This window comes from Oryzias latipes, chromosome 5, assembly GCF_002234675.1.
Source record: "Oryzias latipes chromosome 5, ASM223467v1".
Lineage (NCBI taxonomy): Eukaryota > Metazoa > Chordata > Actinopteri > Beloniformes > Adrianichthyidae > Oryzias > Oryzias latipes.
This window is the reverse complement of record NC_019863.2, coordinates 21,817,324-22,105,681: the sequence shown is the minus strand read 5'-3', so window position 1 is coordinate 22,105,681 and position 288,358 is coordinate 21,817,324. Positions and strand designations below refer to the sequence as shown.

General features: G+C 42.0%; 5 protein-coding genes and 1 long non-coding RNA gene across 10 annotated transcripts in view; all 6 read left to right on the top strand.

Moving 5' to 3' along the window:
• The first annotated feature begins 46,824 nt into the window (after positions 1–46,824).
• pdzrn3 (PDZ domain containing ring finger 3) lies at positions 46,825–168,341 on the top strand. Of its 3 annotated transcripts, none has more exons than XM_023955095.1 (11): positions 46,825–46,957; positions 54,057–54,977; positions 67,027–67,113; positions 71,976–72,083; positions 159,329–159,585; positions 161,398–161,485; positions 162,580–162,678; positions 162,748–162,810; positions 162,893–162,994; positions 164,449–164,565; positions 166,217–168,341. In XM_023955095.1, exons 2-11 carry the CDS (start codon positions 54,264–54,266, stop codon positions 167,708–167,710), a joined length of 3,129 nt encoding a protein of 1,042 aa, XP_023810863.1. In that variant the 5' UTR covers positions 46,825–46,957; positions 54,057–54,263; the 3' UTR covers positions 167,711–168,341. The 3 variants fall into 3 exon arrangements, with proteins under 3 accessions (XP_023810863.1, XP_023810864.1, XP_023810862.1); XM_023955094.1 differs by having other exon boundaries at positions 46,827–46,957; positions 166,214–168,341; XM_023955096.1 differs by lacking the exon at positions 67,027–67,113 and having other exon boundaries at positions 166,214–168,341.
• Positions 168,342–179,800: 11,459 nt separating this feature from the next.
• On the top strand, positions 179,801–198,354 carry gxylt2 (glucoside xylosyltransferase 2). 2 transcript variants are annotated; one of them, XM_011475243.3, is made up of 7 exons: positions 179,801–180,219; positions 188,431–188,629; positions 189,536–189,667; positions 190,115–190,366; positions 192,681–192,804; positions 194,254–194,426; positions 197,589–198,354. In XM_011475243.3, the coding sequence occupies exons 1-7, from the start codon at positions 180,011–180,013 to the stop codon at positions 197,763–197,765; spliced, it is 1,266 nt and encodes a 421-aa protein (XP_011473545.1). In that variant the 5' UTR covers positions 179,801–180,010; the 3' UTR covers positions 197,766–198,354. The 2 variants fall into 2 exon arrangements, with proteins under 2 accessions (XP_011473545.1, XP_004068977.1); XM_004068929.4 differs by having other exon boundaries at positions 179,801–180,243.
• Positions 198,355–199,384: 1,030 nt separating this feature from the next.
• Positions 199,385–205,961, top strand: ppp4r2 (protein phosphatase 4 regulatory subunit 2). The gene is made up of 9 exons (XM_004068928.4): positions 199,385–199,515; positions 200,088–200,169; positions 202,456–202,626; positions 203,203–203,296; positions 203,392–203,429; positions 203,502–203,576; positions 203,664–203,804; positions 203,881–204,185; positions 204,959–205,961. Exons 1-9 carry the CDS (start codon positions 199,482–199,484, stop codon positions 205,285–205,287), a joined length of 1,269 nt encoding a protein of 422 aa, XP_004068976.1. The 5' UTR covers positions 199,385–199,481; the 3' UTR covers positions 205,288–205,961.
• Positions 205,962–210,635: 4,674 nt separating this feature from the next.
• On the top strand, positions 210,636–248,362 carry shq1 (SHQ1, H/ACA ribonucleoprotein assembly factor). 2 transcript variants are annotated; one of them, XM_023955093.1, is made up of 12 exons: positions 210,636–210,741; positions 211,360–211,527; positions 211,603–211,667; positions 216,385–216,513; positions 216,590–216,747; positions 216,826–216,938; positions 217,034–217,131; positions 224,950–225,107; positions 226,508–226,561; positions 231,578–231,701; positions 237,625–237,745; positions 247,773–248,362. In XM_023955093.1, exons 2-12 carry the CDS (start codon positions 211,385–211,387, stop codon positions 248,254–248,256), a joined length of 1,647 nt encoding a protein of 548 aa, XP_023810861.1. In that variant the 5' UTR covers positions 210,636–210,741; positions 211,360–211,384; the 3' UTR covers positions 248,257–248,362. The 2 variants fall into 2 exon arrangements, with proteins under 2 accessions (XP_023810861.1, XP_023810860.1); XM_023955092.1 differs by lacking the exon at positions 210,636–210,741 and adding an exon at positions 210,778–210,941.
• Positions 248,363–259,268: 10,906 nt separating this feature from the next.
• On the top strand, positions 259,269–261,581 carry LOC110015146. The gene is made up of 3 exons (XR_002873262.1): positions 259,269–259,526; positions 259,654–259,713; positions 260,304–261,581. It is a non-coding gene; the product is annotated as an uncharacterized LOC110015146 (long non-coding RNA).
• A 23,135-nt stretch (positions 261,582–284,716) lies between these two features.
• The window catches only part of rybp (RING1 and YY1 binding protein), a 17,561-nt gene continuing 13,919 nt past the window's right edge, over positions 284,717–288,358 (top strand). The window contains exons 1-2 of the mRNA XM_023955091.1: positions 284,717–284,892; positions 285,502–285,627. Of these exons, the coding sequence (XP_023810859.1) occupies positions 284,867–284,892; positions 285,502–285,627 (152 nt within the window). The 5' untranslated portion in view covers positions 284,717–284,866. The remainder of the gene's footprint in view (positions 284,893–285,501; positions 285,628–288,358) is intronic.

Here is a 288,358-nt window from a genome sequence, read left to right as displayed (position 1 = left end):
TATGAATTAACAGGTGAATGACAGCGGAGAGCAAAAAAAAAAAAAAATGGGTGTCAACCCGATCAACCGTCTGTCCCGTCAGAGCAGTGAAAGGAGAGGTCAATCCAAACGCCTGAGTGTGGTCACACCGGAGCGCTCAGCAGCTGAGCTGTGATTTGCACTAAAAAGACTGGGTTTCCTTTTGAAAAGCGACTGCAGGTTTTACCGCCGCCTAGTTTCAGCTGAGAATCCGCTCCAGCCAGTGGCCTCTCACGCATTCCAAACGCCATTTCTGCTCCCCAACCATCAATCTTTCACCTAAGCATCTTTGTCCTCAATGATAACACCCTGTTTGTGTGTGCAAGGTCTTTTTGATAATAGGAACACCTGATTTAGAAAAACTGAGAGTTTGTGGGCATAAATTTAGGCTAAGGCTGTACTGTAGAAAGGAGCAAGCAGACTACTGTCTGCTTGAAGTTTATTAGCGATCCAAAAACACTTTTCATTGAATGCAGATGATAAACTGCCTTTAAGAGAATTTGAAAGTGTCTTTACTATATTATTTTGCTGATGCTAATTCCTGCTATCACATGACAATCCTACAGTTCTTGAACTTATTAAGCAATATTTGGCAAAATGTACGTTTTTTATTGAAATAATTAACAGATTTTTTACTTAATAAATGACAAAAATGCTCACTTTTTCTGCTTTAACACTCTGTCTTTAGCAAATGAACCTTCATAAAGTTAGCTTGATATTTTCTGATTTAGCTAGTATTAGTAAGCCTGTGCCATTCTTCCAATGAGTCAGCAAATTGAGCATTTATAAAATGAAATATTAATTTTAGATTTCTTTTGAGTAAAGCTCAAAATTGCAAAATATATTATCTGTTTTACAATACTTTTATAAACCTATAAATATTTAGCAACATGCAACTCTTATACCATTATTGGCATTGCACATTGAGATTTGTTCATGATAGTTCAGCTTCTTAGCTAATTTCTTAGCTTATATTAAGCATTTAGCATTTCAAATTGTTTGGCCAAATTGATCTATTTTTATTTGAATTTAAATTCTTTATACATTTTTCATTCAAGAAATTCAGAAACATTTACCTTCTGTCCAGTTCTGAAAGACTGTCCTCAGCAAATATGTATCTTAGTGATGTTAGCTTGATATTTTCTGCATTCGTTAGAATTAGTTAGCTTCTGCCATTTTTTTTCAAGTAAAAGGAGCATTTAATCACTGAAATATAAGTACTGGCCTCTGAAAAGACACGTGATGTTTAGTTCTGTCGGTTTAATTAGTAAAATGCACGACTCTAACTGTCTTCAGAATTTAATTTAGCGCCTTTAGTATTATCCGTGATTATTCAGCTTCTTTATAACCTTCACTTTCTTTTGCTGATTAAGCACAATTCGCCTTTTTTAATATGTATATATATATATATATATATATATATATATATATATATATATATATATATATATATATATATATATATATATATATATATATATATATATATTTATTTATTTTTTTTTGGGGGGGGGGGATTACAACTTTTTACAATAAAATGTTAGACGATGAATCCTCCATTTCTTTTGTGTATTGAGCATTTAGCATTTGAAATGTTTGGCCAAATGTATCTTTTTTCCACAATTTTTACTCAACAAATCCAGAAAAGTTTACCTTCTTTCCAGCTCTAACAACAAATACTTTGTAATTATGATATTTTCTGCGTTTATTATTGCATTAGTTAGCTTTTGTCATTTATCTATTGATTCAACAAATTGAACGATTAGAATCTAAAAAAGTTGGTTGGTAAAGTTGGTTTTAAGATAATTTTTTTTCACAATTTAGCAACTTGAAGAACTTTTCTTATGTGTTTCAGAGTAAGCTATTCATATATTACCTTTGGCACACTAAAGAATACCTTTTTGTAATGATATATAAGTTATTTTTGCAGCAAATTTGCTTACCCGGTAGGTAGTAAGGAGGCTTGATGACGTCATCAACCTAGAGATCGGCCTCTGTAGCGTGTCTGCATTTCCCCCGCAAAAAAATACAACAACCAAATTTTTGTAAAGGTGGATGTGCATATTGTGCATATTAAATAAATGTGTTTTGCCAATCACCGCTAGCTTCACGGAGAAAAGGGGTGTGTGTGAGCCTGGGGGCGGTGCAGCCAGCGCAGACTCTTCTTGGAAGGGGCTGTTCTTCACTTTGTGACATCACAAAGTGAGAAGCGGCTCGTTTTCGTGGATTGGGAGGGGCTGGTGCTCAGTGCGCAGGTTTTAGAGGGAGACTCAAAATTCCACTTTGGGGTTGTTTTTTATAAGGAGTTAACATTATAATTCACTTAAAAGCTCAAAATTTGATTTTGTGTGATATAAGCCCTTTAAGAAACCTTTTAGCATTGAACTTAATATTTTAGCACTGTTTATGACTATTCAACTGATTTAAATGTTCATTTTCTTCTGCCTGTATACCATAATTCACCTTTTTTGTAGTATTAAATCATTTTGAAGTATTCCACTTCAAAGTTTTAATTTTACTTTAGGTTTAGAGAACAGTCATCGTTTTTTGGCTCCACCGAAAGGTAAAAATAAAATCTCACATAACATTTTCCAGCTATTTTTGTTGTGGTAAATGTCATTTTTCTACATTTAATGTATCTTTAATTCTAATTCTTTATTTTGGTTTTCCTGGCCTTGTTAAAGTTTTATTTAGAGAATATTTCAGTGCAGAAACAGTTTTTCCAAGAATGTCGTGCTAAAATTAAATCAATGGGAAGTCTAGTCACCTCTTAAAAGTTTAAAAGTTAAGAAGTTTCTGATGCTCTAAATTTGTTCAGCTTGTTTTTTTGTGTTTTTTTTTCTTACAGTATGAGTGGATTATTTAGAAAACGTTGAAGCTTGTAGCGTGGAGCTGCAGTGAAAGCTCAGTCCTCAGGACTTTGGAAGCGCGCTGCTCTTTCCTTCTGCACAGCACATGCTGTACAAGCCTTCACCTGCTGCAACTCAGAGTAAACAACAAAAAGCTCAAAGCCAATTTCAAATGTGTCTATCACAATATTTCCAGCCTCCCAAATTTACACAGCAGCAGAGCAAAGGAGAGCGCTGGAGAAGGAGAGCTCAAGGAGAGATGGAGAGCCAGAGGTCCGTGTTTGTGTTTCTGGGCCGATGATGCGTGACCTCTCTTTCACACTCTGCTGATTGTTTACCGGGCTTACATGCATCTACTTGTGATGATACCTCCACTGTCACATTCAGTTCTTTCACTGCCCTCCAGTGGCTCTCTGATAACAGTACGCATGGCGCTGCTGAAGCCGGCTCCATCAGAATCCTCTGAGAAAACCCAATAAATGCTCTCTTTACTCTGTCATCATTTCAGTTTATCTCCTTTGGCGTCCCCCGACCACGACGTGTGTTACTTTCAGAGCAATTATGGAAGTAACCAATTACAGCTCCAGTAATTTCTGAGCACAGCGTACAAATAAGCAGCACAGCCCAGGATTTATTACTTAAAGATGTATTTTTTAAGAGCCAGTTGAAAGTGGGTGTGTAGGGGGAGGGGGGTTGCAAAGCAAAAGCAGATGTGGTTCAGAGCAAACTGAAAGGAATGCTTTTTTTTTTTTTGCTTTTTTCAAGAGGAGTAGAAGTTTGTGCCTGCAGATCTGAGGTCACACACCCGAACTTTTTTTGCAGCAAGGCAAGCGCGTACATGTGCGGGGTGAGAAGAGGCATGCAGCAGGGGGCGGTGTTGCATCGCCAGGGCTTGGAAGTCCTTCATGCAGCCGGACTGGGAAGAAGGGGCCTAAATCTCAGCGAACAGGAGCACAGAGATGACGCCGGCTGCTTCCTCTCAAGGATCCTGCAGATCCACCACCAACGGACGAAAAGCAGACTTCTCTTCTGTTGTCTGTAAGAAGCAGGAACCGTCAGAAACGCGCTTCTTTTTCATCTACCGGCTGTGGTTTCTCAGTCCGCCAAAAGTCAACTGCAGCTGAGGCGGAGTGTTTCACCGCGATTTGCCAACTAGCGTTCAAATCTGCAACGCGGTCGTTAGAAGAATTCTCTGAAATTCCCACGGATGAGAGCAGGTGGCTTCATTTCACAACCCGCTGCTTTGCTTTCAGAAGCCTTTTTCTGTTTCCTAAACCTGCACGTGTTCAGCATGTGAGCCTTCTTTGTTTCCAGCCATGCAGAATTCAGCTGACCTTCTTATTTCAGGCATGAAGTGTAGCGCTTGCTGGAAAATGTCAAACACCCCCCTCCCCTCCTATCCCTGATGTAAAGATTGCCAGGTGTTGACCCAGAATCCATTATGTCCCATTAGAGCCCGTCTCCTATGTTTGTTGCGCCACGCTGTCTTTATGTCGGCCCTGACAGTTCATTTCTGGTTGTAAAGTTAAAACCATCATTTTAGGGGGGTGGGGGCAGCAGCATCCAGCAATTGGTGCTCATCAATGATGGAACACAACTGAGTCAGGTGATCATCTTGATGTAACAAACACGTCTGGAGATTTCTACTGAAACAGTGAACATTTTTTGGAACAGTTACGCTCCCCTTTAAAGCTGCGTACAAACGGACACTCGTTGAATCCATCGTGTTCACAATGAACAAGCAGGGAGGGGCTTTTGAGGTATTTTACAGTTTTTCTCAGTCGCTTTAGTACAATTCTCAGATCAGAATGAAATTCCCAAAACTATTTGTTCAATCTTCACATCATGATGTCACTTGTGCACATCATATAAGCAGTTTCTCACTTCTTTGAACAAGTTGCAATTGCTTTGGTACATCCATGCAAATGATTATGTACAATTCTCTGCTCTTCGCTACATTATCAGTTGTTTATGTCATGTTGATCAAAATGTATTATATAGTTCCCTGTGCAATAGTCTTACTCCTCAAAACACCTAGTCATTAGTTCATCCCATAAGTCATTAACTGCAAAATGGTTGACCAAGTTGTCATAATGTCACAAACATATTTCGCTGCATTGCAAGAGAGGATATTTGCTGTGATGTGGATGAGAATTTGTGGCCTAACATACAGGAACGACAAGAGGTGTAGGAAGACCACACCAATTCCTACTGCACTGCCTGTACTGTTGTACAGAATATTGTCCTATCTTTTTTTTCCCTTTGTGTTACTGTTTGCAGTGGTTTTTTTCTATGTTGGTATGACATGGTCTGTCAACAAATTACAATATGAACAATAAAAGCGTAAATGTGAATCTTGTCCAGTCACTTGCAATCAAACAAAAAAGGTGTAACTAACATTTTACAATAATTGTCATCAAAACTTTAGCCATAGTTTACATCAGAACCTCCCTCTAAAGTACACAGTTATATTGACAACATGAAAAGGTAACTTGACTGTCTTGTTCGTAGACAATGACACAAGGACTTGACATTCTGATGACACTGACATGTTCAATGACATAAAGACTTAGCTTTGAGAGATGAACTAAAGATTTTGAGCAAGTTACATGCTTTTGCAAGAAATCCAAAGTGTTTTGCTGTTTGTACAAATTGTTTTGAGAAATGCAAACACGTATTTGCAAACTTCAATTCTGATCTGAGAATTGCACTAAAGTGACTGAGAAAAACTGTAATACTCGGAAATGCAGTTTTGAGCTTAATTTAATTCATATATGTCTAACCACTGCATGGTGGCACGGTGATTAGTTAGCCCTCTTGCCTCACAGCTAAAAGGCCCCCAGTTCAAGTTCTAGCTGGGGGACCTGAAAGGGACCCTGCCTTCCCCCACAAGTGGCCAGGATAGGCTCTGGCAGCCCTGTGACCCCGAAAGGGACCAAACGGATTAGAAGATGGATAAATGAATGAATGAATGTATGTTACAAGAACATGTTAAAAACACACAAAAAACTGTAGTTGAAGTTTGCAAAGCTTTAAAAAAACAAATAGAATATTGACCTCATGTCATCATTTAATTGACCTTTTAAGATGTGTGTGTCAAATGGATGGATCTGTTTAAAAAGGGATTTTAAATTATATTTTTTAATTATTTGCAGCCTTTTTCGAAGATCTCGAGTTGTCTGTCATACCAGTTCCACCACGGCGCCCCCTCCCAAAGAGAATACCTCTTTTTACACCTGGTGTCTGTCAAGCGAAGCCAATACAAAAGGCCAGTTCAGGCGTGTCCTTTAAGAGGGTCATGTGTTAGATTCCCTTTCACTTTTTCTTTCCCTTGAACTTCTGAAGGATGAGTGTCAGCTTAAACGCTTCAGCCGGACCAGGGGGGGAATTAAATGTTCCAAATTTGTCTATTTGATAGCTTGAGGAAAATTAACTGATTTGGCTCAGCTGAAAACGTTATTTATGTATTAATTTTAAATTTCAGACATCTACCAACATCTCCTTGATCCTTGCATGTGCTTGAATAGCAGCTCTCAGGTGGTAAACTGAGATTAAAAAAAACAATCTTAGTTAAAGTAAAACTTTAAATAAATTTTCTCTAAAGTAAAACTTTAGAGAAAAGGGAGAAGTTGGGGTCAGGAGAGTTTCTTTAACCAAAGAATCACAAAAGTTTAACATCAGAGCACCAAAAGTAGCATATTTTTAAAGTTAGGTTCTATTTATGCTGATGATATTATCTTCTATCTCTACACCACCATTAAATTCATGTTAACTTGTTCTGGACCTATGGGCTTATCTTTTGGTCAATTTGTTGACAGAATCACAACAATAAAAAAAGTTCCTGTGGTGAACTCACTAAAACGAGCGTTGGAGAAGACATGTTCGCACAATCAGAAACTTCAATTAAAACATGATGCAGAATAAAAAAGCTGAACAGCTGCTGTCATGCAGTAAATGATGGGGTGGGATGATTGTTATTCCCCCAGATGATGCTATAGAAACTGTAGTTTTTGAAATGAAATAAAATATCTCAGCCATAGCCGTATACCAACCACAGAACAGAGTCATCCATCAATGCTGTAGACTTTTATTGGTTTTGTTTATTGCTTTGTGCTTCAAAATAAATAAAAAAACAACAAATCTAGTTTAGTTCCTCTAAAAGAGTAGTCTCCCAATTTTTATGCTTTGTAACCCGATAAATTGAATTTGGTAAATTAGTTGAAGTTTTGGACAACTGTGATGTGTTTCAGTTGACGTCGAGATTATTTACCCTAAGAATTGTCATGTTCAAAATATGCATCCTATGCTACGTACATGCCGGGCATGTGATGCATGTTCAAAAATGCGCTAAACCCAGGTTCTTGAACATGCTTTTAGCATGTTTACATTGGACTGTTGTTACCCGATACTAGTGCATGTACCTACACTTGGAAGAGACTTGTTGCGAAATGTCATTTTGATGCAAATCTTGCTCCAGGCTTTTTCTTTCAAAGCTCTATTCCAATATATGACTGACTTAGTGTCGTACAATTCTAGCTGGGCACAAACTTCTACTTCCTGACCCCTAACATCAAGGTGCTGCTTCCTCCTGTATTACATCTCCCTCCTCGTCTTCTCAAAGTCATATGGGCTCACCAGCGCCTCACGCACTGAAACCAACACTAGTTAGTCCTACAGATGAGTACCACATCTACTGTATTAACCCTTTAACACCGGAGCTTTTACATTCTTGGAATTACCGTAACTCTTCAGCGGTTTATGCAAATAGGCTCATTCCAGCGGATTCCAAAGAGGAGAAAAGCAGCTTTACTGTTACGGCTGTGGCTGAATTTTGTTTGGATTTCTTTTTGTTCTGTGTGTTCTGTACTTCTATCAGAGTGGGACTTTGTTGTTTTTTGTGTATCTTGTTTCTGTAACAGAGTGGGACCTCTGTGTTCTTGTGCATCTTTGTGTGTCTGTTTGTTTGTGATTATTTTCAGGTGTGGTGCATGAAGGCATGGCCCCCATTGGACCCAAGCTGTTGGAGACAACCTTCAATAACACCATTTGAACCTCCAGTCCTCGAGAAGGGAGCTTGGCTGCAGCCGGTCTTCACTGTAGCTTGGCCCTTTTTCTCCATTTTGTTTAGTAGTTCTCCAATTGTTTGTTTTAGTTTGTGTTGCACTTTGTAATACTTTGTAGTTCTTTGTGTTTAGGTTAGGGATGGGAATAGAAGCCCCATGAAGCTTTCACGGGGTTTGCTTCAACTTGGCTCCTTGTAACACTTCAATGCGGAAATGATAATGAAAACACGTAAAACACAACAATGTTGTTAATGATGATTAAAAAAATAAATAAAACACAATGTGTGACGTTTTCTGTGAGAAGTGCTTGACACAGCAAAACACACAAACATGAAGAAAAGAAATGCAAGGCAAAAAAGAAAACTATTAAAAGTGGAGGCTTTAAACCCAGAATCTCAGGATGCAGACTCCAATAACTTTACCAGTGAGCTATTTCTATTGTAGCAAATGCTACTCGCCATTATAAATTCATAGAAGTATTCTGTTTATAAATAACGTTTGTGTGTATTCTCTTATTAGTAGAAACCGAGTTGAAACGATCCCAAGGCACAGTACATTTTGGCAATGAACTGACGCTGATTCAAAAACAGGGGAAACGATAAAACTGGTCAGGAAAAGATCGGGATTCATTTCGTATTTATAGAGAATAGTGCGCCCAACTGTTCAAACACAAGTGACATTTGAACCGTGGTTCGACCAAACGATGCATTTGGCGCTTCAGATGTCATCAACCACGTGATCTGTGTTAGTTGACACACGCCCCGAAACATTGTGCCGAACCACTCTGTTTCATGAAGGCAAAACGAGCGCCGAAGCGTCCGTGTCAAACGGGCCATCCCTAGTTTAGGCCCACTCTGTAGTTTTGTTTGGTGTAATTTTGTTTGAGTGAATCTGTGGGTTGAACTGCCATTTTCTTTAGAACTCCTTATGTTAGTTCAGGGAGGTTAGTGTTTTCCCTGTTTCTTTTGGTTCAGGTAAGATTTTGAAATTCAGTTAGGTGGAGTTTTGTTTGTCATTTTGGCTTTGGTTCACCCTGACATCTTTTTGCTTCACTTTTAGTTATTGGTGTTTGTTAGTCATTAATTTGTAGATACATTTTTTATATTTTTAAGGAGACAATTCTTTGGTGTTCTGTTATGTTTAAACAGGCAAGAACATGAACTTTTTACTTTATGCTCCTCTAAGTACCCCTAGACCTACAAAGGGGCGTAACATTTACGTTGATATCCAACACTTCACAGTAGTGACATGTTTATGTAATCAATCAGCTGATAGTGACACGGAGAAAAGTGGCATGAGTGTTTCACATTCTTAGTGTTGCTAGCATTCATGTTTGTTAAGTGTTGCATGTCGGCGCAAAGCTTTTCTCCACGTCCCAATCCATTGGAACTGCGTTAAGCGTCAACAATTGAAAGGTTACGGTGGTTCAAAGAGCGCGAGTGTTATTTAGGTATCAAAGGACACTCACTCTGATCAGTTTTTGATCTATTGTAAAAGTATTTCCAGTGGGGGTTTTTTGGGCGGGGGGGTTTGTGATTAGGCGATTGGTAAGGACACATTTAGGGAAAAAACAAACACGTAATGTTTTGTTTCTTTACTCATGGATGGCGTCTGTCTTTTCTTTTAATTTCAGGTAATTGTTGAGATCGTTACCTTCTTCATTACTTCACTCAGCCATCCCCGTCCCCTCTGTCATTGGTTTCACAACGTTGTTACAGTCCTCTCCCTGAACAAAGCCAAGAATTACTGGTGGGTTTTTGAATGCACCAGCAGAGTTTTCTTCAAACAAAGGTAATGGAGCAGCACGGAGAGACGGGCGGACCGTCGCTGATGATGTCTCATAATAAGGACTCATGGTTGCAGAGTTAATTAGAGGATGATTATCTGTCCCTGCTTAGGACTGGTTCCTGTAGTTAAACAGCGCAGGCCTGCTTTTAATTTCAAGGAACAAGTCAAGCTGGCTGCGTGCCAGCGAGGCTTTTATTTTTCACCCCCCCATCATCTGCTTGACAGGTATCCTACTCCAGATAAGATAAAGAGCGTGTTTGTCTCCTCTATGTGGACTCACAAGGCGGATGTTCCCCGTTTAAAAAAGCATTATCTTCGTCTCACTTGACATTTGGCTTACGTTGGGTTTAACATCAAGCCTCCAGCGACTCCGTTTGCTGTTCAGACAAGTTGCTCTTTTTTTAAGGAGGGGGGGGGGGGGCACATTAGGAAATTCCAGCATTCCTCACAATCTTTTCTCCTCTTTTATGGATGTTGCTCTGCTTTTGTTTGTGTGTGATTTTTTTTTTTTTTCCGGCTCGAAATCGGCTTCCAGAGATGGATGTTGTGCAACAAGTGTAATTGCACTAATCCTTCCGTTTTCACAGCACCTTCATTTGTTCATGCTGTTACCTAATCTTTATGGGGCCATAACTTGTATTCCGCACATGATTGCTTTTCCTCTTCCAGCGGTTTGGGGAGACATTACTGGGCTGGCACCCTCGTGCCGCTCAGACGCAGACTTGTAAATAACAACAGGCCGGCGAGGCGTGCGTGAAGGCTCCACATTAACGAGGACAAGCTCGCTCAACCAGATGTTCTTTTTTGTAACGTTCAGCACGTTAACCTGCGCTGACGTGACTCAGACTCTTGATCGAGTCGTGACGTTCAATTATTTGGTGCCTGGTTGTCTACGGCCCCTCGACGTCTCAGCGGCTTTTTCACTCCAGTCCAGCAGAGGGAATATTAGCCGTGTAATTTTGCGGTTTTGTGGACTTCTGCTGGGCTTTGCCCCAAAATGAGTGAGATGGCAGCATGCGGACTTCCAGGTCAGCTGCTGTTTACTCTGAGAAGCTTCCAGGAGGGAATGCGCTCCGTCACATTCCCGTTTGCTGATAAGCCTCCACTTTACCCTCTGTCTTTTTTCCCTTTTCGCACACACACACACATCTGATAGGAGACTCATGGGTGTGTGAACAGCAGCTGGATGGAGCTGCGTGCAAAGACATTATTTGCAAAATGTGCAATTTTATGACAGCAAACATTACAAATATATATGATATTTCACACCCACACTTTCCACTTTCATCTCTTAATGCAAATTCAGTTTATTCAAATTTTTAAAGGGTCAACCAATAGTCTTACATGGGTAGAAATAAAAAAAAATGGTACAAAAAACACAAATTTGACCTCAGAAATGCATGAGAAAAATGCACAAATTGTAGTTGGTGACTCAGCCCCTCGCACAAACAGCAAAAAAAGCTAATTGGTTAATAATACAATAAATCTATGCTAATGAAGTTGTAGCTATACACATAGCACAATTTTTAATTGGAAATTTACTTTACATAAATAAAAACCTTTATGCCCTTTTAATGTCTAAGGACATTAAAAGTTGTTAACATTCCCAATGCTTCACTGATTTTTCAAGTTTTACTTTCAGAAAAAAGAATCAGACGAAAAAACATGTTCAGAATAAAAAAAATGTATCTTTTTCATTTTTTGTTTCAACAAAAAAAAGCATAGAAGAAGTCGGCAACAAATAAAGGTGCCTGTTGATGTTTTCTGTCACTTTGTTTTGAATTTTGGGTTCTTTACCACCAGTTCTGGACATTATGACCTGATCATCTTTGACCCAGCAGGACCATTTGCTGCAGGGGCTCTGTCACCACTGCAGTTCATGCCATACCATATCATGCCACACCAGAAGGTTCCTTGCGGCCGTTTTCAAGTAATACCGTTCTGCGTCCAGCCAATCCATTCCTGAGGGGGATTTCCAGGGCCATACTAAAAGTGTCCTGTTCCTGGGGATGATCACTGGGGCCACTCCTCTTCATGTGTCTGTTTCTGAGGAGGGTCACCAGGGACGCTCCTCTTTCTGTTCTTGGTTCTGTTCCTGAGGAGGGTCCCTGGGGTTGTTACTTTATGTTCCTGGTCCTGTTCCCGAGGAGGGTCGCCGGGGCCGCTCCTCTTCATGTGTCTGTTCCTGAGGTAGGTTGCTGAGACCGCTCCTCTTCATCTTCATTGTCCCTCAGGATGGTCGCAGTTCACCGCCCTTGACCATGTTTCAAATCCCAGCAGAAGGGGCAGTGGGGCAACTCCTCTACATGTGTCTGTTCCTTAGGAGGGTTGCTGCGACCATTCCTCTTCATCTTCCTTGTCCCTCAGGATGGTCGCAGTTCACCGCCCTTGACCATGTTTCATGTCCCAGTGGAGGGGCACCGGGGCAACTGGGCCTTTTCCTGAGGAAGGGTTCTCCTTATAACCCCTCACTACTGCAGGGCTGCAGAAACCTGAATTGTTTTCTGGTTTAGCTTTTGTTTAGTCGGTCCTTTATGTCCCCTCCTCCAAGTTTTTTTTCTTTTTTTGAGGGGGGGCATTTGGGATCTGCTCTTCTGTGGAGGGGTACCGTGGCGATTCAGCATGTAGATTACTGGATGTTTCTTATTTTTTGTCAGTGCCCCCAGGTTAAGGTTGATTATCCACAGCTGTACCCTGTCAATATATTAATGTCATCTGCTTTTAAGGTCACCTTTTTGTTTCTTCGTGCTTTTTGTCATGTCTAAGTTTATTTATTAAATGTTTTGCTGTCTCCTGCATACACCCGTTCCTGACACTATAGTTTTGTCTAGATCTGTGTTTGTCGATAAACTGCAACCAAACACATGCTCTGCTTGGTTTTGTGGTTAAAATGCCTCCTGGCATGTGTCTCTGATTAACACAAGCTGAGCTAAAACAACTAACTCACATTTTTTAAGGCAGCACAGTAAAGTCAGGCTAATGTGTTCCAAACTTTAGGATTGAGCAGCGTTCCTGTTGGATGGAGATTTGTGGAGGATCCAAACAGAAAATCTGCGTCAGAAACTGAATTTGACAGTAAATTTGTGGATCTGATCATGAGAAACTAAAGAAAACGGTTGGTCAGTCGTATATCCATCAAACAGAAACAGCTGAGTAACTGGAAATTTCAACCTGCTGTGATGTGAGTTTATTTTATACATTCTGAATGAAATTATTTTATCCTCCAATCAAAAAGCAATTCCAGTCAACGATTTCGATCTTCTTTCTTGCCAAATAACCATGCTGTTTTTTTTATTAAACATTTTTCTGACTCTAGCAACTCATAAAAAGTGGTAATTATCAACAAAATAAATAAACTTTTTCTGGACTTCATTGAGACCTGACTGAGATTATGTCGATGGTCATGCTGTACCTGGTGACTCAGCCCCTCCCACAACAGCAGAAGTTGGCGTATTCATGAGTGTCAGATGTGCAGATGAAGCTAAAGTCAGAAATCACAAAAGAGGAATTCAAGCTAAGAAATAAAATTAAAAATTACAATAAAATAAACACAAAATCCTATTAACAAAGTATATATGCAATGATATGTATAAGGAGATGTGTCCAGTATAAAAGAATCTCCATCCATCCATCTTCTTCCACTGATTCAGGACCGGGTCATGGGGGCAGCAGTCTAAGCAAAGATGCCCAGACTTCCATCTCTCCAGCTACTTCCTCCAACTCCTTTAAGGGGACCCCAAGGTGTTCGGCTCTCCCAGCCAAGAGACGTAATCTCTCCAGCGTGTTCTGGGTCTTCCCCGGGGCTTCCGCCCACGGGGACATGCCCGGAACACCTCCCAAGAGAGGAGGCATCTGGACTAGATGCCCGAGCCACCTCAACTAGTTCCTCTCCATGTGAAGGAACATATGTATTTATATATATCACAGTTTAGATATCTAGTCATAGATTGATTGGGAAGAAAAAGAAGTATATATGTAAATGTATGAATATGGAGATGTTGCCAATATAAATTAATCTTTTTTTTTTTTCTTTTTTTTTCTAACTTGTCCTGTCCAACAGCTGGGCAGACAGATGAGAACTGAGGGCCTCTTGTGTTGGACATATTTTACTTTAACAACAGGGGTTGTTAATCTTCAGAGAAACCAAAGGTATGTTTGAATAAACTCCTTTTGTAATTGAGGCCAAACTTTATTAATTTCAATCATGTTTGAAAATCTTTGGTGTTGGACCGGACGGAAAAGGAGAGAAGGGAAGAAGAGAGAGGGACGTTAGAGAGAGGGGGTGAGGGGGTAAGAGGGTGATAATAGGAGGGGGGGGTAAGACCATGAAGCAGCATAAAGCAACAAGTTTACTGGTTGTTTATCATCAGGTAAGGTTCAAATGTAGTACAAAAAGGGGGCGGGGCGGGGCCTGTCCACACACACACTCAAATGTTATCAACACACCTGCTGGCTGAAAAAAATGTCCACATGTCAACATGTACACAAAACCGATAGAATTCACACACGTATACTTATGCCTTTAAACCAACTAGTGTGAAATATTTCAGTCATTCAATCATGCAAACTGTTAGTGCAAAGGTGAGCTAACACCTGTGAATATAAATTAATCTTAAACATAAATAGTCAGATGTAACGATTAATTGATCAATCAAATTCCATGCCTTTATATGTGTGTTGTCCACAATGAGCAACAGTGAGCTCCATCCAGCGTGGGTCCTTGGGCAAGAAGACCCTTTGTGCCACTGCCTAACTATGCAGCCACAAGGGGGCCCAAGTCTTGGTCTCCCTGTGCCGGTCCCCAGCCTGGAGAAAAAAAAGGCTTGGGTCAGGGAGGGCATGCGGCGTAAAACTCACTGCTTAGCCACCTGTGCCAATCTGGAAAATCAGCTTACACTGATTCGCTGTGGCGACCCCTCATGGAATAAGCCGAAAACAACAACAAGAAGTTTCAATTTTGTTTGGATTGCTTAAAATGAACAAGTTAACTGGATTCTGAAAATAGCCCCTTCCTTTTTTAAATATATGCATATGCATCTGTACAGATGCATGGATGCATCTGTGCTGGTTATGAATTGGTGCAGCTCTCAGTCTGTGTTACGAGCATCACACAAAGCCGTTTCCAGTGAGTTCTGCCTCCAGCCAGTTCCTCAGAAAGCATGTTTTTTATTTACTGTCTTTGGCTTGTTCTGGATTCGGAGTCTCCCTTCCATTATAAGAAAAGTGTTTCCTCTGTGCAGTTTCGGTACCAAGCACTGTGACGTCATGTAGCCTCAACCTGGACGCCCGTGCACCAACCCCTGTGAAGTAAAAGCTGCAAATCTTCTTTTACTAAGCTTCTTTTGTAGGTTTAAAACCTCTACAAAGGGTTTGTCGTACAAGCCCGCGAGAAATGTTGCTTAAATTGGCATTTAGATGTGAGAGGAAAATGTCGGCAGAGATTAAGGTCAACCTCCCGTTACGAAACTTCGAAAACACCGGTAGACTGGGCTCGAGGTCGGTAAGGACGCGGTCCAGGTGGAGCCGCAGGAATAACAGGTGCCAGCTATTACTTTTTTCCTTTGGAGATTTGGGCCGTCAGGGCGAGGTGACACAATGCTGAGGCAGCCGCCGAAGTCAAGGGCACGGGGACGAAAAGCCCCATCTCTCATGCTCTTTGCTGCTCCTGCTGTCTCAGACTCATCAGCAAGATGTCCTGCAGTGAAACAGATTGTGTCCCACTAACACAGGGGTCGGGAACCTTTTTGGCCAAGAGAGCCATAAATGCCACATATTTTGAAATGTAATTTCGAAAGAGCCATACAATAATGTAGTGTCCCTTTCCCACACTGAGGCACGGAGACTTAACCTCTTTTAAAGTTCTTTATTCCGATTACTGCAGACCGCAACAAACGCCGTTCAATTAATTCAGCAACTCCTGAATCTCTCCCGCCGACACGAGAGCGCTTCTCCCAACTTTATATTCCCCTGCTCCCGCTGCAGCCCTCCCATTTCCCTTATTCGGCCCATAGCTGAACCCCATTGGTCCAAACTACCTAACAACAGGCTGAGCGACAGAACTGAGGGCCAATCAGATCTCTGCTTGATCGATGCGTTCAATGAACTCCAGAACTTTTAACGCGGCCCAACAGCCATCCAACTCAGTCCGCGACAATTTGTTTAAAACTAAATATACAAATGAATGTGTGCATTTGATTTAATTTCAACATTTTTAAAGTACAATAAGTCTGTGGATTCTTTTTTAATAACATTGTTATTCTGTTGCTAATAAATGATGAGTATTTCTCGTGGTAGTTTTGCTGATGGTCTAGTCCGGTTGATACGTGGTGAGTTTCTGCTTCACGCAGGCGTTGAGACTTTAACGTGATCTTAGGTCTGAATGTTCTGTAGATGTGACAAAGACTGCTCACATGCAGACGGGGAGCCAAACACACACTCACACGCTGCAGTGAGTGACGGGAAGCGGGTTTTACGTTTTTACAATCCCTGCGCGATTCACCTGCTGCCTGTCCCCACAACACCTCAGCCCCACCCTCTGCTTTCTCCCTCACACATCCCGTCCCCGCATCTGCGCGCTCTTTCTCAGAGACGGGAGCGCGTAGTTTTAGGCACGGCAATTCACAGGTTTCCGGGTGGTACAAACTCTGTGAATTAATAGACAATTTTAAACTTATACTAGTGCTGGCGCAGATTTGTCTCTCTAAGCACCGCTACTACTACGCGCCTCTGACATCGCATCGCGCCCGAGAAGGACTGGTCTAATGAAAAAAAAAACTATAAAGATTTGTCTGCGAGCCACATGTGACCATCAAAAGAGCCATATATGGCTCGCGAGCCATAGGTTCCCGACCCCTGCACTAACAGATCTAGACATTTTTGGGCCACCAACAGCATCTTTCCAGCCCCCTTCGGTCTATTCAGCACACTCCCGAAAGGTAACTGACCCGCAATTGGAGGAAATACGAGGCAACAGCCTTTGTGGCATTGTGCTAATATAATGTATTTAATAAGTCGATTCAATGTGATCACCAAAAACCCAAAGATGACTTGCCAGAGTTGGGGGTAAACATGAGCAGATGCTGCTCCTGCCGGTCTGAGGCGCTGACACAGGAAGCAGAGTCACGCTGGCGTTAAAGCTCAGGGGATTACATCATTTTGCATGGGTAGGGTTTCGTGAGATACATCAACGCTCTCGCCATCTGGCCTCAGATGTTCCCTGCTTGAAGGAAAAGTTTCGAAAAGGGGCGTCAGCTCTGCACACTTCAAAACAAAGTATTGGGATGGCGCGAAGCTTTATAGACAATAACAATTCAGCCAGGTGAACAAAGCAAATGTGCAAAAAACTCTGCAGGTGCGCAAGTTTGGGTTAAAATAACACCAAACTGTTGGTTGTCGGCTTTAAAAAACAGTCAAAGATTTAAGAAGAGCCAATCAGTGCTTCCGCTCAATCGACATTTAAACTTTATTGATATCGCAACAAGTACTTAAAAAATGGTTATGGCAAAGACGGGTAGGAAAAAGAGGAGGGTATATATGGGAGGTTATGGTCTTGTCGATTGACGCAATTTATACGTATTTTACGTAGTTTATACCCAATTCTTGTGTAAATCTTACACAAACATGCCTGACTTTTGCGAAATGCTTTCGCAAATTTGAGACTTTCCATGACTGGTCCACATTATGGACTTTTCAAGGATGTTGCACTGATGTATAACTTTTATTTCGCGTATATGCCGCACACATCACATTCCATTTATGCAATTGATGCACAAATCAGTAACGAAATGCATGTAAACAGCGCACTAATCACCTTCCACGTTGATTTACGTGTTCTTTGCGTGCTTTATTCGTACGTCTTCTGTGGTTTTAAAGTGGTGCATGCGTGATACACCTGTGAAAGTTTCACTTAACTACCACTACTTACCTCACTTTTTCCATGTATATACGAGTCATCAGTTATCGTCTGTGCAAAACGCCCACGTGGTGACTGTGTGACACAAATCTTTAGAAACACTCATTTATTCCAATGACAAAAATTCAAACAGGAATATTGACAGACTCTCTCCTGCAAATGCAATTTACCCCTCCGTGGTGGAATTTATCCAAAACTAACTGGGGACAACAACGTCAGACTAGCGACTACTCCGGGGTGTGCCTCGCCTAAGCTCATCAGTCACTGAGATAGGCTCCAGCAACTCTGTGACCCTGTGAAAGGAATTAATTAAACTGAGGTAAAAGTATTTAAATTTTTCACTAGACCGGCTTTTCGTTGGTATGCAACACTTGATAGTAGCGAAGTGTTAAGTATAGTTATTGTAAATCAGCCTATTCTGTTGCCGCTTTTGTGATGTTACACAAATCTGATTCCTGTTAAACGTTTGTAGAATTACAGTACATCAATATTATTTAGGCTTTTTTTTTCTAGGGTAGAGTATTGCATTACAATAGTCATTTCTGCTAGCTTTAAAAACAATCATTAGTGCCCCCATCCTGGTAAGAGAGGGAAATGGTGGGCAATGAACCCACTCTGGGATAATTGATTTTTTTTTGTGTTAAAATTGTTCAACTTCCTGCTTTATTTTGTAGAACTCTCATGGTTTTTTGCTTTGTACGAGTCTTGCTTCCTTTCTTATCCAACACCTGGTTTGTGTTAGGAGTCCCAGCTGCTCCACATAAGTCATCCATCCCCTAAAGCTTTGCTCCCAAGACTCTGGTCTTCCAGAGCTCCTGCCCTGCTTGTTTTCCAGCCGCCCCTGCTCTTGTTGCTGCTAATCCCACGATTCCCGGTTCTCATCAGCTGAGCACACCTGATTGGGTGAAGCATCTGTGACGTTATTATTTTGTGGGATTCCTTGTGAAAACTGGCCATAAACTGACATTTTTACCTCATTTTACGTCTCTAACAAGCTGCAATCTGTTGCTGTCAAGCTAAACATCCGGTTCCCATCAACATCCAAACTGAAGAAAACAAAGACCACAACTAGGACTTTTCCTCTGCAGTTGGATTGAACTCAGAATCATTTCTGAACCCAAATTCATTTGAATGTTAGATCAAACAAACAAACACATTAAAAAAATAAATATAAGAAGCTGGACTGTAAAAGGAGACAGCGTCAGCTTCGTGTTTTGTCAGTAGATCTTCTATTTCGGTTCTCTTCAAGTGCAAATGCTGTTAGAGCACATTTGAGTGAGCGTCTGCCAAAAAAATGCATCCCTGGAGGTGTTGATCACTAGAGGCCTTCCTCTGATCAAGTGAGTGATCAAACACCTTCATATTAACCATTTTTCTAAATATAACTGCCTCAGAGCTTTTTACTAATGCTTTATGCCCCAGTTTTCCCTTATTTGACTTGTATTTGAACTGAGTTCTTTAGCTCGTGTTTGAAGACCCACTCCGATGAAAATCCTGTTTTATGTGTTTTCAACATTTTATTGTAGCATTTTGCTGATGAGGGAAGACATATATGTAGAAAGTTATGCTCAAAATTGTATTTTCATGTATTTTGTGGTTCAAATCATTGTGAAAAAAATTGCATTGAAAAAAACACTGCATTTGTGGCAGAAAAAGATACAATGGGCGGGCAAAACGCTTCCCGGCTCCGTCCCATTCTCGTGCATCCTCTTGCAAACAAATACATCCATGTCCGCCTTTGTTTCTGACTCATAACTGAATGGCTGGATAGCTCCAACATTGCTCACCATTTTTGTTGCACCTGGCGGGAGAGTGTATGAACATACGGGTGATGGGAAGGGGAGGCGGGGATTGCTCCACACCAACAGTCTGAAGTTAAGTTTATCCCACCATCAGCAATGCACGTTCAAGCAGCCAATTCCACCGAAAGAGTCTATGGGAAGACACGTGTTGGGCTTCCACATTCCAAACAGTAGCGTTCACACACAGCTAGGCAAGGTTCTTCAGATTCTACAACCATTTTCGGGCACAACTTACAAAAAGGCGTGTCCAATAAACACGCATTGCAAGTTAAACCTGGTCCAACTTTGACCAATCCGAGATTCAGATTTGGTAGTGACGTATGGATGGCATCCCTTCAAATTCACAGAAGTATCAAACGTCGGAAAATTGATCATGGAGGAGAAATGATTAGTGTCCGGCCAAAATAATACGACACCAAGTCTTTTAAAAATCAGAATAGAGCTGTGGAAGAAAGCCTGGACAGAACCAGGACAAACAGACTGAGGAACAGCTTTTTTCCACAGGCAATCACTATACGGAATACACAGATTTCCGAAACTATACTCCACTCTGACTTTTCACAAACGCTAAATTACTGACTACTGCCCATGTGTGCAATAACCGAGTCTCTGTGCAATAACACACAATATACTATGCTGCGCTCACGGCAACTCAACTCGTTCCATTCAATTTTGTTCATAAGTATTTAATATTTAATTGTTTCCGACATATTTCACATTTTTAAATAGATAGAGATGTTAGTTACATTATTTTTATTTTGTTTAATTTTTATCTTCACCGCTCCAAGGCTGCTACAATTTCATTGTATCATCATCTACAATGACACTAAAAGAATTCTGATTCTGATGTTCAAGACGTGCGTAAAATTCCCTGTGAAAATTTCTGTTTAACCACTGCCGCTCTGCAGACACTTTGTCTTTCAAACAACACGGATTTTTGGATTTTGCCTAAAAACAGCATCATTGTCATTAAAGTGTTTTGAAAATAGATTAAAAGATGATCAAAGCGGGTCTTTAACAAGCATGGCGTTGTGCTGTTAATCGCTTTTAAAAAAATTAGGAATGTAAACTGAAAAACAGTGCTGAACGTTCATTACTTTGTTTCGGAAAGAAAGAAGAAACTATGAAGGGGTCTGTTTGAACGCAGACGGGCTGTCACCACTTGAAACTGCGACTGCATCTGTTTCCCATCTTCCCTGCTTCCTCTCCTCTGACAGAGACATTGTTTGCATTTATGGAGTCAGCTGCACGCTGTGCACATGATGGATTTTGGAGGACCAGGTGGGGAAAGGCTTTACAAGAAGCTTTAAGCTGATGACAAGAACGTTCTAATGTAAATAATGCATATACTAGTTCTTTCTTCTTAACTGAATCCCTGGAATCCAAAATATAGGTGGCGTGGTATGGATTTAGCAAGAAAACAGGACTGACAACGCAATGTCGGACTAACAATGAGGGAACAAAAAAGATGGACTTTTACATACAAAGGCTTGGCGGCGCTTTTGTCCCCTTGAGGTCCACTGTGTGCTCACATTGAATGCGTCAAATTTCCATCCGCAATTGCCTGTGGGAGGAGCTACTGATAACTTTTATTTTACAGGCTGTGCAGTGTTATGGAAGACATAGACGATGTTAAGAGAGTAGCTTAAGTTTATTTATTTATTGGCCACGTACATGAGATCATTCAGAGGCTTTCCCAGTACGGTGGGGAGCTGTATCTGAATGACAGCCTTCTGTCTCTGAGACAGTACTTCTGTCTCTCTGGGAACCAGTTTGATGACTTTTTTTTAAAAACTACAATAAAGGGAGAGGACAATTTTATGAGTGTCTTGACACAAGTATGAAAAACATCTTAAAATTCAACGATGAGGTTGTCCTCCATGTTGGTCATCTACAGTGGCCAAAACCCACCATTGCAGCAAAAAAGGTAACTAAAATAAAACTACGGAGCCCCTGAAGGGCCATTGAAGAAGAAAAATTGAAGTTAAAAAAAAATTTAACAGGTGAGCACCAGTTACCAGGTAGTTTGCGCACAGAGAAATGTTCCCAAGTTACCTGGAAATGGCAGTACGTGAGCTAATTGAGTTTTCCTTTGCTTTTTGACTCGTCTACAAAGAGATTGCAGCTTTGCTTGCTTACTGTCACAATTACTTCATCTCTAAAAGTCATCTTAAACAGGTTTTAAAGTCATGTGGTTTGTTTCGACCCAGGGGTCACACCAGTTAAGAACAGGTTCAGGAAAAATGAAGATCATCGAGTAAACTCTTTTAATATTGGTGGATGCATGCAAAGTGCATTCAAAATTGGCTGCAAATGGACCCCTTTTGGCTTCCAAAGGGTCCAAATTATATTTGGCACTTGGATTCTTATGACAAACTAAAGCCACTTGGTATTTGTATTAATGGCTGTTGGCAACTGGTGAAAAACAAACAAACAATTGAAGTAAAAAAAAAAAAAACCTTACCAACTGGTGCACAAGGTCTTTTTTTTCTTTAACGGCCCTTTAGGGGTTCCGTATAAAACAACTGCAAATAAAAACAAACTATGCTGAAAAAAAAAGAAAAGAAAGAAAAGCAAATATAAAAACAAACTATACATTCTTGTTACCCATGCCTTAGAATTTTGTTAGCATGATTATAAATGATAAAAAAAAAACAACAACAACCACAGTAACACGCTGCCGGTGGTATTTAGCCACCAGTTGTTTTCACTCTGATGTATTTTTGTTCCTGGGGATGTCAGTACCTGTGATGAGAGTGAGACCGTGCGGTGGCACATGGAACTGTGTTGTTGGGGTAAAGCTACAGAACTCCATTCTCCTCTCATTAGGCGTCTTTCTGCACACTGGGTAAACCAGCATCCTCCAGTTTACCTTCAAACCATGTGGCTACATGGCCTAACCACAAAACACATTACAGAGTACACATAGTGACATTGAACAGTAACATCTTCGTGTTTTTAGTTTTTTTTCTTCCAATCTCCTGTTCTTTCTAACTTCTTCTCTCCACGATGCATGGGAAAAAAGTTCCAGATAATCCATTCCATTAGCAGCATTGTTTTTTGTTTTGTTTTTTGGTTGATGTTACGTCCCTCTTCAGGGAGGAGGGAGAAAATAGGTAACATAAAGAAAATATAATAACTGGGCGGGGTTATTTTAAATCAAAGGAAACAGACCAACAAAACACCAACGGCTGAATAAACCATGGTATAAAACTCTCAGGCTTTATAGCAAGAAAACTACAGAAATGCAAAACAAAAAATTGCTCAGAATGCAAACAGAGATCACAAGAGTAAATTTAACAAAAGGACAAAATCAGAATAAACTAAGGGAGAAAACAGAAGCTTTCACAAGATAAGGCCAAGCAGACAGCAGGGGCAGGCTGAAGAAACAAATTCCTCTCTGCAATTCAGCTGCCGCTGGAGCAGAGGATCCTGGGAGCTTTTAACCCTTGTGCTATCCTAGTCACTTTAACAATTGGAGTTGGGTCATCTAGACCCCCCAAGACAGTGCGCTGAGCCTTTTTTTTTCAATGATTTGTGATCTTCACTGGTGTCCATGGATTACATGAAATCTTTCCACCTTTGTCCACCTTTGTCATGGTAGGGAGAACACGTCAATGTAAGGATGGGGTCATCTAAGATAGCACAAGGGTTAAAGCTTCCCTCCCAGTCAGGCAATTGGATCTGCAGGGGGGGTGGGGGGTTGGAGTCAGCAGCCGTACAGGAGCTGGACTTCTGCAGGAACTAGAACTCAAACACATGCCGGGTCTTGGCCACCGTGGTGATCACATCATCCGCTGATCCCTACTGCTGCAGAGTTTTACCAAATTTCAGATGTTTCAGCTTTCAAAAACTCTTGCTGCGCACCAGAATTTGCTGTGGTCCATGCGGTCACAATTCCCACAATGCCCTGCAACTACAGAATCTTGCTGACCTGCTCGCTCAAATCTTGCAGCAGGACAGATAGTCGGATCTGTCCATTGAAACTGGATGGCAGTGCTCTCTCCACGCAGGGAGAGGGATCCCTGAGCTCTCTGGCAAGGCCAAGAGCCGGGGATCACATCACACCTGAGCCGGGGGTGTCCGTGTCCCTGTGGTGTGGGTTCTGGTCCTTGCCCCTGAGTGCTGGGCCTCGCCAAATTTCCAACGGTGGCCGAGTCTGGTCAGGCCAAGTTTACAACACCCCTTGTGGACTCCCTTTTCTCCTTAGTGCCCCCCTCCTGGGCGGGGGCGACTGGCCCCTGCCTTACTCCTTCCTGGACCCACTGTGGGCCGGATGGGTGGCTGCCTGGAGCGCGGAGCGGGTCTCCCTTGGGGGGCCCTGGCCCGTACCTGGGGTGGTGTGGGGGGATGCCCAGAACTCCTGGGTGGTGATGAGGTGCTCGTCTGGGGCTGCGGGAACTCTTCTCGGGCGGGGCCCGGCGTTGGGCCCTCCCGGCGCAGTGGGGGGGGGCTGCTTTCCTGGTAGGGCCGGGGCTGCGCTTACTCTGTCCCTCCGTGCCTCACTGCTCTCTGGCTCTGGGGGCCTCGGGGCGGTCCTGCTGGCCCTGGCCTGGGTGGCCGATGTGATTGCCCGGGGGGCAGTTGTTCTCTGCCTGCTGCCGTGTGGCGTTGGGGGGTTCTGGCTGCCGCAGCTGCTGCGGCTTGGGTCTTGGTGTGGGGATGACTGGGCAGTCTCTCTCCTTCTTTTTACAATCCATCATCCATTTTAGAAGAACATAAACACTCACCTGAGCACAGGTGTTAGCTCACCTTTACACAAATACTTTGCGTGATCAAATGAAATATTTCACACTAGTTGGTTTGAAGGCATAAGTATGCGTGTGTGAACACTATCGGTATTGTGTCCATGTTGACATGTGGACATTTTTGCAGCCAACAGGTGTGTTTATAACATTTGAGTGCGTGTGGACAGGCCCCGCCCCTTCCAGATTTGTATTACATCTGAACCTGACCGTAACCTCGATTGCAAAAGGGGTTATTCAGACATACCTCCGGTTTGTCAGAAGATTCATAACCCCTGTTGTTAAAGTAAAATATGTCCAACACAAGAGGCCTTCAGCTCTCATCTGTTTGCCCAGCTGCTGGACAGGACAAGTTAAAAAAAAAACAAAAAAAAAAATGAAACTGGATGCCCCCGACATGTGAATCGCTGGTGTGAACACAGCTTAAGTTGCAGATTTTGGGTTTGTGATTCTCCTGACTGGGATGCCATCCAGTGGATTCATTGGGTGAATAAACACCTTCTGGGTGTGGTTGTTTGATTGTCACAATGCATATGATTAATATGAATAACTACCAGTAACAAAACTATAATTCATGAGCATGATTCCTAGAATTATGCATAAATGTCTGCATTTCTGCAGCAATCATCACCTATCCAAACATCAAAGGAATGTCGATGTCCTCTGTGAATCATCAACCCAATATTTTTCCCTCAAAAATATCTGCATATGTGAATATAAATATGGTCAAGGCTTAAAAAGGAAGATGGTGGAGGTTTGTACACACAACCCAAAATATGCTACATTCATTTTTTGATTACCTTCACAAACACGACTTCAGGTAACAAGATGAAAGAAAGACAGCCTTGATGTTTCAAGTGCAAATTCTTTACTTAAGTTGCTTTGATGTGATCCTCTGGTGTCTGTGTTATAATTAAAACCATGAACACTAAGATGTGTTGGTTTGTGTAAAACAGAAAAAAAAAAGATAATTGTTGAGAAGCATGAGCTTTGTGTGTGTCTGTCTGTGTGTGTGTGTCTGTGTGTGTTTGTGTGCAGGTGTGTGTGTGTGTGTGTGTGCTGCTCTTAGAGGGAAACATAAAAAAAGAAAAAGTCCTGTTCCATATTTGTTATCGCCACGGAAACAGCCCTGATTTTTGTCCATACAACTCCAGAACTTTGTTATTTTCCTAATTATCTTTGTCTTTTTTTTTTTTTACTGACGGAAACAATCAGAAATTCCAGGAAGGATTGTGTGAGACAAAGTACAAATGCCTGGATTATATATGCAAATGCTTCATTTCTAATGCACCACAAACATGTGTAATCAGAGGGAAACACATGTCCACTCTAATTCCCACGACTTGAGCGTGTTGTCGGTGGTTCCATTGTAAATCTATTTCTCCTTTGGCACAACTTTTCCTGACAGGACCGACCAAATAGGGCAGAACATTTTTCATCGTTCATATCAGTGACACCTATCTGCAGCAGAAATGTCTCATCAGGCACGCCAGGATCTGAGTGATGATGGCTACTTTTTTAAAGTTTTTTTTTTACCCACATCTCTTTGATACCTGGCAAAAGCACCATTGCGGTTGCAGGAGAAGACGTGCCTCCACCGTCCTGCTGCACCGTCAAGCCAGAATACACGAACCGTTTCATTGCTTGAGCCTGCTATCAAAGACTTGTAGGTGTCTATCAAAAAGCGTATTGAGCATGTGCAATCTATGGAAGCCGTGTAACCCTTGTGCTATCGTAGGCACTTTAAAGGCCTGTTCACACCGGGACGAATTTCGCCCGTGATTTTCGCCGACGTTTAACGCCTCGTGACTGAACAAAAGGGCACCAATGTGAGTGTGCACACCGACGCGAAAAAACGCCACGCGTCAAAGCGTCACTTTTTAAAAAACGCCTCGGGCTCATTTTTTTGGTTCGACGCGCCGCATCAAAAACTACACGACCAATGAGAACAGCGCTTTTGCACACGTGTCTGGAGCTTCTGAATTTACAGTAAAACACAACTTGAGGGCGCTCAAGCATCAAACTGCCTTTCTGAGCACACATACAGGCGAAGAAGATAGATACCAAGTAGCGTCTACACTGCCACGACGAAATAATGACGGACATTTTAAAATATCCCCGAACCAAGCACCAGTTGGAGCAACTGGTGCTTGAAGTATTCATGTTTTCTTTGTATGATTCTGACAAGCGCGTAAATACTTGCTCTCTTCTTCTGAGCGAAAAGCGACTTTAAGAAGCGTAAAGTTGCGCAGCGCCACCTTGTGTACAGGAGTATTTCTGTTTTATATTAAGCGCCATCTAATGTCAGGGAATGAAATTGCATGTTCACTCGGCTCATCGTCAGCGAAAATCGCCTTGGTGTGAACACAAAAAACGTGGCGAAAAACGCTGGCGAATAACGCTTGGCGAATATTCGTCCCGGTGTATACGGGCCTTAACATTGGGAGTTGGGTCATCTAGACCCCAATAGATCTAACATCTAAGATAGCACAAGGGTTAATTAAAAAAACACAATTTCCCTACAAACTTGATGTTAGGAACGAGTGTGAGATTTCAAATAACTCTGGGAAATGATTTAGATTTGGACGGGAATCGGCTTGTCTTCTGGGTATGTGGAGAAGCTCGGACAGGTACGCTATTTTCTATCCGACATCCTCCTTTGGGCGAAACTGAAAACTATTTAATGGCAAAACCAAAAAATGGCAGAAAATGTCTGAAACTTTTGCGTGTTTGTCTTTTTTCATGAATATTGGGTCGTGTTAAGTCACATGGACCCGTGGGGGGGGGGTTGACACATAAGGGTGCTGCAGATTTTTCGGTTTTTCGGACCCGTTGTGGGTCAGATACATGAGCGACCGCATCTTAAAGAAACACAGGTGTGTCTCGCAACTCCCTTGCCGCCTTGGCCACCTTAAGGGACATCCTTAAAATGGAACATACCATTCCCCTGCGTGTTGTAGATGTATCGTTAAATTGTAAGGATAATGTAAGTTGCATGAACTTATGATTTAGAGGTGATTCTGTTGTACGGCGGCCTGATGCTACATTGTAGTCGTTACGGCCGTGTCACACAGCCACTACATACATTTTGCGCATATTCCACAAAGGAAAATTTGTCATGCGCAAATATACCTTGAAAAAGTAATAAAAGTTGTGGTCTTTCACGTGAAATTTTCACAGATGTATCATGGATGAACCACGTCAAAACCACAGAGGAAGTACGAATAAACCACGAGAACAACACTTTAATCAACGTAGAACATGAATAAGAATTTTAACGTGATATAGACGTAGACATCGATAGTACATGCGTGAAAAGTCCTTTAGACATACTTGGAACGGTCGAGGAAAGCCACAAATTTGCGTATGCATTTTGCAAAAATCAGGCAAAGTTGCCTAAGATTTATGTAATAATTGCGTATAAACTACGCAAAATTCACGTAAATTCAAATAAAGACTAATTGGCCGAAACCCTCGACGGACATCTGCGCACATCGACGAATGACGAACGCAAGAAACACTTATGAATTACATATATGAACCATGTATCACGAAAGACCGAAAAGTCATACGTGCAAAAGGTATTGCAGTGTCTGTGTGCCATGGCCTATAGTAAGTGAGTGCGTGCTAACCCCTTACTGCATACCACGTGCACAGGGTGTGCAGGTGATGCACACGCCTTAAAGCATTTTTTCTTTAAGGTGAAATGCCCACGCGATAATGCACGTTAGACCTTCACAAAACCCTGCACATCACACTATTGTCCATTTTCCCTATGAACAATGAAAGTTTAACTTTTGAAGTACAAATACAGTATTCAGTATTCCCACCTTTATCGCGGGGGCTAGGGACCGGAAACACCTGCGAATATGGAAAACCACCCCCCACCCCAACGGCCGAAAATATTTTATATATGAATAAATATAGAATATTTTCCAGCCGTTTATGACTCAGCTCATTTCTACATGCAGGAGCACAAACGTTGGTTATAGCGATTCAGTAACCAGTGGAAATAGCTGTAAAATATTCCTTGGCAGCCGGCAAGGAAGCCGGGTTTCCTCAGTGAGGAAAGCCACAAGCGAAGAGAGCGGGACGTCACCACTAGGCTTCTTGTTCCGTGCGCAGGGTTCGGTGGGGGTTAAAAAAACTGAAAAATCCAGAACGACGTGTCTGTGTCATCCTTACTTACACATATATGTTGTTCATTGCTCACTACGACCTGTCACCCACAGCATGCCCATAGAAAAAATGTGCACGAACATTTTTGCGCCATGGGTTCACAGAGCAATTTACGATCTTAAAATTTTGGGCCTGTGTGACCCTTTCAGGTTTGCCCAGTTTTTTTCCGCTGACAGCCTGTATCCGCCAGTAGGGGGAAGTGGTGACGAAGGCAAGTATATATTGTTGGGCTTGAAGACTCACACAAAACTCTAAATGTAAACACTGCTTCTTTCCAAAGTGAGGTGAGCTTTGCAGGCCCCCCAACAACTCCCCTGGAGCTCCCCTTGTTCATCATGTCCAAAGCCTGCAGCCTGAAATCCGTCAGATCAGAGTAGTGGGGAGAAAACACCAGCGGGGTCAGGGGTCAGATGTGACTTTGATACACTGTAAGAGCACAGAAATGCTCTCCCCAGGGTGGAGATCCATTTCCGCCAAACCAAGCCTTTTAGTAGAGGTCCTGGGGCTCATGACCGGGCTTCCTCATGACAACAGAGCTCCACTGATCCATCCATCAGCCCTGTTTGTGTTCCCTCTTGTAATCTTCTATTTAGCTCTGCTTCCAGACGCCTGGAATTCTTCTTGAAGATGGCACGAAACCCCAGCCCCCACACTTTGTTGATGTCTCTCAGATTAGGAACAGATGGGTACTGTTTGAATTTTATCCGGTTAACGGGTATTTTATCGCTCATTGTCTCTTTTTTTTTCTTTAGCATTGTTCTCATCAATCTAATTCATCAGGTCACTAAATTTGAAACTTTCGCTGAGAAGAACAGCCAAACCTTCGCTCGCTTCGCCTTTGATTGGCAGCCGTCTCGCTGCATGTCTGCATTTAAGCACGGAGAGATCATTTCTCATTAAAATGCTGGAAAAAACTGACTTTTTTCTTTAGAAATGCATTTGTAGTTCACTCTCCATGTTAATGCAAAATGATTGAGATACTCTTTCGCATTTGATCGGATTTATCGGAAGAGTTATTGAAGCAGGAAGTTCGAATCTGTGAAGATCTTTCCAACTTTACCAAGCTCTCAGAGTCCTGCACTCTGATTGGTTGCCTCCTCTAACCCTCCCTCCCCCCTTGTTCCATTATCGGACACAGATCAGTTTAGACACAAGTTTCTTGCAAGGAATGTGTCAGAATTCAGAGCGCACCTGTGATTTGCGCCAGCAGATTCGAGCACACGCAGAAGCACATTTGAGCAGTTGTAATCACAGATTTGAAGTTGTAACTCTAAATGAACACATGCAAATGGAAATTTGTCAGTTCACAGCAGAAGATTTTTACACACAGATGCAGATTTTTGATGCACAAGTTTTCACATTCTGTATTACAAGTTCTCTCATCAAATCTACAAGTGGGTTTTTTCAGACACATTTTTACCTTCATACGTGTCACACAGCCACTACATACATTTTATACATTTTCCACACATGAAATTTGGGTCTTTCGCGATACAGAGATGTAATTCACAATGGTTTCTTCCATTCGCCATCCGTCGATGTGCACAGATGTCTGCTGAGGGTTACGGCTGATGGGTCTTTGTGTGAATTCGGTTTTCAGTTTTCAGTGGATTGAAAACTAAACAGTTTACGTGTATTTAACATAGTTTATACTAAAGTATGATGTAAATCTTGTGCGATCGTGCCTTCTTTTTGCGAGATGCAAACACAGATTTTTGGCTTTCAACAACCGTTTTATGTACTGTGTGTCTAACGGACTTTTCACGAATGTACCACTGATGTAAAACTTTTGTATCGTGTATACAGCACACATATCAACTACATAATTGATGTATAAATCACAATAATTACGCACGGTTCATGTTCTACGTTGATTTAGTTGTTCTTCATGTGGTTTATTCGTACTTCTTCCGTGGTTTTAACGTGGTTCATTCGTGATACATCTGTGAAAATGTCAAGCAAAGAAGCCCAACTTTTTTCACTTTTTCCTCTTATAGTCACGTATGACCAATTTACATCTTTGCAATCTCCACAAAATGTACATACTGGATGCGTAACACAGCCTTACCATATCCATGGTGATGGTTGATGTCGTCAAGTCAATGGAAAAAGGGACTTCATTTCTAGAAAGGCCACCAGCTGATCACATCAGATGACCGTGATGGTCAAAGGAAAACATCAATTTCTTCTCCTGTCAGTTTTGGAGAAGCCAGAAAAAAGGTTCAGTTGATGTTTACGACATGAAAAGTACTGGAAAGTTCTTTAACTTTTTCTTCAAGATATCCATTTTCTTTCGCCAAATAAAAAGGGTTTCAGAGTAACTGTATTACCCAATCTTAAACGGAGCAGCACCTCCCTTTTTTTTCTTATTCCTTTTACAGTTTGGACGGAAAAGCATCTTCGCTCAGACTTTCTTCCTCGACTTACAGAAATCAATACTTTAAAAGGAAACCACGGCTAACGGCCGGCAACACAACATCAAAACCACAACCTTCCCATTCATCTTTTTCACTGAAGCTATTTGTTCCTAATGGGACCTTTGGAGGTGGATAACGGTCACCACAATTTTTACTTTAAAAGCCAAAAAAAAAAAAAAAAAAAAAAAAAAAAAACAGATTTAAGGGATATTACCTGTAAAAAATACAGTTAAAGTAACACCACCTTCAATCCTGAGGTTTGAGAAAATAAAAACAAGAAATCAAAGCCGGAGTAGATAGGAGTTATTTTTCTAGATGTAAGGATTTAGGCTAACAGAGTGTTTCTGTTCATTATATTTAAAAAGTAAATGTATAAAAACAGACAGTCTAAAAAAATGTGTGTTTTTTTTTAGTTGTGTACTGAGTCCTCTGCTCTACTCCCTGTACACGTACGACTGCACACTTGCCCACGACAGCAACACCATCGTAAAGTTCGCTGATGACACCACACTGGTAGGGCTCATCTTTGACGGGGACGAATCTGCCTACAGAGATGAGGTGAAATAGCTGTCAATATGGTGTTCAACCAACAACCTTCTCCTCAACACATCAAAGGCCAAAGAAAGGGCAATACACTAAAGGGAGAAGAAAATGAAGACACTATTCATCAGCGGGGACTGCGTGGAGAGGGTGGCAGACTTCCGCTTCCTGGGAGTCCACATGGTGGAGAGCCTGACCTGGAGTACGAACACCAGTGAGCTGCTGAAAAAAAGCCCAAGAGACTGTTTTTCCTGAGGTTCCTCAGAAAGAATAACATCAACCAAAGACTGCTGGTGTCCTTTTACCATGCTACCATAGAAAGTGTACTAACGTACTGCATGTGCACTTGGTTCAGCAGCTGTACAGGGGCTCAAGCGGGTCATCAAGACCGCCCAAAAGTTGGTTGGCTGCCATCTCCCCAGCCTAGAAACCATCCACAGCCCCCGCTGCCTCAACAGAGCAGACAGAATCATCAGAGACGCTTTACACCCCGGACACTTCCTGTTTGATCTGTTGCCTTCAGGCAAACGCTACAGGTCAAGCAGAGTAGGGACAAAAAGATTCCAGAACAGTTTTTATCCAACTGTCATAAACATGTTAAACGTGATTTGAAAACATTAAACCTGGACTTAAATTTAGATCCAGTGGAAGTTTTCTTCATATTAATTATTATCACCATCATTATTGTTATTATTATTTATTTGGTTTTGACCATTTTAACACATATTAAAGCTCTTTTTATGTATTTTAATGCATCAATTATTATTTTTAGTAGTACTTTGTTTTTTTTTGTTTTTTGTTTTTTAGCAGGGCTGACCAGGAAGCACTTTTAATTTCATTTTATACTTGTGACGATTATAAAAAAAAAATTATCTATCGTTATGGTGAGAATAACTCATCAATTGTCATTAATTTTAGAAATAACTTTCTGTATTGAAAGAACAAAGAATTTGCTGATAATTAATTATGTTAAAATGCATGTTTTTGATTTGAGAAAGTGGGAAAAAAATGTGTTTTTCCACATGTTTTTGCATCTTAAACTAACATTGTTGTGAGAAAAACCTGACCAGATCACCCCACATATCATAATTAAAACTATCAATACCACATAAAAAAATGATATAGAAAACTTATATAGGGTTTAGTAATATCTGAATTCCAAAATAATTACATTTTCTGTCAATCCTTTGTTGTAGTGGGCTTTACAGGGTTAAAAGGAAGAGACATTTTTCTGAGTCTCCTTATCACAAAGAGGTTTGTCTCCCCCCTGACAAACAGAGTACCCCCCTGATAAAGACGCCAGTCTATCACCGCATTATTAGCCATGATAGATGGACATTCATGGCTGGCCCCTGAAATGTACAGTAGAAAGTGAGATTGCATGGGAATGACGGGGCGGGAGCAGAGAAGTAAACAGTTTTATGCTTGCGTCTGTGGCGTCTGTGAGTGTTGTTTTTTTTAAAAAGCCACCACATGGATCTCTGTTGGAGACACTGATAACAGCAATTGGACCACCGTGTCCCAGAGTCAGCACTTCTACGGAAAATCACCACCCAACTTTGATCGCAGTTTCAGCTTTTTACGAATGTAATGAAGGTGGATTTATTTAAAGAAATATATTTATTAGAAGCTTTAAGTCCACTTCCAATCCCATTTGTCACAAACAGACTCTAATTAATGCTGCTGCCACTGAGTGCGGTTGGTATTAGTGGTTGAAACATGACCGTTTTTTCTGCCTAAAGTCAATTATATTTAATAAACAGTTAGGCCGGAGGAATAAATCAACTTTTGATCGCACTAATCCTCCTTTTTGAGCTGACAGCTGAGCCACAAGTCCTGCAGGAACGTTTAAGGGCAAGTTTTAATGGAACACACATGTTGTGCAGCAAAGGCCCATGGGAAAGCCGCCGGCTGCTCGCTGACTGATCCTTCAAAAAGGCAGCTATGTATGACATGCCCAAGAACGGGGCTCTTCAGTCGCTCACTGTGTTTTTTCAGCAGATTTGCACAGGACAGTTTGAACCCTTTTAATTAAGTTGTCATCCCCGGAACGCCGCGCACACCACCAGCTGCAATTCGGCGGCAGATGTCCGACACGGTGCGGTGGTTTCTCGGAGTTTACAAACTGTCGGGCTGGAGGTTTGGTGCCTTCACCAGCCTGGTTAACCTCGACAGATGACTGAGATGAACCGACACTCGGCCCTGATGTTTGTTTGTTTTTCATGCATATTTTTTTCACCTTCTCATCTCCACAGAACCGTGAATGGCCAAACCGTAGCCTGTCCTGCAGCGTCATCTGACATATTTTGGCTCCATGGCTTTAGGTGGCGGTGCCTCCTAAACAAAAATCTCTTCTCTGTTTACTGCTTCCTGTAAGATGTCATTCACGAAATTAAGCGAGTGTGTAAATAATTTGATGCCGTTTTTGTTGACACCTCAATAATAGATGCCGACATTTTGAATCGACTGGGTTAATTACAATTGGATTGAATTGATTTCATCAGTCCTAAAGTGACGTGTTGATTGGCCCCATCAAATATGACCTTTTCTCCAAAGTTTACCTCTTATTTCCTCAGATGTAGAGTCAGCGTGCACCGGCGTTTTGTAAATCCTCTAATTAGGTAATGCCGACTTAAAACACTCATTTGCATCCTGCAGATATGCCTGCTGCTCTCCACTGGGAGGGGAAAAATGTGTTTTTCAAGCTTATGTAAACTAATTGTATGCAGTAAAATGATCTTGTCTAATGGAAATCAAGACTTTAATCTTCTTTTTATCAGTCTATATGATGTGCTTGAATGCAGAACATGAACAAAACAAGACGGTGTTGTTCTTCCTGCTCGTCTCAAGGAGAAAGGTAGCTGCTTTAATTAAACTCTGTAGAGAAAATTTGACCTCCTGTGGTGAATTTATATGCTAAACTGTTAGAGATACAGTTGTGCTTCAGGTAAACACTGTGAAAGATCGACTGTAAAGTCACACAATAACTCCAAAACACGCTAAACAAAACATTTTTCAATGATGGTTCTTTTCTTATTGATTGTTCTGTTTTCTGTTGTCACCCATTGTTTCTGCGTATGTACTATAAGGCACACTGAACAACAAAAGAGACAAAGCTAAATCTGTCAATCAGTCAAACTTTATTAACAACGTTCACAGTTGGTGTTACGCTACACTTTAGCCATGTTTAAGGCATTAAAATATTTAGAAATCCTGTAACTCCCAACCTTTTTTGCAACATGTGAAAAGACAGACTGATACCGTTAAAACAAAGGGTCACTTTGACTATGGCAACACCCAACATTGTAAGTAACACATTAAAATAAACAGTTCATCACCACTACCTGCTAGCCACAATAGCCAATTCATGATAACGCCCAACCTTGTTTGCAACATGCAAGACACAAACAGACAATGCTAAAACAGTTACTTTGGCTACACTAACTCCCAACATTGTTAGTAACATGTAAAAAAAACTGTGCGACAACACTACACGCTAGCCATATTAGCAAATTCACGGTAACTCCCAACCTTATTTGCAACATGCAAAACTGTGTTTGTATTCCCACCCTAATCCCTAACTACTAAAAACTATATAGTGCAGGAGTATTAAGTGCCCTGGATTTTATTTGGACACAATGCTCACTCCTTTTTTGTTTTTGTTTCAAACGGCGAATATGACATCACAAATTTTCACAAAGTCGAAATCTAATTGACATGAGCGATGATCATTCATGAATTCACTGTCTTGTGAAGATAAAATAATGATTATAAAAATACATTTAAATACTTTTTTTTGGGCAAATGCAATGCATTGTGGTCTATATTCGCCAATCTAGTGAGCATCGATCCACGCCGGTTTTTCGCAGAGACTTCTGGGAAATTTCTAGCGCACTCAATTTTGGAAATGTAGATTCGGACAGCACTACAATATGGCGCAACTATGTAGTGAGTTGTGAAGGAGTTCCAACACAGCCACAGACTTAAAGTGCTAGAACAGTAACTTTGAGTACGCTAACTCCCAACACTTTCCAATGCTGCTACATGCTAGCCGGGTTAGCATATTCATAGCTACCAAACATTGTTTACAACATGTAAAAAAACAGACTGATACTGGATTTCCTTGGTCACCAATGTATGCCGACCTACATCTCTAGCATGAAAAATTACACAATTTATTATGTAAAACTGTCCAACATAAGGCAAAGTCAGAAGATTTGAACTCAAGGAAAATATAGTGCTTTTATTTTTTTACAATTCGTCCTCTCAAGTCTTTTAATTTGGCCAAGATTGTGGATGAACCTAAGGATAGTTTGATGAAATAGATAAATGTGAGTCATTTGAGTCTCATCTGGTGAGACAACTCAAACTTTTAGCGCGTGGAACACAACGTGGAGCAGCATAACCCTTTATCATTCATACATCACTGAAAATCAGGGAATTGGACCCACAGCTGCCTCAATATTTGACCTGAGGAAATTCACATCGAGTCAGTTTCATGGAAACGTGTGTGTGTGTGTGTTTGAATGTGTGTCTGTCTGCACATCAAACATTTCAAACACAGTTTTATTATAGATCACAGACATTGCTTTTTAATAAAATATCAATACGATTTGATTAAAACAAAAAAGAACAGAGTTAGAACTTTACATTTTTTAACAAAAGGATAAAAAAATCTTCTGAATTTGAGTTATTACGCTGCATTTCTTTTCTATTTTTCTATTAAACAGAGTGTGTCCAAAAGGTGTGGCGTGCATATGAAAGTGTTTTGACAAATGTGTTCCTGATTTAGTTTAAAAGTCTGCTTCTATTAAGCCTCACAGTTACTCGGGCTGCCTTTGTCAGAGTTACTAATGACGTCCCGATGGACCGCCGATTCTGTGAGCAGAGTTCTGCTTAAGCTGAGATCAGCATTCAGCCTGTCTCTTCCCATAACCCTGATAGATCAGGAAAAACTTCCCACCTCTGCCCTTTATTCACAGCCATCAAACTTTTATCAAAAGTTAAGCTTTGCTGCAGTTTTTATTTATTTTGAGTGAGTTACTGTTTCTGCACTGAGACATTTTTCTACTTGAATCATTGTTCTCAACACAAGTTTCAATTTGAACTCAACATAAACTTTTGAAATCTGTCATTTCTCTCCAAAAAATATCTCTCACACATGCACGGAATTTAAAAAATGGAAAAGGATTTCTTGATTTTTTATAATTTACTGGATTCAAAATGTGCAGGTTATCAAGTGGCCACTGGGAGCAGGCAAGTACCATGGAAAGATAAGCATGCATTGTTTTCCATAGCTAGCTTTGGACTGACTGTTTAGGGCCTTCTAAGGAGGTAGTTGTTCATCTTTCGGGGTCACCACAGCGAATCAGCTTTCACTAAATCACACAGGTGGTTTGGCAGAGATTTTTACGCCAGATGCTCTTAATGACACAATCCTGTATTTTATCCTGGCTGGGGACAGAGAGACCCAGACTTGGACCCTGACTACATAGTTAGGCAGAAGAGCAAAGGGGGATCACACCCCCTGCCAGTCCTGCACTTAACCAACTGAGCTATCCCTTCAATTTACCCTTCTAAGAAGGTAGTAAAGAGATAGGTATACATTAATTACGCCATTTATCAAGAGCAGTTGCACATGCCACCTTCAGATGCCGCAGTAGTCAAGTCTAAAGAGAAAAGAAGAATTCAATAAAACACAACAAGATCAGTGTCAAATAAACAACAAAAGGAGCTTTTTTTCGCACTGCAAGGCACAATAATTGCCTCAATTTAAAATAAAACATCAGTGCACTTTATAATCAGGAGCGCCTAATGAATTAATTCTGGTTGTGTTTACTGATGTTGAAGCGATTTAGAGAAGTACATGGTGCTCTGGTAAAGCATTTTTTTTGGTGGTATTATAAATTTTCCAATGCGGCCAACATTTAGCGGTGTCCCACTGCGTTTTTTGTTGTTGTTTTTTTTAGCATTTCACTAACAAGGTGGGAGTTAGCATAGTCGCAGTAACATTTGTTTTAACGTCTAGTTTTTTACATGTTGCAGACAAGGTTGGAAGTTTTGGGTATTGGAAATGGCTGCTTGCCAAAGGCGGTGTTAACATAGTTTAATAGTTCGAAAACAGGACATTCATTGACAATTTGCCCCATAATCAGGTGCACTCCACAGTGTATGAAATACAATAAGTCTAACTCCCTTTGGTAGTGCACAGCCAACGGGATACATTTGTTTTATTTTGGAATGGTTTTTCATAAGTGTCACACATTTGTCTTTAATTTGACAAGAGTTAATTGTTTTACTGTGTGTGTCTAATTTCATTAAATTCACTACTGTGAGGAAACCGCTTGTGCCTCATGGGAATTGTTATGTCTCTGCTGGACAATGTAATCTCTCATCACTAGAGAGAGCTAGCGATTGACTTTACAGCAGCACTCTGCTCTTCTTCTCTTGTTATCAATACTTTCGCTGGGGTTGATCTCCAAAATTCATTGTGTTATCCACTCGGTCTGGTTGTCATATACAGTCAATGGCTGGATAGTAGATTTGTGTTCAAACTGTACTGAACCGCACCAGTATTCACGTGCAATAGGACAGATATCCCCCTCATGTTCTCCCCGGAGTTTAGATTAGCTTTCCACACCTGTCCAAATGAAGAATTTCCAAGGAATGAAAATCATCATATTTGCTCCAGTTGGAGGGACACCTGTGACGTATTTTGGTCGCCCTGTACTGTTGTGTCACTGGAGTTGATTCCAGATTCTCCGTTATTTCCTGCCCCCATGTTCCCTCTTGCTCCAGTGTTTTTTGAGGACATCTGGAATCTGTCCTCACCAGTGGGGGTACTGGGAAGATCTTCTTCTTATGTCTTTATTTTCTTAGGTTTTGATTAGTTGTTTGGTTTTCTGTTCTTCCCACAGTCTTGAACACACCAGTTTTGGGGGGTTCCAGCTGCTCTTCATTTGTTTTTTGACCCTTTGTCTATAGTTTTAGCTGCACACCGCCACGTTGTGTACGTGGCTCATTTGTTTCTCTTGGTTTAGTTTAGTGTTTTGGTTTTGTAAAGCATGTTACATTTCATTTGGAGTCCTACCTCCTCAGTCACATTTAGTAACACCTGCTTTTTTATGAGTCATCGCTCCCAGAAAAGCTACCAAAGATCCAACATGTCAAATACTTTAGAAGAGTCAACAAAGTGAGGAAGGGTGAAGTAACGAAAGCATGAAGCGCGTTCCAAAACCCGGAGAAATCCTGTTTTTGTTGTTTCTATTGTGCAATGACATGACAGCAAAACAGGCTGATTCACTGCAGGCTACTCCGGTTTTGTTGTACCGTTTGACTTCTTTGACAGTGTGTGCTTTACTGTGGTGAGACAAATGCAAAAGATTAGCTCCTTGCTTTAGAAAAAAGACTTATTATTATTTTACTTGGTTTTGTAAACTGTATCCCAAAAGGTACATTTAGTTATACTGTTTTTGCAATTCTTCTGTCTTCCTGCGCCTTGGATTAAACATTTTGCCCCTGCCCCATGTTTAAAAGCGAGCCAAAATTTGCACGCACCTACAGCCTGGTGAAATGAGATTTGGGCATAATAAATGATGACATCACAACGGAAGAAACCATGAAAGAAAATGAAGGGGGCCAAAACCTCCTTATTAAAAAAAAAAAAAGTTTCAAAATCCACTAAGGAAACACAAACACACACATCAAAGATATCTGAATGATGTTTCAAAATCATTATGGGATGTCCACAGAACCTTTGGGCCATTTTGTGGCAAAGTGGGAAATTTGGCATTTTTCACTTAATATGGGAAAATAAATATTTTGTTGAAATGATCTTCACAAAATTTCACTAACATGGTGCCAGCTTAGGTCTACAAGCATGATTAAAGTTCTGTTGACCTCACAAAGAGGCCGCCATCTTGAATTTTATCTAAAATAAAATCCCCTTCAGGCCCACCTACAAATTTAAAGTCCTCCTAGGGATTTCAATCTATTCCCTCCTCAACTCCTCAAGCTCCCTGGGAAAATACTTGGAAAAAAATGTTTGAAATAAAGTTTGTAGATTTTGAACTACGAACTCGCAAAAGTGGCGTTCCCATGGTACTCTCACAATTTTTACCGTAATATTGTGAACTCTTAATACCCACTTGCTCAAGCTGAACAAAATGATATATCATATGAAAATATGAAGAAAGTGGGCGTGGTTAAAAAAAAAATGTATACAAAAATGTACTTTTGCAGAGTCTTCTACAACTTACATAGACCTGTCCATCACCCTCAGGTGACCAAATAACAACATGGTTGCTATGGAGAAAAATCCAATAGAAAATTCACCATTTAAATTTAGATTTAAATTTTTCCTGATGAATTTGTCAGCTCTGACCAATCTGCCATGAGGGCAGGGAGGGGTAGTGTCTTCTGCAGGCAATACAATGCCACTCATGGTTACGATATGCAGACAAACAAGAAGAATCAAATGTTGCAGTTCTTCAAGGGACCACTGGAGGCTGGTTTCAAAGAGGATTGCTCACTGATTCTTTGCTGGTTTTGTGTTCAAATCCCACCAATTACTCTTAATTAGACCTCTGGACTTTTAGAAGAAGTCCAGATGACTTTAAAATATGATTTCTCTGCTATGGAACCATCCTAGTCATTGCTCACCTTTTCACTTAATTGAAAACAGTTTTATTGAAATAAACTTTAAAATCTAGGACTTTTGAGTTTTTAGTTGGGATGAAATACTTGAAGAAATCTCCGGTTAAAATTTGCAAATGAACAGAGGAGGATCTGAATTTTTTACGTCCCAATTGAACATTTTGATAAAAGAACTGGCTGTTGCAGTAAAAGCTGGATTCTTGCAATGATTTGCATCAATTCCTAAAAATGTTTTAGTCATTTTCTTGAGTATGCTTTTGTTCAAAAACATCAGATTAAAAAGAAAAGCGAAAACTCTTGAAACAGTGAGAAAGCAGCACTTTGCTTGAACATGTCATTCCACAACGCTTCAATAATGTAGTGTAAGTTTGTCGCATTTTTTTCTCTCTAAACATGTCATTTTGAGGCACTTATGAAAACAGCTGGAGCTGGCCTCCTTCTTGGGAGGTCCATCCACTGTTTGGTTGAGCAGGAGAAACAGGATTTCAAAATTCTTCCTAAACTAAAGGGAGATGTTGTGACATCCCTGACATTTATCGTAAAAAACAATCTAAAACTTTCACTGCTGAAATGTTCACAGAGCATCAATCACCACCCAAAAGACGGGCAAACTTTATTTTCCGGGACTTGTCACTTAGCAACTGTTTCCGTGACAACTAAGACTGCGGGAAAATATGTGTGTGTGTGTGTGTATATATATATATATATATATATATATAGAACAACATTGAGATTTTGAATTTGACCGACTCGGACCAATCACTGCTAACTGACGATTTCTAGTTCCAACACGGCAGCATCTGTATCATGAGACAATTTTGTCTGAATTGACTTTGTTTGCTTGGGCTTGGAAGTAAGTCATTTTCTATGGGTGATGTCACATTCCTACAGTCTATTTCTCATTTATAGTCGGTGGCTGGAGAGTAAAACTGTGTTCAGTCTGTACTGAACCACACCAGGATTCACTTGCAAGTGGAAAGAGACCCTCATATTCTACAGAGTTTAGATAAGCTTTCACACCTGTCCAAATGAACAATGTTCAAAGAAACCAAAGACCCAAAAAACAAACCCTATTGTAGTGAACCCGGATGCAGTGCATCAAAGTGTTGAGCTCAACCAACAGTAAGAAATGTGTGTAGCCTGCACAATGAGAGACAAAACCCCCCCAAAAAAAAAACAAAGCAAGAATTTGCAAAAGAGTGAATCCCCCCAATAAAGTGCTAAAGTGAGAGAAAGAGCAGGATTAACTGTTTTTTTTGCCATGCTTTTTTGTGTCCTAGTCAGAGTTTTCTTCAGGCAAAGCCTTTACCAAGTTTAGTCTTGGTCCACCATCTGAACAAATGAGGTCAAACACGTAAATGCCAAACATTCTTAACCGTCTTTTCAGGGGTTGTATTTTCAAAACCAAACTTTTATTTTGAAATAGCACACACACAGCTTTCTCTGTTTCTTATCGCGCAGCAGATCAGCATCCAAAACAGCCGAACTTGGCTTGTTTGTCGAATGGCATTTACATGAAATGCTTCAACTGCGCAATCCATTGGTGTTTGTTTTCACACCGCTTCAAAGAACGTAAGCAAAAGACGCTATCTCCAATCCTCATCTGACGAGGCCAGGTAAGACAGCAGCAGTTAGTAGGCAAATGCTCCTTAGGACCAAACAGTGTTGAGGTATTTGCCTCCCGGGCATGTGAAGAGGACAGCTGATGAAGAGCTTCTGCAAGCAAGCCTTTTATTTGGCTGGGTTAGCTAATTTCCTGTCAGAAAATTGTCAGTAAAATTAAATAATTTCTTTATTTTTTTGATGTCATCATTTTGTCAAGTTTAAGGTTCTGCCACCAAACCTGGTCTCCTGCATTTTGGGTCCTAAACCAGCGGTTTCCAACAATCTCTTTGGATAGTCAGTGTTGCCCAACCTTTTTATGGACACAGACCAGTTCAATATCAGACAATATTTTCACAGCCAACCAGGTACACATCCAATTTTTCAATCAACTTCCTGTTTCCAGAAAATCTATTTTTATGTGAGTTTGAAAATTTAAAAAGAAATTAGATGTTTTCTAAGATATTAAGGTTCAATAAAACAAAGTTGCTGATTTGCAAAAGTTATTTCTGATTTTTATGAAAAAGGTCATTAAAAGGTGAAATTATTAGTGCTGCCATATGATTACGTTTTTTAAACAAAACATTCATTATTATTATTTTAATCTAACCTAATCATTGCCTTAAAAAGCCTAATTTTGAGGTATTTTCATTTAAATAAGTGACATTTAGAGCAGGGTGGTCATCATGAAAGGTAATATAAAGCATTAGTTCAGAGAGAAGGTTCCCCTTTTACTGCTTGTTTATATCCAAATGATGAAGCAAAAGTTTGTTTTTAAGAAGCCAGCGCAGTGATATAGAACATTTAAGCTATGTGACCGGAACTTCTTTTTTAGGCATGCAGTTATCACTGGGGATATTCACTATTTAATTCACAGCCAGCAGCCAATCAGAATTGAGTATTCACCTGGACAATCATGATTAACGCAATTACTTGACACCCCTAAAATACATAACAATTATATTTGATAGAACAACCATGGGTATTGCTATTTTTTTAATCTTGATCTATTGTGTTTTATCCATTACAGTTTTAATTGTGTCCAACTTTTTCCAAATGACAATAAGCATAAATCAATCGAGAATGCATCTTTCTGACTCGCGACTAAGGAGAACAGCTTCACCTGCGTCTAGACATAGAGTAAATAGAATCAGGTAGTTATACAAAATAAAACGTCCTTGAGGTCAAGATAAGTGAAACGAAAGAAATAAAACACAATTTGCGAGTTCCGATAGCTTTTTTCTCCGCGGCCCGGTAACAAGTCACCAACGGACAGGCGCCGGTTCGCAGCCTGGGGTTGGGGATCACTCTCACAGGATGCTTTATCAAACGTTTGGTTAGAAATTCACATTAATGGTTACATTTTAAATGTAATGCAAGAAGAAACCATTCACACAAGTGAATAGAATTAAAAGGTTTTTCTTGTTTTGTTTTGTTTTGACATGACAAACAGGAGCACTGAAGTTCATGACTTTAGATTTTCTCCGCTTTATTGAATTCATATTTGGACGTATTCTGACCTTTTTTTGTAAATGAATTTTTCATATGTTCTGCATGGTGAGAATAGTTAATTAACTTCAATAAACTTTTAAGAGCTGAAGGAAAAAATACCATCACAGCTATAGTGAGGCCTCTTGCTCTCATATTAGGAGTAGGTTGTTATTAAACACCTTACCGGCTTTATCAGCAGAAAACAATTTAAGCTGAGTTAAAGGGGACTTGAAAAGATTGATGCCAAATCTATGAGTCAGAGATGGACCAAAATAAGCCCAAATCAGCTCTTTATTTTGTATTTATGAAATCCACATGACAGTAAGTCAAACTTTGGACAAATGACAACAATCACTTAATTATTGAGTTCAGGCTAAACATCTAAAAATACCTCATTTAGGCAGCCATTCAAATGGAGCCAGACCCAAAGCAGCGCTCCCCATCAGGGAAAGCAATAACTATGACCTCAGTCTGTTATTTTGGTAATGGCTAATTAGAGGGGGCTTGTTTCCGATTAGCTCCTAATGTGACTTACACAGACCATTGCCTTGTTTCCATGTAGATTGAGTTATCCCTCCGTGAACCTCGTTCTCTGCAAAAACTGCTGCTGCCGCCGTTCCAATCAGCTCGTTTGTTTTCATCCTCTGCAGCCTCCCTGTTTTTGAACGCTCTCGTTGGGTTCTTCGTCGACGATCAATCGATTTATGTTTTAGGATGATAAGGCAAGTCATTAATCCAAATGACCTAAATTGACGTAATTTGATAATCAACATTGGAAAGTACTATTTAGATTGAGGCACCGTGGGTTTATGTTACTATCACGTAAAAATGAACAAGTCCAATCACAGCAGACAACACACATGTGATTTTAGCAAAAAAACATCAGTCCATCATTTTGGCTAAAATTATCCTATAAATATCAGTTATAGGTCAGTGAATTGAATCCCTCTAAAATAAACCAATATCGACTATGAATTGTATAGTCCACTACAAATTATGATATAAATCAAATCATTATAAAAATGAATCATAACACCTATGGGGGTGTATCAGCAAGAGTCTTGGGACACAATATGTATCCCGATACGTGCCGTGCGACACGATAAAATTGTACCGGAACACTTTTTTTAAGAGTATTTAACAGTACTTAGAAAAAAATCAACCTAAATATTAATATCCCTATCACTGTAATAAAATGTTTAAATTAATATTCATAGTGCTTTTATTTTGGCCACTTAAAAATAATAGAAAGGGAACAGTCAACATTGTCTGATATCCTCAACAAAATATTTTTCTGTATAAGAAAAGAAATAGAATGAATTTGCCTTAACCAATAAGGTTCTAAAAGTATGATTGAGGTTTAGTTTCGACATTGCTCTATTTAGTTTTTCCAGGACTATTGAACCATTCAGGAGCTTGAATGATGCTAAAAACAAAGGAAAGAAAGAAAAACTAATTCTTCCCAGGAACAATAAAGTGTGATGATGAGGCAGCATGACAGGGTGAAGGAGACGCTTTCATGTGGATAAGATGCTTTTCTCACACACAGAAGTAAACACTGATTTCACTGTTCATCGCCACGGCGTTGGCCTTTTTTCACAGCGTTGTACACATCACGATGATCCATCAGATCACTAAACTAGAATTTTTTGCTGTGGGTTCTGCAGAACTTTGGCCCGCTTAGCCGACAGCATTTGGCTGATGCTCCGTGCATTAGCCTCTGTGCAGCTGCAGTGCTTCACTTGTTCTTGTCTGAGCCGCTAAAAAGCACCGCAATCTACGGTTTTATATGTTGCTGGCAGCAACACGGCACAGAATTTCGGTTCGGTACCATCCTAAGTAAAAACTATGTTGAGCGTGTCTCACAACAACAAAACAAGCTGCCTCCAGCTGAGATCTGCTGCTCAAAGAGCGGTCGGAGGTTTAAGTGGAAAACAAGAGTCAGACGCTGAAGGATGCTCAGAAATAATTAAATGAATATCGTTTGGACAGCATTTTGAATCGATACAAATATCGCCAAATGATCCATTGTGATAGATCCCCAAATCCATTTTTCCCCACACCCCTAGTCATGTCTACCAGACGTGAGGAAGAGATCGTGGAGGGTCATAGAGATGCAGGTGCAGGTGTACTTCTCGGCCACCTGAAGGGACGTCACGCAAATGGAATGTACTATTCTTGTGTGTGTTGTGTACCGTGAAGTATTCTTAAGACTACTATAAGTAGCAAACACTTAGCTGTAAGGCTGTCGTACGGTGCCTTCACGCCACACTCTAGTTGTTCGTAATCTGTAGAGGTGTCAAAATATTGCATTAATCGCGATTAATTAACTATAGACAAAATAGCTTGATATTTTTATTCAATCGCTTTAATCTCAATCTTAATCTATAACTATTTTTATGTTCTCAAAAAACAAAAAAAACAAAGTTCCAACAGTTTTATTGGAACTCGCTCCCAGTGACCGTCTTTGGTGTCCGTGTGCAGCTGTATACGGGGCGTTTGTTGCTGCTGTGACATCGGCAATGTAGGACTTTGTAGTTTTTACAGAACTAACACAAACAAGCCACAGCTGTTTTCTCGCTATGTACGGGATCAAGGCCCAACAAGGCGTTCATCATCGTAAGTCAATGGCTTACATGGACGGCCGATCTCATTGGATGGTAAACTGTGGAATAATGTAGGTCAACAGACATAATATGGATTTCATTTTGTAGTTTGTGATCAATATCTTTTTGGATTTCTCAGAAAAGTCTTCTTACTGTTTTTATGTGTTCAATTTAAGCCGTCTGGACTTGATGTTTTGTTCAAAATTAAAAGAAATACCTGTTTTTAGTGTAAAGGTTCAAAGTCTGTTATATCAGGAAAACTTTTTTAGTTGTAACTTGATCTTTATTGCAACACAATGTCAGAAATTTAAATGAAAATATCCCAAAAAGGGCGTCTTATACCAATTATTAGGTTAGGAATAACTGTGATTAAAAATAGATCAATTAATTACAGGTCATGATTAATTAATCGCACAAAGAAATGTAACACATGACAGTACTAGTGATCTGCAAGTAATAACTACCCTCTGATTAATGTTCTAATGTCTATCAGTGAGGCTGCATGTAAGGAGTGCACACTTATCCTAACATGTTCCTTGTGCCGTGCACAGGGGTTGAAAACATGAAAAATCTTCACGACATGCCTCCCTCATACCTGTGTGTTTTTTAAGTGTTCACAATGACCTGTCACATGCAGCGTACCTGTAGTAAAATGAGCATGAATGTTTTTGCTCTACGGGTTCGCAGTGCAGTCTACGACCTTCATATTTCATGTGAATCACCTGCCAACCTCATACAGGTTTGCCCGTCTTTACACCCGTATCTACCCTTAAGGGCAGTTGTGACTTTAAGACTTTAACAAGTGTTTCCCTGCTGATATCATCATAGGAACTGAACATTAGGGACATAAGATGTAAAAAAAAAAAAAAAATTTCTTCAAGAATGTCAAGATAAAAGAAAGCTCCTCTGCAGGCGCAGGGCTCGAATGCAAAAACTGTGTTCTACCCCAGCTGTACCTGCACACCGAGCTCTGCCACTGGCTTCATACAAAGCCCTCAGCATTGTTGCCAGATCGACTGGCGTAATGCATTTGTTCCAGCGGCTTCCAAAGCACAAGTGTGCAGTATTAGGAACAGATGAGTGGCTCTGCGGGGGGATGAGAAGTGGAGGAGACGCTCCAATCAAAAGTTCCCCTTCTGAAGCATGTGAAGCACTGCTGCTCTTCTGGAGGCTCCGTTCCCACTGAGGCCATAAATCAAGCTCAAAGTACACTCGGCACATCTCCTCTCTGCGGATGATTAGGAAGAAAAAACGCTTGAAGACAGGAGATCAGATGAACACAAGCGTCTCGTAAGGCTGGATTTCACGCTCACATTAAGCTCTTTTAATGATTGTTACCTTTTATTGTCTTTGGGACGATCCGTCTGCACTTGATCACACTTAAAGTCTCAAAATCTGAATGACTGAATCTCATTTTTGGTTCATCCCAAATGGCAGAATGTCTGCTCTTTTGGTTGAATTAGCCGGGAAAAGTTGCAGAGAAGGATTTTGTAAATGAGTTTTTAGCATTTACCGAATCCGCTTTCACCCTCATTAGTCACAACTGTCCTTACGAGTAGATACTACAGGCGACAGGTTGAACCGAACACTTTAAGAACAGGCAAAGTCATTCCGTTTGAATGTACCCTTATAAGATTGAAAGCATTTTTATTTTTCCAAGGAAAGCAGCATTTAGTATGGCTGCTCTTTACATTTCCAAGTCATTCTTTTAATATTTTTGCTTTAATTTTTTTTCTTTTTATCTTTTTCCTTACAGCTGTTAGAGACATTCAACAGAGGCAAATGCCTTTGAAAACACAAAAACGCGTGAGAATCGATGTGTATTTCTGGATTCTGTTCTCTGCTCGGGGTGACGGCAGGACTGAAGCTGCAGATAAACGCCAGCGCGCTGAAAGCTTGTTGATAAAGAGTGCAGTGACCATGAAGCAGCACGTCGGTACCGCGGTGATGACAGGCCGACAGACACGGTTCCCACACATTCACTCCTTCAGCCGCCAACCGTGACAGTCCTCTGTGCGCGCGTTTGTGTTTCTCAACTGTTTTGACTCCTAGGCTTTTCGTGAACATCTCACCCTTATGTTACAACCCATCAGGTGTCCAAACATCATACTCAAGCCAAAGTAACTTTACTTTAACATGACATTCATCGAGCTGAAGCAAAAACACAATCGTTCCGCTTAAAACTTTTAAAAAAAGGAACACTGAGAGTTTTAGAACATGACTTGGTATGGAAGCCTTTTTCAATTACTTTTCTCTGAAACTATATATACTATATATATATATATACTATATATATATATATATATATATATATATATATATATATATATATATATATATATATATATATATATATATATATATATATATGTATATATATATAAACTCTTCTTGTCACAAAACGCTACACGTTTAAAAGAAGTTGCAAAGACCCAAATTATCTGCCCTAAAAAATACAATTATTCAAGTTTGTAACCACATCAGTTTCTAAAAATGGATTTATGTTAATTGCATTAACAGTTGAAGAGTTACGTTAGTTGAAAAAGTGTCAACACTGGATCTAAAGCTCCAGAAATAAAGGGTTAAAGATCCAGTCATGACTTTAGCAAGAGCATCGAAGGAAAGTTGATGTTATTTCTAACGTCTTTGTGGAAGATTAACTAGTTTTTGCCTGAATAATAACCCCCCCACAACTCTTCGCATGGATTGTGGACTCATCATCATTGAGAAACTTTAGATTTAGGTTTGGATCATGCATCCTTTTAGAAGACCGGTGACATGTTTTGTCACATTTTTTCACAAGCTCACTATACATACAATATACTATTATATACACATAAAATACAATGTGATCAGTTCAGCACACACGACTGCAGCCGCCTCTCAAGAGGAACCAAACCCATTCACCAGTTTGCTCTGTTGGAGGGTTTTCTGGAGCATTTCTGCACAAATGATCTGTAAATGCTATCTCAATATCATCCACGTCTTCCAGGACCGGTGTGAACGCAGCGTCACAGCTAACAGCTATTTTCTTACTGCACTTCACTTGTGGTGACATAATGAACCTCTACGAGCCGTTCTCCTATTTTTCTCACTGCCATCTTTCTTTGTTCACTAATCTGGAAATGATAGTGTTTCTCTTTATAATGCAATAAATTCAAAAGTATTGAGTCGTCTGCAAACATGTGAATCTTTTCAGGGTGAACCATAAACAGCATCTGCAGATGAAAGAATTAACCTGCACAGCTTGTTCATTCATGCAGACAGACTTTCTCACACTGATGATCTTTGCACCATAAGCACGGTTGTCACAAAATTCATCTCATAATTGTGAAAATTATCCTCCTGCCTGGTTCTGAACAACAAACAAGGAGAGCACGAACTCTTTTGTTCAGAAAGCGTACTCTTCTTTTCATGTTTTTTTGTTTTTTGTAGTCAAAAAGCTTCGAAAGAAGACATAAAAAACCTCTGATTATGAGTTCAGGGGTAAATGTCGTGTTTGTTTGACACCTGGGAGGAGCTAACGCTTCCCAGCATGCATGTGACGGTTGAGCTGCTGTTCTCCGTCATAACACATCAACAAGCCCTTGAGGCTGTTGTTGTGGAGGGGTTGGATCTCGGGTGGGGGCAGGCTGCGTGTCCAGAAGGTGGCCCTGACATCCCTCCAGACTCCACTCAACATTACTCATTCACTCTTGTTGCCATGGCAGCCAAGTATAAACAAACTGCTCTGATGTAGAAATCTTTTTCTTTTTTTGTTGTCATTTGGAAGTTGGAGACTGGAGTTCTGTTGAAATTTCGGACCCTCCGGGAAGCTGGAGACACGTGAGAAAGCAGAGTAGAGCGGATGATGGAGATACTCAGTGGGGGAATGTTGAGATTTTTAAAAAGCACAGTCCCGCATGGCCACCGTGTGGGATCCCAAAGACTTCACCAGCAACTCCCACACGTGCACACCCTGTCAGGTGTTTTTTCCACGCATTTGTATAAAAAAAACCTAGAAGACAATGGTGACATGTTGCGTTATTAAATAGATATTGCGAGGCTTCCCAAACGCATGTTAGGGGCTGTGTAACAAAGGGGCAATACCTATAAAATGTGTGGGATACAAAATCCCCTCTTTTGATTAAGGTTGTGTGCCACTACGTACATTTTTCGCATTTCCCACGTATAACATTCCAGTCTTTCGTGATACATGTATTATATACGTAATTCATAAGTGTTTCTTTGGTTTGTCAGTCTTCAAAGTGCACAGATGTCTATAGAGGGTTTCCGCTGACGGGTCTTTACGTGAATTCTTGAAGTTTTGAAATTTTTGAGCTGTTCAAAATTGTTGGTTGGTTGAGAATTACGCAGTTTTTGCTAGACGCATGAGCAAATTTGTGGCTTTCGATGATCGTTCCACGTATGTCTGACGGACTTGATTTTATGATTTTATATTTCATAAACGCCGCACGTATCACGTCTAAATTACGTAATTGATGCACGAATCGCAAATGAATTTGGTTCCTTTGAATGACGCGTTCTTTGCGTTGTGTCTTACTTTGTTTGTGGTTTTAATGTGATTCATTCATGATATATCTTTGAAAATGTTGCATAAAAAAAACAACCTTTCTTACTTTTCCCACGTATAATCACGTATGACTTATTTTCATCCGTATAATAATAATATACACAAAATATACCTAGTGGCTGCCTTCATATCCACACAAATATTCAAAAAACTAGCTTGTGTCTTGGAATTTCTCCTCCCCGCTGGGTATTTGGATCAGGCGATTTCCAGATTCGGATGGACGAAACACACCTGCCCTCGTATTTTACAAACCCAGCATAGGAGTGCGTCTCCACGGGGACTCGTGTCCATCCAACACCCCAAACTTTGGGTGTCCGGTCAAAGCTGGAGTCTCCCCTGTAGGCTTATCTTTCTGCCTCTATTTTGAACTGCAGGTCTGCTGAAAGCATTTGAGTTTCCGTGTGTCCAGGTCTTCCTCTGACGGCTCCATCTGGAGAAGTGGGATTAACTGTTATCTGAGGGGGTCTGTCTCTGCTTTAGCTGCCTCTTTGACAAGATTGATCCCCTCAGGTTCTCCCCAAACCTTCCTCTGGTCCGCCTGTTACACTCTGACTCAAGAAAATCTCATTTCTTCTTTCTTATCCCTGAGACCAAACATTACTTTCCCTCATTGTAAGTAAACATCCAGGCACATCGTGGTCGTCCTTGAGCTGTAATAATAAATCACAGGCGGCAGGTCTGTTCAGGAGTGTGCGGCCGGATTGATTCTGCAGCACCGACCCCGCTGTTTCTGCACAAAGCAAAAGAAGCGCAACCACAAACTCTAGGCTGTGTAGTAATCATATGTTTAAACCTCTTGAGTTGATTCTTTGTTTTTCTTTTTTTTTCCTTCGCTCTTTTAAGATCATGACCTGGGGATTACCTGCAAGCAAAAGTGTGTATCCTCAGCTCATAACATCAGTGCAGGATTACCCAGAGCTCAGACTCTGTCACACTCTGGAGTCTTTGATAAGCCCTTGTTTTCAGTTCTGGGTAATGCGCGTCTGAAAGGTTTGCATCGAGCATGGGCTTTTGCTTAAAACAGGATTCCTGGAAGAAAGTGGTGGTGGGGGCAGTAGGAGGAGACATCACATTATGGGGGGCAACAAGGGCAATCTGTGCTGTAGTTGCACTTCACCCCACGCCCACCCGCCTTTAATAACAAACTGTGTTTGGGGGTTCAAACATGAGTTCTGCAGTCCTGCATCCATCGTGCATCCACTGTGCATCCACTGTCCATCCATCGTGTATCCATTGTGTATCCAGAACGCAACCATCATGCATCCATCTAGTGTCCATCATGCATCCATCATGCTTCCATCATGCATCCATCTAGTGTCCATCATGCATCCAACATGTGTTCATCATGGATCTATTTTGCATCTTTCTCGCATCAACTGTGTGCCCATCGTGCATCCATTGTGCATCCACCATACATCCATCATGCATCCACCATGTATCCATCTACTGTCCGTCATGCATCTGTCATGTGTCAATCAAGTCTCAATCACCGTTCAATATGTCTCCATCATGTTTGTGTCAAACATCTATCATGCGTCAATCATGCATCCATCACGTGTCCATCATGCAGCTATCGTGTTTTCATCAGGCAACCATCATACTTCCATCATGCATCAGCCATGCTTCCAGTCCAACAGAACCACCTAACCTGAACTTTCTCTTCCAGGTCTTCAACCTTTTCAAAGGCATCATGAAGTTTTCTTTTGAGATAAGCAATGGTTATGGGCTTTTATTTCAGTTAGGAGTTAGAAAAAAAACTTTTTATTATTTATCATAAAAATGACAAAAACAGTAAATCACGGAAGTGATTAATTGGCTTTATAGTCAGAAAATTTTAAAGGTACACATATTTCAATACTACAAATGATTGCTGTTTCTTTTTCTGGTTTTCATCAAGTTTTTGTCAAATGTGAATTTCAGGAGTTAACTTTTAAACATTAAGCCACGCGAATATTTAAATATTCATACAATTTCCCATCATGTTTTATTTGTTTTGCAGTGTGAGGTAATTTCTATGAGATCAGCAGCAGTCCTGAAGGTTATTCAAACACACTTTATTTTCTAGTAAAACAAAATAAAAAAACAACCCCGCTCCATTCCTGCAGATCCTGCAGGACAGAGTCACAATCTTGTTCTTCCTACAGTCAGACATGTGTTTGGCTCTTCACTCAAACCGTCCTCTTACTGCTGAGTCAGAAAAGTTTCAATCCCTGCTCTCAGTCACATCATTGAGTCTTAATGGAAAAGCTCAGTTCAGGTTACGAAAAGATTGTTTCTCCTAAAAAACTGAAAAGAAAAAAAACAGTTAAAGACTAACTGATGAATACTGTGTTTTTGGTGTTTTCAACTTGTTCTTGTGGTGGTTTTTTTTCTAATGATAGTGGACATATGTATGAAGAAAATTAATCCTAAAATCATATTTCTGAGTATTTCTTTTTTCAAATCACTGCGAATTGGGATCAAATGAAAAAATGACGTTTGAAAAAGCTTGTAGCGGTGTAGCTACCAGCTTCCCGCTCCGCTCCATTCTGATGCATCCACTTGTAGATGACTAGATCCATGTACGTCTTTGTTTTCCTCGTCAAGCTGGCATCTAGCTCACAGCTCTCAGTCATGGATGATGGGAAGAGTGGGTAGGCTTACTCCACACCAACATTCCCACCCACAACTCACAGGTGAATTTCTAATGAACTACTGCAGCCTTTAGGGGAAACTATAGAAGAACTTCATGGCTGAAAAAAATCCGGTTTTCCTCATCAACAGGAATGTAGGAACCAGAAATTTAAATGTTTTAATGGTTTGAACTAATCTGTTTCTAAAAATGAAGTTTTCTGACTTTGTAAAAGCTGGAAATTAGTTTTAATATTGTTTATTGTCAATTATATCATGTAATTTTTTAGCATAATAATAGTTATTGATTTTCTTCACAACTTTACATTGCAGTTGTTATAATATGAACTGCTGTTCCTTGTTTTTTCAAAAATTATTGAAGGATTCCATGACAAATAAAAAAACATATTTAAAGTACATTTTTAATGGGATATTTATAATTGAAGTTATTTGTAATACACACTAAAATAAAAACAAATATCACTCTTCTAGTAAGCTGGTTTTATTGTGATTTTCCTTATATTGTAAGGATTTTACTGGCTTTTGCTTTTATGCGCAGTGTCCAAACGTTTTGTTAAGTCATATTATTATTATTAATACTATATGGCTAACAATAAATTTCTTTCATAAATTCTATGTAAATTCTATGTAAATTATTATTATTGTTGTTTCTAATAGTTTCTGCTTCTTCTTCTTGTAACAATCACTGATTAACTTCCAGTATAGGAAGTCATCCTCCTAAAAAGTGTTTTTTATTATTTTTTTATGATTAATAATTATTTGCCTTGTCTCTTTTCTCGGAGATTCATTTAATGGTTTCACTTTTTTCCTGTTAAAAATAAAAGCGTGTGCGTGATTCGTAGAAGAGTTACGGTAAAAAGTGGTTTCCAGTGATGTTGCGTTCACTGTCTGTCAGACAATTAAATGTTAGCCATTTGACTATGAAATTAGACCTTTTAAATTTGATGTATTCGGTTTAAAATGATTGGGGGGGGGGGTATAAAACGCATAGATCAGTTTTCTGGGACACTGAACGAAACTCTGTTGATACATATGCGTATATTTCGTGAGAAATATACACTTTCAGATGTTGTCAATCGCTTTTAGCAATCATAAATGTATGTCTGTGTTACTGTTTTAGTTGACGTGTGTTTATAAGTTTCTTTTTGTGGTTTATAAATCGTAAATGTGTGTTTTTTTTACAAGCGCAAACTTTTCTCCAACTTGGACCGGAGGCGCTCCTGAAGGCACCAAAAAGTCGGAGTTTAATTAGTGGAGTTGCGGCTGTGAGTTCAGCTCCCAGTCCGTCTGTGGGAGCGTCTCGCCGATGACCAGCTGAAACCGCCCCACGGCGTTGCGGGGGTGGGGAGTCCACGATTCTCGACTCGGGATCCAGGGGGGGGGGAGATCATCATGGGATTTGAGCTGGACCGCTTCAAGGGGACCGTGGACCCGGACTTCAAGTGCAACTTGTGCAACAAAGTGCTGGAGGAGCCGCTGACGACGCCGTGCGGCCACGTCTTCTGCTCCGGCTGCGTGCTGCCCTGGGTCGTCCAGCAGAGCAGCTGCCCCGTCAAGTGTCAGCGGGTCTCCGCCCGGGAGCTGAACCACGTCCTGCCGCTGAAGAACCTGATCCTGAAGCTGGAGATCAAATGCGACAACCACGCCAGAGGCTGCGATGCGGTGGTGAAGCTGCAGCATCTGGCCGAGCACGCGGAGACGTGCGACTTCTCCCCGGCCAAGTGCCGCAATAAGGGATGCACGGAGGAGCTCCGCCTGCGGGACTTGGACGCCCACATGCGGGAGACGTGCGACTACCGGCCGGTGGGGGTCTGCGACAGCGGCTGCGGCTTGGTGCTGACCCTGAGGGAGCAGAAGCTGAAGAGCCACTGCTGCGTGCGCGCCTTGAAGGCGCACAACAGCGCGCTGCACTGCAGGCTGATCATCCTGGACCGGGAGTGCAAGAAGCAGGCCATCCGGGCCAACCAGCGGGAGAAGGCGCTGCTGGGACAGCTGTCCGCCGTGCACGGGGAGCTGCAGACGACGGCGCTCAAGTACCAGAAGAAGTTCACCGAGTACAGCGAGAGGATCGACTCCCTGACCAGAACCGTGGCTTCCTCCTGCCAGGTGAGTCAGACAACTTTCTGAAAAGACCCACTCCAATGAAAATTCAGCTTTTGATCACGTTCTCGTGGCGTTCTCCCAATGTATTATGAAGACAGTAAAGATTCAAATGGCATTCCTCCTGGGTATCTTTTTTATTCAAATCGTTGTGAATCAGGAGCAGACGAAAAAAAAATGCAGTGTGTCAAACACAACCACTGTGTACATTTTGCGCAAATTGCACGGATGGAAAATCGGTCATATATGAAAAAAACTGGAAATAATGAGAAAAGAGATTTTTTTTACAGATGTACCACGAAGGAACCACATAAAACCAAGGAAGAAGTAGGAATAAACCAATCATACAACACGTAAATCAGTGTAGAACTGTGCGTGATTATTGCGCTGTTTATATATGATTCATTAGTGATTCTTATATAATTTTAATGTCATAAATTATGTGCAATATAAACAGGGGTCTTTTGGGGGCAATAAGCGAAATTAATTTGTGGGCCCTCCAACTGATCAGCAGCACCAACTAAACGCAACTGTTGTTGTAACATAAATGAGATCTCTCTATGAATACTTTTTGTGAATGTATTATTGTTGCTGATGAAGAATTGAATGCAGTTTATTGCCTGCATGCTGGATGCACATTTAGTGGTGCCAAACCAATTTTAAAAGGGCAAAGAAAAAAATATGAATGACAAATGTATAGATATATTTTTTAATGTAACATTAGGCACTCAACAAGCGACATTCACAAAAATCCAACTTATTAAAAACAGAAACTTAATAGCTAATCAAATAACGATAAAACAATCCAAATAAAGAACAACAGCTCAATGAGGGGGATTTTGGAAGGTCAAAGTCTTTATCAGTCGGAAAAGGACCTCTTTGCACTAAATCCATTCTTATTGGATTAGAGAGTGTGGTTGGCCATTCAGCTGGACCAATTGGATTTGATGTAGGTGGAATTTTGGATCCAGTAGCTCCTCTTCTCTTGGAGCCTCTGGAACATAAGATACATAATTTCAACAAAAGCAAACAGTGAAAAGTCAAACCGTCCAATCAAATCTACAGAACAGTTTCTGTGACGCTGGAAGCAGAATGTTGGAAAGAAGTGCCTACACTTTTTTGTGTGTGTGTGCAAATGTATGACTGTTTTTTAAATATTAATGAAACAATAAGTTTGATATTGGTTCTACATTGGCCTGATTTGAACTGACCAGCAGCAGCATCAACGTTTTCCCTTTCAACAGAAGATGTGGTGACAGGAGTTTCTTCTGCAGCTAAAAAAACCCAACAATTATTAGTATACAATAATCAATGATAAAGCTAATAAAATAACTATAGTAGAATACTACTAATATTTTAGTGGCTCATTTAAAATCTGTGTGCAGGTTTTTCACCATTTTATGATCTTTTTATATATTTATGAGAGATATATTGGTCGATTGTGTATTTGCACATGGTCATATTTATTTATGCAATTATGAACAATTTGGGGCTCCATACTCTTCAGCTGCTGTTTATGAAAAAAAGGGGTTATGCAGAAACTGTTCTTTTAAATTACCGTAATTTCCGGACTATAAGTCGCACCGCAGTATAAGTCACACCAGCCCAAAAATGCATTATAAAGTAGAAAAAAACACAGATAAGTCGCACTGGACTATAAGTCGCATTTTAACTTTCACAACCTTATATGACACAATCATAGCAGACTGTTTATCTAATAATTTCACAGTAATTTTTTCTCAAACTTATTTATTTATGCCTTTCATGAAGCATCATTGGCTAACTAATACTCTGTTTTCATCCTGTATTTGTAGAAACAGTTTTCACTTTTATTGCATTTCTGAATCTATGAAATCATTGGAAAATAGAATATTATGTTGTTAGCCTTCAAGATCTTACTGTAAAAAAAGGTTTGCTGATTCTCTGAGTCACTTAACATCCTCTTAACACTTAACATACTTCATATATCAAATTGACCCAGGAACATCATCTCTGTTCCTCACAAATGAACATAACAGGAGGGTTAACAATGTATTTATTTCAATTTATTTCTAATATAAGTCGCTGCGGAGTATAAGTCGCACCCCTTGCCAAACTATGAAAAAAAGGGCGACTTATAGTCCGGAAAATACGGTACTTTACAAGCTATTAAAATGACCTGAGATTCCATCTTCAGTGATGTCAGGAACATCTTGGGGTGTGGATGCTACACCACCTCCAATACTTTTTGAGAGCAGAAGTAACTGTCTGCTGAGAATGATTTGTGCAAAACATCTTCATTATGTAGAACCAAAACTGCAAAATACAAATGAGAAATAAATGTAGCCATTTATAAATAATAAATGTGAACAATAATTTGAGTATAAGTGGAAATATAAGCATTTATACACTTCTTTATCTATTATTTTGTATGTTCATAATTTTAAAATTAGTACATTTATTTTGTTTGTCATTCATAAATGAGAACCTTTATTTCCTTTTTGTATTTGGCAGCTTTGATTCTCCATATTTCATGCCAATGCAAGATTTTAAGACACACATTATTGAAAAAGTCAGACTACCTGACTTGCCATAACAGAGTAACAGCAGTTTTTATACTGACATAACCGGAAAATGCAGAACGCATTAATGTGTTAGCAAAACAATAAAACAATACGATAACATGAGTTCAAACATTTATCAGCCACCATACCGTTATCATTATTTACTTTTCTCTGCTCTCCACCGCTTTGGAAGGTCATGTCCCACGTCTACTTGGAAACTTGGGTATAAGAATTATTTTCGAGTTTTCCATTGGAAATTACGACAAACGGGGTCGTTTATGTGCAAACTTGACCTCGAATCGACAAGTATTTTACGTAAATCGCGCAGCTGCATAGAAAGGCAGGATAGTATAAAAATACGGCCCCCAACATCCTCCAAACTTACCTTGTGATTGATGTTGAAGTTCTTCATCTTTTTTCAGCGCCTGAGTGATAAAGACTCTTTGGCATGATGTCTTGTGGTCGCTTTGATCAATGTGACGAATGTGCTCGTAAATGCACACTGTGCCAGGCTCAGACGCAATGATGTTGACCAATCGTTGCTAAGAGTGGCGTAACGTCAATATTTGGGTTGCCAGATTGGTTGAGGTGTGTTGACGGAGGGGGATCATTAAATTGCAGGCAACATTCTTTTGCACAATATTTAGAGCTCACGTTGGTACGGAAGTGCTATGAAATGGGTTGCCAGATTTGGGCCTTTTTTTTTTCCCACCACTTCAGGGCCCTGGTGGTGACGGCGGGGCCCTACGGCTGCGTAATTTGCATATAGGGAGGGCCGGCCATGAATATAAAAGTCATGCATAGGTGTGGGAAAAGTTTGTTACGTGGAACAGCCGTGGAAAGCCAGGAATTTACCTACGCATTTGCAAAAATCACGCACATTTGCGCAAGATTTAATTAATTGTGTATAAACTATGTAAAATAGGTGTAATTGCCGCTTTGCAGAAGCTATGTTCTACCTATATAAACAACATTTCTTTTAGATTAAATAGACATAATCATAACTGAAAATCTAGTGGGAACGTTCTTAAAACTGATCAAAAGATAATCAGAGTGGGACTTAAAGTAAAAGTTAAAACACATTTAGTTTCAGCATAAAAGATTGTGTTTTGGTGAAAGTCCCCTTAAACTGTTTGACGAGGACCTTTACAGGCTGTAAAATATCCCTCCCAGCGTGCTTTGGGCCTCTGTCCGCTTGTTTGTCTCAGATGGAGTCTAACCTTCCTGGGCTCTGCTTGTTCGGAGGGCAAAGACGCGGTCTGATTTGTGACATGGGTGTCAGCTGTGCCTCTGGCCAGCTGGCGGTGGATGGGGGGAGGGCCAAATATTTACTGCAGTTCTGCACACAGCGGGCCCCAGGTCCCAGTTTGAGAACCTTCCCACAAGTGGCATGTTCCAGGTACTCACTTACCTTCCATCATCACAACTGCGACTAGAAAACCTTTTCCTTTGGAGTGTTTGCTGAAGGCTTTAAACAGCTGAGAAAGTGCTTTCAGCCTGAAACGAAAAAACAAAATAAATGTAAAGTAGGTAGGTAAAAAAGACATTTCAACACTGAGGACAGCTACAGAAAAATAAAAGCTTTAACGTTCAAAATGTTAAGTTAGCCCAAGCGTATATAGAAAAAGTCAAAAGATGCTAATAATCGTCTCAAAGATATATATTTACTTAAAATGTTGTATAGCTCAGTAATGTCAAGAACAGGGGGGCACACGCTTTTGTGGTGTGCGAGCTAATTTTATATACCGTATATATAGAATTCAGGTAAATTTTCTGATTGTGATTGAAATAAATAAGGACAAACCCCATCAACAACAACTATTCTGATTCTGTGAAACCAATTTGTTTTGCTGAATTTTCTTTATATATGTCCTCCATCATCAGAAAAACGCCACAAAAACTTGATAAAAACACCAAAAACACCATTTTTTTGTGTTTCTTCCGTCAGGTTCAACCCTTCTAACCTTAGCTGTAGAGCCACGTGGTTAAATGTGTAACGTCACTCCGCTCTTTTCAACATATCCTGTGCGTATTTTAGAAACATAAAAGCACAGCAATTCAGTTCATGTAAATCTGTGTGACAAGGCTGATGTGCTGCTATCAAATGAACTGTAACTGGATATGCTGGAGCCCAGCAGGCTTCATTATATCAGAGTGAGCGGTTCCACCATCAGCCCGCATCAGTGCATTTGATGCACAATTTACCAGTCTACTGGAACACATTTAGCTAAAAAACGGAGACCATAATGAAACCACGGAGCAAAAAAAAAGACAAAAAAAAATCTGAAAGAGAGCGAGGGGCTTACATAAAAGTGGGGTTGGAGATGTAAAAAGTAAAGAAAGAGCTCTTGTTCAACTCTCTTTACGTAACGATGTGCGTTCTTCTGTAAATATGTCTTGGACAGTCTTAAGCCTGGTTTCAGTCTGGCCACTGCAGCCGTTCTACAACAGCACTGACTCAGTTCATGAACTGCTTCCAAACATGCAGTCTGATTATCCTCAGCATAGTCTCTTCTGACGTAACCCAGAAAAGGCTGCTCAGACCATATCATCTTCAAGGCTCATAGTACCTCATACAATTATAACGTTCAGTTTGGAAATTTATGAATTATTTAAACATTTTCAGCTTTTGTCAGCTATCCTACATCTGACATTTGAATTTTTTATACATTTGACTAGTATCTGAACTTCTTTTCAGCTAAGAAACGGAATATATTTAGCATTTCATTTAGCGTTTAACCTTAGTGTGTTTTTACCATTTTGTTCCTTAAACAGCTCAAAGAAAAATGGAAAAGCTAATGTCTTTAGAGATGGGGAAGCGATGCAAATCTGTTGAATCATGCTCCAGGCTTTGTCTGTCACAGCTCTATTCCAATATATGAAAGACTTGGTTCCGGCCAAGTACAAACGGCAATTAACAATTTCTCAGTTGACACTTTTGTGTTTTGAAAACAACGCTACCCATAAATCACTACCAAATTCGAGTCACCGATCGATCAAAGTTCAACTGTTTGAGGTTTACCGCCAGTTTATTGGACACGTGATTGTTTGTAGAGCAAGAGAACGAATTTAAAGATATGCATAGCGACACATAGACGCGAGGTTTTTGACCGTGGAAGCCTCAAACGTGGGTTTACAGGAGTTTATATAGACTTTTCATTGAAAGTGGGTGCTTGTGTGTGAATGAATGTAGTTTAAAAGCCGCATTCTGGATGAGCTGGAAGTGTTTCCACTTGGCCAATACTATCCCAGTTTTTCACTACAAACACATTTCTTCATGGAAAAGTTTTGGACCTGATGATTCCAACCTGCTTTGACGTGTATTAGCAGGAGGAGTCCAGGTATTGATGCAAGTTGTAGTTATGTTCCTTTGAATGGCGGCTAGTTACCCTGCACCGACAGAACCTCTTCTGCTAGACAAGCCGGCAAATGTCAGCTTTCACTGGGTGTGTCTCTGAAATTTTGATGCAAACGGAAAAAAAGCCTCGACTGCGGGTTTTTGACGGATTTTCAGCATCTGCATGTGGCAGCCTTTTAAAATCTACTTGGAGGCAGATCGAGTGGACCAAATTCTGTGGAACAACTGACTGGACTTTCCAATTATAGAGCTGGAGCGTCTTCAGGGAGCTTGGAAAGGCAATAAAAACAAAGAAAAAACAAGTAAAAAGTCCGTATCCCTTCGCTCCCGGTTTGAGGCGCCGTCACTCTTTCCGTCTGCAGGAACATTGTTTTGATCACAAGGAAAACAAAACGGCTGTTGAACTTCAATATGAACAATTTGGTCCAATTTGAACAGGACATAAATATGTACAAATCTGACATCATCATAATTAAAAAAAAAAACACTTTTGTTTTAGTTATATTTAGCATTTGTGTTTCCTTAAACACAACAAGACAAACTCTTAATGTGAAAAACCTGCTTTTATTTTGTTGATTTTACTAAACATTCTATGTCTGAGCAGCAAACTGCTCCTTTTCCAATTAACTTTCCAATCAAAACTCTCTCATGTTTATTCTCAGGTCATTTCTACAGGGTCTAAAACATTATTTTGTGTTTTAATAGTAGTTTAAAAACAACAAAACCTGGATAAAAAGTGTCCATTTAGAAAGTTTCTTTGGGAATTAGGGATGACCTGATGACCTTTCAAATGCCTCTGATTAATAAGTGTCTGATCCAAGAAGCGTTTCTGTTTATCGGTTCCTTATTTAATTTGGTGTTCCTCAGAGTTCTAGACGTCTACATGCTTCTCTTTGCCCCATTAAACAATTAAACAAACGAAAAATAGATTTTTCTTCCCTAGAAGAATCATCTCTACTTTTGACTAATAACTTGTCTTATAGACTTCATTGGATGTCCTTTATATTTGTGCTTTGAAGTTGTGGGAAAGTAATGCTTCTCAGAGACGATGGGGTCGTGTTTCTGCTGCAGAGGTGTTGTGTAAATAGAAATGACATCACCTTATGTTTGGTGAAGGCAGCTCAGGAGTAGATCAGCTTCTTTTCCAGGTGATTGAAGCTCTACCAGATTGCTCACAGTTGTGGGGGACGCTGCCTCTGCGCTTCCTAAAGTCCAACTCTGATCATCTTTTGATTATAATTATGCCGTTTTTAGCCAAAATCAAAAAACCTGCATTGCTATCCTAGGCACTTTAACATTGGGAGTTGGGTCATCTAGACCCACTAGACAGTGCGCTGAACCTTTTTTCTGCAATGATTTGTGATCATTCACAGTAACTCAAAGTTTAGATTTCCTTTTTGTTTGCACAAATGGTTTTCACCGTACAATCAGATCGTACTTGATCAGATCGTACTTGGCCCTTTTTAACTTTCAGCAAAGGATCTCATAGATACAATTATCACTTTAAATCTTGACTATTTAATGACTATTAGACATAACTATAAACCAAAGGCTTCCCATTGCCATGGATCTATAAGGAACTATATGCATCCCTATCAAAATAAAATAGACCTGAAAACAGTCAGAACAATTGCTGACCATGACTGTTTTTTTCTAATTACCAATAAAATCATTCTGCTATTATCGTCTGAAACTGATACTGGTGCTAAAATATCGCCCCAACCTTACTCATAACCTCAACCTAACATTACCGGTGAAACAAAAAAAGTGAGCAATATTAGATCTATCCAGCAGTAAAGTTTCGAGCCAGATTCCAGCTCAGACGAGGAAAACAAAGACGTACATGGATCTTTTTGTCTGCAAGTGGATGCATCAGAATGGTGGTTCTAGGCGTGCCGATTGCAGAAACTGCGTCTCAAGTACAAGCTTTGTCAAACTGCTTTTTTCTTGTCTCCTGATTCACAATGGCTCGAATAAAGAAATACTCAGAAGTGTCTTCTTTTTTTTTTACAGAATCTTCTTTATATGTGTCCTCCATCATCAGAAAAATGCCACAAAAACTTGATAAAAACACCAAAAACACAATTTTCATCGGATTGGGTCTTGATGAGGCCTGTGTTTTATCCGTCAAGTTCAACCCCTCCATCAAGTTCAACCCGTCCAACCCTTGCCGCGGTGACAGTCACTGCTGCGGCCGCTATAAGTCTAAAGCATGTGTTGCTAATGGTGCCGTGACATTACGCAGGAGCGGGCCATTCCACCGTGACCTGACACGCTCACGGCGGTCTTTTCAGCCTTCATGGCTAAAATACATGCCAATAGGGTCTGCTTTATATTTAGACCGTCTATTTCGCAGCATGCTGGAGAGGCAGCTGACATCATGACATCATGTCACCTCATAATTCCCCTCTAAGCACCGCTTAAAAACCCAGATTAGGAGGCTGACTGTGAGTTTCCCCCCCAGAGGTTTTCATGTCGACTTGCTCTCTGTATGAGGTCGGCTGATGTATTCATTTCCATACAACAACAATTCTGGAGAGGAAAGAGCTGCCGGCTCTCCTCTGCGTTCCATCATTTCTGGATTTTTTTTGGCCGACTAAGCCGCAGAGTTGGGATCCATTATCGGGAAACTTAAGTAAGCGAATATTTGCCATAAAATTGATAGTTGTTATTAACTGTCGGTGCACTTTATGACTGGATTTCAGCTCAAAATACAGCTATCAGTTTGTCCTCATGCTATTCAAATTCAAACTTGGGCAAACCAATCATTATTTGTTTCTTTTTGACTTAATTTTTTTTTTGCTTAAAGTTTACAAACGGATCAAATAAAGGCTATTAAAACCAAACATTTCTTTTTTTCTGCAGTGTAAATCAAAAAACCTCGAACCTGGGCCTCAGCTGCTAATATTGATAAGTATGGTGGTTATGGAGCCACTGTTTCCATCTCTTCAGTAAGAAAAGTAGTGATTGACTGACCTTCAAATGACATCATCACTTAATTAGCATGTTATTTGCAAAGAGACTTGAAGGGCAAATAAGAGGAAAAACAAAATTTGAACATGATTAACAGTATTCTCTTTTGTCCAGGCTTGGGACGGGCAAAAAACATTTTTGGTGGAGTTGCTTTTTGGTGGAGCTGGATAGCGAGCCATTTTCGTTGCACTTGCAATGTTAGGTTTTGGGTGTGAGGGGCTGTAAACTAGAGGGAGAAAGCTTACGCAAATGGGTTACGAGAAGTTGAGGCGGGGTTGCTCCCCACCAACAGTCCCTTATTACCCGGAGGTGAATTTCACATTAACTCCTGCCGCTTTGCAGAAAATGTCCTTAAAAATGACAAGTTTTTAAAATTGTAACTAAATACAGCATAATCATACCGGAACTCTTTGACGGTGTACGCCGGGCATGTCCAAAGTCCGGCCTGTGGGCCAAAATGCGGCCCACAAATTTCTACCGGCTCGCAGGTTCCTGAAATAAATAAAATGGAGCCCCAGCACTTCCTTAATACTTTGTGTACAATTTCTTGATTGTCATTGGATAAATTCCGTCAAAAATTGTTATAAACCTGTAGCAACACTGTCACAGGGCTTTTCTATGACACTTTCTAGCTCATTTACAGATTTGTTTCTCCAATCTCAACCACAGTGGTTAGTACTTCTGAATGAGCATTTAATAATAAATATGTAATATTTTATGTGAACCCAGTTTTAATTTTGACCAAAAGGTTTTCTTTTTTTCCATTGTTGTCATTTTATTTTTCATCTTGAAATACGAAATTCACAGTAAGTTTGGCACAAATGTTTTTAGATGTATTTCTGTTCTATGGGAAGAAATGAAAAGTATTCCACTGCAAAAAAAACTGTTCATTGATTAGTTTATTTGCATTTAATGATATCTAAATGATTCAAAGAATGCATACCAATTGGCTGTCCCTTACACATTTACACCTAACAAAATCTGGGCCTCTATGCAAAAGGTTCTGGCAACCCAATCAACATGAATCCACTGATTCCCATGCGGACAAAAGCGACTTTGCACAGATCTGCAAAGTATGTTGCACTTTTCTCTGTGACAGAATGCGCTGGAATTATTTTAGCTTGACGGTTGAGAAGTTACGCTAGTTTGAAAAAAAGACGACATTGGCCCAAAACGCCTTAACACCCTTTAATGCTCGGTGGTTAATGCAATCATTTATCTGCGTGTCAAAACCAAAAATCCTTCATCCCTCAGTGAGGACATTTTGCGGTTTAAAAAGGGAAGTAGCTTCTAGTTGAAAGCAAACATGTACAGAATCTTTGATTTTGGAACTTTTTAGATCAACAGTTGCAGGTTTTCAGTGTTTTTCTCGTCGTAAATACCGTTATTTATACATTTTTATTTACTCCAGAGTAGGGATGGGTATCGTTAAGGTTTTGACGGTACTACTACTCTTATTGATACTGCTTATTAGGGGTGTATTGGCAAGAGTCTGGCGATGCGATACGAATCCCGATACGTGCCCCGCAATACGATACATATCCCGATATTTTACCAAAACATATTTTCTTTTTTTTAAATATGACTTTGAAAAAACTACCTTAATTTCAATATGTCTTCCATTGTAAAAAATGGTCAAATTCAGTTTATTTAATGATCACAATGTTAAGCACTGCAACTGTAAGTTGCTTTTACCACAGCAAATTCATAGTGCTTTTATTTTGGTAACTAAAAATATAGGTAAGGAAAAGTCAACATTGTTTGATTTCCACAATAAAATATGTTTAGTATAAGAAAAAACAAAGAATGAATGACCCCTAACCAATAAGTTTCTATTGGGGAAATAAAATGCTGTTTATTTTCAACATTGCTTAATGCAGCTTCTCCAATGCTTAGAAACGGTTCAGGAGCCTGAATAGTGCTTCAAAAATAGAGGGGGGGGGGGGGGCACTGATTCTTCCCAGAAACAATAAAGTGTTTATGATGAGGCAGCATGACAGCACAAAGGACAGTTGCTTTAATGTGACAAAGGTGCTTTGTTTGCATATCAATTTGCTCTGCTGCTGCAACATTGCAGCCACGCTTCTCACTTGGTAAGTAAACTCACGTTGATCGCCATGTCGGCCTTATTTCAGAGCGTTGTACACATCCCTCTGATCGATCAGGTCACTAAACTAGAATCTATTGCTGGGAGGTTCTGCAGAACTTTAGCCCGCTTTGCTGAAAGCATTTAGCCGATGCTAAGTGTATTAGTCGCTGTGCAGCTGCACTGCTTCTATGGTATTTATCTGAGCCGCTAAAAAGCACAGTATTCTGCGTTATAATATGTTACTGGCAGCAACATGGCACAGAGTTTCTGTTTGTAAAAACGAGTAAAAACTAAGTAGTTCATGTCTCATAACAACAAAACAAGCTGCCACTGGCTGCAGTCTTACTGTTGTCTTGTGTGGTGTGGAGCTGCTCTAAGATGCTCCTTGTGCTCTGCTGCCAACTAGCGGTCGGAGGGTGAAGTGGAAAACAAGAGTCAGACACTAAGGGACGCTCAGAAATTATTAGAGAAATATTGACCTGACAGAATTTTGAATCGATACGAATATATATCGCGATATTCAGCTAAATCGATTTTTTCTTACACCCCTACTGCTTATTGATCCGCTATTTTAACGATACTCTTATCGATACTTTTTGAGGACGAAAAATAAATAAATAACAAATGAAGAACATAAAGTGTTTTATTTCCTCATTATGCAACAAAACATTTTACTTTATAAATTTTTACAACTTGAAAAGTGAAATACATGAAAAAATAAGTTATTCAAAGAAAAATAAACAGCAATGTTTTGACATATTGCAAACAAAAATAAACAGCAATGTTTTGACATATTGCTGTCATGATGTAAATATAAAACAAATTGAATAAATGTTTGAGTTCATAAAATCATCCTAGAGAAAGTCTGCTTCAACTCCCTCTGACTTGGTGAGTTTAAAAATTGTAGATAACGTTTATATCTTGTGGGACACACAAAAAAAGTGACTTCTCCACTCCAGTACGGATAGCAGAACTGTTGAGGTCAGATCCTTGACAATACTGCAGTCGTACCCAATACTGGGGCTCGGTACCCATCCCTACTTCAAAGAATCGTATTCTAAAAACGTTATTTTTGTGTCTGTGTGTCTACAGGAGGACGAGCCTCAGACCCTCACGGTCGTCCTCTTGCGTGAGGCCGGATCTCTTGGATTTAACATCGTGGGAGGACGGCCGTGCGCGGTAGGTTGAAAGGCCTTATCCCGGCTGGCTCACCTTTCCCCATCAATAGTCGGATGGCAACCCGAGAACGACCAGCACATTCTGACAGACTCACAACACGCACCGACCACCCCACCGGAATGTGTTTTGCAGTTGGCTGAACTGTTCCAGAGTTTGTCTAATAGTCTGCTTGAACATGTTTGGCTTTACAGATAGAATAAAACAAACCCTATAATTAGTTTTACAAGAGTTAAATCTGGGGTTATGGCTCCAACCGCACTTGTTTGGTCTCTAATAAGGGGATTTTGGTGGTGATATAAACACTAGAGAACGACTCTTTATCCCCGCCTGAACTTTCACAGCCGCTCTGTTTCCGAGCCCGAGGCCACGAGGTAAAAGTCATTAATGATGCCACATGCTCTGCTGACTGAAAGGCTGAAAGTCTCTCAGCAGCAGTAACATCGTTTCCCTTCCGCCCCACACACTTTTCCTCTGTAGCGGGGCTTCGGCTTTAAGGCGGTGGATGAGCCACTCTCTGATGGCCATGTTTTTTGATTTGTTATCCTCCTAGTTGTTACTCATCATACAGGAGATCTCCTTTCATGTGGTGTTTGTGTGGATTAAAGATGAGCTGTTGACATTTTTTGGTTCCCACTTCCTCGATATTAACTAACTGTTCAGATGTTGAGCCCCTTTCCACCTTGGTTCCACACAATGGTGATAAGAGAACTGGATCAAGCTGTGCAAGTCACATGCACTCGGTCGACGGGTTGATCCATACGGGTTCTGTAGGTTTTTGGTTGTCCGGGCCCATTTAGGGCTGTAGACAGGAGCGCTGGTGTGTTTTAAGGTTGAGGCTTGTACAGCTACTTCAAGGACGACGATTGTCGTACGTGTGATAAATGTATCGTGAAGTATTTGTAAGGAAAATGTAAGCTACACACACTTATAGCGTACGGGTGACGCTGTCGTACAGTTCGTCACACTCTAGTCATTAGTAAGGTGCGATCACTTAAGTGCTTGAGTGCCCGTAAGTTGCCCACACAAGCTACGCTCTGAATGTCTACTTTCATAGATTCTAACAGTCAGACTGTGTACAAGGACATCTTAAACCACACGAACGGGCTCCTTCAGGGGGAGGTTGAAAAATTAAAAATCAATACCACAGCCCTGCATCTTACCTGAACGTGTTGTTTGTTTAAGTCTTCGCTATGACCAGTCGTCCGCAGCATGCCTGTTGAATGAAATGTGCATGAACATTTTTGTTCTATGGGCTCTCCAAGCGGTCTACAACTTTGGTATTTCCGGCGCGCTGGCTGCATGGCCCGTACAGGGTTGCCCATTTTTTACCCTTATCAACCTGTGAGAGGAGTTGTGACCTAAAGTCTTATTTCAGGCGCCAAGAAATGAAGTCAGTTCACTCTGGATTGGCCCAAGTTGGTCTGAGTCATCGTTTCTATAGCAAGTACTTGTTGGAAGTCCCTACCACTTAAAAGCAGGCAGCACGAAATCCCTCAATCGAATGTTTCGAATGTTCAATGTGGGGACCAGTAGACACTACACTCAAAGTATAATGAAAACAAATTAGGATTTGCAAGAACATGTTAAAAAAAAAGGTAGCAGAGCATGAATGATTATTCTGAGAAACATAATGACTGAGTAATAGCTGTTTATTTCTCAATAAAATATATGGGAGTTTGGTTTCCTGTAACCAGTGGGTACTTCCTGTTTGGAAAGCAAGGGGAGGAGGGGGCCACTCAGTCCAGTTCTCATATACAGTCAATGGTTCCACAGGTTTCTCCGGTTAACCTTTGATCGGGCAGAGCTCAGCAGGAGTGTGGGACACGTCTCTTGTTGTTTTAGACAGCCGTTAACCCTCACTTAGCTGTGGCGGGGGGGTTAGGCCATGGTGTAGGATCCGAACTACTCTATGTCTCTTCTACGTGTCAACATCTTCATGTTTCAGCCCTGTTGTGGGCCAGGGTCAAGCCTGAAGGTCTGGAAATGATCTGACGGGAAGGCTAATCCTACAATCCACACTCAGCAGGGGTTAAGGGGTCAATTCACCCAAATTACCCCCAAAAGACATATTTTTTCACTTAACCATTGTAGGGTCTGACTGATTCTGCAGATATTTTGGCTTTTTTACATCCACCAGTGCTGATGGTGCAAATATTAGAGCAGCCCAAAGTCAATGCAGTTTTTCAATAGCTGATTTGGGATCTTAATAAATCCAATGAGGTGTGGTAAAAAACAAACCAAAAATAGCACTTCAGGCTTTGTAATTATCTCCCCAAATTGCAGAATAGTGATATATTTTATGTACATGAACTAAACAAAACCACATGTGCTACTAACTAGAAGAAAACCTTCAAAGTAAAGCTTCTCATTTTCAAAATAAACAATTCAAATGTAAGATATGAAATTGTAAAAATTGTGGTTTGGTCTGTGAATCGTTGGTCTTGATTTGTGGGTTGAATCGGTCCGTAGCCCTAAACAGTTGAGAACCATCCAACACTTTACCAGGAGCTCAAGTTCTAGTGGGGGAAGAGGTTAACAGTCAAAGTGAGAGTATTTTGATAAAAGTAATATTAGCAACTGAGCATAATTAACAGTGTAGCCTTATTAAGAAAATTGGTCATTGGTCAATCAAGTTTGGAGAGGGAGATTAGATTCTGAAAGAAGATAACAAGAAATGAACCATCAGCTATTGAATTCTATGACTTTTTGTTCTTTATGATTCATGTTTATTACACAATTATCGGTATGAAGCCTATTGAGATGACTATTGTTGTAAATATTGGGCTATATAAATAAAATTGAATTGAATTGAATGACATTTTATGAGTCCAGATGTTATGAATGGGGCTTGTTGGAGTTGATCTGGTTGGCCAGGTGTAGAGTTACACCAGAGTTCAGTGTCCTGAAGTTGTAAAGTTCTAGTTCTGGGAGTCCAGAACTGGTTCCATTAAAAAAACGCTTTAATAGTTTGAGTTGGTGCTGTAGTCGAGCTCTTATCTCCAATGAAGGATGATTCTTTTTTCTTTTCTTTTTTTTTACCTTTTCAATCCCAGATTGACAAAGCATGCATTTATGCAAGTGGGGCCCCTATCAGGTCCATCAGAATGATAGTGTATGGCTTTTATTTTGAAGGGTGGTGTATAAGCAGAAACTTGATATATTCAAGGCTTTAAAGATACAATGTTAATTACTAAATTGAATTTGGGATAATCCATTAAGACCTTAATGATCTTTTTCTAAAATTTCTCTGAAACATGGGTGATCCTCGTTTGTTGCAACCACACTGATTCACAAGTTAAAAAAAGCTAATTAAATAGGAAAATTTCCAAACAAAAAGAGAGGATATAATCTGTTTAAAGATGAGGAAATAAAAAAAAGAGTTACCATCTGTCTAATAGATTAAGAAAAAAACCACTGAATAGGGGCCCAGAATAGAACCCTGAGGTGCATCCCATAATATTTTTGCAGTCAAAAACTTAAATAATTCACAAAAAACATTGAAGCCTTAATTTATATATATATATATATATATATATATATATATATAAAACGACTATTAGCTAAAAATAGTCGGATCTATTAGCTAAAAACGAACTTTTCAAATCTTCTGTTTTTCCCCAACAACTTTTACATAAAGGGGCAAAAGTTGAGTGGACGGCCAAACTCGCAGTATGTAATGGAGACAAAATGCATGAAGTTGTGCAAATCAGAGACAAACTTCTCATTGAACTAAGTTGCACAACTAATGCTTCACATGGTTGTGACTCGTGATTCAAATATGTCACCTCACAGTGTCATGAGTTCATGTTTCCAGTTGACGTCTCAGAGAGCCGTTTATTTTGGACAATTTTTGACGTAATTATCAACATTAGTGGGCAAAATCCACTGAAACGGCTTTAAAAAAGGTTCAGTTGTTAGAATTTGAAGACCTTCACTGATGAAAAGTGTAATTTTTGCGTTTTTAACGAGTATTCGTGGCATTTTGTTTAAGAATGCACTCCTGAGTAGTTCAGGAGAAGACGAAAAACAGCTGTTTGAAAAAGAATGTATTTGTGATGTAGAAACTACACTGGGTGGGGCCACAAGCGCCACGCTCAGCTTCATTCTGATGCATCAACTTATAAACGACTAAATCGATGCTAAAAATTGTACAACGGAATAGCCCCAATATTGCTCGTCCTTTTTTGTTTCACCGCTACTGTTAGGTTGGTGGTTGGAGGGGCTGTAAGTTAGTGGGAGAGTGTGTGTAAACTTACAGTTCAGTTATGGATAACAGGAAGTGGGGGCAGAGTTGCACCACGCCATCCGTTCCGCCTACAACTCAGAGGTGACTTGTTAATGAATTCATGCCGCTCTGCAGAAACTATGATCTAGAAATTGACAGTAGAATCATAGTTAAATGACCACTGGGAACGCTTTGACAATAGATTAAGAGATGATCAGAGATGGATTTCAACATCTTTAATATTCTGTAGAACTTGGTGCAAGATCTGGAAAGCAATTAAGTTTTGATGCCCTTTGGAGAGTCCCATCACAGATTCAGCTGCTGATACGGGACCGGATTTCCTGAGCTACAAACTTTTCTTCAGTTTATAAGCACAGCATTCAAATGTTGGGTTTGAAAAACTTTTCGACCCATCTCCCAATGAAAAATGAATCATTCCTATAAAGAAAACCCTGAGCAGAAGATTAAAGCTGGAGGAGAAACATTAGATTGTTGAGAGATAAGATCAAATAACTTGCTTTTTCTTTCTGAAATGAAATGTTTTCAATCTATCTATGCTGATTTCTTTCCATCTCAGTTGTTTTGGTTTCTTTTTTTTCAAATGTTTCAGAGGAAATAACTTGTGTTTGTTCCGCAGGATGACAAAGACGGCGCGTTGAACGAGGGCATTTTTGTGTCCAAAATAGTGGAGAACGGTCCAGCAGACAAGGAGGGCGGCCTTCAAGTTCACGACAGAATAATCGAGGTAGGTGACCCACTGTTTCAGGGACCGGGACTCTTGACGGCTCGAGGATAGCTGTGAGTGAGGTGGTCTTAGGTTCGGGTCGGGCCAAGCGAATCCCAGACGATCTGGAAGCGTGTGAAACAGCAGCGTCACAAATGCTCGCCTTCACGGACCATCTAGAGTTCTGCACAATGGCTGCATTGAAAGGAGAGATTTATGGGCTTATGAGTGCGCAGTACTGCAGGCAACGAGATGACAAATTCAAGTTCGTCTCGGGTTTTATGGTCAAAGCGCGGTAAAACTGCACCGCAGCAGTAAGCAGAGCACATTGTTCACAGCCATGCCGTTCTCAAGCATAGAACCCAACACCAGGACTGTGTAATCAGTCGGCTCCATCCTTCATCCCGACCCACTTTGCTTTAGTAATGTCAGAAGTGTTTGCCCCTTACCCGTTTTTATTTTCTAATGCTCATGATCCTGAATCATCCCCATACCATTACACTTCCACCACCATGCTCGGAAGTCTTTTCAAAAATGCTGTTAGGTTGACTCCAGTTATAATGGGAACTGAAAGATTTTTAGTTTTCAGGGAGGCATTGGGTTCCTTTTTTGGGTTACTCGGCTGTTGATTTGAACCCACAACCTTCCAGTCTCAGGCTGGACACTCTTCCACAAGGCCACAAAGTTGAATCTATGAACAAAATTATTATATTCAAATTTATTGCCTCATGTTTTCTAAAAAATAAAAAAAACACACATTTAAATGTAATGTCTTAAATTTAATTGCATTTTAAATGCATGTTTTTGTTTATTTACTTAACTACAAAAAGAACCAATCAGATCACAAATGTGTCACGTCTGCCTGTGTGAATCATGTTTGTTGTGTCTTGTCTTTTTTCTTATTTCAAACTTCTCCAAGCCTGCTGGACAAAACTAAAGTTTTGCATTGGCTTGAAAGGATGAGGTGATGATTGCATCTTTTTCGCAGATTTTACTGGTTTCATAGTTTATCCGGTCAACTCACTTCCTAAATGCATAAAACTGTAGAACTTTGAAAAACGTTAAATTTACTCCGATGTTAATTGTGATGTTCGGTCGATGTTAGCATTTGTTTGATTTTTGACTCTACGACTTTCCCAAAACGACAACCATCTATAGTATTTTTAAAAATATTAAAAAATAGTATTTTTTTAAAATTACTTTCCAGTGCACTCTCGAATTCTTGTCAGGAAACTCAACTCTAATTTAGGGCGGGGCCTAATGAGGTAGCAAGGTCGGGGATTGTTAGAGCAAACCCAATAAATCACATCTGTCATCCATTGAAACGGATGGAAAGACAGCTGGGAGTTCACGTTCCAGGCGAGTCCTTTTCACTCGCCCAGAAACCTGAGGGCGGTAAGGGTCATGTGTCGAAAACGACGTCTTTGTTTAAAATGAAATCTTCCAGGTCATGGTTTTGTAGTTTGCAGTAAGAATCGCCCTGTCATGGATTGGATCTTTAACCTCGAGTCATGGTGATGTTTTGTTTTGTTTTTTGACTCTGTTGCTACGAATCAAAGGAACTTGATCCCCAACAGCTTCAGGCCCTTTCCGCGGAAACAAACAATTTAGTATGTGAGACACCATGTATATAAAGGCAGAAACCCTGAAAATCTCAGCAAATCCAGCAATAATCTTTAGAGAATAGATGGGATTAGGTGGATTACAAACTGAAATCTGTTGGAAAAAACAAACTATATTTCTGAATTTCCAAGGGACATCTCGCTGGGCTAAAGTTTCGTGTTCCCACTGTTGTGCCATCTATCGTCCAGTCTGCATAAAATGGCTCCAGCTAACTACTTAAGCCCGCATTCTCCAAATGTTGCCAAATTTATTTAATTTAATCCACAAAGCAAAAAATAAAATGTTTTGATGCTTTTGAATATAAGAATTTCTTTTTAATAAAAGCTCAACCTAGGGTTAGTTTAACCCATGACATTCTTTCAACCACAACTCCACCCATTTACACAATTATCATAATTCCAGAGGATTCTGAAGTTGAGAAAAGCAGCCTTGCGCTAACGTGTACTTAAATAGGTGCCAGCTATTCCTCCCGTGCGCAGTGTAACCCTTCACCACCTCAACTTTAGCTCCACCGTTGACGTGCTTTTGACTGCGTAACTCTTTAACCGTTAACACAACTAATGTACTTCTAAGGCAGGGGTGCTCATTACGTAAATCGCGATCAACCAGTTGATCTTCAAGGACATCAGTGTAGATCGCAGGCCAGCAAAGAAGTTTTTTTGTGGCCCCACACACCCTCCGTGCCCGTGCAGTAATTAATTGCTTGATCACCCTACTACTGTAAAATGCTGCACAATAAGCAACTTTTTCCCAACTTCGGTCTCCAATGGAATTACGTTAATTGCGTAAACGGTTGATGAGTTTCGTTAATTCAAAGACGGTTAACACTGGAGCTAAAGCTTCGATGTTAAACGGTTAAATTGCAGAATGTATTTTTTTTTAACCAAACAAAATATGTTTAGATGGAAATTTTAGAAAAAATAAAAGGACGCATGATCCATTTAATTGTTAATTTAACAAAATGGTTAACTTGTGACTCGTAATCGAATCGATCCAGTGTTTTGGTCGTGACACCCGACCAACTGCAGACTTTAGACTCATGCTCTGCATTTTTCCATTCATTTCCAATGGAAATTCTCAAACCTTATTAGCATGGGTAAACCTAGCAGCATCTCTTTCCAAAAGTAGCTTTAAATCCATAAATATCCTAGTAGTGGCCCATGTCTTTCAAGAAATTTCCAAGCCCTCCCCCCCCGCACCCCCAATCTACCAAATATGAATCCGTATACCTCTTATAGATCCATTGTAAGCATTTTCTGCAGATGAGACACAAATATTTACCTTTTTCACCCTTCACCCCCATGAAGTGGACGTTACAAGCTCTATTTCTGACATGCATTGAAAAGTTTCAGCATGAATTTAAGGGAGGTATGTGTTTGGGGGGGGGGGGGGGGGGCATAAGCCAAGCAATGACTCAGTTTAGGGAGGGGAGCAGAGGAGCTGAGCGCTTGGAGGTGTTAGTTCCAGGAAGTCTATATGGATGCAACAGGTACTCGAGGATCTGCTGCCGCCTCTTCGTGGGGGGGGGTTGCCTGGTGATAGCAGATGGCTGTCGTCTCCCTGGACCACGTTCTGCTATGAATCAGCGCATGAATACCTCCTTGTTGGAATCTCTTTTTTTCATACAGTTCTGAAGCTCTGAGCTGTGTTTGCTTTCACCCCCACCATGTGAGCTGAAAAAAATTGCACCTCCGACCCCCCCACCCCCCTCCATGTTTGGAGTGGGGTTTATATTCCTCGACAACCAGGATCTTGTTTGTCTTTTCCTGAGGATTTGGTTATTTCCATGCAGATGTTTTCCATACAGATGAAATACAGAGATACAGAGAAGCATGCCTTTACTTTTTGCTGTAGAGTCCGATTGGGGCGGGAGGGTGTTGGTGGGGGGGGGGGGGGGGGTGTTTACTTTGTGTCCTTATAAGTGGAGAAAGAAAAAAAAAAAAGAAGGAGAACAGAGTCGCCAGGCTGCTGCTGTAAACATAGGCTTGTAAATCCTGAGCAAACATTCTCGGGTCACAGAGGTTGAGCGGCAACAACCGCTTTCAAATAAACTCCTTTTTCCAGCAGCAGGAATGCGTCCCCCGACTCCGGCAGAGTCGGAATGCGAAAGCAACGCTTACAGCAATGATGATGATGATTTTGACCAGAAAGGACGACCCTAGTGACTTTGGCAAGAGCATCTTCGCTTCTCTGAGTATTCGGGAGTTTTCTAACTATAGATTATTATTCCGAAGTTTACAGCTGTGTGAGGAGAAACTCATAAAAACGGGACCGCAACTGGGATCTGCTTTCCTCCTGTAGACACTTTAGCCCTTTCAAACTTCAACTTTAGCTCCAGTGTCGACGACCTTTCGGCTCTTCAGCCTTTGACGGAGACGACGTAATTCCAGTGGACTCTGAAGCGGAGAAAAGCGGCCTTACTGTAGCGAAAGGCTGATTCTGTCACGGAGAAAACGGGCTTTTGTCGGTTGTGTAAAAACTTTATGAACACGTTACATTGGTAACGTTAGTAACGTTCTTTTGATTTAAGTTGCTGATATCAAAAAAAGCAGTAGAAGGAAGTGATCTACGTTGGAGGTCATCACCTTGTTTGGGTTTCACAGTTACAACCAGAAGGTAGAAACACAATCCATCACTTGCAGATTCCTATTAAAAAAAAAAAAAAAAGAAAAAAGTTGGAGTAAAACGGAAAAACACTGCAAAAAGTAAACATTTTATTCAATTTTTTTTAATTTTCATGTCAAGTGATGTTTTAATGTGCAGCTCTCATCATTACACACCTGAAGAAATCACAACTCTAAGATTTCCGGCCAAAAGAAAACTTCTGCTCCTCTAATGTGGCATTTTTTCCAGCTCTAAGCCCCCCCCCCCCCAAAAGTATTTTTTGTAATGGCACCAGCTGATGTTAGATGGAAACTGTCCTTGCAAGCATAAAGTTGAGCTTTTTTTTCTCCATTTGTTTGGTACGCATTTCTTCTGGCTTGTAGACGTTATTTTTCTTTTGACCGGCGCTCGTGAGAAGAAGAGACTGGAAAACCCTGAATAGGATCAACTCTGAAGAAAATAGTGTTTATAACATGTTCTTGAGGCATTTATCTGACGTAGGAGGACATATAAAAATTGCCTTTCTGAGTATTTTATTTATTCCACTTGTTATGTAAAAAGACGAAAAAGTGTTTGTAATATCGTGACATAGAAAATATAATGGGTGGGAGGGGGGCACAATCTTCTTGCTCCGCCCCCTTTCTGATGTGTCCACTTGTCGACGACTAGATCTGCATAGGTCTTCTATTTTCTCATCATTTGTTACGGTTTGGGATTTGGGAGGTTTTCTTTTTGAGTTGAGGTTCATTTTTGCGCAAAGCCAGATAGATCAGTGTGACAATGTGGTCGATCAGCTTAGAATAACATCTGCGCTGCTCGCCGTTGCTGTTGGTGTTATGTTGACAACATTCGTGGCTTGTTTGAGCGTCGCTCCTGTCGTGCATCGGTCAAGCGGCTGTCATGGATTGAGGTGTGGGGGTGTGCGAGGCATCAGAGCTGCACATCCGCGGCAGGAAATGCGCCAAACGTTCCCCAGGCGTTATTTTTCTGTCTGTGGGGACAGACGCGGCGGTTGTTCCCCTCAGGGGGAATCACATGTTGTTTGGCATTCGGAGGCAAGAAGCGAGTCTTTGTGCGGCCCTTTTTATTGGATTTGCCCTCCCCCCAGCCCGCCCGCGCATGCAGGACGGAGGCCGACTGTGGCCCCGCTCTGTCGCTCCCGTCCGGCCCCAGACGTCGTGAACCCACCTCAGGCTAAAGCGGGCTGTGAGCTGCATTCCTATGCCCCGTGGTCCACCTGAGGGGGTGGCGGTGGGAGCGGGACATTAAATCAAATCTAACTTTAAAGGCTCCATAATCAGCTTCTGGTGGCAGCCGCTGCCCTATGTGGAGCTGATTTGGAGAGGCGAGGACAAACACATCTTTGTTTTCCCAGCGGCTCCATATGTGGGGTTGGAGATGGGGCGGCGGCGGCTTTCGCCTGTTCTTGTGTTTCCCCCCTCGGTTTAAACGTCCTAAAGGCGAGACGCGTCTCGATAATATTTCTTCTTCTGCGGAGACGTTCAGTCTGGGCCGGCTGTAAATCTGTTTGCTTTTCTGCGCAGCGCTCGGCTCCTCCACCTTCGGCCACACGCCATCAACCCACACCTCACAGGTTTCATTAGGAGCTTTTTATTTCCTGCTAATTGATTGTTGACCAATAGTTCGCCAATAGTCGTCTCCGGTTACTGCAGACCCTAAAGAAGAGGGCTGCTCTTTTACGGCCCTCAGTTAAACACTAACAGGCTGATTAACAGACTTGAGTTGTGCGGTAACGACCTGTTGTTTCTTTCCTGAGACTCAGACAAGATATTTTTCACCAACAGAAAGTTGAAACCCTCAAGTAGGCAAAAAAAAAAAGATTTTGGGATTGGTTCACATCAAAGCAAATCGAAGAAAGTTCTGTTTGGACATGTCACAGGTTAGGCCTTAAAAACAACTGCCCTTATGGGTGGATACGGGATGTATGTGGACACGCCCCACGCGAAATTTAAAGATTGGAAACCACTTAGTAAGCCCGTAGAGTGAAAAAATACAATCTACAGGCAAGCTGTGGGTGAAAGGTCGTAGTGAACTTAAAACAAGTATGTGAAGGAAGTAAAACACATGCACATCGTACAGAGTTTTTTATTTTTCCACTTCCTCAAATTCTGCGAACAACCCAAGGTAATGCTTTTCGAGGGTTAAGTATGTTTTCCGCCTCACTGTTAGAATTCAGAAAGTTAGACAATCCGGAGTAGTTTGTGTGGGGATCCTACGGGCATCCAAGTATCCACTGCATGTTACATGCTAGCACTCACGCACGTGCACCTTACTAATGACTAGCGTACGGCCTAAAGACACCGTATGACAGCATCACTCATACATCATAAGCATTACGATATGCTTTGTCAATATGTTGTATATTAATCATCCCTACATTTGCCTGAGCGGAATGCGTTTACACACTTACTTAAATCTTAAAGCCGCTTGAAATATAAATAATTAAATCGAGCACTTGACCAATTGGATGGACCCCTTTTATGTGCGATAGCTGCCTCCTATGTGGTCGTGGGTTCCGTTTTAGTTGCGGTGACTTTTATTTAAAAATAAAACTGTTAAAAGTAATATGGAAATAGTGTCTTAGTTGTTTTTTGTTTTGCCCTTTGTTAATGTATCAAGAGTCATATCGTCATCGTAATATTGATCACTGATATCACGCATTGCGAATTTTACATGCTACCAAACGCACGACAATTGTACGTTCTATTTTGCTGACGCCCCTTAAGGTGGTCATAAGAGCCTTGAGGGAACCCAAAGACACACATGCGTTCCCTTAATGTGTAGCCACTCCCGTCTACGACCCTCTACGGTCACGGACAAGCCAAAAACTCGCCGCACCCGTGCTGGTCAACCCCCTCGCACGGGTGCATGTGACTAAGGCATTAGAAATGCTTCCCTTACCGAGGTGGAAGAGTGGGAAGGATTTGTTTTTTTGTGGCGTGTTTGCACCTTTATTAGCAACATGTGTGTAACATGTGCCGCAAAGTGAGCTCAGTTTGCTTGAATAAATGTCTCAATAAATCCATATTTCAAAAAAGACTCGTCTTCCATTTCCTCAATGGCTCTTTTCTCCCACAAACTTTCCAAAAGTGTTTTTTTTTTCCATTAAATTTGTTAGGTTGGGGCTTTTAATGTAGTGGTCGGCTTTAAAAAAGTTGTAAATGTATTTAGGACGAGTGACAGAGGCGACCGGATATAAATATATATACAGTATATACATATGTAAAGCACAAAAATTGACAGAAAGGCTCATTGTTGCATGACCCACACCTATTTTAAGTCCGTCCAATGCTAAATGTTGTTGGTCACACATGTTACCCTGACCCTGACCCTAACTTTTCCTCTTCCTCCGAGTCCATGCAGCCAAGAAAAAAGCTCCGCACTGGCCAAATGTATTTAGAAAATTACTTTTGAAAAGCCACTTTCCACCTCTTTTGTCTGCGGTTTAGTACTGCGTGAGCACGTGGGTGAGGGACCACTGCTTTGACCCACCTATCAGTATCTGCGTTTGGCTAAGTAAGGATCAAACTCTTGTGAAAGTGTAAACTCGAGTTATAAGAACGTTTAATGTTAATCTGATTACAGATTAGCAGGAATTTCACACGTCCAAGACCTCGTCATCGCTGCAGATTTAAAAAAAAAAAAGCTTTACGAGAGGCAGTTTTTGGAGACGTAAAGGGAACAGACATAAAACCATCATCCTAATGAAAGCGATGACAGCCTGCTCGCGTATCTATTGTGTAACCGCCGACTCACAAAGCTGTAAATCTCTCCGCTCGGCTCATTCTTCAGAGGGTTTATCCCATTTTTTCTGCCCGAACAGATAGGAGAAACGTCTGACGACGGTGTAAATATGTCACTGCGGCGAAGCTGTCAAAAAAAACGCTGGAGGATCTGTGTTTTACCTGAGGCGGACGGACCGAGGCGTCGAGGCATGACAGGAAAAACTCAATTGGAAGTGATGAGTCAGGGAAGGCTCTGGGCGGCGATTCTCCGTTACTGTGAATCACGAGTTGTTGGCGAGAAGTTTGACGTCTGACTTATGAACATTGTCAGGTAAAAGTAGAGTTAAGACGGACTTCCTGAAGTCTTCCTGAAGTCTTCCTGAAGTCTTCTCTAGTTGTCTCAATCACTCACTCACTCACTCACTCACTCACTCACTCACTCACTCACTCACTCACTCACTCACTCACTCACTCACTCACTCACCACATAACAACTCTAAACTCTGCCAAATACAATCTTTTTCCAGTGTCCTTTTTTCTTCCGCTCCTGATTTGCAGCGATTTGAATAAAGAAATACTCAGAAATTCAGTTTTAAGCTTGATTTTCTTTCCATGTGTCCTGCATCTCGAGAAAAATGCCACAAGAGCACGATAAAAACCCTGTTTCTATTGGTCTGAGTTTTAATGAATAAAGCCATTGGTACGCTGCCCCCCACACACACACACACACACACACACAAGAAAAGATTACAACAAATAGTAAACACCGACAAATGTGGATTCCTTAGTTAAAAAATATATTATTATTGAAATTTTGACAACATGACCAACAATGTTCATTTTTTTTAAGTCGTAAAACTTTTTTTTTTTTTTTTTCAACTTGTCCTGTCCAACAGCTAGGCAGACAGATGAGAGCTGAGGGCCTCTTGGGTTGGACATATTTTACTTTAACAAGAGGGGTTATTAATCTTCAGACAAACCAAAGGTATGTCTGAATAAACCCCTTTTGTAATTGAGGCCAAACTTTATTAATTTCAAACATGTCTGAAAATCTTTGGTGTTGGACCGGACGGAAAAGGAAAGAGGGGAAGAAGAGAGAGGGACGTTAGAGAGAGGGGGGGTAGGGGGTGATAATAGGAGGGGAAGGGGGATAAGACCATGAAGCAGCATAAAGCAACAAGTTTACTGGTTGTTAATCATTATGGTAAGGTTCAAATGTAAAAAAAAACAAAAAAAAAGGGCGGAGCCTGTCCACACACACACTCAAATGTTATAAACACACCTGTTAGTTGCAAAAATGTCCACCTGTCGACATGTACACAAAACAGATAGTGTTCACACGCATACTTATGCCTTAAAACCAACTAGTGTGAAATATTTCAGTCATTCAGTCTGTTGAGCTAACACCTGTGCTCAGGTAAGTGTTTATGTTCTTCTAAAATGGATGGTGGAACGTGAAAAGAAGGAGGGAGAGTGCCCAGCCATCCCCACCCCAAGACCCCCACCGATAAAGGAGCGGCAGCCGGAATCCCCCCAACGCCACACGGGAACCGGCAGGGAACAACCGCCGCCCGGGCGACCAAGCCTGCCACCCAGGCCAGGGCCAGCAGGGCCGCCGCAAGGCCCCCAGAGCCAGAGAGCAGGGAGGCACGGAGCGAAAGAGGGCGCCGCCCCAGCCCAACCAGGAGAGCAGCCCCCCCGCCGCGCCGGGAGAACCCAACGCAGGGCCCCACCGGAGAAGGACGCCCACAGCCCCAGACGAGCACCCCACCACCACCCAGGAGTTCCGGGCATCCCCCCGCCCCAACCCCAGGTACGAGCCAGGACCCCCCAAGGGAGACCCACTCCGCACTCCAGGCAGTCATCCGCCCGGCCCACGGTTGGTCCAGGGAGGAGCGAGGCAGGGGCCCGCCGCCCCCGCCCAGAAGGGGGGAACCCCGGGGAAAAAAGAGGGCCCACAAGGGGTGTTGTAAATATGGCCCGACCAGGCTCGGCCACAGTTGGAAATTTGGCGGGGCCCAGCACTCAGGAGCAAGGACCAGAACCCAACCCCCCAGGGACACGAACACCCCCGGCTCAGATGTAATGTGAACCCCCCCACCGCGCGGAGAGAGCACCGCCGGGCCCAGGAAGCCGGCACCCCGGGGACACAGCCGCCGTTGCAAAGGGGCCCGTACCCCCCACCAGGGAAGATGCTGGGGACAGATGGTCCTAGGTCCCACCTTCCTTGCAAAATGTGTGTGCGTGTATGTGTGTTTGAGAGAGTGTGTGTGTGCATGTGTGTGTGTTTATGTTGGGATGTATATATTGAGGGGGGAGGGGGGTGTGTACTAAGGGGGGTGCGGTTAAAATTGGCGGGTAGGGCACTAAGGGGACGTCATAAAACTTTAACATAATGTAACTTTTAATGTATTATGTAATACTGTTTTTTACTGTGATTACTCTCTTTTCTCACATTTATTCTAAACAGAGTAGAGTAGAGTAGAGTAGAGTAGAGTAGAGTAGAGTAGAGTAGAGTAGAGTAGAGTAGAGTAGAGTAGAGTAGAGTAGAGTAGAGTAGAGTAGAGTAGAGTAGAGTAGAGTAGAGTAGAGTACCGAAGGCAATTAAAAAGTGGTCAGCTGCTTGCATTCATAACAACACTGGCACATCTGGAAAAACAATAAAATAAATAATAAAACCATAAAATAATTCTAAAGATTAAAATCTATTTATTAAGAACACTAGAAAATTATAAAATATTCAAAAAATTCAATTGAATTAGGTTTTATTTTGATCTTCAGTCAATATTATAAGGCAAACATTTATGAAACACTTTATACATTATTTTAAAAATACTATAATTAGTAGATGGTTCCTCATAGTTGCTTCCTGTGATAATTTTGTCTGCTTTTTTTTTGTAAAATAAAAAATGAAAATTTTCCTTTGCAAAGTTTGATCTGTTTGGAGTGTCTAGCAGATGATTTCTTCCACGTTTTGCTCAGAAGTGCTTCTTGATGGGGAGAAACGATGAAGTGTACTCTCCCACCAGCAGCTTTGAGGTGGGTCTCTTTGACCCAGAGAGCAACATGCTCTGACTCGGTTTCATAACGTTGACTGTTAGATCTTGATGGCATTGTGGGAATCAAAGCGGCAAAATCCAAACCAGACAGCTCGTTTGTGAATTTATTGTTTGAGTCGACGGCTCGGTGGGCGAAGGTGATACAAATGTTGCAGATGGATGTCGTTTTTTGGTAAATTCAACTTTTTTTTGTTGGTGGTAGGGGTGCGTGTGCTCTGATAGAATGAGGGGTACAGCGGGGGAGGGGCAGTCTCCCTGGGGCCTGATGGGCCATTGCAGAATGCAGTTGGGTCTCCCGTGACCCTGCATCGCTTATGATGGACAGATGCTCAGAAGAATCGGCGGTAATTGGGCTTAAAAGGCAACAGATCTCCTGCACGTCGACCTCGACTTCACACATCGAAGACAAGATGCCTCAGCCGCCCTGATGAGCCACCGACACCAGAGCATTTGTCCTTGTGAAGTTCTCTGCCTCCTCCTCCTCCTACAAATGCCTCTCTGTTTGGGATCTTTGTTTTTTTTTTCTCTTTCTCTCAGGAGATGGATGCTCCCTCTTTCTTGTGTTCTGTCTCGCTCCTTCAAGACTTCCTCCGCTGACAAACAGCCGGCGGCAATGTCTGGAGCTGGCTCGTTAAACAAGCATTTTTTTTTTGGGGGGGGGGGGGACAGCGTTGCTCAAACCCCCCTCAGAAATCCTCGCTTATGTCTTATTTACGCTTCTCATCTCTCAAAGATGTTGAGTTTTTAGATGTTTTTGAGTAGAGAAAGCACAAGTTCTTCTTTTTTTCCCCACAAGGCCAGTTGTGTGCAGAGATCTTACATTGAGTAGAGGCCTTCAGTGCCATTCACAGTTCACTTCTTTAGGGTCACTTTACCTCATTTTAAGGCAGGGGAGTCAGAATCCATGCCTTGAGAGCCAGTGTCCTGTGTGTTTTCCAACCAACCGGCCGGCCATAGACGCACTGGGTGTATATTTGAATATTTCAATTAACCCCGTAACCCCCTAATTTACACCAAACTTTATTCATCTTGCTAATATTTTTTTTTTTGTTGCATTGCTGGATGGTTATAATCATTACGGTGAGGTTCATATGTTATAAACATACCTGTTGGCTCCAAAAATGTTTACATACAGACAAGTCTACATGGTAAATGGTAAATGGCGTATACTTATATAGTGCTTTTCTACCTACAGTCTACAGTCACAGACCCATTCATCCATGCACACACACATTCACACACTGGTGGCGGCTCCGCTGCCAAACACTGGCGCCAACCTCCCACCAGAGGCAAGGTGGGGTTCAGTGTGGGGTTCTAGCCCAAGGACACTTTGACACATGGTGCGTGCAAGGCGGGAATCGAACCTGCAATCTTGTGATCATGGGTCGACCGCCCCACCGCTGCACCACGGCAACACATGTACACAATACAACTCATGTTCACACACGCATACTTATGCCTTCATGCCAACACGTGAGATCCCATTGACGCTCTTTATTGGCTAAACACACCTGATCCAGGTAATCGAGAGCAGATAAGGCAGGATTTCTGGAAAACCAGCAGGACGCCACCTGACTCACCTGATCTGAGTGGTTTTTGTTGTAGCCTTCAGAAAGTCTCATCATGGTAACAAGGACCTGATGAGACGATGGGCTCTTGGTAACCACCTCTGTCCGACGATGAAGAAGATGAGTTGCCCGCCGCTGGTTCCAAGGTTTCTCCCGCTGACTGTGAGTCCGACCAAATGAAGGCAATTTAGTCCCCTTTTTTTTTTTGCAATATGGACGCCATGTTGAAGTGAGTAAGCAGTGATTGGTCTGAGCCAAAGTTTCCATGGCAACTTCCACCAAACAGGAGTGAGCTTGTTTAAATCCCCTACCACTTGAAAGTAGATTACACAAAATCTGTCAAACGTTTTGAAAATTGGACGTGAGACCACATACTTCTTTTGAGGCATATGATTGGTCAGTTTATATAAGTTGAATAATTTGAACTACAGAAAATAAATATCATGAAAAAATAGGATTAGCAAGAACCTGTTACAAAAAAGGTATCAGAGCAAGAATAGTTATTCTGAATAATAGAATGACTGAGTAAAAGCTGTTTATTTCTCCATAGAAATCTTTGGGATTTTGGCTTCTTTGAACCAGCAGGTACTTCCTGTTTGGAAAGCGAGGAGGAGGAGTCACTCTTTCCAGTTGTCCAGGACAGCCAATGGTCTCACCGTGGTTTGTAGTGGTTTTGGGCTTTCCATCTTCCAGTTTCTCCTGGAAAGGAAGTTCACTTCTTTGCTTTGCAGGGCCTTTACCCACTTATCCAACCTCTGAAACCATATGTGACAGGATTCTGCTTAACACTGAAAAACAGGCACTCAAAAATTAAATGGCACATCTAGAGATTTACAGACAAAAAAATTTAAATATGAGATTTCATTGGTTCCCAAGCAAAAGAAATAATACATCAAAAATTTCTGGAAGAAGTTGTTACCACCACTGTAACTACCACTAGCCTCTCTAGAACTGAAAATAGTTCCCCCCTTTCATAAGACCTAGCTCCTCCCACAAGCCATTTAGCCAAATGTTTCGTTTTTCCAAACAAATTTCTAGCCATAATCACATAGACTTCTTTTGAGAAATAAACAGCCGTTACTCATTCTATTTGTCAGAATAACAATTCTTGCTCTGCTACCTTTTTTTTTTTAACATGTTCTTGATAATCCAAATTTTTCCTGGTATTCATTCTGTAGTGCAACTTGTTGAAGTTACAAACTGACCAATAAATGTATGTGGTGCCCCCTGGCCCCCACATCGAACTTTCAAAACGTCTGACAGATTTTGGGCCAATCACTACCCACTGACCACGTCTGGCTCCAACATGGAGACGTAGAAAATGGCGACTGAATTGACTTCATTTTAAGCCGGAATTTTGAAAAAAAATTCTAGGGGTGACTTCACACTCACTCAGCCCAGTTTTCATATACAGTCAATAGGCTAAACATATATAATCGCCATGGAAACAGACACTGAATGGAGGAGTTGAACCCACTGGAAAGGTCTGCTTTCAGAGTTTTGATAGATTTCTGCATCTCCTCGATCAATGCGGCATTGACAAAGAAACGGGGAAAAAACTCATGAGGGGGATCGGCTTTAAAAAGCTCTCGTCTACGTTTTGGCCTTAACAGCCCCTCTGTGAATAGCCTGCTCAGTTAAGGAGTCCAAGTCAAGCCTCTTCTTGCTGATGGTTGTGAATCAAGTTGTGTCCACAAACGAGCCCGGACCACCGTCAGAGAGGTCAGTGGCGATACCTTTCACCCCTCGTCTAACAGAGGCCTGCTTTGATTCCAACCTCAGCAACAACACGCAGCATTTAATCCCCCTCCAGAGGTGCAAAGAGACATTCTTTTTTGCATCTTGGATTGGGATCCAAGCACCCCCCTCTTCTCTTAGTGAATGATATGTGCAGGTGGGAACGAATATCCCCCTGAGTAAGAGTTCCTAGCTAACTTTAAGGAAAACACAGTCCAGTCAGCTTCACTTTAAACCAAACTTCCACTGTCAGTAAAGTTTTGCATTACTAGCTTCTGCCACCGTTTACCCCCCCCAACATGGAAATCATTAACTTTCTCAGAAGTCTCTGAGGGTCTTGTTTTGTTTTGGTTCTCCCAGATGGTTCATCTGCTTGAAGCTTTCCATCAGATATGTCCGTTTTCCTTCTTCGCATCACTCGTTTCTTCTGCCAGAACACGCACTTTTGCCGATAAAGGAGCTGCAAAACAACGCAGACAGGATGAGTGTCGGGAATGCAGCGCTGATGCAGATAAATCTGAGCTGGGAAATCTTTTTTTTAATTTTTGTCTGTGAATTTATTATATTTTTAAAAGTTTCCTGAGCAATTATTGACAACACTCTGCTAGGGTTTTTTTTTCTTTGTCGCCCCACCACCCCTGAGGAGTGCTATATTGGGTCAACAGCTGCTGCGTTTCAGCATAGCATGCATACTGCCCGCCCTCGGCTTCCACATGTGCCGCATCTTACCCAAGGACCTTTTTATACTAAAAAAAAACCAAACATCTCCAGGTCTTTTAAGTTGTTTTTTGTGGCTCATAGCTGCTGGGCTAAACTCTGAACTCCTCAGCAGGTATCTCAGGTGAAAGCTGCGCATTCCTCCGAACCTTGAGCCAAATAAAACTCCACCTGGCATATCCAGACTGGGCCTTCGTCCAGTTCTTCCAAGCTTGTGTCGGTTGAGCTATAAAACTGCGGCCTGTCCACAGACAAGAAGCTTCTATGCTGCAAACGGCAACGAAGGTCATCGAGCTCTTCGCACTTTTCTGCCCGATCTCCCGTGAAGGCCTAAAACTTGGCTCCTTCTTGAATTCAAATCCTCTTTTAGTTTTTTGTTTTTAAATTTGCTTCAACATTTCAGTCTGAATCCTGTTTTGTACATGTCAGTCCTAAAAACAGGCTGAAGTTGCATTCAGCCATTCTGACAATGATATTCTTTTTCCAGCTTCTTTAAAGCAAGCTTTATTTGGCCAGTGAATCATTATGTAATTTAGTAGTCAAAATTCAAATTAGCGTTTGTAGCTATTTTGTTTCCTATTGATTTTCTTTACTTATTTCAATATATCTTACAATTTTTACATGGTTAAAGATCATTTCCCTTTTTTCTTTGCAAACTTTTGCATTTCAGCATATATTGTTGCCTTTCTTTTTCATTGTAGAACACAATTTCTTGTAGCATTTAGTTGTTTTTTTAGGATTTATACAATATGATTTAGCATTTTTCAAAAAGGATAGCTATTAGCATTTTTTGGATGATTACAATTACGCAGCTTTTGGTTTTCTATTCAACACATGGGGATTAAACTAGTTAAAGGATTGTTTGCTTTGCTTTGCTTTTTATCTATTTCTCACTTTTTCAAAAAATCTTCTAGCACTAATACATTTATTTTGTAATTTATCTTAGTTTAGTTTAAAACTTAGCATTTGATAAGTTAGCATTTAGCAGTTTAATTAGCATTGTTTGTAGCTTGTTTTTTAAAAGATTTTGTTTTCTTCTGGATCATTTTGGTGATTATTTTTTTCTTTTTTCTTCGTTGCAAATTTGTATTTAGTATTTAAGGACTTTTTGCTTTTATATTTTATTGTTATTTCAGCATTTTTTTGCTTATTTTAGTTAAAATATTTCCACAGCTTTTTACAATGTTTAATCTTTTAGCATTTACACATTGTTTTCATTAAGCAGACATTTAAATCAACCTAATTATTTAAATTTTTGGAAATGTCAGTATTATGTGGCAAACGTGGTGTGAAAATAAGACATCACTCTGAGTTTAGCACTTGAGGATAGAAGAGAAAGCTCCAGCTTTTCATCTGGATCTCCTCCCAGGCCTTTCCCTCCAAGCAGGCGACTCTGTCCAGCAGGCAAACCACGAAATCAAGCTCTCCTTCTGCTGCCTCCCAGAAAAGCATTTCACCTTTCTGTCAGGAATAAACCCAGATCCCTCATAGCTCAAACCATAATTAGGAAATGTTTGCCACAGTCCTCCTCGGAGGTTCTCGTAGCAGGTACGGGGTTGCAGAGAGAAGTGGTTCCAGACTGTTAATGTCTGTCGCAGCAGAAGTCAGAGCTCTGTGATTATTTTAGTGCAAAGGTCTAAATAAACCCGCTGTGGGTCGTGACCTTCCTGATCTGAACCAAATGTGCTTCACTTTGTGACCTTATTTGAAAAAAAGTAACCTGCAGTGGCTGAGCGTGAGCGACAATAGATACTTTTTCTCAGCGATGCTCGCACGTCGGCCTTTCAGCCGGGCTTACAATTATTTACACAGCGCTATTTGTCAGGGAGTCATCAGACCCGCTTTTAGGCAAATACACAAATCCTTACATTGAGCCAGGCTTTTGAAGTGCTGGTTCCAAATGTGTCCAGACAAATGGCTTTCCCATAGATCACTTTCCATTTCCACGAGTTAAATACGGAGGGGGATTTTTTTTTTGGCCTTTTAACTCCTGCGTTCAGGAGGAGGGAGGGCATGCGCGGGTCATAATGATGGGGATTGCTTTAAGGGACTGATCATCCATCAAGCGTTGAGGCTTTTTAAACACGTTCAAAGGCTGCAGGAGTCTTTAAAATGAGCCTCTGCTATCTCTCCACAGAACAATTCAAATGGACCTCAAAAATCCAGTCAATATTTATGTAAGCGTCGGGGGCAGGCTGACAGAATGCTGATCAAACGCCTGTTTTATCTAAGACCTCGACTTACAGAAGCGTCTGGCAGGCTTGGGGGCAATCGTGCTCTTTACTTGACAGCCGTCTTTGCTGCCCTGACTTTAGTCATTGATGTTTTGTTTTTTTTACACTTTTTAGACGTCATTATTGTGGATTAAGCCCCTCAGAATAAGAGAAAAAGGCTAATTACGTTAGTATTTTGCTTTGAACAAAATTATATTTCTCAAAGTTCATTGACACCAGCACATGTAGAGAGAAATGTTTTAAATGTAATCGTTGACTTTTTGCATAACGTTTCCTTAGTAAAAGTTGGGTACTAAGGCTTTGTGCCAAGTTGGTACTTGTACCAATGTATACGGTACTGCCAAAACCGCATACGTTGGTACTGGTATCGATGTCATCAGTAATGTGGTACAGTATACCTTGCTACTGGTACCGACGTATACGGTACTGCAAGTACTGTATTCGTTGATACTCGTACCAACGTAATCTGTAATGCGGGTAGCATGTACCTTGATACTGGTACTGACGTATACAGAACTGCCAGTACCATATAAAAACATAGATTTTGGTGCTTCATTTAGGACATGTCAGTCATTTGTATTCTGTTCAGTTTTCCTGTACAATTCTTGCCGTTATTTTACTCTTTTAGCTCTGCAAGACTCTTTTTTTTTCCTGTAACAAATTTTTTTCCCTACCATTTGTAGTGCCACCTACTGTATAGGGAAACATAACGTGATTTAAAAGGGCCAATATAGAACATTTTTTTCTGCATCAGGATCAGCTGGTTTACATTGATTGTGTGAATACTCTATTACTGTTAAGTATTGCATATCAGTGTAGAGCTGTTTTTCTCGGCTTCAGAATTCTTTGGAATTGCATTAGTTGCGTGAACGGTTAAAGAGTTACAGTAATTCAAAGAACGTCAACAATGGAGCTAAAGCTCAAGGTTTAAAGGGCTGGATACCATTAAGTCCCAGGATCATGAAAGAAAGTGTTACCTTTTGTTTGTGGAAGAGAATGCCTTCATCATGAAGTCAAAGGCCTATAAACTGGCTGCCGCTGATAGAAGTATAGCCAATTCTAAATTTAAGTCTCCCTGCTTCTTGTCCTTCCCTGACCTGCTTGTTTACAGAACAGACGAAGGATTGCCTTCATCGTAAGCTTCTTTTGCTTGTTTGTGTAGCAGTCAAGTCCTCAAATCACCAGCTCTTTGTTTCATTTGAGCCACTCTGCTGTGTTTGTGACCTGCGAATGAAATGGCATAATCCAGAAACTCCTAGGGGGCCAGACCGAAGACTCCACCATCTCGGCGGTGAGAGCCAGTGAAATGCCTCTCCTGGTTGGACTCTTCCAAGAAGACTCGCCATCGTGCAGACATGACGCCTCCCCTCCCAGACCTCTGAGCCTCTCCCACTGTTTTCTCAGATGGTTCTCTCCTCATCTTGACTGCACATTTATTCCTTCTTCCCCCTCATCCTCTGATTAATCAAGCATGACTCTTTGAGGAAAAAATGTGACTGTGGTTTTTAGCCATGATAAAAACAAGAGTTCAAGGGTGGGGGGGGGGGGGGTGGTATCATCCCTCTAAAGCAGTTGTTCTTTGCGTTGTTGCATCATCTCTTCCAGCTGTGTCATGTAATCCAATTCAGAACTTGATGGTAAAACTGGACTCACAGAAGTTGTCTTGTGATGATCTGACGGTCTAGAAAAAGTTTGCTGAGCACGCACGAGGTGAGCGTTGACTCAAAAAACAAACCTGCAAAACCAGTAAGCGTGCCGTTTGGCACTAATAGTGCAGGTCAGGGAGAGTATCAAGACCGTGGCTGAATCCGAATTGCTTCCCTACTCCTACAGCGTCTCCCTAGCCCTACATTTATCCATGAGATAAATCCAGATGTTACTGCTGCTCGATGACGTCATCAACGCCTGTGATCGACGTTTGCACAAAAAGGCCAGCGCTTTTGATTTCATGACTTTAAAAAGTCATGCAAAAACAAAATAATTACATTTAAGTTTAAACTTCTGTGCCTCACGTAAAGAAATGCGTTTCTCCTCCACGACACAGAACAACGCGGATTAAGTGTGGCCAACATGAATTTTCATCAGTTTGTTTGCTTGGTCGTACATCCGTAATATCCACCCCAAAAAATCTATCCATCCATCCTTTTTCTTAGCTCCCTTACTAAATCGCAAAATACTACTTTCTTTGACATCACCTTGAATGAAAAAAATCTAAAGAATATATATTTTAAAAATAATCGGAAATAAATTCAGAAATAACAGGGATAAACCCATTGAATTGCAGAATCTTTTTCCAGTTACCATTGGGCAATGACAGGGCACACCCTGGACGGGTCGCCAATCCATCCATCACAGAGAATACCAAATTCAAACAAGCTTTTTAAATTTTCATGGAGTTCGGACTCAAAATTTGCATCTCTTTCAGATTCTCAGCTTGTAGATAGAAATTGAATTGAACATTACCAAAAGTTGCATTATATTCTTTGCATATATTTGGCTTACGTTTGGAACTGTAATTGTGTTCCACAGGGTAACAAGAGGACATTGTTAGAGACTTTCTCTAGATGTTGAAGATGCCAACTTTTCGACTAACTTTCGGTATAGTCCCTGTACCTGGCGTTTTCTAAATTGTGTTGACAATGCATCATTTGATACGTTAAGTTAGCTACCTTCTTCTCCTTCTTTGACTTTCGGCTGCTCCCTTTAGGCGTTGCAATGGAGAATCCACCCTATCCAACCTCTACATCCTTCTCGATCACACTACCCAACCTCATGTCTTCTTTTACTTTCATTGACCTCCTCTTTGGTCTTCCTTGAGACCTCACCTTGCCTATTTTGAAGATTTTATACACACATCGGTGTTAGAAAGTAGAAAAAGCAAATAGCAAGGGGAGTTTCTTTGGAAACTGTAAAGGCTCTTGAAGATTTTTGAAAATCCTGAACACATTTCACTCAACGTAAATCTCCACAGCACTGTAGACTTGCAGATGATGATAAACTGCACCCCTCCTGCCCTCCCCTACAACAAGCAGATTTATCCATCTGGAACCAAAAGAGGAAATCTCACCCACAAACACATGATTCGCTTTAGTCAATTAGCCTGTTCGCCCAACAAAGCTTGTTCTTCCCTCCGAAGTTCAAGTCTCCAAACTGTAAACAAGCATGCTGGAAAGGAGGGACTGAGGGGTGTCAGGAGAAAGTCATCAAGCACCTGAGACAGATTACGGTCCCGTCATATGAGCGTTCCTCTCCGCGCATTTGGGATCCAATCCCGACTTTGAGTGGAAAATTACGTTTGGTCCCAATTTGGTGCATTAGTCTCAATTCCCTGCGCTTCCACGAACGTGCGTCACAGCTCTAAACTGTCCTTGAAGGAATGCCAGAACTTCCTGATCTGTTTTTTTTAGATGGCAGGGAGAACACAGGAGTGATAATAAAGTAACTGTTGTTAGTTGGGCCATTGGAATCTTTGGGTTTTAGGAAGTACTTTAAAAAGGCTGTTTGTTAAGAGTTGTGATGTGTTTTTTCCTTTTTTAGGTGCAACAATTTGACGTTAAAAACTGGTGTTAAAGGTCAACCATCTTTTAAACTAGCTTTAAAAGCTTTTTTAGTTCCTGTTTAATCATGACGACGCTGAAAAAAACTGTTCGGCAGTTTAGCAGCAGTAGTTAATAAGAAATGCTGCCTCTGAGGGGCGGACAGGACCATCGTGGCGGGGCAACCCCAGCCCCCTTCCCATCACCCATAACTGACAGCTCTCTGTTAACATTATTGGTGCAGCAAAAATGGTGACCAGTATTGAGCTACCCACTCGTACAGTTTTGAGCCAGATTCCAGCTCAGACGAGGAAATCAAAGACGTAAATGGAACTATTTGTTTACAAGTGGATGCATCAGAAATGGGCTGAGCAGGGAGTTTGTGGCCCACCCAGCAAATACGATCTTTGTCAAACTTTTTTCGTCTGTTTCTGTCCTCCATCATGAGAAAAAAGCCACAAGAACACGTTAAAAACACCAAAAACCTCACAAATTGGAAAACTGCGACATATCATGCCCCCACAATGATTATGTTTTTATGCTTAAAGCAGTTTCCTTTACTTGCAAACTTAATTCCTGCCCGAGTTCCCATTTGGAGAAAAGGCTGCCGAGCAAAGATAAAAGATTTTTTATTTAAAAACGACAAAGGAGGATGTGGAACAAAAACTCTTGCCATCCCTGCGAGCTTGTTCTTAAGGCTGTAGGGCCTGGAGGTGGAGGAGATGGTGATATCAACTTCCTGTCTGGTTCAGCTTTACCCTCCAAAGCTCACTTATGCCCCCGATGCTTCCTCCTTGGAAACGGATGTGTGGTCCATGTTGAGAGTGGTAAAAGACCGCCAGCACACGGACCACCAAAGTGACTGGAAGTAGGCGGGTGTAAAACGGAGCAGCATCTTCTTCCTTGATAAGTGTCACACAGAAGGTTTCCGGTCTCCACAAACCATGCTCACTATATTTATGCCTCGTGACGTGAGGCAAATCGTTCGCTGCCGATGTTTGAACGCAAAGGTCAGCGTTTCTCACATTTCTCCATGAACCCAAAACGACAGTCGGTTAGGTGGAACGGGGCTGCAGAAACAGCAGTGTTCACAAACTCCTGAAGCCAGCGTTTTTGATTCTGTGGGGAGTTCTGCTCTCGTGTTGTTCTGGGAGTTCTGTTTATGTTCAAACTGCAGCCGGTCAAAAAGAAAACTAACAAAAGCCACATGAAGCTTCCTCTTTTAGCTGTCAGGCAGTCATGGAAGTAATTATCCTGACTTTTTTTTCCACTCTTTTTTTGGAGGAGTTTGATCATTCTTTTAGTATTTATGACAACTAAACATGTTGATCATTGAGTTGGAGGGTAAATCCGGAGTATAAGGGCAGTACTTTTTACCCTGCAGCATGTGATCCACTTATCTCAATATCTTGTCATTGCCTACAGTTTTTTAATCAACTTTTTGGTGATCTTTATGGTTGTGTTGACATTGTTCAAATCAAATTAGGGGGTTCATAGCGCTCCACAGCGTTCCTTCGTTTATTGCAGGGGCTAATGTCTTAGAAATAACCCTCCATTAGTGAAATCCACAATGTATTGATGTTTTAAGGGTGTAAAACTCCTCACTACACATTTTCCCACTACACTCTCTTGTTTAAACTCCCTAAGTTCCAAACTTGGTAGAAAGAAAAAGTCCAGTATTACAGACTGAAAAAAAGATCTGATGGCGATCAAAGATTTACGCAAGTATGGCTATCTGAATGAATTCTGGGCAGTGAATGAGATTGATTGACAAGGTCATCAGCCAATCAGGACGCAGCACACGGTGTGTCGTGTAACAGAAATGCTAAATTGCATTGAGAAAAACTTGCTAGACTGCGAAAAACTGAACTGCAATATATCGAGGGAACACTAGAAAAAAGCAACCAACAACCAAAAACTTAATTCATGTACTCATATTTCATGACCCTCCACCCTCCCCACCCATCCCTTCATCCACTCAGTTCAATCAACACGCCCCTCGTGTTCAAACAGAAACATGACGCAAAAAAACGTTGCTATTGGAAGAACATCTGGCTTGGCTAAAAGTTACAAATTTTAGTTCATTTTAGCCTTTCTGGATCGCTGGATGTTTCGCAAATATGCAATCAGAGCCAGATTTGGCAAAAGAGACTTCAGTTCTTGTTGGACCCTTCATCTTTCAAATTTGAGGAAACAAGCAAAAGATAAAGTCGTGGTAATCTATCTACCACCAGGTTGTAAAGTACGTAACATTTTTGTCACGTTAGCTCTGATTTCATGTCAGGAACAATTAGAAAAAAGGGGGTTGTTGTGAAGAGGATTGTCCCTTGCTTTTGTTCTTTTCGGAAAAACAAAAGTAGACTGCAAGCCCTCACCCCTCCCAAATGAAGTCGTCAGTCGTTGGCTGCGTGGTCGTGACATTAGCCCATATGTCACCAGGCCAGCCCGAGACGTGAGGTCCGCAGAGCAAGAAAGTGTCATTCCACGCATTCCTGAGCAGAGCCTCTGCCCTCCCAGCGTGACCTTCAACTTATCTCTCCCTCAGAGCATGTCCAGCAGGGAGGGAGGGGTAAGCCATAGGAGTGGGGTGGGGGTCTCCACCACACAAATCCACATAAACACTCAAAGAACCAGGCGAGCTTGTTTGGGTGCCGAAAGATCTCACAGGTCTGTGTTTTTGGTCTGGAGCTTTCTTGTGAGATTTTCTTACAGTCAAATGTCACAAAAACAAAGTCGTTGAGATCAGAGGTTCATTGATGATACCACGTGTAATGCTACGTTCACACCGGCCTCAGGAACACGCGTTAAACTGACCACTTCCAATGAAAACTTTGCGTGACAGGGGTGTCCAGTTTCAATGTTAAGTAACAGAGAGATGGAAGTACCGCTGAAAGTGTCCGTCATTCAGACACCGGCTCCTCGCCGTACTGGGAGAGTCTCTAAATTATCTCATGGACCTGATTTCTCTACATCCTTCCTGTCATCCTGCCTGTACCCTCCTGAGAACCAGTCCATTCATTAACGACCTCTATCAAATCAGTTTTATTTCCCAAGAAAACCCAACCTTCCCATTATGCCACCTGAACACATGAGATATTATTGGAAAGGTCAGGATGTCCATCTTTAAGCACATCAGGTCTTAGAAAACTTCAAATGAGTTAAAGGTCACAATCCAAAAACACGTATCCCCTACAGAAGACATAAATGAATAGTCTGGTTCTCAGTTTTCAAGCGGATACAGTCAATGCTTCCATGTAGAAATTAGGCTAACAATCTTTGAGCAGCGAGTTTGACTCGTAAACTGCATTTGGGTGTAATAACTGTAAACTGGACTTTGCATTACTGCACATCAACATCAAGCTGCTATTAACTCTCGACCCGGGTTCACTGAATGATTGATTTATTTTTTAGTCCTTGCTGTGTTCTTTTTGTACTGATGTTGCACTTTGGTTATTTATTTATTTATTGGGCATTTATTTGGTGAATTTGAGGTGGGGTTTTTTTTTTCAGCTTTGAAATAATTAGGGTGATTGTCGATTCTCCAAACGCAATTTTGCTGTTTTAATGATGACAAATAAATGAATCTTGAATGGTACAACCGGGATAATGCACTTTGAAGTGTCTATTATCAAACATTAATAGACGGTTCCAGCCCCCATGTCATCTGTTAATCTCTGTAATGGACGCCTTGTTGGGCTTTATCACTTACTGAACTGTAGCGAGGTCTGCCTTCAGAGACTGGTTGGTTCCGGCACAATTATCTTCATTATTTCTCCTAATATATCCCAATACTTCAGGTTTGGGTCTTCAACAAGCTCTGTTCTGACATCAAACTTTCAGAACCGTTAAGGTCTCTCATCCGTCAGCGGCTTCTCTTTGGTCGCCCCACACAGGAAGTCTCCCTCAGACCACAGGCTCCATAATAAGCTTGTTGTGAGTCCCCTTCCATTAGATAAGGGGCCCCCGCAGTTACTGCATTTACTGTTGTACATCATTTTGTGGTGATCCAACTCCAACCCTCTTGACTTCAGGTTTCCATTCTTGTTCTCAAAATGTCAGCTTCACTTTATTAAGTCGATTCAGCCCCATAAGAGCAGCACTAAATCTGTCGCTCGCCTGCAAGACGCGCCAAGAAAGCAACGCTGTCTTTGTGGAATATTGCCTTCCTGTCACAGTAACTGAATTGCTTTGAGGATGTGGGAGAAGAGTTTGAGAAAGCGCAGCCGGCCTTCATCCTGTGGTTCTGATGCTCCAGTCTGATGTTCTGTATCAAATATCGAAAGGTCTGGTGGTGTTGGAGGATTTTTATTATAAGAATAAAAAAAATACACTTGAAGATTACGGATGGGTGCCAAAACTTGGTGCCAAGTTGGTACAGGTACAACTTACACAGTACTACATATACTGTTTAACCCTTGTGCTATCCTAGACATTTTAACATTGGGAGTTGGGTCATCTAGACCCACTAAACCTTTTTTCTTCAATGATTTGTGGTTTTCACTGGTTTCCATGGATTACATGAAATCTTTCAACCTTTATCCACCTTTGTCATGGCAGGAATAACACGTCAAAGTAAGGGTGGGGTCATCTAAGATAGCACAAGGGTTAAAAAAATAATTGAATAGCAAAACTGATTGATTGTACAGCATTCAGTTTTGCTGTGCAATTCTACCTAATCACGTCACCTTTTCAGCAATTGTGGGTGGGCTCATATAAGAACTGGTAAGGCCATAAGGGTGGGCGGAGTTTCAAGCAAAAAGTTTGACTGAACTTTACAGCAAAAGATGTAAAGTCCACAACCAGTTCTCCAAAGTATTCCTGTGCAGGGAGGGCGCTCCCCTTCACGCTCTGACCACGTATCGTCACACTTAAATTATTTGAGGAAAAAAATGGTTTATTGGTTTTTTGAAGCACCAGTTTGAGCACCGCTAAAAACTGTTTCAAAGGACCGGCTCAGCACTGGATAAAATCTAAACGGTACTCATTCCTGATAAAGATTCTTGCAGCTTTTATTCTGAAAAACTATACAAATTAGTATGAAAAGCAGTACGCGTTGATGAATAACAAAAAACTGCACTGGAAACTTACAAAAAAAACTTCCAAATAAGTAGGAATTTTACAAAATTTCGGAACCTGGAGCGCTGTCTATGTATTAAAGCAAGACAAATATTTTATTTTGTGGTCTTTCCACCAACGTGACTGGTAGAAATTTGAGGAACGATTAAAAATATGACTGAAATATTAAAACAATGTGGGTCAACTTCAACTTCAACCATTTGTGACATTTTTCCTATGATGGAGGACATATGTTAAGAAAATTAGGCTCAAAAATGTATTTCTGAGTATTTGATCAAATCAGGAGCAGAAGAACGCTGTTTAAAAAAGATCGTATTTGTGATTTAGAAAATACACTGGGCGGGGCACAAACTCCCTGCTCCGCCCCATTCTGATGCATCCTAGTGTAGACGACCAAAGCCATGCACGCCTTTGTTTTCCTCGTCTGAGCTGGCATCTGGCTTAAAACTGTACGACTAGATAGTTCCGAAATTGCTCGCAAATTTTGTTAAGGTTAGCCTGAGGGACTGTGAGCTCTAGGCAACGGGGAGGGGAAAGGGGAGGGGCTTGCTCTGTGTCAACAGTCCTACCCACAACTTAGAGGTGAATTTCTAATGAAGTCCTGCCGCTCTGCAGAATATATGTCCCAGAAAACGACACAGGTTTTGTGATTTTGGCTAAAACCTGCATAGTCATAAATAAAAGGCCACTGGGAATATTTTTTTTACATTAAATCAAAAGATCATCTGAGTGGGACTTTAACTGTTAAAAATGACGTCTGCATCTTTCTGAAGGCGCACAAATCGGAGGCCCATTAGAGAGTTCTGGGAGGAGTCTGTTCACTCACCGACCACGTCTGCACAGAGACTCCAGGGACCCGGAGTAAACACAACGGCTCTCCGGTAAATCAGAGAAACAGCCTAAAAACACGCAAAACAAAAATGTGCCAGAATTTATAGCCTGGCTTTAAAAAACTCCATATTGCACCCAAACAGCTCTGCTTCCCATTCAGCAACTGGAGGAGGTTCTGGTCCAGGTCCAACTCAAAGATGATTCATTTGTCACATTTCATGTTCTTTGGTGCGCCTGGCCACTAAAACCCCACTGACGTCAATAATCTTGACTGACCTAATCACTGAAATCGCAACAGTTGAGCTCAAATTATTTTGTGGAAATGTTAAGAACTCATGAACAATTGTCCGTGTTCGTTATTTTGATTGACGTCCAGCGTGTTGAAACCCACGTTTTCCTAAATTTGAGGCCTTTAAATGTAAGATGCACCAATTGGGGAGGAAAATGAAGCTGTGGTGTCAGGTTTTGCTGAGCTAAGTGAATTTATGGTTTCACCTGGCTGCTCTGACGGGCAGATTGGGTTTCTGCTCCCACCCAGCAACCGAAACAAACAATGCTCCCAAAGAAGTGGTTTTGCTGCTCTGAGTTTGCGTTCACTGCACAGGAGTCAATCAATTGGGGGGCTGTGAAGCCCGTAATAAAAGATCCTCCTTATGCAGTTCACATCGGAGTTCATCTTACTGCCGAACACGATTATGCGAAACGTGCAGCGTCCTCGTGATTTCTGCAGGTCTGCCTGTGCAGGCGTGTGCAGGGAGAGCTGCGAGTGAGTGATAGTGTGAGTAAAGCCCTCTGGACTTTTCTCATAGCTCTCTCTTTAGCCCCATAAAGCCTGATCGCCCAAACGCCACATGGCTAATTGGAGAATGTGTCTCTATGTGCTTAACTGCTGCCAAGGTTGCCGGGTGTCACAACCCAGCTAATCAACATCAACTGCCTGCAAATTACCCACACATGCTGGCTGCCTGCTTCCCTGCGTCGTGCGGGGGTGTGGGGTTGGTTGGAGCTGCAGAGAAAGACGGGGCCGATGTGCAAACCTGCATGATGATGTGAGACATGCCTGATCGCTCTCCTCACGGTCTAAACCAAACATGGCCGACGACCAGGATTCGGTTTCCAAGCACTGAAGCTAAAAGTTTACACAAGGATTGAATTGGAGCGCTTATACTTTTGACTCTGGATGATGGATTCTAGAAAAAGACTAAACTGGTTCATCTCATCTAAATGTCAACTGTTCCCTTTTGTTTGGTGCATTGACTGTATATAAGAACTGGACGAAGTAATCCTGCCCCCCCCCCCCCCCCCTCGCGTTCCTAACAGGAAGTACCCGCCAGCTCCAAAAAGCCACAATCCCATAGACTTCTATTGACAACTACACAGCTATTACACAGACAGTATATTTGTCAGAAAAACCTTTTTTTTATGTTTTTGCTAATCCTAATATTATTTTATGATTTCTCAAACGTTCAAAATGTTTAATTTGCAGATTCTACAGAGCCTAATTTCAAGTGGTAGAAGTGCAGACTTCCAACAAGCTCCAGTTTGGCAAGAGTGGTTGCCATAGAAATCTTGACTGACACTGATATGGACCAATCACTGCTTACTGACAACGTCTGTTTCCAACACGCTGACATCCGTATTGCGGAAATTGCTGAATTGACTTTAAAGTAAGGCATTTATGGGTCTGTGAGTCTCACTCGGTCCAGTTCTCATTTACAATCAATGGTTAGAAGCCAGTTAGTGAGTTCCAGATAAAGAGTGGAGCATAGCTAATTAGCGTTAGGAACTGTTGCTAGCAAGATTTAAGCTTTACATATGAAATCTGGTTTATTGTGATTCCAAGGTTAAATAATAAAATAGCTGGGATTTTTTTTTATGAATAGCAATAAAAGTATAGCTAAAATTGAAAATTATGCTAACGAGCCTAGCTGAACAATTTCTCGTTTAGCTTCCTGTGTCTTCTTTTGAAAATCAATTAAAAATGTTATCCTTTCAAATAGTTTTGAAGGGATTTTCAAAAAAAGTGCATCGAGTGGTTGTGCTTGTATCGGGAAAGTCCGACTCGTGTTGTTGACTTGGATACAAAGGCTTTGTGTGGATTCTGAAACGGCGTGTCACAGTCACGCTAAAAAGAGGTTCACTTCATAAAGTTGTTGCTCACCTTTCTGCATATCCCTTCAGGGGTCGCCACAGCTTTCACTGATTCCCACAGTTGCCCTGGCAGAGATTTTTATGCTAGATGCCCTCTCTGACACAACCCTGTATTGTACCAGACTGGGGACCGGCACAGGGAGACCCAGACTCGGGCCCCCTTGTGGCTACATAGTTAGGCAGTAGGACGAAGGGTCTTCTTGCCCAAGGACCCACACTGGATGAAGCTTATTATGTCTGGAAATCAAACCCTTCATAATACGAAGTCCGATCTAAAGTTTTTATCCCTCTGGAAACCATAAACCCGAAAGTCAATCCGGCCCGACAACAGCTTATCCAGGTCCCGCGTGCGTTTTCACACCAAAACACGAGGCTGTCTGATTTCATTCGCAGATTTGTGTGCAGTCCCTGTTTCCACCATCACATTTGCTGTCTGAAATCAAAATGTCAGTGAAATCCAGCTGCTGATTTAGAGTGGATCTGCTGTTATCGGGGTTCTGTATCAGACTGCGGCCACGGTTCAACTTGGCCGCGGCGTGGAGGACGGCGTGAGAATCCAGCTAAGTTGCGTCCCCCCGAGCTCTGACTCAGGTCTGAGTGGAGGAGTTGATTGTGCGTTTGTGTGTATAAAACCCCGTGCGGTCACATTGCCGGAGTTGGACATCATCAGACGGATCAGGAAGAGTCACGTTTTCATGTCTAGTAATGACCCAAATCTCTCTAAGTGTTTTTCAAACCGTCACTTACAATTAAACTCACAGCTGCGAACACTGACAGCCCTGTTTTTTTTTAATTACCGGCATTCCCCAAAACTCACTAATAGTGAAACACTTGGCTATTCTCACTAAATGTCTCTGCCTTCTGCAGACCTAAAAGGAAACACGTTCTCTGTTTTCGCACATGGATTCAAAATCACAGCTGCAGATTCACATTTTTTTGTCAAAGCAAAGAAAGTTAACACGTTTAGCTTTTCACTTAAGTAGAATAGTGGAGATCAGATCTGTAGGAGATGAAAGCGCATGATAAATGACATAACATTTATTTAGGATAAAGTTTATTTATGATGAGGTGTCCGTATTTCTTTACACTTTCATTTTCTGGACGGTGTAAAGTGAGGCCTTCTTTATAGAGGTTTCTTTAGCAGAACGGTCGACCTCTAATTGGAGGTTATCAGGCTCAATTCCAGCCTTTTCTGCCCATGTATCAAAGAGTCTTTGGGAAAGACACTGAACCCCACGTTGGTGGTTACAGGTTCCTGCAGGTTTCTCTCCATGGTAATGTTTGTGTAAACATGTCTTGTGCATGGGTAATTTGGACTGTGAAGCACCTTGGGTTTAAAAAAACAACAACTAATAAATAGAATTCTAAGTAAATAGAAGACAGATTGGAGCCACTTAAATAGCTTGATAAAAATATTTAAGATTGACAATTCTGACTTAATTTTTTGGTCAAAACATCTGATTCTTACCCAAATGTGAGGATGCTGTTAACATTTGAACAATGGAGCTCCAGCCCCAGTGATGATAGACTTTCCAACTCTCGTTGGACGTAATCAACCGAATTCCGGCAGACTCACAATCAGAGAAAAGCACCTTTGCGCCAATATACACTTTACATTAGTCAAGGGTTCTCGCAATCAACGTAAATCAGTTGATTCTGTTGCAGAGAAAAGCAAATGTATGCGTTTAACGTAAAGTGTTTCGTAAAGTGTTTGTAACAAACATATTGACACAAAGCCGCTTTCCTCGGCGACAGAATCAACCGATTTGCGTTGATGGAGTGAACACTTCAGTACTGAAAAGTGTTGCATCCATTTTCTGCTATACAGAAGATGTCAGTAAGCAGGGATTGGTCCAAATCGGTTGAAGTCAATGTTTCTATGGCAACTACTGTCGCCAATCATTAGTGAGCTTGTTGGAAGTCCACACCCCTACCACTTTGATCGCGGGCTATAAAAAAATGTTCAAATGTCCTAAACGTTGGACATTGGAGGAAAAGTGTTACGTAACAAACATAGTAACGGACAGACGATAGGCAAAACCTTACGTTAACATTTTACTTACGTAAAGAGTTACTTCCGTAAAGTGTTACATAAAGTAAAGTGTTGCATATCAACTCAAAGACTCCAAGCCGCTTTTCTCTCCAACAGAATCTTTTGGAAATTATGAGTAGCTCGTAGATTGAAGTGTTAAGGTAGTTCAAAGAGCGTTACTTAGGTGTCGTAAGTTTACGACATTAACCAATTCTATTAGAAAGATGTAAATATCACTGAAGATGTAGGACACACTGAAGTAGCTTTGTAGATACTAGAAAAACATTGATCTTCACTTTTTTTTTTTAGAGATTGAACATCCCATTTAACAAAACCCTTCGTATGTAAGTCACATGACTAAAAATATTCAATTAAAACTTTTTTGTTTTACTTTTTACAAAAAAAAATGTAACTGGAGCTTTAGGTCCAATGTAGGGCTGCAAGATATGAGAAAAACTCACGATTTGCAAAATTAGTTATCAATATTGCGATGACGATATAACTTGTGATACATGAACACATGTATCGCACATGTCAGCAGTTTCATTTAAATGAGAGTCAAAATAACTGACTAGGAGGCGAGCATCTAACATTAAAGATGTCCATCCGATTGGTCAAATGGATGAATGGATTTACTTGATTTGCCATAAGACTGTTTTAGCACATCTAAGGTTACCATTTATCGCAATTTTCCCCGTCGTATTTCAAAGCTTGACATCGCGATAATGATAAATTTGTGATTCATTGTGCAGGCCTACTCCAGTGTTCACATTCTTTCGACAACTGCTAACTCTTCAATCGTATACGCAGTTAACGTAAATCATCTGATTCTGTCACGGAGAAAAGTAGCAACATCTAACGTTCTGCTTTTCTTCGCATCGGAACCAGCTGTTTCACGTCAATCGTGTAAACGGTTGAAGAGTTACAATATGTCAAAGAGTGTGTGTTATTTAGTTGTCGCCGGCAACCTCTCTGGTGTTAAAAGGTTTTAAGCGTTTTGCAGTTGCGTTGCATTTCTGTCAATTTATGCATACATGTGTGGATGTCAGCATCCGCTTTTCTCGATCACGTTCACTATTCGGTATGCAGCATGATGCTTTGATTTGAAGCCTGTCTCCTGATCCAAATGACAAACAGCTACTGCTATTCTTAGGCTAACACTGCAGAGGTCTTGTTTTCGGGTGTTTTCGTCAGGTACGGACCTCCCCTGCGTCCCTGAACCGACACTATTCCGGCCGATCCGTGGATCGACGCCTCACCTCTAAAAGAGGAGCTCTTAATCAGCCTGTTTGATTTGACACTTAAGAAAGTGACGCTTCAGCGCCCACTTGGACGCCACCGAGTGTCAAAAACAGCTGCTGGTGTTGGAAGCTAAAGGTGTGACAGCAGTTATGTCATTCTGCACAGGGCTCCTCACAGCTGCAGCGAATCCCTTCTATCCACAGCCGGTCGCTGCTCATGATGAGTCTTTCTGAAGGCGCTCTGTGGGAAACAGACAAGCCGTTCAGAAACATAGACCTGCCTCCCAGCTATGTGTCGACCCTGGATGGGGTCGTTTGTATCGCCACACCTCAGAGGCCTGATTTGGCGGGGCTGTGTGTAATTGCTCGTCGTAGCTTCCTCTCTGCACGTGTTTTCTGCGATCTTCACATCCTCGCTGTCACATGGGGTCTCAACCATGAACTGTTTCAGCTCTTTAAGATTTGTTCTACCTCTCAGGCAAAATTTATCTTTGTGTGTCTGTGTTTCTGTGTGTGCTTGTGTGGTTTGATCCTAAAAAGTCTACATTCATGGAGCGAGGCCCTACGGCAGCCACAGGCTCGCTAAACACGCAACAGAGCGCCTCTTGTGTGATGCTTTTTTTTTCTTAAATGCCAAGAATTAGACTTTTACTCTGAAACGTTCAGATGAGGATATTACAATATTTGTAGCTTTTCTGAAGAGCGGAATTTGTGTTTTTTTTCTTCAATTTTTTGGTCACAGTTTTGTTTTTTTTGTTTTTTATAAATTCGGCCAGGATAAGCTCCAGCAGTCCGTGACCCCAAAAGGGACAAAACGGGTTTAGAAGATGAATAAATGAAGGATTTTAATGTTACAAAACATTGAAAAAACTTCCAAAAAATTTAAAACTATACTTTTTTTCTTTGCCAATAAGCTAGTAAATGACAACAACTTTTCATTTGGCTTTGACTAATCCTGGTGTAATGTAATAAAACAATAAATAATAAATCCTTAAATTTAGCATGTACATGTAAATATACTGGGATACAATAGAGATGTACAAATTCACTTCTTACGATTTGGTTCAATTGTGTAACATCTAGCTTGAATTTGAACCGAGAGTTGTGACCTTCCTACCAACGACTAGAGTGTGGTATTGAAAAAAAAAAGAATTCTGGAGGCAAGAGACCCACAACGTTGCAGTTAAATGTTTATAATGAGGGTATATTAGCACCATCGTTGGTCATAATTGTGTATAACTTATGTGATCCTTACAAATACTTTACAATACACTTGCCACACATGGTACGTTCCATTTTCATGACGTCCCCTAACCCTTGTGCTATCTTGTGGGGTCAAAATGACCCCACCCTTACATTGACGTGTCCTCCCCACCATGATAAATAAAGGTGGATAAAGGTGAAAAGATTTCATGTAATCCATGGACACCAGTGAAGATCACAAATCATTAAAGAGAAAAGGTTCAGAGCACTGTCTAGTGGGGTCCAGGTGACCCCACTCCGAATGTTAACGAAAAACTGCAAAACACCTGCTCTCCCCATAAGATACAGCCACTCTTCTATATGACCCCCGGACAACCCAAAAACCCACAGCACCTGGACAGGTCAAACCCCCCCCCATATGGGTGCATACTGATGCTATGAACACAATGGGCATGTGACTCGCGTTGAAGAAGGCGCTAAAATGGACGTTCTGCATTGCGCTTTTACGCTTTTAGCTTATTGCGTTTACACTGGACTGTCCCAACCCAATACTAGCACATGCACCGACAGTAGGGAGAGGCTTGTTGGGAAAAGTTTAAATGGTGCAAATCTCGCCTGAATCTTGCAGGCTTTTTCTTTTACAACTACATTTTGATATGTGAAAGACTTAGTGTCAATAATTCAGACACAAACTGCAGTTATTAATTTCTCCTCCATGATCAGTTTTCCAACAGTTGGTGCTTCAACATTTAGAAAAGGACTCTACTGATACGTCACGACTAAATCTGAGTCCTCGACTTGTCAGAGTTGAACTTGACGCGCGATTAGGAGCAACATCTTTTGTGCATAGAGCCCAAAAAACGATTGTAGAAACTTGCGTAGCGACGTGAAAATGCAAGAGTTTTGCATGTTGAAACCAGATATTGCGCATTTCTGCGCCTTTTCAATATATTTGTCATTGGTCGCTTAAACGCACTTTTCCGAGGCTGGTGTGAACTTAACAGAAGGTCTAAAGAGCAGGAAGTAGCTGTAGCCTGACTCTTGTTTAAGGGGGAGTCGAGAGCTTTTGATAAGGAGGTAGAGGGGGGAGGAAGAGCGAGCTGCTATCAACCATCATCTTCCTAGCGTCGTCCGATCAGTAAAGAGGTAGAGTTCTGCATCTTTTCCTGCATCACGCTGACGCTTGGTCTGTAATTTAATGATCTGCTCATGAGACGGCTGAACTCCTAGTAAAGGAGGTGAGAACGGGGAGGTGCTGATGGATGATGGATGATGGATGGATGGATGGATGGATGGATGGATGGATGGATGGATGGATGGATGGATGGATGGATGGATGGATGGATGGATGGATGGATGGATGGATGGATGGATGGATGGATGGATGGATGGATGGATGGATGGAAAAGCCCTTTCTCCTTCGGCCTCTGAAGCTGTGAAGGACGTGAGCAGACAAACTGAACAATCTATATTCTTTAAGTCAGCAGAATTTGTGGCCGAGATGTGAATCTGCAGCTTCCTCAGGTCTCCAGATTTTTACCGAGCGACCTCCAACCAACCCACCCATCCAACCCCCCCTCTCCAGCTCCCCAGGTTCCTGCTGGCTTGATGCGTTTGAGATCCCCTAAATCCCAAGCTGATGGCAGAACTCCTCATGAAGTCTGGATTTGCTGTAAAGCGGGCTAATGCTTGGAGCAGACGGGAAGACAGAACCGCTCTGTTGCAGAGGGAGAACAGGGTTGGGGGTTCTTGGAGTGAGGGGGGTGGGGGGGGTGGGGGTCAGTGGCTTTATTGGGTTTAACGTGACATCAGAGAAGACCATGAATCTGCCGGAGTTGTCCTCGCTTTGATCTGGGACGATGACGCCAGAGCGCTTCTGACATGCGTGCACAGCTGCAGTCGCAGCTGCTGCGCACTGCTGGACACATCTGCCGCCTCTTCCTCTGGCTTTAGGGGCTGTTGGTTCGGGTGGGGGCGGGGGCGCTCTGGTACCACAGGCTTGGATCGGTTTGTGTTTGCTGGCTGGGACCGCCCTGTTTGTTTTTCTGCCCTGCGCGCCCCTCCAGGGCTTCCAGCTCATGGAGCCAAGGCTCGGCCCACAGAGCGGAGCTGTTTCTGAGGCAGCAGAGACTCCCAGTGACCGAGTTTTCACCAACGGTCTTCAAAACTGGTGCACAAAAGATTACAAAATAAAGCTTTTACTAAACACGCCACATAAAACATCAAGAAAAACCCGTCCTTGGAATCACACTAATCATACAGTTTAGCCGTGTTCTGACTCTTGTGCTACGTTTACACGGTGCATGTGGTGTACGTTAAAGAACACACTAAACGCGCATTCTTGAACGAGTGTTAAGCCCGTACTGGACAAGCAGGCAGGGAGCAGCTTCTTCATCTTTTTCATTTGCTGCTGTTAACTAGCGCATCTCCGCCAGATACAGCCAGAAGAGGCTTAGTGCGAAACGTAGACGCTGTAAAAATCTCGCAAATTTTTTGTCCAGGTTCTATTCCGGTATGTGAAAAACTTGGTGTCATAGAATTTCGGCCGGACACAAACCGCAAATATTATTTTCTTTTCCATGATTAATTTTCTAGCAATAGCTTCCATAAATTAACAAGGATGCCATCCGTACCTCATTACCAAATCCGACACTTCTAATATGCCTGTGACCGAAACATACATTTACATGTTTTTGCGTAGAAAATTCAAAAGTTGTTACTTGAACACATGTTGCCAAGGCCGGTGTGGCTTTCAAAGTTCAGCTATGAAAATCATCTCAAAATGTCAGCAATCACCGCAGTGTGGCTCCATAGCAACCATAGAACAAAGTTTTTGTCTAAAGCTGATGAATCGACGTGGAGATTTTCATGTCTCTACGTTGAAGTAATTTTTCCAGGTTTCCTTAGCAACCTGTGTTTTTGCTGTCCTTGCCTGCAAAGCATCACACTTGAATTAGCTTAGCTCTGATTCAATGCAGTTGTTTAGGTGATCTAAATGATTATTGCCGTGTTTATTGACTCGTCAAGGAAAACCTACCAGAAACATAAAAAACTCAAAGACCCGTTAACAAAATAAAAGTGATTTCCATATATAAACATGAAAGATCTAAAGTTTGTTTTAAAATATTAAAGCAAAAGAATTATTAGAAATAAATAAATGCAAGAATTAGGACTAAAATGGGATGAAAGGTTGGGGCAGCTGTGGTGGTGTGGTCGACCTCTCACGAGAAGGTCGCAGGCGTGGTTCCTGTTTACTCTGGCCACGTGTCAAAGTGTCCTCGGGCAAGGCACTGATCCCCTCATTTCATCAGTTCTGGGTAAATGGGACAGCACCTTGACCTTTATGAAGTTAAAAAATGTGATAGGGTCAGTGGCATCGTTTATCGGAGAGTGAAATTTGCAAAAGCAAACATTTGCAGTTTGGTTTTTAGTTTTTTCCAAAACGTAGCACAGAACAAAAAAAGATTCTGTTTGTGCGTGGAGATGTCTGGGTTGCGGCTTTGCGTGCGATGTTTTGCTAGAATAACAAAAGCAAGTGACTGCTCGCTGTGTTTATGTTGGACCTTCTCCCCTGACACAAGAGTTGCTTGGCTCCTGAGGAAACCTCGCCGTTCCCGAACACACTCTGACCCTCGGAAGTTCCGCCCTCCGAATTTTCCACCAAACGAATAGGTGAGTGCAGCCCGCCCCCCTCCCCACCGCCGTGGAGCACGGATGGAGCCGACCAAAAGGGGTGAAGGGTGCTCCACAAAGTAACAAAGGAGTTTGGAGCAGCCACATGTGCAAATACAGATCCAGATCCAAACCTCGCAACTCGATGACCACACATGAGCAGCTCCGTCGGGGGGGTGGGGGGGGGGCAGTCTCCTTAAATCTCCTTTTCTTTTTTTCCCCTTTCTGTGAGAGGACAGAAAGCTTCCTCCACCCTCCCACTCCACCTCCAGAGGAGCCGGTTTCCTGCCATGCCTCCACGCTGAAATCAGATCCCAGCATCGCCCTTGCCTCGTGTTTTTTTTGGCACGAGCAGATGCTCGCAGAGCCGAGTCTCCCAAACCATCTCCAGCCGCCATCTCTGCTGCCATCTTTGCTTTTGTTTTCCCTCCCCCTCTCCCCCTTCTCCCCCTTACATATGAAGTCACCGGGAGAGCCACTTTCACACCATCACTTCCCAAACCTTCCACTGGGCTCCGCCGCTCAGACGCGTTTTTTCTTTTTTGTAATTGGAGCCGGCACATATTTTAATGACATTTAAACATCTCCAGATGGAATCTGAAGGCGCTCTGAACAAAGGCCTTCTGAAGCGCTTAGATGATGGTTTGATGGATTTTACCGTTAACTTTCTGCCAAATTTTTGAAGATTTCTTTTTTGTTTTTGGTTTGACCTATGCCCCCTCTCCCCCCTCCCCTCACAGATCTGACTTGTCAGAATGCGAGTGCTGCAGAATGAGCGCGTTGTTTTCCTGCGGCTTTGTGGGAACCGAGTTGTAAAGAGACGACGGGGGTGAATGACAGAAGTGTGCGGTCCTGTCAGCCAGGTCATTGTCGGCGGTGTTTACATGCCTTCAGCCCCCGCGCCGCTGCCCCCGACCCGGCAGGGGGGAGCGGGTGGGTGGTTTAACTGCGGAGCCGTGACTTAGTGCCGTTTTGCTGAAAAGGCGCTCTGTCGAGGGAAGGAGCTCCGTGTGTTTTTCATGGGTGGGTTAACAAGGGCTTAGTCCCCCCCCACCCCACCCCCCACCCCCCAGGCACTGTCGACTGGTACTTGTGTGCTTAAACTGTGCAATGGGGGGGTGCTACGACAACAACAAACTGGGCCCATCGTGACTCTGAGGATCTCATTTTTCAGTAAAAGAATCAACAGATCAGTCCAGGTTGCCATGTTTGTCAGCCTTCGAAAGAGAAACTTTTCCACACAGACATTAAATCCAAGATGGGATGTCTCCGGTCTTTCAATGCAAAATTATTTTCTGAAGAGTCACAAATCAGCCAAAACTTTATTTAGAAAAACAGGAGACAAAAGGGTTCAAAGATATTGAGATTCTTTGTGTTTTGACTGACCTTTTCTGGATTCTGTCGCTCCGTTTGATCTGAAACTTTTCTTAAGTCAAACTTGTTTGGTTTATTTGAACAAAAACCCTCTCGGAAGACTAAACCTAACCGTTCTTCTCAAATGGGCCGGGGTTATGTTTGGTCAGACTAAGAGGACTTAGTCCAAACACAGACCAAACGTCCCGCCAGGAGCATGACTGCTCCACTTTGTCTTCACTTTTACACAAGGTGGGGGGGGGGGGGGGTCCTGTGGACTGTTTAAATGGTTGGGTGGGGGGGGGGGGGTTGTTATTAATATCTACACCTTCATCTGGTGTGGTTTGCCTTCACACACAGCCCCTCTCCGGACCAAACTAAAGACTGAAATGGATCAAACCACTTAAAAAAAAGAGTTTTCTTTGTTTTTCCCCATAGCTACTAATTGGAGGTGTGGTGGGGTACCAAACTTCCCTAACACCCCCATTCATTGCTTGAGCCAAGGCCAAATCAAAAGCATTCATGTTAAATGATGTCGATTCGGTCGCCATTGCTTTGCGATACGGTGACGCCATGTTGCAGTAAGCAGTGATTGGTCGGACTTTGTCTGAGTCAACGTTTCTATGACAACCACCCTCGAGGAGGGAACTTGTTGGGAGGCCACACCCCTACCACTTGAAAGAGGGCAACATGAAATCTTTCGAGTGTTTGACATGAGGCGTCTGAATGGTCAGTGTATAACATGAATAGAAAAAAATGTGTTACAGAAAAGTCACGAAAAAAAATTCAGATCAACAAGAACATGTTAAAAAATGCATCGGAGCAAGAATGGTTATAGAAAGACTGAGTAATAGTTGTCTATTTCTCTATAGAAGTCTACGGGATTTTGGCTTTGACCCAGCAGGTACTTCCTGTTTGGAACGCGAAGGGGGAGGAGTCACTCAGGGTATGTCCGAATTCCCACCCTAACCCCTATATAGTGCACTATGTAGTGCATTTCCCATTTTGTAGGGCTGCCCGAATATACTATTCCAAAATAGAATGCCCTGGAAATTTCCTAGAAGTCTCTGCGAAAAACCGGTGTGCATCGATGCTCACTAGATCGGCGAATAGAGACCGCAATGCATTGTGTCAGAACATTGTATTTAAATGTATTTTTAGATAAACCATCAACGTTTTTATCTTCAGAAGACAGTGTACTCATAAATAATCATCGCAAAACGCTCATTTTAATCAGATTTTAACTTTGTGAAATCGATGACATCATATCCACAGCTAAAAAAAAAAAAAAAAGCGTGGTGAGCATGGTGTCCGAATTGCTTTTAAAATTCACGGCACTACATAGTGCAGCACTACATCGTTTTTTAGTAGTTAGGGGTTAGGGCGGGAATTCGGACACTGCCTCAGTCAATAGTGTGGAGTGAGAGTTCAGCCTTTAAAAGATTCCTCTTTTTCCTGCAGTAATTCAGAGCGAACCTTCGACTGCAGACTTCCATGCCACTTCCATCTCCTCTGCATTTATAAAAGGGATGTTTCATTCCTGAGGAGTTTCTGTTTGTTTAGTCGAGTTTCATTTAATATGGTCGTTTGACCCCCACCCAACCAAGCCCACCCCACCTGAGAGCCGTGGCCAGGAGATGCTCTGCGTGCATCTTGTCTAATCCGGCCTAAATTTAAACCCGTGGACGGACGAGTGCGCCTGCTTTTATTTGAACTCCTTCCCGTTCTGAGCCCACGGAAAGGCAAACAAAAGGCAACCAGCTTCAAGCCTTTACACCCCCCCCATATACTTTCTCCTCTTTAAACTCCATCCTCAGAGTGACACCGCTCTCCTGCAGGAGTGGGCGTAGAACTCTGATAGAGCGCTTAAAGTGCAGACCGGGTTACATTCAGCTCAGGATTCACTTACAGCTCAGGATGAATGGGATAAACACCCCCCACCACCTAATCCACCAGAAAGTGAAAGAGAAAAGGGAAAAAGATCTCTGAAGAACGTTTTTTTTTTTAAATTCCAGCTGCCTTGTTTAAAGCTGGAATAAATAAAACAGAATAAATATTTGCTTCTGCTCTAAATCATAGCATATCCCATGATCCTTTGTCTGCTTCTAAATATTTAGCCTTTTATCCACGATAACTGTGAAACCTGATGAGCCTTTAAATAGTTGTTTCTTGTCTTCCCACTGTTTCGATGCATCACCACATTTGGATTTTATTTTGAAAATCTCCTAATGAGCTTGTTTGTCCTAAGATGGTCTGGAAAAGTACAAACCCAGGATAAAACCCTGTTTGGAAGAACAACAGGTTTTATGCCAAGCATATCGACCAATGCTACATTCACACCGGTCACGTGATGCTCAGGAAATAGAACCAGAGATTCCTACTGAAGTCAGAATGAAACCTGTTCACCTTAAACTGGAAAGTTTTATTCCGTAATCTTTCTAGGATAAAGTTTATATGTTTATTTTTTGGTAAATGGTAAATGGCGTATACTTATATAGCGCCTTTCTTCCTACAAGGACAAAGCGCTTTACAGTCACGGACCCATTCACCCAGTCACACACACATTCACTCACACATTTACACACTGGTGGCCGCTCCGCTGCCAAACACAGGCGCCCGCCTACCACCAGAGGCAAGGTGGGGTTCAGTGTCTTGCCCAAGGACACTTCGACTCATGGGCATGCAAGGCGGGAATCGAACCTGCAATCTTATGATCATGGGTCGACCGCCCTACCGCTGCACCACGGCCACCCTTTTAATAAGGGTGGCCAAAAAGACCCTGGAATATCAGCACTTGAAATAAAAAAGTTGTTTTCTCCGAGCCATTGCCCTTATTGACACCACGTGAAAGTGTCTTATTGAAGTTTGCTCAAATAAGTATGAGAACGAAAAGAATTTCTTCATTTAGGAGACTTTCTGAGCTTCAACAACATCACAGAATCATGAAAGGATTAAAAGTTCCACTTTAATAATCATGATTGGACAGGTTTTTTTTTAAGTGTAGTTTTCTATTAAAAATAGTTTTTACCATACATGGATCCATTTGTCTGCAAGTGGTTTAATCAGAATAGAACAGTAAAGGGAGCTTAAGGCCCACCCAGTGTATTTTGTATCTCACAAATGTAATCTCTGACAGGGAAGGAAGTCTTTTCTCTAGAAAAAGTTTCTGATCTTCCTTTCTTTCCTTCCTGTGAGTGCTTCTCAGATGGTGTGATAGATAGCAGAGTCCATGTGGTTAAAACAAAAAAAAGAGAGAGAAACTGTAAAATGACAGATGTTCTGAGAAGTTGCGACGCTTTTCTGCTGCTTTTATTGTTGCTCGGAGAATTCACCCTTCACCAAACGCCTCAGACTCCCATTACTGATGGAAATGAACGCCATTACACTGTTTAACTCCATCTCAGTCCACTCTTCTCCACCTCCTTCCTTCTTTTTATCTCTCGTCTTTTCATCTTGTCATGTCTTTCCCTCTTTCTCCTGCTTCATTTTTCTCCTCCCTGTAATCGGGACCCTTTGAAGTGGGCCGAGGAGACGGATTAGAGTGGGACCTGCAGGGTCTTTGACCCCAAGTAAACCGGGGACGACTAATTAGACAGGGAATTAAGAGGAAGCCCGGCCCCTCTCGCCGTCGCTCACATGAACTGTACTGCACTGTGCGTGTGTGTGTGTTGTGGTTATTTCACTGTCATTTTTTTTCCGACGCCGTCTTGTCCAACATCAAAGCCAACACCAAACAAGGGGAATATTTTATTTCAACCCTCAGCTAGAGTTCATCAAAGTGGTCAAATTAAAACCATCTGAACTTGTGTCGGTGTGTGTAGCTGTGGGAGCACTGAACAGCTAGATCCCATTTTAGAAAAACCTGGAAAAGAATCATATTTTTCAGCTGGAAAAAATATGATCAATGCAAGTAAATTCGTTTTTTTTTCCATGTTAAAGATCCACTCCAATGAAAATGGTGTTTTTAACATGTTCTTGTGGCCTTTTCTCTGCTGATGGACGGACAATTAAGCTCAAAATTGCATTTCTAAGTATTTCTTTATTAAAGTCGTTTAGGAGATCAGGAGCAGACAAAAAAATCTTGTTCGAAAAAGGTCATTTTTGTTACGTAGAAGATGGTTCTGGGCGGGCTAAAAGCTCCCTGCTGCGCTCCATTCTGACGTATCTACTGGTAGAAAAATATATCCATGTAGCTCCTTCTGTACGGTTGGATTGGTCCAATTTTAGAATGTATAAAGGGCTTCAGCGGTATCAGAATGTTTAAATGTTTTTTTTTTTTTTCGTGTTACAAAAAAGATTGATAGTTACAGCTACTGTGAGTATGCTAACACAGCTAAAGTGTAGCTGTGACAGACTGTGTTTTTTCAACATGTTACTAGCAATGTTGGGAGTTGGCTTAGTCACAGGAATATTTATTTTAGCAATATTATTCTGTTTTTTTATGTGTTTTGAATATGCTAACATGTCTAATGTGTAGTGGCGTCGCACTGTGGGTTTTTTTACGTGTTACTAACAAGGTTGGGAGTTAGTGTAGTCACAGTAACATTTGTCTTGGCGATATCACTCTGTTTTTTTGTGTGTGTAAACAAAAGTGGTACAAAATTGTTACAGGTAATGTGAATACGCTAACACAGCCAACGTGGCTAACGTTTAGCACGTCACAAACAAGTTCTAGGCTATGTCCGAATTTCTTCACTACTGACTTCATAGTGCACTATGTAGTGCGTTCGTCATTTTGTAGAGTTGTCCGAATCTATAATTCCAAAAATCAGTTCCCCTATAAATTTCCCAGAAGTCTCTGCGAAAAACCAGTCTGCAGCGATGCTCAGTAGATTGCAGAATATAGACTATAATGCATTGCGTTGGTACAATTTTTGCCAAGAAATGTATTTTAATGTATTTTTTTTATAAAATATTAAAGTTTTCATCTTTAGAACACAGTGGATTCATAAATGTTCATCACAAAACGCTCATATAAATGAGATTTTTACTTCGTGAAACCGATTACTTCAAATTCGCCAATCAAAAAAAAAAAAAGCAGTGAGCTTGGTGTCCGAATTGCTTTTCAAACGCAAAATTTAAGGTCCACCCATGTGGACGCCAGGTCCTAAAAGATTAAAGGACTAAAATTATTGACAACAATAAAAAAATCTAAAATGTTTAAACAAATAGGATCTGGCTCTGAAATGAAAGACTTCCACTGGCTACATTAAAGACTGCAACAACACTGCAGGTGAGGCCGTCTTCACTGTTGACAAAGCTACAAAGTGATTTATCCTAAATATTCACTTTGAGCTGTTTGACGCAGGAGTTGAAGGTCCTGCGGTGTCTGTGTTTGTGTGCTGGCTGAGGATTAAAGGAGCTCCAGAGGGGACTTATGTCCATCAGCCTTAGAGCAGCCGCTGAGTTTGGGAAGGTGCCCATGTGGCCAAAATTTGGCCATTCGCTCGAAGTAGAATAAACCTGCATGGTCCAAACGTGACTCTTCAGAAAATTACTGACCATCGTTCTGTTTTCTCTGTCTCTCCACAGGTAAGAGAGATTTCCCAATCTTCATCTGATATATAAGTAAGTCTGCGGCTCCATTTCCTGACTTCCCTCCTGGGTGTGTGTTCCTCTGTATGCGTGTGCTATAACCCTCGGATACCTGTTGTTGTGACAGGCTCTTAGCTTCAGGTGACTTGCAGATAATGCTGAAATTGTAATCTAGGAGCGCCTGTTCCTCGGCTTGTGTTTGGCTGATAATGCGCCACGTCAGTCAAAATCTGGCCACTGATTGCGGCCACGAGTGGAGGCTGCCGCGTCTTGCTTATCCTGCAGCGTTGGCGCCACACAAGGGACTCGCTTTACTGTTGGCAGTTAAGCGCTACCAGCAGAAATATTGGCTGAATGATGATAGCACTCAAACCACTATTGACTTGCTCATTTTGCATATTTCTTTGACTTGAAGGACAACCTCCACTGAGGGATTGTGGGAAGACGAGGCTCACAATATGAGTCTTCTATGAATGGTGATAAAGCTTCAAATGGTGCTGCATGTACCCACCTGAAGACACACCTGCCTTTGGGGCCTGACATGTACTACAAAAATGTTAATTTTACTGTAAAAATATCTCCCATCTTGTCATTGCTTAACTAATATACAGTCCATTCATCCATCCATCCATCCATTTATCCATCTATCTTTTTCCATTCATCCGGGACCGGGTCATTCCCCCCTTCACCTAGTTAAGATGGCGGTTCATGGAGTTACATTTGTACCTGTAAAAAAGCAAACAAATAATCTCCTTGCTTCTGCCTACCTGAAGCGTGAGACCGTTTGGTACAAAAAAGATCAATAAATAACAGTCGTATCTTTTGAAGGCAGAATTATTGTGAAACCACTTTTTTTTTTTCCATAATGACAGCATTCATAATCTTGTTAGTCCATAGCAACCATTCACTGTTTTTTTTTTGTTTTTGGGCTGATAAATATTCTGTGCAATTATTTTTGTTTCTACCTCAAAGTAAATTTGTAAATTTTCCTTAGCAACCATTTAGGTTTGCCCATATCCGCCCATATCTTTATCCTGCAAACAATGAGTTAATGTATGGATGTTTTAGGGGTTGTTCCCTACTGTTAGAAAAATGTATGCACAGATTCTTAAAAGTGTCTTTCTAACTATAGAACCTCAGCTTTTGCTAGTTTAACTATATGAACATTTTAATGAGCATTAACAGCTCATGTCTCTAGATTCATCCCTCTAAAGAACGAGTTTCCAAGCGAGACACTGTCTTCAGTGTTTCAATTGTAATGTCTTACTTCAGTTCAAGTTGCCACCTTCCAGGTTGGGCTCATGACATGATAACACACTTTTATAATTGTATTAATTAAAAGGAAAATTTAAGGTTAACTTTGTGACTTTATTCAGAGTTTTGGTAGTAGTTTGTAGGTCCATGAAGGTCGTAGTTTTAGAAACTATCAAAGTACTTGTTCCTGGTTTGAGTTCTAGATTATTTTAGGTTGTTGTAGGTTTGTTTGAGGTTGGATGGACTCCATAATTTCTGCATCTGCTTTTATGACCTCAGCAATGTCTGCTGTGTCTGCTAAATGTCTAACCTGGACAGGGAAGGAAGTCTTTGAGGATGAAGCTTCCACAGGACTCAAACTTTTGTTGAGTTCTCTATAAACCCATAAGTATTAGTTACATAACACACCTGCCTCTCCAGAACCCCCAGACACATCCTGGGGACGGCCAGGGAGGGAGTGTGGGGGCTAGACGAGGGCCTGCAACAGATAAGAAAGTTTATTTAACGGTTGTAAGGAAGTTGTAGACGTTCTTATCAGTGAACGAACTGAAGGTTTTGTTAATGTCAGCCACCCTGTGTTAAGAAAAGCGGAAAATTACTATAACACAAACAGGACTGTGACGAATCACAGATGGTCCAACTGGATTCTTGCCCAATCTGTGACATGCTCTGCTAAAAGGCAGTTTGGTTCTGTATTTCATTCATTTTGTGCAAAATCATGTGTACAAACAAGTCAATCAACTTTGACTCCGCTCCTCACAAGCTCTTTGCATAGCAACAGCAAAAACCTTTTTTTTTTCTTCAAAGTCTACTGTGGTGTCAAAATTGTATGTTTACCTGCAGTTGCAACAATTTCAGAGGACATTTGTCTTTTGGAGATTCCATTCTGGACACGACCTGTGACCTTTATGAAGAGTGCCATTATGAGACTAATGAAGTCTATATTTTTCTGAAATGTCATCCACCAAACATTTATGAAAGACAAAGTGCAAACAGAGCTCATGTTGTTGACATGGCAACCACGCCCATTTGGAGTCTATGGAAATGCTGTAAAATTGTGTAAAAAGTGAAGCTGGTTTCATGTTCTTCTAAAAAAAAGTTTAATTTTTTAACTGCAGAGAAAACTCATTTTCTTCTCTTAAAGAAAGGTTGAGGAGCTCAGTCACCTGGAGAGAGCTCTCCACATTAGGAAGAGCCAGTTGAGGTAGCTCAAGCATCTAGTCCTGATACCTTCTGGACGCCTCCCTTGAGAGGTGTTGTGGGCATGTCCCAATGGGCGGGGATCCCAAGGAAGACCCTGGACACGCTCTGCTAACCTGGGAAGGCTTTGGGATTCCCTGGAGGAGCTGGAGGAAGTGGGTTTGGGTTAGGAAGGACCCGGTCCTGCATGTGTGGAAGAAAATGGATGAATGGATGGATGTTACTTATGCCAAACCAAAAGGTTTAGAAAACTAAAATTGTTTAAATGGTTGCTATAGCTGGTGACTATGACGTAAACTACAGGAGAAACCAAACAGTGAAAAGTTTAAAAAAAGGATAACTTGAATAGACAACATGGTGGGTGTTAAACAAACCAAGAAAACTAAACTAGATAGACACCAAATATCGCCGAAACATAATGGCAACAGAGGCAGGTGTTTGGTTACTGGATTATTGGGAAAATTTTACAGATAAATCATTGGCTCAAACTGAACTAAACATTATAACATCTGATATGACTCTATGAGGAATGTGGGTGTGTTTAAAAAACCTCAGTTGCCAATGAAATAAAAAAATATGTACTTTGCCAATTCTTTTAAAATTTACTTAGATCTGTTCGTCCCCATCAGGTGATGGATGGTCTGGATTGTGTTTGTGGGTTCATCTGTACATTTTCACCCTTCTGGAGCGTGCGGTTTATAGGCAGGAGCCAGTTTAGACACAGCAACTCAAGCCAACTTCCACCATGACCTAAACCTACCTTTACATAGGACGTTATGTGCAGAGTTCAGGAGTTTAGAGCAGAACGCATTTAGAAACCTCAAAGTTCTCAGTTAAACAGAACATTTGAACCAGGTTCTCTGCAGGTCCCGCCTGCCCGACCCTTGGGACCAGGAAACTGCGCATGTTGTGCCGTCTTGCATTCAATTTCATTTCCTTTCCAAACCTTCATCCACTTTGGCCAGACCACACATCTTTAAACTGCAATAGCTCTGCTCTCTGCCATTCTCCCTTGCGCTGAGCTGCAGTCATGACCTCAGATAGGGATCACATTCAGCCTCGCTTGGCTGCTAACTACCCAAAATTGCATTTGAGGTTTACGAGCTAGCAGAGTATGAGTTACCCTCAACATTTAGAAACAGTTATGATTCCATTTGCTCAATGAAATCATCTGCTGTAAGTATTTTTTTGGAAATATCCACTACTCTGGATTTGTTCTTCATCATCTGAATTAGGTTGTTTTTTTATGGTTTTGGCTGCAAGGAAACATTATAATGGTGGAAGTGGAGAACTGACTGACGCAGGTCTGTTTTAAACCCTTTTTCCCCCATGCTTGTGGGTCTCTAAGAACCCAGAGTACAAGCTACAAAGATCTAGACTCCCTAAGAGGTGCAGTCCAAACTAGAGCTAGTCAGGACTTCCTGTTTCTAACACACGGTCTTTGGTCCATCATTATCATGAAGCAGTGAGCTGATAATGAGTCATTCTTAAGGGGCAACACACCCTTGCAGGTTTGGCTCTTCTTATGAACACTTCCTAAAACTTATTGAACGTTTGTGGGACTCTTTGGCATTCTTCCAGCGAGCATGTGTCGCGTCAGACTCTGATGTTGGTTATGGGTGTATTCAGACTGGAAATGCGAGTTTCTAAACCTTGCATTTGGTCTGTATCCAGACGGCCTTTAAAGCGGACTTTTTTTTTTGAACCACAACTAAACAAAACCACGTAACTAAAGATCTCTTTAGTAATTGGCCAGGAATCACAAGTCCAGGACAAAGCAACAAGGGAAAGTATAATGGAATTCCTACTCTATGCAATCCTTGTCGGGTTAGTTCACTTATTCAAACTTTATATTTCGCTGATCAATTTTGAATGTTTGTATCAATGTCAAGTACCTCCTACTTTGGTACAGTGGAGACATGTTGCAAAGCGGTTACTGAGGAGACAGTGGTATGCTGATAAGTAATTATGACATATAGATTATTGGGAAAAATGGTGTGAGAAGCAATGTCATGACCGAGCAACTTGACATACGTCAAGAATGATTCGGACATGGTAAAAAGACTCCAGTAGTTTTCCTAAAAAAAAAAAAAAAAAACTTCCTTTAGAATCAGATAATAAAGAAAACAGGAAAAATATTAGGTAGCGTTTTTTTCTCTGTGTCTCGCGGATTGATAGCAGTCTGCAGCCTGGGGGTTGGGGGCCTTTGCTTTACAAAACTTTTGATTGTCTTTTGACTTAAGGATGTGTGGTCTTTGAAACCCATTCCAGCTCTCTTGAGCTGATCTGAAGGTTGTATGTAGCTTGGATGTCTTTAGTGACAGACTCCGCGGAAAGTTGATGATCTCCAAGCACCACGACCCTCAGCATCTGATGACCCTGCGCTGTCAGTTTAAGTGGTCTCTTGTTTTGTGGCTGAGTTGCTGTTCTTCGTAGTAGCGGTGGCGCACTCAAAGCTCCAGGAATTGGCAACTCCTTGCCTCGAGGGTCGGTATATCTGCATGATTTCCAGATATCTGAGCCCTACTCATGACTGATCATGACTCATGACCAGTTTCAGGAGTGTCCAGACAATTAGAGCATACCAGAGCGGGATTTGTTGGAAACCCTGCGGGAATGCGGCTCTTGAAGGCCTGGAGTTGCCCATCCTTGATCCAATGTAGGGTCTTCATCCATCTCTTCTTCTACTTATTCATGCTATCAGAACCATCTGCTTCTCTGAATGGGTGGCTGTAGCTCAATGGATTGTCCAACCTCTATGCCAATTGGTGGATCACAGGTTTGAATCCCAGGCTAGGTAAACACCAAATACTTGAGAACCTTGACACCTAAAGCAATGGTAAATAGCAGGTGAATAGTTTAGTTGTCGCTCTTTCTTTCGCCAAACTCTCTTAATGTCCAAGTTCCCAATCATTCCAGAGCGTGTGCATGTGAAGGACTCCAGCCTTACATCTGGAGCACTGACATCTGCTGGCTCAGAGGTTGCTTCACCCTCCAGAGCAGGCGAAGCGTCTCTAATTGGAGCCATTTTGTAGTTAATGCGGGGGTCACTTACATTAATGTGAAGAGAAATGAGAAAGAGAGGGCCAGTTTTTTGTAACAGAGGAGACTCTGCTGCATTTGCTTATCTTAATTAATCGATGTTGCGGGGCTGCGCAAACAAATCCTCTGCTGTTTTTGTCTGAACCCCACCCACACACACACACACACACACAAAAAGCGATTCAAACACTTTGAGGTTTTCCTGTCCATTTGGTGTGAAATGCTTTGCTCTATTGTCAAATCTACATGTGGGAGGTGGGAGAAGCTTGGGATCCGATCAGACTTACTCGGAGAAAAAGTTGTCACCTGTGTCAAAAAAACAGAAAATGCCATTGCTAGGAGAGGCTTTATAAAAAACTAAAAACAACCTCACACTTGGATGCTTCCTATACATATATATATATTGTATATATATTTATACAGTAGTACGGCATCTTTAGTGGTGTCCAGGTGTGTCTTATGGCCACCTCAGGGGACAATGGCGATTGTCGTGCGAGTGGTAAGTGTATCGTCAAGGCTAATGTAAGATGCTTGTACTTATGACGTACAGAAAATGTTGTGGAATGGTGACCTAATGCCACACTGGAATCATTAATAAGTTGCCAGTTCTGTGTTCTTACTGAACCCAAATAAATGCCGACGCATAGGCTGTGGATGGAATAAGTGGACGTAGGATACCTGTAACTGGCATTTGGTGAAGGGTTGAAAAAAAATCAAAAATACACACAACTGCGTCTCATCTACTTCTACCCTACTTTAACCTTGCGTCTACGGCATTGCCCGTAGAAAAGATGTGTATGAACATTTTTGCACTACAGGTTCATCAAGCGGTCTATGACCTTAATATTGTGTGTAGCTCACCTGCTTTTCCATACACGTTTTTAACATTTATCACCCATAGACTGCCCATGGCTAGTTTTAAGGGCACTTTTGACGAAAGCTTAAGGCTGTAACTAGGTGGGATTGTGCTATCACACCTGTCAGAAATGAGGAAAGCAGGTTGTCCGACAGAGTTGTACAATCTGATTCCAACTTTCCTGTAATGGAGTAGAGCAGGAATGGATTGAGGGGACTGTGTGGCCATGCTTTGGTTTGTAGATGTGGGTCTGAATGACACAGGTTGCCTGTTAGTACGATGTCAGAAATGTCCATCAATAACTGAGCCTCCAGCTGCCTTTGTGACACATACCTCGCCACCCCCTCCCTGACTCTTGAGCTCCAGACCTCTTCTTTTCATTTTTCATTAAAGCTCTCCTAAAGTCACATAATCTTCTTGATTTGTGTTGGTCTGATTTGACCTTCTGTGACCCTGGAGCCATATGAACTGGACATCTGGACATCACATTTGACCTCCAGCATTGAACCAAACTGCTCCTGAAAGAAGAGGACACTTCTTCTCCTTATCAGCGCTGACCTCCAGGGATTTGGGATCTTCACCCTTAAGAGCCTCCTTCATTTTCCTTTTTTTTTTTTCTTTTTTCTTTTCTTTAGGGGGGTTGGGGTGGTAATAGGAGGGTGGGGTGTCCTCTAGCTGCCCAGATCAGACTTCAAAGGCAGCAGCGGTCAGCCGTCCTCTATGCAAGTTCGGTTTCCAGGAGCTTTTTTTGTAATTTTGAGGGCGCACCTGATGACCTTCCCCTCTCTGATTCCCAAACACCTCCTCCCCTCCTCACACTCTCCTCATGGTGTGTTCTTTTAGTCTTTTGAGGGTTGGGGCTAAATGCTGTAATCTTGGTATAAAAGAACTTAATCCCAGAGACCTAGGTCACTCACCTATGTGTTGCTAACATAAGGATTGGCTTGTTAAATTGTTAATAAGAGATGCGTTTGATGGAGGGCCTAACAGGGATCAGAGGATGAGTCGGAGTTGATCTTACTTTCCGGATGAGCCTCCTCCCCCACAATGGCACAGATGTTTGGTTAGAAACAAGTCGTCTGCTTTATCTCTGAGAGATTCTTTGAGCTGTCTAACTAGATAGTCTTCAGATTTCTCAGCCTTTTGGAGAAACATTCCACAAAGTTGTGATTAAGTTTGAGAGTATCACAGCTGTGCTCCTTACCAAACAAAAACAAGAAACAATCGGAATCTAAAAAGTTTAAAATGTTAAAACTATTAACAACTTGACCAAAACCTAGAACCAGTCTATTGTATCCCTTAGATTTTATTCTCAAATTTAGTAACGAAAAGTGAATTATTGAACTGTTTATATTTTATTGGCAACCCAGTTAATTCACTTCCCCATCAGCAGATTGGTGAAAATGATTGTTGAATGAATCATGTATTTAATGGAGAATGTGGCCAACGAGAGCTTAAAGAAAATGAAAAGAGCCGAGTCCCAGTCAGAACCCTGTGGGACACCTTTAATTTCGAAAGAGACGTGTATGACTTGAACTTCATAACCGGGTCTAAAGGCGTTTATATTTATGTTAATGGATGAGTATCAAAAGTTAGCTTTAAATCTTTGTAATTGTTTCCATCTTGGCAGGAAATGACATCACCAAATGCAGTATTTTAGCCAGTGTTTTAGCCAACAATTGAGTTTGTTTCTATTATAAATTAAACTACAATCAGCATTACCTTGTAATCTGATGCGTCCTAAATATGGATTTGTTCTGGTTGTGCTGTTGCAAACAAGGTCGGGTGTTCTTGTGATTATGCCAATGGCTAATATGGCTAACATGTAGTGACGGGAGTTGGAGTCGTCACAGTAACATTTATCTTTTGGGTGGGAGTGGCTAACGTTTAGCTGTGTCGGACTGTGTTTTTGCTCGTGTTACCAACAAGGTTGGGAGTTAGCATTTTCACAGTAACGTTTGCTTTGCGGTATCCGTTTTTTGTGTGTGTTGCAAGCAAGGTTGCAAGTAAGAAGTATTATGTTAGCGCTTGTAATGTGGCTAACGCTTCTAACAGGGCTAACCCTTTTAATTTGGCTAACCCTTTTAATTTGGTTAACGCTTTTAATTTAGCTAACGTGTAGCGTGTTACAAACAAGTTTTAGAGTTACTGTGAACGCGGTTAATTAAGTCAGACTGTCTGACTTTACTCTGACTTTTTTGTCTCGCTTAATGCGCCTAATAGTTTGGTGCCCCTTATGATATATGTTCAAAAATGAGCCATTTATTGACGGTGAACTTTATAATCCGGTGCATGCTATAGTGTGGAAAATACAATATTTTTTACTTTTTTTTTCGGGGCCTGCTTTTATAAAGTTCACCCTGTAGTTTCTGGGGTGCATTTACTTTCTCTTCAGAGCAGGAATATTTACATAGGAGTTAAAATCAACTCAACTTCCACAAAGCAAACTAGCATTTTTGGTGCTTTTTTGGGGTTTTTTTTGTTGTGTTTTAGATAAACCAGAGATTAACTCCTGAACCAGAGACGGCTGCAGGTCCTTCTCCATCTCCTCATATTTTCTTCTTTTCCCTAGAGTAAGTTTGGAGAATTCTGGAAAGAAAACAACAACAACAAAAAACCTTCAGCTGTTTTACAAAAAGTCTGGAGATGAAAGGCAGGAGGAAATATGTTTTCCTTTAAGCGCGACTCTGTTCTTTACAGTAAATGTCCTCTAATTTCATCTTTGGAGAGCTCCTGCAGATACACGCAGGAAGACGAGTCTCGCTCTGGGCATTCTTTTTCCTGGGAATCTGCTCTCGATAAAGATCAATTTTAGGGTTGGAAACTACCCCCCCCCCCCCCCCCGCGCTGCCGCCGCTCCGACCCTTTTCTCCCACCCTCATGTTCCTGGTTTCCTTCTATTTCTTCTCCTCCCATCTTTTTCTCCATTTCCACTCTTCTCCTCTGTGATTAGAGCGACCCCTAAACAAGCTGTTTATGTTCAGCCACCCGCCTCTGGATAGTGTGGCAACCCCGCCCCCCCTTTTTTTTGTTTTTCTGGGACCCACTAGGATCTCACAGATCCATCAGTTATGAACTGTCTGGGCCCCCTCCCATCCACTTAAGCGATGGAAAAATAAAAGAGTTTTTCTGTTTTTGTTTGTTTACACTCCTGGGGAGGATCCTCTGAGCCAATGTGCTATTTTTTTTTTTTTATTCTGGTGGTGGTTCTCCAACCACTGGACCCAGGTGCTTCCTGTCTGGGAAAAGTGGAGGCCAGTGAGCTTCTGGAAACACCACGTCCTTTACAAGATCTCGCTGTAATTCGGTCACTTTTCCCTCCTTTCACGTCCCGATTTCTCCCAAAGCCTATTCCAGGCTTGAATCCTGACTCTGTCCACGTTTTCTGAGACCGACTCTTTCAGAACAAAGGAATATTTGGGTGGAAATGTTTCCAACTCAGAGGGATTTACAGCTCTGAGGGGGCAGCTGTGGCTGCTCAGGAAAAGTATTTATGAGAGACTCTGATATGCAGTTTGTTTGTAACCTGACCTGCTCCTCAGCTGGGATGGCCTGCAGATGGCCAGAAGGAAGCAGTGACCCCTGCTGGCTGATAGATGTAACTACAGTGAGCCCTCTGCACCTGTCAGGCTCCTGTTTTAGGTCTGACATTAAAACCTTTAACCAACAAGCTCTGATTTACTGCTCCGATGAAGGATGTAATGTGAGGTTAAAAAAAAAAAAAACTGGTCTTCAGATAAGTAACACTCTCCCCTCCCCCCAATTTAAATCATAAAGTGTGTGTCAGAGCAGCAGTTTATTAGTCGCTCTTCCCTCTCAGGTATTTTCTTGCACCCTCCCCTCAGGGCAGTCGGCACGCCAATGTTTACAGAAGTCTGCCGCCATCAGAGGCCACGGTTCTCCCGAGAAGGAGGCGCCGCTAACGCCTACAGTACATTCAGAAAAACATTAGGATGAGGAAAACATGTTTTTGCTTTTCTCACACAAAATAAAGGATTATTGGATAATGTTAAGTGTCACAGGAAGAATTTTCAAAATAAAACAGGGTAAATAACACTAATTTTCATTTGTAAAATTTAAAACCTCATTGTGATCAATTTGAGACAAAAAATGGAATTACACATAAATACTTAATGGAGTTCTCGTAGTATTTTTAAAAAGAGATTTTTAATTTTGAAAATATCAGACACATTTCAAGTCATCTGTCCCTGCGAAGATGCACCGAAGCCGCTCCTCTTCATGTGTCTGTTACTGAGAATGATCGTCGGCCTGCTCCTCTTCATGTGTCTGTTACTGAGGGGGGTCACCGGGACCGCTCCTTTATCTTCCCTGTCTCGTTTCTGAGGAGGGTTGCCAGGGTTGCTCCTCTTCATGAGTCTGTTCCTGAGGAGGTTCTGTTCCTTCCCCCGTGGTCATGTGTCCTGTTTCGGGGAATTCCTGGGGAGAGTCATCGGGACCGCTCCTCTTCATGTCTACTCTCTTTTCAGTTAGTGTTTAACTTTCCACCTCAGCTTAGTGTATTTCACTTGGCAGTAATAAATGTTTTATCGTAACTAAATAAAAAGGGTTTAGAATAAAAAATTTCAAAACAGTTAGATAATTAATCTAATCTTGTGTGAAATGAATTGACAGAGTATTTTGATACTGGTACTAAACCACGGTTTGCAGGTTTTTTATGAACTTTTCTTGGACTTGGACCAATCACTGCTTACTGATGAGGTCTAGCTCCTAAACAAACACCAACTGAATGGACTGTTTCGTTGGAGCCAGACATAAGCCCTTTTCTATGGATGATGTCACACTCACTCGGTCCAGTTCTTGTATACAGTTAGTGTCTCTAGGAGTTCTAATCGTTTCTTGCAAGTCTCAGACTTTCTGAGTTTTTGTAACCAGAAGCACATCTGCAAAACTCTTTTCTGACACCTTCTAGCAGCTTTTCTTAATTTTCCTTCTCATTTTGGGTCTCCGGGGGGGTCAAGGAGGCTCCAGCTGAGGAAGACTCAGATGAAAAGAGGGATACAGCGAGGAAGTGAAAGGATTTAGCGTTCAGGATCTGCGGGGATGCCAGTTTCATTTCCTCCGAGTGCTCCGGCTGTTTGAACAGGTGTGGTAGAGTCGGAGTCCACATCTGCTGAAGCGAAAGAGAGAGGCTGAAGTGCTGATTAACGGGGGGACAGTGAAGGCAGCGCTGCATGGGACGAGCTGCAGGTCCTCTGTGAGAGTGTGTTTTTCTTCTCCCATGGGGTGGGGGGGTGGGGGGGACAGTGATAGTTGTGCCAGACAGGACCCCCCCCCCCCCCCCCCCTTCACACCCCCACGGGTCCTGAGACATCCAACACAAACACACTCATGTCGGGGCTTGGTGTGGGGAGGTGGGACAGTGAGATTGATGAGCTGCTGTAGAATGTAGCAGGTAAACACCAGAGCGGCCCCCACCCACCCGTACAGGATTACACCACTTGTTGGGAGGAGTTTCTATGGAATCGATTAGCTCCACCCACCCTCACCCCCACCCCCACCCCTGTGTCATATTCCTCAGGTCTTCTGTGAAAGTCACCTTTCAGGTGCTGAAGGAGAAGGGCCGTGGAGTTCTGGATTCCACCAGCAGGTGGCGGTGTGACTCTTTGGATCTGCTCTGGTCAGCTCTTCATCCCTTTGGGGGGGGGATCAGGAGCCGGCTGTGTCATGAGTAACACTGGTCTCCCCGCTTGTTTGTTTTTAATTATTCTCTTCATGTTGCACGCCACAGATCTTTGATCTTCTGATGGGTGATCCAGCTCTCAGAGCTCCATGTTTCAGCGGCGTGGCGCGGATTTGGGATGTGATCAGGGGTTTATCTGGACCTGGCTGCATGTGCGGCAACGTGGGCCCGCTTCATAAAAGAGCCTCTGTTTACGTCCCCTAAACGGAAGCTGGGCTCGAGCAGCTGGTTAACGCTGGATGGGTAATTAGTTTAAAAATGTTAGACCTGTATGTATGCAGAAACGTCCAGAATTTGGGCAAAAGAGAAGTCTCCAACAACACAACTTTTTGGGATAAAGGTAACCATGGTGACAGTGAGAAACAGGTTAGATTTCCTTGGTAACTGGGGTCTCTGAGCTTCGTCCTGACAGGACTAACACCAAGGGGGGCAATTAATGGCATCAGAACACCATGATCAGAGGAGGTTAGAAGAAAGGAGAGAACAAATCAGTTATTTTCTTTTTTTGCTCTTTCTATCACTGAAAATGTTTCTTTTCCATCACTCCGAGTCATTTTTTTTCTAAAAACCCACCAAACAACAGCTCTTTCTTTGTATTACGTGTCTTCTGGATATTTGCAAAGATGTTTAAACACACTGTTGTGTCCTTCGCGTAAAAAAGAAGCGCACAAGAACGACTGTGTAGTTCATTTGGAAGAACATTCCATGAAGGTGCACAAAAAGTGCAGGGAAATAAATTTCCCCTTCTTGGATTTCATTTGTTGAAATTTTCTTTTTTTTTCTTTTAACATGTTCTTGTGGCATTTTTGTGATGATGAATGACGGAAAAAATGTCGCTCAAATGTGCACTTTAGGGCTATTTTTTTATTCAAATCATTGTTAATCGGGAGGAGACGAATAAAATGTTTGAATAAGAGCGTATTTGTGATGTAGAAAATACTCTCGGCGGGCAACAAGCTCCCTGCTCTGCTCCATTCTGATGCATCCACTCGCAGACAAATAGATCCTTGTATCTCTATAACTTTGTTTTCATTACTTGAAAAAACTTCAGGGAGCTTTTTCTTTATCCAGGTTTTATTATTGATCTTATAGGATATGCTACCGTTTTTATTTTTCAACATATCACAAAGATGAGTCATTTCATTTTTGTCAAAGTTTTACTTCATTCACTGACATTTTTTCAGGAAGCTTTTTATTTGACAGGAAGAGCAGATTTTAGGACATCTTTTATATCAATGGCATTAAAAAATTTGTTTTTTTGTGTTCTTTTCTAAAATGTAGTGGTTCCAGGATAGAGATTTGAGAAACTCCACTTCATATTTTTTTCTCATTTGCAGGTAAATACCCTGTAAATGTCACTAAATTAGTTTGATTCCAGAAAATTCCATTTACTGCTGAGTCTATCAAAAACTGTTTGACCATCAACTGTGTCAAATTCACTAGTTCTCCCCCTCTCTACTCACTGACTGTTGTAAATTACAGAAACAAATTCACACAACTGAAACTGGTGACTCCGCCTCTTTAATTATGTTACTAAAGCAACCCTTAAGTGAAGAATTTCAACCATTCAAACACTGAGTTGATCCAAACACACATAAGGACAGCGGTGTACTACCTCCAGTTATGCTCATAGATATCAGACGATATAAAGACTTTAAATTCCGTTTTCTGAAGATTTGGCGAACTTAACTCATCTGAAGGCTCATTTGCTCAGTTAACCTCAGCAGAGCATCGTCTCTTTGGTTTGTTAGGACCGGTCATTCAGTCCAGCACAGCGAGCCTGAGACTCCTCTTGACCTCTACCACTCCTCCGCACAATATCGACCTGTTTTCGACGCTTTCGGGCCTCGCTCTCAGAGCCGGCCTGAATAATAGCTTGTTGGCTGAAGGCAGTGGATAAGAAAGTGTGGGCAGTGATGGACTGAGGGGGGGGGGGGGTTGTCCACAGTGGAGGGGCTTTGACGTGGACGGATGAAAGTGTTGGCTCAGTGGAGAGGAAAACGAGGCACTGAGGTTCCTACCAGCTGGAAACGTTTCCTCAAACTTGAAAGATTCACCTTCACTGTTCAATCTGTGTGAAGTAGAGTCAGAGTTGAACTTTTTTATTACGTGTGTGTGTGGGGGGGGGGGGGGGGGGGGGTTTGACTGATGGCTACAAAGGTCCTCAGTGCAATCTCCAAACCCCCCTCTTCTGTGCCCTGCTGTTTTTAACATGTTCCAGTGACATATTTCTTATCACGGAGGACATGTGTGAAGACAAAAACAGATTCAAATTACATTTCTGAGTATTTGATTCAAATTGTTGGGAATCAATAGCAGAAGAAAACATACCGTTGGAAAAAGATCGTAGAAAATATGCTGGGGGGGCCACAAGCTTCCTGCTCCGCCTCATTCTGATGCATCCACTTGTAGACGACTAGATCCGTGTACGTCTTCGTTTTCTTCCTCCGAGAAGAAAAGCTGGATCTAAACTGTAACTCCGAAAATTGCACGGCGCCATCCAGAGAGACATGAAACATCGACATGTGGCGTCCTCATCATAAGGACCTCAATGTGCCTTTGTGGTTGTTCTTGATAAACACACACAGAGCTGGGAATTGCAAGGAAAAAGTAATGTCCCCCCCACTTTGAAGTTGGAAAAACTATTGAAATCAGCCTTTGAGGCGGGTTTTTAATTTTTTTTTACTGGGTTTGGCAGAAAAAGTCAACAAAATCCAGAATAAGGATGGAACCAGAAGACAAAGTGTTCCAAGACGGGATGGTTAGAAACATCCCCGACCAACATCTAAATAAAAACAGAGGCAGCAGTAAAATCCAATAACTCTCAAAGACTATTCAAATAATCCAGTGTCATCAGCGAATGGCTTGACCGAAACGATTTTCTTTTTAAGTAAAAAGTTTGATTTCTGTTTTGTGAAAACAGTAGCAAAATAAAGGAGCTAGTCAATATTTTTCCAATTTTGGGTTGTGTTTTTCCGTTTTTATTTCTTCTTGTTTGAGCTTTTCATGGATCATCGAAGGCGGATCAGTTGGAACTCAGAGACAAACTTTTGACGTTGGTTCATTGGCAACAGCGTGGAGCCTGAACGCCGCTTTGATGTAAAAATTCTTATCAAATAAAAAAAAAATTAAAGAATATTTGCTGTTATATCTGCTACAGTTCATACTGCTTGACATGAAACCAACCAGAGACTCTGATACATAACTGTTTCAAAGATCTAACCCTCTAACAGCTGAGCTTTAGCCCCAGTGGTGAAACTCTTTTAATGACTGTAACTCGTTTATGCAATTAACGTAATTCCAATTTAAGTCTGGGTCATTTTTTAATGGACTTTAATTTTTTTTTAATGGTAACATTGAATAAATTAGTAAACTCCTTAACCCTAGTGCACTATCACTGGGTGATTTTCACCCGACCAAATCTATTTACATGAATTTCAATATTGTCTGTGCCCTCACTAGGGAAGTCTCACATGTCCCAGGTATGCGTGGAGCAAAGACCAAGTATCTAGTATCATTTTAATGTTTTTTAGGAATTTCTTGGTCTCAAATTCCTGATTTTTCAGTCATTTTGATCATTTTTTAGGAACTTCCTGTTTTTCTTGTTAATTTTGCTATACAGACCACAGTTGAAAAGAAAAGAAAACCACTCTAATTTATCATGTGTTGTCATGTTTTGATCTCTTTTTTATGACAAGTACTTTTTGTGGGGTATATTATATCTGGCAAAAATTACCCGGCAAAAGTGACGGTGTAACTTTTTATAGCGAAAGTGTTCTAGGGTTAATAGCGAAGTTGACTCCATGCTTGACAATCTTTTGACTACCGTAACTCTTCACTGTAGGTCTACATATGTCTAACAGACTATTCATGCATGTACCACCGATGTATAACTTTCATATCACATATACGGCGTACATATCACATACAAATGACATAATTGAGTCACAAATCACTAATGAATTGCATGAATTGATTTAAGTTTTCTTTGTGTGGTTTCTTCCTTGGTTTTAACGTGGTTCAATCGTGATACATCTGTAAAAATGTCTCGTAAAAACTGCAAACTTTCTCATTTTATCCACGTATAATCACGTATGACCACATTTCATCTGTGCAATATGCGCAAAATGTAGATAGAGGCTGTGTGACACGGCCTTTAGAGGCGGAAACAGGACTATGAATGAGGCTTATCAAGAGATGGTACAGGTGGATGTGTGTGTGTGTGTGTGTGTAGGGGGGGGGGGGGGGGGGGGGGTCATTGCTGCTCTTGTTGAGTGTTGGGCTCTGTTCTCATCACTACCCTTGATTACCTTAATCCTCTGTGTGAGCCCAGGCCCGTCACACTCTCCGGGGATCCAAGAGGTCATAGATCAGACCCCCCTTCCCCTCAAAAACCACAGCCCTCCCTCACTCTCTCAAAAAGTCTTCATTAAGCAGCAGCCACCCCCACCCCCCGTTACTCGTCTGCTGCTCTTTTGTCCCTCCCTGTCCGCTGTAGAACTCGGTCCCTAATGGACCCCCCCCCACGCTCTGCTTTCACTGCAAATTGTGTTTTAAGCAAATGGGAATTACTCCCGCGTCCATCTCTGTTAAAAGCATTCTTCTCTCCTCGTCCATTTTGGGGAAGAATGGGGTGTGAATGTTGGTGGGGGGGCTGAATTAGTTGTTTTTCTTGGTCATAGTAAAGATGTTTGGATGGAAACAGTGGTTTAAAAATGAATTGGGTTAATGATGCTCAGAGGTTGCTGTGAGTCCACAGACTGAAGATCCCATTGACAAATCTTCATTGGCGAAGCTTTTATTTTGGTAGGTCGGCACATGCTAATGTTTTTATTAAAAGTGCAGCTATTCTTATTTACACTCTTCCCATTCCCATAGAAATGTTAATCCTGTGTTCCATTAGGAGGTTTGTTAAATCATTTCTAAATGTTTGTCACTGAAGTGTTTCTATTGACATTTGTCTCAAATGAATGTTCCATTCAGGCTAATGTCATTAGCGGGTCCTCGGTTAAAAGCCTCCATGTTTTCAGGAGAGGAGAACGGGAGTTTGAACACTTCTCTGTGCGATAATCAAATTTTCTTTCAGCAAACCTGATTAGTATCGTCTTGACACGTGGCGGATGGAAGAATTAGAAATAAATTAAATTTACGAGCAGACGGTGTTTTTCTTATTTTTAATTTTTTATTTTGCAATATGTATGCACATGACCTTTTTGAGTCAAAGTGGACTAAAGTGATTTTTGGTACACCAAAGTTGAGTTTCTACACTTTTGTGATTCCTGTCAGATAAACCGGACACGGTGGGGCTTATGGGTAAGTTTTTAAAGTTACTGCTGAAAAAGCAACTAAAAGTTATCTGGTGGCAATTATTTTTTTGCATTGAAACTGGCAGGCAATTTGGGCTTTAACCCTTAAACACCAAAGAAATAAACACCTGAAATAACAAACGCTCTTCGACCCATCCCAACTCTTTGACTGTTTACGCAATAAACAGGATTACGTGGATTTTGACACGAAGAAAATTGGCTTTGCATATCGGCTTAGCACTATGCTTTACCAACGTAAACTGTTGCATAACAGCACAAAGCAACACAATCAGCTGATTAACCTTTATTGCGTAAACAGTATGTCAACAGTATATCAGCCCAAAGCTGCTTTTCTCCACCTCAACACCATAACCCTTAGACCATTAACCCAATTAACGTCATGCCAGCAGATGATGACGCAAAGAAAAGCAGTCTATCACAACACTAGCGTTGTAGCTGGTTTTTGCGTAGGCACTTAACTAAGGTTAAGTAAATCAATTCGAAGCCGCTTATTTTTGCCGCAGAATCTGTCTAAATTACATTATTTGTGTAAACGGTCGTGGAGTTACCGTAGTCGAAAGAATGTAAACACTGTTGCTGCCAACAAATGGGCAAAATGACCCATGCTCTTTGATCTACTAAAACGTCTAGACCGTTAGCGCAAGCAACATAATTCCATCTGATTCTAATGCTGAAAAAAGTGGCTAATCGCTGATATGCGACACTAGTGTGGCACTGGAACTATAGCGTGTGCGCAAGTTGTATTAATGAGGATAAATTTGGTTGTTGTACCACTACAGTGGACTTGGTCGATCCAAAATGTAAAAAAAACTTTTTTTTTTTTTTCTTCTTAAAAACAAGCAGGCACCCTCCTTTCCCTCTTTTGAAATCACTTGAGGTCATCTCTCCTGGACCGAGGGATCAAAGGTCAGGCGGTAAAGAGCCTGACAGAGCGGTCAAACGCTTTCCCGCTGTCATTTAAAGTCACAACGATTTCTTCCAGTTTCCTACAGAGCATCAGGCAGAACACCCCCCCCCCCCCCCCGACTCAGTGGACGAGGTCAAAAAGTGCTCGGGTGAAGTCGGCCCACGCCTGTCACATCACTTCGGCTGACCTCACTACTCGCTCTGAGCTTTAATTCATCACAGTGCTTTAATTTAATGAGATTGGACCAAAACTCCCATGAGGCTTCACTCATTCCAGAAACCCAACCAGGTTAAGGCAATAGTTTGGGCAAACTGTACCATTTTTGGCCCCTGTTGGTTGTTGGACCATAGAAAAATAAATACCAAGTAGTACCAACAGTTTTTTTTTATTTTACTGCAAAAACGTTTTCTTACTTTTTATCAACTTCAAACTATTTGTGATCCTTTTTAGCTACATTAGAGACACAGCCTCTTCGAATGCAACAAAAATCTTTGGCCGTTACTGTTGACTGCATAAGACAACTGGGCGGGGCAAATGTGACGTCACCCACAGAAAATGGTTCTCTTCCGACTCTAACCAAATGAAGTCAATAAAATATTGACGCCGCCATGTTGAAGCCAGGCTTGGTCAATAGTTTAGGATTTTGGCTTGCTGGAGCCAGCCGGGGGGGGTCATTTATAGCCATTGGGCATAACCTGTAACGCCTGAAAAAAGATGGCTGCTCAGCCCTAATCTTTCATTCTAGCTTTTAACTCTGCATTAAAAAAGTTGTTTTCCAACTCTTTGATCTGATTTTATCTTCTTTCTCTAACTTGCTTTCATTTTTTTTAGTCCAAAAATTGTATCAGATGATTGATTTTCTTCTAGTTTAGTGTTCAGTTAAAAGGCGGATTCGAAGACGATCTTAAATTCTTAAAAACGTCAGAGAAGATGCTGCTCGCCCCTCGTCAAACCTCTGTGGTCCAACAGTCCAGCTTTGCTCAGAGGTTGGGTCAACTGTTCCAAAACCCCTTCTTTCCTCAAAGATTTGGAAGCTTTTGCTGGCTGCCAAAGTGTTGGTGCAGGGTTGGGGGTTGGAGGATTAGCTAGTGACAGGATCTCTGAGGAGTCATCCCGAAGCAGCAGAGGGAATGAAATATGAAGCCTTTTTAATAGCCCACCTAATAACTGTGTTGACAAGCATGATGAGTTACCTTCTGCAGGAATGTCGCGGCATTTGGATAATTAGCACGTAAATAGCGCTTTGGTTGCAGCGCTCCATTACACAGCGCTGTTATTATAGCAGCAAAGGTTAGTGAGTAGTTTTTACAGCTCCATTATGAAGCTGAGGAGAGGTCGCTGAGGGGCAGCGAGTCTTTGCAGCTTTCCAACCAACGAATTAACATTTGTGTGGTGTTTGTTGTCCCCCGTGTCAGCTTGTGACGGAAAGTTTGCCGGCTTGTGAGGTAAAAGTGTTAAATCTTCTCTCGCTGCCTTTGTGGTCTGGTGACTGTAAATCAGCTGAGTGACAGCAACGAAACAAATGAGCCAGTTTGAAAGAGAGATGTTTTCTTTTCTTTTTTTACTACAAAGTGGATTGTTTTACTACAAGGTGGCGCTGAGAGCAGAAAAACACGAGTTTTCTCTTTTGTTTGAAGCGTCAGACTGACGTCCTTTCATCCAACCTGATGATAAAGCTGATGTTGTTTCTGGTCTACAGTGCATGGATGGATGGATGGATAAATAGATGGATTTAAGGATGGATGGATGGATGGATGGATGGATGGATAGACAGGCAGAGAGCTTTGTCAAGGTCATTGGTCATACATACTGAGAAACAAAAATTTACCAAAATACAACTAACAAAATCTAAAGTACATCATTCATTTATTAAAAACAATAAAATATAACCACTGAGTTTGCAGCTAAATTCAAATCTGCAGTCATTTTAAACAAGAATATACAATTCTAAAATGGTTAAAACAAGACTAAGTAGTAAATAATACTGTATACACATTTTTTAGACTGTAAATCAGTCTGGATTATAAGTCACAGATGCAAAAAAAAAAGCATAATAAAGACATCTAAAGAAGAAAAAATCATTTATAAATCTCACTTTGGGGAGATTTTTTAACAAAATATGGAAACAAGAACAGATATTTCATCTTTAAAGGCAAATTATAACAATGGGCCACTCTACCTTGGGCCCACCACTTGTAGTAGACCTCAAAAGGGGCCAGTGCAATGTGGTTTGGGTGGCAGTCAAATGCGGGTGCCTCAACGGCCCAAAACCCGGTCATGGAACTTGGCTCAACTCTTTATATCACTTCAAAACACTAATTCCGTTGAATTCTTGATCCTTGGTGTCTCTTTGGAACAATTCCGCTGAGGCGGTACGTCTTCTTCGTCCGCATTGCTGTCACTAGCAAATACTAATACACACACCTACAGTGCCTTCTAGTGGTTGTTAGTAGGAAAATAATGAACACATGAGCCTATTTGTTTTGTTACAAGTCACATATAATCACAATTAAGTATAAGTCACAACCCCAGCCAAATTAAGCAAAATAAAAAACAAAACATCCAATATTGCACAGTTCCAGCATGTCCAGATTTAACCCATTGAACCCTGGAGATGTCGTCAGCAAAAGCTGAATAGCACACACTCTTTGACGAACTTTAATTTGTCCACCATTTATGCAATTGATGTGAAGAAAGAAAAAAGGAGAAGAAACCTCAGGGATGTCCACATTAAGGAGGGATCCTCCTACCGGGAAGGACAGGTGATGTACCTGAACTCTTAGAGAAGAATTAGCTTATCCAACTCTACCACTACATGTTTAAATAGTCCAGCATATTGGCTTCATCCAGATGAGTTGGGGACTGCTGTGGGCACGAGACGAGCCAGAGGCGAGGTCCACGGCCAAGTGTAGGTGTAGGAGCAAAGACGAGCCAACTGGAAACTGGAAACGGCATATTTGCTAACCTAAAGTGTTGCATAATGGCGCAATTTTTCTGCGATAGACTCGGCTCGCTAACATTGATTGCATAAACACTTTACTACCAAAAGTGTTGGATATCAGCACAAAGCTGCTTCAGAATTCGTTGGAAAAACGTTAATTGCGAAAGTGGCTGAAGAGTTCCAGTTGTCGAAAGAATGACAACACAGGAGCTAAAGTTCGCGCCTACGGCCCCTTTGACCATCACGGAGACATTCAGACGCATTCACACACCAGTGGAGCAACACTGGGGGCAGGGAGGGTCTCGCCCAAGGACACAACAACAGTTGACTGGGGGGGAGCAGGGTTCTAACCGCTGACCCTTCGATCATTGGACGACCTGCTCAACCGCCTGAGCCACTGCTGGTTTTTAATGTTTTTTTTAACCATGCTTGAAATATTTCTTACGTTTGAGTCTTTTTGTCCTTGTTTTGTTTTGCTTGACCCGTAGCGTCTGCCTGTAGGGAACAGATCAAACACGGGGGGGACCGAGGTGTGAAGTGTCTTTGATGGCAGTAGAAGCTGGAGTTGTGATCTGAGCTCACATGTGTGGCCCCATCCTCAGGTCCCTGCAGGATTGTGGTGCAGGAACCTCCAGACCCGTTATAGTCCTCCTCAGATTCCTCTCTGTTTCCTCTTCTCTGGGTTCTAAGCGGTTCCAGCTACGTTTATCGTGGCCTCAGTCCTGGTTCATCTGGTGTCTCCATTAAGACGGAGGAAGAGCTTATCCCTCCTTCCCACATATTCTCTGAGGATTACAGGCATAGACAGTAAGCTTTTTTGACTTTTTTCAGGTTTATGCAAGTTATGAAGCTCAGTTCTGATCTGAGCTGTTACAAAAACGTATAGAATAACATCAGGACATTATTCTAAATATGTAATTGGTTACACAAAGTAGGAAGTGACAGAACAAAATCAGAAGAATGAACAGTGATGTATGGTTTGACTCTTAAAACTCGAACACAAAACTGTTGAGTTTTTATCACAGCTGTGTGACTTCCCTTTTTCTGTGCTGAAATTTGTGCATATAGTTGATAAAAGTTCTTACTTTATTACCTTAATAAACTATAAAAGTCAAGAAACTGAACTGTTAAACAGGGAAACCACCCATCAATGAATAAAATATTAATAAATCCTAAATCAAACAAATGAGCTTCCAAACATTTGGAACATTATCAATAAACATTCAGCTCACCTGTTCAATTGAGTTTAGTCGGTCTGCTCTGCTGCTACGCGGCGTTCACTTGCTGCTCTGTATGTTCACTTCTACTTCAATCTCGTAAAATTACGAGTTTTTTTCTTTGAAATTTATTATATTATAATAATTATGACAATTTAATATTTCCTGCATGAACATCTGTTCTTTAAATTTCATCTGGCCTAGAACTCTGTAGATCGTTGTTCTGCTTATGGACACGTGGATGAAACTCAGAATTTTCAGTTTCCTTTGACGATAAATCGTCTAGGAGCTGAAGCTGCACCATTACACTCCCACCACCATGCCTGACTGTTGTTCTGATGCTCTTCATTTGTAAAAGTCTTCTAGTTTGACTCCGGTTGGAACCTATTCCGCTTTTTTTGACGGATTCTGTTGAATCGACTCCTGGGTTTCACATTTTTAGATGATTAAAATCTAATTTAAACTTTGACGAATATGAGACTAATTAAAGTATAGGAAATAGATGGGGGGGAAACTCTTTCTCACAGCTGTACATTGATTTAACCCAAAAAGTCCCTTTCATCCGGTCGTCTGGACTCTGCATTAGAGTCTCTCGTCTCTCCACCTCTTATCTCCGGCAGCATCAGGGTTCAGTTTCTTTGCGTGCTGCCACATTGTCACCTTATTTTCTCAACTCCCCACCCCACAGACCTTCACTCTGATGACCGGGAGATAAAAAAAATCCACATTTTGGGAGCTTAAAACATCAAGTTACACTTGGTTCATTTCAGTGGCAGAAGAGACCGACCATTGACTGTTTATGAGAACTGGACTGAGTGACCCCGTCCCCCGTCACGTCCCAAACAGGAAGTACCCGCTGGTTCCAAGAAGCCAAACTCCAAAAGACTTTTATTGAGAACTAAACAGCTAGGACTCAGTTATTCTATTTGTCAAAATAACCATTCTTGCTCTGCTTTTTAAACATTTTCTTGCTAATCCTATTTCTGTCTTTTTCAGTTGAAGTTTTTCAAGTTATAAACTGACCAATCGGATGCCTCAAAGTATGTCAAACTTTCAAAACGTTTGATTGACAGATTCTCCCCAGCCCACTTCCAAGTGTGGGGTTGTGGTCTTCAAACAAGTTCACTCCTGAATGGTGTCAGTGGTTGCCACGGAAACGTTGACTCAGACCAATTCGGACCAGTCGCTGCTTACTGACATCGTCTGGTTCTAATGTGGCGGCGTCAATATCTCAAATAAAAAAAAGGCAACTGAATTGACTTTATCTGGTGGCAACAGTCATTCACGTCATAGGTCCGGCCCGTGGACCACATGCGGCCCATCTTCAAATTTCTACCGGTCCATAGGATCGTGTCATAAAACCAAAAAATGCTTCCACCCAACGCTTTTTAAGAACCACATGTTTGATTTCTTCATTGGGATTTACTGAATTACATTATAAGACATTGTAAATCTGTGGCAAGAACCCGCCTTCAAGTAAAAAATTCACTGTAATTTTGGTCTACATATATTTACATTTCTTTCTGTCCAATGTGAAGAGATGTAAAATTTTCATTTGCAAGACAAAAAGAAAAAAAAATCATGAAATAGTTCATTTACACCTAATGTTACTTTAAGGGTTCTAAGAACCAGGACCAATGGCTGACCCTCACACATTTTCACCTCACCAAATGTGGCCCTCTAGCAGAAGGTTTGGACACCCCTGTCCTCTACAGTCAATGCTGTGGACATCAGGGGTTGGGGGGTCACGCTCTGGAAAAGACGTATTCGACATGTTTAGCAGATTTTTTCTAGTAAAGTTTGTGATTTGTTTACATAAAAACTGTCAGAGCAAAGCTTTTATTCTGCTTTTCAAAGTTTTAAATCACAGAGAGGTGCTGCTGCAATCCTGACTGATCACCGCGAGGGGCAGCTTTAAAAATCAGAGGTCCAGTGGGCGACAAAACAAAACAACTAAAGAAGAAAACGCCGTGCTCCTCTGCTTTCTAAGAACTCCAGAAAATGTTGATACTTTCCTGTCAGCTTGGTGATCTGCAGCAGCTCTTATTCTGTTCTGATCCGGTCCGCCATTGCTGCCTTGACTTTTTGGTCAGGATAATCTCAGTGTGAGGGGAAGATTAGCCGGAGGAAAAAAAAACCTCTCTTTGCTGATCCTTGCTTCGGTTGAGGCGTCAGCTGATGAGAGCGTGGAATTGAGTTTTCACGCTTCTTCAGAGGAAGGATTGAGCTTCGACCGGCGAAAAGGAGGAGCACCGTTTGCTTCTCACAGATACTTTCACCCGAGCCAAATGGCTGAGGCACCCAGCCCTCCTTTAGCATCGCAGCTTGTAGATGTTTTTTTCCCCTCTAAGTCAATGTTGATAGATAGATAGATAGATAGACTTTAATAATCCCGAAGGAAATTTTAAGTGGCCAGCTGCCCATTCTTAAAAGCACAATCATTCCTAAAACAGATAAAAACACAATAAATATATTAAAATATAAAAGTATAAAAAGAATAAAAGCAAGTATAAACAATTCCTAAAAACATGTCAAGTTTCCCAGAAATTCAGCTTAATCAAGACCAGAAGCAAGAATAAAAGCTCTCAACACAGAGTGTTGTGCAGTCTGATGGCTCGTGGGACAAAGGACTTTCTAAGTCTGTCTGTGGTGCAGCGTTGTGATAAAAGTCTGCTGCTGAAGCTGCTCTTCCTTTCACTGAAGGCGTCATGCAGAGGGTGTGTAACATTGTCCATAATTGTCTGAAGTCTGGACAATGTTCGTTGTTCAGCCACCTCCTCCACTGTGGCTAACTTCAGTCCCACAACAGAGCTAGCCCTCCTGATGATCTTATTTAGGCGGGTCAGGTTTCTCTTGCTTGTGCCGCACCAGCACACCACAGCGTACAGCAGAGCACTTTCAATCACCGTCTGATAAAACATACTGAGAAGCTTGGTGGAGATGTTAAAAGAGGCCAGCCTTCGCAGGAAGTACATCCTGGATTGTCATTTTTTGCTGAGCAGGGTGGTGTTCTCGTTCCAGTCCAGTTTCTTGTCCAGCACCACTCCCAGGTATTTATAGGACGTGACTGTCTCCACCAGGTCACCGTCTATACATATTGGCTGGGAGAGAGGGGGTTGTCTTCTAAAGTCCAGAATCAGTTCTTTGGTTTTCCTGATGTTCAGCTGGAGCTGGTTCTTCTTGGACCAAAGAACAAAATCCTGCACCAGCTGTCTGTACTCCAGCTCCTTGTCCTCCCTAATGCAGGCCACAATGACGGTATCATCCGAGAATTTTTGGATGTGGCAAGCCTCCGTGTTGTGTTGGAAGTCGGTCGTGTAAAGAGCGAACAACATCGGGGAGAGAACTGTGCCTTGAGGTACTCCCACACTGCTGCAGAGTGTTCTGGAACGGCTGGCCCCCATTCTGACAAACTGGGGTCTGTCCTTGAGGTAGTCCATGATCCAGGATATTAAGTATGGCTCCACTGACATACTCCTGAGTTTTTCCTGCAGTATTGGGGGTTTGATTGTATTGTGAGAACAAGTTGAGAAATTATTTATAGAAAGGCTCATTTTTAATAATTGTTTTTTAGGGTTTAGAATGGGATGAAATTAAAATAAAGAGTTCCTCCACAGACCTTGATACTGAATTTTCCAGACTATAAGGCAGTGTTTTTCAACCGGTGTGCCGCTGGAGATGGTCAGGTGTGCCGTGGGAAGTTGCCCTCATTAACTGATCTAAAAACATTTTCCATCTCCAGGATATCAGCTCTGTGTTCATCCAAACAGGCTCTGATAAAACACTGAGAAATTAGGAATATGAAAGATCATAAAATACTTTTTTCTTTGTGTTTATTTGATTCTATTAAAGACACTTTGACACTTTCTGCCCAAAACCAGTGCGCATCGATGCTCACTAGATCGGCGAATATAGACCACAATGCATTGCGTTTGAACAATTTTTGCAACCAAAAAAAAAAATTTAAATTAATATTTTTAACAAACCATCTTCAGAAGACTGAATTCATAAATGATTGTCACAAAACGCTCATAACAATTAGATTTTCACTTCTTGAAATTAATGACGAAAAAAGTAGTGAGCATGGTGTCTGAATTGCTTTTAAAATCCAGGGCACTACACAGTCCCGCACTATATAGTTTTTTAGTAGTTAGGGGTTAGAGCAGGAATTCAGACACAGCCCTAGAGTTACTGTGAACACAGTTAATAAAGTCTGACTGACAGACTTATCTCTGACTCTTAAGTCTCACATATAAGGCGCCTTATAGTTCGATGTACCTTATATATAAACTCAAAAACAGACCATTTATACCCCCCCCCCCCCTTTCCCGCTCTTTGGCTTAGCTGTAGATTTAAATTAATTCACGTTACAGCACAGCAGCAGAAATCCTCCAAAGCCAGAAACAGAACGCCTTTGTCAATGCTGAGGCAGGTCTGACGCCAAATCAGGTCTAGGGAGCCAAACCTGCCGTCAGCTGGATGAGCATGTGCCCCCCCCCCACACACACCCCCACCCCCCACACACACTCCAACACAACTCCTGCTGATTGATCTTCATCCTCTGGACCCAAAGAGTCCTTATGTGTGTGTTTTTTTTTTTTTTTTTTCGTTTTTTTTGGGGGGTGGGTGTAAACTTCATGTAGGTTTTGTGATTAAGGGGGGGGGGGGGGTGAACGGTGAATCCCCACCCCCTTCCTCCAGTTCTAAATGAATACGGTAGTCAATGAGCAGCTGCTGCATAAACATGATGGGGCGTGAAAAGGCTGAAGGCTGGAGAAGGAGAGGAGAGGCGGGAGATGGGGGGGTGTGAGCGAGAGACTCAAGTCTGGAGCTGTGTATTGGGGGGGGGGTGTCACTCCGTCAGTCGAGGCTGAGGAAGAGTAGAGGAGGAAGCTCGCTGCCGCCGCCTCCATCATGGGCTGCAGCGTCTGCTCGCTGCAGAAGCCTGAGGAGCAGCAAAAACTCTTACTCCAGCTCCGCCAGGTACTTTGGGGTTGGGGGGGGACTGTGTGCTTGATCCTGGGGGGGGACTGTCGCGTATTTTGGTGAGTGTTCAGAGTGCTGCTCAGTTTGTTGTGAGGAAGGGGGAACGGACAGATTTTAATTCTGTAGGGGTCAGCTAAAGGATCCGACAGTGTGTCTATCCCCCCCCCCATCCTCCTTTTAAAGTTTATTTTTTCACATTTAAATCACTTAAAGTAAAGTTTCTGGAGTTTTTTCTGAATTTCATGCAAAAATTGTCATGTGACTTTTCTCTGCTGCTTTCTTGTATAATATTTATGTCTGCTCTGCAGCTAAATTTATTTAACAAAAATGGAATATTTTGGCATGAATTATGAATGTCTACTTCGGTCATATTTACATCCCTGCACAAAGTTCTACTTCAAGAAAGAAATATGATATTGCAAAAACATCTACAGGTTCAATTATTATTCGTGAAGTTAGTTTTTATAAACTTTAATCTATCAGTTCTGACCATCAATTTGTTTTGTAAAAATAAAATGTTTAATGCTTAATTTATAGAAAATAAATGTAATATTTATTTTACTTATTTTTTTTGTAATTCAAGTCTTTAATAAAGTCACACAAAAAAAGCCCCAGCTTGCTTTTTGATCTGTGTAGTGTTTTGTTTTATGGGCGCTCCTCTTCTTTTCCAAGCGACATGTTCTACAGACCTATGAAATAACCAGTCTAAGTATTTGAAACTTTGAAAAGATGAACCTTTGATCAGTCAAAATGTCTTTGTGGTGGAGGAGCCATCTTGGTTCTCCTGATGTAATTTCTCCTCCTTTGACCCGGTTTTGAGTGATGCTGCTGAATGAGCGTCATTTGTGCTTCTGTTGTTTGGAGTTCTTATCTTGAGTGCAGCAGACAAACCCTCTGTAGCCGATCTGGACCTTAGGTTTGTGTCTCCTCAGCTCCAACATTCACTTAGTGGACATTTCATCCACAGCAGAGTTCCTTGTCTGGGACAGTCCGCTTGGTTTGGGAGGTGTGAGGATGTGCAGCCACTGTTTAATACTCCTGTTTGTTTTCGAGGAAACAGCACTGATGCTTCTGGGTCAATTTGACCCGTGGCACATTTAACTATGCAAAAGTTTCAGAAACGTAATAGTCCTAAAAAAAAACTTGTTTATATATCGACTCGCTTACTAATCATTTTAAACTATATTTAGTTCATTGATCACAAAATTCATTCATTGAAATCGCGTGGAAAGTTTTTTTCAATGTACACTGAAAATAACCTAATGTGACTTAAAACAGTTTTAAAGGCAACATTTCTTTTTTTTTTTTAACATTTTCTTTTTTTATGGAGTGATGTCAGTTAGAATTTTTTTTCTGTTCAGGGTCAAATTGACCCGCTAACTTGCAATCAAGATAAATAAGTCGTTGTTTTGAATGTACCTTAATGCAGAAGGACTTGCCGAATTTTCTTCTTCCTGCATTCTTTTTCTTGATCAGTTCAGAGCGTGTTTAAAGCAATAGTGCCCCCTATTGAGCATTTGTGAGTATTGCTGGATTTTTTCAAACATTTCGGTCCACTTTCATCTTTACTTCTGACTTGAGAGTATCGTGTTTAAAAATACGAAGGTATAAAATTTACCAGTTTGTCCCGCCAATTCAAAAAACGTCTCTGTGGAACTGCTAGGATGTGAAAGCCTCATGAAGGACTTTAGCTGGGTAAAAGTATTTAATTAAAGACATCTCCAAAGGGGGTTTAGAGGTGCTGAACCTTCTCAAATTTATTGAGTATTCAGGAGTTAAAAGGTACAAGAAATGTGAGACAATTATGTGAGAATTTGTTGATCTATGAGACAAAATTTAGACAAAGAAATAAAGAAGTGGATTTAAGCATAATTGATGTTAAATCTTCATTTTCGGATCTGCAGTCCCTAACCCCCAACTTCTTTTTACATTTTTTAGACAAAATCTTTATTTTTCTTTGAAAGCATATTTCTTTGAAATTCGTAGCACAAAGCTCCAATTCATTAACTGTTCAGTTTTATCTCTTCAAGCCCCTCCGCATTCACTCATGATGCATAAGACAGTGATGGATTAATGTCCCACTTCATCTCAAACATCTTTTGAGAGGTGGGAGGGGGAATTGTAGTGAGTCTGAGATCAGAGAAGCCAGCATAGCTCCCTCTTTGTCCTCCTCATTGTTCCCCTGAGGACTTAATCCATGAAAAGTTTCAATCTTCCTCTTCATTAACCAGTTAAGCTCCAGTATCAGGAAGCACGAAAAAATAAAAGGTTTTCTAATTGACAGATGGTGCATCCCGTCTCAACTGGAGGCATTTTGGCAGACTTGGCAGGATTGGAAACATAAACGTGTTCATTTATCCGTCTGTTTGTTTGGACAGGAGTCTTCTGGAGGTTTGGCATTTATACTCCTCGCTGTCCAGAAGGAGTTTCACAATTTGAAAGTGCCAATAAAACACAGACCAAACTGTCCATTATGTTCTAAAAGAGCCTAGTTCTACAGAGCAGGGGTCACTAACCACCAGGATTGCATATCAGTTAGTACCAGGCTGTAAGACAGTGTGTGGTTGTGAATAAGCTGGACCCAAAAGCAGACAGGGATAAGGTTGTGCAGTTTATTGAATGTAGAAATGGAGGACTGGGTGGCAATGCTTGTGGATGGCTGAGTTGAAGCGCAAACTGGCAGGTGGGTAGTTTGTCCAGAGTAGTTCTTCCAGGAGGAGGTTGATGGTGTAGAAGGGAAGAATCCAGAAGGTTTTGGGGTGGCTGGGCTTGGCTTGCTTGATGAGACTTGAGTTAACTTGACTTGGCTAAATGAGGCCTTGCTTGGCATGGCTTCAACAAGGCAAGAGCAAAGATCTGTATATTCTTCCATAGAGAAGCAGACGACCAGACAATGGCTAGAGGGCTAGAGGCTAATGTAAGTTACACGCACTTATGACGTACGGGTGATGCTGTTGCACGATGCCCTGACAACTTACCATTAGAAAAGCATTAGTCACAACTGCCTTTACAGCTCATTATGGACAAAAATGGACAAACCTGTACAGGGCAGGCGAGCAGAACGTACTTATCATGTGAACAGCACTTACTGGCACTTGCGCGCTCAAGGGATTTGGTGGAACAGCGCTTTGGGTCTTCAAGGAAGGTAGTAAAATATTCACCATTTACTATTTACCAATTACTGGTAATAAGGGAAGAATCTGTTGTGCCAGGAGAACTCAGCCAAACAAATCAAACTTTAGACTCAAACATATTTGGATCTGATCTGACTTGCCTGGTTTGAACAGGTCTAGATTTTTTTTAAATCTTAGAAACTCCTCCTAAATGCGTGTCAGTTGTTCTCTTGTTTCTAAAGACCATATAACACAGACCAGCTTTTCTGGAAAACCCAGAACTCTATATTCACTCAGCCTTGTTTGTTTGATAATTTCCTTTTTCTGTTTTGTTTTTACGCCTCTGTTTGTCTTTGCTTCGGGGAAAGAACATCTTGCACAAATTATCCCACTGGAACATTTCCTGCCTAATTAACCACACTTCTGATTGAACGGCACATATTAGCTCAATAAGGCCACTCGTCCCAGCTCCAGATGGTTCAAATGTGTTTTCTCTGGACCGAGCTGACAGAAGCATCAGATGGAATTGTTAACATAAGACAGTTTCCCCATCCAGTCAATGTTCTCCCCCCATCCTGCTGTCAGATACCACCACCACCACCACCACCACCACCCTGCTGTCATTAAACTCAAACAAAAGGGAAGCCTTGCAAAGATGGAGCCTCAGTCCGATCGGCCTCAGTGATGAAAAGCTGGACTCTGTTTTAATAAATATCTCTGTTAGTGAGGAGCAGGTGGCCGGCTGCCTCCAGGGAGCTGTCTCAGGAGTCCTGTCAGACCCAACATGGCCATCAACCGACGCCTGTCATCCCCTGACAGAGCTTTGAAGGAGGAGCCAGTTCAGGAGTTGTTCCCATGTTCAGTTCTCCAGATATACAATATAATCCACAGTATTTATGGAGCTTTTGCTCCTTGTAAAAATTGGACTTTGAAGTGCAAAACCAGTATCTCCAGACTCTGAACCATTATATCTGTTACTATCACCGGATAGTAAGGATCACCATCAAAGAATGGTCTATTTTGATCTTATGTCGTATATAAGGCGCACTGAACTATAACGCACATTAAGCGAGACAAAAGAGTCAGAGACTCTGTGTTCACAGCAATTGCAGAACCTGTTTGCGACACGTAGCTACATTAGAAGCGTTACCCGCGTTAGCATATTCACAATACCTGTAATTCACAACTGTGTTTGCAACCCATAAAAAACAGACTGATTCCACTGAAACAGTTGTTACTTTAACTATGCTAACTCCCAACCTTGTAAGTAACACCTAAAAAAAACATAGGGCAACACCGCTACACGTTAGCCGCATTAGCGTGTTTATAAAACCCAACCTTGTTTGCAACTCGTACAAAGCAGACTGGTCTTCAATATGAGTAAACACAACCAGAATTAATCCCTATATGAAGCGCTCCAGATTATAAGACATTTTTTGAAAAAAAGGAAGAGTTTTAGTGCGGTAAATATGGTACATCAAGCTACAACTGTAGCTAATAAAAGTTTAAATTATTGACCCACGTGATGGTTGTTTCGTGTACCAAACAGAAGATGTCATCATGTTTTCGATGAAGTAGACATGATCTAAACGTCTTTATTACAAATGATTATAAACATTTTAGTCCACTTCAACTACTAAGTCAGCGAATCAGGGTAAATGAAAATGGTGTTGCTCTTCTACTGCAGGTTTTAGAGTGTTTGCTCGCAAAAATCTGGTTATTTTTTCCAAAAATATGAATCTGTTGATGGCTGATTTTGACCTTTCCAAGCTTCTATTTGCCCTCATATGCCTAGTGGGGCCTACTGGAATCTTAATTGCACTCCACACATCCCTCATAGCGTCTTCTCAGTGATGGTATGTGTTGGATAAAGTGAAGTGGAACCATTGGTTGTTGTGTATGTATCCGGTCGGACGGAAATTAAGGAGACACAGAATAAACCACGGACGTGAGAACAACGCATGGTCTGGTTTATGTCGGTCAAATGTTAAGCCAAAGCAGCTAACATAACATGGTGTCAGAAGTGAAAAAGTGACAACAGTCATGAGTGAGCAAGATGCAAACAGGAGGAGCGGGGACGGAGCAGTGGCCGTGCCTCAGCTAGCAGCGCCAGGCAAGTTCGACTTCGCAAAAGTTGCGGAGTGGCCAAGATGGCTGAAGCGGTTCGAGCGATACAGAATAGCTTCGGGACTCGACAAACAGTCGCAAGAGTTCCAGGTGAACAGCTTCATGTACGCAGCCGGCGACGACGCGGAAGACATCCTGAATGTGTTGCCCCTCACAGATGCACAGAAAAAGTCATACGATGACGTATCTGCAGCGTTCACGGCGCACTGTGTGAGGAAGAGGAACGTCATTTTTGAAAGAGCGCGCTTCAACCGGAGGAATCAAGAGCCGGGTGAGAGTGCGGAGTCTTTCATTACGGCGGTGCACACGCTGGCGGAGTATTGTGAGTTTGGAGCATTGAGAGAGCAGCTGATACGGGATCGTATAGTTGTGGGAATAAGAGATGCCAGACTTTCAGAGAGCCTGCAGTTAGATGCAGATTTGACGCTGGAGAAAGCCATGACGCGTGTGAGACAAAGTGAAGAGATAAAGAGACAGCAGCCGGTTCTCAGGGGGGCGGAGCTACCAGGACAGGTGGAGGCTATAAAAAAATGAAACTTAAAGTCATTTAAAGCAGTAACAAGCAAAACTGACATGAAAACAGTTGAGTGTAGCAGATGTGGACAGTTAAAAAGACACACACGGTTTGAATGTCCGGCCCGGGATGCAGAATGCAGGAAATGTCACAAAAAAGGACATTATGCAAAGAAATGTAGATCCACCGGGGGAATCCACAATATAATTGGACAACAACAGCAAAGAAACAGTGAAGACGATGAAGAAGATTTTGCATTTCTAGGTGAAATGGAGAACAAAGAGGTTGATGAGTGGAGCAACATTGTGCATCTCAACCAAGAAAAGACTTTGTTTAAGTTAGACACGGGTGCCAGTGTCACGGCTATCCCGAGCAGCATTTACTCCCCACAGAAGCATGGGACATTGCAACATCCATGCAAAGTGTTGTATGGTCCAGGCAAGCAGAAACTGGATGTAAGGGGACGTTTCAAAGGGGAGCTGACTTTTGACAAAAGAACAACTATGCAAGATGTGTATGTGGTTAATGGACTGTATAAACCATTGCTTGGCCTTCCCGCAATAACTGCTCTAGAGCTCATCAAGAGAGTGAGTGCGGTGCAGACACAACCAGTGGACTTTAAGGCTATGTACCCCACAGTGTTCTCTGGTCTAGGGAAGTTAAAAGAACCATACAAAATCGAGTTGGAGCCAGGAGCGGTCCCATACGCCCTGTCAACTCCACGTCGAGTGCCGCTACCCCTGCGAGACGCAGTAAAAGAGGAACTGAAGCGGATGGAAAAAGCGGGTGTAATTTCCAGAGTGACACAACCCACACATTGGTGTTCAGGCTTGGTTGTGGCACCAAAAGCCAAACCAGGGAAAATAAGGTTGTGTGTGGATATGACACACCTGAATAAGTGGGTGCGACGAGAGAGACACATCCTCCCAGCTGTGGACCACACACTAGCTATGCTGTCCGGAGCAAAGGTGTTCACAAAATTGGATGTCACCTCAGGCTTCTGGCAGATCCCGTTGGCGAAAGAAAGCAGACTTTTAACAACGTTCATCACACCCTTTGGCAGATATGCGTTTAACCGCCTGCCTTTTGGGATTTCATCAGCTCCTGAGCATTTCCAGCGCAGGATGTCACAGATGCTGGAGGTGTGCGAGGGGGTGGTGTGCCATGCAGATGATGTCGTTGTCGTGGGAGAGGACATGCAGCAGCACGATGAGAGGCTTCACAAAGTGCTGCAGAGATTTGAAGCAGAGGGACTGACACTGAACGACAAGTGTGAGTTCTCTAAAGATAAAATCTCTTTTGTAGGTCACTGTGTTACGGCTGATGGGGTGTCCCCAGACCCAAACAAAGTCAAGGCTATAATGGAGATGCCTGAACCGCAAGATGTAGAGGGAGTGAGGAGAGTTATGGGCATGGCCAACTACTTGGGAAAGTTTCTTCCTCACCTGGCATCATTTTCAAAGCCATTAAGAGACCTGCTTTGTGAAAAGAACGAATGGCATTGGGGAAACGCTCAGAAAGAGGCTTTTCAGAAACTATAGACTGAACTGAGTTCACCACGGGTGCTCGCCTCATACTCAATCGACGCCAAGACGTGTGTGGCAGCAGACGCATCTTCATACGGGCTCGGGGCCGTCCTCACTCAGGAACAAAAAGATGGAACCTGGAGGCCAGTAGTGTTCATTTCCAGAGGGTTGACGCCTGCAGAAAAACACTACGCACAAATAGAGAAGGAGGCTCTGGCGGTGACGTCGGCTTGTGAAAGACTAGCACCTTACATCCATGGACTAAGAGTCAGGTTGGAGACCGATCATAAGCCTCTTGTACCTTTGTTGAGCACCAAGGCTTTAGATGAGTTACCACCAAGAGTGTTGAGGTTTAGACTGAGACTTATGAAGTTCACGTTTGACATCGTGCATGTTCCGGGAAAGTGCTTAATAACGGCAGACACACTGTCTAGAGCAGTGTTTTTCAACCTTTTTTGAGCCACGGCACACTTTAACCTTGACAAAAATCCCGCGGCTCACCAGCATCCCAAAAAAAATAAAAAAGCAGAAATTCATGGTCTGTATTGATCGACAACCCCCCCCCCCCCCCCCCCCCCCCCCCCGCCGCCACAATCTCACGTGGATTTTTGGGATAATTGTGGTAGAAAAAGCAGGAAGTTGCTGCTGTTTTTTCTAAGAGATGAAATAAAAGTTAAATTAGAAAATTTAGAAACTGTTTGTTTGTTGTGGTTTCAAGACGTTTCACAAGGTCGACTCATTAGGCGCTGTCCCTTTAAGCCAATGCATCATGGGAGATGTAGTGTGAAAACGGCCGAAAAAGGGCAGAAGGACTCTGAGCTTCATTGTTTTGTTCACTTGTTCCACGGTCTGACACCGGACTCTGTGGAAAGCTACTCCGCTAAAGACGAGCTTTAGATGGTATTTTTGTTAGAACTGAGCGACTTTTCAGCAGAATTAAGAACAAGGAAGTGAAGACTTTAAGCACTTCTGATTGGTCAGACTGATGACATGTGATTAAGCCTTCAAAAATGATTGGCGGAGACAGTTAAAGGGGCGGGATTTTTCCGCAAACTGCTATAGCTGGAGGGTAATCGCGATACCGTCATTCTTATCAAAATGTCTTTAATAGAATTAAATAAACACAAAGAAAAAGTAATTTTAAGATCTTTTATATTCCTAATTACTCAGTGTTTTCTCAATGCCTGTTTGGATGAACAAAGAGCTGATCTCCTGGAGCTGGAAAATGTTGTTAGAGCAGTTAATGAGGGCAATTTCCCACGGCACACTTGACCATCTCCCACGGCACACTAGTGTGCCGCGGCACACTGGTTGAAAAACACTGGTCTACAGCACCGGTAAACCACACGTTCACACCAGAAGAATTGAACAACGAAGCAGAGGTCAAAGTCTTTGTGGACTCTGTAGTTCAGAGCATTCCTGCCACAGAACCCAGACTAAGAGAGATTCAACAAAAACAACACTCCGACCCTGTTTGTGCAAAAGTTATCCAGTGCTGTAAAACAGGCTGGCCTGAAAGGCACATGCTGCCACGGGAGCTGAGTGAGTATTGGTCAGAAAAAGACAATCTCAATCTGGCGGGTGAGTTGTTGCTGAGAGGACAGAGACTGGTCATTCCACAAAACATGAGGAAAGAGATCCTGAAACAGATTCATGATGGACATCAGGGCATAGTCAAATGCAGGGCTAGAGCTCGTCAGTCTGTGTGGTGGCCAGGTTTGTCGGTGCACATCAGTAAGGTTGTGGAAAATTGTAACACATGTTCACAACATAAAGCAGAACATCGAGAACCACTACTGACCACACCAGTACCGGAGCGGCCCTGGCACCGGGTTGGTACGGATATGTTCTTTTGGAATAAGGACACTTATATTCTGGTGGTGGACTATTTCTCAAGGTACATAGAAGTGGCTAAACTGAATGTGACATCTGCCGCGACAGTCATAGCTGCCGTGAAGGAGACATTCAGTCGCCATGGGATCCCAGAGACAGTGGTGTCGGACAACGGACCGCAGTACGCCAGTGAAAAGTTCAAGGACTTCGCTACGGAGTACGGGTTTGTTCACATCACCAGCAGTCCAAGATACCCGGAGGCGAACGGAGAAGCTGAAAGAGCAGTAGCTACAGTTAAAGGACTGTGGAAAGGAGGAGGTGAGAAGACAAAAGCACTTCTCTCTTATCGGGCTACACCGCTCGAGTGCGGCTACTCCCCTGCACAGCTGCTGATGGGCAGACAGCTGAAGACAACACTGCCACAGCAGCCTGTGACTCTTCTCCCAAGATGGCCAAATATGAAACAATTCAAAACCAAACAGAGACGGTACAAAAGCAAACCAGCAACGCCAGTACGATCGGCGTCACCGGGTCCGTCCTCTGACGGTTCTTCAAACAGGTCAAACTGTATGGCTACCAAGAGAGAAGAAAGAAGGGACAGTGGTACAACATGCAACTACACCTAGGTCGTACATTATTGACACTGATGAAGGTCAGATTAGGCGCAACCGCACACATGTGAGACCTTTACGTTCTCCGGAAAGGTCAGAGTTAACTGTGTCCACACAGCAGACTGGAGTGGAAGAAAACGCAGGTCGAGAATCTAGTATACCTAGTCATAACACACAGGACACGGTTAAGCCACCTTATGTAACATCTTCAGGACGAGTGTCCCGTCCACCCAAGCGGTTAGATCTGTGAGAGTTTTTGGGAAATAAAAGAGAATGGTGTACGAAAATTTGTGTTTGGTTAACAGAAAAGTGAGGAAGTCTGTGTTTTGATTTACAGCAGGGGTGGGCACCGAGGGCCGCATTCCTGCATGTTTTCCAGCATACCCTGCTCTGGCATGTTCTGATTGGCTGGACACACCTGAACCAGGTAATCAGCCATGAGTAGAGCAAGACTATCTAGAAATCATGCAGACACACCGGCCCTCGAGGCCTGGAATTGCCCACCCCTGATTTACAGGAAAAAAAATAGAAGTAAGAAAGTTAAGTTGAATAAGCTAACGTTATTGGATACCCTAGATAGTGGGAATTATTTTATGTTCCTGAATGGAATTGTTAATGTTGATAAAGAAAGAGTGTTCTAACTAAAAAGGGGAGGTGTTGGATAAAGTGAAGTGGAACTATTGGTTGTTGTGTATGTATCCGGTCGGACGGAAATTAAGGAGACACAGAATAAATCACGGACGTGAGAACAACGCATGGTCTGGTTTATGTCGGTCAAATGTTAAGCCAAAGCAGCTAACATAACAGTATGCATTTGTCTTTAAGTGACTTTTGATTTCTATGTTAGCTATTATCCATTATTTAAGGCACTTGTTGGATAATCTGGTGAGGGACCAAACATAAAAAATCCATTGAACAGCCTCTCTTCTGTTATTGTTTGGCGCCACAGTAACACAGAGAAAAGGTGAAAAAACGATAGAATATGTTTCTTATCCAAGGCTGGTAAACAGGTATATCAACTTTCATGGTTCAATATTGAAATACTTTTTTTAAACTACCAGTGTTTCAACTATCAGCCCAATTGGTGTGTTTTGGAAAGAGGATTTGTGTAACCTATGACCTCGTTTTTTACTAATTTGACCAAAGATTAGTCAACGTCAGTTTTTGATGGCAAATGTTGGCAAATGTTGGCAAATGTTGGCGTCCTCCGAGAATGTAAAGTTCAGGTTTATTACCTCATTATGGTCTTTTACCACAGTAGAAATGTGTAGTTTCATTCAGAAACATTCTCATTTCACATATTCTCCTTTCTTTTCTGCATGTTTTGCAACGGCGACAGTTTTGAAAGTTCAATTTTCACAGCACAAACTAACGTGTAGCTTTCTTTTTTTTTTTTTATGTGTTCGGCTTTGATGTTTATTTTTTGTTATGGCGATAATGTATCAAGCTCTTCTTTTGTCAGTGGTGTAGGTCTTTTAGTAGTAAAAAAACAAATCAATATGGTGGGTGTGCATCTTGAAGAATGAAGCTTTTAGCCGCTCCCTCTGGGATTGACAGTAAATCCACACACTGCTGTGTGTAAAGACTGCTAGTTCCTGGTCTACTGAGGCTTTTTTTTTTTTGGCCATTTTTAACAAAAGCGTTTACAGTGACAGAGTACACAGAGAAGAGTTTTCACTCTTTTATCCGTTCAGTGAGCCTTTAAGTGTTTCCAGTGTGTCAGCACTCCTCTGTTCTGAAACAGTTTGGGAGAATTTTCCCTCCGAGGTGCATCCGGCTGAAAAAAGGGGAGCTCTGTGCCTTTGCCGCCTGATCTCAAATGTTTCTGTGGAGTCGACTTCCCAGGGTTCCCTCTGTCACACTCAAAGGTTTCCTGACTGTTTCCACTCACTGAGAGGGGTTTGAGGATTACGTGACGATTAAAAAACACTGATGTAACTTCGGCCTTTTCTTCCTGTGAATCAGCAATAATGAATGGTTTTTCTTCTACAAAACTTGTGTGGTTCTGTTTTTCTACACACTTCTGTCTTTGTGGGTGTGCCAAGTGTGTTGAGGCTGCATCTCCTGTATCCAAAGTTGATGTAGAGCGGAAACAGTGATTTACAATGACCTTATAAAGATTCCTGATTGCAAAGCTGATTTACATTTGGTCACATGACAAAAAATATGACTGAATGATGGACATAGCATCAATTGGACCTGCTTTGCTACACCTCAAGCCTTTTTGGTCTCCAACAGCTTCACCCACATCTTTGAACTTCACTCAAATTTTGATAATTCCTTTCTGCCACTTTGTATATTTTGTGCATATTACACAGAAGAAAATTGGTCACACGTGAATAAACAGTCAGGACCATAAATATTTGGGTGGTTTCTTTACATTACCACAGTGAATTTTAAATAAAACAATTCAGATGCCATTGAAGTGCAGACTTTCAGCTTTTAATCCATGGGTTGAACAAAAAGATTGCATAAAAATGTGAAAAACTAAAAAAGTGAGAAAAGTTGTGATCTATACATGACATTTTCACAGATGTATCACGAATAAACCACTATAGATTCACGGAGGAACTATGAATAAACCATGCAAAGAACACTAAAATCAATGTAGAACATGCATGATTATTCCACAGAGTATATGCAATTTAGTTGTGATTTGGACGTCAATTATATTATTTTCATCTATCAAAAATCACGCACAACTGCGTAAGATTTTACGTAACAGCTGCGTATAAACAGCAGCAAAATACGCATAAACTGCAACCAAAAATTCTGAATCGAATTCGCGTAACGACCTGTTGGCCAAAACCCTCGACAGCTAAAGATGAAAGACGAACCCAAGAAACACTTGGAATTGCGTATATCACGCATTTATCACGGAAAAATGAAATTTCATACATATAGTGGATGTGTGTGACATGACCTTCAAAACAAAAACTTCCAAGATGCAATCGTACAGTTAAATTTGGTCCGAAGCACGTTGGCTAGATAATATTTACCGTTTTAGCTTTTGCTACTTAGCATAATATTTCTGTTGTATTTAATGTTTATGATCAAACTTTCTAATATTTTACTCATTAATTAGCATATTTAGCTACAGCTATTTACTTAGCTTTAGCTTATTTTTTATTGATTCTTGAACTATTTAAAGCTATTTCAGATTACTTTTCCAACTATTTTAGTAGCATTTTTTTCTCTTTCTATTTTCCTTTTCATGCCCTGTTTTTTCCAAGTTTTATGTTATTTAGCCATACAGGTTTTTATTTTTGATCTTAATGTGATTTAAAATTTGACAAAACTGATAGATACCAAAAACCCTGAACTATTTTAATATTTATTTGTCTATTTTTCAATTTTTTTCAAGTCATCTTTTTTTTCCCCTTTCTTTTAGCTTTTAGCATTTTTAGCATGTTTAGCATTGGTTAGCATTTTGTAGTTTGGGGTTTTGGCGGTCACACCTTTTAAAGATAAATAACTGATTAAAAAACAGTTTAGAAATTTGCATTTTTTAACATAATTGTAGGTTTTTTCATCTTAACTTTTTTTTTTTTTGCAGAAAATAGCTTTAGCACATTGTTGTAGAAAAATACAAACAAATTAACAATTCTTTTCTGTCCTGTAGTTTGAGCTTTTCTTTGTGTGAAAAAATTTCAACAAAAATAACAAAATAATTTTATTCACTTTTTTTGTAGGATAATTTAATTTTTAGACACAGGAGTTCAATAAAAGAATCCACTTTTGCTGCAGCTTTAGGATTAGCATGAATCTGTCCTTGTTACTAGTGGACACGAGGATCCATCACCTCACCTTAAAATCCATCACCCTAAAAGCTCTGCGTTTTTCATCAGGTTCTGTGTGGGCATTTTCCCTGACGGTTTCTTCATTTTGCCGCCACTTAAAAAATCGTGAAAGCAAACCGGTCTGAATAAAAATGAGGCCGCCATCGCCAGAGGCCAGCTGGAACCAGCAGCCTCATCTTTATCAATAAATGAATTCCAAACACTGGCTGGAATGGAAGGCGGAGGGAAAAAGGATGTTCGTGGTTTTGTCGGTCAAGTAATGACCTGTTCTGCGTAAACAAAACAAAAAAAGAGTCTATGAAAAGCATGAAATAAATTCTGTGAATTGAGAAGCGCCGCAAGTCGAGATTCTATCAAACCTCATTTGAAACACTTTGACGGAACCTGGAATCACAATTTATTTTTATAAACCCAGAGGCCATGTTTTGAGTTGGTCACTATTGCTTTGGACCACTATCTTCTTCACTTTGTTCTTTCCTGTCAGTTCTTTTGTCGTGGATGGTGTAAACCTGTGATTTTTAAGGCTGTAGTTCCTAATAAGTTTGAAAATAAGTTCCACTCCGATCAACTTTTGACATTGCAAAAATGTCCCAGTGGCCTTTTAAATTATGATTATGACGTTTTTTTTAGCCCAAAATAAAAAAAACTGTTGTTTTCTAGGACGTGGTTTCTGCAGAGTTGTGGGTGGGACTGTTGTCGCTGAGCAACCCTGCCCCACTACCCCTTGACGTTTGCTGAGAGCTCTCTGTATACATGCTCTCCTGCTAGCTTACAGCCCCTCACACCTCCACATTACCAATCCAACACAATCCTGAACAATGTTGGAGGATTCCATCTGTACAGTTTTGAGCCAGATTCCAGCTCAGTTATTTGTCTTTAAGTGGATGCATCACAATGGAATGGAGCAGAGAGCCCAGCATATTTTTCTACATCAAAAATACGATCTTTTTAAAACTGCATTTTTTTTGGTCTACTCCTGATTCTCAGTGATTTGAATAAAGAAAAAAGCAGAAATACAAATTGGAGCTTCATTTTCTTTGTATATGTCCTCCATCATCACAAGAAAATGCCCAAGAACATGTTGTGTTAAACATGTTAAAACACTAAAAACACAACATTTATTGGAGTGGGTCTTTAATGTTTTGGCCAATGTACATATACCTTTATTGAAATCCAGTTCTGCTTTGAATCTACGCACAGAAAAAAATCAAAGAGCTCAATAGTAGATATTTGTACTTGTTCAGAATATGAATTTTTACAAAGGTGTTGTTGTTAAGGATATTTGAAATTCAAACCATTTGGAGACACTGGAGTTAAACTTCCAGTGTTGAAGGCGTCCATCTCTCTGTATGCAGAAGAGGCGGTGCTTTAGAGAGTGTATCTACCTTAGACTGTATATGGAGAACTGGCTGAGGGAATGAAAACCCATAGGAATGGAAAGTCAGTGCAGTCGCCATTTTTCTGCGATGTATGCCTGTCCCCATCTTGGAACCAGACATCCTCAGTAAGCCGTGATTGGTCCGTGTCAGTCGTAGTCTACATTGCACGACAACTACTTTATCTAATCAGTGGTAAGCATGTTAGAAGGCAACACCCCTTTTACTGAAATCAGGCTCAGGAGAATCTGTCAAACGTTGAACGTGCCTCTATTGAGCCATCCGATTGGTCTGCTTTTCTTTTAATAACTTGCGCTACAGAAAAATATCATGGAAAAAAACTAGGATTAGCAAGAACATGTTAATAAAAGATGTAGCCGAGCAAATATACTGACTGAGTAACAGCTGTTTATTTCTTAGTAGAAGTCTATGCAATTTTGGCTTTTTGGGACCAGTGGGTACTTCTTGTTTGGGACGCAAGGGGGGAGGGGTTACTCAGTCCAGTTCTCATATACAATCAGTGATCTCTACAAACCAACCCTCCTCTAGAAAATTCCAAATGCTGCAGTTCCTCAAATGACCACCGGAAGCAGGTTGCAAAAGGGGGACATTTCCCATTGACTTACATGTTTAAAAATGTAACAGTTTCACAGTCCGGTTTAAAAAAATAACAAAGGATACATTATTTTACAATTCATAGGGGTTTCAGCTGTTTAGATTCTTTAGCTCAAATTTCTTTATCATTAGCTGCGTTCTTCTTTGATTAGCTACTAGGGGAGGAGTCAACGCGTTTGTCCAACGTCAGGCTTCACTTTTGTCCCGATGAGTCCTTTGGGTGACGTCAGATTAACAGTATGTTAAAGTGTCTTTGTACAAAAGATAGCCTTAAATCGTTCGGGACCTAAGTCGTCAATTCAGAACCAAAATGACGAAAATATAACGCCTTCAAACAAATAAGCACATTTGTATGCGCAGTGTAGTTTAAGTCTGGTCAATCTTTGCTCCTCCTCTCTGCAGGTCAATGGCAAGGATCTCTCGAAAACCACCCACGACCAGGCGGTGGAGGCCATCCGAACCGCCAAGGAGCCCATCATGGTTAAAGTTCTGCGCCGAGCTCCGTACCCAAAGCTGGTCGGCCCCATTGCTGACAGCCAGGTCTCCGATGCGGGCACCCAGACTGACATCACCCTGCAGCACATCATCCGCCTCAACACAATGCCGTCATCATCTTCACCCCAGATGAAGGAGCTGGAGGAATACCTGCTGCCGGAAGAGTGAGTTCCCAATCAGATTATCCACCACTTTTAGGCAACCACTCAGACTTCGGAGCTCAGCTGAAGACTTCCTTCATTTTCAGTCACAAATTTTCCACTATTATCAGAAGTTACAATCGGGCCTTTTAACTGACATGGAATAAGATTTCAGACTCATTTTCTTATCCAGTCAGAATATTTTTCATTTTACTTCCACAAACTTTTATTTTAAAGTCAACTTGGAAAAAGGTCTTCAGACAAGCAGTTGATTAAATCAGAGCAAAAAAATATGCTCGAGGCCTAAAAAGACCAAAATAACGTAATGACGCAGATATATGGACAGTTTACCAAAACTGAAAATTAAATTGGATGTCATTTCAAACTCCGAGTGTTGGTGGGAACATTTTCTGGGGAGGAAGGATTTATGGAATACCTGCCATGGAGGTTGCCAAGTTGGAATCAGAAAACATCAGTAAGTAGTTACTGGTCCGTGTTGGTTTGAGTTTCTATGGCAACCACTCTTGCCCACCAGGAATGAGCTTTTTGGAAGGCCACCCCCTGACAAATACAAGGCCTGAGTAACAGCTGTTTATAGAAGTCAATGGGATTTTGTCTTCTTGGAGCAAGTACTTCCTGTTTGGAACGTGGGGGGGGTCACTCAGTTCAGTTCTCACTAAGCTTAAATGTTTGGCAGCTCCACATTTTGCAGTTGCCATGGCAACTATGATGCATCCATTTATATGTCCTTGTAGGTTTTCATAAATGGTCTTAATTTACTATTTGTAATAGTTAAAATATTTTTATTAGCATGCTCTCTTTTTCTTTAAAAAGCTCATTTATTCAACCTAGCCCAGGTCTGGCTCACAATGCCTCTATGAAAACACAAACCTTCAGCTCTGGGGGTTTTCAATCGCGTTTACCTGACAGTTGCCGCAGAAAAGGATCCGATCTTGGCTTCCTGTCGCAGCAGAACTCATGCAGCCTCAGGAGGCTTTAGAAAAGAGAGCAGCTTTCCTGGAGCACATTTCATCATCCTAAAGGTCTCTGAAGGAACGCATTTCCAGCAGAACATTCCCCTCGCTTTTTTCCTTTTGTCTAAACAACGAAGGACTCGGCGTGGATTTGAGATGATGGCGTGTTGGTGTCACAACTGAGCGGCGCCGGGAAAGGTCGCAGACATCTTTCAAACCTTTGACCTTAGCAGCTAATTACAGAAATGCGCCATCACCGGGAGCTGATGTGACATTACATGAAAAACGGTGCCGTCCGTCTTGAAGAAGACGGCGCCTTGACGGCGTGCAGCCACGTTAGGGCAGATCTGTTCGTTTCACTTCCGCCATTTGCACTTTGTGTTTTTTTTTGGTTGCTTTTGCACCGTTTAGTGACTATGATTACCATAGTTAACGTGAAGTTAACCCTTGAGAACCAATAAGCAATTTCCTTCTTGGTTCTTAACATCAATTTGGCTTTTTTGTGTGTTTATTTGGGGTTGTAGCATTTAACAGCAGCCAAAGAAGTTAAAAGGAAAACATTTTAACGGAAAAAAATAAAAATAATTTAATTTAAAAAAATCAAAGACCAATTAGACCTCCTGTTCTCCAGGGTTAAATGAATATCCCATAATCTCTTGTAATTAACAGCTGGTTTTGGCTTTACTGTCACATTAACAATATATTTTTTAATTTACTTTTCTTTTCTAGAGTTTTAATTCCATCCTCCTCCTCCACATCTCGTTTAGTTTCAGGACTCCAGGGCAGAATCTTTTCGCACTCGCCGCCCTTGATTTGCATCATTTTCTGTTTGAATCGACATTTTCCCTCCTCCTCTCTTCAGAAATCCGCCCGAGCACGGATACTTTGACCCCAACGATTTCCTGGAGGCCATGCAGCCAGACATGGAGCGGGACGAGCTGGAGTACGAGGTACGGCGCCGTTCCTGTTCCTCCGTTAAAGCTCAGCGGGCGGAGAACGCCTCGGCAGCTCCGCCTGCTCGTTCACCATAATCAGTGGACACACACACCCCCCTCGCCTCTGCCTCCACTCAGATTCCAGCTGGTATTTACACATAACTCTTTAAAAATGGTTTATAATGTGGGTTATCTTAAAAATGAATGTTTTTACAGAGTTGAGCTTCGGGCTTGTTGAACTTTGTTGGCATTTTTCTGTTGCATAAAGAAAATTAAGCATAAAATTGCATTTCTTAGCATTTCTGCATCCGAATATTGTGAATCAGGAGCAGACGAAAAGATGCAGTTTTTCAAACTGCATCATAGAGAATACACCAGGTGTGGCACAAGCTCCCTTATAGACGACTAGATCCATGTGCATCTCAGGTTGGGGGCGTGAGGGGCTTTAAGCGAGTGGGAGAATGTGTAAACAGAGATCTCTCAGTTATGGGTGACAGGAAGAGGAGGTAGAGTTGCTCCATCTATGTAACTATATCCTAGAAAACATGACAGCTCGTTTATTTTGGCTAAAAACGGCATAATCCTCATTCAAAGACCACTAGGAACGCTGTGAAAACGGATCACACGATGATTGGAGTGGGTCTGTAACTCTTTTTACACCCCCTCTGATTTAAACTATTTACTAAAAACTCCTCCACCCTTTTTTACATCCTCAAAATGTGTTCTCTAATGTTGAATGATTTTTCCATCTTCAGAAATGAGAAATTTCAGTCTCTGCACTGACAGGAAGGAACGTTTTCATGCTTTGTTTTCTGCTGCGGTGGTTGGACGTCAGCGAACGTAACGTTATCTGTTTGTGCGAGATTGGCCGTTTGGTAGGGTGAGAGGCAGCGCTCGGCTCGTCTGCAGCCGCCGCGTCGTTTCTCATGGTGTCAGCGGGCCTCCAGCGGCAGGCGGCCCGGCCTTTGTTCCGCTCAATCTTCCATTACAGTGACTAATGAGTCGGCCGGGCCGCCCGATCTCCCATTTCCGACACGAGAGCATACCGTTGCTGTTGTTTTCTCTTCGGTTCTTTAAAATGCCTTCATCTGGGCTTTGTGTGTTGCCAGGAGGTGGACCTGTACCGAGCCAACATCCAGGACAAACTGGGGTTGACGTTGTGCTACCGGACGGATGACGAGGATGAGGCAGGCATCTACATCAGCGAGGTGACCGATGGACCCTGGTTTTCTGTCAAATAGCCGTTCCCATCAGCTTACGGATGTTTCCATCTCCAGGTTGATCCAAACAGCATCGCTGCGAAGGATGGCCGGATCAGAGAAGGGGATAAAATCATACAGGTACGATCCGGTTTGACCTTTGCAGGTATTCATCTTGTTGGTGTGGGTGGATTTACTAACAGAGTCCTGTTTTTTTATTCAGATAAATGGTATCGAGATCCAGAATCGGGAAGATGCCGTAGCCCTGCTGACCAGCGAGAGCAACCAGAACATCTCCCTGCTGGTGGCCAGGCCGGAAATCCAGGTACGGGTCAGGCATCTCAGAAAGACTGACTGTAAATGAGAACTGGACCGAGTGAAGTAGACTTCACCCATAGAACACGGCTTATATGTGGTTCCAACAGGTTTACAAATTTTTGAAGTTACTGATGAACATTTTGGCTGCAGTCCCACACATTGACCTGCAGTGGCGCTATGTCCAGTAAGGAGCAAGCGTAGCTGTTTTCAATGGTTACATCATTGACTGTATATGAGAACTGGACTCAGTGACAGTGACGTCACCCAGAGAAAACGGTTTACTTTCGAATCCAATGAAGTGAATTCATTCGTCATTTTTTGGGGGATACGGACACCGCCGTGTTAGTACCAGTTGGCGTCGATGAGCAGTGATTGGTCCAAGTTGGTCTGAGTCAAGGTTTCTATGGCAACCTCTCTCACCAATCAGGAAGGCCCCAAAGACACATCTTCTCTGGGGTTTTCCACTTTCTCCCTCTCTGACGCTCCGGCACCGACATGGCCGTCTACCGGCAGCAGCTTCGATAACGTACGATCGTATTTGAGAAAGACCAACAGTTTCAGCAGAGCTGTTAGTATTTTTCACAGAATACCAAGTGTTAAACACATCAATCGCTTTATTCAACAGATCTCATGCTGCGTTGACACCAGGCAAATGACACCAGGTTTCTACACCGTTCACACTCGACTGTCACTACTAGCGCATGTTCTCACAGTTGAAAGAGGCTCGGGTGCAAATCGCGTGAATCTCGCTCCAGGCTTTTTCTTTCCCAGATCTATTCCAATATACAGTACAGACCAAAAGTTTGGACACACCTTCTCATTCAAAATGTTTGGTCTGTACTGTACGAAAGACTTGGTGAATTCCAAGTAGAATTCCATAGAATTCCAGCCAGGCACAAACCGCAAATATTCATTTTTCCTCCATAATCAATTTTTCAGACAGCACCTTGGTGAATTTAAAAGGACGCGACCCGCACGCCATTACCAAATCCGAGTCCCTGACTGGTCAATGCTCAACTGGTTTAACTTTCAATGGGCATTAATTGGCCACAAGTTATACGTAAACCCACTGACTCAAAAGGTGCGTATTGACACGTGAATGTAAGAGTTTTGAATGCATAAGCCTGAAACACGCATATGCTTGAACGCGCGTTGCAGAGGGCGGTGTGAACATAGCATGAAACCTTTGTCATATGGTAAAAGAAACAGTTCACTTAGTGGTTGAAAGTAATCAAACGTGGGACTTTAAAGACAAAAAAATGCCTTCATTCATTTCAAAACTGTCCTAGTTTTTTTTTTTTGGCAAACAAAACAAAAACTTGCTTCAAAAGAAAATCTATCAATGAACTTAAAGATTCAAATGGATGAATCCTTTTTTTTTTTAAGTCCACTAACGAGTATAAATCCATTTTGCACCCTTTTGACTGATGATGTGCATCTAATGAGGCGTCTCTTCCACAGCTGGACGAGAGCTGGCTGGAGGATGACAGGAACGACTTCCTGGATGATCTCCACATGGACATGCTGGAGCAGCAGCACCATCAGGCCATGCAGTTCACGGCCAGCATGCTGCAGCAGGTAGCAGCGGGAAGGAGGAGCATGCACAAACAAGTGGCTTTCTTTCTGCTATATCAGCATTTTTCCATCGTTTCCAACCCCAAACCTCGAAAGTCTCTTCACCAAAGCATAGCAGATGATGCGGGTTACCGAAGGGGGGGTTGGTGCAAGGAGATGTCGGAAGAGATAAAGTAGTAGCAGAAATGAGTCAAGTGTGCAGAAGGATGCAGCTCCTTTTGAAACTGCTTAGATTAGTCCTTGGGGGGGGGGGGGGGGGGGGTTAAAGGAAGTTGACTACAAAGATGTAAAATGAGTTTACATCGTGTCCCCCCCCCGGAGAGGATTTTCGCTACCAGTGACTCTTCCCCCCTCGCGTTCCAAACAGGAAGTACCCACTGGCTCCAAGAAGCCAAAATCCCATGGACTTCTGTAGAGAAATAAACAGCTGTTACTCAGGTTTATTAGCTCAGCTAAAAGTCCACAAAGCTATATCAGGGTCTGGCAGGCGGGGTTCGATAACAAGCAGAACACCATCAGAGGAGAGACAGGGTAGTCAGGATCCAGACGAGAGTCGGGGCAGGCGGCAGGCAAATGGAGTCAGGAGACAGAAGATCAGGTCTAAATACAACGCTCGGTGAGGAAGGCATAGTGTCATAAACAATACTTCGCACTGAGCCCAGCTCAGTGCAGTGTTTAAGTATGCTGTGGTTGATTAGCGGCATCCAGGAAGTGTACACTGGGGATGCTGGGAGATGTAGTGTGGTTTGAACTATGGAAATGGTGACCAGAGGGAGAGACAGAGCTCTGACTTCTGACAATGGTCTTGCAAATTTGAAGTTTTTTTTCGTTATATATATTTATTTTCTTTATTAAGTTATTCAAGTTATAGGGAGCCGGTTTAGCTCGTGCTGGTTTGCAGCGCCTTCCGTCCGTGAAACCAGGGTTCGAATCCGGGCTGCTCCCTATTCCCTTCTCTACCTCTGTGCCGGTCCCAAGCCCGGTTGCTTTGAGAGGGTTGCGTCAGGAAGGGCATCCGGTGTAAAACATTGCCAAGTTTACCATGCGACTTGTTCGCTGTGGTGACCCCTGATGGGAAAAGCCGAAAGAGAAAGAAGAAGAAGTTATTCAAGTTATAAACTGGCCAATCAGATGCCTCAATAAAAGTAGGTGGTCTTAAATGTAGCGTTTGAAATGTTTATTTATAGGTGACGTGTAGCCCACTTTCAAGTGCTAGGGGTGTGGCCTTCCAACAAGCTCATTCCTGATTGGCGAGAGTAGTTGCCATGGAAACTTTGACTCAAGTCGACTCAGACCAATCGCTACTCGCTGACAATTTCTGGTTCTAACATCCGTATCGCAAAAAAATGGCAACTGAGTCATTTTTCAGTTCTCGTATACCATCAGCGGTTGCAACCTAAGCTGAGCAAACTTCCTGTCTCATCTCTCAGCGTTTCCTGGTTAGAAAAACCCATAATATTTCACCAGTTAGCATCTGAGAGGTGAGGGATGGTCAGAGTCATAGTGTAAAGGACGCTCCACCAGCTACAGCTACAACAAAATTATTGTGATTTTGTAGTTTGGCGATTTTTTTAGAGGTTTACCAAATGCAGCTGGTCTGTTGGAGAGTAAAGGGTTGATATTTTTGTGTTGTACTTCTCTTTATCCTCAGAAGAAGCTGGAGGAGGACGGCGGTACCACGGATACGGCTACGTTGCTTTCCAACCACCACGAGAAGGACAGCGGCGTCGGTCGCACCGACGAGAGCACCCGAAACGACGAGAGCTCTGAGCAGGAGAACCTCGCCGATGACCAGATGACCACGGCCTCCAACACCCTGGGTAGCTGCAGGAAGCTGGCCTTCAGCCAGGACACCCTGGGCAGCGTGGACCTGCCCTTCGGCTGCGAGTCCTTCATCGCGGCGGACTACACAGACGCCGACCTCCTGGGCATTCCTGCAGACGAGTGTGAACGTTTCAGGGAACTTCTGGAGCTTAAGTGTCAGATGAGGGGCGGTGGAGCCCAGGGGCAACACAGCCTGGGAGCCGGGGCAGAAGGTCAGGACCAGGAGTTTGTGGATAAGGAGCTGGAGCTGCTGAACGAGGAGCTGCGCAACATCGAGCTGGAGTGTCTGAGCATCGTCCGCGCCCACAAGATGCAGCAGCTGAGGGAGCAGTGCAGAGAGTCGTGGATGCTCCACAACAGCGGCTTCCGAAACTACAACACGAGCATCGACGCCCGCCGCCACGAACTGTCCGACATCACCGAGCTGCCCGAGAAGTCGGACAAGGACAGCTCCAGCGCCTACAACACCGGCGAGAGCTGCAGAAGCACTCCTCTCACTCTAGAACTGTCCCCTGATAACTCGCTGCGCCGCTGTGCCGAGAACCAGGCCACAGCCGGCCTGTCCGGCTCCACCGGCAGGATGCTGAAACCCGCCCTGTCACCTGTTCAAGAGGCCTGCGGTCCCATTCGGAGCAGAGGCTCCACCAAGGATTCAGACGGCGCCCTGCCTGTGGAGACCAAGGACAGGAGAGAGTCTGGCAAAAGCAGCCAGTCCCGCTCGCCATACAAACACGCTCACATCCCGGCCCACGCCAAGCACTACCAAAGCTACATGCAGCTAATCCAGCAGAAGTCCGCCGTGGAGTACGCCCAGAGCCAGATGAGCCTGGTCAGCATCTGCCGGGACCCCCTCAGCGCCACCGACCTGGAGCCCAAGATGGAGTGGAAAGTGAAGATCCGCAGCGACGGCACGCGCTACATCACCAAACGGCCCGTCCGGGACAAGCTGCTAAAGGAGCGTGCCATCCGCATTCACGAGGAGCGCAGCGGCTTGACCACGGACGACGACGCCATAAGCGAGCTGAAGATGGGCCGCTACTGGAGCAAGGAGGAGCGGAAGCAGCACGCCGTGCGCGCCAAAGAGCAGAAGCAGCGCCGGGAGTTCATGAAGCAGAGCCGAGCCGACTGCCTGAAGGAGCAGCTGGGCGCCGAGGAAAAAAAAGAGCCCAACATCATCGAACTCAGCCACAAGAAGATGATGAAGAAGAGGAACAAGAAAATATTCGACAACTGGATGACCATTCAGGAACTGCTAACCCACGGCACCAAGTCACCAGACGGCACACGAGTGTACAACTCGCTGCTGTCTGTGACCACGGTCTAAAACCTCGCTCCACGGGGAACCAGAGTGTAAATAGAAGAACCTTCTTCAGGACAAACGTTTTCTAACAGTCCATTAAAACAAAAAAACATCTGTACTTGGCTACTGTTCAGTTCAAGACATTTTTCAGTAACCTTTTCTACCTTTATGCTTGGGTATTTTTGGAGACAAACAAAAAAATAATCTTTTTTTATTTTCTTTTTTGAAAGTGTGTAAAGATTGTGTGCCGTACTTTAACTGCCAGCATTTATACATTATTTAGTTTTCTAACTATATATAAATATATATAGTATTTTACTGTTAAACGCGTTTTTAAAGCAAACATTTACAGTTTCCCAAAAAATTGAAAAGTTGAAATTAATAATTCACGTTTTCAATTCAGATTTCTTTAAAAAAATAATGCTGATTTGCCAAAGTTAAAAATAATGTTAAAAAAAAAAAAAAAAAAAAAAAACAGTACCAAATATTCTAAAATTCTGGTGTTTGATTGTGATTTTGTTGAAAGCTTCAGAAAAACACAGCGTTTGTTGAGGACAGCTATCGGACTAAATTAGGGGTCACCAAATCTTTAGTCAGACATTCAAGTCTTGTAAAATGAGAGGATTAATAAATTATTGTTTTGTACATGATGCCATTCAGAGTCTTTGAGTTTGTCTTGTTTTTTCTTTTATGACACTGATGTTTATTTTGTTGTGTTTTAGCTTCTATTTGCCAAAAAATGGAACTCCTAGCATTGGTTGGACGTCTAAATCCGATTTCATAACCTCTAAATTGATGGGACAGAAAAAAGAAACATTGACATCTAAAAAAACTAGATTCCAGCTCAGACGAGGAAAACAAAGACGTAAATGGATCTATTCGTCTACAGGTGGATGCATCAGAATGGGGCGGAGCGTGGAGCTTGTGGCCCCGCCCAGCATTTTTGACGATCTTTCACAAAACCGCATTTTTTCAGCTGCTCCTGATTCACAACCATTTGAATAAAGGAATACTCCTAAATTAAATTTGAAGATTAATTTTCTGTCAATATGGCCTCTATCATGAGAAAAATGCTACAAGAACACATTAAAAACACCATTTTTATCAGAGTGGGTTTTTTTTCCTCCTTTTTAACTTCAAGTTATGTGCTTGAATTGTGCAAAAAAAAAAAGAAATATTTGCTCATACCTTGGTACAGTTGAGTTCTTTTCAGGCCTCATATCAGCAGATCTCCTTCCATATGAGTTCAGATCGTTTGGCCGTTTTTGAAATGATCTGAACTCTGTGGGTATAAACATTCTCCACCCTAAAACATGCTCAGGCTATAGAAGTTTGAAGAGTAGCCCCTGCTTCACCTTTCTTCTGCACAAACCATCCTTCATCACTGAAAATCTGCTCAGTTTCCTTATTAAACAAACAACGATTATGTACATGTCGGCCTATGCAATTATTATGAACATTCCATGGAAAAATGACTAAAAAGTGAATGGAAACGTCACTTTTTCTTTTTTTTTGTATGTCCTCATTTTTATTAACATATGTGAGACATTTAAGGATGAAAGTTCTAGAAACTGAGAATTGCTGCGACTGGTAATTCAAATTTCATAATTTCACAATTTAATTCAATGGAATTGGATTAAATAGACTTTTTTAAACAAAATAAAGTTTGGCTTTCTTACGTAAAATTCAAATTTTTTGTCTGAAAGAAAGTTCAAGGTTTAACTCGTTCATGCCTCAATTTATTTCCAATAATATAAATTGTAATATTGATAAATTATGATTGTAATTGTATTAATATGTTCGTCAGTGTTTTTTTTTTTTCAGTTTTGTTGCGAATTAGAGACAAACGAGTTTATTTGACTTTTTTGACCCAACTCTGGAGGTTTCTAACAAAGTTTTACAAAACCCGTTTTGTCCCTTTCGGGGTCACGGGGTTGCTGGAGCCTATCCTAGCCACACATGGGCGAAGGCAGGGGACATTCTGGACAGGCCGCCAGCCTGTTGCAGGGCTGAAGCCTGAATAATCATTTAGAAACTGTTGGATGAGCTAAACTCTGAAAGAGGCGTCTTTCCTCAGCGTTTTTAGGAAAGGATGCATGTCCTGCTGTTCAAAGTGCATCTGTTGTTTTTTTTTAGAAAACAACCCCCGTCAGTGACGAGGTAGAAGACGAGTGCAGAAGCTCAGACCTGACGGGACTCACTTGGCGGGGGTCTTCCCAATGATGGGGGTGGGTGGGGCTCCTCTTCTCAAATACTCATCTGTGTCAGTCAGAGGGGGAAAGCGTTTTCTCAGCTCCACACTGACATCACAGGCTGTTCTGAATCCTGCTGCCGTATTTTAACGGACTGCGAGCCTCCGCCATCTGTCAGGAGGACCTCTCGACCCTCAGCTCAGCGTGATCCTTCAATTAGCAGCTCAGCGCCTCGTTACTGAGGACAAAGGCAGCTCCAGCTCGAGGCCGCATGCTTTCATGGCTCAGCTTCCTTCATCAGGGAGGACACCTAAAAAGCTGAGTGATCCAACAAATATGATGGAGATTCTTGATGATTTGAAGGTTTTTAAGTTACAGGACTGCAATGGATCTAAGGACTGTTTTTCACCCTTAATAACCACTCATATCATATTTAATACATTTCTGAGACCCCTATCTCATTAGCATGATCCACAGTTTCCTTTAAAAGCTCATTGTATCGGATTTGGTCCGTGTTTTCTGCTCTGTAGTTCATCATAACTCCACTAGGGGCAGTAGAAGGGCTTTTTCTGCTTATTTCAAAATGGCTGCCTCCGTATGATCTCACTTTTGGCGGGAAAAAGTTTTGCTAAATATCCACACTTTATGGTGGGAAGAACTCATTTATTGTTACACATTTTTGTAAATGACTGGTTGGCGTATTAAATAATTTCAAAATGTTTAGATGATTAATTCATTATGACTCAGCTACACCGTCTTAAAAACACGTGGATCAAGTTTGAGACAGTGGCTAAATAAGATGCTTCTTTCTGGACTCATGTCAATATTTTTACATCTTCAACTAATATTGTTGTGAGCAAAGACTTACCAAATCACCAAACGCATCAATTCACAATAACTCATCAAAAGAAAAATTGCAGATTTTTATGGATTTCATCTAAGGGTTTAAAGACACCTTAATGTGAAAAAAAATGTGAATTTTCTGACAACTCTTTGACAGTGTGCTTTATGGGATAAACAAGTCATAATCATTTCTGTTTTCTTTTGCTCTAATAGCATCCCATGATGCAACTGAGAGGATCTCCATTTTATAGCCTTGAATTTTAAATAAAGGTTTGTAAACAAACCAAATCAAACAGTTTGTGCTTCCTTTTCCAGGATTTAGGCGTGTTTTATTGGTTAAGTTTGATATAAAAGATTTGTGGGAGAGGGGTTGAGTGAAAATTAGAGTTTATTTAAGCAACAAATGAAGAAAAAATGTATTGTTCTTTCAGTGCAGATTTAAAATGTCTTCAGGCAAAAATCATAGGATTGCATTCAGCATAGATGTCTAAAAATAACTCTAAATTTCAATATATTTGTGTAAGATGGATAAAATATATTTATTGAGTATGACCGATTTCTAAATGTGTATTTTTCTAAATGTGTATTTAATAAAGATAAAATGGATATTGAAAAATTTACAGTAGGCTTAATGTTATTAATAAGACTAAAATTAATTGTTTTGCCTGACGTTTAGAAAACAGCTGAATTTAAACCCTTATCCATCCTCAAAAAAGCTGTTCCAGAATAAAAATGTGTAAATAAAAAAGGCAAAATGTCAATAATGACAGACATTTGTTTATGAACTGGAATAAAAGGTCAAAAACAAGTGTTTTCTGCCTTTTGGATCAACATTCAAAATATTTTTGTTTAAAGTAGCTGTTTAATCGTCCATAGCCAAAATAAAACTCGATCACATAAAGTAGGTTTCAAGTTCTCACCAAAGTCAACAGCGTCCCCTTTTGCTCTCAGATCACAGCTGACCACATTTTGTTCCATAAACGGTACTTTGACCTAAAATGCAACTGGTAAAATTTACCTCAGTCAATTTAACGATCATTTTTTTCCTCCATGATCTTTATTTTTGAAGAATTCAGTTATTTTCTGAAAAGATGTCAGGAAGAGGAAAAAATGTTCTGTACAAAATGGACGGAAGTACGGAAGACCAGAAGTATCAAGAAAAGTCATGTTTAGTTCAGAGTTTTTTTTATATCCAATAAAAATAATAAAAACTTTTACAAAACAGGAAAAGGTTAAAGGTTCATTATAAAAAATCTAAAATACATATTTCTGTACAATACCTGGAATTAGGCGTGTGTACACGTCATGTCACATGCTATAAATCTAAATTTTACACGATTACACCTAAAACAAGAACATTTAAGGCAATAATTATTGTTTACCCCACATCACTAATGATTTCTGCAGATAATCGCTATTTAGTCGCTATTCTTTGTTTATTCCTGATCCTCATCAGATCTGGGGGGCTTTCAGGCTCTTTGGTTACGAGATGGAGTTTCATAAATGAACTGACTTGAAATGGGTGTTTACTTAAAAGAAAAAAAAGTTTGTTTCAAATCTTAAAAAGTCTTTTAAAGTCTGGCGCCGCTAAATGTGCTGCAGGTTTCCCATAGGAGGACTTCTCTGGAATTCCAAAGGCCCATCAGACGTCTCTTAATACGCTTTCACCACTTTCTTGGGTTTGTTCGCTTCAAAGGCTCCTCTGCTCGGGTTTGGTTTATGGCTCAGTGGAGCTGTAACTCACAGCAACCTGTCCTCCCCCGGTTGCTCCCCTGTTCTCACCCGGGACTCGCCTTTCTTCTGATTTACCGTCACGTTGAGGAGCTTATTTCAGTGTAATATGTTTCCCAAATCACAGGGGAAGACCCGTTTCTGGTTGACTCTAACGATGGAGGTTCTTCTGAGTGGAAATTCAGACCAATGAATATGGATGGTTTCAACGTCTGATTGGGAATGTATCATGAAAGTCATTAAATTACTCTGTTTAACCACGCTTTCTTTGTTGTTTTGTTTTTCCCCTATATTCTGTTTACCAAAAAGTCATGAATCTGAACTCTGGAACGGAGCTCCAAAAGGAAAGATGAAAACAAATTGCAAAATTAAACAATCATTAAATTTCCCCTTTTTTTAATTGTTGTATCATGGCAAGCATTTCTTTTTCCATTTAAAATCTACATTATATTTGAAATATTTAATGTTATATCTTTAATATTTTTTATGAGAGTTTAGGCCCTACCCACTTCATTGTCATTGTGCCGAAAAATGTCCTAAAACAAAAACAGAAAAAGTCGAGACAAAAAAATCCCATTATGCAATAAAGGACATCCATTTTTAGAATAAAAAATGGCAAAAATATTTAAAGTTAATATTGTATTTAAAATCCCTTTTCAAATTCATTAAAAAGTAATAGTTTAAAATATAAAAATAGAAAATATTAAATAAAAAATGATAACTTTATAGTGACACTCTATCTTACTTTTACTTAGATTTGAAAGTAAAATGTTTATTTATTTATTTACTGAATTGCGGACGTTCTGGAGTTCCATACATTTAACCCTTGAGCTATCTTTGATGACCCCACCCTTACATTGACTTGCTCTCCCTACCATGACAAAGGTGGATAACGGAGGAAAAAAATGATTGTTAAATTGACTGAGGTGAATTTTACCAGTTGCATTTTAGGTCAAAGTACCGTTTATGGACCAAAATGTGGTCAGCTGTGATCTGAGAGCAAAAGGGGACGCTGTCGACTTTGGTGAGAACTTGAAATTGCATTTCAGAGAATTTCTGTATTCAAATCGTTTTGAATCAGGAGCAGACAAAAAAATGAAATTTGAAAAAGATCTTATTTGTGACGTAGAAAATATTATGCTGGGCATTTACACCACGGCACATCAACGTAAATGACTAAATCCACATAGGCGACTACATCCACATAGACAACTAGATCCACGTAGACGACTAGATCCATGTAGACGACTACATTCACGTAGAAGACTAGATCCACGTAGATGACTAGATTCACGTAGACGACTAGATCCACGTTAGGGATGGGTATCAATAAGGTTTTAACGGTACTACTACTCTTATCGATACTGCTTATCGATCCGGTATTTTAACGATACTCTTATCGATACTTTTTTAGGACGAAAAATAAATAAATAAATAACAAATTGATAACATAAAGTGTTGTATTTTCTCATTATGCAACAAAATTGTTTTTTTAACAAAACATTTTACTTTATACATGAGAATGTTCCAGACAGAATATTTATTTAATTTCATTGTTTTTATTCCTTATAAGCGTGATATTTCCTTTGATCTTTTGTCCATTTTCCACAACCTTGAACAGACTTTTCTGTCTGTCAAACAAGTTAAATTAAGTGAGATGATGGAAACAAATTCACTTTGATGCAGATTAGTTTCTATTTATTCATTTTTCTTTAAATCCAGTAAACCCAATAAATGATATTAGTTTTATATATGACGAATATCATTGGTTATTAATTATCATTAAGTTTTAGGAAGCAGCCGTTAGTTTGTTGTGGGTCTGGAGCCATAATCGGTGGGTCTGAGGCCCGCCTTTCTACCAGTTCGTTGTTTGCTCCGCGTGCAGACCCCCCCACCCCCACCCCCCACCCCCCGCATGTTCACAGACAGCGCAACATACGGTCATCGTAGCAGCAAGGTGACAGGATGGTAGGAACTCCTTTACACGGAAATGGGTGTTCTTAGTGTATGGGGATAAAAGGATTTTTTTCGGGGGGCGCTCACGTGTCCCCTACCAAACCACCACTGACTGTGTGTGGCTGCCTTGCCTTTTGTGTGTGCGCGCGCGGCGCGTACCGTCTGAACAGCCCCGCCCCCCGTGCACACAAATATGCAGAAAGACCTCTCCTGTTCAGCGAAAGCAGCGAAATTAACATTATTAATTAAAGGAAAACTGTCTGACTTGATGAGTTACATATGGTAGATAACTTTTATATTTTGTGGGACACAAAAAATAAAGCAACTTCTCCAGTACCGATAGCAGAACCGTTTAGATCGGATCTAAACGGTACTGCGGTCTTGAAGAATGTGGCCCCGGGGCGCGTTCAATACCGGGGCTCGGTGCCCATCCCTAATCCACGTAGACGACTAGATGCATGTAGACGACTTGATCCACGTACGACTAGATCCACGTAGACGACTAGATCCACGTAGATGACTAGATTCACGTAGATGACTAGATTCATGTAGAAGACTACATCCAAGTAGACGACTAGATGCATGTAGACGACTAGATCCACGTAGACGACTAGATTCATGTAGACGACTAGATCCACGTAGACGAATAGATCCATGTAGACGACTAGATCCACGCAGACGACTCGATCCACGTAGATTAGTGGATGCACGTAGACGATTAAATCCACGTAGACAACTCAATCCACGTAGATTAGTGGATCCACGTAGACGACTAGATCCACGTAGATGACTAGATCCACGTAGACGACTAGATCCAGGTAGATGACTAGATCCACGTAGACGACTAGATCCACGTAGATGACTAGATCCACATAGACGACTAGATCCACGTAGATGACTAGATCCACGTATGTCTTTGTTTTCCTCGTCTGAGCTAGCATCTGACTCTAAGCTGTACGGCTGGACAGCTCTAATTTTGTTTGTCATAGTTTTTAAGTTTAGGGGTGTGAGAGGCTCTAAGCTAGCTGGAGACCGTGTAAACAGTGAGCTCTGAGCAACAGAAAGGGGAAGGGGGCATGTGATTGCTCAGCGCCAGGGATTGCCCTCAACTCGGAGATGAATTTTTTAATAAACTCCTGCTCTTTTGCAGAAACTATGTCGTAAAGAACGACACAGGTGCATAATCATAATCAAAAGAGATCAATTTTAAAAATAGATAAAAGGATGATCAGAGTAGGACTTTAAACTACTCCTCAACCTCCCTCCATCCTAGTAATATCCCAGAAAAGCAGGACTTAAAGTTTACTCAAAGACCTCTTGATTACAGCGACATCGACATCTTCACATTTAGAGTTTCTCTTTGATCAAGTTCGTGCTAGTCCCTGGATCCTTACATGATGCTTCCTGAGAGTTTCTCTGGTTTCCTGTTCATTGGTTTGAAGTAAGAGCCCTGCTGTGATGGTGGCTGCAGAGTATTTAAGGACTCCCATCAGCAGCTTTCAGCCATCCGTGACATGTCTTCACCAGCTGCAATTCAGCTTTACGTTCCCATTGCAGAAGGTCAGATCAATACAGCTTAAGGACTCATAAAGAACAGTTTATGGCTCTCAGCTGCTCTTAGTGTTTTTGCTTCGAAACAAGTTATCACACTTTAGCCTTTTTTGTGCATAGAAACACTCTGCTGTGGCTTCTCTGTCCCTCCTGGCAGAATATTGTGTACGTTGTAACTATGCAACCGCCCAGTGTGCCTTGATGCACATGGATGCTCAGGGTCATCGGGAATGTGACTGCACGCAATTGCTGTAATTGCAGGTATATTAGTCTGCCATTCACACTTTAACAAGCTGGTGCTAAAAGCAGATTGGCTCTCTGGAAATGGCAGCACTGTTATGACTAGGACCCTTCAGAGCCATTATGCTGAGTGGCTCCACAGGCCCCGTGGTATTGGGCTTAATCGGTGGACTTCATTAGAGTACAGCAGACATGCCAAAAGGCCACAATCTGCACATGTGCAGAGATTTCTACCTTTGTTTTGCCTTTTGCTGATGATGAAATTACAAAAACATAAGGAAGTCACAAAAGTGCGACAGACTGCCGACTTGTTCAGGGTGTCCCCTGCCTTCGGGCATAAGTGGCCTGGATAGGCTCCGGCAGCCCCGTGACCCCGAAAGGGAACAAACGAAAGAAGACAAATGAATAAGGAAGTCACAAAAGTTCATTAACACCTGTCTTAACACGTAAACACACCCATGTCCAGCACAAGTTAACTAGAGCTTTGTGCAGATGCCATGGCGATATTGTGTTAAAGATAGTTCATGTTTGTTTAATTCTTTTACATTAGGTAGTGAGTGCATTTTTTTTTATTTCTTCAACTCAAGGTGGCACCATCCACAAAGGTCTGATACATATCCCTATTCCCACTATGGATATGAATACTTTAATTCAAAATAGCAGTTGCCGTGACAATGATAGCCCATAGCAACCATTCATTTTTTTTTAATTTCTCACACAGATTAATATGTGTGGCAATTTTTGGCTCTCTGTGTCAAAATAATTTTACCAGTTTCCATAGCAACCCATGCTTACAATTCCCACTTTAAATGTTCACTCCAAATCAGAAATGTTGTGTAGATTAAAAACAATTTGATTTTCGAACAGCATGCTTTCTAAATGTAATATTACTATTTTGGAAAGTTGTCAAAACAATACAATAACCATACTGACTGAAGTTTTATAAAGTCATGTCATGTAACCCTTGTGCTACCTTAGATGACCCCACCCTTACTTTGACGTGTTATCCCTACCATGACAAAGGTGGATAAAGGTGGAAAGATTTCATGTAATCCAGGGACACCAGTGAATATCACAAATCATTGAAGAAAAAAGGTTCAGAGCACTGTCTAGTGGGTCTAGATGACCCAACTCCCAATGTTAAAGTGCCTAGGATAGCACAAGAGTTAATCGAGCTGACCAAAGAAGTAGACTATTAGTACAATCTTCCAGAATACATTTACATGTAAGTAATACCCCAAATTGGGCTATTCCAGAGGGGATAGACAGTAATGAGGTCAATATGTGGGTGGTAGATCACCATGGTGATTTCAGAGACTTTAATTCAAAATGGCAGCCGTTGTAAGGGTGATGTTTCATAGCAACCAATTGATTGAATGTACGTGATGGGCTGATAAAAACATGTAGCAACTTTCAGGCCTCAAGGTCAAAATAATGTTTACGTTTCGTTTTCTTTTTGCCTCCAATAAAAATGTGCCCTAGTCCTTCTTTATTTAATTTATTACCATTTATAAATTCCTGTTAGTGACACAAGAAAAAAAAAACTCAGCACAAATCACCACAGTATTTTTACCATGTTCTTGTGATAAGGGGTTCTAAGCAAAGATGGAGACAGACACGACGTTGGGGAATGAATCGAATCTTTTGAACAGCTCACTAACATGAACGATGGGAATCGACTCACGGTTGTGCTGAGAACCGTTCTTTGTTTTTTGTTCTTTTTTTCTCCTTGTTCACAAAAAATGCTCAAATACGCATGTGGGAATTGTGAATTCAACTCCAGGGCACACACACAGGTATCGTCATGCTTTTTTTCTCCATTCATTCATCTTCTTCTGTTTGTCCCTTTCAGGGTCACAGGGCTGCTGGAGCCCATCCCAGCCACTTATTGGCGAAGGCAGGGGACACCCTGGACAGGTCACCAGTCTGTTGCAGGGTCACACATATCACACACCAATGGACAATTTGGAGTGACCAATTAACCAATGACATATGTTTTTGGACGTTGGGAGGAAGCCGGAGTCCCCGGAGAAAACCCACGCATACACGGGGAGAACATGCAAACTCCACACAGAAAGGTCCCCCATTGATGTTCTGTTTTCAGGTCCCCCAGTCGTGAACCGGGGGCCTTCTTGCGGTGAGGCAAGAGCGCTAACCACTGCGCCACCGTGCAGCCTGGTATTGTCGTGTCTGTTTTTTCTTTTACTGTTTTTTAGCAACAGTATTATAATTAATTTTAGTTAGTATTTTTTATTTTTTTCCTCTTTTTTTCTGTTCTGTTACAAATCTATTAAACTATTAAAAATATCAAACAGCCTTTTTTCTGTGACTACAAAGAAATCTCATTTTGTAATCAACAAATTACCAAACCAACATGGTACTACACAGAAACAGATGATTCTTGTTTAGTAGTTGCATATCATTTGGCATAAAAAAATCTATTTTTTTATTTTATTCTCATAAACACTTTATTTTAATACAACTATAAAACCAAGAGTTTAATAGACTTTGCACTGAGCATTTGTGGGTGGCTGTCTTTCTTAACTAACAAACACTCCAACTACCAAAGACACTGCAGTAGCGACGGCAGTTTACATTTTTCTTAATCGGAAAACCATTGTTTCAAAAACCACATGTTGGTGGATGCAGTCATCGGATGTTTTTCTGTTGTAGCAGTGTGTTGGTTTGGTAATTTAATGACTACAAAAAGAGATTTCTTTTTTGACTGCCATGAAGTAAGCCAATGTCATAGAAGGGGAGGAGCTATAGATTTCTTTCAAAAGACTTTGAAAACACGGTAACACATTTTTAATATTTTGACTCAGGAAAAAGTAGAATTGATACTAAAAATGCGGTTGTCATGGCAACGTCATAAAGGGGGAGAACCTATAGATTTCTTTAGGGATTTTTATTTACTGATGCGCCTGTTTTTGAAGATTTAGTGTTCCTTTCTTAAGGGATTCTTACAAGTGGTTTTACTAACTGAGCTAAATCAAGGATTTTTTAAATCTCATTTGATTGGTCAAGTTCTGGAGTCAGGATGGGCAAAGGCGAGGGATGTCAGCCTGCAGGCAGTCTGAGTGTCAGGACCCCTCCCCTTACTGTTGCAGCGAGGTCAACTTTCCTCCACCTTCAGATGTTTTGGGGCTAAAATAATGAGCTGTCCGACCAGCCCACTTCAAACAGCAGCCAAGCAGAAACTAAACAGCACCCTCTGTTGGCTGACCTCCATATAGCGGGATGTTTACAATTGTCTATCCCCATCAGTTAGGGTTAATTTCTTTCGGGGGGGGGGGGGGGGGGGGGGGGGGTAAGTAGGTAATTCTTTATGTTTGTGCTTGTTTGTTTTGTTTGAATGTAAAACCCTCTGTGTTGTTATTAGTTTGAATTAATTTTCCTGCCTAACTTTCCGTCCCTTTTGGTTTGACTTGAAGCTCTTGTTTATTCCCCGTCAGCGTCACAGAGTACGGATGAACGCAGCTTTTTTGTGAAAATGAAAAAGCCTTTCCGGTGTAGACTCTTATTTTTTTAAACACATATGCTTCCATAGCAACCATCAAAGCTCAAAAAATAATTTTCTTTTTTAGCGACAAATGGAACGCGGCCCTACTATCGTCTTTACGGTGGGATCGATGTGGCCCCGCCCCCGCCGTGTATTCCTGAGCAGCTCCCAGCTTTTCCATCATCACCCGCAGAAAAACTGGGAGCTGTGAGCGGTGAGAAAATGTCAACCTGGGTGTGTGTCCTTCCGCAGCAGACATGAGAGGAGCCTCGGCCGCCTTCCTCCCGTCTCCAGCGACTCGCTCCCACCATGCGGATCCACGGCAGAGTAGTCGCGATCGCCGCGTGCTTCGGAGTTTTTCTACTTTTGTACTTTTGGGGGGGCAACGCCGCCGACGATCCGCTGCTGAAGGAAGTTGGAGAGGACTCGGGGGAGGACGGAGAGGAGGACGGCGAATCCTCCCCATCGCCGTCCGAGTTTGGAGGCAACGAGGCTGAAAAGTTTGCGGAGAAAGAGAGGTGGGGGAGCGTGCACGCGCACAGGTACGGTCACTTGGTGTTTTCCGTAGACCTTTAACTGTTGTGTGGAGACAACAGCTGTGATCGGACTCATGTTTGCAGCAAAAAAACAGACACGCTCTTAGATGGATTGTAATCTACAATCCGATCTTCAGTGAAAGGCAGTCCTTAATCCAGTTAAAATAATCGGCCGAGTTCACTGAAGGATTTAAGTTTTAAAGACCCAACCGGAAGTGGGTGAAATCGTGATTTTTAGCATGTCCTTGTGGCCTTTTGCTCATGATAGGGGACCTATATTAAAAAAAGCTGAAAATTGCATTTCTTAGATTTTTTTTATTCGAATCGTTGTGAATATAAAAAAGTTTAAAAACAACAGTGTATTTGTGACGTAAGAAGTGCGGGGGGGGGGGGGGGGGCATTCTGTTGGTTAGCTCCAATATTGCTGCCATTTTTCTTGCACATGTAATGTTAGGTTGGGGGTGTGAGGGGCTTTGAACTAGCGGGAGAGCAGTGTAAACAGAGAGCTCTCGGCAAGAGGGAGAAGAGGGCAGGGTTGGCTGGATAGCTCCAATATTGCCGTCATTATTGTTGTTCCGGTAATCCTAGGTTGGGGAAGTGAGGGGCTATATGCTAGCAGGAGAGTGGTGTAAACAGAGAGCTCTCAGTAACAGGGAGGGGAAGGCGGGGTTGGCTGGATAGCTCCAAATATTGTTGCTCCTAGGTTGGGGATGGGAGGGGCTGTAAACTAGTGGGAGAGGGGGCGACAGTCCCGCCCACACCTCAGAGGCAAATTTCTAATAAACGACTGCTGCTCTACAGAAACTATGTCCTAGGAAACAACGGGTTTTGGGACTCTGGCTAATTAAAAGACTACTGGGAAAACCTTTAAAGATTATTGGAATGGGTCTTTAAGGACTTTTACTCAAGCACCAATTAATCATTTTTGGAAAATGCTGGAATTCCACATTTTTGTACAAGTCTTCCAGAACGCTGTTTCTTAGAAAAGTTCCTCCGGTTGATTAAAGACATTTCCAGTCATGGCTTCAGGCATCCTGCAGCAAGAACGCCGGCTGATGCCACGGTGGCGGCGGAACCAGCCGCTCAGACTGCAAGTCGTAATAAGTATTCCGCTTCAGAGCCAGACAGGAGGCTGGGGACACGGCAGATAAAAGCTGTTGAGGCGTTGCTGCAAGAAAAAGACCTTTGCGTCCTTGCAGGAGCTCCCCGCTGCAAGTGTGCGCGGCGCTGATAACGGAGATGAGGTGGAAAGGGGTCACCAGTGTCCGTTTAGAAAGAAATATATAAAGCTGGGAAAACCAATGTTTTTTTTCTCTCGGCAGAAACATGCCTGGATATGGATTTAATCTTACACTGCTAATGAAGTTTAAGTTTTATGAAATGGTTTGTAAGATAAGCTGAAAAACATGTAACTAAAAAGAAAAGAACAGTGCCATAAATGACATACTGACTGCTTGGGCTGCTGTGGAGAAACGAGCTATAACATAAAGTAAACAAAAGAACTAAAATAGATGAAATAATGTTTATTGAAAATTGGAAAAGGAAACAAAAAGAAAAATGCTAGCTGCTAAATGCTAAATTAGTTAAAGTACACAAAAGGTAGGGAATGCCATGGAATAAGTGCTATCAACCAAGTGTTCAAATAAATCTAGGATTTTAAGCTTTGAATCAGTTACAAAAAAAAAGCTTTATAAATTGGCATTAACCTCCGAAAACATTTTTAGAAATGTGCCCAATTGCTAAATTAGCGAAACACAGAACTGCAGGAAAACAGCAGAAAATGTGTAGGCTACATAGGAAATTACAAATCAAGATGACATTAGACGCAAAACCAGGAAAACAATACAAAATTATTTTTTCTAAAGTAAAAAACAAAAAAACAACAGAAGTCATGCTAAACAAGCTAAATTGCTAATGCTAGTTAGCATTTGAACATGTGGCCTAAAGACTGATGAAAGATAACTAAAAACTTAAACAATTGTTTAATTTGCTAATAAAATGACAAAAAAAGATTAGAATGATACCTTACACGACAAACGCAACTTTTTCCAGCATACATTACTTTTTCCGACGCGTTCGTTATGCAAAACACAATTTCCCATACACTCCTTTCGATTTCACGAAAAAGATACGAAATCAAGGGGAAAAAAAGAGTTCAGAGGAATGCTGGGATGGGAAAAACCTGTAGAAACACTCACAACGGGATTGAAGGATGTTCGGCGATTTGGTGGTAAATTGCAGATAAGGTGTTTTAATTGTCAAAACTGGGGTGTCTCAGCTCTACCAGCGGGTGGAGACCGTCGTTGAGTCAAAGAACGGCGAGAAAACCTTGGGTTTTAACCACAAGTAAACACACAGGCACTTGTTTACCAGAAAATGCAATTATTTGCAGTTAAAATATATATATATATTATTAATGTGTTGGTTTAATTTGGTTTTTCAAGACGAGCAGGCATTGTCTGTGTTGCTCATTATGTGTATCGTTTGGTTGTGTGACCTCTTGAAAACAAAGTAATGTGGAACAGTGTTATAAAAAATATTTAAAATGTACGTTTTCTAATGTTATTTTTACCCAAAATGCAAACAAAAGTAGGACAGTAACAAAAGGCGAAAACCTAAAAAGTAGATCTTTGCTGTGCTTTCTTAAGATTGTAGCAAATCTGCTGTTTAAGCCTAGTTTGAACATTAGAAAAAGATTACATACAACATAGAAAAAAGTTCTAGTTTGAGTCATTATATCTGGAATGCTCTGTTATTTCAGGTTTTGATTTTCTCTGCTCTGTTGGCCGTAAGTGCGGCTGGTGGGCAGATATCCCGTACAATCTGCTTCGTAGACAAACGTCTCTGTTTTTAAATCATATTATTTCCTCTTGACACATTACACGGCTTCCTGTGGCCAGAAATAGATGGAGGAGAGCTCCAACTGCCTCCACCCTCCACTTTATTGTCAGCTCCATGTCATAACATCTCTTTAGCTCCATTTGTTCCTGATATTGAAAAGACATTTTCAGGGATGGACCAAGTTTGTCTCTCGTGTAAATTTACAATACCATCTACTACTGAAAACTTGACTTTTATTGTTCTGTCTTTTAGTTTTTACTGCTCTATGCTGATTAGATTCTGGTATTAAACATATTTCTTATTAAATTAGCAATCTAGTAGACTATCTAACCTTAATTGCCATATAGGAGTTACCCAGGGCTCTTTTCTTGAACCACTTGTTTTTTGTATGATACAATTTTAGAAAACAAAAATAAAAAAATTGAGCATTGATCACGTTTTCATACCATTCTATGGTGAATCACCATCATTATCAAAAATAGAAGCTGCAGTATTCACAAAATTGAACACTAAAGGTTTTTCTGTTTAATTTCCGGTCTTAAAACTCCTTCAAATGCAGTTTAGGAGTTTTGTTCCCATCAAAGGTACACCAAGAAGGTGTCTGAAATGTCTTTTTACTGGTTGAAAACTCGACATTTTTGTAAGACTTGAGTTAATTGTTCTTGAAAAAATACAGTCAAACGCCTAATTTGAAGAACTATATAATCTGTTCGTCAGAATCAACCAAGAGGACCTGGTTGCAGACAACAAGGTGGCAAGACATCTTTAATCAGAACTGAAAATCCGGAAGTCTATGCCCCACACACACACACACACACACACACACAATTTTTGTCGCAAGCTCTTTTTTTTCTTGGTCCAAAAACACAAATTTAACTGGCGACCCGAGTTACGTTTCTTTGATCGTAGTTACTTATGGGTAGTTACTTATGGGATCGGCAGAGAAAAGCAGCTTTGCATCTGTAAGCAACAATTCTAACTGCTTTTTTCACGATATGCATATAAAGTGTTACATCCCAACGTAAAGCAGCTTTTCACCACAACAGAATAGGTGTTCTCACTGATCACATTAAGGGTGGATAAATTACGGTTGTGTAGGAATGTAAACACTGGAGCAGAGGTCCGGTGTAACAGTTTTACAAATATGAACACTTTTGTTTGTATCCTTCTTTTTTTTTTACATCAAGTCTTTTTATTGGTATTTCACATTTAAACAGAGGGTACAAAGGTACAAGTTTGGCAAAGTGTACAAAACTGATAACAAACCTCCAAACACCCTCCCCTCCCTTCCATTACTGTACCACTCTTTCAAACTGCAAATATATTTTGAAAAATCTACATTTTGAAAAGAAAATAAACCTCTCGCTTGCACATTTCCAAAATACAGTCAATCGTTAAATATTCTATCAGCAGTGAGATTTTAGTTCTTCATTTAATGTAAGAAAGGATTTCAAGTGGTATAGAAATCTTGTCTTCAACCTCTAGCAGAAAAGCGAATTTTCTCCAAAACCAAATAATATAAGAGATCATTTATCTACATCTTTAAAGTTTGAGTAAATTGAGCCTTCCATTTGAGAAGAATTGTTTGTATTTTTTTTGACAGGAATAAAATGATAACTCTTATTTTCCCCGCTCATGTTGCGCATCGAATTGTTAAATTCACATGAAAAAGTTTCAATAAATTGTGCCACAATTCTGAAAACTTGAAGAATTTCCATTTCCGACCCACGATGTTCTGTCGCCATCTTGTCTGCCACCAGGTTCCCCCTCAAATCAGAAGGCTATTAAAGTTGCACTGTTGTCTAAAATCGAATTAAATGAGCCAAATATGATTACATAGAACACAGTAGCCCACATTTGATTCTTTTCAACATATTTTTTCCCCACACATGTATCATAACTGTATTTCATAGACAATTACTGTCCCTGTATGAGTTCCTCTGCTGACTTTTGCTTTCTCCTGCCCTTTGTTGCTTCACTCAAACCCACTCCGTGTAACTGACAGGATTTGATCAAAGTCGTAATAAATTTTTAGAAAGATCTGATGCTTGGCTGAAAATCTTCACGGTTTCTAGGAACGTGTTTTCTTGAATCTCAATTGCTCCCGTTTTCTCTGCCACTTTGGAAATCCCCGGTCATCCCACCATCATCTGATCACACCAACTCTTTCTATTTTTAATTCAAGAGTGTTTACTACTTATAACAACTTTGAATAAATTCAAAGCCAAGATAATGATGATGAAGGTCAACCATGAAGGCTGATAGAAACAGCTTGAAAGTTAAGTTATTGCCTACGATTTATTCCCTTATTTATCAAAATTTTTGTGGGTATGTAAACTAATTCTCTACTAACATTTTGCTATGCAGCCCTTTAATATAATAAAAATTAATAATATAAATGCCATTAAAAAAAAATACATACTACTTAAAAAAGTTATTCAAACTAAAATAGATTAAAAAAATAACTTGCATGAGCATAACTGCGTATAATAGGAAAACAAGCCAAATAAGGAAGAGGTCAGATCATAAACAATATATTCTTAGTTAAAAAATAAATCAACACAAGTCACTGCTCTGTAATAAATTGATATCTTGACCCTCTTTTGGCATCTGTACCAGAAAGGCAACATTGTTTAGTGTTCAAACAAACGTGGACATGTGTCACTCTTGTCTGCTGCAGTAAAAATGTCTGTGTTGAGCTGTGATATGATCTAGAGCTATAAAAATGTCATCTTGCATGAGCGAGCTCTCTCTGCTCCCAGACTTTGCAGACTGAAGTGAAGATGAGCATGAAAGCTGCGTCCACCCATCCCTTCCTTCCTCTCAAGATTCGCATAGCTTAAGTCACTGGAAAGCTGTAAGTGTAAGAACAGATTTAGAAAATATATTATGCTTTTTTCCAAAAACATCAATGAGTAAATCTCTCTCTCTTTTTTTCAACTGTATCTCGTCTTTCTGCACCTGAGCATGCTTCGTGAGCGGCTCTGATATCCTCTCTTTCAAAATATGTTGAATTTAAGTCCATCAAATGACCCAATTGCATATTAATAGATGAAATGCCCTGAAGGTGTTCTTCGTAAAGTGGATTCTCTCTGTATTCACTCAGCTCGTGTTCACTTTCCTGTGAAGACGCTGCTTGTTTTCTGCTGTTTAATAAGCAGAGAGCTCCTCTCCCGCTCACTCAAAGGAATTCAGTCTGGTTGGACCCCTTCTCTGATGGCTTCCAGATGTGGGCGAAAGCCCGTTAAGTAGCTCTGTGGATTTTGTTTTGCCATCCAGTTTTGATATTGGTCGGCCAAAGACTAAATTAGTTTTCGTCGACATTTTTGTTAATTTTTGTGAAATTAAGATTTTTCGGACTATGAGGTTCACCAGACTATAAGGCGCAAAGTCAATGAACGGAGAATGAACTGCCCATTTCCATAGATGAGGTACACCAAATTATAAGAACGATTAGACAAAATGGGCAAAACCGCATCACCCCCACAAGGCTCTTGACTACAAGTAGCTGTAACCGTCCAACAATCTATCTATGTGATGCATTATTAGTCCTCCTCGTTTATATATAAGTCTCATAATCGCCCTCCAATCTACCTTTCAAATGTCACTTATCCTCTGCATATGAAGTACTTGGAGTCCTAATATTGTTTGTTTTCTTCAAAAGTGTTTTCTTAGTCGCCTCATTTTAAAGCAGAAATGTCTTGTTTACTGATGCTTTTGTGATGTATAGTAAGTGTATACTGAGGACCTTGTGGATGTGGTGTTTGATACTTGTGGAAGTCTGGGGTCCCTCGCCTGGACTAGGGTCACCGAAGCCAATAGCTGAAGCAAACGCTGGGCTTGGGGTTTGTTGGTGAGTGCCTGATGGTCAAATTTTGGGTCTAGGCTTAGATTAGTTACATGGGTTCTCTGGGGTTCCAGAGAATGGTCAAAGGCAAAAGTCTCTGCTTTTCTTGACCAAAACTGCCTATCGGGATAGAAAATCGGGCTGCACGGTGGCGTATTGGTTAGCATTTTCACCTCACCTGGTTCAAATCCTGGCTTGAAGCTTTCAGTTTTTGAGTTTGTATGTTCTCCTTGTGCATGTTTGGGTTTTCTCTGGGAACTCTGGCTTCCTCCCACAGTCCAAAAACATGCTTCATGGGTTCATTATTCTAAATTGTCCCTAGGTGTGATTGTGTTTGGGTTTGTGATTGTGTGAACTGTCTAGAACAGAGGTGGGCACTGAGGGCCGCATTCCTGCATGTTTTCCAGCATACCCTGCTCTGGCATGTTCTAATTGGCTGGACACACCTGAACCAGGTAATCAGCCATGAGTAGGGCAAGACTATCTGGAAATCATGCAGACACACCGGCCCTCGAGGCCTGGAATTGCCCACCCCTGGAATGTAGCCCGCCTTCGTCAAACAGTAGGATACAATGGATTAAGAAAATGGATGGCGGGATTGAGATGGAAAATTGTCTTTGGAAAGGGACATGAGAACCAACATTTAGGGTTAGGAAGAAACCTGAGCTTGTCCTTGATCTGAACTCACTACCCATATTCTGTTTTTTTTGAATATCGTGTTTTGACATAAGGATTCCCATAAATACACTCTTAGTCATAGCTAGGTGCTTGTCATTGTGGCTTTATATTCTGCATGTGAGGGAAGAATTCTGGTGGGTACATGGTGCAGGTTGTGAACAAATCAGAGATTACAAGAAAGAGATTCCTTCTCATGGTGGCTGGGATCTCCTTTAAAGATTAATTCAGGAGGAACTCAGAGTAGATCTAGTACTCCTACAAATTAAAAGGAACCAGTCAAGATGTTTTGGAGATCTGACAAGAATGCCACCTTAGCATTATGGATCTGGTCAACAGGGAGGAGTTTTGCAGCAGAAGGTAGAAATACTCCTGTCCCTGCAATCTGAATAAAAGAAAAAGGATGTAGTGAGCAATCAGTAGAAAACTTGGAAAGGTGGAATGTGCTCTGAAAAAAATACAACTGCATGTTTGAAGTTCTGTGGTTTGCAAACAGAAGTGGTTGAAAGTGGAATGCAAGCTGAAAATTCGTTTTGTCAGAGGCAACAAGCAGACATTGTTTTTCATAAAGTCATAGATACGTCATCTATCTTCTTAACCTGCTGTATTCCTTGTTAGGGGTTACAGGCTTGCTTGAACCCACCCAGTCACTGGAGGGCAAAGGCGGGGTACACCCTGGACAGTTCACCAGTCCATTGCAGGGCCTGGATCCAGATCCTGGATTGGGATATTTGCCCCGGACCAAACATAGAACTAAAACAATGGGATACATCAAGGTCATTTGGAAACAGCTTGACTGCATTTTCACTTTTTATTTATCTATGTTTTAGCAAAGCGGACTCTAATGTGGCTCAAGCCTTGACCAAGCGCACCAGGGATGAGGACTTGATGCACTTGGCCGTAGTGGCATGTGGGAACCGTCTGGATGAAACCCTCACTATGATCAAATCGGCCCTGCTGTTCAGCCAAAAGAAGATCAAGTTTCACATTTTCTCTGAGGATTCCTTGGCTCCACAGTTTGAGGAAAGGGTAAGACTTGCATCCATTCATTTTTTACTAACTGTGTACAAACCAACAAACTTGATGCTTTCCTTTTTAAGTTTAAGTTTCCTTCTTTTTTAATTTATGCTGCATTTGTTAGACATGGTTCTTTGTCTTTGTTTGATCAACAATCGGTTTCTCCACGTTAGTTGTCTTGAATGGGATGGTGCTCACCCGAACTGGAGTGCAGACCAAACAAGAAAACTCTATTTCTTGTTGCTGTGAATGAGACTCACAGTTCCCTTGCAAATGAACTCCAACGCGGTACACTTTAGTGTAAATGCACAGTGCCTTTCTGCAGACCAGAGAGAACAGAAATCTAAAGGCAAGAACCCATAAGAATTGGGAAAATTGTAAATTGTAAGATGACACTGCAAGTTCTGCATGGTGGTGTAGTGGCCTCACAGTGAGTAGGCCCTGGTTCAAATCCCAGTCCAAATATATGCATTGTAGGTGTGTGTTGCCCTGGGATGGACTGGCTGTTGGTCAGAGTGTAGCCTGCCTTTACCTAGCATTAGCTGGTATATGCTCCTGCAATCACATGGCCATGAAGGGATTTAACCCTTTACCACCAGAGCCTTAGCCTCACTGTTGATATTCTTTGGACTACCGTAACTCTTTGAGTGTTTAGGCAATAAATGTAATTCCTATGGATTCTGAAGTGGAGAAAAGCAGCAACGTGGTTATGCAATCATGGTGAATCAGCTGACACTGATGCAGAGAATAGCAGTAAAGCCAAAATGCAAAGCCGCTTTTCTCAGAGTCCATTGAAATTATACTAATTGCTTAAAGGCTTGAAAAGTTATGGTAGTTTTTTTCTATAAGCGTGTGCTATCCCCTGACAAAAAATCTCTGTTTGGTATTAAGCGGTCGCTTGTGTTGTTCTGCTTGCAGCTGAGCCTCTGGCCCCACTCTGTCAGAGTGAGGTTCCAGTTCAGCGTCTACCCCATCTCCTTCTCGGTGGGAAACGCAGAAGAGTGGAAGAAGCTCTTCAAGCCCTGTGCAGCTCAGAGACTTTTCCTTCCTGTGAGACGCTAGCTCTTTCTTCATCCTCAACCATGCTTTGTTACTAATCAGCAAATTACAAAGGCGATGACTTGAACACTGAATCCATTTGATTTTTTTTAAATCCAAAGTTCACAAATCAAGTCGATATCGATTTAGTGTTACAATTTCCATTGAAAACTATTTTTATTTGGTTGTTAGAATTGTGTTTAAGAGAACTAGTGACATAAACCAACCAAAGTGGACTTTTCATCATTCAAACATTTTACATAAAAAATGGCTTTTAAAGGGAAAAATGGTTGTTGAATTTAAAGAACTGGTATTGATAACTAGTTGCATGATGTATGTTTACAATATTTTTTAACAATTAAAAAAAAAACAAAGACTTTTGAAAACGTGTTTAAATCATGCAGCTTGACTTTTTTTTTTTTTTTAACTCAACTCTTTGCTGTTTTTTTTTCCCGTCAGGTCATACTGAAAGACGTGGACTCATTACTCTACGTGGACACGGATGTGCTGTTTTTGCGACCCATGGATGATATTTGGGGTTTCCTGAAGTCCTTTAACGAGACCCAACTGGCAGCCATGGCGCCAGAGCACGAGGTGCCCAAGATCGGATGGTACAGCCGCTTTGCCCGCCACCCTTTCTACGGGGTCACAGGGGTCAACTCTGGCGTCATGCTGATGAACCTCACAAAGATCCGCAGCACGCTCTTCAAAGTAAGTTCCTACTACGTACGCTCTGCAAACTACCTTAATTCTTCGACCTTTTATGCAATTCTGACAGAGAAAAGCGGCTGTACGTTACTACTAAGGCTGCACGGTATGAGGATAACTTGCAATCTGCAATATTGGTGATCAATATTGCGATGATGATATAACTTGCGATACATGAACAAAAAAACAACTACGGTAAATACATCATTTACATTTCACTGCAACAGTTTAATTTAAAAAAAGGTTGGGCAAACCTGAACATCATGACGTCACAACTATTGTCCCCTTCTTTGAAGATGAGGGAGAAGTTTCTGAAAAAGCTAAATATGTTGCCATGGAGATCCAAAAAGATAGTTTTGGACATCATTGCAAAAATGGAAACATGTTTCATGAGCCCCTCGAAGAGCAAAAAATGTAATCATTGCCATGGTCTGTTACCTTCACTGAAGTTGAAATTCTCTTAGCTCATATCAGAGAGATGCAGGCCATGAGATTTGACAACCATGTCACACATGTTCACTAAGGTCCAGTAGGTCTCTGGGTAGGGGGCAAAGAAGGCCCAAGGTTTTGGCTTGATCAACGCTGCTTGCAGCTTTAATTAAAACATGAATTATTATGCACAGAACACGGTTTATACTAAACCCCAAATTGCTTTTTTTAAGCCAAAGTTTAAATACAGAGTACAGAAATATTTGCATTAGTTGAAGTTTGGCTGTCCTGCTTTTCATTTTCAAGCTAAAATATCAGAAAAACGTTGGAACAAGATTAAAGCCAAATAATTTTTAACAAAGATTAAAATTGTTTGGAACATTCATAAACCACTAAAATATGATGCAATTCTAGGTAGCTGACAAAAACTAGCAAAATTGTGTGGGGAAAAATACGAAAATGTTAAATTATAAGGGAAAAAATTGCAAAGTTGTTGATAAGTGCTTTAAAAAGTTAAAAAAAATTACAACCGTTAAAATTAAAGTCAAAAAATACATCAGTAAAACAGTTTTAGGTTTTGTAAGTATTTGAGAAAATGATGTCGGCAAAATGATTAAACATAAACTGCTTTGGGTTTTTTATCTTGGCTTTACCTTTCCCCATCTTTCTGTTGTGTTGATTTTTTTTAACAGTGCATTCTGTTCTGCTTCCTGATTGGCTTTGGACCTTCTCAATCAATCAATCAATCTCCTCCCTACCATGTCTCCTGTACAGAATGCGTTCAATTTGACAAATTTACTTACATTTCTGATCGCTTGCAGAACTTTCTTTTAATTCCATAATTCTTGACTTCAACGCTTTAAACTTTGACCTATTGCGTTTTTTGTTTTTAGTGCATAACCCCCCACAATAAACAAGGGAACATTGTGTTCAAAAACTATTTTTTGGTCAGTATAAATAAATAGAAAATTTTCCGTTTTTCGTAGAATCACCCTGTGCGATACGCGTTGTGCAAAAGACGACGGTAACTGCGATAAACTTAAATGTTTACACACGTGCTAAAAGAATCTCATGGCAATTGTATTTAACAAATTGCATAAATCCCTATCATGTATTTGACCAATCGGATGCACCCTTTCACACCGTCGACCAATGGCATGGAGCCCTTTTATGTTAGACGCCCGCCCTCTATGTAGACGTGGGTCAATTGGAGTGTAATCGGTTATGTTGACTCCTATTTAAATAAAACGTTTGCAGTGAAATGAAAATAATGTATTAGTTGTTTTTTGTTCATGTGTCGTAAGCTCATTGCAGCATTGATCACTAGTATCACACATTGCAAGCTTTCCTCGTGTCGTACAGTGTAATTATTGCATAACCCTTGTGCTATCCTAGGCACTTTGACATTGGGAGTTGGGTAATCTAGACCCACTAGACAGTTCGCTGAACCTTTTTTCTTCAATGTTTTGTGATCTTCACTGGTGTCCATGAATTACATGAAATCTTTCCACCTTTATCCACCTTTATCATGGTAGGGAGAACACGTCAATGTAAGGGTGGGGTCATCTTAAATAGCACAAGGGCTAGTGGAAATTAAGAGATTTCTTTAGGTCTGGGTTTGCTCAGAGTGCAGGATAACAAATCCACGACTTCTTTCTGCATTCTGCAGCTTGTTTCTTTGAGCTCCAGTCCAAAGGCTGAGTGCTTTAAAGTGGCTGTGATTGAAGCCTTCCAGATTAGCACTCTAGCATCACAGACTTCTGCCCTCAGAACTTAATTTAGCAGCTTCTCTGGCAGCGGGCTTGCCAGAGCAAAGCGGAATATAAATGTTCTCCTCCTTTGATCATGTCTGCCTGCCGCTGAGCTGTTTGTGTTTTTGGTGTCACAGAACAGCATGATATCCAGCGGCTTGTCGTGGGGGGATCTTCTGCATCCACTCTATCAGAAGTACAAGAGCCATATCACATGGGGAGACCAGGACCTTCTCAACATCATCTTCCATGACAACCCAGGTGCAGTTTTTTTCTCTCTTACTATTCGGTTCACTCTGCCTTTTTCTGGCATCAAGTTCAGCCATTATTTTCCCGAAGCTGGAGTGCTTGGGGTCATTTCTGGGAAGAGCCTGAGATGTTCAAGGCTGGGATTTAGTGAACCATCTTGCTCAGGATTTCCCCTTCTATGTCAACAGTAGATCAAGTTGCATGTTTCTGAATGCTCTCCAAGTAGGCAGACTGATGTAACCCATAGAATTCGAAATGGCAAAAATGTACCTTTAATTGGGGTGACTGTATACGACACCTGGACTGAGTGAGTGTGACTTCACCAGCGTTCGAAATAAGCGGTTATCCTGTGGTCCGAGACAACCTGATTTCACGAGGACGTCCGACTTTTTAAGATAAAACCGAGTGTACACGAACGATGTCACGTGACTTCCGAACGAACCGAGTAAGCCCAAATGACAACATTGCACCTGCATGTCTTGTTTAAAAGATCAGGGATATTAGTCTTTACTGCTACTGCAGCGCACAATGTAAACATGGTATCATTTACACATGTGTTTATTTGAAATGGATGTTATAAATATTACTTTATATTTGGAATGCTGTACTAGTCCCAGTCCATACAAGTGTTCTAAATTTTAAAAATACTCATTAGGTTACAGTGTTGGTTAATGTAATCAATTTTCTGATATATTATAGGGTAAGATAAAGTATTTTCATTTGACCGTAAAAGTTTTCGATTTACATGGCAATACTTTGTGTAACCAGATGCTTTCTAACGCTGCATCACTCATAGAAAATGGCTTATTTCTAGCTCCAACCAAATGAAGTCAATTCAGTTGCCATTTTCCCCCCACAACATGACCATGTTGGAGCCAGACACTGACAGTAAGCAGTGTTTAGTCCCTGTTTGAGACAGTGTTTCTATAGTAACCGATCTCATCCATCAGGACTGAGCTTGTTGGAAGGCCACACCCCTACTATTTGAAAGCGGGCTCAGGAGAATCTGTCAATCAGCAGTCTCGAATGTTTAACGTGAGACCACATACTTATAATGCAGCATCTGTTTGGTCAGTTTATGACTTGAATAACTTTCACTACAGAAAAGAATATGAAAAAAATAGGATTAGCAAGAACATGTTTAGAAAATAAAACCAAAAAGTCTTTTGAAAACATGAATGTACTTTTCCATTTCCAAGACTAAAAAATAAATATTAGGTAGATTATAGAAACCAAACTGCACATGCATTCACTAAAATTTGACTTTTAAAGGTTGTCATTTCAAATTTTCCCTTTTTTCAACTTATTTTCTTCAGACTACTTTTAAAATGCCAAAAAGAAGGGGGGGGGGAGCTTATTTGTGCAAAAAAAAAACACATTTATTTTTTTACATATTGTGAGGTTTTGGGTCAGCTGGGGTAAAGCTGGTGTGTTTTCTACTTGTGTGTTCTCTTTGTGCAGAGTGTCTGTTCATCTTTCCCTGTCAGTGGAACTACAGACCCGACCACTGCATGTACGGGAGCAACTGTAAAGCCGCTGAAGAGGAGGGCGTGTCCATCCTGCACGGCAACCGTGGAGTGTATCACGACGACAAGCAGCCAGCCTTCAAAGTCATCTACGACGCCATCCATGATGTGAGTGCTCCCCTTTTGAGAGGATGTCCGGACGCCATGACGAACAAAAAAAAAGTTCAAACTGGGTCCCAATCTGGCAGGAAACACTCTTTTTCTCTCCTTAAAAGCTTTCAGAACTATTTAGAGTGAATTATCCAATATCCTTTCTGTTAGCCAGTCAATAAAGGTTTTTTTTAAAGATGGTCGCATGACTCAAACTCTTCTTCTGAGGCTCCCTAGCCAAAATGGTGTCACTCTTATGGTCCATGAGTTTCCTGTCAACAGAAACTTTTATTTTGATATCAAACACACAAAAATCTTAGTGCACATATTGATCAGGTCCCAAAGTTATCGAGTACAATTTTACAAAAAAGTCTGTGTTTTTTTTTTAAATATAGGATCAAACATTTTAATGTTTGTGACTTTAAATATTGTTGAAAGATTTGAAAAATCGGATAATTTATGTGATTCTAAAATGTAATAACATAAGTATTTTAGAAATAAAACTAATGAAAACAGTATCTGAAATGGAGAAGAAGAAAAAACAGTAAAAAAAATTGTTTTGTAAAATAACCAAAAGGTTTGTAATAAACAAAAATTATAAATAAAATTATTACAATATTTTTTTGAATACAAAGACGTTTATTTAAAAAATTATAAAGAAACCGTCATAATGAAGTAAATAAAGGTATAACTCCTGTAATGAAGGTTAAAAGAAAATAACATGTGTAAAAGCAGTGAACTAATATTGTTTTATTAAATATACAGAAATAAATAAATACATTGGTTGCTTGTAGAACTTTCACTATATACAGGAAGAGAAAAAAAAAATCAAAATATGTACTGTAGGTTTCAAATGTTGTTTTTTGCATTTTGTTTTCAGACTTTTAGACAGTCATACTAATAAACATTAAACATTATTTACCAAGAAGACAACTAATCGCTAAATGCAGATATTTATTTGGAGCGTATATTTTTAGGATAAAATAAGAATTGTAAGAAACTATAACCCCAACTGAAAGCCTGTGTTTAATTGCGACCTGTATACGAATTTGTTTAAAATTCCTTCATTCATGCTCTTCAGAAATTGACAGCCTTGGATTAGGATTTTTTCACAGGTTATAGTGATGAAATTTGATAAATTGCTGTAAATAAATGATAAAATAAATTAAAAAATTGAATGTGCTGCCATAAGACCTGAGCATTCCATGAGGTAATTAAGACAAAACTAGCAGAATTTGATTGAACTCAAAACGTCAACATAAAGGCCCGTACACACCGGGACGAATATTCGCCAGGCGTTATTCGCCAGCGTTTTTCGCCACGTTTTTTGTGTTCACACCCAGGCGATTTTCGCTGACGGTGAGCCGAGCGAACATGCAATTTCATTCCCTGACATTAGATGGCGCTTAATATAAACAGAAATACTCCTGTACACAAGGTGGCGCTGCGCAACTTTACGCTTCTTAAAGTCGTTTTTCACTCAGAAGAAGAGAGCGACTATTTACGCGCTTGTCAGAATAATACAAAGAAAACATGAATATTTCAAGCATCAGTAGCTCCAACTGGTACTTGGTAAGGGGATATTTTAGAATGTCCGTCATTATTTCTTTGCGGCAGTGTTGACGCTACTTGGCGTCTATCTTCTTCGCTGGTATGTGTGCTCAGCAAGGCAGTTTTGTGTTTGAGCGCCCCCAAGTTGTGTTTTACTGTAACTTCAGAAGCTCCAGACACGTGTGCAAAAGCGCCATTCTCATTGGTCGAATAGATTTCGACGCGTTGCGTCGAAAAAAAAAAACGAACCCGAGGCGGTTTTTTTTTTGACGCTTTGTCGCGTGGCGTTTTTTCGCGTCGGTGTGCACACTCTCATTGGTGCCCTTTGTTTAGTCACGAGGCGTTAAACGTCGGCGAAAATCGCCGGCGAAATTCGTCCCGGTGTGAACAGGCCTTAAAGCTGTGTGTCATCAGCAAAGCTGAGTAGCAGAAAGATCAGTTCACAGTAGAGCATATTACTCTAACTTCGGGTTTGAACTGCAGCAGTTTTATAGCACAATAATATAATTGGATTCTGTGGGGCTCATGTTAAAAAAACAAAACAATCTGGGTCTGTTTTTTGCTTTCTGGAATCTTTTTAGGCCCTGTCCGAATTCCTTCACTACTCATTACATAGTGCACTATACATTGCCTTCTTCATTTTGTAGAGCTGTCCGAATCTACAATTCCAAAATCCTGTGCCCTAGAAATTTCCCATAAGTCTCTGTGAAAAACCAGTGTGCACTGATGCTCACTAGATTGGCGAATATAAACCAGAGTGCATTGTGTTTGAACAATGTTTGTGAAAACATTTTATTTTATATTTATTATTAAAATCGTTTTCATCATCAGAACTCCGTGGACTCATAAACGATCATTGCAAAACTCTCATATTAATTAGATTTTCACTTCATGAAATCGATGACGTCATATTCGCCATAAAAAAAGTAGTGAGCATGGTGTCTGAATTGCTAATAAAATCCAGGGCACTACGTAGTCCTGCACTATATTGTGTTTTAGTAGTTAGGGAGTAGGGTGGGAATTCGGATATTGCCTTACTCTGACAGAGATGAGCCTGCCAAGGACAACTGGGGCAGAATTTTATTGTTTAATGCCTGAAACTGAGGGCTGTCTCTGAATTCCCTCCCTTCTCCCCAACTCCTGAAACACAATATAGTTCAGAACTTATTTACCAAAGTAAAACCTAAGAAATTCGATTGTAAATATGAAGACTCTAAAGCCAATGTTCTCATAAATTTTTAAAATTATTTAGCCATTTTCGCCAACACGCCAAAGCCCATCAATAGGCAAATTGATGATGATTTATTTTTTTAAGTATAATTTTTTTTTTTTTACCTTAAGTATGGTAAAAACAATTTTTTTTCCCGAAAAAAATTGTTTAACCGCAATGCATTGTGGTCTATATTTCCTGATCTACTGTGCATCGATGCTCATTAGTTTTAAGCAGAGACCTCAGGGACTTGTCCAGGGCACTGGATTTTGGAATTGTAGATTTGAACCCCCCGGAAAAAAAAATGGCGAACGCCACAGAAAGTGCATAAAGTAGTGAGGGAATTCGGACACAACCTACAAAATTGTCTTCCTGCAGCAGCTGGCTGGGGATCTGACGTTACGCCTTTGTCTCCGCAGTTCCCTTTCGAGGACAACATGTTCCAATCGCTGTTCTACCCGGTCCAGAGCAGGTTCCTGGACACGGTCAACACTCTGTGCGGTCGCATTCCCCAGGTCTTCCTCAAGCAGATAGAGAAGACCATGAGGAGTGCTTTTGAGAGGAAGGTGGTGCGCCATGCCAGACCTCGAAATTAACAGCCGAAGACCATGTTGCCCCACCCACACCCCCATGCTGTGCATTTAAAGCAGACGCAACCTGTGAAGGATCATGAACTCTACAGAAATAAAAAAGTAAATAAAAAGAAACCAAACAAAGAAGTCACTTTTTTATTTATGTTGAGAAAAATGCTCATCTCAAGCATTTCTAAGCGACTAAAATGAACATTTTAAAGGTTCAATTGTATGAGAGCAACTCTTGGACAGTTTAAAGAATGGTGAATATTTTAGCGTCACCATGAAATGTGAACGAACCACCACTGTCTGTATTAAATGTTTGTATGTTAAATGTTTGAAAAGCACTTTTTAAAAAAGATTTTTTTCTTTTAGACCGTGAGACTTTGCCTGACCGAGTTGGACAGATTGTGCAAGAATGTTTTATTGGAGTGAAGTTTAAACGCCATATTAATGTTCATGTGTGCCATGTTTACCATACAAAATAAATGGATTTGTGTAGGTGTGTGTGAGCCTGTAATATGAATCTGTGCTGTTGTGACCCACGTGTTACATGGAAAAGTTTGTGGAGTCTACATATGTTTTCAGAATTAAAATTTTTGCAAAAAACTAACCCATTGTGAGTCTTTTTCCCCCTGCTATTACCTTGTTTGCTTTTGTCCTGGTAAGTGGGCGGAGTCTTAAAGACACCACATTCTTTTATATGAAAGACCCACTCTGATAAAATTGTGTTTCTGTTGTTTTTAACATGTTCTCGTGGCATTTTTTCTGACGATGGAAGAAAAATATCAAGAAAGTTAAGCTTGAGATTGCATTTCTGAGTATTACTTCGTTCAAATTGTGAATTAGGAGCAGACAAAAAATGCAGTTTAAAAAAAAAATTGTGCTCCGCGTCATTCTGATTCATCTATCTAAATGTTCGTTTTCCTCGTCCGAGCTAGCATCTGGCTCAATTAGCTCCAACATTGGTCGCCATTTTTTGCTGCAACGCCACTAGGGATGTGAGGGACTGTAAGCTAGCAGGAGAGAGTGTAAATAGAGAGCTCTCAGCAAAGGGGAAGGGTCAGGGGGGTGGGGTTGCTCCGGGCCAATGGTCCCACCCACAACTCAGACATATTTTTTAATAATAATGACCAACTCTTATTTTCTTTTAGTTGCTATATTGTAATGAAATACATCAATTACAATATACGCAGCACACAGATTGGGTGACAGCTCATGGCTGCTGATTGGTTGATTTAGTGAGAAGCAAAACATACTGTATTTGTAACTTTGTCATTGTAGATAAATACATGTTTATTTGTGCGTGTGACATTTCACACACGGACAAAGCAACTTTATAGACAGACATGTTTGTTTTCCCGTTATAAAACAGTTTTACAGACGCACACATTTCTAATGACGGGTACAAACATTTTTAAAACAGACAGACAATCTGTTTTCTACAGATACTAAATCTTTCAACACACACAAATGTCTCATTACAGGTGCAAACCGTTTTGTGCAACAAATCTAACTTCATATATGCTGCTCTGCAAAAAAAAAAGTCTACTGGGAATGCTCTTTTTTTAGTTGTGTTGTATCAGTTCTCTTCTGTTTGTTGAGTTAGACTCGGGCTGTGACTTAACGACGCCATCTTTAATTACCCCCCCCCCCCCCGCCGCCTCCTAGCCTAGCTTAGCATCGGCTAGCCGCCATCCTGCCGTTGACACCCTCAGCACTAACAGAGGCGACGACGTGATGGAAATTGACTCGATTCAAGAGGCGCTCATAGGTCACTTTCTTCTCCTCATTTAACACCAAGCTGACGAAAAATATCTGATAAATGTCTGCTCTAGGTTACACTAAAAAAAGCGATAATGAAGTGGGTTTTAGTTTACGAGAGCTAGTGTCAACCGATGCTAACTTATTAGCTAGTGCTGTCTTCGAAACGCTTAGCTTTCTTTTTAATGTATTCCTTTCTTTTTTTTTTGAAATAACTAGTTAGTTCTTATAGTTAGCTTTCTTCTTTTTGTTTTCCACGCACCATGATTTCAGATGAATTAGCCGGCTAACGCTTTGGGGAAAACTACCGGCTTCCCCGTTAGGCTAAAGTTAGCATCGCAGGGCTACGATAAGCTAATAGGAACTGCTGATCAACACTTAACGAAAGGAAGGGTTCAGCGATATATATTAATTCCTCGGGTTGAGTTAAAGTGGGCATTGAGCGTTAACCAGGTTAAACTGGACGACCACAAATTAATCCGACATTCTCAGCTGCTCAGTTTGGCTAAACTGTTCGTTTTTTAAGCTAGGCTAAATCGAGACCTGTTCGTGTTCAGCCAATTTGTTAAAATGTTTCTACAGATTTTGACAAGAAATCTAAAAAGGAACCATCCCCTGTTCTGGAGGAGTTCCTGTGCCATGTTGCCAAAACTGGACAGACCATGTAAGTGTCCTTTTTCTCTCGGTTTTTCTGCTCCAGTATTTGAAACTCTTCGGTTTACTTTGAGCCTTTCACTTTCCATTGATGCTCTATTGTTCACTTTCACAGGAAATTCTTACTATGACAGTTACCTATATGCTTTTCCTAATGCAAGTTCTGCACGAAATAGGGTCAAATAGAACGGGGGAAAAGGGTCAGTCAGGATGAAGGGATCAAACTTATCTCGGATAATTCCTTGATTTTTGAGTCATTTTTGTTTGCAACCTGGTTTTCAGATTCGTGACAGCTTCTATACTATAGAGGTGAACTCTGGTTTACTTCTCAGTCTGAAGTCCATGCAGATAGCAGTTTATGGTTCGGTGTCTGCAGTTACATCCCACAGAAAACACTGCTGATATTGTATTTGGACCCATCAGAGAGTTTTTGGAGATGTTTGCGGGGGGGGTTTCCGGTCATAAGAAGAATACATCTTTGAAACTTTCCACTTTCTCCAGTTTTACCCGTGTCTATTATTGTCAGTGTTGTCGGAAACGTTCATCTGCCCCGATACCATTTCCTGCTTTTATGGAACTCAACAAATGTTGAATGTGTTGCCCTCTGCAGACATCGAATGTGTGCCGTGTTATTTTAAACGTGACGTTAAAAACCTGTTACACAGAGAATGGTGCAGCTTTACCTTGAAACTTGTGAATCCACGACCACAAAATTTTATTAAAGTTTGGTTAAAGTGAGCTTTCTTTATGAGAATTATTATGGAATAATGAGTGAAATAAATAAATGTATTACAGATGTTGGCAAAAATGAATACTTATGCTTATTACAGCTGTGTGTGTGAGGGGCTAAGTAATCAACTGTAGCATCACCAGTCGTCTAGCGATAACTTGTCTCTTCGAGAAAAGAGGTTAAAAAATAAAGGTTTTTTTTGAGGTGATGGAAAACGTTTTAAACAAATAAGAAACATACAAACTGGGTTGATTTACGTTTCCCAGCTAGTATGAGTGTAAGGTTCTTTATTTTTTCTTTCTATCGTCTAACAAAAGCCCATCCAAGAAGCTTCATCACTTCTAGTGGAAGAGGAAGACCACAAAATCAGCTTATTTATAGGTCTTTGTTTTATTCAGAATATCCCTTCATTCGGGCTTAGATTTCAGTTTCGGTGTATTTACAATAATAGGTGAAGAAATGTCGTAGATGCTGTGGAGCTACAGAATGGTAAACATACTGAGGCCATTCTAGTTCAAATATATGTTAGCTTGATGCTATATTTAGGGATACAGGAGGTTGTTGGTGTTGGTAAAAATGACCACTTCTGCTGATATTTCTGTTAGTAAAGCCTTAGTCACATGCTGCCGTACTGGGTTTGGTTTTTCCAGGGTTGTCGACCTTGAGGGACATCGTGAAAATAAAACATATGATTGTCTTGCGTGTGTTAAGCGTATTGTAAAGTATTTGTAAGGATGTAGGTTTGATGTACAGGTGCTGGTGTCGTACGGGGGCCTTACGCTACACTATTTGTTTAGTAAGGTGCGCATACTGACTCATTGTTGACGGCGTGCAATTGCTGCACACGTGGGAGTGCAGGTCATATGCAAGTGCCTGTAGGACGTCCACGGGAATTAAACTCGTTTGTTCCCCTTTCGGCATATCGTTTCAGGGGTGGCCACAGCCAATCAGCTTTCACTGATTCATACAGGTGGCAGAGATTGTTATTTCTTCTGCCACAACTCTATTTATTTCCGGGCTGGGGACCGGCACAGTGTGTGAAGGGTCTTGCCCAAGGACCCACACTGGATGAAGATCATCCAGAAAACATTATTTGCTCTTCGAGCGTTCTACGAATTTGATATTGTTTGTGGAGCGCCTGTTTGGCCCGCACAGGTTGGTCAATTCTTAACCTGCAGACAGCCTGGATCCACCCATAAGGGAAGTTATGACTAAGGCGTAAAGTGTGGCTTCTCCTATATGATTGAATGAAATGAAAGTGTATTAGAGATAAATCTGTATAATAGAAGGGTTTTCATTTGCAAAAGGTCAATATTTGGTTTATTTGAATATTTTAGAAGTTTCTATTGGATCAAACATTTTTATAGGTTGATCATATCAATGTGTTTTCAGTCATTTATACCCAAAAAACAAGTTCAGAGCTGAGAGTAGGAAAGAGCGATTAAGACTCAGAACCGAGCAGCTGGTTGTTTTTACCAAAGAAAGAGGAACATGGATTAATACTACGACAAAGGAGTACTTTACCGGTTTCCTGTTCATCCTCATCTCCTGTGTCCAACTCTCCAGGGTCCAGTGGTCTCAGTTCAAAAGCTACTTCCTGTTCAAGCTGGAGACGGTGATGGACGACTTCAGAGCGTCGGCGCCCGAACAGAGAGGCGCCGCCAACCCCAACGTGGAGTCTGTTCCATTCGAAGACATGAAGGAGAGGATCCTGAAGATTGTGGACGGCTACAACGGGTGAGTGGACGCTCCAGTTGTGCCGGCCGGCAGAGGGACGTGGAGTTACCGATCAACCATCACCTCATCTCTGAATATGAAGCTAAAGAAATGCTAAGGGAGGAATGTCATTCTTGGTCACGATTTGGGATGTAAAAGGAAGAAAAGACACCGCTCCTGACGCTTGTGGGGGGAGATGTTTGACGACTTGCTGTCCCACATAATTCCGGGGAGGAAAAAAAAAATATATTGTTTCCATCCAAAAAACAAATACAATAACGTTCAGGAGGAGAACAAACGAGTGTGATCAGATTCTCCTCCATGTTGGTTTTGGACTCCACCCACTGATCACATTACAACACGTCACTACCAGACTTGAGTTCTTGATTGGTTGACAAGACACAAATTCTTCGACTAAGTTCAATTATGTGAACTTTGGGACATTTGTGTGGCCAGAGGTTTTGACTCGCATCTGAATTTTTAAGTTGCTGTCTGTGCTGAGAATGTGTTTCCACTCCAGAATGGTGCTGCGTGTCGTAGTCTATGCCCCCCCCCCAGCCCCCACCCCCCAAATGACTGCGTTTGTTTGAACTCCAGGATCCCGTTCACCATCCAGCGGCTGTGCGAGCTCCTCACGGAACCCAAGAGGAACTACACGGGAACAGACAAATTTCTGCGGGGGGTGGAGAAGGTGAGAGCCAAAACACACAAGGGGGGGAGGGGGGTGCTATTTCCAGAAGCTTCCACGTGACCTCAACTCATTCGGCATTTCTTTGTCCTGTTCAGAACGTGATGGTGGTGAGCTGCGTCCATCCAACATCAGAGTAAGTGCTGGCTTGGTGCACGGACGGCGTCCAGCGGACGGCGAGCGTCTTCTGACTTTGCTTGTGTTTCAGGAAGAACGGCAGCACTTCTGTGAGCCGGATGAACGGGGTGATGGTTCCCGGGACCACGTCTGCTTTCACAGAGAGGTCGGTCCAAAATAACGGGGAGAAAAAAAAAACGCCCAAACCCTCCTCGTTGTCTGTTGGTTTCTAACCTTCTCCTTGTCCTGTCAGGAAAGTGAACGGTCCGGGAACGCCGCGGCCGCTCTGCAGACCAAAGGTGTCCCTCGCCAACACAGTAGCAGCTAACGGTCTGCCAGACAGCACAGACAACAAAGACCTCAGCACAGAGCAGGAGGGCAGCAGAGACGGCAGGTACTGCCCAAGGCAGGGTGCAGCACAGCGCCCCCTGCTGCCCAAGCGTGCTCTGACCTCTGCCTGTCTTTGTCAGTGGGGCCTCGCCTTCAGACGGCTCCCCGGAGAGCGCCGTGAAGAACAAACACTTGGACGACGAAGAAGAGGAGGAGGAGGAGGACATGGAGGCTGAACACCAGGAGGTAAAGAGACTCAAGTTCAGCAAGGAAGAAGACGATGAGGAGGAGGAGGAGGAGGAAGAGGAGGAGGAGGAGACGGACGCGCCAAGGCCTTCGGAGAGCTCCTGCACTTCCCAGGAGGCAGAAGCCATGGTCCAGTTGAAGGACGGGCACAGACAGGATAGCGAAGCCTCCAGCTCTGCAGCCGCGTCCGAGGACCAGGGTGAGCTGCACACCTGTTCTCCCTGTTTCCATGACGACCACCAACCAACTGCTGAACGAATAAACTCATCAGAAAAGTGAAGCTTAAGTCAATTCAATGGAGGCGTGATCATCCCAAACAAAGGGCGTGTTCCCAATCGCTAAAGAAAAACTGTCCAGTGCTCTGGACACCGACCTCACTACTGATTTTTGTTTTAAACGGGGAATACAGCGGCACCGAATTCATCAAGTGAAAATAGATGAGAGCTTTTTTACTGCGCATTCACGGCGTGCCATTAATAAATGGGCTATTTTCAAATTGATGTTATATAAAAGGCGCTTTAAGTGAATCAAGAGGCAGAGATAAATCCATCAGTCAGACTGTTAACTCTAGAACGGGTTTGTAACACTCTACATGTTAGCCGCGTTGGCGTGTTCACACCTGTAACCAGTGGCGGTTACTAAAAAAATTGTGCCTCTACGCATCAGAAGAGCCCAGGTCATCTTAATATTTGGACCTCAAACGTGATTTTTTAAAAAGCAGCGTTTCATTGTTTCTTCCTCTGTTTTTGTCACCTTCAGGTGTTTCATCTGATTGTGATTATTTATTATTGTTGTGTAAAAATCCCACTAATCACAATAATCTAAAGTTTTAAAACTCATCACACGGATAGACAGTTGCTTCAATGCTTTCGTGTGATGGAATCAATCCCTGTTGCTCGAGTTATTTAGACCAGGACTTGAAGAACTGGTTTGTTGCTGCTGCTGAACTAAACGGCTTTCTGCCTTTTCCAGAACCATCCAGCAGCACGCCGGCAGAGATGAGCGCGAGCTCGGCTGAGGAAGAGCGGGCCGAGCGGGAGGTTCCCTGCGGCTCCGAGGAAGAGGCCAGCGACATGGATCAGACGGAGCAGCAGGCTCCAGCAGGAGAACCGGCACCCCACAGGGACGCGGGGGAGGGCAGCAGCGATCCGGTCAGCAGCAGCAGCAGCAGCAGCTCCGAGGAGGCTGCAGAGGCGGCCACAGCTCCCTCCAGCAGTACCCCCGAACCTCCAACAGAGGGCTCCACGAGCAGCTCTATCTCTGACACTGGGACCACTGAGGAGCCGATGGAGCAGGACTAGACTGAGCCTTCGCCCCCCCCCTTTCCTCGTGCTGCCGTGTACGACCACAAACCAGCTCGTCCTCCAACCCCGCTTTACTGTCACTGCGGACGACGGGAGGAGCACCTCAAGGCGCGCACGTCGGCCCCCTTCTGGACACTCCCATGTTCTACCTGAGCTCACCTTTGCATTTCCTCCCCGTTCAGTGAGTGCGCTTCTTTTCTTTCAGGTGAAGTGACGGCCTCCACACACAAACTTTGTTCATAGAACGCGTTCAAACCCGCGGAGGATCTCCTCCTGTTTCTGTCAGCCGTGTTCTTTGCAATAATACACTACCCCTGAAATCAGACCAGTCAGCCTTTCTCCATAATTTATGATCATCTCTTTTGTTCAGACAGTTGTAGTTTCCGAAACCAGCCGTACGTACAAAGACAAGCGTTTTCCTTGGATGGTGATGTCATCGCGTGCGTCCATCTCTAGCCGCAGACCCTGGATCCGGTTCTACAGCCATTTCTGCAGTTGTACTTTTTGATATTTAGGATTTTCAATTTCTGTAAAGTAGATTTTTGTAGATTGTAATACGGTATGTGTTCACTGCCTTTGTGAAAGCATATATAATTGTATAATTTCTGTGTATACTCTGAATGCTTCAATGCGGGATTCAGAAACGGCAATAAATGTTAACATTTTTATCAGTGCGTGTTTGATTCTGCTATTCCAGTGGATTCCAGGTTCTGCATCTGTGGGAAATCTGTCTGGAAAAACGGATCATTTTTCCACACTTAACAGTTTTGTTCATCTGCTATAATAACCATGAAGGAAAAACGTGAATCGACGTATGAGAATGTTATCAAATTATCACCAAAAAGTTGAGAATTTGTATAAAACTATGTAAAAGAAAATTACAGGAATAAAGTCATAAAATTATCAGATTTTTACAAGGAAAAAGTCCTGCTTTTCCAAAAACAAATGTAAAAAAAAAATACGGAATTGGAAAAAATTTACAAGAATTTTTGAAAATGAACTTGTTAAAGTTGTAACATTGTTTTATAGGTAAAGCTGATTCAGCAAGAATTTTTTAAGATCTGATGTCTGCTACATAAACTAAACTGTTTGATTTTTGAAAATATTTAAAAGTTAAATGTGGCGTTTTATTTTGGAAGAATTAGGATGTTTTCATGTTAAAATATGACTTTTTGAAACATAAATATATAACTTTATTCTGATTAATTTTTTCACATTTGTGCAACTTTTTAATTGTAAAGATTTGATTTAAAATGTAATACTTTATTCTCTTTAAATTTTAACTTTTTACAACCATACGTTCTTAAAATTTATAATGGTTCATTCCCTTTATTTTCTTCAATTTTCAACCTTATTCTTGTAAAATATTGACTATTTTTTCCCTCTCATTTCACAACATTTTCCAAACATTTTTGAATTTTTCATAGTTCTCCAACTTTACAGTCGTAAATTTGAACTTTTATCTAATATTTCTGGGACTTTCAAACATTTTAACTCTATTTTTAGGGCTTCATTTTTGTAAAATTGTTTTTTGTAAAATTTAGACATTTTCTCATAATTCTACAACTTTATTCTTGTACATGTTTTATTTTTTCCCCTAACTGTACAACTTTATTCTCATTTTTTCTTTTTTTCCCTGTTGTTGTGGTCCTAATTCTCCATCAGAAGTTTCTGTCAGGCTCCTTAAAAACTATTTTTATGACATATCTGCAGGAGTGATGTTTTCTTAAAGTAACTTATAGTTTCTATTGAACTTGAAAGTAAAAAAGGCTAAAAGTTGAAATGAACTCTTTCAAATATGGCGGCTTAAAACAACCGCTCGTCGTTCAGCCATTTTTGTTCTGCTTAAAAAGAGTTTAAAGGTAGATGACAGCATCGTCAACAAAGATAAATCATCATTGAAATGAAAGTTTTGTTTGTTTTTATTTGAAAAAATTTGCAAAAGGAACGAAATTGAAAGCCTTTTTTTTTAGTGAATTTGATCCTAAATCCTCTCTGGTCGTCATGGTGATGCTTTCGTTTTTTTCGTTTTTTTTATATTTAATGCCAAATATTTTTGATCAAATCAACCTTATTATATTCTTATATACTATGATTGGCACAGAGGTTCCCCTCTTCAGGGGTCCCAGCCCCTTCAGGGCCCAGTTACGCCCATGTCCACTGCTGAAATGAGCATTTACTCTCTGAGGTAAGAAAGTGTGGACCGCATTAATTCGCTGTTTTACCAGAACGCTTTGAAGATTATCTCCTGAAAGAAAAACTGCCGGGTCAGGAGGGGCTGGAGGACCCGGGCCGTTTGGGATTTCTGTGGCTCTGAATGGTTTATTGGACATAGGTGATAATAAGCTTGGAGTTTAAGCCTTTGGTTAAACTGAGATGGAGCTGCCGTGAAGGCGGCTGCGGGGCGCCGGGGCCCTCTGAGAGCTGCTGCCTCGACCCCTGGTGGTCTCTCTTTGTCTCAGCTCTATGGAAGCATATGTGTTTCATATTTCAAAATAAAAGTCAATACTGGAAATGCCTTTTCATTTTCACAATGAAGCTTTTTTCGATGAATCTAAAAGAAAATGAAACACCGCTCATTTTCATTAAAATTATAAAGAAAATGGTATTTGACATTTCATTTTCCAAAAGTTCTGTTGTGAATGTGTAGCTAATTCAATTACAAATATCTACTTTGACAATATATTGGATTGACAGAAATGGTTTTTCATTGTCACAATGTAACCGCATCTATTGACTCAAAAATAAAATAAAAAATCAATCCTCCCAAAATGCTTTTTCATTTTCCAGGAGGGAGGCGGGGCGATGACATCAGTGCTCACTCTTCTTCTGCGTTGTTGGCCCGACTGGCAAACGTTCTCAAACATCTGTGCACAATTCTTGCTGGGATTAGCTTCCTAGTTGGAGTTACGAACAGTTTCAGAAGTGGAGACATGCAGAAGTTGAGGGAGGAGCATCCATGAAGTACCTTGTAGGTTAGCATTCGTGTGATCATAAAAATGTCCCATCATATAGATCAGTGTTTTTCCTTTTTTGAGCCACGGCACACTTTAACCTTGACAAAAATCCCGCGGCACACCAGCATCCCAAAAAAAAAAAAAAAGCAGAAACTCATAGTCTGTTTTGATCTACAGCCCCCCCCCCCCCCCCCCCCCCCCCGGCAATCTGACGTGCATTTTTGTGATAATTGTGGCAGAAAAAGCAGGATGTTTTTCTAAAAGATGTAATAAAAGTTAAGTTACATACAAACTGTATGTTCGTTGTGTTTTCAAGACGCTGTCCCTTTAAGCCAATGCATCATGGGAGATGTAGTGTGAAAACTGCGACAAAACGGCAGAAAGACTCGCGTCTCTGAGCTTCATGGTTTTGTTCACTTGTTCCACGGTCTGATACCGGATTCTGTGGAAAGTTACACCGCTAAAGACGAGCTTTAGCTGGTGTTTTTGTCGGAACTGACTGAGTTATGAGCTAAATTGGAACAAGGAAGTGGAGACTTTAACCACTTCTGATTGGTCAGACTGATGACATGTGATTAAGCTTTCAAGAATGATTGGTGGAGTCGTGGAGACAGTAAAAGCTGCGGGACTTTTCCTTACACAGTTATAGCTGCAGCTATTTCGCGTTACCGTCATTCTTATCAAAATGTCTTTAATAGAATCAAATAAACACAACGAAAAAAGTATTTTATGATCGTTTATATTCCTAACTACTCAGTGTTTTATCAGGACCTGTTTGGATGAACAAAGAGCTGATTTCCTGGAGATGGTTAATGTTTTTAGATCCGTTAATGAGGGCAATTTTCCACGGCACACTTGACCATCTCCCACGGCACACTAGTGTGCCGCGGCACACTGGTTGAAAAACACTGATATAGATCTCCTCTATCATCTTCTGCATGTGTCCACTTCTGTAAACATTTGGCTAATAATTAAAGGAGCTCAATCCATTATCATTCATCCGTACTGATTTTTCATTTTATTTTTGCTTGAGTCAACGGACGCATATTTGTTGATAAAATAAAAAAGCATTTCCGGTATCGACTTTTATTTTGAAATATGAGACGACTATGCTTCCGTAGGTTACTAGCATCAGTTAGCAACACACCGAAACTTATAAAACTTTATTTGAAGTTGTATTTGTGCTCATAATATTAGGACATCATGAAAAAAATGCAGTTTTAAAAAAATAACATACTAAGTTTCAAAACGACATTACAAACTACATCAACAAACTACATCTATTACATAACTTTTTTTTTTTTTAAACATTTCCTTCTACTTAGACTTGGGCTATGTCCAAATTCTCTTCCTACTCCTTAACTACTTAAAACCTTTATAATGCCCTGGATCTTAAAGGTAACGTCACTCACTCCAGTTCTCATATACAGTCAATGGAAAATCCTTATAAATATGAACATTTTACAAAGACTATTTAAGAATCCACTGTGTTCTGATGAAAACTTGTAGTATTTCTAAAAAATAAATTTACATACTTCTTTTTACATGAATAATCGTCCAAACGCAATGCATTGTGGTCTATATTTGCCAATCTCTTGATCACAGATACTCACTATTTTTTTTCTCAGACTTTTGGTAAATTTCCAGGGCACAGGAATTTAGAGTTGTAGATGTGGACACCCCAACAAAATTGTAAACGTCCAGTAATTAAAAACAATATTTTTAATAATTTTCAAAGAGAGTTTAGCTTTTATTAGTTTTCTATGTTACATGATTCTTTTAGGAATAAAATTAGAAATGACCTAAGAATATGTTCCTGAAATCTAATAGAATCATAAACGTTTATCCAAATGAAATCAGTTCTGGAATTTGGATATGATATCAAAGCCTCATTTTTCTTTCCTAAAGATATTTATAAATATATACATATATCAACTACAAACCGAAGTTTATCTAGCCAGATGCCATTAAATATCACTAAACAACAATGTCTTAATGGATGCACAATGGAGTATGTTACAGGATTTTCAGGAATAAAGTTTTATTTTATTGTATTTAAATTCTATGCTTTTATTCGACATTGTTAGCATTATGAAAACTGATTTATTTGATCATGGATTATTCTTAACAAAGTCAAGGTGACGTGGATTTTCTTTTACTCAGTCATGTTCAAATACTTAAAAGGAAAAACTATGTAAATTTCAATCGGATTTTTGTTTGTGGACATTTATTTTAAAAGAGGTTTGTAAAGCTTACAGAGATCAAGAGTTCTGTATATTATTCTCACAGCGCTTCTAGGTGAACACATTTTATTTGCTAATGTAACGCTTAATTTCACTCGTAAAATATATAAAACTGCTCAAAACCTTTGAAAGCGACCAGCTGATGTTTTATGAAGCTGACTCAAATCAAAGTGCGCGTTTGTATCATATATTCCGGTAAAGTTTGGACCACCTTCCTCTGAGCACCGGCTGACTGTGATAACTGTGTTTTGGTGAGTATTTTGGCTTCTTTTCATGCTAACACGCCACTTTTTTAGTCAAACTTTGGCAGACATGTTGGAGCAGTGCAGCATTCCTGTATAAAGTGGAGCGCACGCGCCGTTAATTCGCCGGTTTCCGGTCGTTGCTGTGACAACCACGAGGGAACCAGTCACGTTAGCTTGTTTAGCGGGCTAACAGCTTGCTAACTGCGGTCAGAACTTTCTTTTAATATTCTCAGCTTTCTGGTTCTACGTTATTGTTGACGAAGTATCTGTTTTAAACACGAAAACGTAATGTTTCAAGAGTCATTGGGTTTAAAAAAACTAAAGTTCGGTGAGGAAGAAAACGGATGAAATACAAAACAAATTGGTTTAAATTGTTATTGCAGCTTTATTTTAGTGTTAAAAGCTGCGTGGTCGCCACAGTAGACACAGCGTTTGCGGATAGCAGCTTTAAATCGTCACTGTTATGTTAGACTTCAGCTGTGTTGACAATGTTCTTCCATGTGCTGCACGTGTGGAGCTGCTGCAGTACCAGAGCCATCCACTAGATGGCGGGCTGCATCAGCCCCATTGTAAATCATAGCAGACTGGGATTCTTCATAACTCCGCTGGACCTTCTCACTGCAGGATTTCCCCAACATTTGGCTTCACAATGATAACTCCTGCTTTCGAGCTGAGCCAAGATCCAGAATTTCTGACCCTCAGCGCCCGTGTTCCCTTCACCAGAACCTCTGAGTTTGACCTCTTTATTGATGGCACAGATCTGAAGTTTTACGCTAAACCCTATTTCCTAAGGTGAGTTCATAAATATAGAGATTTTGCGTTTGCTGTTCCCTCACTGGGTCTTTTCAAATGTTCCCTTATTGTCAGATTAACTCTTCCTGGAAGAATTGTGGAGGATGGCAGAGAAAAAGCCACATTTGACATCGATAAAGGTAAGCCTCCTGCATTTCCAAGACCTGGGAAAATATTGACGAGTAGATAGTACGAGTTTTTTCAATGGATGTGATAAGCATTAGTGCAAAAAACATTTTTAAGAAGTCTGGTATTAAAGATCATTTTTCAGTTTCAGTATGAAATTTAGAAATATATAACATTAATTATTGAATCTACTTTTTCTGCTCGTGTTCTATTCAGAAAACTTGTGGCATTAAATTTGATAATAGTGTTGTAAATTTTTCATTTCCTGGTTTATTCTAAAAAAAAAGTAATACGGAGGCGTCAACAGGAAGCTGCTTTTTGAAACTGTATCAGAGCTTTCAGACCTACGACACACTTGAGAAAATATAATCAGTGCTGCATTTTAGTGTGTCGTAGGTCCCAATAGAGTTTGTCTCCCATTTCCAAGTACATTCATCTAACAACAATCTGGATATTTCAGAAAGTACATGTTGAGAATCTGACATAAGTTATGTCTTATTTTCTTCCGGGTGGTCTAAGGTTTTCTGCGGGCAAGAAATGGGCAAACCTGTTCGTGGGCCCACAGGTTGGCCGTTTAAAATGTTAGGGTCATAGATCGTTCGATGAACCCACAGGGTGAAAATGTTCATTTCTACGGGGATGCTGCCGGCGACAGGTTGTAGTGAAAAGTTATACAACATCTAAAGGCCCGTACACACCAGGACTAATATTCGCCAGGCGTTATTCTTCAGCGTTTTTCGCCACGTTTTTTGTGTTCACACCCAGGCGATTTTCGCTGACAATGAGCCGAGCGAACATGCAATTTCATTCCCTGACATTAGATGGCGCTTAATGTAAACAGAAATACTCCTGTACACAAGGTGGCGCTGCGCAACTTTACGATTCTTAAAGTCGCTTTTCACTCAGAAGAAGAGAGCAAGTATTTACGTGCTTGTCAGAATCATACAAAGAAAACATGAATATTTCAAGCACCAGTTGCTCCAACTGGTGCTTGTTTCGGGGATATTTTAGAATGTCCGTCATTATTTCTTCGTGGCAGTGTAGACGCTACTTGGCGTCTATCTTCTTCGCTGGTATATGTGCTCAGCAAGGCAGTTTTGTGTTTGAGCGCCCCCAAGTTGTGTTTTACTGTAATTTCAGAAGCTCCAGACACGTGTGCAAAAGCGCCATTCTCATTGGTCGAATAGATTTCGACGCGATGTGTCGAAAAAAAACAACAAACCCGAGGCGTTTTTTTTTTTTGACGCTTTGACGCGTGGCGTTTTTTCGCGTCGGTGTGCACACTCTCATTGGTGCCCTTTGTTTAGTCACGAGGCGTTAAACGTCGGCGAAAATCGCCGGCGAAATTCGTCCCGGTGTGAACAGGCCTTCGGGCTAGGTAAGGATGTGTCGTACAGACTTTTGCGTTTTGTTGATCTTCCCCCGATTCCTCCGCACTGCGCAGGGAGCTCGTTGGGGCAGTTCACGTGATACGTGCACGCTCCTTAGACAATTGTACAATCGTAGCGTCGTTGTGTGGGCATTTTTTGGGCGCTTGCGTTTTGCCTGCACACCCCGTGCTTGCAGCATTTGCGCGTGGTCAGTAAGGAGCCAGCACGCACACCTTTCTAGAGTGCTGCTAGCGTAAGGGCGCCGTTTGTCAGCATCACCTGGAAGTCGTGTATGCGTACTTTACGCTATCCTTCCCGATACCAAAGCAACGACAATTGTACGTTCCAGTTTCATTTCGTCTTTGAGTTGGCTGCACCAGAAAAAAAATGGAACTGTAAATATGCATTCACATTGTCATGGCAACACAAGTTCATGCAGTCATTTGCAATGAAAAGTCTATGTAAACGCGGGTTTCGGGCTTCTGCGTTCAATACTCGTGTTAAACGTAGCTATGCAAGTTTCTATGACCGTTTTCGGGCTCTAAGTCAAACCGGCCGCTATTAAACCCACTGTGACGGTTTGTGGACGACTTTTCCTGAGGTGCCAGTCCCGTCTCTCTCCGGACATATAAGATAAACAAAAACAAATAGAAACACTGGCAGAGAGGATGTTATCCACAACCTCGACTCTTCACACACAAAAAAGCCCACAGCAGTATGACAGGGACTCTTTAAACCTTGAGCTATCCTATGACCCCACCCTTACATTGACGTGTTCTCCCTACTGTGACAAAGGTGGATAAAGGTGGAAAGATTTCATGTAATCCATGGACACCAGTTAAGATCACAAATCATTGAAGAAAAAAGGTTCAGAGCATTGTCTAGTGGGTCTAAATGACCCAACTCCCAATGGTAAAGTGCCTAAGATAGCACAAGGGTTACTGTGGCTAAGAGAGGCTTTGTTTACATGACAGACTGCAGGTTCGTTTTCTCAAACGCCGAGGTAAACACGGATTTTACCGCTCATCGCCCTGACGTCGGCGTTGTACACATCACTCTGATCCATCAGGAGAACTGGAATCTCAGTTCTGCAGAACTTTGGCCCGCTTCACTCACAGCATTTTCACTGAGGCTGAAGGACGCTCATGAATAATTAAATAAATATCGTCTTGACAGCATTTCAAATCCATACTTCTATCGCCAAATGAAATATCGCGGTATATTGTCAAATAGATTTTTCTCCCTTCACCCCTATTCCGGACAAACCCTAAAACCTGCAGCACCTATGCAGGTGCATGTGAGGGAGGCATTAGTGTCGTCATACACCAGCATGAACCATGCCAAACAGCGATGGCCCCCCACGTGTGCATGAGCTTCAGAAGCATGTGAATTTTCATGTGGCTCTCATGGAAGTTGCGGTTTGGGCCTCCAGTGTGCTCCAGGAACATAAAGAGGCCTTCTGTGATGCTCATGTAAATGAGCCAGAGAGGGTTTTGCATGGGGTTTGTGCGCTCTCCCGACTACACAAGTGCAGTTTGTGTTGTCGTTCAGACAAATTAAAAGCGGTGACAGGTTTGCCCGATGCCACTGAGTATGATTGATCCTCCGGGCGCCTTTGGTTTGTGTCGGAGTCACTCAGCCGTGAGGAATTAGCTTAACTGATGGAGTTATTCATCCCGTCCAAAGGGCCGCTGGAAGCGTCTGTAAAACTGTCATGACTACAGCGCTGACCGTAATGGCTCTGGTTGCCGCGACAGGAGCAGCTTCCTTTTCTTTTACATTAAGGCTGTTCCCAGGATATTTACTAGACTAGAGCCTTACCCGTCAGTGTGATCTGGATCCAATTAGCTGTAATGAAGTGTTTTAGAGAGACATCTCTACTCTTGTGTTAGTGTCTGTTTAGAGAAGCCCTGCTCTTATTTAGACTTCTAATGAAGTTAACATCTAAGCTCTTAATCAACTCTAAAACTCCAGACACTTTAGATCAGTGGCCCCCAACCTTTTCCACGCCGCGGACCGGCATGACGTCATACAAACTCTCACGGACCGGTCTTCCAAATATAGGTGGACGGTTATTGTAGAAATACTAGCACGAAGGAGGATCAAAGACGTGACAAGATGAACCCTGTGCTTTTATTTTGACAAGCTTAACAGTTTACATCGCACAGGTGTGATCATCCTCTTCCCTTCCCACACTCATGGTGCAAAAAGAAGTACTGTCTATTAAATGTAGCTTTTTTTGAGAGTTGAAGGCTCCTCTTCTGTCTCCTGGCTGGGTGTTTTCCTCTTGGCAAAGAAACTTTCCAAAGATGTTTGTTTTTTATTCATTTTGCTAGCTCCTGGCTTTTATTCTAGCGGTAACCTATCACGTAACCGAGAAGAGCGCATTGGCAGATGATTGTAGCAGAGAATCAAGGCGAATTTCTCAAATAAAACATCTTTCAGATTCCGAAATAGATAAAACGGAAGTCATGTAATTTATTTTATTTTTTCTGTGCGGCCCGGTACCAAATGACCCAGGGACCAGTACCGGGGTCAATGGGGGCTGTTATGCGAAACATTTACAGCTGATTTAAGTTGTTGCACATCAAGGCAAAGCTGCCTTTCTCAGCTTTAGAATTATGTTTACTACATGGTTAAAGAGTGACGGTAGTTGAAAGATGTCAACGGTTAAAAAATCAGTGGTGTCTTGTTCCTAAAGACTATTTTAAACTGAGCAGCAGTGGAAGCAGTTTGTTTTCTTTACAGATAGAAACACAGCTGTGGTTGTTTACATAGCATCATAGAGAACAGCTCATTAACAGGATTCACTAGACTTGACACAAAAAGGGTTTAACTGGCCAGGGGTCTGCTGAAAAAACCTAGCTAGTCTGCTCTGGTTACAAACCAGTATGTAGGTTTGATGTTTCTTTTTGTCTTTTTAAATACACATAAAAAAATATAAAGCTTCGTGTACAACAAGCATAATCAAACAGAAAATGAGAAGATATGAGGGTGTGGGACAGAAACCTGTCTAAGTTTATTTATATGGGTACAACAACAAAAAGTAGAACTAAAACTAAACATCTTCTGATTGGAAGCTCTCAGGTTTGGTTTCCACCTTGTCCGCCCATGTGTTGAAGTGTCGTTGGGCAAGACACTGAACCCCACGCTGCCCCTAGTGGTTAAAGGTTGGCCCCAGCGTTTGGCAGCAGCGTGTGTGTGGATGGATGGCTGTTTATGGGTGAAGGGGACTGAAGCCCCTTCAAGGAAGGAAAATGAGTAAACGGCATTTAGCGTGAAGCTATTTTCATTTGCGATTTCATAGACATTGAATCTAAAGCAAGAAGCTGGAGGTTGACCGAGTCGTACGTCATTGCAGGACTTTTCACTCTGCGGATCCCAAAGGAGACGGCAGGAGAACATTTCCAGGGGCTGCAGATGCTCACGAGCCTCCTGGCTCCCAAAGGCTGGCGTTCGGCCAAACCTCTGGTGGAGGACTTGAGCGCGGGTGAGCTGCTGGAATGTAAAGCCTCGTGTACGGTGACCAACTCCACTCTGACGAAGGCTTCCGATCCGTCAAACAGAATGCAGTGGCAACGCAGGAGGCCACGAGGAGGACGAGGAGGAATTCGACTGGCAGGTTGAGCAGCAGGTTTACACGGAGAAGTCGGAGGAAGAGCTGGGTCTGCTGCAGAAGTACGGCTTTGCCAATCTAAGGTGTGGCGTGTTCCATCGACTACAGGTCAGACTCTTTAAGCGTCTTCAAATACTATTTTTTAAGTGGCAAAAACTCTGATCCCTGTGCTGGAATGGACTTTAGGAGGAACTGTGCGAGGTGATCGACCTGAAGAACCCAGAGGCCACATCTGCAGCGGAGCGGCGGCGGGCTCGGCTGCAGGCGGAAGCCTCGGCGTTCTCCTCTGACCATTACCTGTGAGTTCCAGAGGTTGACGTTTGGTTTGAATACTTGGGATGCAGTTTAAAGAGGAAAATCTGGATTTTTTTCCCCCTCTTTTTTTTTTTTTAAGGGCGGATTTGTTTGAAGATGATGAAATAAAAAGGCTTCTGAAGTTCAGACCCTGGTGGACAAAACTGAGGGTCTCCACAGAGCAGGAAGAGGAACAGGGTGAGTTTTCAGTTCGGACCAGAGGGACCATCCGTCCCTGTGGACATTTATTCCAACTACAGACTCAAACAGACTTAAAGTCCCACTCCGATCATCTTTTGATCTATTCTAAAAGCGTTACCTTGTAACTAAGATTATGCCGTTTTTAGGCAAGAAGTGTTTTTTCTATTTTTTTGGGACATTTTGTTTCATCAGAGAGTCACCTCTGAGTTGTGGGCAGGGACTGTTGGCATGGAGCGACCCCACCCCACTGCCACAAATTCCTTATAAATGCCCTCCATCATCCTAAAAATGTAACAAGAAAATGCCATAAACACCGTTTTCATCGGAGTGGCTGCCATTTTTAGGGGTTCGGTCTTAACTTCTGCACTACAGCTCCTTTGAAGCATCTTTGCAGATCTGTGCGATGAACGTGGATTTAGGCAGACGTGGGTCCAGGTGTGTGAATCTAGTAAAGGTCCTTATCTGTGCATATCGGGCTTTTTGTGTTCTTACTGCGGTTACTGGGCAGCCATCAGTCAGGCCGTTAGCCGCGGCCTGATTGTTTTTTTTTTTCCCTTTTAGCAGCGACGGCTCTTCCCAGCTCCTCGCCGCGCTCATCAGACGGAGCAGCTCGCTCCAGCGCACGTAAATGCTCTAAATCGAACCTGATGTCTTGATTGACAGCTGAAACAGCATTAGCCTCAGCTGGGCGTAAAGAACAGCGACAGCTGGAAGATTTAAGCAGCTCGCCCGTCAAACATTGAAGGCGGTTTTTCTTTTTCTGTGATTTAACCGTCGGCCGTATATTTCAAAGGGAGAACTGTTAGTCCCCCCCCCCCCGCTTGCTTTTGCTCCGGCTGATATAGATGTCAGCTGACAGATGGATGTGGACGTGAGTGCTAATGAAGTCGAAAGTGGCCCCTTTGTGCTCTGCAGAGTCAGGACCCAGCTGTCCTCTGGGGGCTAAGTGGTCTTGACAGCTTAACCTCTATCTGCTGCTCTTTATGCTCGACTTAAGAAATCATATCTTTCAGCACCGTAGATGATCCTTTAGACCAATCATTAACTAGGCTGCAGCAACCCAAATGACTGCAGAGGCAACAGACACGCTACGGCATGAGCTGCAATATATATATATATATATAGTAGATTCACACTACAACTAAAAGCGAGAAAAATTGTGGTCTTCGCGTGAAATTTTCTCAAATGCATCACGAATAAACCTAAAGTCTAAAATAACCAAAGCAGAAGTTTGATATGGAAGCGATTCTGTAGCATAATTAAAAATTAAAAGTCAAAAGCAGAAATGCTTTTTCATTTTCAAAATGTAACTGCATCAAATGACTCAACATTAAAATGAAAAATCAATCCTTCAAAATGCTTTTTCATTTCTACTTAAAAACCGCTTATTCTGTGTCATAATTAAAACAAAAATGCAAAGAGGGGATTGCATTTGCCTTTTAACATCCACCCTGCGAACATTGTCGCATTATTCAATCCGAATGAGCATTTCCAGCGAGGAGGCGGGGCGATGACGTCACTGCTTTCTCTGTGTGTCCGCCTGCTAACAGACACAGACTAGGAACAGTGGAGCTTTGTGTTGGCGGCAGAGAAGACGGCTTTGTGACGGTTGTGAACTTCTGATGATTTTACACAGCTTCTCAGGACTACATAGCAGCATTTCCACCTTCTGCGGTCCTCATTCGGACGCACAGCGGACAAGCTTTTGTTCTTCGGACCGCCAGCTGCCTTCGCATAGCGGAGCGCGAAATGCTGCTACGATCTGAGAAAGCATCATATGAACTTGTGTTTCCAGTGGTGTCCAGAATAAAATAAAGGCTGATGTAATTCCCACATATTTACATATTTATTTGCAGCTTTGCGCTGATTTTGCTGTTCGATGACAGCTGGAGCCCCATCAACAAACAGCAGATTTCTCCATGCTAAACGCTTGCTGGTTGGACCAACACTCAGCGTGAAGCTGCAGGAGACTATCTTGTAATGTGCTTTTATTACAGTAATGATTATAGTTAAGGGCTTGCTCGATCATATTTTTTTTTAATCCTAGCGGTCAGGGCTTTTTTCTTCGCTGCAAGGAGGACCGAAAGACGGGTTAGCGATAGGCTAATATGTGCTTCAAACATTAGGAGGTACTCGAAACTCAGAACGGACAATGAGCATTGCTGGAAATGCTCATTCGGATTGAATAATGCGACAATGTTCGCAGGGTGGATGTTAAAATGCAAATGCAATCCCCTCTTTGCATTTTCGTTTTAATTATGACACAGAATAAGCGGTTTTAAGTATAAAATGAAAAAGCATTTTGAAGGATTGATTTTTCATTTTAATTTTGAGTCATTTGATGCAGTTAAATTTTGAAAATGAAAAAGCATTTCTGTTAATCTTTTATCTTTAATTATGCTACATAATCGCTTCCATAGTCTGAAGGTGAGGATCAGTAAGTTTTGCAAATAAAAATCCATTGTCACCATGAGTCATTTCTTCAGAGTGCCACAAGGGGGAGCCATTCAAGAAGTTTGACTGCCTCCCCCCAGGTTTGGATGAGACACATTTTTAACTGTATACAATAAAAGCAAAATGTTGTCCAAGTTTATATTTATTTTTACTGTGGCCATGATGACATTGAGGAAAGTCATAAAGCAACAATGAGATCAATCAAACCTTTATTGATACACAAAATAAACCGTTACACAAAGGACTTTGTAAAATGCGTTTGTGGGGAAGGCTTGGAAATAAACAGCAACCTCATTACATAAATAAACTTTAGCATTAAAGATTCAAATAAAGAAAAGAAACACTGACTAAACAGAGCAAAAGACGGATTCAATCTGGTGGAATTAAAATTTGAATTAAGAAGAAAAAAGACACCTAGTTTGGTTTGGATATTGGAGGGGGCTTGAAACACAAAACAAAATCTCAACAAAACATTACTTTACAATAAGAAAATCCCCAAAATTTGACAGAAAATATGCTTATCTTCAGGTTGCATGACAGAAAAATAAAAATATAACCATCCTAACTCAACTACTTCTTTTCTCTCCAAAAATTCCCAATAGTTCTATTAAACACGGGTGGGAGAAGGATAGGCCGCAAAAACACTCAGGATGGGACAATAAAATTAGAAAGTGGTAGAATATATTTGAACGTTAAGTTTTATAACTTCACGTCCTGTTTTTTATTTTAATTTTCTTGTTTTGCATTTATTGTTAAATTACTTATGAGGGTTGAAGACTGCGTAGATATTAGCTAATCTTGTCTTGATGGGTTCTAATAATAAATATGGGCTCAAACTATTGATTCTTTTGGAGAACTCTCCTTAAAAAAAAATTTTCACGGACGTTCAGAAATGAAAAAATGTTGCTGCTCCGCTCGGACTGCATTTTCATCTGCATCCTGCAGAGGTCGCTGTAATCATCTCCACATTCTGGAGCCACTTTTCGGACTCAACAGGTATTGTGAAGCCTGTTTGCCTGGTGCCACTGCACCATCTGGACCTGCAGGGAGCGGCGGTGAGCCAGGCAATGCCGCTCCAGTTGGAGGATTTAGGTCAGAAATTAATTTTCTCCAGCTTTGGGCCAAAGCTTTATGGAATTGAGCAGCGTCCCAGTGGGGCTGCAAGACCGTGATGATAACACGAGTGGCTCTCAACGCTTATTTTCCCCCCTTTGAGCTCATCTCTTGCGCTGTCCTGCGTCTGCCCGGCTGCGCTCTGCCTCTGCAGCTCAGGTATCCTCTGCAGGGGACTGAAGTCTGACGTAATGCAGCAGGAATCTCCCTCATTGGAAAAAAATATGCATTCGCCCGTTTCCTGCAGCCAACACACAGTGTGCACAGTGTGTGCGCACATGCATGAGGAGCAGGGACTCCTCTCATGCATGTAGGAATTACTTTCAGCTGTTTTCAGGAGCTGCTGGGAAAGAGGCAAACCAGTCGACTTGCGTAGCTGCAGGCGGTCAGCGCTCCTCTGTGACGGGCGACGCAGATTGCTTAAATGGGATTGAAGTCTGTTTGTGTCGCCCCATTAGGCTTACCACAGATCCCCATTAGGCAGATGTCTCTTTCAAAAGACTTGAATGGATTTACAGAGAGCAGGAAAAGAGGAAAACTCCGGCGTTTAAATCTGTTTGGCTAATTTTGTCCCTTTAAAGGTGGGCGATTTGGCTTCTCTGTGTTTTGCGGAGAACAGCTCTGCAGTTTATCATCTGACAGATGTTTTCTATTTGAAACCTGAGTCAGAGTGAGGTTAGAAAATGCACTAAATGAACTTGCTAATTTGTGAAAATAGATTTTCTCAACGCGTATAGTCTGTTTTTGAACCACACACTCGTGCTTTAAAGTCCAGCTCTGATGGAAAATGTTCTTGTGCCATTTTTCTGATGATGGAGGACATAAAGAAAACTGGACTTCAAATTTGATGTGAAACAGGAGCAGATGGAGCAAAATGCCACTTGAAAAAGAGCGCATTTGTGACGGGAAAGAATATGCTGGGTGGCCTACAAGCAAAGGGGAGGGGAATGGGGGCGGGGTTGCTCCAAGCCTACAGTCCTGCCAAAAACTCAGAGGCAATTTTCTAATGAATTCCTGCCACTCCACACAAACTAAGTCTAGAAAACGACACAGTTTTTTCCATTTTGACTACAAAATAAAATTCAAAGACCACTGGAAAGGCTAAAATAGATCAAAAGGTGATTGGAGCGCGAACAGCATCTTTGTTTTCACATATCTAAGTATTGCAAAAAAAAAAAGGATTTAAAACTATTTATTTTGAAAGAAACGTCTTAAATCTTTTAATGTTCTTTCCAGTTTGGTTTTTGGCCATCCGGTCATAGCTGCTGTTAAAAATGCCGCTTTGCATAAAACAGCAGGAATTTTGATCATAATCTCATCTTTTACCAATTGAAATAGTCGTGGTTCAAAATGCGCGCGTAGGTTTTCATGAATCTCCATTCTCCAGTGTTCCTTTTGTGGGTTTGTGTGGGCCAAAGCCTCGTCCTCATACTGATAACATTGTCACGTGGTTGAGATCAGCCTGGGACAGCCTTTGTCCCTCTAGGAGTTGGAAGGATTTTTTTCTGTTTTTGCCACAGAAGCAAATGTGTTGTTGCCAAATCGTTGGAGTTCCTCGGAAGCTTTCCTCCCGAAACACAAGTGTGAATCCTCAAAGATTGTTTGCCAACATTTGGGACATTTGGAGCATGGTACGGGCGATGGATCGTAGCATTTTTGTGACGTTCTTTAAGGTGGCTTCACAAACCCCAAGGTAACTGCAAGGCACTATTATTAATTTGCAGTGAGGCAAAAAAGTATTTAGTCAGCCACCAATTGTCAAAATTCTCCCGCTTAAAAAGATGAGAGGCCTGTAATTTTTATCAGAGGTATACCTCAACTATGAGAGACAAAATGAGAAAAAAATCCAGAAAATCACATTGTCTGATTTTTAAAGAATTTATTTGCAAATTATGGTGGAAAATAAGTATTTGGTCAATAACAAAAGTTCAACTCAATACTTTGTTATAGACCCTTTGTGGGTGATGACAGCTGTCAAACGTTTTCTGTATGTCTTCACAACGGTTTTCACAAAATGTTTTTGGTATTTTGGCCCATTCCTCCATGCAGATCTCCTCTAGAGCAGTGATGTTTTGGGGCTGTTGCCGGGCAACACAGACTTTCAGCTTTGTCCAAAGATTTTCTTTGGAGTTGAGATCTGGAGACTGGCTAGGGCACTGCAGGACCTTGAAATGCTTTTTATGAAGCCACTTCTTTGTTACCTGGGCAGTGTGTTTGGGACGGTTGTTATGCTGAAAGACCCAGCCACGTTTCATCTTCAATGCCTTTGCTGATGGAAGGAGGTTTTCTGACCACACGCTCTTTCTTTTTACCTGGATCAGTCGTCCTGGTCGCTCTGTTTCCACCCCCATGCTTTAAAATAGTTATGGTGTTCTTTGGATGCAACTCGGCCTTCTTTCTCCTCCAAACACGATGACTTCTTACCAAGAAGTTCTATTTTGTTGTCATCTGACCATAGGACATCCTCCCAATCCTCTTCTGGATCATCCAAATGCTCTCTAGCATTTAGCAGGGGGACACGTCTGACACTGCAGGGTTTGAGTCCCTGGCGGTGTAGTGTGTTACTGATGGTAGCCTTTGTTACTTTGGTCCCAGCTCTCTGCAGGTCAGTCACTAGGCCCCCCTGTGTGGTTCTGGGATTTTTGTTCACTGTTCTTGTGATCCTTTTGACCTAACGGGGTGAGATCTTGCAAGGAGCCAAACTGGTGCCATTAATACAGGTAAAGAGTGGAGCACAGAGGATCCTCCTTCAGAAGAAGTTACAGGTCTGTGAGAGCCAGAAATATTGCTTGTTTGTAGGAGACCAAATACATATTTTCCACCATAATTAGCAAAAACATTCTTTAAAAACCAGACAATGTGATTTTCAAATTTTTTTCTCTCTCATTTTGTCTCTCACAATTGCGGTATTCCTATAATGAAAATTACAAGCCTTTTGAGGATTACAACTTGTAAAATTGGTGGCGGACTAAATACCGTTTTGCCCCACTGTGCTGCAGTGCTGTAAGTCTATCAATGGTTCTCCTGAACACGGCTTCTCTTGTCTTCTTCTCACTGCTGGACACTTAGCTGCTTCCTCCACAGCTGAGACCCTCAGTGTGGATGAAGATGATTGTCAGTAAATCTGGACTGTACTTGGACTTATTGAAATTCCAGGTGAAGTCAGAGAGGATGTGCTCCCTATTTTGAGTCTGTGTTGATTGCTTTTTTTTAAGTTTACTCTTTAAACCACAAATCAGTAAAGGAAAAACAAAATTCAGTAACCATTTTTGGATTTTTCTTTCTTATGACTTTTTGCACATTTAAACCCTGGTCACAAGTCATGGTAGAGCAGCCGGTCATCCACTCCTATATTTTGGTAGTTGAATTCAAACTGGTTCATAAAAGAACAGGCGCTGTTCACTGGAGATCAGAAGAATCGTTACAGATACCTGAGATCAGAGAAAAGCTCAAAAAAGGATGGAAATTCATGTTGGCGACACCAAATACTAGGTGAAGCCAAGATGCACAATAGGTGTGTTTGAGATCACCTGGTTTGTGACGTATGTTTTTGCTCCAACGTCACCTGTCAATCATCACAAAAATATCACCAGAAAGGGGCGGGATCAAGGCCTGACTTAAGCGAACGCAGCTGGAGATTTAGTACTGTGCTGACCGCAAGCCGCCAATGACTACAAAATAATGCATTGTGGGGGGGCTGCAAAATATCATCTTGGGGGCCGCAAATAGCCCGCGTGCCGCAAGTTTGAGACCCCTGCGATATTGTTAGCCATGTTATATTTTCACAATAATCACCCTACCAGACAGTATGACCGAGCGCCTCATAGTGCAGAAGCTACCGAATTTCTTCTATTGTTCTTCATAAACGGTGGTTCATATCATGTTGTCCAACTCGTTGACCTCTACAGACATTGAGGTCATTCTTGGTAAACGTCGTCAGTGCTTAGAAGAAGCCAAACACAACTTCATGTCTGTCTGTGATCGAGAAGCGAAAATTCCCTTCACTTTTGCAGCATTAAACCTGAGACCGTTTAAGTCCATGTAAGCTCACACACCACACTTCATCATGTCTGTTTGAGGAAAGCAGAATGGACCCCCCCCCAGCTTATTGTGAGCGCGCTCTTAAAGACTTAAAGCCCTAAGCCGGCTCGGCTCGGCTTTGATGGGGCTGTTTATCCCCGCAGCCAAACAGCAGGCGTTGTTATCTGGAAACAAGCATTTGAGTGGAAAATTGTCGTTCTCCTGCAGCCGTGTCATTCAGCGAGGAAGAGCGGGAGCAGCTGAGGAGGTTCACCAACCGATCCTACCTGCTGGACAAGACGTCCCGCCGCCAAGCCTGGCTCAGCCTGGTGGACATCCTGCTGGCTTTCTGCTACGAAGTGCGCTCCACAGAGGGAGAGCACAGTGTAAGTGTGTGTGGGAGGAGGCAGGCTCCTCCTGAACAGTGCTTAGTCTTGGATGACAAACTCCTCCGTCCTTCAGACCCCTTCCATTTTGTTCAGGGCCTTAAGAGATTACGAGCAGATTGCAGAGCTTAGCGTGCGCCCCCTGTGTCGGCTGCAGCAATGTAAGGTGAAAAAGACCCACTTTGTTGTCAGGGACACCTGTGTGAAGTGTTGTGAGACGCAGAGGGATCATCCTTTGAGTCTGCGATGCAACATCTTCTGAAATGAGGGTCACAGATGATTAAAAAAACCACTGATTTCAGGAAGTGATCCAGCCGAAGATCTCCAGGTGACATCACAGAAGTGTGTTCCCTTACTGTCAGTTGTTCTTTGTCCACCTCTACAGATAAAGTCCCACTCCCATCATCTGTTGATCTGTTTTCATATTGTTCCCAGTGGTCTCTTTGTTATGATTATGCCATCTTTAAGAACATTCAAATGTATTAAGATCAACTTAATTAACTAAGAGATCCTAAAAACCTGAATAAAAAAGAACTGAAAGCCTAAAACTGTTACCCAATGCAAAAGTTTTTTTCTCTCCCAACTTTTTAGATTCTCCTCCTCTTCACTTTCAATCTTGAATTTACAGTTTCGATTCAGACACAGGGGTGGGGCTGTGAGATGATTGGCTACCGGGACATTATTGACATCAGGTGACAGAGGTCATGGTGATGTCGTTTCCTCTCCAAAAATAGCGTCAGTTGTTCGTGTTGCCTGTGTAATTTCATTTTTTCATTTGGTAGCAGTTTTAGATTTATACATTTTTTTTTAAATTGAAGTTTTTATTGATTGAAAAAAAAAACCTACACATTTTCAATTGGTTGTCAAATTTTCTCTATTTCTTTTGCATTTGCAATGTCTGCTTTTCTAATTTAGTTGATATTTTCATTCAGTTGAAGCCAATTTGACTCCCTAGACCTGCTGCTGTGTTTGGATCACTGTTCTGCTCATTAAATTCTGATAGAGAACAGCATCTATGCCCCTTTCATTCAGCTTCAAAGCAGACCCTAATCATCACGCTCCCACCACCATGTTTGACTGTTGCTCGGACGATTTTCTTTGAAAGAAAGGAAGACTGTCTAACAGGAAAGTCCATTAAAATGAAGCAGCCGTGTACTGTGAGCTGAAGGAAGGTTTGAAGACTTAGAATTGTTGATTAGGATTTTAACTTCCTGCTCTTTTTAACATTTTTAGAAAAAAACAGATACATTTTGACACACTAAATAACAATTTCAAGAGAAGATGCACATTTTGGAATAATCAAATGCATTAAAATGAATGAAAAACTTAAGTTTAGTGTAGGATTTTTGTTTTTGGTCTCTCACTGTTGCGTTGACCCGTTTTGATCTGACATTCTGCAGGTGGAGTCGCCGTGGACGATCAGGAAACTCAGTGGAACTCTGAGCTGGCTGGAAGTGAGTTCAACCCATTGATTTAAGTCTACTTTAGAGGTTTTCTGTCAGGATTATAGAATCATAAAGTAATAACTGATATTTCGGCTTTTAGTTGGTGATTAAATCTTAATATTTTGAAGAGTACAAGCCAGTATCATTTTGAAGTGTATTGCAAAGTGGTAACAATTCACAAAGTTGTTTTTTACCCATCAATAGGAAATATAGAGTAAAAATAAAAAAAATAGGATAATAACAAAAACATTGAGTATTACTTTACGATTAGATGCTCATGACTTATATTTCACAGTAAATGCTAACAAAGAGGCCTCAAAAAGCCTCACTTGAAGCTAATTTTCTACGACACCTAAAAGAAAATACACTTGATATCGTAGATCGAGGTGGGCCAACATTTTAACTCATGGGCCACAAAGGGTTCTGAATTTGACAGAAGGGGTAGACCAGGAGCAGATACGTGGATTGTGGAATTACGCTGTGGACTGTGTTTTTCAGGAGCTTGTCCTGAGCCTCTAGTTCCAGTGAAAGAAAAATCTGTGACAATTCCATGCCTCTGGCTTTGTGGGAACAGTTTGGGGTTGATCCCTTCCTGTTCCAGCGGTGTGTTCACACGCTTTCCCCACCACACATGAGCTGTGGTTGGTTTGGTGTCTGCGTCAGTGCTTAGCCAGTTCAGCTCCGGAGCCTCCAAAGGACCTTGTGTGTTAAACAAGTCAGCGTAACGGTGTTTTGTAACGGAACACGCCATTACGCAACTGGACACCAAGGGTGATTAGTCATCAAGAGAGTCAACCAAATCCGGTTGGAATCCTAGTGGGGTCGCTGTCTGACAGCTGCTGCACCTGGTGTTAAGCACAGCTTGGTTCTGAACAAACCCCACATTCAGGTCTGTCTGTAGGTTCAAAGAGTCCAAATGTAGCCCATTTGATGATCAGAGTCTTAAATCGGCGGTCACTCTCATAAAATCCCATAAACCTGTGGAAAGCCTCCCAAGAAACAATGAAGCTGGTATTACTGCAAAGGGTGAATGTCAAACTGGACGTCACCTGCGTTAACATGTCTGGAACAGAAGAGTGAATGTGTTTAGTAATGCACAGCGTGTGATGAGTTGCTTGGGTTAACCCGTTTACTGTGATGGCGGATTTTCAAGAAAACACGGCGGTTTGAACGCACCTTAACGAATATGAAAGGGGGAAATTTATTGTTTTTTTTGTTTTAAATAAAAACCCAAAGGGCTTTCTCTGAGATGAACATCAACTGTATATGAGAACTGGACTGAGTGACCCCTCCCCCTTTGCATTCCAAACAGGAAGTACTTGCTAGTTCAAAGAAGCCAAAATCCCAAACAGCTATTACTCAGTCATTCTATTTGTCAGAATTACCATTCTTGCTCCGCTACCTTTTTTCACCTGTTTTTGCTCATCTTATTATTATTATGTTTTAGTTCCAGTTGTTCAAGTTATAAACTGACCCATAAAAGTATGTTGTCTAACGTCAAATATTCGACACATTTGATTGATCTCCCAAGCCCGCTTTCAAGTGATTGTGGACCTCCAAGAAGCTCACTTCTGATTGGCAAGAGTGGTCGCCATAGAAACATTAACTCCAAACGACTCAGACCTATCACTGCTTTCGGGCATTAGGCGTGATTGAGGTCATCCAGTCGGACGTAGCGTGGCGCAGATCGCGGTGTGTGCTGGTTACATTTTTGCTCTGTCACACGTCAATCATCATAAAAATATCGCAAGAAAGGGGCGGGAACCAGGCGCCTACCCAGTCGAGCGCAGTTTGAAATTTAGTACTGCGCTGACTGCGAGCCTCCTTGATGACTACAAAACAATGCATCGTGGGAAACGATGTCCTGACAGTTGTTGTACTTAAAAGTATTGCTGAAGAGAAACAGCTGGCGCTCAATGAAGGAAGTCAGTGTGTTTCGTAACCCTTTCTGCAAATAATGAATCACTGATGAAATCAACATCACTCAAAATACTTTATCATTAGAAAATTATTTTACTTGAAACTTTAACTCTTTAATTGTTTTCCTACATACATTTGCATTTATGCAAAAAAAGGAACTCATTAGTACAGACAGCACACATCATCTGTGGTTCTGTGTTTTATTGTTACCTTTAAAAGTTAGCTTCAATTTCAATTGTATTTATTTCTCAGGGACAATGCACATTAAAAGCAGCACTACAATAAGCCAGAATTAGCCCAGTGGCTACTATTCATCTGTTTGCCCCTGGACAGATGTTAACCGTTTTTTTTAGGAGTTTTTCTTTACGGCGGGGGCCCTAAGGGCTGCCAGTATAGCTTAGTCAGTTTGTTAGTTCATTTCAGTATTTTCTTATTGAACTCTATGTTCATGATCCTTTTGAGTTCATGTTTCACTTTTTCAATTACCGGTACGAAGCCCATCGAGACGACTTGAATTGAATTGAATTTGTTTGACCTGAAAAGCCAAAAAGAGGCAAATAAAATCAACAATTGAAAATATCAATAAAAAGGATAAACAAGAAAAATGTAATTAGAAGACAATACAAATAAAATAATGTTGATTACAAACTTCATACATTGCAAAACATTCAAATGAATATAAAATGCATAACAGCACAGATCACACTAAAGGGGAGAGGCATATTAAAATTCAATCAAATGTTAAGGAAAACCCCAACTTCCTGTTTTCATTCAGTCTCGCCGCAGCACAGCGTTCGCCTTCATCCATGTCATGAAAAAAAAAAGGCGACTGAATTGACTTTGTTTTGTTGGAGTTGGACATAAGACATTTTCTGTGGGGGGCCTCACACCCAGTTCTCATAGACGGACAGTGAATATAGAACCTAATTGTGGAAAAAATGGACCTCTAGGTGTAACGGCGATAAACTGGGGATGAGGTGAAGCCACATGTGCCTCAGTCCCCCACCCTCCCGCGCCCCCAACACAACTCTATAAATCAAGAAAACCCCTTTGGCTGAAAGATTTGACGAATCAATGCTGGGGGCGTTGGGTTAACAGTGTTAACGTGAAAACTGTACCAGAGCGCCCTCTTTGATCCGCCTGGAAACTTTCCCTGGACAATTTTTTGTGCTCAGATGGAAAGGTGGAGGTTTTCCTGCCGCGGTGACACTGAAGTGAAGGGGGGGGGCTTACCTGGACTGCCCTTTCACCCACCCTCCCTCTCCCTCTCCCTCTTCCTCTTCCTCTTCCTCTACCTTTTGTGCTCATCACACTGTCAGAGTAGCTGTCAACTCCTATCAGCATCATTCCTCCCCTTCATAATCTCCACATTAGATCTCATCTCCATTTGAGTGGCAGTCTGTCAGTTTGTTTACCCCCCCCCCCCCCCCCCCCCCTGCACATCTTCTTCTCCTGGTGCTCCGTCTCTTCTGAATGTTAAACCTCCCCCTTCTTGTGTGCCTCCTGACTGCCTCCTCATCCTCTTCCCTCTCTGTCAGCAGCTCTGTAGTTACACTAATGCAAAACAACCCATGGGGGGGGGGGGGGGGGGCGCTATCACCCCAGCGACACGCATCTCTAACAAGAACAGAAGGAGAAATAAAAAGCGTGAGCTCTTGTCCATTAAAGGTGCCAGAGTGTGACAGCAGCTCTCAGACCCGAGCGGTTAACATTTCAGAGCTGTTTAAAGCTCGCCGGCCCTTTTATTTTTTAATGCCGCCTCGATAAACAGGGGGCTGAGAGGAGTAATTAAAGCACCAGCACCTGAAGACTAATGAGAGCCAGTAATCGCCGGCAGGAGAGCACAAATAAAACTCGAATATGTGCCAAAATGGAGCAAATCTTTCAAGAATTCTACCGCTTTCTGTCCCATTTTCTGCATTCAGGCTACACATCTTCATTCTGTTATTTTGAAGAACCATTCTTCAGAGAGGTGCAGCATTGAAGTCGCCTGCTGGACTTTTTGACCTTCATATGAAACAAAAAATGTTAAGTTACCTTTAGAAAAAGCACATTTGACTTTCTACAAGGCTCTAAAGCTGTAGTTATTTATGTGTAACAACCGGACAAGATTCTTATTACACTAAAAGAGGCAAACATTCAATCATTCATTTTCTATTCCGTTCATTATGTCACGGGGTTGCTGGAGCCTATCCCGGCCACTTGCGGGCGAAGGCAGGGGACACCTTGGACATGTCTGCAGTCTGTCACAGGGTCACAATCACACTCCCATCCACCCCACACCCCATTAGAGTGACCAATTAACGTTAATGTTTTTGGACGGTGGGAGGATGCCTGAATCCCCGGAGAAAACCCACGCATGCGCGGCGAGAACATGCAAACCCCCATTGATGTTCTGTTCCAGGTCCCCCGGCCGGGTTTTGAACCGTGAGGCAAGAGTGCTAACCACTGCACCACCGTGCAGCCGAAAAAGAGGCAAACATGACGGAAAACACAGTTCACTAGAAAACTTCCCATCAATCTTTCTGATCAATCCCTTCCCTCTGTGCCCCTCTAGGCCTTCTGGGTAGTGTAGTCCCATATTTAATGACTGTTTTGCTTGATGTGCCCTATAATCTGGCTCACCTAATGGTCCAAAAATATGTTTATAAAGAACAAATCTATCTACATCTAATATTAAACTCAACAAAAAATCAAATTGCTGACAATTTTTTAGTCTTCTGATCTTAAAATATTCTTAAAAATGTTTTGTCAATCAACAGCTGTTTACACACTGAAAGGCTCATTATTTCCTGTCTTAACCAGGAACCTTTAAAATGACAGTAGGCGTTCACTTTCTTATTCAGCACGCCTCAAGGGTCATTTGAAATCTCTTCAATAAATAAATGTAATGAATCAACAGGTTTGCATAAACTTGAATTGGATCCATTGAATAGGTTGTGCAGACAGAAAGGTCATGTGACCCCCCCGGGTTTTCAACAGTACTTTTCTACTTCAGTTTTTTAAATTGGACGTGAAAATCTCCCTGGAAAAGCCGTTTTAGAGTCTGCCACCCATCAGAATTCTTTGGATCCGCATCTGAATGTGGTGCTTTGTCTCCTGCAGACCTACAGCTCCCTGCAGGACGTCTTGGTGTCGTTCGGACGGCGGGTTTCGTGCTTCCCCCTCTACAGACACTTTGCCTTGGTCACCTCAGCGATTCGCGATGCAGCCAAGATTTTTCAGTCAGGTGAGTTCCTCCATGTTGTAGGGAGTTCATTTTTGGATATTCAAATCTGTACTGTTCGGTGTGAATGTTCACATGTAGATTGACAACCCAAACACCCGCAGTACCCCTACGGGTGCATATGACTGAGTCGTAAGGTGAATGGGGGGTTGGGCTCGACTGCAGAGAATGCCTTAAGGCGGCAGCAAAGCTGTCACTCTCCAGGGGGTGAGAGGTCAGTAATGGAGAGCAGTGCTCCTCTTTGATTTTCCAGAGTAATCATTAAGTCAAGAGCAAATGACAGCAGCGGGAAGACTCCAAAACGCCACTGCACAGCGCCATTCGTAATGGGGAGACAGCAGTTTTTGCGGGCCGCTTAGGATGAAGTTAAAATTAAAAGTCTACCCGATGATTTTTGACATCGGCCAGTGGCCGCCCGAGTACAGTTGGAAGTCGTGCAGTGGCAGGCGGGGGACAAGAGGGCAGCAGCTGATAAGGGACTGATGGGAGGGTCTCAAAGGTCCCCAAAACCGTCTGATTTCAGACTGTCGTCCTCCGTCCCCCACCCCCCTACCCCCGTGCTGCCGTCCTACCGCCACCGTTCGATTGTGCGGCCACTCGACGATTGCCGTTGGCATGGCAATGACCAGACGTCAATCCGGCGATCCCGCCACCTTGGGTCCAAATGGGGAGACAGCATTGATGCTGCACAAAACTCCTCACGGTGTTGACAGCGCCACAGTTTCTCTGAGACCTGTGACTTGACGAATTGCAATTGATGCTTAGAAAAATACAAAGGCAACCGAATATTGTGATTGCTGCAATACTCATGGAAGAATAGGAACATTCGCAAGAAGAGCGAAGAAGAAGTTGTTGATCGGACAGTATATAGACAGTTTCTACTCTGGGCTACCGGACGGCTCGTGTCTGGCAGCGTTTGATATGAACGGCCGCTGTCCAGAGACATTAAGACATCATCCAATCAAAGCCGCTGCTGGCCGGTGATCTGCTCGACACCGCTCTGCAGCTGCCTGATTTTTTTTTTTTTTTTTTTTTGTTGCCTGATTTTGAAATGACGCCATCCCCCCTCACTGCCGCAGTCTTCATTCATGACCACGCCAACGATTTTTCAGATGAAATCGTTGTATTGTATTTGCATTAGCCACAAAACGGTTTCCCCCTTAAGTAGGAAGATGAACTGATCAAAAAAGGAAGAGTAGGAACAGCTCCCCACAGTCCTGACTCCTTAATTGCCTTTTTTATTCATTCATTCATCTTTTTCTGTGCTAATTCCGTCATTACAGCTGATTAAGTCACAGCTTTCCTTTAATGAACCGCAGCAGCAGTATTTTCGCCTGTACGTCACTCGTCTTTCTGTGCTTTCCTTCAATTGTTTGCTTTTTCTCTAATGAGGAGAATGAGCGTGCACGCTCCGTTCTCACAGCACTTCATTAAAAAACGCTGTCTGGCGTTGGCTGAACAGGCCCATTAGCGGCGGAGCGCGGGTGGAAGCCGTGAAGGCAGAACGTTATCCGGCTGTAAATATTTGAAGAAGCCCTCTGGCTGTGAGGAGGAGACAGAGCGAGCGCCTCCTGCAAGACAGACTGTGGCCAAAAATGGAAGAGACAATGTGGACAAACCCAGACCCGGTGTTCGGCTGCTCCGTTTGGCCTCACCAATAATTCTGGATAATTACCATTGTAACAAGTATTTAACACTTTCACACAACATGACTTGGTAAATGTTGGCATTTTTTGGGGTCAGATGGTACCACACCCATCTCTGGAGGAGATTTTTACTTTTTCTAGTTACAAAAAATGTTGGGGGGTGGTATTTTCCCCCAGCCCTCGTGTGTGTGTGTGCAGAAATACGTATCCATGAGGCATCTTCCAGCGCTCAGGAAAGGAGGTTCTCTGGTTTCTTTGTTGCAGTGCAGTTGCTCCCTTACCCCTATGCCCATGTACATTCCCCAAATCATGATGTTCCCACCACCATGTTTGGTGGGGAGACTGCTGATGGCATGATCTTAGGTTGGAAAGAACTGGAATTCATGTCTCCTTTGACCACAACACTTTCTTTGGGATCTTCTGTAAACTATTGCAGGAGGCCTAAATGGGTCCTGCAGATGCCGTAGGACTTCAAGTCCCACTCTGGTCACCTTTTGACCCTTTTAAGAAGTATTTTCAGTGATCTTTGGATTATGATCATGCCATTTTTAGCCAAAATCGAACAAGCTGTGTCGTTTTCTAGGACATAGTTTCTCCATAGCTGCAGGAGTTCATTAGAAATTTGCCTCTGAGTTGTGGGCGGGAATAGGCTTCCCCTGACTTCCCATCATCCCTGTCTTTACATACTCTCCTGCTAGCTTACAGCCCCTACACCCCCAATCTAACATTACCGGTGCAAAATTTGTATAACGAGGAGAACTCAAACTGAATTTTAAGCTTCATTTTCATAATAAATGTGCTCCATCATCATCACAAAAACATTTGAAAAACACCAAACCTGCACATTTAGGTGCACTTGAGTCTGTTGATTGATCTCTGCAAATGTGTCTCGGTTCTTCAGTCAATTGAAAGCGAGAAACGGTTTTGAAACGTTTTTTCAGAGTGGAAGTCAAATCCAAACACTTAGATGTATTTTTGGAAACCAGAGAAAGTCTGATGTCTATTTCTGTGTCGGCTGATTCCGACTCAGTTTTTGAGGATTCTGGGGATTACGTGGATTTAATCCACAGTTTAAAAAAAAGGGGGGGGGGGGGGAGGGGGTATACCGCCTATTATCAGTAATTAGCCAGCGTTAACATCTTTGTAGTCGGTCAGAGTTAATAGAGAACATGTTGAAGATGAAAGCTTTGTTCCTGACCGTCCTTATTGGAGCCAAAGTTCCTAATTAAATGTTCTCTTTTGTAGACACAAAGAAGCTGTTTGGCTTTTTTGAGGCATGAATAATTCAAGATTCAGTCTTGGGAGGAATGTCTGAGAAAGTTAGCATCCTTGGAAGCAAGAATTCAGGGTCTGCAGCTCCAGAAAAAGCAGTGGAAATGCATTTTCTTCTGTATTTTCTGAACTCTTTGTGCCTCTGCTGTGCAGGTTTTACCTGCTTCACACCCACCTCCTCTGCTCCACAGTTCTGCTGCAGGTTTCCAAGGATTTCTGTTGGATCTCTGTGCAATAGTCATCCCGCCCATCACGTACAGGGAAGCAACCTTTCCTCCAGTTTTTCCCACATGGAGGAGACTGTGGTGGGGGTGGGGGGTGGGGGTCTTAGATGCCGCCCTTCTGCCTTGAGCAGCCCAAGCCCTGACTTCTCTGGGCAGAGTTCCCTGCATACGATTCCCAGCGCTAAATGAAAACCAAATGTTTGTTTAAGGCTTTCCTGACTGTGAGTGGTGAGTTTATGTGGAATGGTCTGGAATGTCTTGGGACAATGCAGGCCGAGCCTGGAGAGGATGAAAGGAGCAGCCTCTCCAGCCCTGAGCGGGTCGTTGCTCCGCGCTGGAGAAGCTGCTGCAGTTATGGTTACTAAAGCCAGCCGTGAGAAGAACACAAGCAGAGTCTGCGCGTTTGTGGATGTCTGTCGCAGTTTTTTTTTTTTAACCCGGAGCTTAAGCTTCAGTGTTTACATTCTTTCGACAGCAGTAACTCCTCAACGTTTACGCAATTCCAGCGCATTCTGAAGTGAAAATAAAGCAGCCATGCGCTGATATGCAAGTGGTGAAGTGTTGACACAATCGAGGCGATGCACCATATCGGTGAAGTATTGCATAACAGCACATATGAAACGCCGCTTTTCTCCGCGTCAGAATCAGCTGATTCACGTCAATGTTTGAATATTTACGGTATGTCCAACAGCGTTTGTTATTTAGATGTCGCCGACTGCATCTCCGGCGTTTAAGGGGAGCTTAAGGACCCATCCTTGGAAACTTGTGTTTTTAGTTCTTTAAACATGTTCTTGTGGGATTCTTCTGATGATGGAGGACATACATAAAGAAAATTAAGCTTAAAATTGCATTTCTGAGTATTTCCTTTTTTATATTTTTTGTAAAAAAAAAAAAAAAAGGTTGTATGAAACAGACCTCAGGCTCCATTCTGATGCATCCACTTTTAGACAAATAGATCCACCCGTAGGAGTGGATTGGGAGTGGGAGTTCGTTTACCCAGTCCATATGTGTTTTGTGGATTTGGAGAAGGCGTTCGACCGCGTCCCCCGTTGTATCCTGTGGAGGGTGCTCTGGGAGTATGGGGTCCTGGGAGCCTTACTGAGGGCTGTCCGGTCTCTGTTTAACCGGAGTAGGAGTTTGGTTCGCAAAGCTGGCAGAAAATCAGACCTGTTCCCGGTCCACGTTGGACTCCGGCAGGGCTGCCCTTTATCACCGGTTCTGTTCATAATTTTTATGGACAGAATTTCTAGGCGCAGCCAGGGGCCAGAGGGGATCTGGTTTGGGGACCACAGGATTTCCTCTCTGCTTTTTGCAGATGATGTTGTCCTGTTGGCTTCATCGAGCCAGGACCTCCAGCGTGCATTGGGGCGGTTTTCAGCCGAGTGTGAAGCGGCTGGGATGAGGGTCAGTGCCGATAAATCTGAGGCCATGGTTCTTGACCGGAGAAAGGTAGTCTGCCATCTCTCGGTGGGTGTAGTGTCCCTGCCCCAGGTGGAGGAGTTTAAATATCTGGGGGTCTTGTTCACGAGTGAGGGAAGACCGAAGGGTGATATCGACAGGCGGATCGGAGCAGCGTCCGTAGTTATGCGGTCGCTGTATCGGTCCGTTGTGGTGAAGAGAGATGAGCCGAAAAGCAAAGCTCTCAATTTACCGGTCGATCTTCGTTCCAATACTCACCTGTGGTCATGAGCTATGGGTCATGACAGATAGAACGAGGTCCCGAATACAAGCGACTGAAATGAGCTTCATCCGTAGGGTGGCGGGGCGCTCCCTTAGAGATAGGGTGAGAAGCTCGGTCACCCGCGGAGAGCTCGGAGTAAAACCGCTTCTCCTCCACATCGAAAGGAGCCAGTTGAGGTGGCTCGGGCATCTAGTCCGGATGCCTCCTGGACGCCTCCCTGGAGAGGTGTTCCGGGCATGTCCCACTGGGCGGAGGCCCCGGGGAAGACCCAGGACACGCTGGAGAGACTACGTCTCTCGGCTGGCCTGGGAACGCCTTGGGGTCCCCCCAGAGGAGCTGGAGGAAGGGCGAGGGAAGTCTGGGCATCTCTGCTCAGTCTGCTACCCCCGCGACCCGGTTCCTGATAAGCGGAGGAAGCTGGATGGATGGAGATCCACCCGTGAGCGTCTTTAATTTCCGCGCTGAGCTGGAATCCGGCTCAAAATACGGCTGAATAGCTCCAGTTCTGCTCGCCACTTTTGTAGCATCTGTAATGTTGGGTGTGGAGGTGTGAGGGGCTGTAAGCTAGCAGGAGAGCGTGTCAACATGTAGCGCAATTCAGAGGCAAATTACTGACAAACTACTACAGCCCCGCAGAAACTATGTCCTAGAAACCTAAAAATGACATAATCATAACTGAAACATTTCTTTTCCATGTAAAGCAGCATTTTTTCAGTTGACTTTGTTGTTGTTTTTCTTTTCGTATGTTTTAGATGCCTCATAGGCTTTTCAACTAACACAAACGGCAGTAGAAGATAACATCTTTTGTCAGGTTTTTCTTTTTTATTTATGCCTTTTCTTAGTTTCAGGTGTAAATGATTACAAAGGAGCAGTAAAGCAGCCATCGAGCTGCCTGTTCTGGCATCCAGTCTGCCTAAGAGAAAAATAGAAAGACAAAAAAGGCTTTGCATCCAGGAACTGCTCTTAAGCTGTGCAGATCAAACTGCTGGGCAGCGCTCTGGGATTTCTCTTCTATCCCCCACCTTTTCCTTTCATGTGTGGAACATCCTAAATCATGAGCTGAAGTAACCCCGCTTTTCCCCCGCTTTGCCCCCCGTGTCCAGGGAAGGCCTGCGTCCTCAAATGCATGCTGGAAATCCACAAAGTCTTCCGCCAGAACGAGCCGGCCTACATCCTGAACGACCTGTACATCACAGACTACTGCGTCTGGATCCAAGGGGTCAAGTGAGTTCCACCCACGCACGAACAACGGCACACCCCACAGGCCTTCACTGAAGGAGGGCGGTGCCGCTCAGCCCCCACCAGTGAAGGCGAGGGTTGAAGTCCCACTCCGATCCTCTTTTGAGCAAACCCTCATTGCAGAGCAGGGAGCTTGTGGCCCGTCCATATTCTACGCCACACATCTGATCTTTTTCAAACTGCATTTTTTTCCACTGCTCCTGATTTACAGTGATTCGCATAAAGACATACTCAGAAATGCAGTTGGAACGTTTAATTTTCTTCATAAATCAGAAAAGATGCCACAAGAACAAGTTAAAAACCCCAAAAACACCATTTTCATTTCAATCTCAGATGACTCCGCCCACCGATGCTCCCACAGGAGCTGTCCCCATCCTCTGTAACAAACGCAGAGCAATCTGCTTTTTGTTCCCACATGACATCGCTCCAAACTCCTCCTCCATTTTCTCCCCGCTCACGGTTAAAAAACTGCTTACAGGTTTTGAACGTGCGCCCGCGAGCCCATTTCCCTGTAATGAGCTCTGTTCTGCTCCCGACCGGGGTTCAGCCAAGTGGCGTGCTCGCCTGAAAGGGAGCCTGATGTTGTAGGCTCAGCGCCCAGATGCAGACACGATAAAAGATCTGCAGGGATTTGGTGTGAGGGACCTCCTCCTCCTCCTCCCTCAACACTTTTCAGCAAAGCTCTGAAATTTCATTCCGGAAAGAAAAGTTTGAGATGCTGCCTTGGGAAAAATCCCCACCAGGGTTTGGTGAGATCTACTGGTCTTTCATGCGGGGAAAAAAACCCACCCCAGTTTTTCTCTATATGTATAATTATATTTATTGCTTTCAATTTTGTTTTATGTCCTTTTTGTGGAGAAAATGTCACTTTTGTAGCAATGTGTTGTCCTGGACATGCATGTGGAGACGCTCGAAACAGGAAGTTCCCGCAGATTCAAGCTGAGTTGATCAGTTTGACCAAATAAACAACAATGTAGGTTTAAAATGGCCTTTCTGGCGTTTCTGACTGTGAACAGTGATGTTGGTTGAAGGAGTTTTCATTTGGAGGTTCTGAGATCTGGTGCAGCCTTTAAAAATCAGCTTGGACCTCAGTTCCTCCAAAAGAGGTTTATTAGCTGACTTAAGGCTGAAGAGGAAACTCAAAAGGTGAAATTTTAAATCTAAAAACCTTTTTTCAAAATAAAAGCCCGTCTTTTTTTCTTCCATTTTTGGCGCTGTAGAGAATAATTGTGAAAGAGTAAATGAGAGAAACGCTCTGAGGGGGTTGGCTTTCAGTTTGACTGTCATGTGCGGCTGGCGGCGGCGGTGGCGGCGGCGGCGGCCTCCTTTCTGACGTTTGATGACAGATCATAAAAGCATCGCTTCCCTCTACATGAAATATTCCCACGTTTCAGACTCTTCAAAGGGAGTCGTCTCCCAGAGTGAGGCGGAGAGATGAGATGTAATCGACCCCCCCCCCCCACGCTAACATCTCCTGTCGTCTGCCGGCGAGCCGGGAGAGATCATCTGGCTTTGATGGACACGACGATTAATGGATGTTTGTTCGCTTAAAGGAAGGGGGGGTTGGGGGCTGATTTAGCGGTCCCGCATGGTTTTTGCTTTGAAAACTTCACTTAAATTTACAACCTGGCAAGTCACGGGGCAGACCCCCCCCCCCTGCACTCAGAACTTGGTCCGCTTCCATCCAGAGCGGGACCCCCACCTCGCCGGACGATGCGAAAAGCCGTCGCCACTTTGCATCAAACTCTCTCTTCCCGAAGATCCTAAAGTTTTCTGATCACCGTGTTTTTGCCGTATCGTTTCCAGCAGCCAAAAAAAAGCATTAAAAAAAGAAAAATCAAATATTAGTCCTTTTTTTGGAAGAATTACATCTTGAAATTCAAATTATATGAATAGAATAGAGAACAATAATGAACTGAATGTACTCACCAAAGTAACACATTGGTGCTTATTTAGCTTAATGACACAGGAGGAATTTCATATTCGGATGACTTATTAACAGTTATTATGATAACCATATCCAACATAACATAATAATAATAACAATATTAATAATGATAACATAGGCCAACTAGTCAACAAAATTCTTTTTATCACTTCAAATTACTAAAGCCCCTAAATTCTTTGTCCTCTGTTTTGCTTTGGAACTATTCTGTGCGACGGAGTTTTAGGGCCACTAAAAACAGGAAAAAAGTAAATTTACGAGAGAAAAAACTGGTAAAGTTAAAAGATCAAAGTCAAAGTGAGCATAGAGAGCAGCAGCAGCAGAGCAGACAGACTAAACTGAGTTGAACAGGTAAGCTGAATGTTTATTGAAAAACCTTCTAAATGTTTGGAAGCTCATTTGTTTGACTTATGGTTTATTAATGTTTTATTCATTAATGGGGGGCCTGCAGGATCTCTGCAGCCCGTTGATGAAGCCATCGGTGTCCCTGCAGCTGTCCAATCCTCTCAATCCTTACTTCCTCCATGAAACCAAGATCTCTTAAGTCTGTGACGCTTCCGTTGAGGAGGCGCACTTTAGCCTTTCCAACGTTCTAATGCTAATATAACAGACTATTTTCATTCATCTTTGTTGTTTTATGTTGAAACGGGACGTATGTAACAGTTTCCCTTCTGCATCAGTGTCCTGTCCATGACGTAATGAGACAAATGGACTTCTGCGTATGTGTAGGAATAAGGCAAACTAAAGTAGATCCTCTTTAGCCAGTTTTGTCTCTGAGCTCCTTATTTTACATATGAAACTCCGCTTTACCGACACAGAACCCCGGAAAGCCGGCTACACTAACAATAATTTGATTTTAAGTCGCCAAAAGAATCAGAATATCTTTGTTTTTGAAACCTACCCGGAAATAAAACTTGACAAAACGCTCCGCATCTTTCAACTTAGCTCTGATAAACGGACAACTTTGGGGTTTTTTCCTCGTTAATTTATGACTTTTTTCTGATACATTTACAAGATTTTTAGTCATAATTTTACTACTTTATTCTTGTAATTCAACAGTTATAACTTTTTTCTCTCGTAAATTCATGACTGTAAACTGGTCCTAAAACTTCTTCGTAATTCTGCCAAGTCGGCGTAAGACGGAGCGCCGTTTCGTCGTCTGCGTTGCTGCCAGTAGCATCAACCGCCTGCGGCTCGTCCAGAATGCAGCGGCAGGACTGTGAACCGGAACCTCCAGACGGGCGCTCATCGCTCCTTTGTCACTCCGGTCCTCACTGGCTCCCTGTCCGGTTTAAACGTTTATTCTTTGTTTTAGAAGGATCTTTAGAATCTTCAAAGATCTTCTGTAACAGAGAATTCTTGACGAGATGCTCATTTAAGAAATGAACGCAGAGGCGTGAACCGTTCAACACCAAGCAAAGGACGGGAGCTTCAGCTACCGCATGTCAGAATCCTCTTTTTACCCCCTAAAAGACTCTATAGCGCGGAACTATCCCGTGCCCTGGATTCCAACACAATTATTGTTTTTTTAATGCCAAAAATGATGTCACGCAGGACCATTAATGCACAGAGATTTCTGGGAAATGTTTTCTTTGTCGGCCCTGTGTGCGCAAAAGTGGCTATCAAGAGAGCTGGCGGCTGCATTGTGCGTTTCCTTAAACACGCAGCCGGCAGGCTGGTGCCGTGTTTGAACAATCAAAGCAGCTTTTGCTCTTCGGCCCTTTCAGCTTTTCCTGAAGCGCTGGCATTGATTGAAGCGGGAAAGACCGTCTGGGTGGAGTGACTGAGCGACTGATCCATCTGGTGTGGACAGCAGAAGAGCGGCCAACGCGGCTCAACGCCATCGGCTGTGAGTGACAGGACCGGCGTGAGGGAAAGAATAAACAGGGTCGCTTCGGGTCAGTCTGATGGATGGAGGGGGTAAAAGCATCTGGAGCTTTAACCACTGGGCAGAGAGATCAAGCGCGGGGGGGGGTCAGGCATGTTAGCCAAGCTCAGCTGTCAAAAGAGCGCCGGCGCTCCCCCCCCCCCCCCGCCTTCATTTCACCTCCACGGGTTTCTGAGGAAACCCCTCCCGTCATTTCAATGTGAGATCACGCGTGTTGATGAGGACATGCTTGAGAAAAAGAAACAAAATCCTAATGTCACTAAAAGAAAAGAAAAAAAGACTGAATCAGCGTGGAGTTTTTGTTGTGAATGTGAACTAGAAACAACAGAAAACCTTATAAATGTATGAAAAAAAAAATCAGGTTTACAGAAAAGACAGGATTGGAGGAGGGGGGAGTTCCTAAAATCTCCAACCCAAATCAAAGCTCAGTGGGAATTCTCCTAAAGAGGGTCTAAAAGGATTCTGTCTGGTTGAAATCAAAGCCCAAGAAGTGAGTGTTTGTAGGACTGGAGTGGTTCAAAGTCGCCACCGTTGCGTTTGGTGACTCGGCGCCGGGCCTGAGCCCCCAGCGCCTCCCGCTTTGATAAATGCCTCTGCGTTTGTCTTATCTGCTCTGAGCCTGCTTCACACCGCCGCAGTGAGCGATTGCATCTCCCACTGTCAGCTTTAAGACCCCCCTCCACCTCCCCGCCCGCCGCCTGTGAATGAAGTCGGCCCGATTCATCCGTCAGAGTTTCATCTGACGGCGTTTCAAGAGCGACACATGCCCGATGAAAGAGAGACTGGAATTCATCTCCACTTCACATAAACAAACGCCGCACAAAGACTTTGGCAGACGGAGGCGTCTTTGTCTCGCCTGAACTTTTCCCTCCTTGAAGGAGCCCCCCACCACCACCACACCCCCCTCCCTCCTCAGTCTAATGAAGGCCAGCCACAACAGCGATGTAGTAATGACTGGATTGTGTACAACATGATCCCTCCCCCCTCCCGGACAAAGCCCCTTTATTCACCGCAGGCAGAAGCTTCTCCCGCCGTAGAGCGAGGAGGGGAGGAGAGAACAAGTGCTCCTCTCCAACACTAACTCAATAATGACTTCCCAGGGGGGAGGTGCTGTCGGGGGTGGGGGGGTTGGGGGCGTTTGAAGTGGCTGCGCTGCTCATCCATCCTACAGGAAGCTCTCATGTGGCTTTGATGGAGCCCGGGATCTGACCTGCTCCTTAAGGCTGAGAACTCCTCATCATCCTCTTCATCCGTGACTAGAAGGCCTTGATATCCTCTGCTAGGAAAGAGGCGCTTTTGGATCCCACGTGTGTGTGCAAACTGAAGAGTCTGCCTCTTCTGGCGCTCGTTCAGATGATAGATAGTCACAGTTTTTCTAGGCTAAAACCTAAAACCGCCCATTTCCCCGTAAAGTTTATGAAATTTGCACCTAGACGCCCCCACTATGGTGTCAACTTGGTGCTATGATGAAAATATTTTGAAGGGGCACCCGGGGAGGGGAGGGGGGGGGGGGCAGGTATACAGTTTCGCCACTTGTGATTCCAGGCCCAACAACAAACGAACTGCTGCTTCCTAATGAATAGTTTTGGTTCCAAAAATGAAGATGCGTTATTGGATTTTTGGAAAAGGGAAAAAGAAGTGAATTTGTTCCCATCCTCTCCCTCATCTGGACTCTGGGTGTTTGACAGATGGAAAAGTCTATTTGAGGTTGTGGAAAATGGACAAAAATAGGAAAGGAGACATCAGCGTCCAGTTAAGAAAGAAGAAAAACACTCCAAGGATAAAGGAATGCAGGCGGTGTCCACAATTAACACTCACTAGGCGCCAAATTCGACCAAATTTCCTGTTGGATGAGTGAAATTTGGAGCAACATTTGGCTAATGAAGGTTTGCACTTCATTCATAGTACTGTTAATGACCTTATTGGTGGATATTATCTAAACTCTTCTGCCGTTAAATGGTGCAGATCCACTGTACACAATCTTTTTTTGTTCAGTTTTATGTGACACTTAAGCACAAAAATACAGAAGAACATGTTCCTCAGTTTCCATTAAAGTTCATTCATGAAGCCAACGGAAATGACCGGAATTCAGAGTTCGTGTCAGGGTTGTATTCAGCCCAAGAAAAAAACAACAACAACAAAAAAGGAAAAATGTGACAAGTTTTACCAGAATCAGTCAGCCTTGAAAAGAAAACACAAACTGATGAAATCAGAAATCAGAAAGCCTTTATTGTCATTGTTACACAAGAAACTTGTGACAACGAAATTTCCGGTGCTCTCCAGCTGCTTAAACAATAAAAATAGGTAATCTTCTAAAGAACGATAAAATTGTGTTTAACTGAAAATATACATATGTACAAGCTATATAACTTTTCTTTATTGCACTATATTGCACATGGGAATTGATAATATTGCACGTTGGCTTCAAATATTGCACGAGTTACAGATTTTTGTGGGATTCACATTTGTTTAGGAGGTTGACTGCTCTGGGAAAAAAACTGTTCTTGAGTCTATTTGTGCGAGCCTTGTGGGATCTGTACCGTCGGCCTGACGGTAGCAGTTGGAACAGGTGGTGGTTGGGATGATTTGCCTGGCTCTGCTCGTGTAGCGAGAGCTAGCAATGTCCTCTAGGCTGGGCAGGGGGGAGCCGGTGATTTTCTGGGCCGTGTTGATCACCCTCTGCAGCGCCTTCGTGTCTGCGGCTGAGCATCCTGCATACCAGGCTGTGATGCAGTACGTGAGGATGCTCTCGATGGTGGCTCTGTAGAAATTCTTCTCCAGGTTGTTCCTCCTGAGTATTCTCAGAAAGTGGACACGCTGCTGGGCCTTCCCTACTGCCGCAGTGGTGTTTGCAGTCCAGGAGAGGTCCTCTGTGATCAGCACACCTAGGTAGCGGATAGAGTGAACCCTGTCCACGCTGACCCCATTTATATAAATTGGGGGCGGGTACACTCTCCCCTTTCTGAAGTCCAGGATTATTTCTTTGGTTTTGGTGATGTTCAGGTGGAGGTTGTTTCCTGAACACCACTTTTCCAGTCTGCTGACTTCATCCCTGTAGAAAGTCTCATCTTCCCCTGAGATGAGCCCGACCACAGCGGTGTCATCAGCAAATTTGATGATGGTATTGCAGGGGTGGGTCGGCGTGCAGTCCGATGTGTAGAGCGTGAAGAAGAGTGGAGTGCGTGTTAAGTGTGAACTAAATTCAACTATACTGATTATTATTATTGAGCGGGGATCCAGCTTTTTGCCCAGGGCATCAAACTGGCCAGGACCGCCTCTGCCTGTCTTTAACGATCACTCTAAATCAGTGTCTTTTCTTTTAAACTCTGCAGCAACAACAGATGAAGACAATGGTGAGGAAGGCTTTTCTCCAAATGCTCACTTTCCAAATTGTAAAATTATTTTAGGCAAAACGCTTCTGACCAAATGAAAGCCCGAGACGCTTTTCTTCTCTCCAAAGTTTAGACCCGGATGCAGAGGAAGCATTAAACCCTGGGTTCGTCCTCCTTAGACGCCGTTTAGGGTGAAGGGAGCTCATTAGCACAGTAGCGAAGGCCGTTGAAGTGCAGGTTAATGGGGCCAAAGAGACGCCGAGGGTGGGGGAGGAGCCTTCTTCGCACACTTTGACCCGGAATGACCTCTCCTGAGTGGCAGCGACCCGTCGAGGTCAGCTTGAAATCACAGCGGAAAAGTGAAAGGGAGTGTGGTACTAATGTAAGGCTGGGAGGGGTCTCTAACCCCCCCGCCATGGACCAGTACCGGTCCGTTGGACATTTGGTACCAGGCCGCAGAGAACTAAGAAACACTCACACGGGCCGGGCCGGGAAAATACATTAACCTCCTTTATAGCCTGATGTTGCTCACACACAAACACACCAACTAACTGATCATTCTCTGCTTTCAGTTTTGAATTGACTAAGGAAACAGGACAATCTGATGTCTTTTACCCAAAATGTGTCAGATGATTTCTGATTGACATGTCGATAACGTAAGGGTTATTGGCTGACGAAGTGTGCATTATTACTTTTTAACGCACGCCGTGGAAGCCTGAACCGATGTGCGTTAAAAAGTGATAACGCACACTTCGAAGGCCATTAACCCGCTTATACCATGGTGACTTACAGAAGCAATGAATATTGACCAGTTTTTAGTCTTTAAGTCTAGTTATTTTTCCGATTTGGATCGCTTTTCTCACAAAAAGCGGACTATTTGTTAAATAAATATAAATAGTCCGCCGTCGCGCCGCACCACTGCTGCAGTCAAGATTCGTCTGATCTTTCCGATGGGTTGAATAAAGCATCAGTTCAGAGAGAAAGTTCACCTCTTATCAGTTGTTTTTGTCCAAATGATGAAGCAAAAGGTTGTTTTAAAGAAGCCGGCGCAGTGATACAAAATATTTAAGCTAGGTGACCGGAACTTCTTTTTTCACTGTGCAGTTATCACTGTGGTTTATCACTTTTTAATGTACACCCAGCAGCCAATCAGAATCGAGTATTCACCAGGACCATAGTATCCCAATCCCCAAAGAGGGGACGCGTCCTGGTATGAATCCAGAGTTTTCCTGTTTTCCGTCTGAATGTGCAAACAAAAGCGCAGGAAGTGGACGACGGCTATTTGGATGAAAGCCAAGGCATCACTGCATATCCAGGCCAACCGATGCTTCCTGTTCAATCATCAGTTCATTAGCGTTTTACGACCTTCAGCGCCGCCGCCTTTACCAAGAACGCACCAGCAATTTTAGGAAGAACCAGAAAGTGAATTTCAATATACCTGCCTTCAGACGTCTTTCAGAAAAAACGCGAAAGTGGATTTTTTTGGATGAATGTTGTCCAGACGGGATTTATCCGACTAATTTGCCAATTTCGGGGTTGTTGCAGTGATCCAATTGTTTTATGGGGATGTAAACAGGCTCATTAATGAGCAGTAATGACTTTACCTGCTGTTTCACATTATTCTTTCCTCACATGGTTACTGCTGCTCCTGTTTTTTCCCCCCGAAAAAGTTGGTCGTTCGTGTCCCACTTTTGATTAACTTCTACATGAAAAGTTTTGTCCTTTTCTTGTTTCTGCTGAATTGCTTCCGTCACGCTTCTGCTCGCCGCCCAGGAACAGCTGGTTTCACTACCCCGCCCGCAGCGTTACCAGGAAATACGTGTGATTTTCCTGAGTGGAGGGAGGGGGGGGGGGTCACCCTCTGCCTAATCCCTCGCAGCCTCTTATCACCTTTCACGAGGAGAGTGTTGGATGGGGGAGGAGAGGATCCCCAGCTGCCCACATCATTAAATACCCATAGTTCCTCAGTTACGGAGCGCCGCTTTCCCTTGACAAATCACGGCCCACTTAGCATTCATGTAAAAAAAAAAATTGTGTTTTCAACAAGCTCTCGTGACATTTTTCAGATGACGGAGGACATGTGTAAGTTTGAAATTGCATTTCTGAGTATTTCTTTATTCAGATCATTGTGAATCAGGAGCAGATCATTTAAAAAAAGCAGTTTTGTGACATTTCTGCTTCATTCTGATGCATCCACTTTAGACAAACCCATCCATGTACGTCTTTGTTTTTCTCGTCTGAGCTGGAATCTGGATCAAAACTGTACAAATGCTCAGCTCCAATATTGCTCACCATTTTTGTTGTACAGTACTAGTTTTTGGGGAAACTGTTTAGGTTGTGGGTCTAGCTCCGCCAACAGTCCCACCCACAACTCAAAGGCAATACTATAATGAACTACTGCTTCTTTGCAGTAACTATGCTCAAGAAAACAATTTTGACCAAAAATCCTGATTCATGTATCACATATACGTTCACTATATACGTTCCTCATATCCTGCAGCCCTGACGGAGGACCTAAAGAAAAAATGTGTCCAAAATGCTGTTTGACGATGATCGCATTTGTGACGTAGAAAATATTCTGGGCGGGGCCACAAGCTCCCTGCTCTGCTCTGGAACACGAAGGGGAAGGGGGGCGGGGTTGTTCTATGCCAGAACTCTAATGGTCTACTGTCACTCTGGAGAAACCACCACAAGTCTTTTGATTTCGGTTAAAAACTGCATAATCATAATTGAAACTGGGAACACTTTTCCAGTTGATCAAAGGATGATTTATTTTTCCTTGAGCTTCGTCTTTAGTCCTCTCTCTTTCCTCTGCGTCTTTTCTTTTCTTCCAATTCTTCATTTTAGGTCCAAGAAGGTGGGATCATTGGGGACAGCGCTCCAGAAAGCCGTGTTGCAGAAAAAAGACTTGGAGTTGGAGCTGGATGAGCTGGAGAGCGCAGCAGCGATGGTGTTGGAGGAGGAGGAGGAGTCTTCCAGCAGCGCCTCCTCTAGTGAGAGTGATGACTCTGACGATGAAAGCTGCCCTGAAACCACGGAGGGTGGGGAGACGTGTAAGGACAGCCCTCTACAACCGCCCTCCTCCATCTGTCCCATCCATCACAGCTCCACCGACGCAGTCCTCTCAGAGGAGAGGAGGAAGGTGGATGCGCTCCCGTCAGCCCCGGAGGACTGCAGACAGCTGATCCAGGAGCTGCGGCTCTCTCCAGAGCCGAGTGAGGCGTCGGCGGACGGCGGAGCGTCTGCCGGGAATCCACCGGAGCCGAGCCCTCCCAGGAACTTCACCGTGGAGACAACAGAACCTCCTGCAGACGCCTTCATCCAAATCTGATCCTTCTATCAGGACATGGAAGAACTTGTTTCTTTTTCAGGTTTCTTCATCTGGATGTTCTGTTTGTTGACGACAGAAAGTTCCTAGTAAATATTTTCTGACTTCATCTGGCATTAATGAAAGTCCTGGAGCTGCAGATGTCAGCTCTGCGCCGAGCTGACATCTGTCAGCGGCGTTTCCTTAAACACGCAGCCGGCAGGCTGGTGCCGTGTTTGAACAATCAAAGCAGCTTTTGCTCTTCGGCCCTTTCAGCTTTGCCTGAAGTGCTGGCATTGATCGAAGCGGGAAAGACCGTATGGGTGGAGTGACTGAGCGACTGATCCATCTGGTGTGGACAGCAGAAGAGCGGCCGACGCGGCTCAACGCCGTCGGCTGTGAGTGACAGGACCGGCGTGAGGGAAAGAATAAACAGGGTCGCTTCGGGTCAGTCTGATGGATTTAGGCTTCCAGCGCAGCAGCGACGCAGGAGGTGGTTGAGGAGTTTAGGAGTACCTCAGGGTGGCGGCGAGAAAAACCTCCCCTCATCCGTACCTGCTTGCACCACCAGTGGGAGTCCATGATTGGTTAAAGTGCCACCTGGTTGAACTTGATATGTGCGTTTTATACGTAGAGCCTGAAAATGAAGTTAAACCTAAACATTTCCATAGACTTTTATTGGAAGTGGTTGTGTGAACAGAGCGTTAAGCCTTTGCGTTTGCCACCTACAGTTGGAGGAGGCTTGGTGCGAAATGCCGGGGCGGTGCAAATCTGGCCATTTGTACACCATATGGAAACGGTTTGGTTCTTTGCTAGCGCTCTTGCAATTGCAGATATGAGTTTCATTCATGTCAGGAGAGGGGCCTTGGTTTATCGTTTTTGAAAAACAAACGCAGACGTCGGGTTTGTCGCCGTGTCTGAGTTCACCACATAAACCAAATCCAAATGTCACCACCAAAGCCAAGGACATTGTTGGTCAAAGTTCAACCAAGTTTAAAAATGCTCTTAAATGTGTGCGTAGCTACGCATGAACGTGAGAATGCAGAAGCCCTCCATGTGCATTTATATCAACTTTTTTATTGAAATTGCCCACTTGAACAGGTGTTGCAGAGGGCAGTGTGAACGTAGCTGCACATTGAGAAGGCCCTGTTTAAAATCCCAGCCAGGTCTTGCATGGGATTTCTCCCGACACTCCCGATTCCCCCAAAAACACTCTTCCTAGGCTAATTGGTATCTCTTAGGCTACATTTACACTGCAGGCTAAAACGACCCATTTCCGATTTTCTTTTTTGCCCCGATGTGACCTGTATCTGATTTTTTTCATGACAGTCTGAACGACACAGATCCGATCTTTTCAAATGCGACCCAGGCCGCTTGGGTATGTGGTCCTGAATCCGATACGCATCCGATCTTTTCAAATGCGACCTCAGTCTGAATGGCCAGGCCACATGAATCCGACCTATACGTCATTGATACGCTACAAACGTCATCATTCTGCGTTGAAGTAGGTGGGAACAAGAACATAAACATCAACCATGGCGGACGATGCTGCTGAGACCAGCAGGGGTGACAGCTCTATTCAGGCCAAACTCCAGGGCTCTTATTGCAACCAGGCGGTTTTTGAAAACATTTCCAGCGAAATGGCGAGCGTGGTGTTGAACCATTCAAGGGATAACAGAAGTGCGGGGGAGACCTTCTCCAGGGCCGAAGGTGAATCCTCCTTCGGAGTTCACTTCCCCGTTCGGACCCTCAGATTCTCCAGAGCAGGTTAATAAAGAGTCAATAGCATTTATTCTGGATGAAGCATTCTTTTATTATCGTTCTCCTTCCTCCATAACACACAACATGAATGCGCGCCCCAAACACTCTTCCGTTGCCCCACCCCACTCCCTCCTGCGCTGCACACACGCGCACAGCCCCAGCACATACACATCCCCATTCCACAACAGTGGGTACAGACGATCCTGGCTCCAATGCCTTCTTAAAATGAGAAAATTGTTACTGTGCTGGCTCCTTTGTGAAAATAAATTTAATAATGCAAAAAGAGCATTAAGCTCTGCAGTGTGAACGTAGCCTAAGTTTCCCCTAATGTAGTAAGTGTGTGACGGGTGACCTGTTGGGCTGTACCCTGCCTTCACCTTTGCCAGGAGCTGGGTTGGCGGCAACATCCCCATGCCCCCAAAAGGGATTCAGCGTGTTCTTGCTAAAAGCAGTTGGACAAAAATCCTTTATTTAGCTTTGGGCTCTTCTCTGTAAAACATACCCGAAACCAACCCTCTTTATCACATTATTGCTGGTCATGGTAGCAATAAATGTCTTTTTCTATAGAAAATCAGGGATTTTATTTTGACATAAAGAAAAAGAAACCTTTAAGTAAATGTATTAGCCATAGAGATGAAAAATGTTGTACGGTTGCTTTAGAGCAGCACCTTTAAAATGTGATTTTCTTTTAACAGGAAATTTTTTACAGTGTACAGTTTTCCAAGCTAAATCTTCTTAGCGTGACAGCATGTTGTTGGCTCCACAAGAGGCCTGAAGGCGAGCACAAGGAGGCGTTTCGTGTCAAACGTAACCTTCAGAGAGGGGAACGCTGTCTCCCACACCTCCTCTGAGACCCACGGCTTTATCACAGAGACAGAGATAAGTAACCCCCTTTTGTTCCACTGACATGAGGGCCTGGATCTTGGGTCTTGGGCCCTCCGCACACACAGGCTGGGTGACAAACCCCACCCCCCCCTCACTGATTAAATGAGACGGGTCTCTGCTGTTTTTGTCATTTTGTGGAGAGCCCACATCTGAGGCCCAAAACCCTCCGTGTGCGCTCAGTTTTTACCTCTATTCCAAACCTTTTCCTCTACCTTGTTATAGATTTACGTCGTATTTTAAAGGATTTTTATTTCTTTGCAAAATGCCCAGCCTTTTAAACCTGTTTATTTACATGATTACAAAATAAAAAAGATTGAAACAGAAGAATCATTTCCGTGATTTTTGTGAAAATTGAGTTTTGTCTTTGTAATGCAAAGGTTGAAATAACCTTCTGTGATGAGGATTTTTCATTAACCAAACCTCTTGGTTATAATTATGTTATTGATTTGAAACCAAATAACTTTATTTAAAGTAATTGAGGTTAAAGGAGTGTTCTGAAATCTTTTCTGACCTTAAAACTCGTGTTTAGGAGCATGTATTTATAATATTTTTACTTTGCAGTATTTTCCGCACTAGGGGGCACCGTCAGAAGTCTAATTTTGAAATTCATCTATAATGCGCATTAGGCAAACAAAAAAGTCCGAGATAAATCCATAATTTGACTGCACTCACAGTAACTCTAGGGCTCTGTCCGAATTCCCGCCCTAACCCTTAACTACCAAAAACCTATATAGTGTGGGACTGTAGTGCCCTGAATTTTAAAAGCAATTCGGACACCATGTTCAATACTTCCCCACTGTTCCGTCTCTGTGATTATTAATCACGTCTGACAAATGAGAAACAAACTGGAAGGCGGAGGTTTCCATCAAATCACACAACCTACCGTTCCAGCGCTAGATTGTGCCACACTTTAGTCGTTAGTAAGGTGCTGCCTCCTTACCGACGGGGAGCAAATGCTGCACGCAGAGGTTGTGCAGGTGATACATAAGTTCCTATAGGATGTTCACACAAACTACGGTCTGATGGCCATAAACCCCATTTCGAACAGTCAGGCTGCTTGCATGGAGCTGGCATTTCTAACTTAAAAAGAATAAAATCAATTTTTGTACGACGACGTCTCACCTACTTCACCCTATTACCCTGACATGTTGTATAAGTGTTGGCTATGACCTGTGGCCCAGAGCATGCCCGTAGAAAATGTGGTGGCCCACAGCATGCCCATAGAAGATGTGGTGGCCCACAGCATGCCCATAGAAGATGTGGTGGCCCACAGCATGCCCATAGAAGATGTGGTGGCCCACAGCATGCACGTAGAAAAAGAAATGTGCATGGACACATTCGCTCCACGGAGTCACCAAAGGGTCTACAATCTTAAAATCTTGTACAGTTTTGATTCTTTTATCCCGCTCTGACAGCCCGTATCCACCTGGAAGGCCAATAGTTGTGACGAAGGCCCTACTAATGATTAGAGGAGCAGTCGTGGTGCGGAGGTTGAGCGGTCGACCTCACATTGGAATATTGCAGGTTCGGTTCCCGCACTGCCTGTTCATGTGTCGCACTGTCTTTGGCCAAGACGCTAAACCCCGCCCGCGTTGCTCCTGGTGGATCTAGGTTGGTGCCAAAGTTCGGCATCGGAGACACAATCTGTGGTTCTTTGGGCCTTCTGAGGAGGTGGTAAAGTGCTATACAAGTACACGCCGTTTACTATACAATACATGTACGTTCCATTTTGACGACATTGCTTAAGCTGTAGGAGCCTCAAAGGAACCACGAGACACAACTGCTTAATTTTTTAGATGTACCTCCTCTTCTCTCCAACCCTCTATGGGTTGGACAACCCAAAACCCGTCGCACTTCGACGGCTGCATGTGACTAAGGCTTTAGGGACTGAGGTTCCGCACATCTGCTCATGCCTACAGCTGCATCTTGGTGATTTCCAGCCGGGGGGGAAGGGTCTTTCGTATATCTCTCCCACCAATTAGAGTCAAACCAGCCAAGCTGCTGACAGCCAACGCAAGAAAGACGCTTCTACTTTGATTAAGAGCTTGACAGCAGGCGTTGGGGTAATTCCTCGCTGTCGGCTCTGTCACACCGGATGCCACTCAGCCGAGCCGAAGCCTCTCGACAGCCAAGAAAGAGAGACGAACGTGAGCAGAAGGACCTCCATCTGAAAGAATCGGCCTCTGAAGAGCGCCTGATTCATTTCTCCTGGAGGGCCATTAATCTTTTCAAGCAGCAGAATCACTCTGCCTCTCAGGAGCAGATTGAGTTTTCTATTACTACCAAGCAGAGGCGCGGGGGGGGGGGGGGGGGGGGGGGGGGGGCGCTAGTGAACGTAGCGTCCTTGAAGCCGCCTTTGTCAGTTTAAACAAACAAAACAACAACAACAAAAAGTAGGGGAGGGAATGCATTATCGCAAGGTGACGTCTTCAGTCGTGCAGGTCGCGGGGGCTTTAGCCTGCAAAAAGTTCCAGAAATTCATTTTCTGCAGATCAGACGTTTCATCAACTGACCTTTATTTGAGGAAGGGCTTTGAATAATGAGATTTTCTTCATTACTTTCACACTTCATTGCCTTTTTTGTAAGGTTCATAGACTTCAGTGGAAAACATGTTGAGAACATTGACTGTATATGAGAACTGGACTGAGTGACCCCCCTCCCCCCTCACGTCCCAAACAGGAAGTAGCTTCTGACTCCTAGAAGTTTAAATCCCATTATCTTTAATGGAGAAATAAACAGCTATTACGCAGTCATTCTATTAGTGAGATTAGTCATTCTTGCTCTGATACGTTTTTTTTAAAACAAGTTCTTGCTAATCTGTTTTTTTTTTTCTTGATATTGTTTTATGTAGTGCAAGTCATTCGAGTTTTAAACTGACCAATCAGATGCTTCAATTAAAGTAGGCGTTCTCATGTCGATTCACCTGAGCCTCCTTTCAACAGGTTGGGGTGTGGACTTCCAACAAGCTCCCTCCTGATTGGCGAGAGTGGTTGCCATAGAAACGTTGACTCGGACCGACTCGGACCAATCCCTGCTAGCTAACAACTTCTGGTTTTAGCACGTTGCTGTCCCGATCTAAAAAAAATTGCCGACTGAATTGACTTCATTTGGTTGAAGTAAGCTGTTTTCTTTGAGTGACATCACACTTACTCGGTCCAGTTCCCATATACAGTCAATTAGGGCTGGGTATCTCCAATAATTTCCAGAATCGATCTCTTCTTTTCAATTATTGATCTATTAAGCTCGGATCCATTCAACCCGGCCCTACAGTCAATGGAGAACCGTCTGGAGGAGGAGCCTGTGTTGAGCCTTTTTGACAATCATACGTGTGTTGTTTTTTCTGGGTAGAGTAAATATAACGCAGATTTTTATAATAAGGAAGAAAAAGGCGGAGTAAACTGGAGCATCCTCAGCATCCTAATGCATATGCAGATTTGATGAAATTGGCTGAACGATCTTCAGAGTAAAACACCTCTCAGATACAAGACCCCCCACTGGACCCCCCAACAACTCTGGAACACCATGACTTTTTTTTGTTTTTTTAAAACACCCATATTTCCTAATGTGTTTAGATTATTGGAATGATCAATGTTTTCTGCAAGCAGAATCTTTGTCCTGTTTTTTCCCTACACTTTTTAAATATATGGTTGGTTCTTAAACCTTAGATTTCAGAGCCCTTCAGCGGTGTTTCCGTGTCCTGCTCCAAACACGCAGGACATTTGAAATGAGTCCAAAGGTTCACTTTACTGACTGGTTGAGGTTATTAGACCACACCTGATTGCACCGTGACAACAGTCAAACCTGCTTCACATATCTGACCATCTGCCCCTGTGTCTGTCTTTCGGGGTTACAAAAGGAAACTTGGACTTTTTTGTCTTTTGTTAAACACAAAGGACCATGTCAGAAACATTAGAACTGTAAGCAGCGTTATACGACTGCTGCCTCCACTGCTGTTTGTAGCTCTGCCCAAAAAGGCCAATGATTCTGCCCCCTAAGCACACTCCATGTGAGCTAAATTCATTGAGTGAGTAGAAAAGGGTTTACTTCCAGCTCCAACCAAATGAAGTCAATTCAGTCGCCATTTTTTCCCCGCGATACAGACATGATCATTTAGAGCCAAAGGAAAGCAGTGAGCTGTGATTGGTCCGAGTCAGTGTGTGTCTACATTTCTATGGAAACCACTCTTGCCAATCAGGAGTGAGCATGTTGAAAGGCCACACCCCTACCACTTTAAATCAGGCTCAGGAGGATCTGTCAATCAAACACTTTGAACATTCGATGCGAGACCACATACTTTTATTGAGGAATTGGTCAATTTTTGGACTACAGAAACGATTATGATTAGCGAGAACACATTAAATAAAAATAGTGGATCAATGATGGTCATTCTGATAAAAAGATGACTGAGTAATAGCTGTTCATTTCTCTATCAAACACTTGGAGTCCCTGGGGACTTCCTGTTTGGAACATGAGGGGGGTTGTGGTCACTCAGTCCGGCTCTCATAGACAGCCGGTGGCTGAATCGGAAACTTTGAAATCTGCTCTGTAGCTTCAGGAATGAAGCTGCTTTTCAAATGAGGGTTTAGTTTAGCTTCATCGAAGGAAAAACGTTTAGAATCTTCCGAGTCCCGTCCAGCACAGCTTCCACAGAGGAAGAGAAGAGGATGATCCGGGAGATGGTCGGTCCATTCCTGAGGATGTGAAAAGAGTGCTGACAACTGCGCCTCTGGAGGATGATGTTTGGTCAATTCTAATCCTAATATGAATTTAAGGAATCAGCTGATCTGAACCTTGTGTGGTTGCCACGGTAATGATTTCCTTAACTCTTTGGATGACAGATCTATCGTCCTCATGGCCACATGACCTCTTAGTGATCCCATCATCCTCCCGCCGCCACCACCACCACCACCCCTCCCCCGCCTCAGTGAAAGCTGATACCTGTGTGTCGTTGCTCCAATCTTGTCAGCACGTCACGGATCGGCAGCTTGACATGATTCCTTTGCGGTTCTTATGCATGTGGGGGGAGTAGATTACATCTGCGTGGCGCAGAGCCGAGCCTCCCAGTCGACACGCTGTGCCAGAGAAGAAAGCGTGGAGGAGAAAAAGAGAGGCGGAGGAGGAGGAGGACAGAAAATCCCCTTTGCCTACAACTCACTCCTTTGCCAGAGGTTTTCAGCAGCAGAACCGCGGTGAGTTTGAGTCTCTGGAGCTGAAAAGGTGGACAATAAATAAAAACTATGAGGAGAAACAGGTAAGCAATAGCTTGAGTGGAGTAATGTAGCCATTCCACACACTCACACAGAGACTAAAACTGTTGTTTCTTTTTAAAAAGATGGAGGACAAACCTTTTTTCACAATATAGTGGTGTCCACAGGCACAATGGTTCATGAGGCATTTTTTAATCGGATGCCAAGAAATACGATGAACTTTCATGTCACTGCCTCAAAGGAGATCTTTTTTTCTAAGCCACTGGTCTCCAACCCCTGGGCTGCAGACCGGGCAGTCGGTGGGACAGTTCGTACCGGGCTGCAGAAGGGAAAAAAACACGACCTACATTTTGTCTGTTTTGTCTAAAATCAAACTTTTAAGGAAGTGTAATTTTGCTAAACTACTGGATTCCTACCACCACGTCCGACTAATTATTGATACATGTCAAGTCACTCAGTCACACATTAAAAATATATCCGTGACTTTTTTTAAACCGCTGTGCCGACTGTCCAATTGAAACCCCCAAACCAAAATCCACATGAAAAACGTATGAAGTAAAAGAAACAAAAAACAGATAGAAACGTTGTCAAAAGACGACTTGCAAAGTTAACTAAAAACAAGCGTATTTTGCGTACTTTTGTGCCATTATTTCAAGTGCAATACTTACTGTTCTGAGTTTTTCACTTGCACGTGTGTGGAAAAAAAGTGCAAAAAATTCAAAATTACGGTGGCAGAGAACCGCCATTGCAGCAAAAAAAAAGTGAGTTTGTAAAATGTACACCACAAGTGGATTGGCTTTTGCCACAGATACCGCTGCGAAAAGAAGGAAGAAAACAGGAGTATGAATCGGAAACTGAACGAGAAAGTGAAGTAAGTGAAAATGTTGGTGTTAAATGTTACTATGGTAATTTGGATGTTTTTTGGTTTGGCGAGAGGCAGCCCTAGGTTTTATTCCGGTTATTGTTAGCTTTGGCTAACAGGCAGACACACCCAGTGTGTACAGAACGACCACTAATCAAACTGCGTTCACGCCAAACGTGAATGATTGACGGGCAAATTTGCGTTTTCCACCTCTCCTTTGCCACACGGCCAAGTCTCTGCTGGCCGTCAGTCTAAGAAAAATGTGTTTCAGAGCTTGTACCTACTAGCTGCACACACATGTGGGAGAAGCTTTAAGCTAATGTTTTTAGCCTGATGGCTACATGGTGGAACGAAGCTGAAGTTGGCTTCTTCCAAGCAGTTTGTAGGCTGGATCAGGTTTGTTTGCAGTTTGTGGTTTGCTTTGACTGAGAAAAAAACATTCAGATGGCTTGAGTTAATTAAAAAAAAGAAGAGAAAATGTTGAAACATTTACAGGCGGTAAAGTAAAAAAATATAAAAAATGTCATGAAAGAAAAGGTTGCTTTTATTTTGAAAGCCTAATTTAAGAGTAATGCTTCGGTTTTTCACAGGAAAAGAGGCACACTTCTTATTTTGATTCTGACCCTCCTCTTATCTGGTGTGATGAAAAGCTCAGCAGGTTGAAGTGTTATCCTCTCTAATATACAGCAGCCGGCGCTGCGTAGCGCTAATGTGCACTAATCCTCCCAACACAAAAATCAATGAAGCGCTCGCCCACACACAGTCAGCTCCGTCTCTGCGGTCGACTCAGGAGAATCCAGCTTTCACACATCCGTGGCACCTTGGACTCACTTGTGGTTTCTCCGGTCTGTCAATGGACCGTGAACACACAAACACACCCCCCAGCCAGGGAGTACAACGTTCTGTTACAAATCTTATCAAGAGAGGACATGACCTTCATCAAGAGCTCGCAAATGTGAGATAAAACCTCAGTCTTTACCCAGAAACAGGTTTTGTTCTGGAGAAAAATGAAGATCCTCAGACTGAAGAATGATGGGAAAAAAACAAAACACTGGGCTTGAGCCAAACCAAAAACATGAGTGTGTGAAGACAAAGAAACACACGTGCAGGTCTTCAATTCACCTAAATCATTATCATTTATTTAAATACAATTATCAAGGTAGAAAAATGTCTATTTTGAGATCTCCTTGAGGAATCTTTTTTAAACCTTTTTTAAGCACTTTTTCCCTGTCCCTCATTGGCTGATCAGCTGCTTTAGACCCTTCTATCTGCCCCCTCCCCAACTACCAGCCTGGTCAGAGCTGCACAAATCAAATTCATGAAAAAAACAAAACACTTTGTTCCAAAACTGCAGCTTTTCTGTTGGTTTTATCACCATAGCAACCATTTTGTGTTTTGGTTGCCAAGGGGTGGCGAACAAGTCTGTGTCATTTTCAGAGGAATCGTCAAAAGAAAAATTTGGGATATCCTTGGCAACTGCGGTTTTTAGTTAAAAACACCCACATTCCAAATATGTTCATATCGTATGTTTTATTGTTTGATTCAGCTTGAAGTGGAGATTCATCTATAGAACTTTCACAATATTCTGATAAAAATAAATATCTTTTCCCCAAGTAGCTTCCCAATGATGCTTGAAGAGCTACGAGGCGATGGTTGAAATCCCTAAGAGGGACTTAAATCTGTAGCTGGGCCAAAAGATAATTTGTTTTGAAAATTCAAGGTAGCAGCCCCTTCCCCCAATGTAACGTCAAGGGCTTTCTGACCCTTCAGTTTTCCTGCTCCGTCCGCAGTCGGATTACAGGTATTTTAGGCTGATTTTATTTTACATTTGTTTTTTGGGAAGGAAAAAGAAAATATCCCGAGGTGTAATTTGGGGGGGAGACAATGATCTTCATCCAAGTCTTCTGTCTGTCTGTCTGACAGTCTAAAATTCAAAGATATGAAACAACATTAACAGAACACTGGAGCTTCAGAAATATCTGTATCATTTGAGATTTCGAGTGGGTTCATGTTGCACACTGAACGCTAGGATAAATAACACGAGCAGAAATGGTTTGAATCAAGAAATAAACCTCTTGTATGTCTGCTCTGGACCAGATGATGATCTCCAACTGAGCTGCCGTCCTACTTGATTTGCAGATGTCTGTGTCCTTTTATTGCTGTGTTTTGTTCTGTCCAATAGCTGAGCAGACAGAAAAGAACTGAAGGCCTCTTGTTTTAGACAAATTTTACTGTTACAAAAGGGGTTTATGAATCTTCTGACACCCGAGGCGTATATTTATATAAACCCCTTTTGTATTTGACGCTAAACTTTACATGTATTATTTATATTAATTACGTTTCTACCTACAGATAATTACCAAGATAAGTTGGGTTCTGAAATGTGTTGACAAATGTGTTCACAGGTTCCACCCAACCAAACGTTTTGATAGAGTGCCGTGTTGCTCTCAAAATCACTTCAACAACCAGAATGAATCCATATTTGGGGCGCTCCGGATTACAAGGAGCACTGTCATGTTTTGATATAGATCAAGACTTTTAAGTGTGCCATCTTGTGTGGAAAACACAACAACAAAACTGTAAGATGATCTTGCATGCCACAAAATGCATCGATTAAATATTGTGTTCTTACTGTAGATTGTGGTTTTGTTTTATAAGACATGTTAATTGTTTTTATTAAGTCTTTTTCCATGTCTTCTCCATTAGGGTCCCGCACAACCACCAGTCATGACAGCTTTAAGAGAAAAAGAGCTGGAAAACAAGGTGGTAAGTTAACCCTGTTCCAAATACAACACTCAGTTTGAAAAAAGATTGAGGATTGGTCATCAGCAAGTGACCTCTGTCAAAATATGGGTCATAACAAAAAGTTAGTCTGTATATTTGAATCAGTTTTGTTCCATCTAACCTTCACGAACTACTGCAGAACGTTATCTCCCTCATCAGAGGAAACAGAACGTCCATTCACATAAGTTAAGATCTTTCAAAGATCTTTAGTTTTTACACGAAGGTTCACTGAGAAAACAGTGGATATAAACACTGGATTAGTCTGGGCTCCATCCTACAATGGAAATGAAACTCATTCAGGTTGAGAGATGAGGAGAACATCCACAGGAGATTCTGGTGCCAAAATGGCTTATTCTTGGAAATGTACAGCTGGGCAAGCCTTGGCAAGGACTCAGGGTTGTGACAGAAGGCTTCACAACTGCCTCTAATTGACAACAGATTTGATTCTGGAAACCAGTTTGATTTAATAAAACATTTTATTCTAGTTGAAACTATAATGTCTCGTTGTTGTTTTTTTCTAGTTAGGAAAGCAGTATTACAGCCTGTCTTCTTCTTTCGCCTGTTTCCTCCAGTTGGGACATACAAGAGCTGTCCAGGCAGACCGGTCTAGGGCGAGTTCTTCCAGCTGTCCCCATGTTTTCCTCATGCTCTTGACCCCTGCTTCCAGCTCTCTGCGCCACGTGTTCCTAGGTGTCCCCCTTTTTCTTTTTCCGTGGGTATTCCATGTCAGCGCCTGCCTTGTAGAGCTGGATGCAGGTTTTCTTGGGGTGTCGCCATCGTCTTTTGGAGACGTCTTCTTCCACTGGTTGCTGCTCCGTCCTCTCCCATAACTCTTGGTTGCTGATGATGTTGGGCCCAGCGAAACAGATATAAACAAATGTAAAATTCTACGTAGGTCCGTTTATACTGACATGTAGTTAAATACCTCTGATTGGTGCACGCATTCCAAAAATACAAAATCCTTTGTTTAAATATCTTATTACACTTGATAAAAAATCAAACTTACTAGTAAAGCCTTTGTCACATACTTGTACAAGGGATTGGCCCATAAGGGTGCTGTGGGTTTTTGGATCTTGCAGGATTGTTAAGGATGGTACAGATGAGTTGCTGCATCTTAAGGGGAGTTCTCTTGTGGCTCTTACGTCCACCCGAAGGGACATCACGAAAAGGGAATGTACGATTGTCATAACTGCAAAGTCTTTGTAAGGCTAACGGACATTGCTTGCACTTGTGATATATGGGTGGTGATGGCGCATGGTGTCCTTACGCCATTAGTAATTAGTGAAGCCCATCGAGATGACTGTTGTTGTGAATTTGGGCTATACAAATAAAATTGAATTGAATTGAATAGTAATGCAATAATCACAACTGCCCCTACAGTTTGATATGGGATGTCTGCGGACAAAAATGGACCAACTTGTTTGGGACAACCAAGAAGCCCGTACTTATCACGTCAACAGAACTTCTGGGCCCCCTTAAACAATCCACAGGATTTGGAGGGGGGTTTAAAAAAATGAAAGATCTGTACCATGTGCCTGCGTCTTACCTACTTTACCTTCACTTACACTCAGGTGTTGTTTTAGTGTTAACTACAACCTGTTGCCCAAAGCACACCCGTAGGGTAAAATGTGAATGAACAATTTTGCTCTATGGGCTCCTTGACATTTTGTGCAGACTACCTGCGTGTCCTGTAGAGGTTTGCCCATTTTTTTGCCCACAGACAGCTCATTTCCACACATAAGGGCAGTTGTGACCAAAACTTTTCAGCAAAATGCAATTACTAGTTTTAACCCTTTTGCTATCCTAGGCACTTTAACATTGGGAGTTGGGTCATCTAGACCCACAAGACATTGCGCTGAACCTTATTTGTGATCTTCACTGGTGTCCATGGAAATCCTCTTTACCTTTATCCACCTTTTTCATGGTAGGGATAACACGTCAATGTAAGGGTGGAGTCATAGGATAGCACAAGGGTTAAGACAATGACTTTTGAGTGTCTTAGTGAGTTATTTGATCTAGAAAACATCTTATTCCAAGCAATACTGTATTTCTATTGAAACAACCATTTTTAACTTTACAAAATATTTTATAGCAGAAGTCTTAATTTGAAATGGTTTCAAGAAACCGATTGGCTTGATTTGGGGAAACAGGAACGTTTGATTTGCCTCATAACACAATACAAATACAGTTAACAACAGTACAACAGGAGTTTAACGGTGAACATATAATTTTAAGACAAATGTATCATAAAATATGTAATTGTAGTCTTACTTTATGATGATTGGGGTCTAGAAACAATTATCGTGGGACTGTTGCAGTGCTTGAAATAGGATATGTTTGGGGGAAAATGTACCTACTTTAAAGTTCTAAAACTCTTCTTTTGAGTCATGGTTATTTTAAGACAATATATGTAATAACAGAAAAAAATATCCATATATCAGTTTTTATAGCTAATCTATAGATTTTATTTTTTCCTAAGTGGGCAGGACATTAGGATTTATTTTTAAAAATAATGCCAAGACAACTTCTAGCTCTAATGTTTTTTTCCCACTTATAACAAAGGAAAAACTCCTTGTATTTTCCATTTTTACACTTGTTCTTATGACATCTTTCCATTGCATTGTATTTACAGATTTGTATTTGTGGCCATCCCTTTGTCTTCTTGTGTCTTAATAGAAATGACAAAACTTTGCTTCTTTTTTATGTCAAGATACCGACATCCAATCTTGTATCACAAAACTGCTTTCACACAATTTCATTATTTTTCTGTTGTTTTTTTTTTTTTTTGAGGGCTTGTTAAAATGTTTCTACCCTGTGATAATTTTCTATTATCTTCAGATCAATCCCATGCTCCAGACGGGCTTTGCGGTGATAACAGACACGGGTTCCCCTTTGTGATTACATCTCAGCAACATAAGCCAGCCTATGTTAGCACTGCAATCCTCCAAGGGCCGCTTCATGTGCTACATTGCAGTGGATGGCGCGGCACACGGAGCCCGCCTCAGGCCTGTTTAATCTGTGCAAACACTCGCTTCACTAGACAAGGACAAACTGCAACCTCCGCGTACATGACGAAGCAGCAGGCTGTGAAAAGTCAGATCTTACACAGCTGCTTGACTCCTAACAGTGCATTTCTCCTCATGACAGGCCTCTCACAATGTTATGACTGCAAATACTTCATACAGTATGAGGGGCCATTAGGAAGATAAAATTATCTGGAAGTGCCCTCGTTACCTCCAGGTGATAAGACACTTACTGTGTGTTGTGTAAAGAAATGTGTGGAAAGTAGGTTCGTTTGTATTGCACAACTTGTACACACAATTCAAACACTGCACAAAACAACAACGGAAAAACAAATTACAATTTAAACTAAAATTACAGTTAAATCATCTTAACCTTTCTGTTTTGTGAGGGTCAGCACAGACCCATTTTTAGTTTGAAAAGCATAAAAGTATCAAAAAGAATTTGTTCGTCAATAACATTTATGTCAACAAAATGGGTTGGTTGTTGTTTGTTTATCCTTTCAAATCTATATATTTTTTCTGATTTATTTAGCCTTTTATTTATGTTCATATTCAAGTTTTGTAACCAAGAGAAATTTTTTTTCCATATCTGGAAACTATTATATACGGGGGGGAAAAATTTACCCCAACACAATTGATGTTAATGTAGTTAAAGACCAACCAACCGCAAAAAAATATATAATTAAAATACAACTGGGAATGCTTTAAAATAGATTAAAAAAACGATCGGAGTGGGTCTTTAACAGAGACCCCAGATGTGAGCCCTGGGGTATACCGTTGACAATTGGATGAAATAAAAAAATATATAAATAAATAAAAAAGCTCTTATGCCAATTATACCACAAAATCTTGAAATATGATTTCAATGGTTGACCAAATCTCCAAGAATTGACTGGTGCTGTGGGCGGCAGATTAGCTCAGGAGGTAGAGCAGGTCGTCCAACAACCGAAGGATTGGCGGATCGATCCCCGCTCTCCCTAGCCAGCTGTCGCCCCCAAGCGCCCCGAGCTAGTCTGCAGCTCACTGCTCCCCCCAGGGGATGGGTCAAAGTGCGGAGAAGAATTTCCCCATTGTGGGATAAATACAGTATCAATCAATCAATCAATCAATCATTTAATTTCAAAGGTCCTGCAGATTATCTACCTTGGAGCAAGACTGCAAGGTATCAAGGAGAAACAGCAGAGGAATATTCGCACACATTGCACACTAATTTGTCTTACTTCATGGCTCATTAATGGCGGTTGTGTTTACATGCCGTCTTAACTCATGTGTAAGGTGTTATCAGCAGCCTCTTAATTAAATCAAACATGGAGCAGTCCTGTCTAAATCTCTCCCAGCAGACAGCAAAGGGCAAGGAAATCAGGTGTATTAACAAGTCAATGAGAAATTCATGTGTGTATAATTGCGCAGCGAGCACATCCGACCTTTGTTAATGATGCCACTCAAAGCTGCAGGTGGTGCTTCTCAAATGAACTCCCGGGGGAGCCAAGGCGGGCGGGCAGGCGGCTCAGGTCCTCCTGACTGGCGGAAAACCGCTGAAGAACACTTTCCCCTTCACGAGAAGAACCAAAGAGGGAAAGGGATTGTACAAATGACGGCTCATCAAAACCCAGCAGGTGTTTGCTTTGCTCTTTGTTGTTTTTGTTTGTGCTGTCAAAAGGATACAAGTGCAGCTCCAGATTCCCGTGTGGTGTGAAAGCATGTTTACATTTGGAAGCACTCATCTGCGTTCCCTGCACCGCCGCCGCCACCACCGCCACCACCGCCTCCTCCTCAGCCGGGGGGAAGGGTGGGAGCCGACTCAGAGCGGCGGCTCTTTCGCTGGATGGATCAATGTTGAGATCTTTTTCCTGTCTTTCTTTGAAAATTACCCTCATATTGTGTCTGCTCTCCCTGAATTACTGTTGGGTTTTTCAGGGCGAGCTCCTCTTCCTGGGGGAGACGGAGGGGGCACAAAGTCCTTGAAAAGCAATCTATCCTCTTCCCTTTTTCACAAGCATCTCCTTCTACCATCTCCCGGAGTCCAGTTACTCCATCATCATTTTGAGCCGCTTTCATCACCTGCTGATTCACCCTCAGCCCCCCACACCCCCCAAACACCCCCACCCCAGGCAGCGTTTATCGTGCTTTGTGAGAATCAAATGCGAAGGCCAACCATGTTCTTGCTGCTTAAATCTCCCCATAATTGAGCCCAAGGGTGTCTGAAATTGAGTGTGAAGACTGCATCAAGGTCACTTCCTCCACCCTACAGGACGGTGATGGATGTCTTGTCTCATTGTTTGATTTGGCTGCAGCATTTGGGAGGCATATCCCGTTGCACTTCTGCTGCAAGCTTCTGCTCCGGCGGCCAAAGTCATTGCTAACAGGAACGGGAAAACTCAAGCGGAGGGAGGCGGAGGGAAGGGACGGCGATATCGTTTGAAATCGCTGGGGCACTCTACGCTCAGATGTGTGGGTAAACATTTCAGGGGACCAAAATAAAACATATTGATTGCAGGATGGATGGCTCCCCATCTGTCAATAAGCTAATCTGCCAAATTGACTGCGCCTCTTAGCGCATTGTGTGGCCCCCGAACAGCTGGATTTAGTCACAGAAGAACATAAACAGCAGCCAGTCTGCTGAAAACTTCAAGAGGTGGGGATTTACAATTCTCAGATTGTACGTCTGTGCACACACTGGAATCACCACATGTTTAATAAAGTTTGATGTAGAAAAAAGGCTGGACTGTGAAAGCAACACCGACATAAAAAGAGCAGGCCAGCGATAAAAAACAAAACAATACTAAACTAAACAAGCTAAAACAGCGAGAGCTGACTCTGCATGGCATCATGTTCAACACCATAGCACTTCTTAGCATAAAATCTGTGACTTTCTGATCGACCTTTTCACACCAAAGATGTTCCCAACGACACCTAAAAACACACTTGCTCTTTGAAGTACCGTAACTCTTCAACCGGACGTGGAGTTTGGCTTTACGACTGTAACCCTTGTGCTAATCCTAAAACCCCACCCTTACAATGATGTGTTATCCCTACCATGACAAAGGTGGATAAAGGTGGAAAGATTTCATGTAATCCATGGACACCAGTGAAGATCACAAATCATTGAGGAAAAAAGGTTCAGCGCACTGTCTAGTGGGTCTAGATGACCCAACTCCCAATGTTAAAGTGCCAAGGATAGCACAAGGGTTAAACAAACGCTTTTCTCCACAGCAGAACTGGCCAATTTATGTTGATTGCATGAACACTACTCTACTGGAAAGTGTTGCATATCAGCCTAAGGCTGCTTTTCTCCAATTCAAAATTTCCTAAAATCATGTAAATTGCATAAAGAGTTGAAGAGCTATGCTAGTCAAAGGAATGCCAACATTGGAGCTAAGCTCTGCTGTGAAAGTGTACAAACCTTTTCTAATTTTTCTTATCAGTCTTTGCTTTACATAACATGTCATTTTGCTAAAGAAACTAAGTGTATTCAGTCTGCTGGTCTGGACAGAGACCACTTAATTTGGTCCAGATCAAGTCCAGAACCTTGCGCCTGGTCTGTATTCAGAATGCCATCTACATATCTGATTTGTATCAAAGCTGGCTTAACCCTTTCATTCATTTATTTTCCACCTTTTGTCTCATTTTGGGGTCACAGGGCTGCTTGAGCCTATTCTGGCAACTCGTGCGCGAAGGCAAGAATGTCTTGGACATGTCGCCAGTGTGTTGCAGGGACACATGGCTTTATCCTATTGGTCAAGGTTATAGGGGTATTTGAACCTCTAATGGTGTTCAAAATTGTTTTTTTTAAGGAGGAGCGGTAACGACTTAGGCACTGGGGCGCGGAGAAGAAACACGTTTCTTTGCGTGGGTGTGCACTGAAGCACATATGTTAACATTTAAATGTACGTATTGAGTTTTTGTTTTTGCATTACCTTTAAAAATTATTAAACCGATGTCACATATTTTCTGAGCGCCTGTAGCTACGCGCCAACGTAGATGACTGGCGACTCAAGGTAGTAACGTCTGAATTTGGAGATATTATTTTTTCCACATCTTTCGGGATAGGGAGAAGCTGAAGGGGTAGGGAAGCAATTTGGATTTGGCTACTCTAGTGGTAGAGCTAAAATCAGTCGAGAAAAGCTTATATGGCCAATATCATGCCAAATCTGTTTTTGGAGCTTTTAAGTTTATAATAATGCTCATTCATCACAATAAAAACAACTCCAAAGCAGTATTTTGATCTGTTCACGCATTTCTGAGTATTCCTTTGAAAACCTGCACTCTGATCACCAGCCCCTTCCAATCCGCAAAAACGACCGGGTCCTCACATTGTGATGTCACAAAGGGAAGAACAGCCCCTTCCAGGTAGAGTCTGCACTGCCAACACACACACACACACTTTCTCCACGAAGCCAGCAGTGATCTGCATTTTCTTTTCCACATCCATACATGAAAAAGTTTGGATGTTTGTTTTTTGTTGGGTGAAAATGCAGACACGCTGCCGAGGCCGGCTCTAGGTTGATGTCATAAAATAGGCTGGAAAATAAGCTGTGAAAACAACTAATATTTAAATGAAAAAAAATCATTCTTTAGTGTGCCAGAGGTAATGTATTATCATATCTATGGACATAGTTTACTCTGAAAGGCTTAAGGAAAGCATGATATAGGCCCTATAAAGCTAAATGCACATCACGATTCCTCACTTCAGAGTTAAAACGATAAAGTCTGTCAAACAAATCTGCAGTCGTGCTCCATTTTCTTCTTGCTACCAATAAACTAGCTTGGCTGCACTCCCTTCAGTAAGATCCTTGATACTAAACAACCTGAAAGAAACTGATTTAAATGTTGTTGTTTTTATGGCACAGATAATTACACCTTTATTATCTTCCCTCAATCTACAATGCGTGGACCATTAATGAAACATAAAGAAATATAAACCAACGAATTAGCTGTGAAACACTGCAGTGTGCTGTTATAGGTTCAGGGGTTTAGGGTCCACATGGGAAATTAACAAGCTGCTCATAAATTAATTGAAATTATTTAAACAAGCAGCTGCAGTAGGAACATGGACTGGTTTATTGGGCGTATTATTTCTAATTGAGCCACTTTGCATAATTGTTATGCTTTTAAAGTTTGTCTCACTGTTGTGGGTTGTCTTGCGATGCAAGTTTCTAATGCGAAATGATGTTGGAGATGTCAGATTTTCAATCAACAGGCATATAATGTGGCGTGACCGTCCCGCTCTTTTTTTTGCAGCTTGGTGTGCGGCGGCTAACAAAGTTCCATATCGGGCCGTGCCTGCGCCGCTGCACATTCTCAGCTTGTGGGTCTTTTGTTCCTCTGTTCTTTGTGGAGGCTCCGCTGGTTTCGTCGAGGCTCTCCGCTGCTGCCTTTTTCTTTTTTTCTTTCTTTCCACACTCACCAGCTTGTAAAGAAAGGCCGATGCTCTGCCAGCAATTTGTGGGATAATCTACCTTCCTGAAGGGTTCGCTAAAGCCCCCACCCCGCCCTGCCTCCCACCATTTTTGCTTTTGCTTCTTGTCCTCCCCCCTTCTTATCAGCCCCAGTGTAAGGAGCATGTGGTTTCCTGCCAACTTCTGGGAGCCGTGAGCTGCCTCTCCAAACAGGAACACGCATGAAAACATTCCACAGCTGAAGGAAACGCTGTCCTCAAATGTCCTCCACCCCCTGGTTTCTTAATTCGTCGTCAACCCATCTTCGCAAGAGCTTGACCGCCAGAGTGGAAGGCTGAGGGGCACGGGGTGTGTGCTTCACACACCGAAACCTATGATTAGCTTATTCCGCATCATTAAACAGCCAGTGCTCTACCATTAGAGTGTCTAAATCTAAATGAAATATCTCTCTTCAGCTGCACTCCATCAGTTTTTTCAAGAGGTCTTCTGCTCCTCTGTATCGGTAATCCCTAAAAGCGTTTACTGAAAATCAAGTACTGCAGCGAGGAGGACCGAGAAGGCTGTTTGAGGCCTGCTAGCGGAGTAAATTTGTTTAGAATTGCATGGCTGCTCTCTGGAACCTGATATCAGGTGTGGATAAAAGCTAAAAAAGCTTGAAAAACTGAAGTTACATAGTCTTCACCGTTTCTGCTTTCTGCAGTTGCCCAAGTCGGTGCCCCGTCACATCTGCCGGCCAGTATCCAAGATGTCAGAACTACAGGACCAGTAACTCAATTTAGTAATATGCTGTAAAAAAAAAGTACCCTATTTTCCACATGATGAGGCGCACTTAAAAGCCTCTATTTTTTCAAAAAATGACAGCTTGCGCCTTGTGGTCTGAAGCGCCTTATATATGGATTAATTGTAGTTGTGCTAACTGATGTCAAAGCGACTTCATACATGGTCAAATGTTTGGAAAGGTGTTATTGTGAGTACGATAACACAGCTCACATGCAGCAGTGTCGGACTGTGTTTTTTATTCGGGTTACAGACAAGCTTGGGACATTAGGTAGTAACACTAACATGTGTTTCAGTGGCATGACTCTATTTTTCTAATGTTTACAATGTTGGGAGTTACAGGTATTAGCTATTAGCTGTCGGACTGTGCTTTGTTTTGTGTTTTTTTACTAACAAAGTTAGAAGGTAGCATAGTCATAGTAAAGTTTGTTTTAGTGGTATCTGTCTGGTTTTACGTGTTGCAAACACGGTTGGAAGTTACAGATATTATAAATATGTTAACACGACTGACATGTAATGTATTGGACCATGTTGTTGTAGAAAATGTATGTTTTAATATCTTATTCTTCATTATGTTATAGCTTTATCTTTAGTGTGAAGTGAACTCATTTTGAACTCATCAGGACTTATTTTCCAGTGACCTTCACTTGTGCTTTGTAGTTGCAGCAGCAACTAGGACTTCTTTGTGCAAAATCTAGGAGTTTCCAGAGACGTGATAAATATGTCAGGGACTACATTTCTACTATCTGGGTTGAACACCTTATCCTTGGGAAAGTGTTCAGGTTCGTGTTCTCATGTGGAGGATGAAGCTGACCTCTGATCTCGTGCCGGCGATGGAGTATTCGTTTGGCTGGTATGATTTACTTTGGACCAGAGGAGGACTCCTTTTGATCATGGATTGTGTGCGCCGGTGAATGGCCCCTACCCCTGGAAAGGCGGAGCGGATCTGGACTTTGCAACCTTCAGCTATTGGCCAGAGGAAGCAAGCGGGCTATCAGCTGACGAATCAGAGGGACCAGGGGCGGAGGACCAGCGACCATGATCTTTCCGGAAGGCGGAGATTCAAACACATCTTAAAAAGACTGGTTTTAAAGTTTTCCATTGTTCTTAGGAAAATCTACGAGTAATTCGCATGTAACTTGTGCGTCAGTAGATCTTTACTTGAGAATCCAGATATATCTGCATTAATGTTTTAATCTGTGCTTTAGAACTATTGTCAGGGAAATAAACTCCGTGTATTTTTAAACCGGTTGAATCCTTGTTTGTTTTACCACTCTCGACTATCGAACACGCATGGATGGAAAGAACCCAAAAACGGACGATTCTCTTTCCTTCAATTTGGTGACCTCGAGACGTGAAGTCGGGGGTGAATAGGAAACGCGGACCAGACCGGTTGGACCACATCATAGTGGCTTATTACGAGATTTCTGAGACTTTCGACGGAAAGTCTGGGGATGCTTCCTGCCATGCGGTCGACTTCTTCAGAGGCCTCATTCATAATCATGGTGAGCAGAGCCTTTTGTAAAGTCTGCGTATTGATGATCTCAAATTAAAGGAGAAGTCGATTGTATGGGTGGCACAGTGTACCCTATACGAACGAACGGGCGAGCGCACCCCAGTAAATAAGTGTTGGGTTCACCCTCCCTAGAACAGCGAATTGAACGGTGGCAAAATATACACTTTGGACAGCAGTAAATTTTGAAAAATTGGACATTTATAAATTATGCAGGTTTTTCGTCTGTTCGGCCTGTAAACATTGAACGTTGGCAAATTGGGAGCTTGTGATATTTGGAAAGCAGCAAATTGACTAGGTTTGTGTCTGTTCAACCTGTTAAGAAATCCCTTACGAAAAACAGAGTTATTATAGGAACTAATTTTGCGCGTCTAGGATTTTCGGAAACACCAAGGAGGCTTCGGCCTCTACAAATTATTTTTTTATACGCGGAGAGAAACCAAAGAAGGATTCAAAATAAACATGAGCGCTGAATTTGACAGAAGATGAGGAAAATTGTGCATTTTGTCAGGACAAAAACGACAACATGACTTGACGACTGACTGATGACAATACAGACGTGATCGCTGATGAACGGACTGAATGTATGAGATTTTGGAGACGTGACTGCTTATGAATGAAATGTATGCATGAGATTTTGGAAAGTATGGGATGAAAAACTGTTTGAAAGTAGCGAATTTTGGCTTTATTTTCCATGTTTCTGTGTGAAATGTTTTCTCTATGGACGTGGCCATCTTGTTTCGAATTAGCCAATAACGGGACGTTTTAGTTTCTTTCGAATGCGTCGACAGCTCTGATTGGCTTTGTTTGTACCATGTGGTCGGCGTGACGGCGTCCATGGAGACCGAAATGTTCAACCTGCGCTAAACTTTCATGGAACAAAGCTTAAAAGTTTGCGATCTAATTTGTGGTAAAATAACGACTGATACCGTAATTATTGAGAGTGGTCATGACCTCGGTTGTAAGACGTCGATAAAAACAAATTTCAGTGGTCTTAGTTCGACGAAAAAGATTTTTAAGTAGAAAGGCGCCTATGAGCAGCGCTTCCGATGGAAGTTTCAGCCACAACAGCAGCTTGACTGCAGCTGCAGCCTGCAGCAACAGTCTCTGTTCTGCCTCTGTTCGAACGTAGCCTAACTTTCTCTGGAATTTGCCTAAAGTTGGGCAAATCTTTCTAAAACACAGTAAGGTAATATCGATCCAATATATTTTGTGTAAAATGATTTTGCAATTATTTCGGTTTTCTTATTTTGAATAAATGTCTCTACTTTATTTTGTAATTCCTAATTACCATGATTTAGTTAAGTTTTGCTAAAAAGTAATGTTATTGACACTAATTGTAAGTATTTGTTGGTTTAGATCCGGACTCCCTTTAAAAGAATGTTTGCAATGTTTAATTTATTTTATATGTTTATATGTTTTGATATTTCTCAGATTACTTAGTGTTGGTGTTAAAGGATTTATTGGTGTTTAAAGATGAAAGTTGAAGCAGATCCCATGTTTTGATGTAATTATAGTTTGAAGACAGTGTAAGTGGATGTTGTACAGAATGGGGAAAGGACAAAGCAGTGAATTAAAGTAGAAATGAACGGCATAGGAAGTGATAGAGGGTCTGTGGACACAGAAAGGTATGGTAAGGAAAGGTGCTGGTTCTAGTAGAACAGAAGAAGGGAAAACATGAATGTTAATGCTAGTGATAAATGATTCATTTCAGTGAAATGGTTTATTTTGTTTATCTGTAAGGTGCCTAATTTGTTGTGTTATGTCTTTTGGTGTGGTTTTGAGAAAACGGTTAAAAGTTATTGTCTGCGTATTGATTGTCTGTGTTTTAACGAACCTGTTGTGGTTTAGAGTGTGAATTGTGTTTTTAGTTAAATAAGGAAAAGCTTAAATTGTGGAATTTTGTTGCTTTTAGCACTTCTCCAAATTCTTTTTGTAGGACAGCAAGTCCTTAATGGTAAGTCAAAACAATTTGTCTTTTTTTTTCTGGATTAAAAGTGAATGATTAGCTGCCAGTATGCACCAGAATGCATCTAAGACAATGTATTTTTCGAAGATTTTGCTCCTCATCCGTCATATAGTTCAGAGAAAAGTTTAGGGATTTTTTCCTTTGCTGATTTTCATCATTGATTAACTGACTTTATCCACAGTGTTGGTGATGGTGAAAAGAAAGCATGACAGTAACAAATCTGCTTTAACAACATGTTTTTTCCAAGCAGCACATAGCTTTAATGTTGCAGGAAAGGCACAGAGCAGAGCAGTCCTGAGACCTCATAAATCTTTACACAGCGAACCCCCTCTGCTTCATTGGGTGAGTGACAAAAGGAGCATTTCTCAGTACTCTGGCTTCACAGGAAGGAGCCGTGTTAGGAGTGTCTGACCCTCAGGTCAGCTCTGCTAATCAAATGAAGCCATGACTGCATGCATGGAGAATGCATCGGAGCGTCTGCGAGGTGATAAGAGTCGATTTAAAATGCATCTGATTCATCACTACAGAGCACATTTGCAGAAAAAGGGCAAAGGGAGGAGTTGAACAACTGAAAAACAGTTATTTATACTGCAGGAAAAATCCACACGGGATAATGAAGTTGTTTAAAAAAAAAAAAAAAGCAAATAACATGATGAGTTTAAATACCCTCAGGACCCGTAGCAATGTTCAGGTATCGGAGGCCAGGACAGGAGGACGGGTATCCCCTCCTGGAAGGCGTGGGCCACCCAGGGACCCCCCAGCAGCAGCTGGAAATGGCATCTGTGGCGCTCAGGACATATGGCAACGACTGCCCACAACAAGGTACCCAACAGCAGAATGCACAGACCAGGAGCAGAGGACACGAACAGCACCCACGACCGCTCCAAGCTCCTCCACTGTGGCGAGGACCACAGGTGGCAAGTCGGACAATACCACTTGGTGATGCAGGAGCCATGGTCCCTTTCAAGCTCAGAGGTAACTCATGATGAGTCTAGTGGACAATCAATCAGCTCTGCCAAATGAACATCTGACTCCTCAAACCCGGCAAAAGACCATCCAACTGACTTTTGACCAGATGGTGGAACATTCATTTGTGCATTCACCACACACGCCTATGAATCTGTTGGGATGGAACATTTTTGTCAAAACAGGAGCCAGTATTCTTTCAGACTGGATGCCATGCCACAACCTACAGACAACCCTTACTGCTGACACCTGCTGGATCCAGAGGGCCCTGAAACGCCAGGTGTGTCCATGTATTTCGGGTTTGGATGCCATGAGTCCTGTCCTAGAAGCATTATTTTTCCGCCTCCGATGACCTGAACTGCACATTCTATTATGACAAAGAGGATGATCAACTGTACCAAGAAGCATTTCATCAGGTAGATGGCCATACGTGGTATTTAAACTACACTGACATATAAATTGGTCAAGAGGGTGTATAGTTTATTTTTTATTCACACACTCACATTTGCCATGATACCGGAAGTTAGTCACACCTGTATCGCACATAGAATTAGCACTCCCCTGGTCATGAAGTTCGGCAACTCAGACCCATGACTGAGAGGGATGTAAACAAACATCTGTCTAAACTGGGATTTTCAGGTGTTCACTTCTCTCCCTCAATAAATATGTACAGGATAACTTTGTCTTCAAGTACTACCTCCTCAGTTCTGGAGCATTTCTACATCGTCAGTCATCGCAGCAGATAGAAGACAGATCATGAAGATTAAAAACGCTCTCTGATGCTTCATGGTCAAGAGGTTCATTTGATGTTTGTTCATTCTCCACCGCTTCCCCGGTGGAGATTCAGGTAACTGCAGGAGCAAATGTTTTTAGACCTCAGTGCAGCTGAGTGAAGGATGCAGATGAAGGAAATTCTGATTGGTTTGTGGAACTCTGGTGTAATTGAGCATTCATATTTTTCACAGTTTACTCCTTTGAGACCGGTTTTACAAGTAGGTAATAAAACTTATCGCATGGCACATGATTTAAGGGCTGTTGATGATGTAACCATTGCTCCAGTCCTCCCTGTGCCTGATCCACATCGCATGCTTTCAACTTTAACCCCACAATGTGTGTGGTTTGTGTGTGGTTCACTGCTATTGCTTTAGCAAGTGCTTTCTTTTGCATTCCATTACATGAAATAGCAGACATCTATTCGCATTTCAGTATAAAGGTATCCGTTTGCAGTACACAGCTTGCCACAAGGATTTAAATATTCTCCTGGCATTTTCAATCACTGTTTAAAGTTTCTCCGACAGGATATTATGCTATTAGAGGGTTGTGTTTTTGATGTAAGGTTGATTAGCTCCTGCTAACGGCACCGACTGCTGAAATCTGCCTGCAAGTAATGAAAGATCTTCTTTTGACGTTGTTTGATTTGGGTTTTGAAGTGTCTAACAGGAATTTGCAACGTTGCAGAAGGGAAGTCCCATTTTTAGGTACAACTGTTTCCAGCGCAGGATCTTCGATGTCTATGGAGCATAGAAAGTTTGTTTTGCAGCATAAATGTCCAGAGACAGTAAGAGAAATTATGGTTTTCTTGAGTCTTTGTGGTTATGGAAGACATTTTCTTCTTTGTTTTGTGGAACCTACTGCTCCTTGAGGTCAATGCTAAACGACAAGGGTGACAGACCTCACGGCTGCAAGGCAACGACAATAAGTGGTTTCATTTCTTCACCTTGTGATCTTGCTTTTCACAGGACCGTGGACAAGGATGCCTGTTAATCTAAACGGTGCACTGAACTGTTTGTTGTTCTCCTATTTTATGTTCAATTTTTATTCAATTTATATTTTTCCTTTCAATATTATCTGGTTTTGTGTTTGTGCCTTATCTCTGTTTGACTCTGCAATGTTTCCACTCCAAGAGAGGGAGATGGACATTAGGGAGTCTTAAGGAAATTGTTTTATTATCATCGTCAAATTGTTTTATTATTATCATTTGAATGTATTTGTTTAGAAGGGATGTTTAAATGGTAACCCAGATTGACCTTTTTCACTTTTTCTACAGCTTTGTTTGTGTGTTCCTCTGGTTCACTCATCCTCAGCAAGGATGAGGAAGTTTTACGACACTGTCCTGGGTTGATAAGGCAGTTATACGACTGTCTCTAATGAACTTTTCTTTTTGTCTTGAATTTGTTTCTTCCCCACTTGTGTTCATAATGACAGCGCGAGGAGGAGCAGACCTTTCAGAAGAGAAACATTGATGGACTTTTTCAATCACATTTGCTGCTCTCCCCTGCGCAGGCGTAACATGATTCGTAGCTCATTCTGTCTTGTGTTTTGTTTTTCTGATATGGTTTTTGGTTATTGCTTTTTATTTTAGAGTTCCTGACCCTAACGCTAATCAATATTTAGATCCACAGCAGATTCATCTTGGGGAGAAGGTACGTATGTGTGGACACTCCAAGCTCTTTCACGCTGTTCTGTTGTATCTTCTGTATCAGATCTCTAATTACCAGGTTTATTGAGAAGTTCATAGGATGCCTGGTCCAAGCTGGTCAGCGCTTGTGGGACATACAGAAGGACGCGAGTGTTCGAGGCCCTGAAGGACCTTTTGGATTTTGTTGCATTTTACGTATTGCTATTCTTATTTAGGTAGAACAATGTATCACAGCCCCTCCAATGGGACCCCATGGAGGAGATGGAAGTAATTTCCTGTATTACGCTTGCTGTTATGTTTAACAATTCTGTTTTTCTTTTAGTCATCTGTGTGATTTTGTTCTGCCTTAACATGTCTCGCTTTCCTCCCCCTTAATTCCAGGTGTTCTTTTGCTTTACAGGAACTGTTATCTTTTTTACGGTTATGTTTTTTTTTTACTATTTGTATTTGAATTAGACTGAATTAGACTTTGAATTTGTTTTATTTACCTTATTTACTACTTTAGTTTTTGTACTATGTAACTTTTAGTAATGACAGTGTGCCAAGGGGTTAGGTCGATCTTGTGAGCATGAGCATCCTTAGGGGTGGTTGCTGCAGGAGCACGGAGCCGTCGCAAGACTTTTCCTGTCAGACTGAACACTGAATGTTTAACTGATGCTCCGACAGTTTTCACTTGCACGTTCATGCATGAACGCCTAACTCCTTTGAAATATTTTGTGTTCCAGATTGTGCGGGCTTCAGACCACAGCTGTCAGGTTAGGTTAGGTTTGTAATGTTTTGTTGTTTTTGAGTGTTGTAGTGTTAAGTCTTTTAGGTGATCACACTTTGTGTGATCAAGAGAGGGAAATGTAGAAAATGTATGTTTTAATATCTTATTCTTCATTATGTTATAGCTTTATCTTTAGTGTGAAGTGAACTCATTTTGAACTCATCAGGACTTATTTTCCAGTGACCTTCACTTGTGCTTTGTAGTTGCAGCAGCAACTAGGACTTCTTTGTGCAAAATCTAGGAGTTTCCAGAGACGTGATAAATATGTCAGGGACTACATTTCTACTATCTGGGTTGAACACCTTATCCTTGGGAAAGTGTTCAGGTTCGTGTTCTCATGTGGAGGATGAAGCTGACCTCTGATCTCGTGCCGGCGATGGAGTATTCGTTTGGCTGGTATGATTTACTTTGGACCAGAGGAGGACTCCTTTTGATCATGGATTGTGTGCGCCGGTGAATGGCCCCTACCCCTGGAAAGGCGGAGCGGATCTGGACTTTGCAACCTTCAGCTATTGGCCAGAGGAAGCAAGCGGGCTATCAGCTGACGAATCAGAGGGACCAGGGGCGGAGGACCAGCGACCATGATCTTTCCGGAAGGCGGAGATTCAAACACATCTTAAAAAGACTGGTTTTAAAGTTTTCCATTGTTCTTAGGAAAATCTACGAGTAATTCGCATGTAACTTGTGCGTCAGTAGATCTTTACTTGAGAATCCAGATATATCTGCATTAATGTTTTAATCTGTGCTTTAGAACTATTGTCAGGGAAATAAACTCCGTGTATTTTTAAACCGGTTGAATCCTTGTTTGTTTTACCACTCTCGACTATCGAACACGCATGGATGGAAAGAACCCAAAAACGGACGATTCTCTTTCCTTCATTGTTTACTTTCTACTGACAAGTTCTGTTTTTTTTGGATTTTGCGAATAAGGTTTTGAGTGACAAGTATTAGCTATTAGCTAACATGGCTAACATGTAGCAGCGTCGAACTGTGTTTTTACGTGTTAGTAACAAAGTTAGGAGTTAGCGTAGTCACAGTTATGTTTGTTATAGTGGCATCAGACTGCTTTTTTTATGCTACAAACAAGGTAGAGAGTTGCAAGTATTGCGAATACGCTAATGCGGATAATGTAGCTAACATGGCTAACGTATAGCGGTGCTGGACTGTGTTTTTTTTTAAGTGTTATCGAAAAGGTTAACAGGTAGCAACACAGTAATGTTTGTTTTAGTGGTATCAGTCTGTTTTTTTACGTGTTGAAAACATGGTAGGGAGTTATAGGTATTGTGAATTTGCTAGCATGGCTAACATGTAGCGCGTTACAAACAAGTCATAGAGTTACTGGGAATGCAGTTATTAAAGTCTGACTGACGGACCCACCTCTGACTCTTGTCTCGCCTAACACGCCTTGGAATCCGCTGCGCTCTATAGTGCAGAAAATACGGTATATTTTGCTTTAAATTGGAAGTCACCCTGAAGGTGATGGTCCATAGCAATCACACAGTTACCTCCTTGACTGTGACTGATGAACACGTGTACAGAATGTCATACTTTTCCATTGAAGTAAAATGCCTCTTTTCTTTAATGACCCATTTTTTTCATGCTTTCCTCATCATTAACATCATGATCCTTCATGACACACAAGCCTCTTTTCATGCAGCTGTCACGCTTAAAAGGTCCCACTGAGGTCCACTGTTGTTCTTCGTCACCAATCATCTGGTAGGCATTTAAATCAGATGCCCAAGAAAAAAAAAACCTCATCCTTGTGTGGAAGTTCATATTGTGATACATTGTTGACATGTGAAATGCAAGAACAGAAAATGTCACTCCTTTTACGGTAATGATGGTTACCAAGGCTGCATGGTAAATTCTCTTTAAATGATCCTTTTAATAATGTGTATCAGCTGGGTTCACTCTGAAATCCTACATTTTGGCATCTCCATGGCAACATTTTACAGGATGTGGAGTAAGTCCGGTCTTGATATGATCCACACTCCCAGGAATGCCAACTTTGGTGTGTTTTTTTGTTTTTTTTTTGTACTTGTAAAGTTACTTGCAGTAAAAATAAAAGCAGGTCCAGAGGAGAATTATCTGAAAGTAAAAAAGTTTAAGTGGTTGAGTAGATTCAACAGATTGTCTGGGTTTTATCACAATCAAACATAAAGATGAAGGTTAATGACATCTATCCTCATTCTGTTGTCAAAAATCTTATTTCTTAACTCGGTGATTTCCCTCCTGGCATGTTGGCACGAAGAGGAAAAATTCTTGCATACTTGTTTAATCCTAAATGACTTCTGCATAGATAAAAAGCGTCGTATCTGCTGACTTTCAGGATGTTCTTTGAGGGCCCAGTAAACAGAACAGCGTCTCTTCTTTCTCTCCTTGTGGTTGTGCTCTTCAGCATCTCTTTGTGCCCGCATAAATGATTCAGCAGCTCATTGATGCTCTGCAGTCAGCTTCTTTGCTAAAAATATAGGGGAAGTTACAGTGATAGGTGGATTCAATCCAAAAGTTGTTTTTTTTCCTATATGCGGGGTAAATGTCAAATCATTTTTTATCAAATATTATTTTCTTTTGGGGCATTGACAGCCCTTTGTTCTGGTTTGTCCTGAGTTTCAGATAGATACAAGGACACTTCCAAGCTTTAAAGATCCACCCTGATGACAATTGTGGGAAAGCATGTAAACAGAGAGCTCTCAGCAACGGAAAGGGGTTAAGAGGGGTGGGGTTGTCTGTGCCAACATCCCACCCACAAGTCACAGGCTAGTTTCTAATGAACTTCTGCCGCCCTGCAGAAACAATGAAACAGATTTTTTTAAATAGGAAAAAGACCACTGGGAACGCTTTTAAAAATGGATCAACAGATAATCTGAATGGGACTTTAACAGCTTACTATCAGGTGAAGATAAAAAACTGAAAAAAAGTAAATTTGTGACAAGTTACTATAAAAGTCACCAGAAAATCTTAGTTGCTAAATGTAGCACAAAATTGGCGTAAGAATAACAACCAGGATTCTTGAAATGCTTCTGCTTAAGCCCTAAGGCTCACAGGACTGCAACTATTGGCCACAAATTGAGAATTTAATTAAATTTTTCCAAAAATCTTAATCTCTCTCTGTGCAAGTTGGGGTGAATTGAATGTTTTTAAAATAAGCCTTTGGGAGCGTTTTGAACGTGTTCCATCACATTCTCGATCTTGTTTCTGGTATTTATATGCAAGAGTTGTCGCACGGAATGGAGACAAAGTAACACCCGAGGATTCTGAGGTGAGTGCGGAATCTCATGTGCAGAAACGTTTGGTAAACTTTATGTCAAACTACTGGAAATGTGTGAAACCATTATTCAGAACAAATATTCAATACATTTTTAAATGAAACCCAGTGATCAACTGCATATTTCTCAAAGTTTTGAATGTTGAGGTTGTTGTATATGCCCAGATAAAGGGAATACATTTTCCCAAGTTAGTTCTAGCTACATGACCCAATCCTGATACCACTTCTTAAAGCATTTTTAGGAATGATTGATTCTCTGTAACCCTTGTGCTATCCTAGGCACTTTACCATTGGGAGTTGGGTCATCTAGACCCACTAGACAGTGCGCTGAACCTTTTTTCTTCAATGATTTGTGATCTTCACTGGTGTCCATGGATTACAAGAAATCTTTCCACCTTTATCCACCTTTGTCATGGTAGGGAGAACACGTCAATGTAAGGGTGGGGTCATCTAAGATAGCACAAGGGTTAAATGAGCAGTTTCCCTGTCACCTAATAAAAATGCAGTTGTGAGGGCTTTACAATAGAAATCCTGAGATTCTTAATAACGGCAGACATTTTGCCATTTAAAAAAATAATTTTTCATCCAATTGAAAGAAAAATTATCTTCGAGCCACAGGACTCTTGTTTTAGGATGAACTACAGTAGCCCACAAAGAAAATTAAAATTGTAAACATTGTCAGCTGCACCTTAGATTCAGGTCAAATTTGACTTTAATTGTTAGTAGAAATCCCCCCACAGCCCAAAAACATGCTTCATAGGTTGATTGGTTACGCTAATTTGCCCATAGGGATGCATATGAGTGTGAAGGTGTGAAGCCCTGCACACCCAAAACTGTCTGGCAACCTGTTCTGGGCGTACCCCACCTTTGCCCAACAGCAGCTGGGTTGGCTCCAGTAACCACTTGTCCCCAAATGGGATTCCACAGGTTCAGAAGATGGATGGATGAAAAAAAGTCTTGTTTTAGGATGAACTACAGTAGCCTAAAGAGAAAATCTTGTTGAAAATTGTACACATTGTCAGGTGCACCATAGATTCAGGTCAAATTTCACTTTTATTGCTTGTATCATCCCCCACAGTCCCACAGCCATAGGTTAATTGGATGTTTTCTCCCTTGTGCTATCCTATGGGGTCCAGATGACCCAATCCTTACATTGACATGTTATCCCTACCATGACAAAGGTGGATAAAGGTGAAGAGGATTTCATGTAATCCATGGACACCAGTGAAGATCACAAATCATTGAAGAAAAGAGGTTCAGCGCACTGTCTAGTGGGTCTAGATGACCCAACTCCCAATGTTAAAGTGCCTAGGATAGCACAAGGGTTACATTGTCCCGAGGTGTAAATGCGAGTGTGTTTGGTTGTGTGGCCATCGACGGGCAGGTGATCTTTGTGTAAGTTGTTCCCAGCCTTTGCCCAACAGTAGCTATGTGGCTGTGGCGACCCCTGAAGGGATATGCTGAAAGGTGAAGAACAACAACAACATTATTTGGATTTTTTTTTAGTAAAGGTTGATTGTGAATCAATTAATTGATTTTCAATACTGAACCTCAACTAGGTGTGGAAGAACCTTTTGATAAAACCGGTTGATGGGACTGCGGATTGCCCGTGTCTGGGTTGGAAACTGTTTTCCTCAACATTTCCTTCACTCCAGTGCTGGCGGGTTGCCCTAATCAGAGGAGCTTGTTGGATAGTCAATAGCCCTCTTCCATCTTTCTAACAAACTGGTAATCTCCCAGCTGAGCTAAGAGCAAAAGCCAGAGTTGAAACTTCTTTTGCTCAATTGATTCCTGGCCCATCCAATTCTAGGTTGCAGCAGCTTCTAAGCTTTCCAAGAGAGACAGCTTGATAATGTAATAAATGCTGGAAAGAGAGATAACTCCATTTAGGAAGAATGGAGCTGTTCAGTGCAGACGCAGATCCTGGCAGCTCTGGGATGTCTTATCACACGGGGGGATGATATTTGATCGGCATATCGACTGCGGCAGAGACAGAACTCGAGATCTCTCCGAGCGCTACACGTTAGACAGATTTCACACCTTTATGCCTGCAAGCCGTACAACCTCATTCTGCGGCTGTCAGATCAGATGCTCTGCAAGTTCTGTAGAGTTATTGCTTCAAACGCGGAGGGATGCAGTCGCAGTAAATCGGAACTGCAGCTAAACCAACACCCTTAAAATTTGTGCCACCGAATCCTTGCAGTGTGTTGTTGTGCTCTCATAAAGGATGACTAACTGCCGTGAAATCATCTGTGGGACGTGTAAGGCTTTCTGTAAGGGTGTAGATGATGAATTTCACCTTTCTCTGCTTTAGGCCAGCTGTTTTCAGGAAACATTATTCTCTCCATGGTGGTTTTCTCTTCCAAAAAAACCCAAAAAAAATCTACAAATGAACTCCACTTGAAGCAAATAAGCTGCATTAACAATAATGTGGCAGTTAAAACAAAGCGAAAAAAAAGAGCAGGAGTTCATTATGGAGGCACCGAGGCGAGGCCTAATGCTGTTTTGACTGAACTGTAGTTATCAGTGTGCTACCGTGATGAAGCTCAATTAGAGCGGCGTGCAATGAGGCGCACGGGGATAATCGCTGGGCGGAGGGCGAGCTTGAAGGGAGCGGAGAAAGGCGAAGTGGTCACAAAAGGGACGCGGAGTCGTGGAGAGCAGCTAATGAGCCCGCATGATTCACGCTTGGCCTCCACCCCCCACCTCCCAAACCCAACCCGGCCAACAGGGCAAAAGGTGTGGCGTTTGCGCCAACACATTCCATGAGGTGGCCTGGCACCGCCGCCAGGGTTAGAAGTTCCTCCTTTAACAGTTAACTGCTTTCTTCATCCCAAATGAACCTGTTGGTGTCCACAAACATATGAGGGCAATCTGAGGGAATTGCTTGGGAAAAGTCCAACAAGGACGCTGTGTTCCTTGTAACACTGAAAAACTTGTTTGGTAGAAACCATGTGACTCTTTTTTCTTTTTTTTTTTTTATTGTTCACTTCTAGTTTCATACTGAAAGTGTGTGCTTGTAACCCTTGTGCCATCCTAGGCACTTTAACATTGGGAGTTGGGTCATCTAGACCCACTAGACGGTGCGCTAAACCTTTTTTCTTCAATGATTTGTGATCTTCATTGGTGTCCATGGATTACATGAAATCTTTCCACCTTTATGCACCTTTGTCATGGTAGGGAGAACACGTCAATGTAAGGGTGGGGTCATCTGGACCCCATAGGATAGCACAATGGTTAAACCATTAGGAAGACGGTCTTCTCCAGCTCTGGACTTCAGTGTTGGAGTTTTTGACCTTTAAACAAGTCTTGCCTGTCTACGGCTTCACAGGTTTCTCTACTCGTTGCTTTGTTTTGGTTCTCTTAATTGTGTGATTTTGGGCCTGCGACAGACTGGCAACCCGTCCAGGATGCCCCCTGCCTTCACCCACAAGTGTCTGGGGTAGGCTCTGGCAGGGTAACGGGACACAAACGGGTTTAGAAGATTGGGATCACATCGCATGTTGTGGAAAAACCGTAAACTGTAAATCATAACTGGACTGAGTGACCCCTCCCCTCCTTGCATTCCAAACAGGAAGTACCTGCTGGCTCCAAGAAGCCAAAATCCCAAATACTTCTATTGAGAATTAAACAGCTATTACTCAGTCATTCTATTTGTCAGAATAACCCTTCTTGGTCTGATAACTTTTTTAAAAACATGTTCTTGTAAGTCCTAACTTTTTTTCATGATTTTTTTTCTGTAGTCCAAGTAATTCAAGTTTTAGACTGACCAATCAGATGCCTCAATCCAAGTAGGTGGTCTCGCATCCAATGTTCAAAAGGTTTGATGCTTCAAGTAGCCCACTTTCAAGTGGAAGGGGTGTGGACTTCCAACAAGCTCACTTGGCGATAGTGGTTGCCATGGCAATTACTGCTTCATTTGGTTGGATCCCGAAGTCGAGTGTTTACAATGGGCAACATCACATTCACTCAGTTCAGTTCTCTTATGCAGTTAGTGGGTAAAAAAAACATCAGGAATTTGACAAAAATTCTGTAAAAGATAAATTGTTAGATTTGACCAAGTCCAAGCTGATTTAGGCTTAATAACGTCTTAATAGGAAAGTCTAAGTCCCAAAATCTATAGGCACAAATGCGAGTTGCTTCAAATCTACAGCATTGGGAAGCAAGAACAAGTCAGGTAAGAAATATCTGGTCACAAATCTGAGTTTATGTAAGTTTTAAATTTAAAATCTGTTTTTCATCTTGGTAATATACCACAATTGAAACAACTGGCTTCTGCTCAGGAGCATTTTATTAAGCCATTTGTTATCTGTGCACTGTTACAAGTATACAACAAAAATAAAAGAGAGAAAGCAGACATGGTTTGACTGATTTGAACTAAACACAAGTCTTAAGCTGAATCCGAATTCTTCCCCCACCACTTCTACTGCTTCTCCCTCTCCAGTTGTGGGGGCATTTGGAGGGGCATTCGTAGGTGTAGGGTTCAATACATTGAGAGGCCTCTGGACTATGAGGGTTAAGTGGGTGATATCTGTCAACATTCAGGGGCAAAGGCTAAAATAAAAAAAATAGTTAAATACATAAAATTCTAAATAAATAAATACATTTTAGGTGATACAACAACTTGTGCTTTGTGTAGGAACTGGTTCAGCCAAAGTATGATTTTGTAATTATTATACCCTCACCACCAAATCCAACAGATCCGTAATATGAGAAATGCAATAATTTCGGGGGGGGATCCAGGTTTAAAGTAATCCAAAGGAGACCCCCCACCCCGCCCCGCCCCGCCCCGCAGACGCCACTGAAGCGCGAGCTGTCAAATACCTGTAGTTGTTCATTAAGACAGACACTAAGATCCATCCAGACTTTTAAACCTGTCCGTCCGCTGATTGGCCAGCCGGCGGTCACGTGCCTGAGCGCAGTCAGTCGCTGTGCCCAGCAGCTTCAGCAGCGGCGGCTCTGTCTGGATCCTACACACCGACACTTGCAGGAGGCCCCCTTTTCTTCTCATTTTCGAGGATTATCCTTCACCATGGGCGACAAGAAAAGCCCTACCAGGTAATGCGGACCTCCGCTGACGGTTTAGGCCGGTCTCGGCCACCGGGGGTTCGACGTTTGGACCCGTCTCTCCCCTCTCCCGTGTTCCGCCACAGCTAGCTAGAACCGTGCAGTCACTATGGCGGCTTCTCGCTCCCTACGAGCCTGCCCGTCACTTCACAGACAAAGAGATTTTTTTCCAAGGAGACGCCTGGTTCTCCCCGTAACGCTCCCCCGCCTCGACGGAGCCTTTTGGAGGGTCAATGTCGAAATGGGCTCGGTTTGGGATCGGTTTCGTCAGTCCACCTTCTGAGCCTCGATGCCAGCATTTTTCAGCAGCGCTCCCCTGCCTGCCTGCCTTTGGCTTTGCCCGCCCGCTTGTCTGCTAGCCTAGCTGGCGATACGGTCGGACGGTGTGGATAGTCTCGCGCTCTCGGGGACGTTCGTCCACTTCCCGGGACTCGGAACAGACAGTCCGTTCGTGACAACGGCGCCACGCTTTGTGTTGTGTCGCGCGGCGTGTTCCGTTCGCGCCGCGTCCTTTTTAACCCCCCTCCTTCCTCCTCCTCATCCGTCCGCGAGATATGTTAGGAGTTGACCTTAACGTTTGTGTCTTTTTTCGTCCTTAAGGCCAAAAAGACAAGCCAAACAGACAGTGGACGACGGGTACTGGGACTGCAGCGTGTGCACGTTCAGGAACACCGCCGAGGCGTTCAAGTGCAGCATCTGCGATGTGAGGAAGGGCACATCCACAAGGTAACTCCTCTATCCCCCCCCCCCCCCCCCCATCTCCTCCTCTTCCTCATCCTCCTCCTCCTCCTTTTGGATCGGCTCCGGCTGCAGCCATGCATCGCAATTCGAGGAAGTTTGATGGACAGCCCGTTTGTCTACGTAGCCCGACAGGGGGGCGACTTGTTGATTGAACCGCGCGTGCAAACAGGCACGTGGGCGTCTCCAGCCAAGGATGCTGGGGCTGATTGATATTGTGGATGGCCGGAGACCCTCCCACCTGTAGCATCTATAGATCATAGCGTTGGTCCCTCACTGATGCTGAAACTGTTCTGAGTTCAGATGGTGCCGGGCATGTTGCATTATGGGGAATCAACCCTTCGTTTGGGGATCCCCTCTCAGGTTGGATGTATGTACACTGACATCCACCCACTCATTCATTTTTGGGAATCGGTGACAAGGCGGCTCATCTCATCAGCTGCTAGAGAGACACATGACTCATCTGTGACTTTGTTGACGATTTGTGGTTTCACCACCAGCATGGTAGGGTTTGGGTTAAACCAAAAAACAAGACTGAGTTCAATCTTATTTGCCTTTCACCCCCCCTTTGTGATGATTTTCCCAGCAGCGTGGAGCTTAAGACCTTAGCTGACGACGTGAGAGCAGGAAGCGTGTCAAACCCACGCTGCCTCCATTCTCCGTCTGGCAGCAGTCACCTGTGTTTTTTGGTTAACGGAGCACACATGACACGACTGGAGTATTTGTCGCACATTTGGCGTTTGATCTGAATGGTTAACCTTTGATTAATGCTCTGGTGTGGTTGCGGGGCCGCCTCTTGTTCTAATGAGAACTAATTAGTCGTCTCTTCTGTCGTCGTTTGATGTTTTCCAGCTCAAAGATTCGCACTTAAGGCTGTGTGATCATGTTGGTGTCGCCGCTTTTATCTGCAGCTTTTCTTTGAATGTGCCTTTATGAATGAGTGCTTCGTCCTGATTGGTTGATGTCAGACTTTCCATGTGCTTTTATTGGACGCGTTAGGAGAAAAAGCATCAGGTTTTCTTGCCTTTCCTTCTGCATCCTGCTGAATTTGCTTTTATGTGTTACAGGAAAGATGGTGCAACAGGTGGAAACAATGCTTGCTTGTTGCCTTTTCTTTTGTCCCTTTTTTTTATCCAAAAGAGAAGTTGGAGAAAGTAAATTATTTTTGTTGACATCCTTTGGTGTTAAATGAATCAATCATGGCAGGAATGTCAAAACTGAATTAGGAAAATGCTGTAAAAGATGCCTAAAGCTACGGGTCAACACAAGAATAGCTTTATACCGAGCCATTATGTTAACCCATCATAAAGTTAAGTTAATTTACACTGAAACTGAGAAGAAAAATGAGGAGTTTTACCACCAACGCAGCAGCTTAATGCCTTTGTCTCATGCATCTGTAAAGGGGTTGACCTGTGTCGGTGCTGTGAGTTTTTGGGATGTCCGGGTCTGTAGGGGGTCACAGACACGAGCGGCTACATCTTATGCACGGCCACCTTAAGGGATGTCATGAAAATGGAACTTTCAATTGTATCGTGAATTATCTGTAAGGATAATGTAAGATACACGCACTTATGAAATACAGGTGATGCTGTTGCACACCGTCCTTATAGCCATCCTCCAGTCGTTGGTAAAATGCGCACACTGGCTCCTAACTGACCATGTGCAAATGCTGCATGCATGGTTTGTGCACGTGAAAGCGAAGTGCCCGCAGAATGTCCACAAAAACTACACTCTGTCTAATTTCCTCATTTCTAACAGTCAAGCTGCAAGCACAGAGTGCAATGGACGCACAAGGAGTGCACACGTATGACATGAACAGCACTAACATGCCCCTAGCACAGTGCGCAGGGTTGAACAAATGACAATTGTGCAGTGTGCATGGGTCTTACCTACTTCAAGTGTTTGCTACAGACTGATGCCCTCCCTCAGTATTCCCGTAGTAAAAACATATGCATGAACATTTTTGACCTACCGGTTCAACGGTGGTCTACAATCCACAGTCCCGTACAGGTTTGCCCATTTTTTGCCCAGAGACATCCCATATCAACCCATGTGGGGCAGTTGTGACTAAGGCATAAAGAAAACCAGAATCTGCCTGTTTGGTAAGAATAGTCATCAAAGCTTTAGATGTTTCTGCAGCAGCAGCCTGTTGTGTTCAAATCAATCAGACTTTAAAGTTTATAGATGTTCTGAACATGATGTGCTCGTGTGTCGGAATAATGCGTCCGCAAATGAGTCATTCTGCTGTTTTCATACAAGGAATTGTTCTTTGCTATTTGTCTCTCTCTGTCATGTGCAACTTGTTTTTTGTTTAGTCCTTAGTATGATGTCACTTCATGAAAAAAGAAGACAAACTGTCTTCGAAAACAACAAAAGTTATTAGCTTATTAGTTATTAGCAAGAAAAGCCAAACTGGTTTTCTGAATTGTAGTGAAATCAGGACCCCCGCTGCTTTCCAAACAGCTCCGACATTTTACTAATGAAGGCAAGAATGTGTGTTAACAAGAGCCCAACCTCTGGCTGGGGCATCAGCATGCATGGAGAGGCCCCCGCTCTCCCCAATGCACCTGTTGACCCAGTCCAGCTCGTGAAGGAAACTCGATCCCGAAGCAGGCCGAGTGGAGCCTCCACCTCCCCGACAGCAGCAGGAATCCCAGCAGTCTCTAGCTTTCTTTTGTTGCATCGTGTTTTACTGCTCCTGATACGGAGCTGGAAATGT

Bases quoted from the DNA above. Each gene is read 5' to 3' on its own strand.
- pdzrn3 (XM_023955094.1), top strand. From the start codon at position 54,264: ATGGGATTTGAGCTGGACCGCTTCAAGGGGACCGTGGACCCGGACTTC. The intron at 54,978-67,026 runs GTGAGTCAGACA...GTGTGTCTACAG, and splicing joins CCGTGGCTTCCTCCTGCCAG to GAGGACGAGCCTCAGACCCT. The intron at 162,811-162,892 runs GTACGATCCGGT...TTTTTTATTCAG, and splicing joins AAGGGGATAAAATCATACAG to ATAAATGGTATCGAGATCCA.
- gxylt2 (XM_004068929.4), top strand. From the start codon at position 180,011: ATGCGGATCCACGGCAGAGTAGTCGCGATCGCCGCGTGCTTCGGAGTT. The intron at 190,367-192,680 runs GTAAGTTCCTAC...TTGGTGTCACAG, and splicing joins TCCGCAGCACGCTCTTCAAA to AACAGCATGATATCCAGCGG. The intron at 192,805-194,253 runs GTGCAGTTTTTT...CTCTTTGTGCAG, and splicing joins CATCTTCCATGACAACCCAG to AGTGTCTGTTCATCTTTCCC.
- ppp4r2 (XM_004068928.4), top strand. From the start codon at position 199,482: ATGGAAATTGACTCGATTCAAGAGGCGCTCATAG. The intron at 199,516-200,087 runs GTCACTTTCTTC...ATGTTTCTACAG, and splicing joins GATTCAAGAGGCGCTCATAG to ATTTTGACAAGAAATCTAAA. The intron at 203,577-203,663 runs GTCGGTCCAAAA...TTGTCCTGTCAG, and splicing joins ACGTCTGCTTTCACAGAGAG to GAAAGTGAACGGTCCGGGAA.
- shq1 (XM_023955093.1), top strand. From the start codon at position 211,385: ATGATAACTCCTGCTTTCGAGCTGAGCCAAGATCCAGAATTTCTGACC. The intron at 216,514-216,589 runs GTGAGCTGCTGG...TCCGTCAAACAG, and splicing joins GGTGGAGGACTTGAGCGCGG to AATGCAGTGGCAACGCAGGA. The intron at 225,108-226,507 runs GTAAGTGTGTGT...GACATTCTGCAG, and splicing joins CCACAGAGGGAGAGCACAGT to GTGGAGTCGCCGTGGACGAT.